At 39.4% G+C, this 288,358-nt stretch overlaps 1 protein-coding gene, 2 long non-coding RNA genes and 1 pseudogene across 8 annotated transcripts; 2 read left to right on the top strand and 2 right to left on the bottom strand.

Moving 5' to 3' along the window:
* Positions 1-60,764: 60,764 nt before the first annotated feature.
* LOC118501659 lies at positions 60,765-64,339 on the bottom strand. The gene is made up of 2 exons (XR_004904293.1): positions 63,615-64,339; positions 60,765-63,576 (listed from the first exon to the last, which is right to left on the bottom strand). It is a non-coding gene; the product is annotated as an uncharacterized LOC118501659 (long non-coding RNA).
* Positions 64,340-84,667: 20,328 nt separating this feature from the next.
* Positions 84,668-117,255, bottom strand: LOC118501658. Of its 2 annotated transcripts, XR_004904291.1 has the most exons (4): positions 116,281-117,255; positions 103,028-103,492; positions 89,012-89,193; positions 84,668-86,372 (listed from the first exon to the last, which is right to left on the bottom strand). It is a non-coding gene; the product is annotated as an uncharacterized LOC118501658 (long non-coding RNA). The 2 variants fall into 2 exon arrangements; XR_004904292.1 differs by lacking the exon at positions 103,028-103,492 and having other exon boundaries at positions 116,281-116,846.
* ADAMTS9 (ADAM metallopeptidase with thrombospondin type 1 motif 9) lies at positions 113,172-280,808 on the top strand. Of its 5 annotated transcripts, XM_028518085.2 has the most exons (40): positions 113,172-114,192; positions 114,710-115,113; positions 120,112-120,274; positions 144,155-144,423; positions 147,087-147,170; positions 147,265-147,380; positions 148,296-148,336; positions 148,431-148,536; positions 153,770-153,916; positions 155,208-155,349; positions 157,295-157,408; positions 163,226-163,371; positions 171,381-171,562; positions 171,651-171,787; positions 173,320-173,437; positions 173,686-173,781; positions 181,856-182,022; positions 182,115-182,244; positions 183,315-183,441; positions 189,381-189,591; positions 190,063-190,227; positions 192,071-192,235; positions 195,294-195,413; positions 197,124-197,228; positions 197,357-197,524; positions 199,347-199,616; positions 204,637-204,798; positions 206,929-207,105; positions 233,758-233,925; positions 241,168-241,341; positions 255,081-255,254; positions 258,838-259,032; positions 260,037-260,169; positions 260,617-260,711; positions 260,826-260,920; positions 261,012-261,145; positions 263,080-263,171; positions 267,643-267,747; positions 276,930-277,024; positions 279,322-280,808. In XM_028518085.2, the coding sequence occupies exons 1-39, from the start codon at positions 114,078-114,080 to the stop codon at positions 277,017-277,019; spliced, it is 5,802 nt and encodes a 1,933-aa protein (XP_028373886.1). In that variant the 5' UTR covers positions 113,172-114,077; the 3' UTR covers positions 277,020-277,024; positions 279,322-280,808. The 5 variants fall into 5 exon arrangements, with proteins under 5 accessions (XP_028373886.1, XP_028373887.1, XP_035886886.1 ...); XM_028518086.2 differs by lacking the exon at positions 147,087-147,170; XM_036030993.1 differs by lacking the exon at positions 233,758-233,925.
* LOC114501783 lies at positions 218,310-219,720 on the top strand (annotated as a pseudogene).
* Positions 280,809-288,358: the final 7,550 nt, after the last annotated feature.

Here is a 288,358-nt window from a genome sequence, read left to right as displayed (position 1 = left end):
ATTACAATACGTGGGAAAGGCATAAAGTCATAAAGACATAAAGTCATCAGGCATACAAGTTCTCCAGCTTCACCATTTAACAAAACATTCTTGGACAAAACACTAAAGGACAAAACACTCAGTTTGTCCTTTCTCCTCATCTTATTTCTTTAAGTCTATTATCTCTTACACCATGACTTAAGGAAAATTCCATTCCAAGTCATTGAATTGGTGTATAACTGAGTTTTCCTCAAATTGGGGTCCACAAACCAGTGGGGGTTGGCTTACCTTTCCTTAGGGTTCTGTGAATTCCCTATGAGATTTATAAAGAGATAAAAGCATATATTGAATCATGCAGATGAAGCTTTTAAAATTGAATACAGCCACATGATTTTAATACCTGGAGGTTTTTTAATATATTGCAAATTCTCTCACACTCCTCCCTTCAAAAAGTGAAGTCTAATTTCCCTTCCTTTGAATGCAGGCCAGACATAGTAACTTGCTTCTAATGAATGAATGAGTCAAGTGACCTTGCATGACCTCCAAGATGAGGTTAGAAAAGGAGATATGACTTCCAACCAGTTCTCTCTCATGAAGCATGCCCTGGGGAAGCCACGATGTAAGAATCTGGCTTAAGCCGTCATGCTGTAGAGAACAAATGGAAAGACTGCATAGAAATTGCTAGAGGAGCCCCAACTACTTAGGACTTTCTAGCCCAGCTATCAGTCATGGGAGTGATAAAGACTTTGAGATGAACTCAGTCTCAGCCACCATCTGACTACAATTACATGAAAGACCCCAAGCCAGAACTACCCGGCTAAGCCTCTTCTGACCCATAGAAACTATGATTATTAGTGTCTTATGCCCCTGAGTTTTGTGGGTTTTGTTACTAAGCAACAGATAACTATTATGGTATGCTTACCTGCAGTTGGATTTCCGAAGGCATTGAAATCATATATTTATTAGAGGTGACAGAGAAGAGAAGACAGACTTAATAAATCATGAAATTGAGAGGTAAAATTTTACTGTAGTTCAAATAGGGAAAAGTGACAGGAAATGACTCATCACACCCCACTTGGTATTTCAGGCAGGCTGAATGCAAAGGAATCTGTTTAGTCAGTACCATACTCACATTGAAAGCTGTCACTGGGTCACAGCTAAACAACCTTAGCAATTACATTTAACAAATTCAGTCCAGTTTCATTATACTGGTTTTACTTTCCTTTTATTTTTTTTCTGATTCTGTTTAGTTTTAAAATCGCTTATATGTTTTATATGTGTACATTTAAGTAACATTATAATAAAATAATTTAAGTCAACACCAGAGAACCAAAATTATTTTTTTATTTAAAAAGATTCCTAAATTTGAGAATCAATAGGGATATCTTCAGAAGAGCATATGTATTGTTAATATACTATCATTTCATTAACTGTTGTTAAATGAAGTAATGCCTGCTAGTAGTTTTCACCCTAGAGCATTCTGCAGAATTGTTCATAGATGTAAACAGTTCAGTTATACATAGTGTATCTGTCTTTGAATCTCCCAGTTTAAGCCTTATGTTTGAAGTCCCTGTTGATGACAATGATGTTTTTGGTCCATATAGTCTTAGTATGCATCACCTAACATTTTTTTTATCAATAATCACTTATTCCTCCTGTTTATCAGTTTCAGCCAGGAGATAGCCACCTGTCTTTGCATACCCTTTATGTCACTTAAATTTTGAGTAAAGCATTTAAATTACACTTTAAACCACATTATTATAAATATACCTGCCAAATCTGGTGAATATCCATATATTAATTTTTATATTATACTTAAACAAAAATACAACTTCATTTATAACTTGTTAATATTTTTAAATGTATAATTTTATGTGAATAAGTGATACAGCACATAACTTTCCATTATGTGATGTGACAAATATATGGAAATAGTTTAATTTTTTAAATCAAACAATGGATTATCATAATAATAATATCAATAATTTATTGCAGTCTTGAAGCACTAGCATAGTATGATATTAAATATTTCACCTATATTATTTCATTTGTCAAATGATTTAGGTAAAATTGTCATTTTACAGAGGCTTGGAGGGATGCATATTTGACCAAAGATAACATAGCTGGAAATGGAAGAGCTAAGATTTGAACCCTGGTAGGTTTGCCTTTATTAATTCAGTTTTCCAAACTCTAAATTATCTTGACCACCCATACATTTTTATTTATGATATTTCTATAAAGCTAAGTTGTCATCAGTTATGAGATATATGCCATTATGTATGTGCCAATATGAAAAAGACTGGCAAACTATGACACAACTCTTTATCACTAAAATTTTTATTTTATATTCATCTGAAAGTGTTCTATTTAATACATGTATCTAGTTAGACATATTTTAACTAATATTATTGTTGTACAAATATAAAATGGAAAGCATAAACAACATAAATGGAAAGAAGCATTTTCTAGAACTTCCCATTTAGAATCTAGTTCCTCTGCATCATTTTGCAGATAAGGATCATCATTGTCTGTCTTTTCACAATGTCTTCCTCCACGTCAATGAGAATGTTGTTGATGTAGCATTTCTTAAAGAATGCTCCATTATTGGATCTGGATTTTTCTTTTAGGCTGCTGTTATCTGTTTCACAAGTTTTGACAAGTTATGCTGACAGTGTCACTGCCTCTCCTCTAAATATTAAAAATGCACATCTTAATTTGCATCTCTTTGATGGCTAGTGATGTTGAGCATCCTTTTATATGTCTCTGGTCCCTCTGTATGTCCTCCTTGGAGAAGTGTCTATTCAGGCCCTTTGCCCATTTTTTTAAATAGATTGTTTGTCTTCCTGGTATTGAGGTATATGAGTTCTTTATATATTCTGGAGATCAAACCCTTGTCCAAGGTATCATTTGCAAATATGTTTTCCCATACAGTTTCCCTTTTCATTTTGCTGATGTTTTCTTTAGCCACGAAGAAGCTTTTTAACTTGATGTAGTCCCATTTGTTTATTTTTTCCTTTATTTTCCTTGCCCTAGGAGATATATCGGCAAAAATATTGCTGTGTGGGATATCTGAAATTTTACTTCCTATATTTTCCTCTAGGACTTTTATGGTGTCATAACATATATTTAAGTTTTTTGTCCATCTTGAGTTTATTCTGGTTTAAGTTGGTGGTCTAGTTTCATTTTTTTGCATGTACCCATCCAGATCTCCCAACACCATCTATTGAAGAAGCTATTTTTTAATCCATTTTATGCAAGTTAAAAGCATAGTAAAATACCCCTCACATCAGTCAGTATGGCCATCATTAATAAATCAACAAACAATGGTGCTGGTGAGATTGTAGAGAAAAGGGAACCCTAGTGCACTGTTGGTGGGAATGCAGAGTGGTGCAGCCACTGTGGAAAACAGTATGGAATTTCCTCAAAAAACTAAAAATAGAGCTGCCTTTTAACCCAGCCATTCTACTGTTGAGATTATACCCTAAAAATCCTGAAACACCAATTCAAGAGAACCTATCACCCCTATGTTTCTAGCAGCATTATTTACAATACCCAAGTCCTAGAAACAGCTGAAGTGCCCAACAGTAAATGAGTGGATCAAAAAACTGTGCTACATTTACACAATTGAATACTACATAGCAGAAAGAAAGAAGGAACTCCTACCCTTTGGGACAGCATGAGTGGAACTGGAGAATATTATGCTAAGTGAAATAAGGCAGGAGGTGAAAGACAAGTACCATATGATTTCACCTATAAGAGGAACCTAATGAATAAAATAAACAAATGAGCAAAATAAAAGCATAGGCATGGAAAAGGAACAGACTGACCAGAAGGGAGTGTGGAGGGAGTCAGGGTGGGAAGAAGGGGAAGGAACTAGTCAAGGAACATGTATGAATGGCCCATAGATGTGGACAACAGTGTGGGGATTGTCTGTGGGAGTGGGGGTGGGCTGGGCAGAGGAGAGTGGAAGGAAGGAAGAATTGGGACAACTGTCATAGAACAACAATAAAATAGTTAATAAGGAAATGAACATCTAGATTCAGTTGAATATGATATTATGTTTTCTGTAGACAATGATAAGAAATAAACCATCCACAAATTTAAGGAGTATCTTAACAATGTTTTAGTTCTACTAGGTATTCAAGTCTAATATCATACTATAGATAGCCTGCTACAAATCATTAGTATACATTCAGGTTACTTTATTTATATTATCTCCATTTGTTGAATATTTATGATACATCAGGTACTGGTCTACATTCTTTGTGTCTGTTAACTCATTGAACCCATTGAAATCAAGGAAGAGACACATTGTCCCACTGATCAATGAAGACACTAAAATTTAGAGAGTTTTAATAATTTGGTCAGTCACATTGCTTCTTAAGTGGCAAAGTCAGGATTTGATTTTCACTCTTCCTGACACAAAATTCCATTCTTCTACCTATTATAATCTTTGTAATATTACCATCCACATTAAACACACACGTTGGCTACATGACAATTGGTAACTAATATTTGTTTTTACATTTGATTCAATGAGTTTGGGCTTTTTAAAATTTATTTTTCAGCCTGGCTGGTATAGCTCAGTGGATTGAGTGTAGGCTGTGAACCAAAGGATCGCTGGTTTGATTCCCAGTTAGGGCACATGCCTGGGTTGCAGGCCAGGTCCCCAGTGGGGGACATGTGAGAGGCAACCACACATTGATGTTTCTCTATCTCTCTTTCTCCTTCCCTTTTCCTCTCTCTAAAAATATAAATAAATAAAATCTTAAAAGAAAAAAGAAAAGTTATTTTTCAATTACAGTTGACATATAATATTGTATTAGTTACAGGTGTACAATATACTGATTAGACATTTACATGCCTTATAAAGTGATCACCCCAATAAGTCTAATACCATTTGAACCATAATTAGTGACTAATATTAATGTGCTGTTGTAAATAATGTAAACTATTTCTATTTCTCTTAGTGTTCCTTCTGCCTGCATGTGAGTACCATAATCATGGATCTTTATTAACTCCTCTCCCCAAGGCCAAATATTAATAGTAACCTTTCAGAAACTGCTCTGGATGTAATGAGCCAACATTTCTTACAGCCTGGAAATGCGTCACTCCCATGGCCATCTTGTTTTAAAAGTTTCTGGGAGAATTAGCTATAAAAATGACCACAGTGCTGGCTATGTCACAAAACTCTTACAAGATATAGTCCCATGCATTCCTATTTTACTACTGATCAAAAATTTCATCTAGGCAATAATTCTGTAGGAAATTAATGTTGCTTCCTTCCTGTGTTTATGGCCCACTCTCTGCAAAAAAGGAATGTGTACAATTGGTTTGTGTTGTACCTGACGCACAAAGATTTTATCATCTAGTTGTTGTCCAATAGACCCATTTAGGTAATTATTTTGCTTTTTAAACAAAGGAAAATAATCTCAGAGGAACTGTGACCCCAGTTCATAATGTCAAGATCAGTGTCACAAATAGCATTACTCCTAAACTGTATGCTGTGCAAGTAACTAATCCAAGACTTACTTACAAAATAAAAAGTGAAACCACTTTTATAATGTCACGGATTCTGAAAATCTCCACTTAAAGATTATTCCCATGGTACCCTGTGATAGTGTCTTTAACAACTCAGTCCAGGTGTTTGGAAATAGGATTTCTCTTGTTTCTAGAGCTTTTGAGCTATGCTTTTTTTTTTTTTTTTTTTTTTTTTTTTGAGAAATGTCAGGTTCATCTGAAAAACTGTGAGACACTGAACTAATGCCAGGCCATATGGGATACATTGTATAAGATACTTATGTTCTTTCTTCTATTTTCTCAACTCTCAGCATCTGGCACCACCATTTCTCAGCTACTCAACATAGAAAGGGTTCTTGACTTGCCCCTTTTATTTTGGTCTCCATATCCAAACACTCTTTGAGTCCACTTCAATACCACCTCAATAACTTCCTAATCTGCCTACTTCTATCCATCCTAACTGCTGCCATTCCTTTCAGTCACCACTATGATCCACCTGTACAACTATATTAGCCTCTGCCTAATCTAACAGATACTTTCTGCCTCTAGTATGGCTCTTTGTCGAGCAAAAGTCTATAATCATGTCAGTCCCAGCTTAAACTATTGGATGGCTTCCTGTGGCTCTTGAGATAAGCCCCAAGCCCACTGCATGGCTTACAAACCCTCGTGATGAAGCCTCTGTCTAATTCCCAAGCCATATCCCTCTCTCTCCAGCCCTCCCCAACTTCTCTGCTTCAGCCAAATGGGACAGTTTACAACAATTCAATAGTCCCACCTTCATTTATACATGGGATTTTTCTGCCAAACATCCTTTCCTTTTAATCCCAGTTAGATTTTACTCCTTCTTACTTTCTCCATGACCAGGATAGTTCCATGCTACATGCTCTCTTAATTCTTTATTATTATCTGATCATTTAATTCACTCTATTATAGTTGCCCACTTATTGATCCTCTCTACCAACCATGAATTCCTTAAAAGCAGAAACTGTTGTTCATTGTTGTACGTCAGGGCAGCAGTTTCCACACTATATATAGCACTTGTGGGACAAAGGATGATTTAAAATAGTACACAGATGATCTCTTTGAAACACTTAAAAAATGTCCTACATTTTTTGTTTATCTTCTCTTTATAACAAGTGGTGTTTGTTTCGTTTATTATGAACCTCAGATGCGCAGAATTGGATTAACTATAATCCTTGTTCCATGACACAGTTATCATTGGCCTTTGCATGACTCACTCAATGTTTGTTTTGCTAGTTATTTTATACCACAATAACCATCCCCCTATTTATCACACAAACCAAAAGCTAAGATCTGTGCAGCAGCCAATGTCTACCCGCATGCTATACTGTTGCTCTTCTGTGTCCTCCCACCTCACCCTTTATACCATAATTTCTGTTTAAATACTTTAATTTCCTCTATTTTTAAACTTTATTAACATTGCAACATTGCAACTTTCAAATATGTAGTACAGTATTATTAACTATAGTCACCATGCTGTACATTCTAAACTTTATTTTTTTATGTTGATTGTTTTTAACTTTATAAAAGGACAGCATGCTTATGCAATACCTGGGGAGTTTTTTCACTTATGATTGTGTTGCTGAAAGTCATCCATATTGTTGTTTACTATTGTAGTTCACTGGGTTTGACTGCTACATTCCATTCCATTGATGAATAGACCACAGCTTAATCATTTACTCATCTTTAATGGGCACTTGGGTTGTCTCCAGGTTTTTGCCTTTGTACACAGTGGTGCTCTGACCATTCAAGCACATGTGTCATGTTGGACATGTGCAAGGATTTCACTTGGTCCTAGAATATGGACATATTGGAGATAACACCAAGCTGGAATACAACAAGATGGCACCAATTTATATTCCTAACAGTAATGTTTGTGAATTCCTCTGGATCCATATCCTCTTCTGTACTTGGTAATACTTAGTATTATCAGCCTTCTTCATCTGGCCATTTAATTATCAGTAAAATGGCATCTCATGTGGTCTTGATTTGTATTTCCCTGATCACTAATGGTAATTCTTCATGCATCTATTGTACATACATGTTTTCTCTTCTGTGAAATGTTTATTCTTGATTTCTGCCCATATTTGTCTTGGATTATTTGTGGTATTCTTATTGACTTGTAGGCATTTTATTATATTTTGATACCAATTCTTTGTAGATTGTATATTATTGCAGAGTATCTTACTGAAGTTGGCAACTTATCTTTGTAATTAATATCTTTAAGGTCTCTAATGAATAGAAGTTCTTAAGGTAACATATGTATGATATTCCACAATACTAAAGTAGACTTCTAGATAACACGGTAGGGAGTGAAAATAACCATTTCTTAACTCATGAAGTGGGTTGTAGTAGAGGTTTAGCTCTGTATTTGAGCTGTTTTTGAACTAGAACCTACTGCTATGCCCACTTCCATAAGGTGCTAGGAACATCATAAGCACTTAACCAGAACTTGTTGGGATGAATTAAAATATGCTCTGTGGAAACATACACACAAATAAAAGCATTCGTCTTCCACATTGTTTAAACAGATGGCTTATGTCTGAAAGACAAAAATAATTGTAAAAGAAACTAAAGAATAGGATTGCTCTCTAGTTGATCCTCATAGTGCCAGAAAAACTGTTTTGGGCAGACTATCTCATGGGTTACATTGGGTAATTTTCTCCTTTTCTAAGACTATATTTTTGGGATGCCTTGGTATAGATATTTTTTACTAACACATCTAAAAGAGACTTTTGCACATATTATGAAAAGTTTCTTTGTAGCTACAGAAAGAAAAGAAATAATAATTAAATGCTACTCCTACATAAATGCCGCCCATGACCTCAAATTGCCTCCTATGGGCTTACCTATTTCTTTTTTTCCTTCATTCATTAATTTTCACACAGGCACAAAGTCAGACATATCAATATGCTATTTTCATTTGAAATAATTATGGAAAAATGCTGATTTTTAACCTGCTTTCCACCTCATATGGGGTCAATAACCTCTCTGAGGTTGGTCCTGTGACTCCCATGAGGGCCAAGGCAGAGGCAGAAATAAGGTAGGTCTGAGGGGTAGGGTGAAGATGTCTGTTTTATATCTTACATGGTGATGTTTCTCGATGTAAAAGTTCCATAGTGTATTTTTAAACTTTAAAGAAAATTATGTCATAATACAAACAACTATATAGTCACCTATATGTAGCATAAGGACTAATGTTAGACATGCCCTGTGTCCCCACTGTCCTACTTAAGGAACAACTTTACTAGTCCTGCTGCAATCTGCCATGTCAATCCCTGTCTCCCCATTTATTGATCTTTTCAAAATATTTATTTGCGTGACTATGTGTCAAGTACTGTTCTAAGTACTGCAAAACAGCTAAAAAAAAACAACCCAGACAAAAAGCCTAACTCATGGAGCTTACAAGAAAGTACAGGAGTCCCCCTCTTTATCCACTGGTTTCTTTATGTGGTTTCAGTTACCTGTAGTCAACCATGGATGAAAAGTATTAACAAGAAAATTCCAGAAATAAGCAGTCATACATTTTAAATCACACACTGTTCTGAATAGCATGATGAAACCTTCTTCTGTCCTGTCCTGTCCTGTTCCATTTTGCCAGAGACATGAACCATCCCTTTGTCCATTGTCTCCACGCTGTATATGTTCCCTGCCTGTTAGTCACCTAATAGCAGTCTCAGTTCAGATCAACTGTCATAGTATCACAGTGTTTGTGTTCAAGTGACCCTTCTCTTACTTAATAATGTCTCCAAAGTGTAAAAGTGGCGGTGCTGGTAATTCAGATATATTGAAAAGAAACCCTAAAGTGCTTCCTTTAAGTGAAAAGGTATGTATGTATAGAAAAAAAACCCAGTATATATAGAATTTGATACTACCTATGATTTCAGGCATCCACTGAGGGTGTTGAAACATTTTCCTCTTCAATAAGGGGGGAATATTTTTCATTTTGGGTTCATCATCCCCTCCCCTGGCCATAGTTTTAGTATATATGTCCAAAGAATATATTATTTACTATTATACAATCTAATGCTGTTTTTTCTGTTTTTTTTTTTAAGATTTCATTTATTTATTTTTAGAGGGGATGGGAGAGAGAAAGAGAGGAAACAAAACATCAATGCGTGGTTGCCTCTTGCACACCCCCTACTGGGGACCTGTTCCACAACCCAGGCATGTGCCCTGACTGTGAATCAAACCAGAGACTCCTTGCTTTGCAGGCTGGCACTCAATCCACTAAGCCATACCAGCCAGGGACATTAATGTTCTTCTAAGTCTTGCTTTTTTACTTGCTGTCTTTGTACATAAAATGCTAGTTCATTTATTTACAACATTTTTAGACTTTTTAATGTGAATACTGTACAGTGTATCCATTTTCCTGCTTACTAGGATTATCTTTAGATTTTATCTATTACAAACAATGTTAGTATGAAATGGTACCATATATTATTTCTGTTGTGTATAGGAATAATTCATTACTGTTAATTGTTGTATACTTTTCCATTGTGTGTATGTATATATGCCAAATTTATTTACAGTTTCAACATTGAGTTATTTCTAGTATTTGTTTAATGCCATGTTTACACAAATTTCTTTTGAGTTTGAAGTATATGTTTATGTTGTGCATTGCTGGGTCCTAAGATATATATGTAAGCTCAATTGTAGTAGATACTGTCAAACAATTATTCTAAGTGGTAATACAATGTGTACTCCCACAGCAGTGTATGAGAGCAACCATTCTAGAGACTGTGTTATCCCACTGTCCTTTCAGTTTCCATTTGCTTGATGATTAATAAAGGTAAGCGCTTATATAGAAGTTTATTGGCTGTTTAATATTATATTTTGTGAAGTACCAGTTCAAAACTTTTACCTACTTTTTTCTGTTGTCTATTTCTTATTGGTATATATACATATACACACACAAGTGTTTCCAAACATATAAAAGATAGAACCAGTTTTATGCCATTTAATAGAAGCGGTAGTAACAGGCACATTTTTCTCATTTCCAGTCTGAGAGACAAAAATGAAATATTTCACTTAAATAGGAAGTTATTACATGTTTCAAAAATTGATTTATCAGATTAAGGAAGTTTCCTCTCATTTCTACTTTACTAAATTTTATCATGAAAGCATGTTGAATTTATTAAGTGCTTTTTCTGCAACTATTTAGATAATACACATTTTCTCCTTTTTTGCTATTGCTATAGTTGAGTCACAATGATTTTTAACTGTAAACACAATCATGTATTCTTAAAATAAATTTACCTTTACTTTATGGTAGTATTTTTTAATATTACTGGATTCAGTATGCTAATACATTACTTGAAATTTTAAATCTATTTTCGTGGGAAAAGTTCCCATTCTTGTAACATCCAGGTCAGTTTTTTGTATTAAGGTTATGTGGTCTCAAATCACATTGAAAAATGAGACCTCTTAATTCTGGATATTTTCTTCTGACTTATCTCCCCCTTCACTAATTCTCTCTACACCTGTATCTAGTTTGTATTAAGCTCATTGATTGTGTTCTTAAATTCAGTTATTTTGTTTTTTAATTCTTATGTTACTAGTTGATACCACTGTATAATACCCATTTTTCTACCAAAATTTTCCATCTCATTATGAAATATTTAACATATTTATCTTGTTTATTTTAATATCTGTCTAATAACAAAAATATCTGGGTGTCCCATGGTTTTTTTCCTATTATTTATCTTTGGTTTATTTATCTTCTACTATTTTCCTTCGGTTATTAGTCAATTCTTGTCTTTATGTAGGTCTCATTATTTTTGTTTGAATACTAAACATTGACTTAGAAACACTATAGAAGTAGTTTGAGGTTCTCAATTGTTCCTTTCATTTTAGCAAATCCCTTGAGGAAAAAAGAAGTTGAAATTATAGGCCCACCACTTTGGAACTCCACTCTTCCTCCTATCCTAAAATAACAAGTTCTTACTTTATTGATATTATGTTGTCAATGCTTTTGAAGAGATTTTTAAAAATATATTTTGTGTAGCTTGTTTTGTTATTCTTTAAGGGACAGTTTGTGTAACCTAAGCTGGTATACTATTGTGAGAAGACTGAATTTCAATGGATTTTAATCTTCATTTCTATATTTCAAATGAGTTGAGAATTTTTATAAGCTGATTAGCCACTAGTGTTTTTACTTATGCAAATATTTCTATTCAATTACTAGTTTCTTCTTACTGATCTGTAGAAATTATTTATATCACATAGATTTTCATTCATGTTACATATATTTTAAATTCTAGCTTGTATTCTTTATTTTAATAAACTCATGCATTATTTTTATTTATTTTTTAAAAGATTTTATTTATTCACTTTTAGAGAGAGGAAGGGAGGGAGAAAGAGAAAGAGAGAAACTTCAGTGGGCAGTTGCCTCTCCCATGGCCCCTAGTGGGGACCTACCCCACAAACCAGGCATGTGCCCTGACTGGGAATCAAACCAGTGACCCTTTGGTTCACAGGCTGGCACTCAATCCAGTGAGCCACACCAGCCAGAGTTGTATTATTTTTAATATAGTTATACTCACTAGTCTTTTCCTTTTGTTTTGTGCATCTTACCTTATTTAAGAACTCCTTCCCTATGTTAATGTCATAAAAATATTTTCCTATATTTTTCTGTAATCATTTTGAAGTTTTTTTTTAACTTTTGTCTTTAATCCAAGTATGATTTATGTTTGTAAGTGAAGTGAAGATTCAATTTCATTTTTTTACATGTGGGTGAAAAATATCCCAGAACCATTTATTGAAATGTGGAAGTGACTATAAAAAAACCCCATATTTTCAGAACACTGTTTGTTCCAAGAACGATCCTTCAAGTATTGGAGGTTCCCATTATCTTAGTATTTATTATTAATATCCCCCAAATAAGTTACTTCAAGTGACCTTCTGCTTTAATTTTAGCTTCTCTCCCCTCACTGCATCAACAGTTCATGCCAGTCAATATCTTGTAGGTTGTTAGCTGATTTAAAATCCCCAAAATACAGTGCAAAGGAAATACAAATGGATGGCAAAGTAAAATGACAAATCTTGCAAAAGATATGGGGACTTACCAAGAGAGAAGAATTGGTCTAATATATCCCAAAGGCAATGACAGGCAGAGATATGGCAAAATTAGTCTAGTTACTAACAAAAGAAAGGAGAATAAGCAAGTAAGATGGCCCTATAGATGCCTCAGAAGGGAATCACTTTAACATTCAACTTACAAAGAGTCCTTGAAAGAAAATGTATAAAGGCCTTGTATATTTTTGCAAACTGATCTTTATGATCATGATTCAGAAGCAAAATTAAAGATGTCATAGTTCAATTTTTAAAGAAAAATTAGATACAACTAACAGCACTTGATTCTTGCTTTGATTGTTCTAAGAATATCTCACAATTGTAATTACGGCTGAAATTTTCTTAAACATAAAATAAGACTTTTCACAAGTTATGTTGTGTTTTCAAGATAAACCCGCAATAAAATACTTTTCACTGCTATTTATTATAAAACTTTGATGACTCACTATTATGAACAATACCTTGGAAGGGGAGAATAAGGGGGCTACAAACCACATATTTAACATAAACCCACTTCTCGATGCACTTATTTCACAAGACAAGTTTAGATGATTATTAGGGCCAGGACTAGAATGAGGTGACTAAGGTGCTTAGGGTATAAAACTAGGAAAGTACTAACTCTCAGGATTGTAGAAATGAAAACACTGATCTGATTTCTATTATTACACATTAGCTTTGCCTGTTCTGGGACTTGGAAGGAAATCACACAATATGTTTTCTTTTGTTTCTGGCTTCTTTCACTTGTCTGCTGTTGAGATTAATCCATGTTGGTATGTGTATTTATAGTTCATTTCCCTTTATTGCTCAGTATTCTATTTTATAAATTTTCATTCTATATCACATTTTATAGATATATCATTTTATATTTTATAATACACCTCTTTATATAGCATTTTATAAATAAACCACAGTGTGTTTATCCATTCATCTACTGATGGGCATTTGAATTGTTTCCAATTGTCGCCTATTATGAATAAAGCTGCTGTGACACTTGTGTTTAATTCATTTGTGGACATATATTTCCATTTCTCTTGGGTAAATGCCTAGGAGAGAAATTGCTTGGTCATATAGTGTTTAACTTCATTAAAAATTGCCAAAAATATTTTCCTCAAAAGCTGTAGTATTTTACGTAGCTTTCTGCAATAGAGAATTCCCATTGTTCCATATCTTCACCAACACCTGCTATTATTTTTCATTTTAATTTTAGCTAGTCTGTTGCAATAACATGGTATCTCATTGTGTTTTAATGTGCATTGCCCCAAAGTCTAATTGATATTGAATATATTTTCATGTGTTTATTAGCTATATATTTTCTTTGATAAAGTACCTTTTCAAGACTTCATCCTGTTTTTAAATCACTTTGGCATTTTATTATGGAGTTGAAATGTCCTTTATGTATTCTGGATTACATATTCTGAACATAAGACCTTTGTCAGAATCATGTATTGATAACATTTTCCCCCAAGTGGCTTACTTACGACTTGCTATTCCTAATGGTGTCTTTTGAAGCACAAAAATTTTAATTTTGACAAAGTACAATTTTCATTTTTCCTTTGTGTTTAATATAAGAAATGTTTGCCAACCCCAAAGTTACAAATAATTTCTTCTATATTTTATTCTAGAAATATTATAGTTTTGGCTTTTGTATTTAGACCTAGGATCTATTTTGAATTAATTTTGGTTTATAGCATGAGGTAGACATCAAAATTCATTTTATAGTATGAATGCCCAGTTGTTCCCACAACAGATATTGAAAACAACTTTACTTTCCCATGTAATTACTTTGGAACTTTTCCCTAAATCCAGTTGACTATAGGCATGTTGGTTTATTTCTAGACTTTCTTCTCATCCACTGATCTATATGACAATACTTTTGTCAATACCACATTGTTATGATTACTGGGGTGTTATAATAAGCCTTGAAATGAGGTATTGTAACTCTTCCAACTTTGTTTCTTTTAAAAAATGTTTTGGCTATTCTTGGTCATTTGAATTTCCATATAAATTCTAAAGTCAACTTATCAACTTCCACAAAAACACTGTTGGAATTTTGACTAGGATGCATTTGTAACTATAAACAAATTTGATAGAACAGACATTTTAACAACAGTGAGTCTACTAATTCATGAACATGATATATATCACCAAGACTTTTTAAATTTCTCTCAGTAACATTTAATAGTTTTCAGTTTAGAGATCTTGCATATCTTGTATTAAGGTTTATTCCTAGATATTGAAATTGTTTTTGATATTATCAATGTACCTGTTTTTTAAATAACTTATTTTTATTTTAGAAGTTTTAGATTAAAAGCAAAATTATGAAGCTAGGACAGAGTTTCTATATACTCTACACCCAGTTTCCCCAATTATTAGCATCTTATTTTAGTATGATACACTTGGCACAAGATTGAACCAAGTAATACAGTACTCATATCAATAATAATGATAATAAACTAAGATCAATACATTATTACTAACTATAATACATACTTTATGCAGATTTCCTTAGTTTTTACCTGGTGTCTGTTTCCTGTTCCAGTATCTCATCCAGAAGCCCACATTACATTTAGTTGTCATGTCTCCTTAGATTCATCTTGGTTCTTATGGTATCAGTTCACTTTTTTTTTAAACATTTTTTATGTTGTTCAAGTACAGTTTTCTGCCTTTCCCCCTACCCCTCCCTACCACTCCCACCCTCCCCACCTCCTTCCCCTGTTTCCACCACCCCTGTTGTTGTCCATGTGTCCTTTATAATTTTTCCTGAAAACCATTCACCCTTTTCCCCCATTATCCCCTCCCCTCTCCCCTCTGGTCACTGTCACCCTGTTCTCAATTTCAATGGCTTGGTTATATTTTGCTTGCTTGTCTGTTTTGTTGATTAGGTTCCACTTAAAGGGGAGATCATATGGTATTTGTCCCTCACTGCCTGGCTTATTTCACTTAGCATAATGCTCTCCTGTTCCATCTATGCTGTCAAAAAGGGTAGGAGCTCCTTCTTTCTTTCTGCTGTGTAGTATTCCATTGTGTAAATGTACCATAGTTTTTGATACATTCATTTACTGATGGGCACCTAGGTTGTTTCTAGCACTTGGCTATTGTAAAAGGTGAAAGATTTACATAATCCGAAGAGAAACCAGAGTATGCACTTGGCTACATCAAGGGGCATAGGTTCTTTTGGATTGGTGTTTCAGGGCTCTTAGAATATAATCCTAGCAGTGGAACTGCCCGGTCAAAAGACAGTTCCATTTTTATTTTTCTGAGGAAATTCCATACTGTTTTCCACAGTGGCTGCACCAGTCTGCATTCCCACCTGTAGTGTACTAGGGTTCCCTTTTCTCCACAGCCTCTCCAACACTTGCTGTTTGTTGCTTTTTTTTATGATGGCCATTCTCAACAGTGTGAAGTGGTATCTCATTGTGGTTTTAATTTGCATCTCTCTGATGGCTAGTGATGCTGAGCACCTTTTCATAAGTCTCTGGGCCCTTTGCATGTCTTCCTTGAAGAAGTGCCTGTTCAAGTCCTTTGCCCGTTTTTTAATTGCAAATAATGAAAAAGACTGTGATGGAATTCATCTCCATAGAATCCAATGTTTACCACTGTCTTCTCTTTCTGGATCCACCCCTGGTAATGTCAGATGGTGTCCTAGTCTGGCCCTAGGCTGTACAAGACTACAAATGATCCACAGTCTGTGGCTGTTTCCTTTAGATTTGTTTGGTCACCATTGTCCTACCCTGCCAGCTTTCCATCAACCCAGGGCCCAGGAGTGGTTCACTTAGTGACCCAAGAATACTGCCTTTACCTTCTTCACTTGTCTCTGGAGGGGGCCTCTGGTACAATTGGGAGATGGGAATTCTGGATCATCCCTATCGGGTGCTGTTCAGTTTTCAGGGAAGATGATGAGGGTGTTTCCCTGCCCCCTCACTACATGATTCTTGGTCTATCCCAGAGTCTTTCCAATATGTATGGTTTCTTGTGAATTAGTTGACTGTTTCCTGTGAGGGGCCAATCTGTATAAAAGGGGCAGCTCTTTCCTGCTTGGATCAGACAGCAGCTCTGTCTAGGTGCTGAGGCTGAGTGGGGCCCTGAGCACCCCTTTTGTGCCTTTCTCTAATCTCTCTGCTCTGCTAGTTTCAGTGGATCAGGGCCTGAGGATCAGTGTAGCTGGTTGTGTCTGGTAGAAAGGGTCCTTTCAGAGCTTTTAGCTTTCTCCTGTGGATATGTGCCCATCAGGGCACTTCTGAGCCTGACCTCTCTGATCTGCAGGGCCTGTAGTACTGCAGGTTGAAGTTGGGCATAACTACCTATGAGGGGACCTGTCTGGCTACAGTGAATCTCAGGCATTCAGCTCCTGGCTGTCCCATCCCCAGCCTGCTTCTTACAGGAGACTTGGACCTAATCTCTCCATTCTCTACAGTCACCTGTTTGACAAACATGCTGGGTCAGGTCCCACAGTCCCTTTAGCATGACTCCGAGGTCCTTGTTGGCAGAGCTGCTGCATGTGCAAGCACACACAAGCACAGGGTCCCTATTGAGTCTCAAGTCTCGCATCAGCTCCTCTTTTACAGGAGTTTCTGTGTGGCCCACACAATGTAGCATCAAGCCCTGGGGGGGCCTGTTTTCTGTGTGTACCCCCTCCCCAAAGAGCACAAAGTTTCTCTCATTCAGGGCTGGACACAGCCTGCCAGAGCCTCTGACAGTTTTAGATGAAGTTTTTCTCTGGATCTCTCCCTGATTGCACTGGGAAGAGTACTGCAGCAATACTATCACATGGGATGGTAGTGGGTGCTGTCACCATTCCTTCCAGTGATTCTCAGCCTCAGACAAGCCTGCTCCCATCATGCTGTTTCTGCACTAAGCACTGCCCCAGCCATCTATCTCTGCCCCCAGAGCTTGTGGCTCCTGAGCCAAACTGCAGCCTCCTCACTCAGATTCTGTCCCTCACAGTTCTTATGGTGCCCAAGGTCAGGGAGGTAATAGCCCCTTCCCCAGTAACTACTGCAGTCCCTGGATCCTGGCTCCTGTCAGCAGCTGGGTGCGTGCATGGCCCTCCCAGGGCAGAAGACACAGAAACATGTCTGGTTGCCCTGGAGGCTTCTTCCTGAGGAAGATATTTTAAATTCCTCAAAATGGCTCCTACCCCAAATCTATGCAGCCAAAAGTACCAGGTTGGGCAGTAAGGGTAGCAGCTGCTCCACTAGGAGAGCTTAGACCACCTTCTCTTGAGTGCCCTGCAGGTGGGCAGGCTCTTGCCTACTCATGCACATGACCCACATACTCATCTGTGTACACACTCCCTCACACATGCTTTCACTCTCAGATGGATTTTTGAGTTGATTGCTCTGTGGTTTAGCTGCAAGACTGGTCCAGGTCTGGGAACAAGTGGACAGAGCTTCCAGCTACTCTGCAGCCATCTTGGGTCTGTCTTTAGTCATTTTCATCTTTATGGTTTAGGACATCTTTATGGAGTACTAATCCATCTTCCATCAACCCTCACCAATTCCATTTTTGTCTCTGCATAGGCCTAGCCTGGGTTCCTGAGCATGGCCATCCTGGATACTTGAGTACTTGTTTTCAATTTTGAGGGGTATATACTTAGGAGTAGAATTGCTGGATTGTATAGTAATTCTGTTTAACTTTTTTGAGGAACTGCCAAACTATTTTCCAAACTGGCTGAACCACTTTACATTCCCACCAACAATGTATGAGGGTTTCAGTTTCTCTACATCCTTGTCAACACTTGTTATTTTCTATGTTTTGCATTATATAATCATCACAGTGGGTATGAAGTGGTGTCTCACTTGGATTTGGTTTGCATTTCCCTTATGAATAATGATGTGGAATATTTTTGTATATGCTTGTTGACCATGTCTACTTTTTTGGTTATATCTTCTTTGGAGAAATGTCTATTCAAATTATGGCTCATTTTAACATTGGTTTGTGTTTTTGTTGTTGATTTGTAAGACTTCTTTATGTATCCTGGGTACATATGAGATACATTATCTGTGAGTATTTTGTCCCATTCTGTAATTTTTTGTCTCTCTTGGTAATGTCTTTTGATGCACAAAAGGTTTTAATTTTAAGAAAGTCCAGTTTATCCACTTTTTCTTTTGTTTCTATGTCATATCTAAGAATCCATGTCCACATTTTAGGTCATAAAGATTTATCCCTTTATTTTCTTCTATGAATTTTATCATTTTAGCTCTTATATTTAGGTAAATGATGTATTTTTGAGTTAATTTTTGTATATGGTATGAGGTAGGGGCCCAATATTACTCTTTTGCATGTGAATATTTGATATGCCTACTATTTTAGAGAAAGGAAACATATGTCTGTGTTTTCATAAAAAGTGAACTGAGCTAGGAGAAGATGGTGGCAAGATAGGTGGGAGGAGAGCCCAGTTCTCCTTGTGCCCAGCTGGAACACCTAGCTGATCATCTGTGAACAGCCAATGGAATCCCAGCTTATATGAAATTTGGAGGCTGAAAATTGCAGAGGACATTGAAAAACAGATGGTGAGGAGATTGTGCTGGGACAGTAAGGTCCCTGGGATCTGCTCGGGGACCAGGACTGATGTAGGCCCCAGACCAGCACCTCCTACAGGATATGGGGAGGAGAATTAGAGTACCAGCTCCTTCCCCTACCAGAGAAGGGAGGGCAGCTTGGCACCAGGAGGTACCTAGATGCTGGAAGTCATGGGGGGAATAGTCACTGGGACTGTGGATGCCTGCACCAGGGAAATTGAGGTACCAGGTGACACCTGGAAAAGGGAGGAGTTGAGCCATGTTGGACCCTGACTCAAGATAGTCTCCAGACTGCTTGGAAAGTTGGGCTGTGCAAAAAACCTTGCACTTGTTAAGGAAGGTGGGCAGCTGCTTTATAACAAACTGTACAGAAAGGGCTGGTTCATCCCAAGGGTGATTTCACCTGCGTGCACCCAAAGACTGAGTGGCTGAGTGGAATTGTGCTGCTCACCTTATCTTGTGCTGCATGCCCAGAGGCTGAGTGGCCCAATGGAACCACATGCCCAGCTTGTCTAACACTTCACGAGTGGCTGATTTGAGCCTGGCAGCTCATGAAAGACTGGGGCCAGAGGCCAGAAAACTGAATATTGCAGCCCAGACATAGACCCCAACCTTCTCAAAATGATAGGAAGGGAGAAAATCAAAGCCCAGCCCCCCTCTTCCTGTGGCATCTAGGAAGACCAGCAAAATTCACCGAACAGGTTTAAATTCAGCAGGAGGATTATTATTACTATTATTATTTTGGTTCCTCTGTCTTTTTTTTCCCTTCTTTTCTTCCCCCAACTAAGACAATAAGACAGGGAGTTACAAAGTGTCCAGAGACAGATCAAAAGGGGGAACACAAGGCTAACCCCCAAAACTGAGAAACTGAGACAAATGTCACTTTGCTATCCCATAGAGCTGGAACTTTATTGTTTATGTGTATTATTTTTTTCATTATTTTCGCCACTTTTACTTATTAGTATTTTTTTATTTCTCTTTCTTATGTTTAGTTTTCCTCATTTTATTTCTCTGTTTAATTGCATTGGTTGACTGGTTTTCCTTATTTTCTATTTTTTTTTAATTTTCCTTCTTTCACTTCACCATGTTCCAATAACACACAACTCTTGATTGGGTACTTTCTAATCTGGTTATCCAAATCATATATTTCTTGTCATATTTTTGTTGCTCCCGTAATATTGTATAATTCTTATTCCATACAATTGTACATACTACACAGCAACCCTCCATGATCTTAGCCCACTTCACTTTAATCCTGAGCATTAATCATTGTTGTGGTTACCTCTATTCTCTCTCATACTACCCCTACTTTCTATCCTTTTATCTGACTATATCTTATCATCTAACCTTGCACAAGCACTCTGTTTTCTGGATTCAGCTCACAATCATCCCCCCTTCTAACAAGAGTCTTCTCTCTCTCACCTATTATAAAAAGTGGCTGGTTGGGTGAAATATCAGTTAATGCTATATTTATCCAAAAAATCTCCTATCTCTTCTCTACTTGCTGGTACATAAAATACTCTCCTGCTGTCTTAATCCAGTTTGCCTAACCCCTGTCACTGATCACATACAAAAATAGGTGGGAACTGCAAACATCAGTATACCTGATGGAGAAGAGAAACCACCAACAAAAGAACCACCAAAAGGTAAAAACCCAAGTACAACAAGAAAGCCCACACAAACAGAAGAAAGAGCAAACCTAGGGTGTCTAGACAAGGAGATTAAAGAGACCACACCACTGAACCCCACAGAATCTCTACCACAGAAGTTCACCCTACAAAGACAGATAACAAAGTGAAACATCAAGAAGCTCAGAAACAAACAAAAAGAGTCACCTAAAATGGGGAGACAAAAAAAGAACATGCAATCAAAAGGAATGGGAGACTCCCCACTAAAAGAGCTAAATGAAATGGAGGTAACCAATCTATCAGATATAGAATTCAAAATAATGGTTATGAAGATGCTCAAGGAACTCATAGACACCTACAAGGAACTGAGTAAGAACTACATCAGCATGAAAAGGGAAATAGAAATTATCAACAAAAAAAAACAGGAAAAAATGAACAATAAAATCTCAGAAATAAAAAAAAAACACATTAGAAGGAATTATAAGCAGGCTGGGTGAAGCAGAGGATCCAATCAGCAAGTTGGAGGACAAGGTAGAAAAAAACACCCAGATACAGCAGGGAACTGCAAGAAAACATGAACTGTAAAAATATCCATATAATAGGGATACCAGAAGGAGAAGAAGAAGAGCAAGGGGTAGAAAACCTGTTTGATGGTGGTTCAAAGATGGCGGTTTTGCCTGAAGGAGCATGATTCTCTGCTTCTGTGCAGGGGAGAGAAACTCATGGATCGGCGGAGGAACAGAGCAAGTGGCCTAGGTTACTGAAACATTTTTGAAAACAGGACATCAAAAATTATAGCAGACATTAAAAACCAGATGGTAAGGAGACTGCTTCAGGACAACAGGGACCCAAAGATCAGCACGGGAACCAGGGGAGTTGCAGCCCCCAGGCCCGGTGCTCCCGGGTCTGCTTCAGGGCACCCAGGAGAGTGGAGTCTCTGCTCCCTCCCCGGACAACAGGGGTTGAGCAACACCAGGGGAGACCTTGTGGCTTGAAGGCACAGACAGGCGAGTTGGACTGCGAGACAATTGTGCAGGGGCTGTGAGCACCCACCCATTGCCCTGGGAGAAGTCAGTGCCTCCAACTAGCACCACCAGGGGCGGCCTGGACGTGCACCCAGCCTGGTGGGAGTGTGGATTGGTGGAAAACCCAGACGTCCAGCCCTGAACAAGGAAAGGGTGTGGGCGTTCTCGGGTTTCTGGAGCCAGCGGTAGTGAACTGTGAAAGCATGCGGCCATTCGGGAATCCTGACTCTCATGCTGTGAACCCGGAAGGGATGTGGCGCTTAGAGGGTTCCTAGAGCCTGAAACTGAAAAATTGGTGGATGTGTGTGCCCCTTTACAATCCCCAGAGCTTGCACTGTGAATCCAGAAAAGATGTGGGTGCCTCCCGAGAACACAGCGCCCGCTGTGGTGAAATTTGGGGGAAGGGTGCATCACCTTGCAATCCCCGGAGCTTGCATCATGAACCCGGAAAAGATGCAGGAGCTCTGTGGGACCCTGGAGCCTGGGAGACCTCAGCAGTGAGCTCTGGAGAGCGTGCTCAGGAGCATCCAGGGTCCTGTAGGGGAAAGTCAGATTGGCTCTGGGGAGAGCGCCCTACTGGCCCTGGGGACAGTACCTGAGAGACTTACTGAGTTTTGACTGGGAAGAGTGATAAGCATTTCAAATGCCCCTCAGCCTGCTGAAGCCAGCAAGACCAGAAAAACTGATCGGGCCAGTTAGAAACCAACAAGAGATTTGTTTTTTTGTTCTTGTTGTTGTTGTTTTTGTTTTTGTTTTCTTTTGTTTTTGGCTGTTGTTGGTTGATTGATTTATCTTGTATTTTAAGTGACTTTTTATTTTTCAATTCTTACTATTTTTATATCTCTCAATTCCTTATGTTTCTCTTCCATTCATCCTAGTATTATTCCTTCCACTCCAAATTTATTTCTCCTGGAATCCATCTTCTGCTTCCCCCTGCTTTTTTTTGAGCTTGCAAGTTCCTGCAAATTTGTATTATCTTTTTCTCACTTTTCTGACATTTTTTATTTTAATAGTATTTTGGTATTCTTTTCCTTTCTGTATAATATTCTTTGCTTGGCTGCTTACACTGTCATTTGATAGGTTCCCCCTGTTATCTCAGTCACAGTGTGTTGATAATTTACTATCCTTCATTTGTGTTCCATTAGTACACCTCTCAAGGTTCTATACTCCTTATTCTTGTTATCTAGATCTCATAAATTCTGCCACATGATTATTGCTTTAATATTACTGTAAATAAGACCTAGTTCATACAATTGTAAATACTACTCAACACCCCTCCCAGATCTCAGCCCACTTTGCAATCACCTGCACTCTATTATTATGGGGGTTGTCTCTATTCTTTTACACACTACTCCTATTTACTATTCTTTATTCCCACCCTACATCAGAATCTGACCTCCCACAGCCTCACAGCTTTCTAGATCCAACTAACAATCCTCTCCTCCCCAATAAGAGTCTTATCTTCTTTCCATCCTTTCTAAAATGTGGCTAGTGGAGTGAGAGATCACAGTTAACACTATATGTAGGCATAGGATCTCCCATCTCTTCTCTACTGGCTGCTACTATGAGTATCATAGAATACTGTCTTGCTGTCTTAAACCATTTTGCCTTACTCCTCCAACTGATCACAAAAAAGAGTAGGGGGAAGCTGTGAACACCAGGATACATGAAGGAGACTGCACCACTGAATCTCACAGGTATTCTACCACAGAAGTTCACACCATAAACACAGGGAAGCAGAACACATCAATTTAAGAAACAGAGGCTAACAAGAAGAGTCTCATGAACAATGAGAAGACAAAGAAACAATCCCCAAATAAAGGGAGAGGAGGAAGCCTCAGAAAAAATGCTAAATGAAATAGAGGCAATTCAACTATCAGATATTGAGTTCAAAACAATGATTATCAGGAAACTCAATGAACTCACAATGAGCTACCAAAAACTAGAGGGAAACTACAACAATCTCACTGCAAACTATATAAACATGATAAAGGAGATAGAAACTATCAACAAGGGCCAAGAGGAAATGAAGAATGCCATTTCTGAACTGAGGAACACAATAGAAGGAATGAAAAGCAGGATTGATGAAGCAAAAGATTGGATTAGCAAGCTAGAAGACAAAGTAGAAAAGAACACCCAGAAAGAGCAAGAAAAGGAAAAGAGGCTCAGAAAGAATGAAGAGGGATTAAGAGAAATGCAAGACAATATGAAACATAATAATACCTGTATAATAGGGATACCAGAAGGAGAAGGAGAAGAAGAGCAAGGGATAGAAAACCTATTTGAAAAAGTAAAGATGGAAAACTTCCCTAATTTGATGAGAGAAAAAGTCACACAAATCCAGCAAACACAGAGTGTCCTAATCAAGAGGAACCCAAAGAGGCCCACCTCAAGACACATAATTAAGATGGCAAAATTTCAAGACAAAGAGAGAATATTAAGGGCAGCAAGGGAAAAACAGAAAGTAACATACAAGGGAGCCCCAATAAGGCTAACAGCTGACTTCTCAATGGAAACACTCCAAGCCAGAAGAGAATGGCAAGAAATATCCTAAGTAATGAGAACCAGAGGTCTGCAACCAAGGCTACTTTACCCAGCAAGGCTCTCAATCAAGATAGAAGGCCAAATAAGAAGCTTCCCAGACAAAAGAGGTCTAAAGAATACACCTCCACCAAACGAGCTCTGCAAGAGATTCTAAAGGGACTGCTTTAAGGAAAGGAAGGAAAAGAGAGAGAGAAAGAGGAACACACGTACATAAAAGACAATGAATAAGTTCCTATCAATAATGACCTTAACTGTAAATGGATTAAATGCTCCAATCAAAAGACACAGAATAGCTGGATGGATGAGAAAGCATGATGCACACATATGCTGCCTACAAGAGACCCACCTCAGAACAAAAGATTTACACGGATTGAAAGTGAAGGGCTTAACACAAATATTCCAAGCAAACAGGGGAAAAAAAAGCTGTGGTAGCAATACTCTTATCAGACAAAATAGACTTCAAAAAAGGGGTTGTACAAAGAGACCCAGAAGGTCAATTCATAGTACTCAAGGGAAGAATCCATCAAGAAGACATAAACATTGTAAATATATATGCACCCAACATAGGAGCTCCCAAATACATATAGAAAATCTTGGAGGATTTCAAGAAAGATATTGACAGCAACACAATTATAGTAAGGGATTTCAACACCCCACTGTCAAAAACAGATAGATCTTCCAAACAAAGTATCAACAAAGATATTGCACCGTTAAACAATGTCCTAGATCAAATGAACTTAACTGATATATAGAGAGAGCCTTTCATCCAAAAGAAGCAAAATACACATTCTTTTCAAATGCATATGGAACATTTTCAAAGACAGCCCACATGATAGGACACAAAACAAGCCTCAAGAAATTCAAGAAAATTGAAATCATATCAAGCATTTTCTCTGACCACAAGGGACTGAAACTAGAAACCAACCTCAAGGAAAAAACTCAAAAACATTCAAACTCACAGAGATTGAATAGCATGCTATTAAACAACGAATGGGTCAAGAATGAAATTAGGGTAGAAATCAAAAAGTTTCTGGAAACAAATGGCAATGAACTCACAACAACACAAAACTTATGGGATACAATGAAGACAGTCCTGAGAGGGAAATTCATAGCGATATAGGCCTGCCTAAAAAAAAATTAGAAACATTTCAAATAAACAACCTAACCCTACACCCACAAGAACTCGAAGAACAACAACAAAGACAGCACAGAGCAAGTAGAAGGAAGGAAATAACCAAGATCAGAACAAAATTTAAGGACATAGAGACTAAAAGCACAATTCTAAGGATCTATGAATCCAGGAGCTGGTTCTCTGAAAAGATAAACAAAATCAACAAGCCTTTAAGCAGATCCATCAAGACAAAAAGAGAGGACCCAAATAAATACAATCAGAAATGAAAGAGGAGAAATTATAACTGGTACCACAAAAATACAAAGGATTGTAAAAAATTAATACAAAAATCTATATGCCACAAATTTGAAAACCTAGGTGAAATGGATAAATTTCTAGAAAAATATAATCTTCCAAAACTCAATGAAAAAGAAGCAGAAAGCCTGAACAAACCAATCACAGCTGACAAAACTGAAACAGTAATCGAAAAACTCCTGACACACAAAAGCCCTGGACTGGACAGTTTCAAAGGAGAATTCTACAAAGTTTTTAAGGAAGAGCTAATCCCTATCCTTCAGAGACTATTCCAAAAAATCCAAGAAGATGGAAGACTCCCAAACTCTTTTTATGAAGCCAACATCATCTTAATCCCCAAACAAGATAAAGACACAACAAAGAAAGAAAACTTCAGGTCAATATCACTGATGAACATAGACTCTAAAATCCTCAACAATATATTGGCAAACTGCATCCAATAATATATTTAAAAAATCATACACCATGACTGAGTGGGATTCATTCCAGCGATCCAAGGATGGTACAATATTGACAAATCAATAAACTTAGTACATCACATAAACAAAAGCAAAGACAAAAATCACATGATCATATCAATAGATGCAGAAAAAGCATTTGATAAGGTACAGCATCCATTTATGATAAACACTCTCAGCAAAGTGGGAATAGAGGGAGCATTCCTCAACATAATAAAGGCCATATATGAGAAACCCACAGCCAACATCATATTCAATGGGCAAAAACTAAAATCTTTCCCACTAAGATTAAGAACAAGATTTTCCAGTTTCACCACTTCTATTTAACTTAGTATTGGAAGTCCTAGCCACAACAATCAGATAAGAAAAGAAAATAAAAGGCATCCAAAGTGGAAATGAGGAAACAAAACTGTCATTGTTTGCAGATGACATGATAGTGCACATAGAAAATCCTATGGTCTCCACCAAAACACTGTTTGACTTATTAAATGAATTTGGCAAAACGTGGGATACAAAGTCAATATTCAAAAATCAAAGGCATTTTTGTATATCAACAATGAAATATCAGGAACAGAAATAAGGAAAACAAGTCCCATTTGATATAACAAAAAAAAAAATACCTCGGAATCAACCTAACCAAGGAGGTAAAAGATTTGTATGCAGAAAACTACACAACACTGAAGAAACAAATTAAGGAAGACACAAACAAATGGAAACATGTACTGTGTTCTTGGATCGGAAGAATTGACATCATCAAAATGTCCATACTACCCAAAGCAATTTACACATTCAATGCAATAGCTATTAAAGTACCAATGGTGTATTTCACAGACATAGAGCAAACATTTCAAAAATGTATATGGTACCATAAACAACTCCAAAGAGCTGCAGCAATTTTTGAGAAAAAAGAGCAAATTGGGAGGGATCACAATACCTGACATCAAACTCTATTATAAGGCCACTGTAACCAGAACAGCCTGGTACTGGCAATAGGAACAGACACATGGACCAATGGAACAGACTAGAGAGCCCAGAATAAACCCAAGTCTCTATGGTCAATTAAAATTAGACAAAGGGGAAAGAAACATAAAATGGAGTAAAAATAGCCTTTTCAACAAATGGTATTGGGAGAGCTGTACAGCTACATGCAAAAAAATGAAACTAGACCACCAACTTACACCATTCACCACAATAAACTCAAAATGGATAAAAGATTTAAATGTAAGTTGTGACACCATAAAAGTCCTAGAGAAAAACACAGGCATTAAAATTTCAGATATCCTATGAAGTATTATTTTTGCCAATACATATCTCCTAAGGCAATGGAAGTAAAAGAAAAAATAAACAAATGTGATTACATCAAATTAAAACGCTTCTGCATGACTAATGAAACTATCATCAAAATGAAAAGGGAACTGGCAATATTGGTAAACATATTTGCCAATACCTTGGACAAGTGTTTGATCTCCAAAATACATAAAGAAGTTATATGACTCAATACCAGGAAGACAAATAATCTAATTAAAAAATGGGCTAAAGATCTGAATAGACACTTCTCCAAGGAGGACATACAGATGGCCCATGTACATATGGAATAATGCTCAACAGATGCAAATGAAAAACACAATGAGGTATCATCTCACTTCTGTCAGAATGACTATCATAACCAAATCAACAAACAACAAGTGTTGGCAAGGTTGTGGAGAAAGGAGAAACCTAGTGCACTGTTGGTGGGAATGCAGAGTGGTGCAGCCACTGTGGAAAACAGTATGGAATTTCCTCAAAAAACTAAAAATAGAGCTGCCTTTTAACCCAGCCATTCTACTGTTGAGATTATACCCTAAAAATCCTGAAACACCAATTCAAGAGAACCTATCACCCCTATGTTTCTAGCAGCATTATTTACAATACCCAAGTCCTAGAAACAGCTGAAGTGCCCAACAGTAAAATGAGTGGATCAAAAAACTGTGCTACATTTACACAATTGAATACTACATAGCAGAAAGAAAGAAGGAACTCCTACCCTTTGGGACAGCATGAGTGGAACTGGAGAATATTATGCTAAGTGAAATAAGGCAGGAGGTGAAAGACAAGTACCATATGATTTCACCTATAAGAGGAACCTAATGAATAAAATAAACAAATGAGCAAAATAAAAGCATAGGCATGGAAAAGGAACAGACTGACCAGAAGGGAGTGTGGAGGGAGTCAGGGTGGGAAGAAGGGGAAGGAACTAGTCAAGGAACATGTATGAATGGCCCATAGATGTGGACAACAGTGTGGGGATTGTCTGTGGGAGTGGGGGTGGGCTGGGCGGAGGAGAACAAAAGGAGGGAAAAATTGGGACAGCTGTAATAGAACAACAATAAAATAGTTAATAAAAAAAGAAAAGTACTCAAATACATGTAATGTATCTTCACAGCAGCAATATTCACAATAGCCAAAAAGTAGAAACAGCCCAAATTTCTATTAACAGATGAATGGATTACCAAATGTGGTGTATATATACAATAAAATATTATTCAGCCTTAGAAAACAATGAAGCACTCACACATACTATAATATAGATGAATCTTAAAAACATTATATTAAGTGAAAAAGTCTAGGCAGAAAAGATCACATACTGTATGAATCCACTGAAACAGAAAATAGGTTGTCAGTTATCAGAGACAGGGTTTGGAAAGGTGGGGAACAACTGCTTAACAGGTACAAGTTTTTCTTTCAGGTGATGAAAATGTTTTGGAACTAGCCAGAGGTGGTAGTTGCACAGCATTGTAAACATACTAAATAACTCTGAATTTTTCACTTTCAGGCAATTAATTTTATGTCATGTGAATTTCATCTCAATAAAAAAGGGAGACGTAAAAAATGGTAGGGATATTTATTTTGTCACTACTGTATCTCCAGCTACTTTAAGCATACTGGCATGCAGTAGGTACTCAATAAGTATCACTGAATAAATGAAAAACAGCGCCTGCCTTTTAAGCCCAGGAATTGTCTTTCATAGCCATAATTAGAAAAACGTCTAAATTTGCCTCCAAAAAGAATTTCTGAACTCAGACATGATTAAAGTAGAAATTGACCAGCTACAATTTCCCTAAAAGACAGAAATGGGCCCAGATCTTAGAAATATCCTTCTGTATTCTCTGTCATCCTTACTTTTTCTATAAAGCTGAAACTGCTGACTAGGGCTAACCAAGACAGATGACATCCCATCTTACTACCCAGTACACCCCAACAAGAGTAAACTTTACTCACTATGTTTACCTATTTACTATAAAGAACACTATGTGCAGCGAAACTGAGCTGTTATGTAAACCACTATGAGCATTGTGGATTAACTTTGTCAAGAGTTACATGAGTAAAATAAGGCAGAATGTAGCAAGAGAGTTATTCAAAATACATAGAGATAAACAGCAGGAGCCTTGATTAGCTTCCATTCTTTTGTTTTGTTCAGTATTTATGATGCATCAGGCACTCTAATTGGTATTTTGAACATATTATGTAATTGAACATTCACCCTGGTATTCCTGTTTTTAGATGGGGAACCTAAGGCTCATAGAAGTGATGTTGTTACTCTAGGGTCACACAAGAAGAGGCAGAGCAGGCACTTGAATTAGACACTTGAAAAATGAGTGTTGACCTAATTCTGTTTTTGCCAGTGTCCTTCTTTACAAAGTGGAGTTCACAGTAACCAGTAGCCCTGTTGTTCTTATGTTATAGGTTCCTTAATCAGAGTTGCTAAGACTTCAAGTTTAAACAAATCTCAGGGAAGGTCTCTGATCAAATTAGCATGGGTCATGTGCCAACTTCCAGGCCAGAGGTCAGAGCACTGTGATTGGATACTTTCATTCCCAAAAGAAAGGGAAGGACTGTTTTGTCATTAAAACAAAAACATTCTGCCCTCTCACATATATTTTAGGCTATCATTTAAAAGACATCTCTGAAATAATATCATCTACTAAAACCATCATACAAGAAAAAGAGAGAGACCGTCTGTGGTTCAGTACTAGTATAATGAGGGGTCACTAGTCCACTGGCAGGCAACATGCTGGAACAGACTAACAGTCAGAGTGCACTGGTTCCAAGTCCCAGCTTAGTCTCTTTCTGTATTCTCAGGTCAGCTCAATCAAGCCTTTGATTTTCTAACTATAAATGCAGCAATTGTCATAAATCCGTCCCAAAGGCCCTTCCAAATCTAGGTAGCTATGGTTTTCTTGGTCTAATCTTGAATTTTGGAGGAAAAATCTGAGATAGCCATGTATGGGGAAAAAAGAAGCAATTTACTGTTTTTTTCAACCCACATACCTCTTTTCTAATCTTTGTTTGGCCTTGCAGTGCTGGTTTTGTTTCTGGAGTCATAAATCCTCGGTCTTAAGGTCTGAATTTACAGAGTGTTCACAGGGAATGTGTGTGTTGGGTGTAATGCCCAGCTTAACCCAGCCAGAACTTCAGAGTTGGAAAGTGAAAGACCAAGTCATTGTTCAGGGAAATCATTCTGTATAATGGAAATCAGGATAAAAATACAGCTTTTAGCTTTTTCTGGGTCAAAATAATGTTAAAGTAGTAGAAATTTGGTAATTATCAGTTTCATTGGATTGGTGTAGATGAGAGTTTCTTAACTTTTTACAACCTATGCTCTCCCTTTTGATAAAGCTAGTAAATATGCCGTACCAGCCCCCAGAGCTTCTGAAACACACCCTTGTTTAGGGGTGGTGAGGTGGGCGGTTCACCTCTTCCTCCCTCTTACTACTAAGAATCTCTGAATATAGACTCAGTCTTCTGTATCTGACTATATAGCAACCTTTGTCAAACATTCCCTCAATTATATTATAAAAGTTGTAAGTTTTTTTAAAATTTCTGACAGTTAACCTACAATATTGACTCTGTTTTTACAATCTCCCTCCCCATTTACTTCATCATCCGACCCATGGAGGAGAGGGTCTGATTTGCCCTGCCACCCTGTCCCCCAGGAAGAACTGTCCTGTAGTTGAGGACCACAGGTATAGCAAATTTACTAATAATTCTCAATTACTACAGGTTTTTTTTGATATGTCATCATTGTGTAACTTCCTCAAGGTCATTTCTAAACCTCAGTTCCCTCATTTGTAAAAGACACACAGTGAAACTTCATGATGTTGTGAAAATTCCTGGGATCATTTATGGAAAGCACTTGGCACAATGCCTAGCATATAGTAAGTGTTCAATGAATGTTCGATAATGGCAGTCAGAGCTTCTGTAGGATGTCCTACAAAATGTACACTTCACAATGACATAGGTTACAAATCAAACTACGATGTAAACAACAGGCTCTGCAATTGTGATATGTAGGAAATTTATATATAGGTCTCTATCTATTCCTAGTGAACACTGTAATTGCCCAAGCACAGGGTGTCTGATTTACCAAGACTCCTTCTCTGCTCCCGCTGTATAATATCATCGGCAGAGACAGGAAGTACTGATCAGCCAAGTATGCAGGATCGGGCCAGCAGGATCAAATCCAAATGATCTCCCAAGCCAGCTCTTGCAAAGGAACAGCATTTATGACCCAAACGAAGAGAGTATGGAACTGAAACACTCAAGAAGGGCTATGCAAGGTCTTCTGCAAACTTTCCAGACACCTAGGAAACAGTTTATGTCATTTTAAATATTAGATGTTTACATTAGAATTACCCTGAAAACAACATGCTGCTATTATTGTAAAGACCAATGCCCAGAGGAGAGAAGCCCTATCTCTGTTTGTTTGGACTTGAAGCAAATGCCTGCCCTGCAGCCTGTAGGCTGTTAAGTGTTTCATAACTGGAGGGATTCCTCAGTTCATGCAGGAGACATGGACCATAAAAACAATATGAAATGATGGAACAATTTGAGGAATCAGAATCTGGGAAACTTATACTTCGTCACAGGCTCCCTAACCATGTGTTTTATGACATGAAACACCCAAGGCAGAAAGTGACATTAAAGAAAATTAAAGGGATCTATGACCAAATACTAATAGTGTGGAAGATTCTAATTGGGCTACCTAGTCAGAGAAGATCAAATATCTCCAAATAGTGGGAAGTGCATTTCCCAGATGCATCCCTCTATGCCTAAATTAACACGTGATACCACAATGGTACCACTCAATTCTCTTTTGTACTTAACCAATTTATTGCTACCCAGTGATTGGCAAGGTTGGCCTTTCTCAGCAGGAAATACCTAAGCCACTCAATGCATTTCAAAGGACATTTATTGCTTACCTGGTATGTGCTAACCAAAGGGTAGGAATAGATCAAAAATAAGAAGTATATGTCCTCAAGGAGCACACTGTTCAGTCAGAAAACTAGAAGAAAAGGAAGTGAATGGAAAATGTACTCTCATAATTATGCTAACAGTGCTGCCACAGTGATGGGCAATAAGAAAGAGAAAATAAAACACAAATGATCAATTTATAGTTATATTAAATTAAGACTGAAGAACTTTATGATATAAAGAAGTTTGGATTAAGGCAAAATTTTTTGTTTAGAGAAAAGATATTGCAGGCATTTTCAAAGGAGATATTCATCTGTTGTTTTACAAAAAATTGTGTTTTTCATTTGCAAAGTAGCAATTTACATCTGTGGAGTAAAATCACTTTGCTTCAGTCATTACATCCATGAGGAATTAGTTGATGACTTAGAAAATCATACTTTAGTGGAAGCTAGTTTATTTAGTGAACTCAATTTATTTGGGAGGAAACATATCCAGATAAAGCATAAAAAAATCTTTCCCACCATGGCCAGTGTGACTCAGTTGCTTGGAGTGTTGTCTCATAATCGAAAGGTTGCATTTTAGATTCCCAGTCAGGGCACATGTCTAGGTTGCAGGTTTAGTCCCCAGTTCGGGAGCCTACAGGAAGCAACCAATCAATGCTTTTCTCCTACATCAATGTTCCTCTCCCACCCTTTCTTTCTCTCTAAAAAGCAGTGCAAAAAATGTCCTTGGGTAAGAATAAAAATTTTTAAAAATATATCTTTTCTTCCCATCTCATTCCCTAACCACGCAATTTCATCCTCCAAAAATTATCACCAGTTTCAAATGCAAATAGCAAAAATGGTTGAATTCATACCTGACTAAAGAAAAGTTTATCCTCTTAGTATAATATGTTCAGCATATTTTAAATAATAATCTAGTTGAAAAGACAAGATTAGAAAATTAAAAATAAATTTATCAGTTCCAGCTTTGGATAAGGAACTGAAAACATTGCTTCTTTGTGCCCTTAGGATATTCATTGATTTGGCTTGTTTTACAGACTCTCTGTTGTTCTCAGCTGTAGACCCCAAATGATTTTAAGACTGTGCACAGTTTATCCACAGACTCACAGAGCCTGCCTCCTTGTGCTTTGATAGAGGAGCAGCACCTATTTCTTGATCTGTGAACTAAATCTTGTACTTTGTGATCTGAAGAGATCTGAGAGCAACAGTCAGGAAATCAAACCATCAGCTGACCACCTTAAATACAAACAATTACCATTAACCAAGTACCTACTATAGGCCAGGTAGTTTTACTTATTTAGTCCTCAAAGTAAAGCTGTGTGGGCGTATCCATTTTACAGATAAAGGACACCAACTTGTACAAAGTCAATGGCCAATAAATGGCAGAGTAGGACTGGAAACTGTCTGCTAACTCCATGGAAACACAGTTAAGTAGGTGGAAGCAAGGGGACTTACATCCAGGTTTATTTCACTCCAAAGTCTGGCCCTTGAAGGAAATAAACCTCAACTGCACTGAGTCCCTTCAAGATACTACTTAATATTTGCTTAGAGCAAGTCTTCTGTTATAGGACAGCAAAGATACCACTAACATCTATCGGGTATCCATTATGTTCAAGGTCTCATGCTGGGAAGTATGGGACACAGAGATAGGGGCTGTAAGGATTGTAATCTAGTCAAAGAATGAAATAATCATAGATCAATGACCAGCTAGCTACATACATGTACATCAGGGATGAAATGAATACATTTATTTATTCATTCAACAAATATTCTTTGAGTGCTGCATTTTGACCATGTGGGCTTGTATTTACTCATCTGAAAGATAAGAACAATAATTCCCTTGCCTGCTTCCCCACACAATTGCAAGGACTCTGTTAAGGAATGTGTGAAATCACTTGGATGACTATAAACTGCCCTCCACCACAACATACTTATTACTGTGAGGCAATTCTCCACAGGGGTTCAGAACTTCCAGAGTTTGAATTCCACTGCTGGTGACCCAGGGCATGTGTGCCCTTGCTATAAACTCCCATCTCTTAAGGTAACCTGTGTGAATGCTTGGATACACACTCATCACGGGGTGTATGGGCTCAGTCCTCTCTGCCACTCACTGTTGTGAGTGTATCATTGGAACTCTCTGAATTTTGGTTTCTTCATCTATAAAATGGGGGTATTAATATAAATGTCATAAAGTCATAATAATTAAATGAGAACATGCATATAGAGCCCTCATGCATTGCAATACCTTGACAAATTGTGTAAGTGGTATGTTGGGAACACACAGCTCCTGACATTAAGAATGCACAGCTCTATTTCTGTTCTTTACCATCTCTTTAAACTTGAGTTAACAAAGGTAATCTTGGGAAAGCTGGAAAGAATGCATAGAGCATAGCTACCTTTCATCACCTCTCATCTTCCCCAACACCATCTCTCTGATAACTGCTGTCTCATAGCAAGACAGAAAGGCTTGTATTTGGCTGGTCAGAAAGGCAAAGTGTTGGTTATTCCAATTGGTCCCTGTGACCCCTTTCTCAGTCAAGTCCAAAGACTCCAGTGGAGCACATCCAACCACTTCCTCCTGAGGTCCCCTTGAAGAAGAGTCCATGCCAACTCTCTCATATGTCCCATTACTGATCCTTGGGAAATGCTCATGCATCCCTTCCCCAGCATATTTTGGGAATACAGGCCCATGCCAGTGTAGGAGACCATTCTGCATGGCATGGGCCCAGTTCCAACTTGGAGATGCATAAGACCCACACCCACGGATAGGTTCTCTCATGGGGGATCAGGCCTGCAATGTACTTAGGCTGCTGTGAGTCTTGCTTTTTGCTAAAACTCCCTCACCCTGAATTGAGGACATTTACTGCAAAGTAACTTCCTAAAATCCATACTAAGCTAACTGGTTTAACCACTTTTGCCTTTTAATTTGCAAATATCCCTCTTCTGTGATGTGATTAGTGGCATTGGCTACTTTGTTTTCTGTAAAAGGCAACTACCTAAAATGAACCTGTGTATAGTAAATGAGGACCATCACGTAATGTGCAGAGATAGAAATAAAGGTCTGTCATGACGGAGGCCTTGGCTTTTTCTTTCTTTGAGAGAAAAACCATACTGTCCCCTTTTCCTCCACAGGACTCTGTAGTTTGTGTGAATGTCTCATTTCATCCATAATGACATGGACACTGTGGACTGGTGTCTGCATCATGCCAGTATAGAGTAGATGGTTGACTCTTCTCTGGCCTTTGGATTCCCTGGAAAGATGTCCCTGTGTCCCCTTAGGATTTTCTAGGCCTAAAAACACTAGTCACCTAAATCTCCCAGACACAGGGACACATTTCAAAGTTCTCTAAGTACCCCCTTGAAACCTCTTTTCACCAGGCTTGTCATCAGAGCAGGGATAGGCACACTTCTTCTGTAAAGACCAACATGATAAAATAGTTCAGACTTTGCAGGCCAGTCTCTTTTGGAACCACTCAGTTCTTTGTAGTGCCCAAGCAGTGACAGGCAGCATGTAAACAGAGGGGCATGGCTATATATTCAGTAGTACTTTATTTATGAACACTGAAATTAAAATTAAAGTTAACTTTTATATGATACAAGATATTTTTATCCTCCCAACACATTTTATATTTTATAAATGTAAAACCATCCTGAGTTCATGACTGTACAAAAACAGCCAGTGGGCCAGATATGACCCACAGACCATAGTTTCCTGACCCCTGGTTGGTACAATTCTACCTGACAAAGGAAAAAAAAAAGAGCAAAATGAGGAGTCACACAGGATGCATCAATTCTCACCCTAAAAAATCTCTTCACCAATCTATTCTCACAATCCATTTGCCACACTCTGGCCTCTTCTGAATCCTCAAAGACAGGGTGAAGGGCAGTCTGTCGAGAGTGTTATATCAGTTTATTGGACATTTTCTTCAAAAAAATCTGTGTATGTGGATTTGTCTTACCTTGCTAGTTTGAACCTGTCATATTGACACCTCAGTTGAAACTGAGACAGAAATAGTTATGTTCTGAAGTCTCCTAGCAAGAGCCATTAATGTTATTGTCATTATTACCACCTAGAATCTCTGGTTACAAGGCAAAAAAGAAATATATTCAGAGTAAATGCTGGCAAATTCTGTTTTCTTCTATTTCCTTGCTAACACTGTTGATTGAAAGTGATCAGGAAGGAGCAAATTTACTGTACCTATCTTGCCTTATCTTCTCTGTCCTAGAAGGGGAACTTTCTTTCCCCCTGTTGTTGACTCAGTCATTCTTTGGAATATTGGCTTTGTGATATCTTTCTGTGACATTTTGTCCACAGAAACAGCATCTGGCACTAGACTCAGTTGTCACAATTATTTATGGGACCAAGATATTTCAACTTAATGTGGACTCATTTTTGCACATTTCCAACAGCAAACTGGTTTTAAGTGTATAGGGTGGGCCAAAACTTGATTTACCATTATGCGCACATGAAACAGAGTTTATTGTTGTATTATTCATTAATTATTATTTTCCATATGAACAACTGTTTCTTAACCACAAAAGTGTGGTATGAACCCTCATCACAGGGTGTATGGGCTTGGTCCTCTCTGCCACTCACTGTATACACATATATACACTCCTGTGGAGGCCATTTTTGCCAAGTGGACACAGCAAAATCAAGCTTCTTTCAGCTTTGGTCATGTTTTTAACTCTGGAGACTGTAGGATTTACATTAAGGGAATGGAAAGCTTAACTTCAAGTGAAAATTACTGATAAAGACTGGGTTTCTTAAGCAACCTCTTTTTCCTTCTAGAAGCGTTACTCTGTTGTAATAAATCTGTAGTATATAACATTGATATTAATGTGCATCATATCAAGGGAGCAATTTCTGGGCCATATTTTTATACAAATATGCATACTTTAGAGCCATACAAGATCTGCCTTCTGACAAGTTTAAAGCACTGAGGACACATGACCTCAGTAATTTGCTTCACATTTCAGAGTCAGAAGAGAACAGAAATACTTTTTCTTCCATTGTGCAGGTGATGAAACTGATGCCCAGAGAGCACTGAAAAAGGAGCACAGAGCATATAAAAGGAAGTCGCAAACACTACTTCATTTACTGACCCACACACCCTTTCACTTAAGTGATCGTGACTGCTCCTCTAAATAGGGCCATCGAACGATTTCTCATGTGTGAATGGACTTAATGCAAAACATTTTCTAAAACTTATATTAACATTCCAAACCTTTGAAGCAGTAACAATAGTTTTCAAATTAGAAACTGTTTCTAAGGCTCAAAGAGACCCCAGGGATCATAAAATTCTGCTCATTTATTTTACATTGGGGAAATGGGAATAAAAGACATTCTCAGGTTATCTACCTAATTGGAGAAGAAAGACCAGGTCTCCTGACATTCTGTGACCTTTTCACTGGATTCAGGCTGACAAATACACTTCCATTTTGGTACCAGTAGCAGGCATCAATAACAGATCCCACAACACTCAGCTGTCAAGCGTAGTCACAGTCTCACAGTCACTCTACACACAGCACCCCAAGCAGCCATAACTAATTACTTAGAATTGACACTAGAAATAAAACTTTTACCATCTATAATGTAAAATATTAAATATAAGTTTAAAGCTATGGATTATTTATAGGAATATAGTACATGCCAGGCATAGTACACATAATATTCAACAGCAAATCACACCAATCCTATGAGGTTGGCACTGACGTTCAGAGAGATCATATAACTTATTCAAGGTCACACAACCAGTAGGTGGCAGATCAAAGATTTGAATCTAGGTCTTTAAAAAATGCATATGTACAAATGTGCATATATATATAAATATATATATTTACACACACATACACACACACAAATATATATGTGTGTGTGTGTGTATGTGTGTGTGTGTGTATTTTAAAATCCTTACCCAAGGATATGCTTATTGATTTTAGAGAGAGTGGAAGGGAGAAAGAGAGAAAGGGAGAGAAATGTCGATTGGTTGTCTCTTGCACATGCCCTGACTGTGACCAAACATGCAACCCAGGCATGTGCCCTGACCAGGAATCAAACATGCAACCTTTCAGTTTGCGGGACAATGCCTAACCAACTGAGTTATGCCAGCCAGAGCCCTTGTCCATTTTTAATCAGGTTATTTGTTTACTTGCTATTGAATTATTTGAGTTCCTTATATATTTTGGATATTAACCCCTTATGATACACATGGTTTACAGATATGTTCTCCCAATCCATAGTTTGTCTCTTCTTTTTGTTGTTTCCTTTGCTGTTCAGAAGCTTTTTAGTTTGATACAATTGGTTTGTTATTTCTTTTGTTGCCTGTGCTTTTGGGGTCACATCCAAAAAATAATTGCCAATTTTCAGGAGCTTTTTTCCTATGTTTTCTTCTAATATTTCATGGTTTACAATCTTAAATTTAAGTCTTTAATTCATCTGAGTTGATTTTTGTATATGGAATGTAATAAGGGCTCGATTTCATGCTTTTGCATCATATTACTCCCTTTTAAATGCAGTCTTTACATCATTTTCATCCTATTTGTTCCTCTTCAATTAACTTTGGATGATAGGTGGGGTTCTTTTTCCTTGCTGAATTTAACAGTAAGATCAGATGTTCCAACTTCACTGAGTTAGAAATGCAAAGCATCTCTATCTTTGCAATCTCCCCTCAGTTGTAACTTGCTACAGGTTAGAAATGGCCTTTCTCTGAAAGACATATTTGGTAAAACAATAAACTACCTTTTGTTAGGGATTTGTTGTGGCCCTGCCTGCCCCTGTGTCCCATACCTCACCTTATCCATTTTCAAACCCCTTACACAAACTCCTCTCCTTCCCTGTCCTTACATGAACATGTACAAATTCAGCCCTGCTATGTCTGGCATTTTAAATGCAGCTGGGGCCAACCCAAAATAAAGCATTCCAGCATTTTCTAGCAATTCACCAGCAAAAAGATTGAGAATGATTTATAGCAATTTTCACTAATATATAAATGCCACCAGAATAGCTTAAGAAACTAAGCATAAATTCTAGAACCCTATAGCTTTATCTTCCTAAATCAAAAAATATATAATAAAGGCCCAGTGAAGTAGAAGTTGCCTTGCTTATGTGTTTTTTTAGTTGTATCTAAATTAATGGTCCACCCAAGTCCACAAGGGTAACATTCAAGGAATATCACAACAAAAAGCCCTTTCCTGGGCAGAGAAATAAATCCTTTGAGATGATCTTTCCTCATCAAACATGGCCAGCCTCTGGTGACCTAGCTTGGCCTCTAGATTAGAACTGGAGAATTCCCATTAATGCCTCACAACATCAGCACATAGCTTTAACCTACTCATTAACAAAAAGGACCCAGTTTTTAAATACTACCAGCCCATCCTGGTAGCTTCTATTTGAAGACAAGTCAAATAAATGGCCTCCAAAGATGCTCTTGAAAGAGTAAACTGAATTTACTTTCCTGGTAGAGAAGATGACAACAAACATCCTTGTTTTTGCATATTGAGAGCTAAGATTCTAGTCTTTCTAGCAAAAGCCAAACCGTTAGCTTATTTCTAGACTGTATTTGAAGTTTCAGATGCCTGGTTATACCTGGTTTCTTAGAGAGAGAAATGGACTCCAGGCCCCCAGGGGTACTGACTATGACTCATTGGTTTGCCAATGTAAAATGGAAGCTCCTGAGAAGAGTTCATCCTATAGGAAGGTACAGATTCATCGGTAAACAGTTAACTCTGCACCTTGTTAATACAGAGAGGTGTTTAATATAAACTCTAAATTATTCAAACCCTGTGTGGTATTTAGAAACACAGCTGTACCTCCAGGTGTCATGTTGAAGTTTCCTTGTTTGGTCTCCATCAAAACCATGTAGCAGTAATGTGTTGGGAAGAAAAGGTAAATAGTTCTTGATTTCATAATTTTTATACAGCTGTGTTTGTAAGCACATGGTTATTTGGGTATGCAAATGTCGTTTGAAATTCTTTGGTTCATTTGTGTGGCTGCCATCACTTAAGAAACATGGTGTCCACACAGACAAACTGCAAATGAAATCTGAACAGTATAGACAGCAGATCTAAATAATCAAAGTTTATACCAAGAGCCATAAAAACTCTGTGCAGACACTGTGCTGACACTTAGGAGAGAGACAGAGGGAGAAGAGGAGGATCTCCCTACTGTTTGCCTTCAATGATGCTGAAAGACTTCTCAGAACACATGGCAGTGCAGGAGGATCTCTACTGGTATTTCACCAGGCATAGGTGACAGAGGGGACATTCTAGCAAGGACATTTTAAAAGCAAATGTTTGAGGTCTAACTGTATGGAACTGATATGACTGCATCTTCTTCTCCTTTTCCTAGCTTTTTTTTTTCTGGCTTTTCTTTCTATAACCTAATGTCCTTCCTACAACATCCTATCCATATTTTTCCTATCTACCCTAAATCCTGATTATGAGAGTTCTGACCTTGTGGGTAGGGATCATGTTTGTGTTCTTTGTGACTTTTTACTCACTATCATTGTGCTAGAGTATGGCATGAGTTTAGAAAATATTTATTGAATTAAAATTTTGTCCTCAATCTACTTCTTTTCCCTTCTTTTCCTTTCCATCCCCAATGTATAAACTATTCACGTTTGCCTCTTATCCACTGTCATTCACCATAGTTCATACATAAGAAGTGGTCCACCAACCTTCGATAGAGGGATAGAGGGAGCAACTTTGTTACACTGGAGGCAGGAACAATGCTCACAGTTCTGTAAATACACTCACTTTGTTATATCAAATATTGTTCTATGTAAGACATTTGATTTGGTGAACAGAATTACAATACCCATGCACAAGGCTGAACTTTGCCTGGGTATTATCTGATTTAATCATCCCAACAACACTATGAAGTCAGGACCACCACCCTCATCATGCTGCAGATGGTATAAGTAAGGTTCAGACAGGGGAAATCATTTGCCCACAGTTCACCAAGATTGTATTCTGGGATTTGGGAAATGCATTTTGCACGCCTCACTTCAGATCATGAGTCCTTAAATTTGTTCAACAGTGAAGCCATTATTTCGAGATTCAAAGAAGGTCCTAGATAGAACTCCCCTTAGAGCTACCTCCCACCTTGATGTAGAACAGAGAAAGAAGAGTAGAAAAAAGAAGGTGGAAGGAAAAGGAGAACAGAGGACAAACCTCAGTAAAGGGCTAAAACTGGTTCACGTATGCATCCATTTTCTCTGGACTGTTTTGTTCTTACTTGAATTGCTTCCCTATACTTTTAGCTTCTTAGTGAACAAAATACCTTAGGAAATGCAAGTTCATTAAGTGAAGTGCAAATAAGAAGGCAAAAGTTGCTGAGGAATTATTATAGAGTCATCCCTGAAGGACTTTGGCTGATCCAGTGTGTGTGGTTATTCCCACCACTGCTTGCCAATTTCTGAGCAAATAATGAAGAACTGCCTACAAATACTTTCCCTCTCTCAGCTTCTGATAGGGCAGTGGTACTTCCAACAGTGCTGAGAAAACAGCCTTAGTGAATAGGAAGTTTTGGCCTCAAGTGTCAGCCAGGTATGCAGCCAACTATGATCCCATCCCCTCTGAATATCCATATTGGCTAATACCTTGGTTATCACTGAACACTTGACAGGGAATTTTAGAACCAGATAACTAGATGGGAGGTCTGGCTTGCAGCTAAGGGAGAGATGGAGAGACAGGAAGGTGTTCCACACCTGTCTGCACTAGGCATTTCTATGAAGGCTTGCCTGGACTTAGAAGCTCAGGTTTTGAGGTTTTTGTCTGGGGAGATGAGGATTTTAGGAGTCTCAAACAAGGAACTTTTGTGAATTTAAGTTTAGAAATATTTTAGTACATTATAAATTTAGTAACTTTGTAAATGAGGGAACCAAAAATATGTCTCTAGCAAGAATGTTTTGTTCTTTTAAATAAAGAAGAGAAAATAAAGCCCAAAATATATTAAAAATTTTTTAAATTCCAACTTGAAAGTAGGAGATAGCTATTAATTATTTTGTAAAAGCTTATCTCATTTTCAGAAATAAATAGAAAACAGATCTTTGTTCTCCTTCTGACTTCCCCCACCCCAGGTCTTATCTATCTCTATTCTTTTCCATGTCTTCCATGGCATGACTATTAAAATCCTTTCTTACAGTCTGACCTTCTTGCCAGGCAAATCAATGCCTTGTATTTCTCTGCATTCCCAATGGCCTTGCTGCAAAGAAAGGAAAGTCACTTTGAGAAAAGGGCAATGAGATTCCTTGCACTCGGCCCAGGATTCTATTACTATTAAGTTAAACTGTTTATCCAATTACTGTCACTCAGATTTCTGTCTGGAGGTTGCACGTGCAACATGGTGAAATGGCCTCTTAAGCCTCTCACATCCCCTGCTCCTGCCTACATTATTCCACAGAAGGCAGCCCTGAGTGGAAAAGGATGAGGTCATCACAGAATGGAGGGGCCATAAAGTTGAGTGGGTATCCCAAGGCCATCAGGGGACAATCGAGATGGAGTTGGACATTTATACTGGTTTGCCTCTAAGAGTTTAAATATTTTGAGAGGTGGAAGAGGGGAAACTGGAAGGGAAAGTCCTATTTCAAACCACCCACCATGCTACTACAAAGTGAACTTCCACAAAAGCAAACCTGATCAGCCCCTTCACCACTTAAAACTCTCAAGGCTCCTCTTGACTTCTGAATAATCATAATGTGGCCAAAGCCTGCATCTCTAGTACAGCCATTCCTACAGTGCTGCACACCCCAGCTGGGCCAGAACACACACTCTCTCTTAACTTCCTGTCTGGGCTCAAGGAGTCCTCCTGCCTTGGCTTCCCCCGACTTCCCAGCTTTATTTGATTAACTCCTCCCTACCCCTCATGTCTCAACTCTGGCATTGTCTCCCTGGTGCTAACTCCCCAAATCCTACCACCACCCTCTTATCTGGGATGCGTACTATGGTCTATGTCAGGGATTGGAAAGCCTTCTCTAAAGATCCAGGCAGTAAAAATTGTAGGCTACTCAATTGTCCTTAAAGCATGAAAGCCTACACAAATGAACAAGGCTGTGATCCAGTAAAATTTCATTGATCAAAACAGATGGTAGGCTAGATTTGGCCCATGGACTGTAGTTTGCTAACCCCTAATCTACATTCCCATAGTTTATTAAGCTTTAGTCTACCAGGACCCTAATCAGAGACCATGAGCACCTTAGTCCTTGGGACAAGGACTAAGTCTTCATTTCTGTGTGACCAGTGCCTGACCCAAGTCCCAAGGCAAGCACGGTACATGGTGGACAGAAGCTGAGCACATGAATTCATGTTCTATGACCATTTCCCTCTTCCACGACCAGTCCTTTCTCTGTAAAACATAATTTTTTTCTAAAACAGTAAAGCTGTCTTTGGATTATGGCAGCAGGGGGTAGATTAGTCAGAAACTTGTCTTTGTGTCTTCTCAAGGGGAAACAAGGACACAGGAAATTTCTTCCTTTCAGATCTTCACACTCCGAATAGTTGGCTCTTCTGAAGATTCCAAATTACACTTCGCAAGCTGTCCAGCCCCCAGAGTACTGGCAGTGTCTGTGGAGCATCATTCTTGGGCCTGCACACTAGGACCGTCAGCAGTCTGACCCCTCCAGTTTCCTGCTGAGACACATTCTGTCCATTGCATCTTGCTATGTTTCCAGCAAGCCAGGGCAGTTCCTAGACAAGGGTTACTGGCTGTTTCTCTAAAGTAGTGACAGCTAGCCATGGGGTTTAGACATCCCTGGATATCTCCAGGGACCTTACGAATAGCAAGGAAATTATCTTCCTTCCCCCAGTAGTTCACAACCAGATAAATTTTTAAATGCTCCAATTCTGCAACAACTGTTACCATCACTATGAGGACTAAAGCCACATTCTGCAGCTGTTTGAAAAAGTAGAGGAAGGAGAAAGGGACTGGCAAAACAAAACACAATGAACTTTTGTTTTTTTTTCCTGACCAGTCCACACTCACTTTCCTCTGGTTTAAGTACCTTTGTTTTCGTACAGAGAATCTCCCCTTTCTCTCAGTTCACGTGGTCTGGATGAGACAAGACCAAGTGCTATGATCCAAAGGTGGATGTATAATTCAGGCCTTGCTAATCTGTGTACTCCATCTTCTTGGCCATAGAGACTATTTTAGAGGGATAGGACTCTGACTCAGGTCAGGACAATCCAAACCACTGCTGGCATTTGTGATGGAAATCCTGGGAAGACTTAGGTGAGCTGATAGGAAAATACGTGTCAGAAACAACTGTCACCCACTTTGTTAACAGAGAGGGATGCAGAGCTGACAGACAGGTTCTTATGACTTTGCTTGAGCCCTTGATCCAGCCTTAACTAGAGCTTAACATCCCCCTGAAATATTCAAGATTGTGAGCCAAAAAGCCTCCCATTTTTGTAAGTCATTTAAAGTCAGGTTTATAGCTGTTGTGACTAACAGAATTCTAATAGAAGTGTTTACACACTCAAAGCACCTAGGACAGACTGTTATAATTTACAAAAGCCTAGGGTTCCTCATCCCAGGAATGGAATCTTCTGCCCTGAGTTTAGCTAGTACTTTATCCTGACACCTCTTGTGATGAGTCAACATGACGATGATGACTCACATTCTTGCATTGTGTCATTTTTTAGAGCCAAAGAGGAACTGGATACAATTTGGGTTCATGAATTTAAATGTAGTAGGTTGGCCTCCACTGATTGATGGCACCTGTTTATCAATGGTGGCTATCTCCCTTTAGAATCATTGAGCAGTAAACCTGGAAGTGACCTCAGCCCATCTGATCTGGCCTCCTCATTTGATAAAGAAAAAAACTAAGGCCCACAGAGAGAATGTTTACTGAAGCTGCAGACATGATTTAGTGGCCAATCCAGCATTAGAATCCAGGTCTCCAGATTCTTACCCCTTTATTTTACTCCACTGAGTCCGTGGCCCCACTTTTATCACCTGTACTATTACTCCACTGATGAGGGAATATGACAATTTCCTTGAAGAAAGATAGCACCTGCAACTGTATGCTTACAGAAATGCCTAGTGAGGTGGAAAGAAAGCTGAACTTAGAGACAGAAAAGGTATGCGTGACCTTGGGCAACTCACTTGGTCCTCTGAAGACTCAGTTCCCTTATTTGGAAGATGAGGGACAAAACCAGCCCTTTTCATCTCACATAAATGTTGTGATAATCAAGTGATAATGTGTGTATAAATGTGCTTTATATACTGTGAAGCATGATTCATTCATTCAACAAATTCTTGGAGGCCTATTCTGTGCTCAGTTCACATATAACCATTAATAAAACATTATGCCATGCTCATATGAAGCTTATGTTAGCATGGGGACACAGGATAAATAAAACAAAAATAATTGTTAAGTAAGAGGGGATATGGGCAATGAAGGAAAATAAAGCAAGGAAGAGCTTCAAGGGATACAGATATAACCTGGCTGGGTAGGGGAGCCTCACTGAGGAGGTGACAGCTGAGGAACATCCATGTCAGGGAGAAGAAAGGACCAGTCGTGCAAATTGGGGACATGAACTTCAAGTACAGGTAACAATTTTCTGAGCACAGAGGTAGAAGTCATACAACCCTGCTTTGTAAAACAAATCATCATTCTGGGAAATCAGTTTCTTCAAATGTATTCCAACCTCCCATATCTCTTTGATCAACTAGTAAGCTGTACTTAAATAAGTATCTAGTTGCACTTACCAAGGAGGCAAAAAATAATAGGTAAAAGTGAACAAAAAGAGTTGAAGGATCAGGGAGTATAAATTGGCATACTCTCTAGAGGGAAATTTAGCAGTATATTATTTATATCCTTCCACCCAGATTTTCTACTTCTATATACTCATACTAAGAAAATACTATAACTAAGGATATGAACAATAGCTATACAAATGTTTGTTTATCTCAGCATTACTCAGAATAGTTTAAAATTTAAAACATCCAACTTTGTGGAATTGGCAATGAAGTATGGTATTTCCACCAAAAATTTCAGAAATGGCTTAATTTGGGCTGACTTGGCTCATTGACCTATCCCTGAACTAGTCTTTATGACCAGGAAGATAGAGGTTGCTGTTTAGTAAGAAGCAGTTCTATGCAACCATTAGAAATGATGTTGTACATATTTGTCAAAACCTATGTACTTAAAATGGGTGGATTTTATTGTCGTTGAATGTTATTGTCAATGAAGTTTACTAAAACAGAATAAAAGATAAAGTGTTTTTGTTAACATGAGAAATTTTTACTTGGTCAAAAAAAATGAATCATGTCATGGCTACACTGTGTTATCTAACAAAATGAAGTACAGAAGAATCTACTCCAAAATATTAAAACATTTTCTGAGTAGCGGGCTTATTGATGATTTTTATTGTCTTTTTATTAACTAATTTTTACTGGAAAAATTAAAATGTACTGCTGGTTTTTAAAAAAGTGACAGTACAAATAGAATACCAAATAAAACAAATCTATTTCCTCTAAATAACCACTTTTTTATAGTTTATTGGATATTCTTCCAAAATGTTTTTTGCATATACAAGCACATATATGAGTATCTGAGGTTTTCTTGGTATAAATAAGCCTTTTGAGATTACAAATAGAAACAAACTAAATACGCTCTTCTGCACCTTGCTTCCCACTTTTAATTCACTTGAAATAGCTATCATTCAGTTCAACACTTATACATAAATCTGTCATCTTGTCAAATGACTGAAAATTAGTATAGAGATGCCATATAATTAATTTAATCAGTCCCCTACAAATGAACATTTAGATGATCTTAACTCTTGAAAATCTCAAATGCTGGCATTCTCTTTCTTTAATGTGCCACTTTGGGCACATATGTAGATATTTTTCCATGATCAATGCCTTAAAATGGAATTTCTAGATCATAAGATATATACATAATTATTTTTTGCATATTCCTATATTTAATACTTTCTACAATGACCTATTACATGAGTATTTTTTAAAGTAAATTATTTAAAAATGGCATTGGAGAGCTGTTGGCTCAAAAAGCCTAATTAAATGCAACTATTGTTCATTTGACCCTGAGAGAGAAGGGGCACTGTTCTGGACTTGAGGTGCCATGGCCAAAGGGCACATTCTTATGAGTTGCTGAATTAGTGAGGACAATGGCTGGAATCTGAAACAACTGCCTTAATATACAGTCTATCTTATTGTGCCAAAAAATCTCAAAGCTCCTTCTCAGAGATGTGCACCCATTTAATAAAACAGCCACCAATGACAAGCCATGGGCTGAAGGAAATTGGAATGTATCTCTGATATTTTTTGTCATGAAAATGACCTGAGAGAGGGCATTATGGTCAAGAACACCTAAAACTTTCCTAACCTGTTAGGAGTGGCATGGCAGTCTTGGTGGAGACTAAGAACAGAAGTCAATTTACCAAAACAAGAAAAAAAAAACATGGTTGGACTGAAATTCTATAGATTTTATTGTTTGGACAGAACAGCTTAAAGTCATTATAGAATCTGATTGCCAAGCAGTGTAAATAAGCCAGGGTTGAAGCAACATATAAGTGACAGATAGACAATTCTCATTGTTGCTGGCATCTCAGTAGCAATCTGTTAATGATGTGTTCAAGAGTAATATCATGAAATGGCTTTAGAACAACTGTCTAAACAGCATGAAATGAAAGTATATTTGGCATGTTTACTTAATGGACAACAGGGCAAATGTGGGCAACTTTCTTCAAATGGGAGAAGATGAGTTTCCTTAGAACAATAAGACTTGCGAGGAATGGCCCCAGGAAGGAGGTACAATAGTGTGAGGTTCACGTGAACGCTGCAGGCCAAGAAAGTTCTGAGTTCTGGCCAAGATGGAGGCATAGGTAGAAATGCTTTGCTTCCTCACACAACCAAAAGCAGGATAACAACCAATCTAAAATCAATAAATGACCAAAAGTGCCAGAAAATCAAACTGTATAGAACTCCAACAACCAAGGAATTAAAGAAAAAATCAATTAGACAACGAGACCACTCAGGCCAACTCAGAAAAATCTCCTTGACTCTGCGGACCATGAGGGCAGGGCTAGCTGCCCAGCTTGGTTGGCTGCACCAGAGGGGCTGACTTGGGAGAAAACAGACTCAGAGCTGACTGTGGGCTATGGCTGGGGTTGCTGCAGTGGGAGAAAATCCCACTCTCACACAAGAGTTCGTTGGAATGTGTGCTAGAGAAAAGCAGGTGAGCCATACTGTTCCCTCCCTGGCCCCTCCCCCACAGATAGCACTGAAGCACAGCAAGGAGGGTTCCCCTGCTCCGGTAAACACCTAAGGCCCCACCCCCTTACAGCATATCAACTGCACAAAGACAAAGAAATATGGCCCAAATGAAAGAACAGACCAAAACTCCAGAAATAGAGCTAAGAAATGAGGAGATAGCCAACCTATCTGATGGAGAATTTAAAGCCCTGGTAATCAAAATGCTCATAGATCTGATTGACCTTGGTTGAAAAATGAAAAAACAAATGGAGGATACCCAAAGTGAAATAAGGCAAAATATTCAGGGAACCAACAGTGACAGGAAGGAAACCAGGACTCAAAGCAATGATTTGGAACAAAAGGAAGAAATAAACATCCAAACAGAACAGAATGAAGAAACAAGAATTCAAAAAGAAAATGAAGAAAAGCTTAGAAACCCCTGGGACAACTTTAAACATTCCAATATTTGAATTATAGGGGTGCCAGAAGGAGAAGAACAACAGCAAGATATTGAAAACTTACTTGAATATATAATGAAGGAAAACTCCCCCAATCTGGCAAAGGAAATAGACTTTTAGGAAGTCCAGGAAACCCAGGGTCCCAAAGAAGTTGGACTCAAAGAGGAACACACCAAGGTACATCATCATTAAGTTACCCAAGATCAAAGACAAAGAGAGAATCTTCAAAGCAGTAAGAGGAAAGAAAAGAGTTACCTACAAAGGAGTGCCCATAAGGCTATCAGCTGATTTCTCAAAAGAAACCTTGCAGGCAAGAAGAGGCTGGAAAGAAGGATTTGAAGTCATGAAAGGCAAGGACCTACATCCAAGATTACTCTATCCAGCAAAGCTATCATTGAGAATGGAAGGGCAGATAAATTGCTTCTCAGATAAGGTCCAGTTAAAGGAGTTCATCATCACCAAGCCCTTATTATATGGAATGTTAAAGGGACTTATCTAAGAAATTGAAGAAGATAAAAAACTATGAACAGTAAAATGACAACTCACAACTATCAACAAATGAACCTAAAAGAAAAAAGAAAAACAATGAAAACAAAAACTAAGCAAACAACTAGAGTAGGAACAGAATCAGAGAAATGGACATCACATGGAGGGTTCTCAGTGGGGAGGGGGTGGGGAAGAATTTGGGGGAAAAGGTTCAGGGAATAAGAAGCAGAATTGGTAGGCATAAAATAGATGGAGAGAGGTCAAAAATGGTATAGGAAACAGAATTTAAAGAACTTATAAGTATAATCCATGAACATGAACTAAAGAGGGGAATGCTGGAGTGTTGGGGGGTGTAGGGCAGAGGGGGGATAAAGAAGGAAAGTTAGGAAAAGTGTAATATCATAATCTATAAAATATACTTAAAAAAATAAGCTCTCAGATTTTTAAAAGAAAGTCAACCCATTAATTCTGTGAACTGGCTGTATATTCACTCTCCCTCCAACACTAAACCCAGTGCATGAATTTGGGAGGATTCTAAACCTCTGAGATCAGAAGAATCAAGACATAGCTGAACTGTAAAAATGGGGGAGAAACTAAACTGTACTGATGACTGACTATACATCAGGTACTTTACTTCCACTCACCTCTACTGCTCAAAATTATTCCAGGCAAAATTTGTGTAAGAAAAACCAAATCAAAAAGAAAAAACAAGGGAGAAAACTCCAACCCCCTCAACAGTGGTATTATGAGGATTTTCTGTTAGGTATTTGTAACTTATATCTCAGCATGGTGGAACCACCTACATCAAAATGACACTGAAAAATGTTTTTTAAACATCCATACATGAGTATAAAAACTATGAACCACCTGAATATATAATAATACCATTTATGGCTTTTCAGTTTGAGAAAATGTTTAAAGGCAAATCCTAAGCAGACACATAAATAAAAGCAGAATAACCATTGGAGATCAAGTTTCGATTTAGAGCTAGAGGGCTGAAATTTGCCTTGAACCTTTCTAATGACTGCTGAACAGAAAAGTAATCTGTGCTTTAGTTATAGACTTGAAGGTACTTTGGACCCCCTAAAGGATAATTTGGGAAACAATTGTGATGATGATAATGCTAATGAAATAATAATAGCACCCCACTCTGACCTTGGCTGCGTTATGGTTCCACCCAGCTTCCTCCAAGCCCAACCATTTAGCTTGCACTATTTTTCAACTGCTGACCATCATAGCATCTGTATTCATTCCCACAGCTGTCAGACAACCTCCTACCTTTGAACCAAGTAAATAAACATGACAGGGAACTCTTCAATGAATGCCCACCCATGGTTATTATGAAGGCTTTGAGCCAGTTTGTTCTAAAAGTATAGGCATATTTAAGGGGCCTTTGCCATTTACTGGAAACCCATGTTAAATGGGAAGACTTATTGGGGCCAGTGATTCTAAAATAATAAACACAAAAGACATGAGATTCAGTTCCAAACCCACAGAAAACTGCCTGGCAGGTTGCAGAGCAAATCTAAACACACAACCTTCCACAGGGGCGAACATAGCAAAAACCAACCAAGCTCTAGTCATCCCAGCCCAACTATTTATAAATATTCTTCTAGCCAACATTCAGTTTTAGCTTACTCTCATGCCAATGTCTACAGTTATCTGGAAGTAAAAACAAAAAATCCCCTTTTATCAATGCATACAGACAAACCTAGGGTCGTTTTTTCACTGTCGGAAACAAACCTGAGGTCAGAAGTTAAGAAATAATTTGAATAGCAGTCATTTTATGAACAAGAAATATGACACAATATTGGCTATGTCTGAGTAGGAGAGAGATACAGCACTAACCCTTTCTTATCTTCTTTCTCTATTCCTGATTGTCTTCATTTTTCCCATTGTAAGACATTTCATTTTGGGTTGCATATTCAAACAGATAATTGCCTACTGTCATATGCTATTTATCCTCAGTGAAATTTGAAGAAAGTACAAAACACACCTACCACAGCTGTATTTGCCAATAATTTCTGGATCCACTTGGGGCTGATCTCATCCTTATCCTCCCTCCAACATCCATCAAAATAATGAATGATGTAACTTCTCCCCAGCAATGCCAGCATGAATAGCAACGTGCTGTGTGAGGGATTTTTGCTTCTGTCTGATTAATAGGCATTTAGGAATCACAGCCCTTTCTTTCACTGTTTCTTTAGATTGGGGTGGGGGATGGGGATCTTGGTACACTGGGTTGCAATCAGAAGGGGAAAGATAGAGTTTTTCAGATCATTGTGTGGAGTCACCATAGTTTACTTTTCTCTTGGGTTTTCACCTAACAGACGATACAACCGGGCTGCTGAGAGCTTGGGCTTGGGGCCAGGTTGGCCTGTACTGAATTCTTGCTCAGTGAAGAGGAAAAGCCATTTAGTCTCTTCTCAGGCTCCATCATTACCAGAGGATAGGAGTAATCACCCACAGGAGTGGTGTGAGGTTTAAATGCCACAAGACTGGAAGAGCCATTCGCAAGTGTCAGCCACCTATAAACTGCTCTGCTCATTAGATGCTCCAGACCATTATTATGCTCCCTGGGTGCTTGGCCAGTTCCCAAAGTGAGCCCTTCAGTCTGTGGACACTAAGAGAAGGGCAGAGAAATTTCCAATGGCTCAAATAAGGAGGGACATTTTTAGGTTTTTCACACAGGCAAAATTAAGAAAAAAACTTGGGTACAGAGACAAAGAAATAATCAGGGACTTGCTCTTATGGATTGAACTGATAATGCTGTTCACACAGTTAGGGTCAGACTGTCAAAAAAAAAACATGGTAAGTTTTGAAAAAATCCTATTTCAACCCCAAATTATCAATCAGGATCATTTGAGTCCAGTGGTTCTCAAAGCCCAATTAGTCCTAGGAACTTGTCAGAAATGCAAATTCCTAAGCCTCAGCCCTGATCTAACAAAACAGAAATTGTGGAGATGGAGCCCAGGAATTTGTGTTTTAACAAGTCTTCCAGGTAAATGTGATACATGTTAGAGAATACTTACCTTCTCCTCCTCATATCTGGGTCTCCTTTCACTGATATTCTTAACTTAAACAAAACAAAGCAAACAAAATATTTCACTTTCCTAGTCCTATAGTTGGTGGGATGAGATTGAGACATCCCTGGAAGGAAATTTTTACAGGAGGTAAAGGAAAGTGTAGGTAAGCAGAGTCTCATATGTCTGTATGCTAGAAGTGATGGGTTGTTAAATAAGTTGATAGATCTAACTGATCAGTCATCTTATTGTGAAAGGCTTTCCAATACAGGTGCTAAATGGAGTTCACCAAGCTTAATGGTGTGGTTATTCACTCTGTAATATCCTCACTTTATTAGATAATTGTACTAGAAATTAGTAGAGAGTGAGCTTTTAGTCCCTGCAAACACTGTAGCTAAGAATTAAAAATCCTGCACTGAAAGGTGTTAATCTGTTGGCTCTCAAAGTCTGAGATAAGAACTGATGGCAAAGCTGTTCAGTGTCATGAGCAAGCTTAATTAAAGGGACACCTAAATGAGTATGAGTGCAATGAACATGGTTTCTATGTCCTTATCATCAATCCCACCCTTCTTCCATTAGGTAGCAGCAAAAGAGTCAAGTATGCTCCATTCCTAGCTCCAAGGATGGGCTCCAACTGAATGAAATGCAGGGTTATCCTCTCTCCTTTACCACAGTGATTGTCTAGGAAACCCAGACTGTCCAGTTAGAACAGGAATTTCTCTGGCCACAAGGACTGGGATAGTCCAAACATGGGTGTGTCTGGGATGGGGAGCCATTTGCTCCCCTGCAGGATAGTCACCTGCAGACAAGACTGACAAATAGAGCCATAAATGTCAGCTGCTATTATTATCATCCTATTGCTCACTTACCCAATTCTTGAAGACAAGAAGATATCTACAACAGCTGCTAAACAGGGTCTCCTAGAAGGAAGAAATAGCTTAAAACAGTCAAGAATTTCCAAGAAAAATAGTAAAAATGAGTAGGAAAGTACTATGTATATGTCTCATAGTAAAAAACATGACAAAACCTTGAGATGTTAACTTGAAAGTAAGTTCCCCCCAATTTCCCCTGGAAGGAGAGGATTAGGTAAGGCTTCAGAAGGACAGGAAACTCTTGAATTAAGATCCAAATAATCTAGATAAAAAGTAGAAGGAAAGAACCTTCTACTGTAAGTTCTACTGACATGTAGAAGATCCCACAGAGTGACTGCACCAGAGACCAAGCAGGAAGAAACATGGTCTAAGACCCTCAGGTACATGGACACTAGACATGATCACGGATTTGGTCTCCTGGATCGAAGTAATGATGGCTCTGGAGGTAGCTGAGGACTAGATTATACAAGGCTTTTAGGCAATGCTAAAAGTTTTGGTACTTACCCCAAGAGCAATTGGAAGCTACAAGTTGAAGAGTATGTACATATCCTGGTAAGTTTTGCAGGAAGACACGTCAAATGCCTAGTTTTTAGACTATTAGAAAAGACATGAAGACTTTACAACATGCCATCCTCTTAGCAGAGTCCAAGGGTTCCTGCCAAGGCTTTTGTGATTCTGAAGGCCAATTAAGGAAGATAAGAGACAGGCTAGCATATGAGCAGGGGAGCCTCACACTCCAAAATCAGATGCTAACTCTCCTTGGCACCATACCCTGCCAGGGAATATAATGTTCCCAATGTGATAGAAAAGACTTTCCTAACTGAAATGACCCCTTTGGGGCTATAATCCACAGGCCTGCAGCTGGCTCACCAACTCAGTGTTATGTCATCAATAAATACCTAAGTAATTTACCACATCCCATGACTACTTTCCTCAACTGCCAGATGAGCTTTCACTTATCTTCACACATTCATGTTTCTGAAACAAAGATAGGTCTTAGAATCATTATCTAGCAGGTACTCAAATAGCACAGTTTAATTTTAATGTTGAGGAGAGAAAAATATTTTTGTTTTGTTATCTGTGTGGATTTTCTCCAGGGACTCCAGTTTCCTCCCACATCCAGAAGGTGTGCACATGAGGTGAATTAGTGTGTCTGAACTGTCCCAGTTTTTGTGAGTATGGGTGTGTGTGCCCAGCGATAGAAGGGTGTCCTATTCAGGGTGGGTCCTGCCTTGCCCCCTGACTGGCAGGAGAGGCTTCAACCACCTGAGATCCTGAACTGGAATCAGTATGCTAGAAAATAATTCTCTCACTGGTTTTTATTAACCTTTCTTAAATGTAAATATAGCTCACATTTATTTCAATCTTTGATATGAGAAGTGTTTTGTGTCTTTATTTAGAAATTTGGTGATGTTTTTGCTAGCTCATCCCTTATCTTCCTCAACTGGCCTGCAGAATCATCACACCCATGGCAGGAACCCTTGGACTCTGAGAAGTGGATGGAATGCTGTAAAATCTTCACGCCTTTCCTAATTGTCTGAGAACTACACATTTGACTTGTCTCTCTACAAAACTTACCGTGCTTATAATTTGCCTCATTTTAATGATGCTTTATACTTTATTTTTCTTTCTGGAGCATATTTACTTTGTTTAGTTCTTTTCTCTTCCACTAAGCAGTGACTCCTTTTAGCATAGGAACTGTTTTATTCTTCTTGGTACATTTCCTGCCCCTCCGGCAAATAGTACCTGCTAGGGCCTGGTACAAAGTAAGAAGTCAAATAAATTGTTGAAATACTGGGTGGACCAATAAGTGAATAAACAAGTATCATAAATATCATGCAAGAACATCTGTAAAAATCCCTGTGAAAAAATATACATTTCCTTCTTATGTGTAATCCAGGATGCATGTGTAATACCCAGTGTTTTTGAGTATTTACAATGAAAGAAGCTCTGTGCTAAGAGTTTTATATACAATATCTCATTTAATTTTCAAATGAACCCTTCATTGATGGTAAATCCTCTCCAGTTAACTAGCATATATACTGAGGTCAGCAATTATTTGCCCAAAAGTAGCCAGCTTGCCATTTCTCAGCTTTGACCTAGCTGATTCCCCAGCCTGTCCACTCAGCCAGGTCCTGGAAACATTTTAAGCATATCTTTCCCAGACATAAATTTTGAAACTAAGGAATAGGGTCCTCTGAAAGTCTCATGTTTGCACCATTTTACATGCCTTTGGTAGTAGCAATGGCACCTGGAGTTGCTGAGTGAGGAACACTCAAGGGTAAGGGATGGATGACCTCCAAATCCTCTGTGCTTAAAGATCAAGCTCAGAAAAGACACATGTGGTAATAGAACTTTACCTATTTTCCTCTATTGGGGTATTTTCTTTTATCCTTTTTCAAGTGGGTCGGGTTTATCTTCACATTTCAACTTTGAATGCATTCTTGCTAAATCAGACACCTCTTATTCTTTGGAGAGAAGAGTGGAAAGAATTACAAAATACTGTAATGAGATGATGGGCAAAATATTCAGCCTAGATTAATGTTAGTGGGGAGGTACCACTATATATTTAGATATGTCAAATTACATTCCTGAAACATGCTGTGTTAGGAACTGCTAGTTATTCCCTAATACTTGCTTTCCCATTTCTCTGTAGTAACAGACTGCTGGGTATCTGGTCACCCAAAACAAACACTATACTTGTCAGAGTTGGGGCCATTTGTCTAAACTCTGGCCAATACTGTGTAAGGGGAATTTTCCTGAAAAGCCTGCTGCCATGATTCCTTTGCACCATCTTTTTCATTCCTTCTTTCCTGATGGCTGGAATTTTAATGTGTTAGCTAAAGATAAAGCAGCCATGTTAGACCATGAGGTGACCTTGGCAATAGGAGCCAAACACAGTGGAATAATACGATAGAGCAAGCCTGTGTTCCTAAGGTCTTCATGAAAGAGAACCTTCAGAATAACCCCATACTGCCTACCTCTAAATTTTGACATGAGGAAGAATAAATTTCTGTCTGTAAGTCATTGTTACAAGTTTACTCATTTAAGGCAAATCTAACCCTAACTTACATAAATGCCAGCAGCATTAGACCCCAAAAGAAATAATAGCTAGACTATAAATATATCGACCTTATACCAACCTTGTAACAGGATCCAGTTATCTTTCTATTAAAATATGCATATTTTATGCAACTGACATTTGATTGTGATGAAAATGGTGGTCATTTCTTAAGGGATGACTCAATAGATAAGTGAAATAGTAAATAAGAAAAAAGTTCAATTTCTGAGTAAAAGGCAAGAAAGAGAGAGTTATCTAAGTACCAGAAAAATCAGTGGACAAATAAAAAGTTATGTTAAATGGTTCACTCAAAAGTGGAATATGAAATTTTGGTTGGCTTTTCAAGATCTAAGACTTACCTTCTACACCTGAGAAAACAGTGATTTGGGGGAGTTTGTAAAATGATCCTTTCTTGCTCTACTCCATCTATTCTCTGCAAAAGCACTTCTCAAACTACAGATTTTGTTAAAAATGCAAATGCTGCTTCAAAAAACTTGGGCAGGGCTCAGGACTCTTCTTTTCTTTTTGTTAAAAAAAATTTGTAATATTTTTCCATTACCATTCAACCACCCTATACTCCCTCCCTTCTGCAATCACCACAATCTTGTCCATGAATCCTTTTTCCCTTTCCCAGATCATGCTGCTGGTCCACTAATGGGCTATGCTTTGAGTAGAAAGGCTCTACACAACTGTCAAAGGGAGCTCTTTAAAACTTAGATCATGTCAGTCCCTGCTTAAAACCATCCCAGAGCTTCCCACTGCAGCTAGAGTAAAATCCAATTTCTTAATTGTGCCAGTAACACCCACCATGATCTGGCCTACATCTCTGCCCTCATCTCTGTCCACATCTCTGGCAGCATTTTAACCTACTCCTTACTTTTCCCACTCTCCTCCAGCCACCCTAGACTTACCTCTGCCTCTCAAATATGCCATCCTTATCACAGCACCTTCATTTTTTAATGGCACTAATCAACATTGGGAACTCTATTCTAAACCTATAGTATGTACTACTATATTCTCAACACCTAGCACAGTGCCTGCTACAACATAGATGCTCAATACAAATGAATGCCAAATGCAGTTGATCCTGGGGCACAACATTCTGGTAGACAAGAGGAGCTGGATGACTGAGTGATAATGCCATTCTCTGCAATACACACACATAGCCTAGTGTCCTAGAGGAATTGACTTCAATTTAAGTCAAATCCCTATAGCAAATAGCACTAGAAATGAACTCCTAGAGTCCCAGCAGATGGTTGATCCCCAGCAATGTCTGACACAACAAAAGCCCGTGACAACAAGTACACTTGGGCACTGCCTTGGTGTTTGTTGTAAGAGCCAGTGCCTTCAGGTTCCATGGAACTGTATTTGTAACAGTGATGATTTCTGTAGCAAAGGAGATTGAGCCCAGGGTCATCCCAACTGAGACAAATCTCTGACTATGATAGCATCTCCCAGCAATGGCTTCAGAAAAGTGAAGGCACCCATCTCTTTCTTCTACTCTGTTTGCAAAGCTATGAAATCCAAACAAACGTGTAAGCTCCGGAAAGTTGAGCCAGCTTATGCCATGGAAAATGGCCATCATGTGTTTCCTTTCAACTCACCCCTGATTCCTCCCCAAGGGTGGAAATAAAACATTTTGAAAGTCTGAGAACATCCAAAATAAGCCATCATTTAGAAGTAACGGCTGCTTGTGCTATGCACATAAATAAAAATCCATACTAAACTTAAACACATTAATAAGGTCTTTGTAAAGACTTTGCCTTTTCTCTATAAATGTCCAAAAAGATTAATTAAGAACAGGATGACTCATCCATCTAGATTGATTAAACATATATTTAAGGGTCAGACTAGAAACAATGCCTAGATACATTAACATACAAATTGCCCACAGTGATTAGTCTATTTATTTTATTTGCAGACAATATTTTTGGAATTAAGTCATTGTTAATCGAAGATGAAGGAGAGGCAGGACCACCCTATTCCCCACCCAAGAAATCATCTTTGCTCACTTCCCAGTACTAGCATTCTCCCCCCCACCCCAGCCCCACCCCTGCCAAGTTTTTTGGCTCCTTTAAAGCTTAGGAAGGGACCCAGGTACCATAATATACAGGGAGTGCTACAAAAAGCTGCATCCAAAACTCAGCCCACTGCTTCCCCCATTAGTCCTCTGAACAATGTCTTTGCCCTCTTGGAAATTATCTTTTTTCACACCTTTCTTTAGCATCAGAGGACATTGTCCAAGAACCTTTTTGGAAGTAATGTACTCCTTCCAAAAACAAAGCACTAAGTATGTTGCTGTCTAGGCCTGAAGAGTAATAACTAACATTGGATGCTAACCAATTGTAGTGTATGGTATTATAGGTGTTGTATTCTTTATTTCAATTAACATTAAGAAAAAGTCTGCGAAGAGTTGGGGATGTAAGTATTCATATTCCCATCTCACAGTAAGTGAAACTGGGATTCAGAGAAACTAAAACATTTGGCTCTGTTCACCTAGCTAGCAGTGATGAAAGCAGGCATCACAGCCTGGTAAGTCAGAGCAGAGAGCCTCTGTGCACTTAGCTCTGTGGTCTTTTGTTTCACAGGGGTTGTGAGTGCTGTCATTTTTGCTTCTCAGAAGCAGGACTGCTGAGACCCAGTGTAAGCAGTTGAAGACTGAGGATAAACATTCTTCCTCAGTTCCATCACCATCTATATCCCTGGTAGCCAGTCACACTCACTGTGTGCTCCAGACCCACTTGTTGATAGTTAGAACACAAATTATTTGGGTAATTTTCCTCTGACTGTTCTTTGGTTATGGTGGCCAATTTTCTGGCACTTATCTAAGCCATGTTTATTAATATAACTGCTAGGAGGTTTTTAAAGAGCTGATCATACTTCTAGACTGAACACACAGTTCTAAAAGTGGCCTACCAACACAGCAGTAAAGAAAACAGGCACTTTGAATAGAAAGTACAAGGAACCAGGATCCAGTCTTCTTCATCAGAGTTGTGCAAGATTGGGTTTGGTGCACTGGCTATATGACCTCTCTTGTTGCGCAGGTTAATTACTCTCACTGAGCCTCAGCCCTTTTGTCTATAACAGGAGGTACTTGAGAATATTGAGATAATAAAGGCAAAGCACAATAACAACTGAAGAATAAATGCTCAGTGAGAACTATTATTATTATTGATCCCTGCCTTAGATTCTATATAACGTAAATAATAATGACAATCATTGCTAGCCATTTACTTAAGGTTACCTACATACCAGGCCCTGTCCTAAGCACCTTGTACACCTTAACTTATCTAATGTTCACAAGTCTATGAGAAAGTGTTGTATTTCTATTGTACAGATGGGCATACTGAGGTCCAGAGGGTCACACTTACTTGTCCAAGTTCACACTGCCAGTCATTTGCCATTGGAAGCAAGCACTTTAGCTTCAGAGCACATGCTCTTGACCATAATGCTATGTGGATGTCTAGTATGAACTACTGAAATAGGAGGGGCAGATTCATCTAGCCTCCAGGCCTCTGCTTGTCTCTCCTTCATTCTTCCTCCCTGCCCTACTCTACTCTTTGATTTTTTTCCTTTTTGTGTCTTTATATGGTGGTACACTCTTTGATTTTTAAGCCAACATTCAGCTAAGAACACAGAGGAAAGGTTTGTTCTACCAGAGCTCTTTCTCAAGTAGAGCCTCTCAACAATTTTTAAGATAAAATGATGATGTCACAGTTATTAAGATGATAGAGATGGGGGGTAGTGGGGGAGGAAGAGGGGAGGGTTGGGTGGGTGGGCTGGAATGGGAGTAAGTGGGAGAAAACTGTACTTGAACAATGATTAAAATAAAATTAAAAAAAAAGACTATAGGGAAAAATAATAGAGAAGCAGTAAAAGTATTACAAGGAACTGCGGCTCAGGCCCTTCATTTCTCCATTTGAGCCCATCCCCCAGACTAACTCTCCCCAGAGAAGAATCTGTTTTCCTCTGTCCTTAACCTCTCTCTCCTACCTCTAATCACCAGCTTCCTACAGGCATCCAGTTTCACCCAATTGATTCCTCCTCATCCATCAGATTTCAACCTAGATGCACTTCCTCCAGAAGGCCTTCCTGGACTGCCATGCCCAGCCCATTCCATCTGGATTAAGTCGCCTATCTTGACCTCTTGCATCACCCATCATAGTACTGTAAATGCAATGCCTGTAGGTTCCATAAGGGCAGAATCTAGTCCAGCAGGCATTCTTCTAATCCCCAGAGTCTAGCATTGTGCCTGATATGTATATATAATTAGATCTCTCAGTAAAAACATGTTGAATAGTACCTATGAGAACTATAAGGTATGCCACTCCTTTTAAGGTTCAGAATTTTGTAATAAAAATTTTAAAGTCCAAGTATTTCATGACCTGAAAGGGCATAAAATAATGGCAGAAAAGTAACTCCCAGTCTATTTTCTCAGGTCACTCAATAATTTGGAAACCTGGAAAAGGTTTAATAGTGCTTATTACCAGAACAATCTTCCCTAAAGTGACCTCAAATCCATGCTTCTGTTGTTTAAAATCATTCTACTTCATCTCGTTCTCTCTAAAGGTAATGCTCAGGGACTGAATGATAATTATGACATTTTCCTTTAGCCTTCTCTTCTCTGAATTTAATAACTTCAGCTTTTTGTCCCCTATAAAAATCTATTAATAAAAGGCAGAAAACTGTACTTAAACAACAATTAAAATAAAAAATTATGGAACATGGAAAAATAAACCTATTAATAATATTTATTGCTTTCCCACTTCTTCATATTACTCATATTTTAACACTTATTGTTAAATATCACAAAGAAAAAAATAAGTTTCAGATTCACATTCTTACCTTTGTTTTCCAGGGCATTAAAAACAAAAAAAGAAAAATTCAATGATTATATGTACAAATTGAAGAGTAAAATATGGGGCTAGTATTGGTCATTTGGTCTCAGCTAGTCTACCTAATTGTATTTTATTTTGTTCTTTGAGACTCATAGTTTGAAACATGCTATACTTTCTAAACAAGCATTTTCTAGAAGATAGAGATGATGTGAAGCCCATTGTTTAAGCATATACATTAAATCATTAGAAATCATTTAGTATTTTTCAGAATGGTCTCATTTTAAATATTTGAACCTATTTTTTCATGAGTGGAACTCATGGAAAATTCCTAATTTGGGGCTCAAAAAATATGACCAACCTACATGTAGCATATAATTTCTAAGTAATAATCTTAAAATCAATAAGAAACTTTGCAGCTTCCCTCTGTAGTTGGTGCTATGCTAGCCATTCATAGATATTTTTCCTTCTAATCATTAGAACATCTTTATCAAATAGATGCTACCTTTATGGTCCTTTTACAGATGAGAAAATTGAGGCCCAGAAAAACTGAAATAGAATCACTAGCCTGTAGGTGGCAGAAAAGGGAATCCAACAGGCCTATCTGACAGTATACTCTAAGCTCCAGTCACAATGCTTAAAGCTCTAGAAGTATTGACAATTGGCTTTTGTTTGTCTATTTATTTTTCTGTCAATGACTTGATCCAGCATTGTGTACACAGTACCTTCACAATATGGGGAAGCAGGACCTTTCATACTTTTTTGATTTTTGACATGGGAAAGCAGGACCTTTCATACTTTTTTGGCAATACTATGAATTGGTTCAACCACTTTGCATATCACTTTGGCAACATCTAAGAGTATTGAAGATGTGCATATCCTAGGGCCCAGCCATGATTCCCTGGTCAGGATGGCAGATGCAACTTATCAACTGACCTAACCCCTTTCACATCCCCATGCCATCTAGAAATTTTCTTCTAATTGGCTAAGGGGTGAACGACATAATCCTATTTTGGCCAATGGGGTATAAGTGAAAATCACTAAGTGGGGCTCCTAGGAAACTTGTTTACAGGGACAATATGACTAGACTGCTTTATTGGACTTTTGTTCCTTTCCCTTATTTCTAATTGTAACATGACATGATGCCTGGAATTGCTGTAACTATTCCATAGCCATGAAACAACAAACCTGAGGATAAAAGTACATCTTCTAAGGATGGTAGAGCAGAGATGGAATAAGCCCAGATCCACTTGGCATCACTTATCCACCATGGTGGTCCTGGAATGCCTGCCTCCAGGCTCTTATTACATTAGGAAAAATAACCTCCTGTGCCACTAACTCACAGTTAGTTGGATTTCTTTTCAGAGCTCTCTAGAGAGAGAGAGAGCTCTGAAAAGAGCTCACATATATATACAAGATGACATAAACAAAAAGTTTGTAATGTGAAAAATTACAAAAATCTTTGTGCCCATTGAAAGAGAAATGGGTAAATTGTAGCATGAATGAAATACCACATAGCAATGAAAAAGTAGTGAACTATATGTACCCATAGCAACACAGATAAATCTTAAAACCAAAGTGTAAAATGAAAAAGAAATATTGCTGAATGGCATGGGTTCAGTACAATATTGCTAAATATGTTTTTAAAATGCATACAATAATTCCATATATTTTATGAATATGTACATATATACTGAAAGTATAAAGACATGAATATGAAGGAAACATACCAACTTCAAGGAGGGAGAAAGGGGTGGAGTGGGGAAACAATAGAAGGCACTTAAACCGAACCTGTAATGTTTAGTTCATAAAGTTAATCTGATTCAAATACAGCAAAAAATCTTAACATTTGTTAAACTAGAATGGTGAGTCCATGGGAATTTGCTAAATAACTCTGTATTTTTCTATAAGTTTAAAATGCTTTATACTTTTTTTCAAATGGATGAAAAAGGAAAAGAGACTGTTTCAAAACACAGTTGGATATTTACATAAAGTAGTCTGCCAAATGTAAGGTGACAGGTAAAGCAGTGTATTTTATTATCACCATTACCATTACCCAGGAGTGACTGTGTTGAGGAGTGAACTTCCCATAAGCCCTGACAAAGAGAAGGATGAGAAGACTAAGCTAGGCAGTGGAAGGGAAGGAGTGTTATAAACTGAATTGTGTCTCCCCCCAGATTCCTACGTTGACTACTGTGGCACCTAACAACCTACTGTGGCATCTTGACAACCTAACCCCTACTGTGACTACATTTGGAAATAGGTCCTTTAAGGAAATAATTAAGGCTAAATGAGGTTATAAGAGTAGGGATCTAATCTAATAGATCTGATGTCCTTATAAGAAGAGGAAGAGACACCAGAAGCACAACCACACAAAGGAAAAGCCAATGAGACACATCAAGATGGTGGCTGCCTACAAGCCAAGGAGAGAGGCCTCCGAAGAAATTACACCTGCTGATACTTGATCTTGGACTTACAGCCTCCAGACCAGAAAGGAAATAATTTTTTTCTGTTTAAGTCATCTAGTCTGCAATACTCTGTCATGGAAGCCTGAGCACTGCCAGCACTGTGGCTGTCAGTGGTGAATGGGACTACACAACAGGGCACATTGAAGAAATTGCTGGTAGGAGGATGGAGGTGTGAACCTCTGGTGGTTGCAGAGCCTGAGGACCATAGGAACCATTAGTAGGCAGTGGCCAAGGAGACCAAACCTTTTTTCAGTGCCCAGTTCAATCCTCACAACAAAAAAGAATTCTGTCTTTAAAATATCCCACAAGACATTCATGTAGAAATGAAACCTGTGTATAATTACCTAAAGTTACCAAAAAAAGTGGGGGATCAAGTATTATTATGCACTGAGTTTCCTAAGAAAGTAACAACTATGTAGATTAAGGGAGGATTGTGCTTTGTGTTCTTTAGAATTTTGACAAACGGTACTCATCACCATTTTGAAAAAATCCGGAGGACTTCCGGCAAGATGGAGGAATAGGTGGACGCACCGTACCTCCTCGTACAACCAAGATTAGAAAACCAATAATTTACAACAATAATTTACTATCAGAATAACACCCAGATCCGGCAGAGGATTTATCTGAATGGAAGTCGGGCAGCCAAGAGGTTGAAGTAGACGCATTCATCCGGACTGGTAGGAGAAGACGAGCTGGCGGGCGCGGGGCTGGCTCGGGCCAGCGCCACGCGGAGGTCGGGGGAAGGTTTGGCGTGAAAACGGCGCAAAAGCCATCGGGCGCGTAAGAAGGCAGCGGTGATCCCTGAGTATGCAAGCTGCGGCTGGCAGACCCAGAGGGGCAGCGATTGTGGACCAGGGCAAAACTCGCGGCCCGGAAGCCCAGACAAGAGTCTGAGTCCAGGGGAACGGAACTACCGCCATTGTTTTCTCCCGCCCCGCTCCCGCTCCCGCCCCGCCCCCACGTATAACGTCACAATCTAGCGACGGGGTGCCCAGCCCCCGGTGAGCACCTAAGGCTCCGCCCCCCACCGTAACAAGAGCAACCAGACCGGAAAAAAAAAAAGGAGAGACAGGGGGGAAAAAAAAAAATATGTTTTCACCAGAGCAGATCAGTCCCCCAGGACTCATCCTTTTGAGCGACCAAGAATTAGCCAATCTATCAGATGCGCAGTTCAAAACACTGGTGATCAGAAAGCTCACGGAACTGGTGGATTTTGGATGAAATTTAGATGAAAGAATGCAGATTACCATAAAACAGATGCAGGAAGACACGCGGAGGAGAGCCAATAGTGAAAGGAAGGAATATGAGTCTCAAAACAATACAGTGGACCAGAAGGAAGATAGAATCAACCAAGCAGGAAAGCATGATGAAATAAGAATTCAAAAAATTGAGGAAAAGATTAAGAGCATCCAAGACACCTTTAAACGTTCCAATATCCGAATTATAGGGGTACCAGAATCGGAAGGGGAAAAGCAACAGATTGAGCACGTATTTCAACAAATAATAAAGGAGAACTTCCCCAATCTGGCAAAGGGAACAGTCTTCCAAGAAATCCAAGAAGCTCAGAGAGCCCCAAAGAAGTTGGACCCAAGAAGAAACACACCAAGGCACATCATAATTACATTAGCCAAGGTAAAAACGAAGGAGAGAATCCTAGAAGCAGCAAGAGGTAAGGGGACAGTAACCTACAAAGGAGTTCCCATCAGACTGTCAGCTGATTTCTCCAAAGAGACCTTACAGGCAAGAAGGGGCTGGAAAGAAATATTCCAAGTCATGAAAGACAAGGACCTACATCCCAGATTGCTCTACCCAGCAAAGCTCTCATTTAGAATGGAAGGGCAGATAAAGTGCTTCTCAGATAAGGTCAAGTTAAAGGAGTTCATCATCACCAAGCCCTTATTTTATGAAATGCTAAAGGGACTTATCTAAGAAAAGAAGATAAAGAAAAGACATGTATAGTAAAAGGACAGCAAACTCACAAATATCAACAACCACACCTAAAGCAAAACCAAAAGAAACGAAGTAAACAATTAGAACAGGAACAGAACCACAGAAATGGAGGGCACATGGAGGGTTAGCAGCAGGGGGTGGGAGGAGGAGAGAGAGGGAAAAGGTATAGAGAATAAGTAGCATAGAATGTAGGTTGAAAATAGATAGGGGGAGGGCAAGAATAGTACGGGAAATGTAGAAACTAAAGAACTCATAAGTATGACACATGGACATGTACTAAAGGGGGAAATGTGGGTGGGAGGGGGGTACAGGGTGGAGGGGAGAGAAGGGGGGAAATGGGACAACTGTAAAAGCATAATCAATAAAATATATTAAAAAAAAAAAGAAAGAAAAAATCCTATCAGTGACAGTAATGCTCCTAAAGATGTTTGAATTGTCCACACAGTGTATCCTTAGCAGTATTCATTCACAGCTGCTGTATATGCTGAGTAAGCACACAATGGTGAGCTGCCCAAGACCAGCCTGCTGCCTGTTTTTGTAAAGGTAGCAGTTTTGAAAGTTTTAGTGGAATACAGCCATGCTTGTTATTTATATTCTGTCCATGGCTGCTTTTGCAGAACAATAGCAGAGCTGGGAATGGCCCACAAAACCTAAAATATTTACTATCTGATTCTTTACAGAAATGTTGGTTTAGCAATCCATGGGATAAACCTGATTCTGTGTCTACTACTAACATCCAGTTACTTGAGTACTTACTTTAGTTCAATCCTTGAATATCTATCTATTAAAATATGCATGATTTTATTATGTTAATTCCATTTTAAGTTGTATTAATTACAGTTAAAGTATTATATTGATTCTTTTGAAATTGTATAGATATCTATGTATCTGTGAAACTCATTTTAGGAAAGAAATAAAACTCATTTCAGTAAGGAGGGGAAAGTATTTCTACATATTCTCAGAGTTAAGAATAATTATTCTAGACATAAGAGAACAAAGACCATAAAGAACAAAGAAAGAGTTATGTGACCAAGAAGAAAATTGAAGACAGGTGCCATACTGAAGATGAATTGATCATAAGCTCCATTAGAGAAGCTACTAGGTTTACTGGTACATCACTTAACTTGTGACCTGGTACACAGGAGACATTCAATAAACACCTGGTTGAATGATTTGATGAATGGAAGAATGGATGAGACACACAAATGGCTGAAGCAAAAAAGGTTGGAGTAGTGAGCTACCTGTCTCAAGGGGCCATCCAACAGAAATTCAATGGTCATTTGCTGGGAAGTTTGTAAACGCAATTCCTTTATGCAAGGGGTAACTGAGTAGACTAGAAATCCCTCTAGGACTCCAAAACTCCATTTCTAAGGTGGAGATCTAGTATGCCAAAGACACAAAGCTCATACTCTGGGACAGCAAAGACCTTGTTTCAGTTTTGGACTGAATATGCTACAAAGCTGTCAGGATCTGCCTAGCCTCCTGACCTTCTTCCCCAACCAGTCACATGAGGCAGTATAGAGAGGAAGGAGAGTGTGGTCAAGTACAGAAGACTCTGGAGTTAGAGGGTAAACTACTGGCAAAGATGGACACAAAAATTCCTCCACAAAGTGAATACACATCACTTTGTGGTATGATGCTGAAGAACCTTCCATCAAAAGGTGAAGTCTATTGCCCTACCTTTGATCTGGGCTGGAGTGGTGGCTTGCTTTGAGCAATAGAATGCAACAGAAGGGACACTGTGTGACTTTCAGAATTAGGTCTCAAGAGGCTTTACAGCTTCTGCCTTAACTCTCTCAAAACATGCAGCCCCATGTGATGGAATTTGGTCAAGCTCAGGGAATGGCAGAGTATGGCTCATGAGCCAAATCCATCCCACCACCTGCTTTTGTAAATCAAGGTTTATTGGTAAACAGCCATGTCCATTTATTTGTTCATGTATTATCTGTACTGCCTTCATTTTATAACAGCAAAGTTGAATAGTTGTATAAGGGACTGAATGCCCCACAAAGCCAAAAATACTTATTATCTGTTGCTTTACACAAAAGTTTGCTGAATCCTGGTCTTGCTGCTGGTGGGTAAGTTCTCCCTAGAACAAGCAGCGCCCAGTTAAACTACTAGACCAGTAAAACCACATGAGTGACCCCAGGTGAGATGAGTAGAACTGTCCAGCTAAACTCAGTCCAGATGGCAGAGACATAGACTGCTAACTTCTGGGGTAGTTTATTCTTCAGCAAGAGGTAATTAAAAGTGGCAGCCCTGGCTCTACCATTAAATGTATGTGGCAGACTGCTTTATTCCCAGCTCATATTATTTGGGGCTCACCACTTCAGTGAAGGCTGGCTGGCTTCCAACTACTGGTATCTGGATCTCTCTGTCTGGAGCTTTCTCCAAAGCCTTGGCAAGGGCTCTGCACTAGCTAGGAAATTAACACACCATCTGCGCCCCACTCACCCTTAATCAATGGTCAGCAGAAGTTGGTATTAAAAAAAAGTCCAGTTCCCTCAACCTCTGGAAGAGACAACTCAGAGGCATACATTGTACACTGTTTTCAGGGGTTTCCCTGCAGGGTAATGCTCTGGTCTCCTGCTGGCTTGACATTACACACTTTAAGGGCAGCCATCCCTTCTGTGTCTATTTTTCCCGTGACTTTACTGGTATTTCCTGAACATTCCAAATAAGCCACTTTCACTCAAATCCTTATCACACATTCTGCTTCAACTCAGAATACAAACTAAGAAGACACTGAGTAACCTTAGACAAATGTCTTTCTCTCTCTAAACCCTAGTTTCCTTACCTGTAAAATGGGAATAATAGGAGCTTTTATATCCTGGGAGGTGGTTGTGAGAAGTTACTTGAGATTAAAGTCTGGGAAGCACCAGGAACTGCTCTCAGTGATGACAATGCACCTTAGCTAACACCACTTCCTCTGTGCATAGGCTCTGGTGCTTGGCCAAGCCATGTACAGAGCTCTAGTGATTGGAAAAGCCATGCACAGAGCTCCAGTGTTGGCCAAGGTGCTTCTAATGATTTAGACTACTACTGTAGAAGGACTATCAAATAACAGTATAGAGAGGCAGAGAACACCCAAGTTCAGCCACAGTGTGTGGACGCTTGTTCTGGCTTTCCAGTCATGCCCTGGTTTGGAAATCTGAGCACCATGCCACATGTCTGGAGGACAAGGTGGCTTCTGACTTCTGAGTTGACACACTGGGCTGGAGCCTGCTGCATGCCTGACCCCAGGAACCTGTCCCTGACAGGAAGGAGGATTGTTGTCAAGGAAGTGTGCAGACACAAGTTCAGACAATTGAAAAAAAAACATCAATTGGTATTGGAAGGTGAGCATAACTTCAACTGTGGCCTTAAAAAGAAGTGGGTTTGGGGAGGATGTTTTCCTTTTCTCTTTCAAGAGAGAAATCTGTCTATGTAAAACCCTCCACTTCTAATAGCCTATAAATACACACCCAAGCCTAGAGAAAAAAATAAGAGCTTCTGCCTCATGCACTACAAAACATTCCATTTGCTCTATCTAATACCTTCTGTTCTCTTTTAAAGGTTAACTCCTTAATTCTCCTTCCTCATGGCTTACTCCAGATCATTCAGGGATGTTGAGGGTGCCTTGGGCTGAGCATATGCTCAGAACGCTCAACAAGTCCCCACTGTCGTACAAAAGGACTCTGTCAGACCCAAGGTGAGGCAGTATGAAGTCATGAGCACACAGTTGTGGATCCCAGCCAGCCCAGGAATAATGGCAAAGCTACAATTACCCCACAAGTGACTGTTTCAGAACCTGAAAACATCTCAACAGCATCTTGGAATCACTTTTAGGAAAATCCCTTTTTACCACTGTTGTCTTCTTTCATGCAGTAGGATGTCAACATTGAGGATGTTTCCTACCTGAAAACCATCAAGGGAGCCATGTAGACTTTGGAGAAGTTTAAAAGGATGCCATGATTTACAAGACTGGCCTCTGGCTGAAAATGCTATTTTTCTTTTAGAAGAAAATATTTTCATTCTAGGGTTTGTTGAATCAACACAATGAAAATGGCTTGTGGCTGTATGTTCCCTAGTCAGAGAGCATCAAATCTCTGTGGTACGTCGTTGCACAGTCCACATATCTTTTCAAGGCCTTGTAGTGATTAGATGCCTGGGGATATCTGTGGTTGTAAACAGAATGTGTTTTGGTGTGGAACTAGAGACCTCCTCGTAGCTATCTGACTTTAAGTTGTCCAGCCTCTCAGAGACTCTCAGGGCCTCTTGTTCCCTCACCTGTTACACCATAAGCTTCCTTTCTCCCATCCCAGAACTTTTAGAAATGTAAATGGAGAAGAAGTACAACGAAAACAGCGACAAAAATCCCAGTATGTAGTATGTGCTAAGGAATGTGAGGTCCTATCATTAGATTATCTTTTGAGGTTCTCCAACTTGCAAGAAAAAAATATGAAAAAAAAGAATGAGAAGCCAGACATATGCTATTGGTTGAGCATATAGACAACTTGGTTTTAAACATGTGCTTTGCTTTATCCTGGGAGTATGACCATGGGTAATTTCCTTCATCTTCATTGCCCTGGTTTCCCCAACTATAATACAATATAAGGACCCATCTCAGTAGCTTCTATACAGTCAAATGAAACAATTCACACAAATCCAGCACAAGGTCTAGTATTCAGTAGCCACCAGTAAAGCATAGTTGTACCATAATAATTATTTTTAAACTATCATTATTGGAGACCAGTCTTTTTTCATGACTAGAAATGTAGGCTGTCAATCATGAAGCAGGTACTTTATGGCCATTCAGAAGGATGCAAGGCATTGGGTAGCAACTAGGGTGACTGCAGGAAGACACAATGTTCCAGACCAGGACACCTATATGAACTTGGTGTCCTAACACCTTGATGTGTCCTAATCAGATGAGTGAAGATTGACAAATATTTTACAAATTTTAGTTAATGTATCAATTTATATGAAGGTTTCTATTAAAAATAATAAATTGGTTGGGAAACAAAGCTATCTAGACCAACCACACTCTTTTTTTCTTATTTGTATCTTAAATCATTTTTTTTAGTACAAGGGAAGTGGTTGATTTGAAGCTCACCACACCTAAAATTGCCCAACACCATGTGCACTGCATTTAAGTACCTACTTTTTATTTGATACTCATCATCTTTCCCTATGTTACCTCATTTGATACAAAGGAGGGTGGGAAGGATACTCTTAATATCCCCACATTACAAATAACACTAAAGTGCATGGAGGCTGAGTAACATGCTCCTCACCACCCACTGATGTGAAACATCTGGGGATTTGAATCCAACCCTGCAGGAAACAAGAGTCTTGAGTTTCATCTATGCTGATGCCCATTCTTTTGGTTTGCCCTGAACTAACAAGGCATGCAGTGAGGAGACAGGGTTTTCAGAGAGCAGACTTTATTCATGGATTCCTTCCTGTCCCAGGAAAATTGTAAAGAAGCCAGGAAGTGCTGAGCAGTGAATAGACTGATAAGAAGTCAACTCCTTAGTTCTATGACAACTAGAAGCAGCTCAGCAGGCAGAAGAATAAAGCACAGCCAGTGATAATAGTGATTAGGAGGCCTCCTGTGTGTACAGGGGTTTTCACTTCCCAAAGGGCTTTCCCGTGTCCTGTCATCAGTCCCTTTAAACTATCCTGGAAGGATAGAATGAACATAAACCCTAGTGGAAGTATAAGCTATGGAAGCACTGGCTAGAAAGAAAAGAATTTAGAAACTCTAATATACAGAAGTCAATTATGAATGAATATCCAACCCAGGGTTTTACATGTTTGATAAATAAACATTGGCTCATTGAATAGTATAGTTATATTTCCTAAATTCTATTTGTAAGTAAAAATAATGTTACTTATATGCCTGTAACATACTTTAGGGAGTTATCCAGAGGAAACACTTCATTTCAAGAAGTCACTACATGGCTCATGCAGTGGTAAGCAATTCTTGGTATGTGCTGGGGACATCCAAACAAATATTAGCAATAACCTAAAAAAAACTCAACCTGAGGTATTTGCTGGGCCTGAGGAATTAAGATGTTTAATACATTCCAAATTCTTATAACAGTAATGTTTTAAAAACATCGCTTTTAAAAATAATATTGCTACCAAAACAGACATTTGTTCAGCAGGAATTACTCTGTTCATCAGCATCAATGGTCTGGAGTTCTCAGGATCAGTAGGAATGAGGTAACCCGGAGGCAGAAACATGGAGTTAGTGAGGCAGTCTTGTGTATTGGTCCAGTACTTTTCAGAGTATTGACTAAGTGGGCAACAGCAGTCCAGCAAAAGAACTGAGCTATGCAAGGCCTATATTTGTTCATTAATCATGACTGGATTGTGCATGGTAGGGAGAGGCAAGAAACAGCAAAAACAGCGAGAGGCCTTTCAGCCATATTAAAGAGAACTTGGATTTTGTCCTTGGAGCCCTGGAGAGTCAATGAAGAGATTTCAGAATAGAAGTTTCAGGATTAAGATTTGTTTTTGAAAGATTGCTCTGGCAGTGGTGTGGAAGTCAAAGAGGAAGAAGGCTATCTTGCTGCAGTGTTTGAAGACCATGGTTCCAGTACCTCAAGGAGTTGCAAAGAGATTTATAGAACTGGGGACTTCTTCCACTAAATGCACATCAGAAATAACTATATACAGCATTTCTATAGATTCTTTTTACTTATAAAACTCACTCTTTCTCAGTTCATCAAACAATCTTGGGAGGTGCAATAAGTAGAAATACCTGCCTTCACAGATGGAGAAGCATCTCTAAGTAACTACAGAACTGCAGAACAGTTTCCAGTTAGAGTAACTGCATTCTGGCTCTGCCCCTTTTAAGATTGAAATTTGATTAGTGTGGTTAGAAAATGAAGCATGTCTAAAATTCTGGGGAAAAAGTAACAACTTAATGCCCCTAAGTAGAAATTAATGCTATATAATAATCTAAAAAAAATCTTGGTTTCAAAAACAAAACAATAAGTACCTATCAGAAAGCTATATAGAGCATACCTGAAAGTCAGAAGGTGACTAGCTAGGAATCTGCTTTGCCAAATTAAAAATCATTTAATGGAAAGTATTATAATTTCATGCATCTAATATGCATAGCACCTAAATATGTTTGGATACAAAATTTAAACTTGCCTAATTGTGCACATTACAACCCTTATCAAACTGTTCTTGTATTTAACTTAAAAACAATTCCAAAATGACTATTATAATGCCTGTGCTCTGAATTATAAGAGAATGTTCTTTATTCTCATCCTCCCCTTCTTTTGTGTTTCCTGGAAAGCATACATGTAGAGTAACAATTTTAGGGAGATAATAAAATGTCATTAACATACAACATATTAACTTTGAACTTCAGTTTTCAGCAGGAAAAGTGAAGAAGGAAGAAGAAGAAGAAGAAGGATGAGGAGGAGGAGGGGGAGGGGGGAGGAAGGATGAGGAGGAAAAGGAAGGAAAGGAGGAGAGGAGGAGAGAAGAAAGAAGGAGGAGGAGGAGGGGAAGGGGAAGGGAAGAGGAAGGAGGAGCGGGAGGAGTATAGAATCAAGAGAAAAGAAAGAAAAAGAAGAAGAGAGGCTGAGCCGCGGAAGAGGAAGAAGAAGAAGAAGAAGAACCGAAGAAGAAGAAGGATGCTCGGAGGCTTACGTCGTTGGGGAGGAGCCCCCGCCATCAGAAAAGGAGATAGGGTCAGGTTTGTACCCGGCTTCACTTATTTTCCCTGAGCCTCAGTCACTTCATTATAAAATGGCCTGAAAGTGCCTAACTAATTCTGACTCCTGGCTGTTCCTCCAGCCCTATCTCTGTTTTTTCCCTCACTCATCATCCTCTGCTACAAGGACTGCCTACAGTCCTCCTGGACAAGCTGAGCACATTCCTGCCTCAGGGCCTTTTGCTCTTGTTATCTTCTTTACCTAGAACTAGCTCTTTATTTCTTTCAAGTCCCTACTCAAATGGCCCTTCTCCAGGCTTCCTTTAGGCCCTAAGAAATACCCATCCACCCCTGCTCTGTTTAATCATTTCTGATTATTTTTCTTCATAGCATTTATCTTCGCCTTTGTTTTCCTGTTTATTGTCCCAACCTCATTGGGATATAAGATCCATGAGCCCTGAAACTTTGTACTCTTCCTATTTTCCAACTCTTTGAAACGAGTGTCAGCAGTAAGTGGATGAATGATAACTATTTGTAGAAGGAAAGGAAATCACAATGCTCCATTTTTTTATCTAAAATTTCAAATTGGCACCACAGATTTTAGTTATTTCATTGACTGGCTTATATTGGGCAATTAATTGATTAAAATGAGAAATAATAATCATCTCCTTTTAAATTTTTAAGTATTTTTAATTATGCTAAAATATAACATAACAAAATTGATACCATCTTAACCATTTTAAAATGTAGAGTTCAGCACAGTTTTTTGGACTAGGGCAGCTACAAAGGAAATATCTTGGCTGAGCCTTCCTACTGTACTGCTTCTAAATCAGTGAAAGACTGTCTCAGTCCAAAAAGCTATGCTACATTCTTAAATATCTACATTAACCAGATTAATGCCTTTAGAGTAGAAGATGCAACACAGTATACTTGTGCTAAACCAAGATAATTACAAAATTACAAAAAATATATTAATTTATAATATGCCATAAGTAGTATGGTCTAGTATTGGAACACAGGTTTAAAGCAATATAATTAACTTATTTCCATCTTGTCAGTGTATCTAAAGACCACTGAATGAAACCTCATTTGATAATTATGTCAAACATCTACATTTTAAACTTTTCATGAATTTGATACTTGGTCCAATCGCCCTTGTGACCCCATTGTGTTAAGCTATGAAATTAATCCTTCATTTACAGATGAAGAAACTGATCTTCAGAAAAGTTATCATTTCTTCAAACCCAACACAAGGAATAGCTGAGCTTGTATTCACATCAAGATCTTCCAAGGGCCAGTTCTGAGTCATTCCACTGTACCAGGTTGCTAAATGACATTCTTAATTGTAACAGGTTCATTTTTTCCATCTTCTTTTATTATCTACTTTGTTATTCAAAATCATTTTATCCTAAAACTTCTTCCTTCAAGGTTGTATAAAAGGGTGCATTTTTGTTGTGTTTTAAGCTTGGCCCATGAATTTTCTAGACTAGCTTTTAGCAATAAAAACATTTTTCTTTGCAGAGTGGCCCTACATGCCACCTGGTAGCTCAGACTTCACTTTAGAAAATACAACTTAATTTAATGGGGTGCTAGGAAGCAATCTTGGGATGCGTCCAACATTGTAATACAGAGTTTCTGACCAGATAGTATTCACTTGTTCCTAACTCACTCTTCTGTTTTTATGAGATTGTTTTTTTTTTTATTATTGTAGCAATAGCTCAAGAGGTGAAGGTCATGGTTTTGATTCATGTAGGGGTCAGTTATTTTTATTCAAGCTCTAAGATGTTATTGCTGTGATCAGCCCTATTCCATGGACAGCCCCATTTCAAGTTACAGAGTGGAACTGCAGGGATGGGACAGTGAAAATCCATTACTAGGGAGCTAAGCAATAGTAGTCAAATCTCCACTTCTTCAGCCAAAAGCCACTGTAAAATTTCTAAAATATATTTGAGTACATGCTAGGTGTCCATCATAATGAAAAAAGTGAGCCTCAGTTCTAATTCAGTGTTGCTCAACTATCATAATGAGTCCCTATTACATTCTTGGCACTGTGCTGGGTGCTCTAAATACAGCAATAATCAAGGCAGACATTGTCTGTGGAGCTCACAAACTAGAAAATACAGTAAGTCTGTTCCTCTAGTAATACGTCAATATCACCTGGTAATTAGTTATTATGTATAAAGAACTGTAGTGGCTACAAGGATAAAATACCATTATTGTTCTTAGGATCCCATACATAAAATTAAAAAATAATAGGTAAACTCACAAACATTAATATATGCAAATATTTTATATATATATAAATATTTTATGTATAAAATGCTTAAAATAATTGATTGATGGTATCTGGAGAGAGTGGAGAAATGCTCAATAATGTTAGCTACTGTCTTTATTAGGCACATCTCTTCTCAGTGTCTTTTCGGTGTTCCTTATAGAAAGGCAGGATTTATCTGCACTGCATTTCTGAGTGTCAGATGTCTAAGAGGCAGCTTTCATTTGTACATAGGTATATACTGAGTAGGGTGTACTCTTCATAGGAACTGAACAGAAGTTTGTTTCATAGTGTGATTTTTAAAGGGTATCAGTTGTAAGAGAACAGGGAGATGTTAGGTCACAAGAAATTGGGGCACTGTGAAGTTTTCCCTCAAAAGAGTTTTATATTTTCCCATACTAATATTTTTGTTAGAAAAAGATAGTCCCAAGTTTGGACATAAGGTTAGCATAGAACAGAACCTGGCAGCCTCATTGCTCTGAGGTTTGCATGAGCATGCTCTTGGTGAGCTCAGTGATTCTTTCTCTCTCTCTCTCTCCTAATTCCTACCTTTACCCATGATACTATTGTAAGGCCAATTTTATGTATATACCAGCATGAAAAATAATAGAACTCTATCATTACAAGACAAAGCCCTTTGAATTGTGTTCTACTTTTATAGACAAACTTAAAATTATTCTTCCAGAATCCCTAGACCAAACTACCCTGTGAATAAGAAGATAGGGACTCAACTTGGATATCATGGCCTCACTAGAACTGCACTCATAACCAACTGAGCTAACTAGACTGACATGTAGTTAGAATGAAATCCCACACTAATCCCTGAGTTATTTTCTTTGGCTCTAAAATAAAACTGTCTGCAAGAAATATTTTTGTTATTTGGATTCTCTCTTTTTTTTTAATCCTCAGTGACTTTTCCTTTGGGATATTTAATCACAATGGCTCCTTGGGTGAAGGCTTGGGAAGGAGGTGGCATGCCTTTCTGGGACTTAAGAACAACCACTCCATTTCATTATAATGATTTAACAGGCACAAATTTACAAATGGCATAAAAAAAAACACACAGTGAAATCAGGGCAATCTGAAAATCTAAAGAGAGAGCACAAAACAGTGAAGTTACAACCCCACTTTGTAACTACATATTCTTTGCAGTGTGAAAAAGACACTATACTTTGTAATATACTCTCTCTATCTAAAAGTTTTAATGCCCTTAGATGGTAGAAATTTCAGCATGAAATGAAGACTGTGACTAGCATGCAACTCTAAATATGCTGAGAAGAATCAGAGTTAGCATTTGACACTACTCTCTCAGACTTGGCTTCTGTTTTGGCAGAGGAATACACTTAACCTGCAGCTATTCCAATTTAGTAAAATGTGTCATAAAATCCTCACTCAGCAATAGTGTTTTCAAAAACCCTAATAAATTTCAAATGAAGTCAAGATTGAATTATCAGACATGTATTTCATCATAGGACATTTTTATTTAGAAATTAGAACATCAATGATTGGCTTAAAATGAAATCAATCTTTTTATTGAACACCTCATTCTTCAAATTTTAGCTATTTTCGATTTTAAACATGATCACATTTTGTTAAGGGTTAGAAGTTATATGTGCAATGCAAATCATGAAAACCTTGAGCACGTGGAAATGGAGTAATTTAAGGGAAATATAAGTTACTAATTAATGGTTCTCTGCTTTAAACTACTTCCCCTCATCATTTTGGTGGGAAGGCTAATAAAAATTGAATTTTTATATAATATATTAAAGTAATAATTAGCACTTACTGAGAACATCTGGTGCTAATTGTCTGGTGCTGTTGTGCTAATCATGTTACAGGCATATTTCATTTAATTAGCCCAAGATTTTGAGACCAAAGAACTCCAGCAAAGATGGAGGCATAGGCAGACACACTGTGCCTCCTCACACAACCAAAAGGACAACAACAAATTTAAAAACAAAAGGCAACCAACTGACAGAAAATCAAACTATATGGAAGCCCGACAACCAAGGAGTTAAAGAAGTACATTCATCTACACTGGTAGAAGGGGTGGAGATGGGCAGCTGGGCAGAGAGGACTCATGGTAAGATGGCAGCTGGTAGACCTGGAGAAATGGCAGCTGGTAAGCTGGTAGTCCCACATTTGCATGTGGATAAACTGGAAGGAAAAATTGGGGAGTGAGACAGATCACTCAACCCAGGGTTCCAGTATGGGGAAATAAAGCCTCAAAACCTCTGACTGAAAAAATCTGTAGGGGTTGAGGTGGCAAGAGAAACTCCCAGCCTCACAGGACAGTTTGTTGGAGAGACCCTTTGGGTCCTAGAACATACACAAAACCACCCACCTGGGAATCAGCACCAGAAAGGCTCAATTTACTTGTGGTGAGCAGCGGAAGTGACTGAAAGCTGGCAGAGAGCTGAACAAGCAGCATTGTTCCCTCTCGGACCCCTCCCACACACATAGCACAGCAACAGAGTGACTTGACTTGCCCCGCCCTTGCAAATACCTAAGTCTCCACCTCTTACTACGTAACAGGTACACTGAGACAAAAAAAAAAAAAGTGGCCCAAATAAAAGAACAGATCAAAGCTCCCCCCAAAATACAACTAAGTGATGAAGAGAGAGCCAACCTATCAGCTACAGAGTTCAAAACACTGGTAATCAGAATGCTCACAGAAATGGTTGAGTGTGGTCACAAAATAGAGGAAGAAGTGAAGGCTGTGCAAAATGAAATAAAGGAAAATGTACAGGGAACCAAGAGTGACAAGAAAGAAACCAGGACTCCAATCAATGATTTGAAGCAGAAGGGAGAAATAAACATTCAACCAGAACAGAATGAAAAACAAGAATTCAAAAAAGTGAGGAGAGGCTTAGGAACCTCTGGGACAACCTTAAATGTTCCAACATTCAAATCATAGGGTGCCAGAAGAAAAGGAGGAGCAAGAAGTTGAAAACTTATTTTAACAAATAATGAAGGAAAACTTCCCCAATCTGGCAAAGGAAATAGACTTCCAGGAAGTCCAGGAAGCTCAGAGAGTCCCAAAGAAGCTGGACCCAAGGAGGAACACACCAAGGCACATCAAAATTACATTACCCAAGATTAAAGATAAGGAGAGAATCTTAAAAGTAGCAAGAGAAAAGGAGAAAGTTACCTACAAAGGAGTTCCCATGAGACTGTCAGCTAATTTATCAAAAGAAACCTTGCAGGCAAGAAGGGGCTGGAAAGAAGGATTCGAAGTCATGAAAGGCAAGGCCCTACATCCAAGATTGCTCTATCCAGCAAAGCTATCATTTAGAATGAAAGGGCACATAAAGTGCTTCCCAGATAAGGTCAAGTTAAAGGAGTTCATCATCACCCAGCCCTTATTACATGAAATGTTAAAGGGACTTATCTAAGAAAAACAATATCAAAACTATGAACAGTAAAATGTCAACAAACTCACAGCTATTAACAACTGAACCTAAAAAAATATCAAAAAACAAAACAAACTAAGCAAACAATTAGAACAGGAAGAGTATCACAGAAATGGAAATCACATGGAGGGCTAACAATGGGGAGGGGGAGGGTGAAGAGTAGGGGAAAAGGTACAGGGCATAAGAAGCATAAATGGTAGGTAGAAAATAGACAGGGGGAGAATAGTATAGACAGGTTAAGAATAGTATAGGAAATGTAGAAGCCAAAGAACTTATATGTATGACCCATGAACATGAACTAAGGGGGAGGGGAAATGTTGGGAGGTGGTATGCAGGGTTGAGGAGACTAAAGGGGGGAAAATGGAACAGCTTTAATAACATAATCAATAAAGTATATTTTTTAAAATACAGAAAAAAAAAGAGTTCATCCCCAGCAAATCAATATTATGTAAAATGTTAAAAGGTCTTCTTTAAGAAGAAAAAAATAAAAAATATGAAAAATGAAATGGCAATACATATCTATAATAATTGAATCTAAAAAACAAAATCAATGAACAAGCAGAGCAGAAACAATCATAGATACAGAGAATATTTTGACAGTTTCCAAATGGGAAGTGGGGTCAAGGGGCTGGGTAAAAAGGTGAATGGATTAAGAAGTACAAATGGTTGTTACAGAATAGTCATGGATATATAAAGTACAGCATAGGGAATGCAGTAACCAAAGAATATATATGTATGACCCATGAACACAGATAATGGTGTGAGGACTGCCTGAGGGTGTGGGGGGCCTGGCGCAAGGGGGCAAAGGGGGAAATATTGGGACAATTGTAATAGCACAAACAATAAAAACATAATTTAAATGATAAAAACAATAATTAGCACAAGACTTTGAACTTAAAAACTACTCTGAAGTGAGAAGAACAATTTTTGAGCAAGAAAGTTTAAATGGGATCATGGGAAAGACACATCCAAACTTCTGAATACTTTGAAAATTGTATTTACTTTATTTGGCACCCCCTAGTGTGAAGAATGGGGAAAGCAACTTCCAACCTATTATGTACAAGACACTGTGATGGCTGCTGGTATTGCTATGGAATAAAACAGAACTGCTCCTGCCTTCAAGAAAATTGTAGTCTAGTATGACACAAAAATAAGATAGAAAATGTGCAATTACAAATTGTGATGAAGGCACTGATACAGAAAACCTGTGATGGGGGCTACTATGTGTATTGAGTACTATGTATATTTAATAATCAGCTGCAGGGCTCTCCAAGGAGGGAACAGCTCGTGTGAAGGTGTGAGGTGCTAGGATGCATGGCATTTGGAGGAAGAATCCACTGAGGCTGGAGCATAGAGAGATGCTCAAAATTAGGTTGGAGGGAAGACCAGGACATGTTTGGAGTACTGTTCTAAGTGTGAATGAAAGTGGGTAGAGGGGTTAGGCCGGGATGTGAACTGATGAGCTTCATAGGTTGTAAAGACCTCTCTGAATGCTCTGTGGAGAAAGGCTTTAATGGTACTGAGGAAGGGTCTTATTCTCACGGGCAGAGACCACTAAAGAAGCTTTGTAGGGATTAAAGTAGGAGTTGACAGTCATTTGGTCTGAATCAGTGGTTCTCAACTGGGGGAGATCCCTGGCCGGGGGGCATTTGACAATGTCTAGAGACATTTTTGGTTGTCACAAATGAGGGGTCCCGTTGTCATCCACTGGATAGAAAATGGGGGTACTGCTAATAATCCTACAGTGCACAGGACAGCTCCCCACATCAAAGAATTATTTGGCCCAAAGTGTCAACAGCACAGGGGTTGAAAACTCTAGAATAGAAGTTTGGCAATAGTGTGTAATGAATGGGACATAGTGACAGATGAATATAGAGTGTTGGGAGAAAGAGAGGTATCAGATGTTAAGTTCCAGATTTCTGGGTTAAAAAATTTGGAGTGACATTATTAAGATGAGGGAAACTGTGGGAGGAGCCAGATTCAACAAGGAAGAAATAAATAACTCATCTTTGAATTTGTCAAGTTTGAGGTACCTGGGAGATAGCCAAGAGATATCAAATAAGAAGGTGACTTCCTGATGATTGAAGGTAACTTCAATCATCATCAAAATAACAATTAAATTTATTCAGCAGTTATAATGTTATAGACAGCATTCTAAGTTTTGTACATATTTTATTATCTTACTGACAGTAAAGATCAACATTCATTCTTCAAATCTTCCACATTCTGAGCAAAGGATATCATTCTAGTCTTCAACATTTTTCCTTTACCATAGGAAACACATTGCTTAATGCTAACAGTAAATATTATGCCTTCCCCAATAAAACAGAATGTGTCAGCAAAATAAACCACCATGCCATCAAAGAAATTCAAAATTATATTTATCATTTTTCAAAAAACTTTCATCTTTGTTTCAGAAAATATCCTGAAAGTATTCATCTTCTTTATTTTCTCTGGTTTGAATAAAATAACAAAATCTTACCCAAAAGAGGACACTATCAAGGAAATAGAATCATGATGCCTAGAAACAGTGAAGAATTCTAAGAGAGCTTTCTGCCACTTAATATTCTTTCAGAGCCACCTGGCCCTCCATTTTCCTGGGCAAATGATACAATGTCTTCAAAACATACTTCCAACATTAGCAGATGCAGTTAACTAAAGTCAGGAAGCCTGCAGGGATCCAACCACCCCATTCTAAGTTACATGATACGTAAGTCATTCTGTGATACTCATGATGGATGTCTGGGAGCAGTTTTGCTTATTTAGTCTGAGAGAAAGAATCTTAAATAGCAAAGCTATGAAAGCTCACATTGTTCCAATGTGCCCTACTGCAGTTGTAACTTTCAGCTAGACCTCAGTAAAAATGGGACCACAGTTAGGAATTTGTTAACAAGGCCAATTCCTGATGGGGTATATTTGTAACTGGGCCCAGTCCTAAAGTTTCAGGTCGACACACACTAAACTAGAAAATAAAATACTTTATTCAGTTGCAAAGGAACTATTTAGCTCAGAACCTACAGATACAAGTGATTCCTGATCCCTTCATGCCTCGGGCAGTCTTTCAGAGGTTTCTCTACAGTTTCTTATATCTCTACTCCACTGAGAACCTGATAGCATTGTATCAGGTGAGGAACAGTGCTAAGCCTGAACATTCCTGTCATTATTGAAGGTCCTCATCCACCTGCAGAGACAATTAAGATTTCAGATTGCACAGTCAGCTATTTTCAGTGTTGTTGGGTTCTAGGTCTCCAGAAAAGTCTAGAATTTCTAAATTTGTACTTGGCTAGACCATATGGAAAATCCCTTTCTTTGAGTTAACAGTGTTTCCTGTGCCTTATTACATAAGTTCCTTAGCTGTTCTAAAAGTGGCTTAGGGGCTTTATCCCTAGGGAAGGAAAAGGGTCAGGAAGCTGAGTAGCTAGATTACAAACACAGTTCTGGAAGTTCTGGTCCCAGTTTCAGTCCCTCTACTGAAATTAGACATGTGCTAAACAATTAATTCATGGCACCTGGATATGCTCACTTGATGTGTTCCTGTATCAACACGCAAGGGCGGCCTGATCAAAGAAACAAACTTCACTTATTTCAAAATTTCTAAAACAGTATTGTACATGAAGACTATATGGTGCCTACAGAATGTTTTTTAATGGAAACTTCAAGGCAGTGTACTTTTCTAACTTGCAACATGCTCTTTATCTTACCCCCATCTTTCTGGAAGACAATGCCCTTTTGTGGGAATGGAGGCATCATGGTATTTGCAATTCCTCAAAAATATATAACTAATACATTCTTAATAAACAATATGTAACTCTACCACAGAAAAGTATACACTACTAATTCACTAAGATTAAATTCTGCTAATTCTGAGACCTATGTTCCCTCTCCTTTCACCTCTTAGCCACATTTTTAAATTGTGTGGACTCTTGGTTTTGTGTCTCTGGTAGTTACAAGGATATCATTAGCTATCCCTGGGACACCTGCCTCCTGTTGTGTGGCTGGAAACTAGTCTGACATGTGTAAAGAAAGAGAACTACCTTGACTGAGCTCATAGTCTGGACCGGGCACTATGCCAGTTGTTTACACCTGGCAGTTAGCTCATTTAATTATTAATATATAATGAACTCATAAACATTTTCACACTGGTGGCAGGTAATCTTTTAATCATAAAAGTAATAGTGCGTATTAAAGAAATGCAGGCAAAAACGAAAATAAACAGGGGCTGTGGGTGGGGGAAGAGCAGTCATAACCCTATTCCCTAAAAGTAATCACTCTTAGTGCAGTTCCTCACAGTAAATTTTCTATGGTTAGGCTTTTTAAAAAACCTAACTGCAATGACTATATGTATAATTATAACATACATACTCTACATATAATTATGCATAATTGCAGTAATAATATACATACAATGATTTAAAATTATTTTTTCAGTTAACACTAAAAATGCTTTGTGATATGGTGTGGTTACAATCTCATTAAATAGCTGCATTTCATTCTTTCTACTGCTGTACCATATTTATCTTAATTACTCTGAGGTTGAGCATTGACATTTCAAGCAACTTACAAAGGTCAGGAAAAAAAAACTTAGCATGTCATTTTAAGTTAAAGCGAAGAAACCCAAGTTAGGCCATGTAAAGAAATAAAACCCTTTAAAAATATGTTAATATTCTTTCATTTAAAAATTATCTTATAGGCCATGCCTGATTGAGAATTTTATTAAGCATATTAAAATGAACTCAAATTAACAAATGTGACTGAAATACTTCTCACATCCCTTCCTTTACTCTCCAGTAACTTTACTAAATTCACTGAGTCCTGTATGCGGTTTTAAAAGATAACTAAAAACCTCCATCAAGCCTCCATTTCTCTCCTCAGACAGGAGTTACCATGCCCCACTGGCAACATCCTTTGGCAGAAGTGCTCATTTGACTTAGCGTATTAGATTCCTCTGGCTGCCAGAACATGGTATCACAGACTGGGTGGCTTAAACAACAGCAATTTATCATCTGTCTCACAGTTCTGGAGGCTGGAGGCCCAAGGTCAAGGTATTTTCAGGGTTAATTTCTTCTGAGGCCTCTTTCCTCAGCCTGCTGATTGTTGCCTCCTTGTTGTGTCCTCATGTGGCCTTCCCTCCATGGACACATGCCTGAGTCCAATTTCCCCCCTTTTAAGGACATCAGCCACATTGGATTAGAGCCTCCACATAGGACCTCACTTTACCTTAATACCTCTTTAAACGCCAGATGTCAAAATACAGCCACATTCTAAGGTAATGGGGGTTAGGACTTCAACATGGGAATTTGAGGAGAGTACAATTCAATCCATACCACTTAGCAAGATTAGCAATGACAAGATCTCTATTTTTTCATTCTTGCTATAATATCTGATTAACAAAGAACCTTCCTTTTAAAAAATAAAAGAAAAAGGAAAGTAAGAGAAACAGATGTAGCTCCTCTCTAACACTCCCCCACCCTACACCTCCACCAAGAGAAAGAAATATTTTTGAACTTATTTTTTTCACTTGAAGTCTCTGAACACATACAAACATATTAGGCATGTTTTCAAATCTTGGGCAAGATCTCAGAATAGCAAGGGGCACAACTTTTGCACTAAATTTCTTTAAGAAACACCCACAGACTTGCTGCAATTTCAAAAGAAAGAGAAAAAAAGAAGAAATTGCTAATAAAAATACTGCTGCCATATACATTTTTTTGGCTTTAAACAACAGAAATTTATTCTCTTAAAGTTCTGGAGGCCAGAAATCTGAAATCAAGGTGTTGGAAGGACTGAGCTCCCTTTATAGGTGCCAGGGAAGAATCCTGGCCTCTTCCAGCTTCTGGTGGCTTCAGCTGTCCTTGGCTTGTAGCTGCACACTCCAGTCTCTGCCTTCACTTTCATATAGCCATCTCCATCTCCTCTGTATATGTGGGTGTTTTCCTCTTGTCTGTTTTTTATAAGGACACTTGTTGGATTTAGAGCCAACTCACTTGCAAAGACCCCTTTTCCAAATAAGATCAAATTCACAGGTTCCAGAGGACACAGATATATCTTTTTGGTGGCAATAATTCAACCCACTTCACCCCCAAGAACCCTTTTCTTCAGCTAATCTGGCCTGGTTACCATCTCTTGGTTGTCCATCATGCTTTTTTTCCATTCTCTATGCCTACGGTTGTCATACCTCTCTTCCTCCTTTTTTCATTAACATTGAAATTCCCTCTTTCTCTCCTGCCTTCTCTGTGGGTCCCTGCCCACTCCAGGAGAAAGGAACTTCCTTCCCCTCGGAAACCCACCTACTGCTCATGATGTGCTTCATTTGCCCCATGAGGAGTTCCTTTCTTCTGTCTATGGTGGGATTATCTCTCCCCTGATACCATGTGGGACTGGAGGCTGGAGCTAGTATTCTTCCTTCCTCATATTCCCCATAGTGCCAAGAATGCTGGTAGAGACTCAGGAAATATTTGTGAATGATAATAATTATCTGGAAAATGAAGTCAGATTTAGTATGATCAAAATAAAGGCAAACAATGATCAGGTAGCCATAGGCACCTTTCAGTTGTAAGAATACATATTATGCATATAGTCACAGGGGTTGTTTGTCTGTTTGTTTACAGCAGGGAGCAGATGTTAACTTCAATGACCTTTTGTAATATATGGAGGTTTAAAGAACAAAAGACAGCCCCAGGACACGCAGGGCCTAGAAGTGACTCACCCACTAGAAGGTCGGAATCAAGGTACTGACCTTCATTCCTTCTGGGGCCACACCATCTGTTATTTGAACACTGGAGTAGTTTAAATGTCATGGGAATGGACTATTCCTTGAAAGGTTGGGTTTCTGGTAAAAGCTTCAGGGCATTTCTCAGTGGTGGATCTCTCTGGACATCTATCTTCTCTCTTCTCTCCATCTCACTGCCAGCCAGCATCCCCGCAGCCCCTCAGGGCCCCTCTGCTCCTTCACATCTCTAGCCTCCGCTGAGTCACCAAGGCCACAACTGCCTGGCCTTCCAGTTTGAGGGCCTGTCATCGTCTAGCTGCCTTGGATTTGCCATGTCCCAAACTTCTCACCCCCAGTGTGGACCGATGTCCACCTTGTTCCGTCAGCAGTGGACATGTGGGTGGGCAGGTTCCGTCGGCGGGATTTGGGTGCAAGGCCATGAGAGATTTATCTGTTCCAGGTTCCACATCATTGAGTGCTGGTATCTTATTTTTCAGACTGATCATGTCTTGTGCTGAAGATGTTTCCAGAACAACAGAAAGAGATAAGCCATCACATATCTAAAAGTAAATAATCCATGCATTTTGACTCACTGTAGATTAGTTCTTTATTCACTAACCATAAATCTGTGGTGGAAAGTAAAGAAACTCTAGGGCATCCTTGAGGAGGGCTAACGAATGAACAAAACACCTACCACCTTACTGCCCAGCATTGGTGCATTTTTGGCCCTCATTCTTTGGTTCCAATGACTGAGCAGTTTCTCAGCTCACTTTCTCCCCCAATTCCCACTTAGAAAACGTATGTTTTTCCATGACTTAGAATTCTCCCAGACTCTGCCCCTTACTCTTTGCTTGAAACAGTCCCTTCTGCCTGCTTTCTTGGTTTTCTACTCTGTGGCCTCATCCCCGACTCCCCTGCACCTCTGGTAACAACTGAAGGTAACTGTCTGCCGTTACTTTCAGTTCTGCCCTGCTTGTTGGCTCTTGGATCTCTTGGCTTGGTGTCACATCAGCAAGGGAGGCTGTCCCCTCCCAAACTTGTCTGACCTCTCAGGCCTCCAATCGCAGCTTCCTGAGCTTCCATCTGACTGAGAGAAGGGTAGGACCATTGCCACACCAACCCCTTGCTCACTGGTAAGGTCATACTTTTAAAGCAGCCTCCTGGTACTTGATGCCACAGAACCACTGTTCTTTGACAATATCCTAACTGCCTGTCCCAATGGTTCCCAGAACAAGAATAAACACTATTTTGTTCTCAGGACCTAATTATAGAATTTCCTACCAAATGAAAACACCTAAAAGTACTTACTGAAAGGTGTCCAAAATAAAAAATAAAATAAAATAAAATAAAATAAACGTAACTTTGTAAAGATTTTGTTAAATACCATCCACCTAAACCTAAATGTATGAGAGAAGTAGATTTTTTTAATCCTTACCCAAGGACATGCTTATAGAGGGGGTGTAAGGGAGAGCGAGAGGGAGAAACACATTGATGCAAGAGAGAAACATAGATTGGCTGGGGACAAAACCCACAACCCAGGCATGTGCCCTGACCAGGGATCAAACCTGCAACCTTGCAGTCTGTGCTGCGCCACTCCAACCAAGTGAGTTACACAGGCCAGGGCAAGAAGTAGATTTTAAGTGGAAACAGTCTGGGTAAGGTTCTTCTTTGAACAAATGGCCACTGGCTCTTTTGTTCTTTTTATTTTGCAGGAGACACAGTGAAGGATTTTGTATCCCTTTCCATATCTTTTTGTGGAATCTAAGCCTATTTTGCTATAGGCTGCCTTCCTAGTTGAGTTTGCCATGTGGCCGTGGTGGGTCAGGGGGTTGCAAATAGTTGCATTTTAACCCAGCATAGGACTTTCTCAAGTTTATTAACACAGTACTGCTCTGGAAAGTCAGGCCCTCAGTGACTGCCCTGGCTCCCAGATGAAATCCCCTTTCCCTGTGAGACGTTATCATAAATATAATACCAAAAGATTATGATATTTTGGACTTAGTGACTGGTTCTATATTTTTTGGTTCTACCAAAATGAAAATAAAAGACTATGTAATACTGTAATGGGAACACATTTGGAAAGCCTACTTTTCCTTTCTTGTGGATGGTGAGAACATGGGTTGAAATGTAGGGCTCTCAGGTCTTTTTGCATTTTGTGACCTTGGGCTAGCAAAACCAGCCCTGGTTCATCTGCAAGGGTGAGGGAGGACCTCTCCTTTAATTAGGAGCCTGCCGACTATGGGTTAATCCATGTGACTGAGACGAGAACACTGTACCCCTTGAGTCTGCTAATCTATGAAAATGTAAAAAGAGGAACCCCAAAGGCCAGACCAAATGTGGTCATTTCAGGCTGATTATCTTTCTCCTCCTGCATGACCAAAGGCTATACCGAAACCCCTGGGAGTCCACTCTACAAGAAAATACAGGTGGAAACAGTTGAGAGTGGGTGGATTCTGGAAAATGCCTAGAAAACCACTCACAACCAATTGCCAGCCAATACACTTAGCTCAATGATAATTTAAATCATTAGTAACATGTCTATTAAAGGTCTGTGTCCTCTCCTATTCTGTAAGTTCTATGAGGTCAGGGACTGATTGAATGAATGAAGAATTGAATGAAAGAATGAATAAAAACATCAGAGAAAAAGAATAGGATTTAGATTGAGAAGATTTACATATGAATCAGAAGATGTTTAATTCTATAAACATAATGAATAATTTTTAACAAGATGTTTGGGTTCCCTATACCATGCTGAGTATTTCAATCTTCATTGTTCTCCTCTGAAATAGCCAGTATTTTCTAAGAGAGTACTCTGAGTTCCTGATTCTTGGCTGACCAACCATGCCAGTTTGCCTGGGACTGGGATTTATGGAGCTAAAACAAGGAAAATTCTGGGAAAAGTGGAATGAGTTAGTCATGTGCACTGAAATCATCTTTTTTATTCATTTTTATTTCATCTAATTCTCACCAAAGCACTATTATATACAGAAATATTTTTTATCCTGCTTTACAAATAAGGCAACGAAAACTCACGTGCATTAATGAAGAACAACTTAGAACTTATTCAGGAGCCCAAGACCAAGCCATGATGAAGCTACAGTGCCTCACATCAGAAAAATGGGAACCATAGTAACCCCACCTCATGAGTCTTACCTGGTTATTGAGATAATAATAGTTAATTCATGTGTAGCATTTCACTGCCTGCAAAGCCCTTTCTCATTTAACTTTCAGTGAAGTAAGGCCATTAAAAGTAAGTTATTGTCAAATCAGGTTGACCCTTCATCAGAAACTTCATGGCCCATTACTCTGGGCTCTGGTCATTCATTTTCTCATTTCTTTTTTTAGAGAAGACAGAAAATAGGAGAGGATGGAAGAGAGAAATTAATCTTCATCAGCAAGTTATTTCCTCCAAATGTTTTTTAATCATTACTATAATAAAAAACCTCTTTTTTTCCAAAGTGTATGCTAGGGTTGAGAGGACTTTATCTGAAAAATAAGTACATGCCTTTGAGTGGTGGGTTGTAAATCGCCCATCAGGTCTAAGGAATCATGGTTGGTTGAATTCTTTTTATTTATCTCTGAGAGTTCCCTAGTCCTTCACCTGGGATTGCCCATACTAATATGTATTTTTCATTTTAGCCAAATCCCAAAGTTATAGGCAACAGGAAATTTAATAAGCAGGGGGAGATGGATGCATTCAATGAACATAATGAAACTCTTCCCAATAGTAGGTCAAGCAAGCTTATATAATTTAATTGAAAATAAATGCCTTATAAATGAAGCATGCAACTACATACCAGACTCTTGAAGAAAATGCAGGAAATTAACTGAGTTTCAATTACAGTTGATGATGTATTATATTTGTAATATATGACAGTTTTTGGTACTCCTTTGGCTCTCCACTGCCTTTGACACCGGGCATAAACACCTGACCTTGACAATTGACTTTCTACCACACATTTCCAGCTTTTCTGTCTTCCTTCTTTTGCCTCTAACTTGTCTTTCCTATACTATCTTGCCTCCATGCCCTATTCAGGCTGTAGCTTCCACCCAAAACTCCCTCCCCAATCTCATTCCCACCTGTGAAACCTATAATAGACATCTGTTTTTTGACTACCCAGGATCCATTTCTCCTCTTTCTTCAGTTTAAAACATCCTTTTTCCCTTTAGGGAACCACTCCTGTCCAAACTCAGTCCACCCACCAAGCTCGGTCTGGTGAGACTGAGCCTATCTTTGAGCTCAGAAGTGGGTTTGTGATACAGGCCTGGCCACGCAGAGCCCCATTTGTACATTTTGCTGAATTTAGCAGGAGACAAACACTCTCTTTTTGTTGTGATAAGGGAGCTGGTAACAAGGGGAGCCTGGAAAAGCTGGTGTTTATCCTTACCTGCAAGAGGAAGAAGCCTATCTTAAAACAAAGCCAGCAAAAGATTAAACAACTAAGATATGGCATCATTTAGATATCCTAGATCCAACTGTGCCTGAAGTACATACTTCTGGATTTGTTCAGTTAGCCAAGCCAATGTATTTTTTCATTTTTGCTTAAACTAGTTTGATTTGGGCTTCTACTACCCCCCAAAATGCTCTCAATTATACAAAACCCTACCCACAATTATGGTTCCTTTCAAAGGTCATCACATTCCTAAAGACTTCCTGGCCTCAAAAGATTTAGTAGCACCAAAATAATTTTAAAAACTTACAATCATCTCAAAATAGCTTTTATACCTATTTTGTTCAGAGGTCAGAAAAAGTTGAATCAGCCCTGACCAATATGGTTGAGTGGATTGGGCATTATCCTGCAAACCTAAAGATTCCCTGGTTTGATATCCAGTCAGGGCACATGGCTAGCTTGTGGGCCAGGTCTCCGGCTGGGGCGTGAGAGAAGAAACCAATAAACTTTCTCTCTCACATTAATGTTTCTCTCCCTCTCCTTCTCTCAACTATTCCCCTCCCTTTAAAACTAAATAAATAAAATATTATAAAACAAAAGAAAAAAGTTGAATCAGGAAAGGTAAAAAAGACAAATGTGGGGAAAAAGGCATACCTATGCTTATTTCTACATTGTTAGCAATGTGATTACTGTGGTTTATAATCTGTAAAAAAAACATCAAATAGCAAGGTAGAGATTTGAAAATTAGGTGCCTGTAAAAACTATAAATTCTTCAGGAAAAGATCAGTGACTGAATATGGGCTTTCCAATCAGATACCTGAATTTGATTTGGACTTCCCTGTTATGTGATTCTGGGATGAATTCCTTAATATTTGCAATCCTCCATTTCTTAATATCTAAAACAACACAGATAACTATTGCCAAAGGATTGCTATAAGGCTGGAGTGAGAAGAAAAATGTTGTGTATCAGTTAGCATACATATCCAGATGTTGACACAGAGGTCCATGATATCATTGGTTTAAACAAGAAAAAATTTTATTTTTCTCCCATGTAATAAACAACATACAAGGAGTATGGGGTTGGTATTGTGGCTCCACAATATCACTGACCCAAGCTCCTTCTGTCTTGTGACTCTTCTGTCCTATGTTGTTTTCATGTTTAATTGTCCAGTATAGCTTACCACCATCATCTCATCCCAGCCAAAAGGAAAAAGAAGTGAATAGAATGCCCCTTCTTTAAAGACACAAAAGTTTTCTACATTGATTGCTCACACACCCCAGTGGGCAGAACCTAGTCACATGTCTAATACAGGAGAAGTTAGTAAATACACTTCACTCTCAGCAGTAATGGCTCAAATAAGTAAAGATTTTTAATAAATTATTTCTAATATTAGAGATAACGGCGAAAACCAGGGGACCTGATAGGGTATTAGGGGACCTGATAGGATTTACTTAAGCTCCCTGGCAGATTTCCTGGCACATCTGATATTGTCTTCATCCTTCTACTTTTTGGTTACAGGTATATTAAGAATTCAGACTTGCATTCACTCCTTGCTGGTAGCTTTGTTAATTGGCAAAATCCTTCTGGAAATCAGCATAAAGACAGATGGGAATAATGATAATCTAACTTAGGGATTTATTTAAATGCAGTAATATAAGTAGAAGCTGTTACTCTTATGCTACTGGAAGATTCGTCTCAATAGTCCACAGGAGTAGACCATAGCCTTACTTTCCAGCTTTGAAATCCTCAGGTGTTGGTCTTAGGTACCCTGATGTTGGCCCAATTCCTGGGCCAGTGGTGACTGCATTAAAGATTTTAATTGTCTGGGTTCCTTGAAAGTAGGTCTCAGTCAGATAGTAGTGTGCAGGAGGTATCTGGTGGATCAATACCTGTGGGGAAGTGAGGTAAACAGGTTGGGGAAGAGGGAAAAGTGAACTACGATGCAGTTATAACAAGGCTTAAGCCCATCCCACAAGGAGTTCTGGAGCTAGAATGACTTTTCAGAGTTCTCCTGCATCAGCCATCATTACATGTGAGCTGCCCTTGGAAAGGAGACACGACTTTGGGTGAAAGGTTATCTTCAGGCAAAGATAAGTCCCACATTGCCGACATCTGGGAGGAAGAGCACCTCAGCTCTAAAGGGGGATCTGGGCCATGGCGTTGGGCATCCCCTAAAGGGGTCAACACTGACCCAGGCTGAGCCAGCAAGATACAGTTGTATAAGAGTTTGAAATGGGAAACAAAGAAACCAGAAGTGGGGAGGAAATTTTACTGCAGTGTTTCGGGAAAGGTCCATAAACTCATGTGATCCTCAGAGCCACCTGGTTCCTGCCTTTTTTAATGCCTATTTGTTGAATGATTCATTGTATTTAACTTGTTTCTGTTACCAAGAGAACCTTAACTATTTGCCAACAATCCCTGAATTATTACCGATATGACAGAATATCATGCAGGCAGCAAAATGATAATGCATTTTGATAATAATGTCAAACATAAAAACACATCCAAGATATAATTTTAGGTGAAACTGGCAGAACAGAAAATAATATTTCTCTATGTAAACACTAGTAAGTAAAAGTAACACATGCATCTAAGGACATTATCAAAACAGGTAAAACACAACCAACAGAATGGGAGAAAATATTTATGAGTCAAATACCTGGTAAGAATCGATAGATATAATTAGTATCTATAATTAGTATCTATAATGTGTCAAGAACTTACAACTCAAGGACAAAAAAATAAGCTAATTAAAATGGGAAAATAACCTAAACATGCCCTGGCTGGTGTGGCTCAGTGGACTGAGTGATGGCCTGCAAAACAAGGGGTCATTGGTTCAATTCCCAGTCAGGGCACATGTCTGGGTTGCAGGCCAGGTCCTCAGTAGAGGGCACACAAGAGGCAACCACACATTGATATTTCTGTCCCTCTCTTTCTCTCTCCCTCACCTTCTAAAAATAAATAAATAAAATATTTTTTAAAAAAGAGCCTAAAAAGATCATTTTCCAAAGAAGATATACAAATGGCCATCAAACACAGAGAGAGATATTCAACATCATTAGTCACATGGGAAATGCATATTGATACCACAATGGTACCACTTCATGTATATTAGGATTGCTATTATTTTTTAATGAAAATAATAAAAGCTTTTAAGGTTGTGGAAAAATTGGAACCCCTGGACATTTCTGGTGGGCATTTAAAATGGTTCAGCCACTGCGGGAAACAGTTTCATAGTTCCTTAAAATGTTAAACTTAGAATTGAAATATGATCCAGAAATTTACCCTTAGGTAAGAGAATTGAAATCAAGGACTCAAACAGGTGTCATAGTAGCAGTCTTCACGGTAGCCAAAAAGTAGAAATAGCCCAAATGCTCACTACAGATAAAGGAATAAATAAGTTGTGGTATGTCTTTAAAATAAATATTGTTTGGCCATAAAAAGGAATGAAGTACTAATACATACTATAACATGGGTGAAAGAAGCCAGCCACAACAGGCCACATATTGTACAGTTCCATTTCTATAAAATGCCTGCAATAGGTACATCCATTGAGACGGAATGCAGATTCGTGGTTGCCAGGGACTGAAGGGAGAGAATGGGGAGCAACTTGCTTAATGTCTATGGGGGTGCCTTTTGGGGTGATGAAAATATTTTGGAACTACATAGACATGGTGGTTGCACAACATTACAAGTGCACTAAATACTACTGAATTGTTCACTTTATAATGATTAATATCATGTTATGTGAATCTCAGCTCAATTTAAATAGGATAATAAAGAATAAAAGATATTCTGGGGGTAATTTAACCAGAAGTAGTTTTTTAATAACCTACTCTTGTCCTTACAGCAGACTCAGTTCTGTCATTTACCTGAAGTTACTACAGTGCTACAGCATGTGCACTTGAATATTTTGGACAACACCTGTTGATTTGAAAAGTTTTTTTGTAGCACCTTTAAAAAATTCTCATTAATTTTTAATTGTAAATTTTCTAGTATAAGACATATGCATAATATAATTCCTTCTGAAAATCCACATAACAATGAAAATAGAAAATAAAATAGAAAATAAATGGGTAAATAAAAATAATACCCATTATTCTATCACCTAGAATAACAGTATTAAATTTTGGTTTTATATACACATGTGTACACCCACACATCTATACAATTGTAATGGTGAATTTTTGGCAAAAAAATAATATTATGCTGTATTTTTTCACTTAACAATGTTATTCACAATTTTCCCTGTCTTCTGAAATAGAATTTTAATGTATAGCTGTACCATAACTTGTGAAACTGATCCTCTTTCATACATCTAGTTTTTTCCCAATGTTCTGCAATCTGGTCCTTTGCTATGTTCCATTATAGTCATTCCTTCATTTGCAACTACATTATTTTTAAAAATTCCTAGGACCAGAAATATATAATCAAAAGGAAAATTTGGAAGTTTCTGATACGTTTTGGCAAACTGCATTCCTGTGAATTTATCTAAATTTCCCTTCCAACAGCAGCGTATAAGATTGTGCCACCATCCCACATCCTTGTAAAAACAGGGGCTTTCTCTAACAACTATTGCCAAATGTTTTATTTAGTATGTTTTTAAATTTTGTTTTTCATTAGATAATACCTAACATGGTTTAAATAACAAAGGAGCCACAGGATGTGCCAAGGAAAGTCTCTCTCCTGCCAGGCACACCTTCCCTGCTCTGAGGGCAACCAATATTAGTTCTTGTGCATCCTCCAAAAACACATGCATTCATACACGGCCACAGTCTAAACATACTGTCTGTACCTTGCATTTACGTAGATATCTTGAACATACCTTCTTCAACCTCTTCACTCTTTTTTAAGGCCACACGCTTTCCTATTGTTGAATGTTATATACTTAAGCCCCCTTTTGCTGTACCAGGTTGCCTTTAACCTTCTGCTGTTACAAATAATGTATCTGTGAATTGCATTGTAAATCTATTACTGGGTGTGTACACAAGTGTGTGTGTAAGTTAAATTTCTGTATTACTGGGTTCAAGGATTTTTTTAAATTTTTGTTAATATTATTATCAAGAAGGAAAAATAGAAAGGAATGAGAAGGAGAAAGCAAAGAAAAACATTAGAAAACTTAGTTAATCTGGTGGTTATTAAATGGTGGGAAATGTCACATGTTTTCCCCAGATTGCACATCTCTGTAGTTTCTGGTTTTCTTTCAGGATCTGTCTCATCTGTTTGAGGGGTTAGAAATTTCAAAAGAGCAGGGGCAGGAAAAAGAATGGGTGCTAAAAACCCACTAACAGAGCTGCTTCCTATCCTACAACAGCTGCTCTTCCATCAGTTGAATTCCAATAAGGAAGAGCAAATACCTTAGAATAGGGAGCGCTAAGCTTTTAAGCCCTGCAGTTGATGTGATGCATTGTCTCTTCAGAAATAGAAAAGGACAATATGTTTAAGGTTGGAAAATAATTTTTCAGGCATTTGATCACCTACAGCATAAAGGATTAAAACTTCAAAAGCTTAGTTGACATGACTTTAACAGTGAATTTTTATGGCAAAGTTGATTTCTTTTAAGTGAACATTAAAAAATAGCATGCAGCCCTGGCTGGTGTGACTCAGTGGATTGAGTGCCACCCTGCGAACCTGAGGGTCACCAGTTCGATTCCCAATTGGAGCACGTGCCTGGGTTGCGGGCCGGGTCCCCAGTGGGGAGCACATGAGGGGCAGCCACACATTGATGTTTCTTTCCCTCTCTCTCCCTCCCTTCTCCTCTCTCTAAATATAAATTTAAAAAATTAAAAAAATAACATGCAAAACAGCAAAGTGCACAAATCATAACTGTATAGCTTAATACATCTTCACAAAGTGCACACATCCCAGCAACCACCACCAAGATCAAATGACAGAACATGACCAGCATCCCAGATGCTTCTTGTGTCCTTTCAAATCACTTCTCCCAAAAAGTAACCATTTTCTACCACCATCAATTAATTTTGTCTATTTTTAACATTATATAAATGGAAAAATGTAGGATGTACTTTTCTAGTTTCTTTTACTCAACATTATGTAGAATACATCCATTATTTTATCTTTATCTTAATTTTGTGTTTCATTCCACAATGTTTGTACTGAGCATCTGCTATAAGCCAGGTATTATGCTGGACACTGAACGCACAATGGCAATGAATCAGACAAGGTTCTCACTCTCCTAGAATGTTTGTACGGAGACTGTCTTCCTACTCTGAAAATAAACATTTGAGGATTTGAAAGTCATTAGAACAGGGAGTTGCATATTCTCCCTGGAAAGCAGGGAGACAACTGAGGTTTATGACTACAGGTAGTTCCAAAAGTATCCACTAGTCTAGAAAGTGACAGGTATGGTCAGAGTAAAGAGTGTTTCAGTGGGTTTCTATATCTTTGCCTACACAGTTTCCCGGCATTATTTACTTGCTCTGTAAGAGGCAGGGGTCAGCAAAGTAAACCCTATGTTGCCTTTTCAGAGGTGCATTCCAGCCAGGCAAGGCTCTGGGGAAGGAAGTTGTCAGTATCTTTGAAATGCTATTTCAAACATACTTGTTTTACAGCATAATTCATAGGAGAGTAATGGCCAAGCAGTTTTTTTTTTTCTTTGAAGTCATAGTTTCTGCCCTTTTTCCAGTTTAGGAAATGGGTCAGAGATATAATTCATGCGGTCAGTGAAGTTCTGAATTAACCCTGAAGTCAGGAGGGAATGTAGAGAGAATTATTTCAAGACCCCACACAAAGTCAAAAGGTCTAGTGCATGCATACGTGAACTTCAAATTTGACAGTAATCATTGACATTTGTAAATGACTTTTCAAAATTTAAATTAGTACAACACTGTGCATTGATCAAAGGCCTTAAAACTTTAAGAACATTACAAGTAAATCTAAAGCCATTCATGTGCATCACCCTCAAACTTATCCCCTCTCCTTTTCTCCAGGTATGAATTTGGAGTGCCCTTCTAGATGACCTTTTATATCTTTCTGTACAAAAAACATGTATGTGTGAGTTGTTTTTCACATAAATGATATACACATCATACTGCAACTTTTTTTCCTTCAACAGTATTTTTTGAGGTCTTGCCAATTGATGTCTGCCTAGTTTGCTCCTTTAAACTGCTATACAGTGTTTCACCATATACGTGTACCATTTTCTAGAAAGTAGACATTTTTCGGCTGAGGACAGGGAGTCTCCAGCTTTTCACTATTGCAAGCAATGAATCCATGAACATCCTTAATATGGCTTCTTGTTCACATGAGCAAGTATTTCTCTGGGACACACATCAAGAAGTGGATAAATTATGCCACTGCTTCTTTAAAAGGGCAGCTTGGTCCTTAACAACAAGGAAGCTCTTTGAAGGCTGTGTAGGACTTATTAGTATCTGTGTCACCAGAAGCCTGCCAGCTAATAACTGCCTTCCATGACACAAGTGGAGGGCCTGGTTTTCCTTTCATCTTTTCATTTCTCAATCTCTTGGTTGGTTCTTCTTTGCCTACCAGTCATTTAAGAGGCTGATGTCCTCAGGTCTTTGGTCTTGCCTTTTCTTGTTTCTTCGTAGTTTTGTGTTTTTTTTTTTTTTTTTTTTTTACCTTGGTCAGAAGCTCTTATCCCTACCTGCATATTAGAAACAATTGAGAAGCTTTTAAATTTACCAGTGCCCAGGCCCACTTCCCAGAGGTTCTGACTTCCTTGGTATGAAATGGGGAGAGTCGCAGGTATTTATTCTCATGGCTTTCCATGTGATACTAATGCAAGGCTAGAATAGAGCAGCATTGCCTTAGGCTAATGGTTCAAGTGAGATCCCCATCCAGGAGTATCAATATCCCCTGGGATTTCTTAGATGTGCAAATTCTTGGGCCCAGCCCTAGGGCTGCTTACAGAATCAAACACTTGAGGACAGGGCCCTGTAATACATGTTTTAGCAAGCCCTCCAGATGACTCTGAAGCATGCTAAATAAAGTTTGAAAACCACTGACCTGGGTGACCTCATTAATCTGCCTGATTGTAAACATGTAGAAGACTTCCTTTTTCTCATCTCCATCCTACACTCCTCTCTTAGACACCAACTGCCTCACTGATACTCCACTAGGGTGCCTGTCCCACATCTCTACTGCTCCCCACCCCACTATGACCTTACCCAACTATTTTTCCCTCAACCTTTTTCATTCCAGTGAGTGGCACCAAGTCCTCCAAGCTGCTACAGGCAGAAAAGTGGAACTTTAAAAATGTTTTAAAATAGATATATCTTAAACACCAGCAGTTGTAAAAAGAAGCAAACAATGAAAGTCTCCCTCCTGCCCTTATGAAACTCATGTTTTAACCCAACCCCCTGATGTGACAATATGTGAATATACGGCCTTTAAGGTGGTAATTAAGGTTAAATGAGATAATTGTGGGGCTCTTGTATTGTATAATAGGACTGGGGTCTTTATAAGAAGAGGAAGAGAGACCAGGAGTGTGGTATGCAGAAGAAAGGTTAAATAAAGACCCAGTGAGAAGGCAGCCATCTGTAAGCCAAGGAAAGAGACCTCCAGAGAAACCAGTCCTGCAGACACCTTGATCTTGGACTTCTAGCCTCCAGAACTGTGACTTCCAGCCACCCAGTTTGTGAGATTTTGTTATAGCAGCCTGTGATGGTTAATTTTATGTGTCAACTTGTCTGGGACACAGGGTGCTCAGATAGTTGGTCAAATATTATTTTGGGTATTTGTTTGAGGGTGTTTTGCATGTATTAACATTTAAATTGGTAGACTGAGTAAAGTAGATTGCCCTCCATAATGTGGGAAGGCCTCATTCAGTCAGTTGAAGCCCAGAATAGAACAAAAAACTGACCCTTTCCTGAGTCAGAGATAATTCTTCCTGCCTGATGGCCTTCAGATTGGGACATTGTCTTTTTCCTGTCTTCAACTTGAACTGAAAGAGCTTTATGGTATTCTGCCTGCCTCTGGACAAAACTCAACTATCATCTCTTCCAGCTCTTAAACTAGAATTAAACCATCAGTTCTCTGAATCTCCAACTTGTTGACTCACTCTGCAAATTTTAGCAAACAGCAAGTGTTGATGAGGATGTGGAGAAAAGGGAATGCTTGTTGACTGTTGAATGGATTGCAAATTGGTGCAGCCACTGTGGAAAACAGTATGGAGGATCCTCAAAAAATTAAAAATAGAACTACCATATGACCCAGAAATCCCAATTCTGGGTATCTATTTGAACAAATCCAAAACACCAATTTGAAAAGAGATATGCATCTTTGAGTTCATTGCAACATTATATACAATAGCCAACCTAACTGTCCATCTATAGATGGTTGGATAAAGGAGATGTGGTACATATATACAATGGAATATTAGTCAGTCATAAATAAGAGTGAAATCTTACTATTTGAAACAACAAGTATGGACCTAGAGGGTATTATGCTTAATAAAATAAATCAGTCAGAGAAAGACATAAACCACATGATTTCATTTCTATGTAGAATCTAAAGAACAAAATAAATTAACAAACAAAAGAGAAACAAACTCATAGACAAACTGATAGGTGCCAGGCTGGAGGTTGGGTGAAAAGGTGAAGGGATTAAAAAGTACAAATTGGCACATACAAAATAGTCATGGGGATGTAAAGTATAGCACAGGAAATATAGTCAATAACACTGTAATATGTATGGTGTCAGGGGTATCATTTCATAAGTTATAGAATTGTCTAACCACTATCCTGTATACCTGAAAATAATACAACATTGAACGTCCACTGTCACTGACAAAAATTTAAAAATAAACAAATAAATAAATCACACACACACACACACACACACATCCTCTTGGTTCAGTTTCTCTGGAGAACGATGAGTAATTGCTGCTGTCGCTGACTAACTCATCCCCCACTGCCCAGTTCCCAATCTTTCTTCCTGGATAACCACTGTGTTTAGTTTCTTATGTACCTGTTCAGAGTTTGTTTAAAAGATATAAGCAAATAAAAATATGTAATATTATCTTCCCTCATTTTTTACACATACATGAGCACACACTAAAGCACCATTCCTTTTACAGATGCATTGTGTTTCACTGTATGCATGTATCTTAATTTATTTTATCATACCTCTGTAGTTTATATCTTCAGTCTGATTTTTTGCCATTGTAAATGGTACTGCATTCAATGAAGAATCTTGTGCATTTCATTTTCCACATATGGAAAAATATCTGATGTATAAAATGCAGGATGCTAGGTCAAACAGTGTATGATTTTGCAGTTTTGACAAATGTGAAATTACCTTTTTAGGGGTTGTTCTAATATACACACTCAACAACAACAACTATATAAGTATATATATCATCCTCAAAGTCTTAGTAATTAACTATATTCATTAGGGTTTTGCCTACCTGATAGCTGAAAACCTAGTATTGGTATATATTGGAACCATATATATATTGGAATATATAGTTTTATTCATTTATTCATTTATATTTTTATCTTCATCCAAGGACATTTTTTTCATTGCTTTTAGAGAGAGAGAGGCATCAATGTAAGAGAGAAAGATTAATTGGTTGCCTTCTTGTACACCCCCTGACCCGGGATCAAACCCACAACCTGGGTATGTGCCCTCATGGGGACTTGAACCTGCAACCCTTGGGTACATGGGACAACGCTCCAATCAACTGAGCCGCAGTGGCCAGGGCCTGGTATTTGTATAGTTTCAATTAGAATATTCCTTATTATGAGCAAAAGCAAGTATCTTGACACAAGTTTGCACCATTCCTATTTTATTTATTGTGAGCAGTTTGTCAACTGACACCTTTTGCAGATTTTTCTTTCAGACTTTGTGTTATGAACTGAAAATATTTTTTCTCAGTTTGTCATTTGACCTTTGATTTTGATTAGGATGTTTCTCGTCCTGCAGAACTTGTTTTTATTTGCTTTTTAATAAAGTTGAATATTTCAACTTTTTCTCTTGTATGGCTTATGGATTTTGAGTCGTAATTAGACTTTCCTTATACAACAGATATAATTACTTACTCTTTTTTTATTGTTGTTCAAGTACAGTTGTCTCCATTTCTCCCCTCACCTCTCACACCCTTGATCCTACCCACCTTTGGTTTTGTCCGTGTACTCACTCTTGTGTCCTTCTAGATCTGTCTTGGTTTATTTTACATTTAACTCTTGACCCAATTTGTATGGATCAAGTACGTATTTGAAGTAAAGTATAAGGCATAGCTTCAACTTTATTATTATTATGTGATTTTGTTGCTATTGTACTTAGGGTTTTTATTATTTTTTTTCTCTATCTGGTTATTTGCATATATAAAAAACAGCAATTTTTGCATAATTTTGGAACTCATTCTTGATGCCCCCTCCACATACACACAACATCCTTCACCATGTCTTGCTAATTCTTGTTAAAATACACTTTGTATGTGTCCAAATCCTGCCACCTCCACTACCACCACCCTACTTCAAGCCACCTTGACCCTCATTTGAAGGACACAATAGCTCTTTGACTGCATCCTGCACAGAGCAGCCAGAGGGATCTTTTCAAAACAAAAAGTGTATATTGGAATCTCCTTACTTAAAATATTTCTATGGCTTTCTTTGCACTCAGAATAAAATGAAAACTCCTCACCTGAAACAATGTATACCCACCTGCTCCTGGCTCATTCTCAGCCCCATTCTAAATCATCTCCTCATTCACAGAACTCTAGCCACAGTGCTTCTCTGGGTTGTGAAACACTACCACTTCTTTCCTATCTCAGACTCTGCCCTGCTGTTCTCTTCACCAAGAATATTTTTCTTCCCATTCCTTAAGGATCTGCCTCTATTCTCTAAGTTTCAGTTTGCCTTTCATTTCTCAAAGAGGCCTTCTCTGTTCATCTAATTTAAACTATTGGGTTGGCCAAAAAGTCTGTTACATTTTTTCCATGTAATGGTTCTAGTAGTGCTTAGTAGTCTTTAACTTCAATCAAAACAATATTTTTAGATTGCATTGCAACAGCTGTCATATCAGCATGCATTTAAAAAAACTCAAAATTGGTGAATTTTTCTGCAGCCAGTTTAATACTGAAGATGAAAGAAAATATGCAATATTTTCAGTGTATTATGCTTTTTATCTCAACAAAAGCAAAAATGCAACTGAAATGCAAAAAAAAAAAAATCTGCAGTATATGGAGAAAGTGCTGTGACTGACCAAATGTGTCAAAAGTGGTTTGTGAAATTTCTTGGTACTATTGACATTTTGGCCAAATAATTCTTTGCTATGGAGCTGTCTTACACATTGGAAGATATATAAGATTATTTTCAAATTATGAAACATATATTGAATGCTATAGAAAAAGCTTAAGTTATACATAATTTATGAGAAAAGATTTCCTACAGATAGTAAATATACATATAGTCTCTTAAAAACAAATTTCCTCATTAGGAAGTTACTTATTCTGTTGTAAAAAGAATCAAACAATATGAAAATGGATATCACAGAAAGTATAAAGTATCTCCATAATTCCCAGTTCCAGAGATCATAGTCATCTGATCATAGTTGAATTTATGCCCATCTTTCTAGATTTTTTCTATGCATAGTTTTTTCTAGACTGAGATTCTGTGGCTACTTTATTTTACTTTTTTACTACTTCAGGATCCAATTAGACAAATAACAGTGCAACTTGCTTGCTGATAATACATCTTGGACATGGTTATGTGCTAAAACAAAGAAGAAAAAGAAGAAAAGAAAGACAGTTCTTCCTTACTCTTTAATAATTGCCTAAAATGTCATTGCACTTACTGTTTCTAATGTTCTGTTTCCTTTTGTTTTCACCTGATCAGTGAAGTGGAGAGGAGAGAGTCTTGAGTTGTATGTTTTTATTTTTTAGGACCTCTGCCACTCCTGGACACAAGGACCAAAGTCACTGCTCAGGGAGCCATTTCTCCAGTGAGACCTCTGTTTTGTTGGAAAATATATCTTAGAGCACATAGTTCTGTGAGGTCCAGATTTGTGTTAAGAACTAATGAACTGAATAATCAGCTGTCAGAGTTGTTGATTTTAAAAAAAGCTGACATGGATGAAACTGCATTACTTACTGTAACCAGAATTCAGATGCCACCATCACTATGATGAGAGTACCTGAAAGAAAGTGATAACTCCAAACACTTGCTTTTTGTAACTACACCTTTTGCACAGAGCCCAGCAGTAGCTGGAGTTTATTCCAGTAATGCTTGCCATGAATATCACTGATATGTATGGTCAGACCTGTTTGTAAGTGAAAGAAAAAAAAAGCAAAACCAATTATTTTATTTTGCCAACATCTGATAGGAACTTAACAAGGCACTAATTAATAGGCTTACATTTCAGGAAGCATCCAATTTTATGTTATTGGTGCCAATTAATACAAAGGCAGTGCATGGTAAATAAACCATTTATAACTGGAATTGATTTGATGTCACATAATCTCATTTCCATGTCAAGCTGGTACATGTGACACATCTACATTTTTGCACATTAATTTGGAAAATGAAGGTATTCCTCTCTGTCCCCAGATCCTCTCCATTGTCTTTGGTAGTTACAGTAACTGAGATATTTTGAATAGTTCTTTGAAAAACTTCATTGTAGCTGGCTCCCAAATAAGCTCATCATGGAGAATTGAAATCCTGCACCTTTTTACAACTCCAAGGCAGAGCTCTTGGCCGTATGCTATTTTTATAGCAAGGACCACAACACAGACTAAACAACACAAAGACACTGGGCTGACCTAAGGGCCAAGACAGTTTAAAAGAATGGTTATAGCAATAAGGCCATTGAAGGCCAGTGTTCCCAAGGGCCTGTCTTATTCCCTGTCTTATTCCTTTTAATAAGTGAATGAGTGGTTTGGGGTCCTGAAAAAAGCATTGTCTTCAGCCCCACTTGACTTGATGTCTTGAATCCAACCATATGTGACTGAAACCCTAAACCAGACCTCCGATTGGCCTCCCCCCTCCATTTGACCTGATAACTGAATTTCTACTTACGTCTGAATTTCCACTCTTTATGACTGCATCCCCAAACATCACAACTTATCCCATATTAAGCTTAATAAAGCATAAATACATATGACAGTCCATATAATGTCATGGTTTAAGAGTATAGGCCTTGAAATCAGAAAGCCTGTCCTTGAATACCCACTCAGCTATTCACTAGCTGTGCAACCTTGGGCACATAGCTTATCCTTTCTGTGCCTTCATTTCCTTTTCTGAAAAGTGGGGCTAATGACATTCCTATATTATTACTAAATACAGTATTATCAGGATGCAATCATTAAGGTTTACCATGATTATAATAAGTAGCATCAGGACAAACTACTGATTAAGCATTACCTGGCAGAGGAAATTAGTTTTTACACATGTAAAAATTATTTATCATAGAAAACAGGGTTTTTTTAATGGTTTAGCTATATTTTAAAATTCTTCCAGAAAAAAAGTTTAATGGTTGAAAAACTACTAAATTAGACTTACATGAATTGCTACTTTATGTAGAGTGTGAGGGTGAGTAAAGTTATTTTAAAAAATGAAAAGCATTTTTTAAAAGATGAGGGGCTAACAGCAAAGTTGAGTGTGACAAAATACACAAGGAAATACAAGCCCATACATGGCTTGTTCTCTTTCCCAGTGGGACAAAGGCTCATAGGTGGGTGGTGGAGGTGCATGGAGGGAGCTGGGAAAGGAGCATGAGGTTGCAGGCTCCCTTCTCTGTCCCCCTGAGTCAAGATCCACTCTTTCTCACTGGCAGGTGAGTCAGAGTGAGACCACTGATGTGAACATGCAGAGGCCACTTGCTCTGTGCCAGCCACTAAGCCAGGGCTTTCACTGGTCAATCGGTCAATTCACTCTCACAGCATCCCTGTGAGGCAGGTAACTATGGTTACCCTGTTTTCAGGATACAGAAAGGATATAGAACCTGCCTACAGTATTGATCTTTAATTTAACATGCTCACAGTCCTGAGGAAAGCCTAGTGCTGGAAATTTCTACTCTAAAAAAGAGGAATCTTGATAAGGTTCTGATTAAAGTAGGACTTGGGTTCCGTGAGTAATGATACCATGAGAAACAGATTACCTCAGTCATTCCTGTGGTTTCAAGTGCATGGGTGTGTGCCCCTGTGTGTATGCCCCATGTATTTTAAAGTCTAACATAGGAACTAAGCAACAACAACAGAAAGTGTGAAATAAACCAGGACAGAAGTTCATGGCTCAATGGGCATACAGTATCCTGATGCATCTCAAAATACTCTGAATTATCAGATTCCACACTAGCTTTATCTGTAACACCTACCTATGTTGAATGTCCACTTTTAGAAAACAGTGAAAATATATTCACACATATTGGATTTCTTTCTAATTTGGCTTCAGTTTAAGAGTGGTTTGGATCTGAGCTAGAGGTCCAGCACTCTTGAATCATTCGTACGTAGTTGTGATGTTGAACCCTAGATCTGAAGATCTCCTTCCACAGGATACTAGAGGGAGTGAAATTGGATGAGGACTAAAGAGTCTCAAGAGAGCCCTGGCTGGGGGGGCTCATTTGGTTGGAGCATCATCCCAGACACCAAAAGGTTGCAAGTTCAATCCCTCCTAAGTCAAGGCATGTATGGAAAGCAACTGATTTTTTTTTCTCTCTCTCAAAATCAATAAAAACATATCCTTGGGTAATGATTAAAAATAATAATAATAATAATTTTTAAAAGGGTCTCAAGGGAATAGTAGTTGGATACATTTGGAGCTCCAAAGCCTGGGAAATAGGAAAAGTGTGGTCTTATGGAATGACAAGAAAGCAAGGAGCACCTGGGAAACAAACATCGTGGAACTGCCATAGCTCATCATGAGCTACAGAACCACTTTAAAACTGGAACTTAAAAATAGGCTCAATAGCAGTTATTTAAAACTTTAGATTTAGTGTTAGAAGAAAAAAATAAAAGTCTTACAAATTATATTCATCAGGTTATCTATAAAGGCTGAATGCTCAAGAACAACTGGATGAATGTCTAAACTACTTTGATTAATGGACTGATGTCTACCAGCTTTGGCAGTAAACTACCCTGGTTCAAATCCCAGCTCACCACATTCTAGTTCTGTATTCTGGGCAAGTCCTTTAACTTTGCTGAATCTTATTTTCATCAAATATAAAATGTGGAGAATAAAACCCAGATGGCAGGACTTCTAGGAGGATTAAATAGCACAAAGTAGGAATTCAATTAAAGAATCTTACATTACTATCACTATCAGTATAACTTCAGTATAATTTTCAGTACACTCACAGTACACTAACATTAAAACTTTCTGTATATCATGCTTTGCTTGAAGTCAGTATTTGGAAGGCTTTAAAAAATACACCAGGAGGTACTATTTGCAAATACTTTCCCCCATTTGGTTGGCTGCCTTTTTGTTTTGTTGATGGTTTCCTTTGCTGTGCAGTAGTTTTTTAGTTTGATGTAGTCTCATTCATTTATTTTTGTTTTACTTTCCTTGTGTTTGGGGTCAAGCTCACAAAAAACCCCTCTGAGACCAAGGTCCATAAGTTTAGTGCCTATGTAAGTTTTCTTCTATGAATTTTATTGTTTCAGGTCTGATATTCAAGTCTTTAATGCACTTTAATTGTTTATGTATGATGACAGCAGTCTACAGGGGGCTAATATCCAAAATATGTAAAGAATTCATACATCTCAAAAACAATAACAAAAACCTCCAAACAAACCAATTTAAAAAGGACCTGAACCTGGCTGGCGTAGCTCAGTGGATTGAGCATAGGCTGTGAACCAAAGTGTCGCAGGTTCGATTCCCAGTCAGGGTACATGCCTGGGTTGCAGGCCATGACCCCCAGCAACTGCACATTGATGTTTCTCTCTCTCTTTCTCCCTCCCTCCCTTCCCTCTCTAAAAAAAAAAGAAATAAAATATTTAAAAATAAATAAAATAAAAATAAATAAAAAGGACCTGAACAGATGATTTCCTAAGAAGAGATACAGATGGCCAAAAGGTATATGAAAAGATGCTCAACTTCACTAGCTACAAGAAAAATACAAATCAAAACCACAAGATACCACCACATACCTCTTGGAATGGCTATTATCAATAAAACATGGAATAAGTGTTAGAGAGAATGTAGAGAAAAGGGAACCCTTGTACACTGCTAGTGGGAATGTAAATTGGTGCAGCCTCTACAGAAACAATATGGAGGTTTCTAAAAAAATTAAGAATAGAACTACCATGTGACTCAGCAATCCCTCTTCTGGGTATCCACCTGAAAAACTTGAAAAACATTTATTCTTAAAGATATATGTACTGCTGTGTTCACTGCAGCATTATTCACAATAATCAAGACATGGAAACAATCTAAGTGTCTTTGATGACTGGTTAAAGATAAGTACATATATACAATGGAATACTACTCAGCCATAAAAGGATAAAATATTGCCATTTGCAACAGCATGGATCTTGAGAGTATCATGCTAAGTAAAATAAGTCAGATGGAAAAGTATAAGACATGATTCCATTCATATGTGGGATATAAAACAAAGAGTAACAAATGAACAAACAAAACAAACTCACAGATACAGGCAGCAATATGGTGGCTCTCAAAGGGGAAAAGGTTGGGGAGGATGAAGAGAGTAAAGGGGGTCAAATATGTGGTGACAGAAGGAGACTGGACTTTGGGTGGTGAGCACACAATGGAATACACAGATAACATATTGTAGAATTTTATACCTCAAATATATATGCTATTAACCAATGTCACCCCAATAAATTTAGTTTTAAAAATATACTAGGGTCATTCACCCACATGGCAAGAAAAGATAACAGTTTCTTCCCACATCTAGTCTGCAAACATGAAACCAGATCAGAAATGACGCTGCTCAAGGTCACAGAGTTCTGCCACAGCCAATTCCCTTGTTGGTGTTTCACTTACCAGAATCCTGTGGGACCCATGAGCTTATCTACCCTAAAAACCACCCACTGCTGACCAATCAGGAAACTATTCACTTTAATGCTGGCCCAGGGTCTGCCCTTTGCCGTGGGTGTGTGTTTTCCCTTTCTGTGAAAGTAAATGACTTTGCTTCAAATCTTCCTGCTGTTTTCAGTGGTGTTCTGCAAACAAGTCACTTGTGATGTCATCTCTCATATATCCATTGACCAGATTATCTCTCCCTAGTGACTAATGTCAATCATCATTCCCCTGGGATCCAATTTTCATGAAAAATCAGCCAAAAAAGTCTTCTACTTAACCTTCAGTATTATTCAATTCCATTAAAACCTGGGAGAAGAAAATGAACTACAAACCATCCCTCTGTTAATTCCAGGTGACCTCAGAAAACTCTGTTTCTTTCAGGGCAAACTTTTGTGATAGGCTAATGTATAATAGAAACCATTTTCCCCCTGAACTCAGGTAATTCTATATTCCTATTTCCAAGACCAACCTCCAGGCTGCATGTGTTTGTATAATAAAGAAGTCATTTTATCACAGTTGAACGAACGTAAAAAGGTTATATTTATTCAACAAATATTTCCTGAGCACCTACTATGTGCCAACCTATTCCAGGTGCCAAGGAGAAAATATGAAATATCAGTGAAACAGCTAAGATGTTATCATGAAATACTATGCATTAGAAAAAGGAGTTAGAGAGCCAAAAAAAATTATACATAGAAGACAATTGGAGCAATTCTCTAGGTAATTTTAGCTACCCTCTCCCAAACCAAACCTGCAACACTTCTGCTCATTTATTCATTATATGTGGTAATAATTAAGAACTTGACCTAAGTTGCTGAAACAGAAGTTAAATTATGTCCCTCACTTACTTGTTGGGGGACACTTGTCAAATTATTTCACATCTCTAGACAATGATATCCTTATCTGTAAAATGAATCACTAATATCACCTGCTCACAGAGCTGCTGCAAGAATTAAATGTAATGCTTATGTTAGCACATAGTTTGGAATATGGAAAGTATTAGATAAAAGTTGATTATTATAATCTGTATTATTCCAACACAATACCTTAACCTTGAATTATTTAGACAGTTATCTCAATTATTATATTCATTTCTTATGATTTCAAACATCTTTCTAAGACTCTTTGAGATTTGTGTATAGAGGCAGGATAATACACTTAAGAAAGGATTAATAGGCTGACAGAGAATGAGAACTTCAGAATCCCAGCCTTGTGGTCATCTCTGGAGGTCACCAAGAGCTGCTTTGTATTTTCCTTCTTAGCAGCTCTTGTGGAATGATTAGGTTGTATCAGGAGCAATTTTAAACAACAATAAACAAAAGTTCATCCTTTAAAATCAAATCATAGAAAGTAAGCTAAAGGGAGAATAAACAAAGGAAGCTTCTGTCCCTATATATAATAATTAGCTTCTCTTTATCAGGAGTGGTTTAAATTAAAATATAGAAAAATTATTTAATGAGAAATATTGAAAAGTGGTATTTTTAATCCTCTATAAACTTTATTTTTTAGTTGAAGTGTAATTGACATGTAACATTATATTAGTTTCAGTGATATAATACAATGATTGGATATTTGTATATATTGTGAAATGGTCACCACAGTAAGTCTAACATTCACTGATTTCACTCATATGTGGGATCTAATGAACAAACTGAAATAACAAGAAAAATTGGACAGACTCATAGATGGAGAGCAGGATGGCAGCTAGTGCAGGGGAGGGAGGGTTTGGGGGGTGCAGAAATTGAGCAAAAAAGAAAAAGGATTCATGGACATGGACAACAATGTGGTGAGTGCTGAGGGGTGTGGGGCATAACAGTACTAAAAGGTAACAAAAATACAATAAAGATAAAAAATCATATGACATCACTTATATGTATAACCTAAAGATCAAAATAAACAAAATTTTAAAAATAACAGTTATAAATTTTTATTTCTTATGATGAGAACTTCTAAGATCTACTCTCTTAGTAACTTTCAAAACTACACTACAGTATTATCAGCTATAGCAGGGGTGTCCAACCCATGGCAGGCCTCATGCAGAACTTTTTTGTTTATCTGTGGTGGTGGATATCACAAAAATTATGCAGAGATCTTTTTTTTTTTTTTTTTGCTCCTCAGTTTTCATTAGTGCTTGTGTATTTAATGTGTCACCCAAGAAAACTCTTCTTCTGGTGTAGCCCAGAGACACCAAAAGGTTGGACATAGTGACCATGCTGTACTTTACATCCCCAGGACTTACCTTATAACTGGAACTTTGTGCCCTTTGACCATCTTCACCCAGTCCCCTCACTTCCCACACACACCTCAGGCAACCACCTATCATTCTCTGTATCTATGAGTTCATATTTTTATTTTTTAGCTTCCATATAAGTAAGATCACATGGTATCTACTTGTTTATGACTTATGTCAATTGGCATAATGCCCTCAAGAGTCCATCCATGTTGTCACAGATGGCAAATTTCCTTGTTTTGGATGGTGGAATAATATTTAATTATATATTCATATTCCACATTTCGTTATCCACTAATGCACGGAAGAACACTTAGATTAATCCATGTCTTTGCTATTTTAAATAATGCTGCAATGAACACAGGGGTGCAGATATCTTTTCAAGTTAGTGTTTCCATTTCCTTTGGGTAAATACCTAGAAGTGGAATTACTTGATTGTATGATAGTTCTACCTTTAATTTTTTGCAAAACTTCACAGTTAACATATCCTTGCTAACACTTATTTCTCACCTTTTTTGATAAAAGCTATTCTAACAGGTGTGAGGTGGTATCTCATTGTGGTTTTGATTTGCATTTCCCTGGAGTTGGCTATCTCTATGTCTTTGGGGGGGGAAACATTTATTCAGAATTTTTCATTTTTTAAATCAGATCGTTTTTTTACTATTGAGTTATATAAGTTCTTTATATATTTTGGGTATTAACCCCTTATATGATATATGTGATGGGCAAATATTTTCTCCCATTCCATAGGTTGTCTTTTCATTTTGTTGCTGGTTTGTTTCTTTTGCTGTATAAAAGATTGCTGGTTTGATGTAGTCCCACTTGTTTATTTATTTATTTTTTTAATATTTTATTCATTCATTTTTAGAGAGGGAAGGGAGGGAGATAGAGAGAGAGAGAGAGAGAAACATCAATGTGCGGCTGCTGGGGGCCACGGCCTGCAACCCAGGAATGTACCCTGGCTGGGAATCGAACCTGGGACACTTTGGTTCCCAGCCCGCGCTCAATCCACTGAGCTATGCCAGCCAGGGCTCCACTTGTTTATTTTTGCTTTTGTTGCCTTTGCTTTTGGTGTCAAATTCAAAGTATCATCACCAAGAACACTGTCAAGGAAATCGCCACCTATTTTTCTTCTAAGAGTTTTATTTTAGGTCTTGTGTTCAACTCATTAAACCATTTTGAGCCAATTTTTGTATATGATGTAAGGAAGTGATTCAGTTTCACTCTTTTGCATGCGTGTAGCTGTTCAGTTTTTCCAACACCAATTTTTAAAGAGACTGTCCCTTCCCCATTATATATTCTTGGCTCTTTTGTCATAAATAAATTGGCCATGTATGCATGGGTTTATTTCTGGGCTCTCTATTCTGTTTCATTCACCTATGTGTCTCTAAAATTGCTAAATATCTTAGTAATTTTATAGTGCTAGTTCTAGAATACTTTCCATAAGAATCAACTGATGGTTTGATTTCTTGATATTTTTCTGTTCCTTGCTAAACTTTGAGCAACTCCCACATGCTGTGACTGTGAGGAATTTTATTACATAATGACAAGAAAGATCATGTATTACATGAAATGTATTTTGGTGAATTATTTTGAAAGTTTAAGAAAAAGACTTAACTGTCATCCCTTAAAGATTCTCTTACGGTGTACTATGCAGATGTTACCATTTTACCATCTTCATACACCATTGTACATATCCACTATAAATTCCAGGAATACAGGTGAACAATGTCGATAGCAGTCCATCTGGATTAGCAACTTCTTTAACATATTTGGGTCTTACCAAGTTATTTTTCCTTCTTCCAGGAGAAATATATTCATTAATATTTACAGAATAGTGGACACCTCTAGCATACTGCTATTTGGTTCCTGGTATTGGCAAACTTAAGCATTTTCAACAATGAGTGTCAGCTGTAATCAACAGTAAGCTCTGGCTCTGGAAAACTTGGGAAAATATACATTAGTTATATCTTTTATAAAGATGGAAATTTCTTTTCTGTTGAAATTAGCATAACCTATCTTCCTGAGGACTGGTAAAAGGAAAAGCACTTTTGAACCATCCTGGATTAAACAATTTACACACGCGCGCACACTCAGATACTGGCATCCTGCCTCCCTGAATTAATTTCTGACTTGAAATTTGCATCCAAGGGCAGAGGTAAATGTACGCTGAAGAGTCAGCTTTTTGCAGCCCCAAACATCTCTGGCAGAAAGCAAGCGGAAGTGACTGAGAAATCCCTCTTAGAACTGGTGCTTCCCCTCTGGGGCCAAGACTCTCCTTTCGCACTCGCCTCCCCCTCTCCTCCCAGTATCTCTAAACCCCTGGGAGGTCAGAGGCGCCAAAGTCCCCGCCCCCTCTCGGTGGCAAAAGTGGTTCTTACCCTTTTTTGGGTCGAGACCTACAGAAAACTGTGAGCCCTCTCAGAATGAGGACAGAGTCTAGGGGACAAAGCACAGTTTGAAAGCTTTGCGAAACTTTAAGGAGATCAACGACGTGAAACACACCTTAAACTACAAGATTAGGAACGCCACGCGTAAAACTTCGGACTTGGGGAAATTAGATGACAAATCTCGTCCTTAGTGAGACAATGTGGAAAGGCAAGCGCTCCTGCACTTGGTCACTTTCACTTGTAAGAAACCAAAAGAAGGGATTAGACCGGGGGGGGGGGGGGGGGGGGGGGGGGGGGGGGGGGGGCGGGCGGGGGGTGGTTAGAGAAGAGGAAAAAGACTTGCAAAAAGATGGGAACAGAGAGAAATAGAGAGAAAGGGAAAGAGAAATATGGGACATTAAAGGGGAGCAGTGGGAGAAGGAGTAGATACCACGGAGGTGGGGTTGAGGGAGGCCGACTCAGAGAAGCCAACAGACGGAGCGAGGAGGAGAACTGTGAGATTCCTCCAGCACAGAGGAGACGAGAGACTGAGAGACCCCGAAAGCTAGACTGTGAGCCCCGGGAAAGAGAGACCGTACTGTGCTCTCCCTCTTCAGGACAGGGAGTCTCAGAAAAGCTCTTCTCCAGGAGGTGGCGAGGACCGCGACCCGCTGCCCCCGGCGCTCCCGGTGCTTCGGGCCCCCGCTTCTTGAAGCTGGAGGCTGGCCGGGAGTCCCGCTCGGACCGGACACGCAGGGGGACGCGGTCTGGAAGGAGGCGGTCCGCACTCACTTCGCTTTCTCCTCCCCTCTTCTCCTAGAGGCGGGCACCCGGGGTATTTGAGCGGCTGAGGACCCGCGGGCCCCCCCCCCCCCCCGCCTCCGCCCCCCATTCAAGAAGCAGCTCCGCTATCCCCGCCAGCACAGGGCGCCCGCCGCGCCTTGGAGCGCAGGATCCGCGCTTTCTCCTACACGTTCCCCGGACATTATGCGGCCGAGCAGCCGAGCCCCAGTCCTCCTTCTACTGCTACTCCTCCGGCTCCTCCTGCGGCCTGAGCAGCTCAGCTCTCGGCAGGCGGCGGCGTTGCTCAGCCGAGCGCAGACGGGACCCTCCCGGCGAGACCTCGGCGATTCCTAAAGTTAAAACTTGGCAGCGAGCACCAGTCTCCGCGCGCTCTACGGGGCCGCTGCCTCGCGTCGCAGCCGCAGCCAAAGAGGGCAGGAGGGAGGAGGGGGGGTGGGAGCAGCGGGGGAGGGGTGAGGAGCACCATGCAGTTTGTATCCTGGGCCACACTGCTAACGCTCCTGGTGCGGGACCTCGTCGAGATGGCTAGCCCAGACGCCGCGGCGGCCGTGCGCAAGGACAGGCTACACCCGAGGCAAGGTAACGAGGCTCCGGACCCCGGGACCCCTGTACCTCTGTCGCCACCTTCTAGCCTCCACTCCCGGGAGCGGGCACCCCGTAGCGGAAGCCTCTTTCCTTTTCCTAGAAAGAATTATTTTCCGCTTTGCAGCCTCTTCCTTCTTTAGGTCATTCCCAGCCAATTTCTAGAGAGTGACACTGTGAAAGTAACTTATCCCCCACACCCTTTGCTTTTAGCCTGATTGTTCCCTTTCCCAAGCCCCGTACCCCAAACTAGCGTAACTTAGTAATTGGAGGCAACGTCTAGCGGCCGGCGTGTTTTATTTTATTCAGGGTATTTGCCAGAACCTGAAATTACCATGTATATTTTGACTTGTTCATTTTCTGGCTCCTACCAAATATTTATCCACTAAAGATAAAGGGATTGATTAAAATGGAATGAAGACCCCTCTGGAAAATAGGACAAAGCCCTCACTTTTATTTTAAAACTTGTGGAAAACTGAATTACTGGCTTATATGTCTCTGTTTCTCTTTGCAGTGAAATTATTAGAGACGCTGAACGAATACGAAATTGCGTCTCCCATCCGAGTGAACGCTCTCGGAGAACCCTTTCCCACGAACGTGCACTTCAAAAGAAGGCGACGGAGCATTAACTCTGCCTCTGACCCCTGGCCTGCCTTCGCCTCCTCCTCTTCCTCCTCCTCTACCTCCTCCCAGGCGCATTACCGCCTCTCTGCCTTCGGCCAGCAGTTTCTATTTAACCTCACAGCCCATGCCGGATTTATCGCTCCACTGTTCACTGTCACCCTCCTCGGGACGCCCGAGGAGAACCAGACCAAGTTTTATTCCGAGGAAGAAGCAGAACTCAAACATTGTTTCTACAAAGGCCATGTCAATACCAAGTCCGAGCACACGGCGGTCATCAGCCTCTGCTCAGGAATGGTGAGTGGGCTGGGCGCGCGCCCCTCCCCTCCCCTCCCCCGCTTTTGAAGACTTAATTGCTTTTTAGCCTAAGACTCTCACACTGCGGCGAGTCTCCTCTGGCGTTAAGTAGGAGCTGGAAGCTGGTTTGCGTCCAGCGCTTTGGATGGCTATCCCAAAGCTTGCGCTTACACTGGAGGCTCAGGAGCGCTCGAGGGGGTTCTGGATTTGGGGAGCTTTCTAGGGTCCTAAACGGGCTGAGCTGTGCTTTGCATAACACCGGGTGGCGGCTTGGAATTGGTATACAAACTTGGAGAGTTTGAAGCAAACTCGGCGGCCCAGCAGCTGCTGAGTGCAGGGAGGACACGAGTCCTCATTGTGCGTCTTGAATTGGGAATGTGGGCTGAGGATCCCCACATTCTGGATCCCCAGACGCTTGGGTCTGGGGAGTTCCTTCTGTGTGTCGTGGAGGGCTGTGCGTAATCTAGAGTCTTCGAGTACTCTTCTGGCCTTTTTTCACGAGCCAGGAACACTGAGACGGAACAGGATTGACAGGGAACAGTACCAGTCCCGGGAAGGGAAGGGTGGGCCCAGCGCACCAGGGGCGGGGAAGAGGGCGGAGCCTTCTCCGGCCAGGGAATTCGGGTGGAAACTTGGGTGTGGCGCAGTCTGATTCTGCACCCTGCTGGCTGTGTGACTCGGAGAAGTAGATGTGGTGGGAGAGAGTCTGGAGAGGCTGACCCAACGGTATTTTGGGGCTTTTATCACCCATTGGGGTTTCCTGAGAATCGGAAGAGAGAGCCTGCGGGACACTTTTCTCTTGAGAGGGAGGGCGAGAGGGCGGGGCGGCCACCTCCCAACGCTACAAACACAGACTAAGCAGCGGATCCAAGCTGGTACCCTGATCCCCTTCTTACCGCCGCCCCGACTTGCCCTCCAGGAGTTCCTACACGGCATCTGCCCTCCCCCCCTCCCCCGTGACATCCGAGAACCCGCAGTAAGATTCTGGTCCCAGTGATTGTAGCGTTGACTTTCTCAAGCGACGTGCGTTGCTGCGACGCGCGTGTGACGCAGAAACTTTCCCGCTTACGCTCTCCCAGCGCACGGCGCCTAGGTGATGCGTTAGTCTCTCCCAAAGCACCCACACTACCCACTGCCACCTTTTAAAGTGGGAGCATGGATACTTACCCAGGGTGCTCGGCTGGCCCCTCCGCGCGCTGCTGTTCCTGGGGCCAGAGATCCCCGACTGGATGTCGCATCCATCCCCATCACTCCAAGGAGTGGTCGGGTGGGGAGCTAGGAAAGCCAAAAGACTGGAAGCGGGAAGGTTTAGCTTGCCCGGACGCGGGCATTGGGATGAGCCCGTTTAACCCCAGCAGAGAGCCTGGCGCCGTAGCACGTAGTCGCGATTGTTTGGGGGTGGACGGATACAGCAGTTCGGAGAAGGCGGTGAGGGGTGTTGCGGTGAGTCATCGCTGCCTCAAGACCTAGGTAGGACGGGAACCCAGGAATCCTCCTGTTCTTCAAAAGGTAACGGCCAGCCGGGCTGGACGTAAGTCAGGCGCCAGTACCAAAAGCATCACAGTGACTGTAGATCCCGAGTCTGTAACACTCAATTTCAGAACCTAACGGTTAGAGCTGCGTCTGTAAGTCAAGTTTGTAAACAGCCTTTACTCCTCCCCCGCCCCGCCTCCACACCCCGCTGAGTGGCCCCGGCAGTTGAATGAATATTTTACTGCGCAGGAACTCAATTTCTATTGGCAATTTTAGGCAGTAATTCGCACGTGGAATGGCGAGTGGTAACTCTGAGGGAATGAGGCCCAGGCTTCAGAAACGGTGGCTAGTGTCTGCAACCCTATTTATATCGTATTTAATTTGCAATCTGCCTCTTTGGGGGTGGGCTGTTTAACATACACTTAAATATATGCACGCTTCAGTAATTAATCTAGCCCCAAACCCTTGCCCCTTTGTCTTCCTTCTGGAATTTATCCCCCCCCCCCCCAGACTTCCCCTTACCATTTTTTGTATCAGTAGAATTGTTAAGCTCGTGTTGTTCTCTCCCAGGAAATGTGCTAGAAAATCTTTCACTCTCCAGAGTAAGCCGTGCTGTATCCCCTCCCCCACCATACACACACACCTCACCCGTAAAGTATGTTTCCCTGAACTCCATCTCAGAGGTGTCTCACGTTTTCCGAGCTACCCTAACCCAGTTTTAGCCTTCCTTACTTCTCTCCTGCTGTCTCATTAAGACTATGTCTAAAAAATATTTCCATCTGGTTTTCTTCCAGTCTTTTTTCTCTTATTTCTGCCAGTAACAGATTAATGATGACGGGGTGCAAAATCACATCACTACCCTGTTCACTGACTCTGCATAGCTCCTCACTGCCCAGTGAACAGCTATAAACTCCATCTGGTACATCAAACCTTTTACAATATACCTTCTCACCCCTCTCACATCCAGATGTCCAGGGGGATCTCTCAAGCTTCCTCCACAAGTCCTGTATTTCAGGCAGTCTGCTTTTGCTTCTTTTTCTGAATTAACTCCCATCCTAATCCTACCTCATTGCCTTTGGGCCTTTGGATTTCTTTGCTCATCTCACCCAGCAGCGCATGCTCTAATTATGTCTTTCTTTTGAAGTGAAACTTACATATCTTCTTTTCCAGAAAATCTCTTCCTGGTCTTGTAGACTGCTGTTATGTCTCCCTCTCCAACTTCATAGACACTTATCTGTATTTCTCCTATGGTTCTTAGTATGCTTGCCTTTGTATTATGGTTCTTGGTATTGTGTGTTCTGTCCCTTTCACCTTGGCAGCAGGATCAACATCAATTCATTTCTTTCCTGTATTGGAGCTTTATATATTGTAGGTACATAGTCTCTATGCTTGAATAAATGTTTGCCATGACCAAGAAAGGATTATTCTTTGATCAAGCCGCTATTTGTGGATCAGCAAGAAAATTAATTTGGCACCATATGGATACCATGTATTGAACTCTTATGTGCTTTGCCCTATAATGAGTACTTTACATCTGTATTATCTCATACAAAATCCTTACAACAACCCAATCCTCAAATAACTCATTTTACAGATTGGGACACTGAGGCTCTGAGAGTTAGACACTTGCTCAAAGCCTCACAGCTCCTAAGCAGCAGAACTGGGGCTGCCACTCAGCCTCTCTGACCCATGCTCTTAACCATACAGAGCGTGAATCTATATTCCTAATGAGAATTTCAGGGGTTTGTTTGTTTGTTTGTTTGGTGTTTTGTTTTGTTTTGTTCAGGCACCAGAGTAAAGTCAGGATACCTGAGTTCTAGATTCAGCACTTGCACTATTCAGATGCTTCTGTACCACCAAAAAGGAACTTTGGATAAGTCACTTCCTCCCTCTGGGCCTCAGTTTCTTTTTTTTAGCAGAGGTGCCAGATCCATACCAGATGGACTCCCAGCTTCTTTCCCAGTATTTATAGCCTGTCTCTAGTAGGTTTTACATATGGTAGTATGTATCCTGTACTGTGTTCAGAGTATACCAGAGTTGTGTATTGAAACAGAGAGAGCTGCCTGGATGATGTTAAATTTGTTAAATCATTTCTCTATTCTGCTGCTCTGTTGCTTAGTCTCACCACACCAGAGTTGTCGCCTCATTGAGTCAGCGGCCCATATATCATGTGGGGAACCTTCTTTAAAATAAGATTCTAGACCTTACCCCTGAAAGTTACAAATTTGCAGATGAAAGACAATGCCCCAAATCTGAATTTTTAGAAAACGTCCCAGGGAATTTTGCCACTTAGCTGGGTTTGGGAACCAGTGTCTTAACTTAGTGCTTCATAAACTTTATCATAAGAATACCATGGAGTCCTCATTAAAATTCTCACTCCTGGGCGCTATTCTGAGATTTTTGATTCAGTAGGTCAGATTTGGGGTGGAGCGTGATTATTTGAATTTCAAACAAATTTCCAGATGATGCTAATGACCTTTAAGGACAGTCATTCCCCTTGTATCCAGGGGAAGGTTAAAGGCCTCTGCTTTGCTCTTCTTCCCCCCCCCCCCCTTCTTCTTCATCTTTTTTCAGTGCAGGAAAATGAACAATGAAGGATAAGAGAAGGGCTTGGTTTCTCCCTTTAAACATTGCATGACATGGGGAACTTCTGTGCTCTTGTAATGTTTGGTTTGGGTGGTTCAACCTTGAGACCTCATGCATCATTTGCAAAACTTGCTGGTATGTGGGAAGGAAAGGAGAAAGGATTACCTCTTTCAAGGTACTTAGAATGATTGGCAAACACAAATTGTATCCTAGTGATCAGAAGCTAAACACCACAACACCAAAAGCCACTAATGTGTTCTAAGCCCTTACAAGTTGTCACTTTGCTAAACACTTTAAGTGCATTATCTCACTTAATCTGCAGGATAACCCATTGTAGTGAGTATTTTTATCCCTAATTGATGAACAAGGAAGCATTTAAGGAAGTTGCCCAAAGTGGGTGGGTGAGTGGCAGTGCTGGGACTAGAAACTAGGGAAGCCCAACTCCAAAGGCTTTTGCTGAATCACTCCTTATCGCAAAGGGAAGGGCTGGTGAGAGACTCATGTGCTAGAGTCACAGGTGGCACCACCATGAGTGCCTTGTGGTCAACATGTACTTCCTGAACCTGAATTCATGATATGGCTTCCAAGGATCAAGTTTTCCCTTGGAGCTCAAACCTGTCTTTAAGTTTCCAGGCTGTCTTCACACAAAGAAACACTCTCTTTCAAAAAGTTTATAGAAGGGAATATGTGATTAGAATTTCAGCACCAAGGAAGTGTGTCTCAGAGATAGATTTGGATAGCAGGTGCAATAGTGTAGAATTAAATCAAGGATAAGGTACCAGTGTGGCAGAGAATAAAAATAAACTGCTTCTCCAAATGTGTCACAGCATTTTAGGTTTAAGCAGCCCTCATGACAAAGGGATTGGGTAAAATGGCACCATCTCCACTTTGAAATGTTTCATTGTTTATTAAATCAACCTCTCCTCTCCTCTTTTGCAGCTGGGCACATTCCGGTCCCATGATGGGGATTATTTTATTGAACCACTACTGTCTGCTGATGAACAAGAAAATGAAGAGGAACAAAACAAACCCCATGTGATCTATAGGAGCAGCACCCCACAAATGGAATCCTCGATAGGAGGGCATGCATGTGCCACCTCAGGTATTTGCTTCTTGCTTCAGCAGAGATCCCACCTCTGTGAGATGGATTAATTGTCATGCTACAAAGCACTACCATTTACATTGTCTTTTATTTGATATTCAAGTGAGGTAGGTATATCTCCATTGTACTGATGTGAAAGCTAAAGAGAGTGTTAGCAACACTCTCTTGTGGTTGCACAGCTAATAAGTGTCAAGACCAGGATTCAAACTCAGATAGCAGTGACTCCCAGCCCACTATGGGCAGAGTTGTCTCTTTTGTTGAAGTTGCTAATTTTTATGATTAAGCTTTAATAATGTTCTAGGCTATTATAGCCATATATTCAGTTAACGATTGTTTATGTTTCTTTTCTATTTACTTATGTTTTTACCATGTAAAGTTACAAAACAGTCTTACAAATGGAACTTATAAAACTTCTGTGTTTCTTGGAATTTTTCCTGTCCGCCTCAGGTTAGCTCATGTTCTGTGGCTTCAGGAAATACAGGGTGGAAGTCTGGGTTGCACAGTCAGGTTTCTATCAGATGTGTCTATGCCTACAGCTAGATTTCCTTCCATCCTAGCCAGATTTGTTGAGGCTTTATGCTGACAATATTTGGCCATTGCCAAGGATGTGTCTGTTATTCTGGGCACCCACTAAAGCTTATGCTTATCCGTGTTACCCAGTCTGTAGTTTTGAAAAAAAACCCTTCACTGTCCTTTAAGCCTGGTTACTTTCTCTGTGATGATAGCTTATGATTAGAAATCAACCCTCAATTTATTGTCTGTGTGTGCGTGTGTGTGTGTGTGTGTGTGTGTGTGTGTATTTAATTCTTAGACTTTCCATTTCTACAAATTTATCTTTATCCCCATTTTCTATTTTTAAAACTTGCTTTTCTGGATTAAATAACTTCTCAGGGTCTTTCTGGCCTCTCTAAATAAGATAAAAATTTAAGACCAATAGCTAGTTTCCTAAAATGCTTCCCAAACAATCACTTGTTTCATCTCATCTCTGTGTCACATTCTTCCACTATGACAGTGGAGTGTCCTAATCCCTCCTGGATTTATTATTTCTAAAGTGAATCATTGAATAAAAGAACATTGGTTGTCTATAACCTGGAGTAGTCAAGTCATAGGAAGTAGCATCGTAGGACATAGCACTGTGGGACTTTTGGCTTTATCCCACCCAATGCCCTGTTCTTACTACCAGGGCTGGGTGGACTCTAACTGATATACTCTGTCTGTTAGACTGTTTAAAGAGCCAAGGGGTGGAAAGGGAGGATGAATGAGGAGGGTACTTAGAAACAATAGTCACAGCAGCTTGCATGGTGCCAAGACTGCCAGCTGCTAGCAAGTTCAATGGGAAAATATTTATCATACTTTTTTGACCTTGCTGATAAGAATGTTAACATTTGCTTCTTGACTTTCCAAATCTGAATTATCAAGTGCATATTTTATGCATGTGTATAAATATATATATATGTGTGTGTGTATATATATACACACACATATACACATATATAACATGTGATAGAAAGGAAATATATGATTCCTTCCTTTCTGGCTTACTGATATATGTTCCAAAGATACTTAAATAATATTTTCATTGATCAGTTTGTTGACCAGTGGTACTTTGTGACATTCTTCTGTCCTGAAGTGATGGAAAACTAACATTTTTTAAAAACTACCATTTATTACTATTTTCTACTGGTTTGGGGCAAAGCACTCTACCCACACAACTTCACTTAATCCTTACCAAAGCCTGTAGGGTGGGTAGCATTCTTAACCTCCATCGGACCTGGTAAAGGAGCTGAGGCTTTCAGATATGAACAACTTACAATCTCACAGCTAGACCATAACGAACACCCATGTTTGCCTGCCTTGTTCCATGATTTGTTTTCTCTGTGCAGGTGTGGTATGTGTGCATGTGTGTACATGTGTGTGTGAAAGAGAGAGAGAAGAAAGAGAGAATAATATTCAAAATATCCTCAAGGTTTTAAAAAATTAATTACTCGAGTTAATGGACATTTGGTTGACTTTTTGGGGCTAGAAGACAAGTCATTCTCAAAACTTGTTAAAAACACAAAGGAAAGAGAATCTGAAAAGGTGAAGATTAAGGACAGCAGAAGATACCCTGCTTTTTCAAAAAGCTTATTTGGGCTCTGGTCATTATTGGTATTGGGGCCTTTAAGTGCCACATTCCAAATCACCACTACCAATTTTTCCTTTTCCTTCTGATTTTGGCTTGTTAGTGACTAGTGTTGTATGCCCTTCCTCCATTCAATGGCTTTGATTGGCTCTGGCAAAGGTTGTTGCTGGAGTCTGCTACTCTGGTTTATCTCCTCTGGCTGCTCCTGCATCCCTTCTCTCAGCTCAGATGCAGGAGGCTCACAATACCTGGAAAGAACTTTGAAACATGACACAGTTCACCAGTAGCCATTAGAGGGATGAAGCAGCAGGTCATGGAAACCTCTGAAACCAGGTAGCCTTTGCACAGGGAGTGAAATAGGTGAGGGTGAAGGGGGTGTGGAGAAAACACTCAGTCCAGAGAGGAAAGCATCCTCTCTGTAAATATCAATCCATTTATCCATTCAGCTTTAGGTCTTCCCACCCTGCACCCCAAGAGCAATGAGTGACTGGTAACCCAGGGTAAATTTTAGAAGTACCCTCTGAGCCTCATACAAATGCACATTTTTTTTATTGTTGTTCTATTACAGTTGTCCCAGTTTCCCTCCACTGCTTTCTCCTGCCCTGCCTGTCCCCGCATCCCCACCACAGTCAATCCCCACCTGATGTCCATGTTCTTTAAACAAACAAAACCTCTCTACCAGACTAGAGAGATGGAGGGAGAATCATTGGTTTTAGTAAGTGCTCCAAGTGATTCAGAAGTTCAGCTAAAGAAGAGTCCCTGCTGAAGTTGGTTTTAGGATACTAACCACTGTCCATAGCTTGTTGTTTGCTTTGCCCTGGACTTGGCTTTCTCCATTATTGTTTTCTGTGTCATCTCTTCTCACAGGGTAATAGACTATTTGAGCTGGAGGAAACCTTAGCAGTCAGCTCTAGGCCACCATGCTAACTGAATGAACAAACCATGCTATAAATGAACAAACTTTAGTCCTAGGATGTTAAGTTATATATTTCCAGGAGTGATAATCTATATATTCAATATCAATCCATTAGAACTTAAGATAGCTCAATCCTTGGAACAGACCCTGGGGGTCCCTGCTGAGCTGTGTGTAAACCTTTAGTTGCTGGATCAGGGAGTCTACCCAGGACAGGGCAGTATGGCTCTTACCTCCTGCCTACAGATGGGACATAAGTCATGCTCATTTCTGATTCTTCACATATATCTAATTTTCAAAGCAAGATTCTGAGATAACATGTTAAAATGACATGTATAGAAAAAATCTTATAAAGTGAAAAAACTTCATGGGTTTAGAAAGACATCTACAACTTAATTTACTCATTCCTGTGTGCATTTACTCATTTAGCCGTAAAGTATTTATGGAGTAACTCCTCTGTGCCATGAGGATAAAACCGTAAAACCTGGAATTATCTTTATGCCAGTTATTTATTATGTGACCTCAAGCACATTTAGAGCATAAAGGAAGAATAACATATACCTTTTAAGGGACTAGACAGGACTAAGTGAGTATGAAATAATGAAGGCTCCCAGAACAGTGTTTAGAGACAGTAAACAATCACTGAATGGTAGATTTTTAAAAAATTATTATGAAAGTAGAAATTAAAACACTATTGCAAGGGAAGAAAAACTTAAAATATCAAAACCCAAAGTTAACCAGGTGATTAAGCTTAGACTTTCTTGGTAGCATGGTCACAAAGGGCTTATGGGACTTGGCCAAGGTCACCCTGCTAGCCAGTGGTGAGGCTGAGAGCCCCTTCTGTCTGCTTGCTTTCTCTACACATAATGCTGCATTTGAAGATTTTATTTCTTGAAAGTTTCTCTTGGCCCAGCGGCTGCCCTTCTGTGCTGTATCTGTTTTGCCATCATTGGATATGTGTGCGTGTGTGTGCATTTGGGCCACTTGAATGTATCTGCATTTATTTGTGATTTTCATCCTGTTTGTAAGTTTCTCAGGATTCAGGATGGCATGTGGGGAGTTTTTTTCTTTCCCATGGTGTCCCCTGTGACTACAGGGTCCCATAAACAATGGGTCCCCAGTAGAGTTCATTGAGCCCTCTTCTTGCCCTGCACACTAGGGCGGCCAAGTGTCAGGCCCATGGGATCCATTCAGGAGAGTTTGTTGTTTTTGTAAGCCACTTTTGCCCATCCCTGTCACATTGCATTTCCAGATGAAACCCCAAGTTCTATCACACAGACACTCTCTATTTGACCCTGATTTTTACATAAGGGAATTTAGTTGTTCTTATCAGTGAGATAGATGTGCTCAGTGGGTGAGTGAGAGAAAGCAGAGGAGTAGGCTAACAGGAAAAAAAGTTATTTTGTTTGCCTGGGCATAAAAGACAGTGTTTTTCTGTTACTAAAATACCTCTCTCACCCTCCCATCTCAGCAAGGTCTGCTGTTTATTTTTTCTTAAGGCATTTAGGAATTATATACTGATTGACCCATTAATGCCACTTCTTTTTTTAAAGATTTTAGTTATTTATTTTTAGAGAAAGAGGAAGGGAAGGAGAAAAAGAGGGACAGAAACATCCATGTGTAGTTCCCCTTGTGCACCTCCTACTGGGGACCTGGCCCGCATCCCAGGTATGTGCCTGACTAAGAATCGAACCAGTGATTTTTTGGTTTGCAGGCCCACTTTCAATCCACTGAGCTACACCAGCCAGGGCACATTAATGCCACTTCTAAGGAAATAACTGGACAATTGTGTAAAAATATTTATGGGAGAATACTCAATACAGTATTGTTTATTATAAAAAATGCTGGAAACAACATAATGCCCATCAGTATGGGGATATATCAATAATTTATAGGTGTGCATTGGGTGGATTCCTATGCAGCCATTAAAAATGATGACATAGATGTATGTTAACAAACAGAGAAATATGTGTATTTAGTGAATGGGCAGTGATGATTTAATGTATATGGTATGATCTCATTTTTAAAAAAATAAGTGTGTGTAGATGGATGTGTGTAAAGAAAAATATCTGAAGCAATATGCATGAAAATGTTAATAGGATTATTTTTGGTTGGCAGGAACATAGGCAACCTTTACCTCTATATTTTATATTCTTAGATGCTTGCCATGGTTCTGTAATATTTTCATAATTACCAAACGTAGTTTAAAGAGGAATGGGGGTAGTGGCATATAGTTATTTTGTAGCCCCATGGCACTTGTCACCAGGGACCAGCAGCCAGGCCAAGATCCCATGGTTTGCTTCTTTCTTTTTTCAGGGGGAAAGGGGGATGAGATAGTTTCAATACCACACAGATAAAAATCCTGCTTTTAGCTACTTCTTTGGAATCCTGGGCCTGATCAAAGCTGAGGGTTCCCCTAAACCCATTTAAATTAGGCCTGTGCCTATTCAACTGACCTTGGGGATCAATGGTTTAGTCTCCATTAGGAACTGGGGACTCTGTCCATCACCTCCATTAAAATGCACTGTCACTTCTTGGTTGGGATCCCAAGGATATGATCATAAAATCTGAAAAATATAAGGTGATAATTAAAGTCATAATTTGTTGGACTCATATTATGTGCATATAGGATCCCTGTGCTATACACATTCTATACATTATCATATGTAATCTACTCATCAACACTATAGGGTAGGTATTATTATTCTTATTTTACAGTTGAAAAAAATTACAACTCAGGAAGGTGCTAATAGGAAGTCCTAGGAGCAATTTGTTCTAGTAGGAAGTAGGGCTGACTTGAGCCCAAATCTGATTCCAATACGTGACGCTGGGGGACAAATTACCTAGAAAACACAAATGGAAGAAGCTGCCATCTAAAAAATCCTTTTTCACTTAAGATTTCAGAACATCTTTTTTGACCTTCATCTAATCTAATTTCTAAATGATACAATGGCTAACATTTGTTGAGCTTGAATTATGTGGCAGACACTATCCTACATGCTTTAATGGATTAGGTGTTTTAATCCTTACCTCATCCTCGACTTTGCACTTGAGAAAACAGAGATACAGAGAAGTCCCTGAAGTTCACTTACCCAAGGTCAAAAAGCTCATAAACACACCCTTTTGTCCTGATCCCATTAGAGGGTTTTTCTCCTACTGCTTTGTTGATTTGATTGTATTCACATATGAAATACTTTTTCCAGTGGGATTCTTTACAAGTCTTCCTAGAATTTGATTTGATTTGTGGAGGGCTTCCTGGTGCCCGGAATTCCCACCAAAGGCTAATGACTCACTGCAGCCTTGTGTCTCCAGCATGCCTCTGTTGGAGTGAATACTTGTTACACATTAACCTCTGGGATCCATTAATAATTTAGCATAGATTAGATGATTAGATTAGCTGCCCGGAGAGTGGAGCCCAAATGGAGTGAGAGACAGAGCGAAGGAGCAGACAGACCTCTGAGGGGGCTTTAAGTAAACAATTCTGGGACAGCTCGAGGCTTCCAGGCAGTAACAGAAGCTTTGGCAGACCTCACGGTCCTTCTGGGCTCATTCAGGTCAGTGTTGTTGGCTAATTAGTGATTTCGGTGAGAAGCCTGTCTGTCTCCACTTTCCCACACACTTTCTTTCCCTCAGACCTTTCCCCTCAGACTTTCAGCCTGTGAACACAAGGACAGGCAACATGTGAGGAGCTGTGTGCTGGGTAACGAGCAAGCACACTGTGGGTTATTTCACTTACTCCTGGAAGAGCTCACTGAGAGGAAGATGCTCCAGGCACTCCCATTTTACAAGTGAGAAGACTAAACTTGGAGAGGTCAGTGAACCAGGACTGATTTGACCTTTAAAGATAGTTCCTGCTATTTGGGGTTTATCGTTTTGACTTAAATTCCTTTCACGTACTCCTTTTTGTTCCTCATCAGTCTCTGTACCTTTTTGTTTGTTTTATATTTCTCAAGGAGTTTATGATTAATAAAGTCAAGTATAAGCAATGACCTCTAAAATTCTTTGTAAATTATTAGAAAATTACTGTTTTAAGTAACTGAATTCTTGAGCTTATTTCTTCAGCTTATCTTCTTTGTGGCATGTATGTAAAAACATTGCTCTTTTTGACATTGAAATCTATGGTACAACATTCCAGCAAAATGATTAAAGGACAGTAAAAAGGAAACTGCTACAACAGGAATAGTTTCTTCTCTCATTTGTTCTTATTTCTTCTTTGAGGGTTTTTTTTTTGTTTTACTTTTCATCTTGTTTTTAAAAAGGTATTTTAGAGCCAATGGTAAAATAAACATGCCACCTACATTTAATAATGACAAAGATTTTCCACATTTGCTGTTTAATTTTCCTTTATCTAGAGAACTTTAAACTAAACTCAGGTATCATGACATTTCCTTTAAAGAGTCTAACATACCTATCTGGAAAATGAAGACATTTTCTTATAAAACTGTAACATTATTTATGCTGGTTATCAAAATTAACAATAACTTCTCCTTAATCACATAAAGAGTACCTAATTAAAAATGTTCTAACTGTGCCTAAAATGCCTTTTTATAGTCCTTTTGCTTAGACTGTGATCTAAACAAGGCCCACACATTGCGATTGGTTATGTCTTTGAAGTAACTTCACTTGTTGTCGTTGTTGTTAAAACTGCTGTTGTTTCAGTTTTACTTTTGCTCCTGTGGCCCCTTTTTCCTTTCTACTTTCACTCTTTGATTCACCTTTATCATAAGGTCAGGCTACATCTACAATTTGGAAGAGCAGAGCCAGCCCCCAAGCCCAGAGCAGGTACCAAGAATGCAGCCATGTAGCCATGGAACAAGCCACTTATCAGAGTAATTTCATTGAGCACAAAAGGCAGTGGGCTTAGGTGGGTGATCTTCTTGACACATTGTCTGGAGAACCTTGATAGGCCTATTAAAAAAAACACATTTTAAACACACACACACACACACACACACACACACACCAGTAGAAAAATCCTCACTTTATATTATTTGCTGAGATGACCTTATCTACCATTCAAGGATTTCACTCCTGTGTGTTTTGAAGCCCAGAAGAGATAGCGTGCAGTTGGGGCTGTTTAGGCTTGGACCTAAAATCAGGGCTCCTTATGTGTGAGAGGTGCTTTCCTGCTCCCTCCACCAGCCCTTTGGTTACTTCTGGATCCAGAGACAACCTGAAGGCTACCTGCTTCACCTGTAGTCCCAAATCAGGTCCTTTCTCTGTCACCTATCATCAGAGCTTGGTTGTTCATGTCACTTTGCTTCAGAAACCCACTGTCTGCTAAGGCAAAAGGGTCACACAGGTACTTGCTAATTTGTTCAACCCCTGAAATAGGTTAAGACACACACCCCCTCGAAAGAAGGGATATAAGAAATGGCAGAAGGCTGGGGCAGAGGGCTGAGCAGTCAGAGGGTGTTTGGAATAAATTTGAGGGCCCTCAGACCCTTCACCTAAGAGAGCTGTCTTTTTGAAGTAAGATATTGTAGAATTTCTTGGTGCTCCTCATCTCAGGGAATAAGCCCACTTGTTTAATAAAGTGCTCTTTAACCATGCAGTTGAGGTTTAAATAATTAAACTTTGTATCCACCAAAGTTAGGTATTTTAAAATAATCAGATTGTTATAGAATCATTATTGTAGCCATTTATGGGTGACCAGAGTCTGCTTATGTATGGGCCAGACTCCTGCATGGACATTCTGTACAACTGAAAATCATTAATAATAGGAAGCATTCTGAGTCTCACAAAAGGAGCAGGAGGAAATAGAAGATGTGATTCTTTTTGTACATGTGGGCAGTAGGCTTTAAGGAACGAAATCAAACAGACAGCAAGTGTTGGCAGAACTCTTCCTTTTTTATTGATTCCCATCTCTCATATGACATTAGAATTAGACTGGGGTGTTGAAATGCAGTTGGCCTGTGGCATACGGAAAAACTTGAAGTTGATGTGATTGGCCTCAGCATTTTTCTGTTAGGAGTTTGTTTGTTTGTTTGTTTATAAATCTTTTTATTTCGTAGTGTTTTCTTTCCATTTTTCTATTAAGTTATGATTTACGTGTAATGACAGTCATCCTTTCTAGTGTAGAGTTCTGCACATTTTAGCAAATGCATATAGTCATGTAACCATCCTCACAATCAAGATATAGAGTAATTCCTTTGACGATTACAAATAAAGACATTATAAACGTCTGCATACAGGTTTTGGGAGAACATACATTTTCATTTCATTTGGGTAAATACTTAGGCAGGAGATTGCTGGGTTATACGGTAAGAATATGTTTAACTTTCTAAGACTGCCATCTGTTTTTCAAAGTGGCTAAACCATTTTGCAGCCCCACCAGCAGGGTGTAGAAGTTCCATATTTACTGTATCCTTGCTAACGTTTGTTATTGCCAATATTTTGTGTGTGCTTTTTAATTTTAGCTATTCTAATAGTGGTATCAGGTCATAGTTTTATTTTGTATTTCCCTAATGACGAGGCATCTCTTCATGTGCTTATTTGCCATCCACATATTTCTTTGGTTAAGTGTCAGTTTCAAATATTTTGCCCATTTAAAAAAAAAAACTGGAATGTTTTCTTATTATTGAAGCTTGAGCTTTCCTTATATATTCTGGATATATGCCCTTTATCAGATATGTAGTTGCATATCTGTGGCTTGTCTTTTTCGTTGTCTTCATTTGCAGACACTTACTGCCTATACGACCTCTTTATTTTATTGCAAACATTTCATGCACCACAGATGTCGTGCTGTCATAGGACTACACCTACATTACAGGAAAGCATGGTGCAGGGTTCAGTATAGAATTTACTTAAGACACTGGTGAAGAGAGATGGACAAGGAAAGGCTTATCTATGACTTGCTCTTTAAAACCAGTGTCTATGCCAACAGAAAAGGCATGTTATTGTTGTTTTTATTTCTAATTAGTATATACAGGCAACTTTCGTTTTTAAGCCAGTGTACTTTATGATAGGAACGTGTTCTCTTGATTCATAAGTGAAACAGTTATAAAGGAGTCTTTGGATACCCGTGAATGCAACCATGTTCTTTTCAACATAGCACACATGGGAAAGAAAGAGAAAGCCAGAGGACAGTGAGACATAGAGGGCTTGGTGGTGTGAAATCAGCCCTCTCTGACCACACGTTCTGGGGGGGAAGAGGAATGGGAGACAGGGCTCCATTATTTCCCACAGTTCCTATCTTGTGCTTTGTAGGCAATACAAGAGTTTCTCCAAAGTTTTCCGAATCCTCACATTTGATACTACTCCATTGTAACAAGTCAGATTAGAGAGAATGGAAGTGGTTTTTAGAAATGATCTGTTTTAGCTGGTCTAAAATAAAAACTTCACAGTAAGTAGTGGAGATGTGTACATTGTACCTCCCTTGATACTATTTAATGTCAGCTACAGCTCACTTCTTTTGTGTTGGTCTCTCTGTCGGGGCTGTTCTGTCTCCTACCTGCCCACCCTGTCTACTGTTGCGTCATTTTTTCCGGACCCATTCTAAGAGAGACAGTGGCCAAGAGAATGGACTCTTGGGTTTTGCTTTTTTTTTTTTTTTGAATCTTAGGACTTCATTTTTCATCATTATTTACTTTTATCTTATAAAATATGAGAATCCCTACATTTTTAATACTGGAAGAACTTGAGAGAGAACTTCTATTCCAGTTCTTTTCTTCATTGGTAGGAGGATCCAGGCTCAGAATTTCACAGGAATTCATAATCTTGGAGCTACAGTGAATGGCAAGGGGGGCCCTGAACACAGGCCCCTCACTTCTCAGAAAGGCTGCCTGTGGAGGGTGCCTAGAAAGAGGACGTTCAAAAGTGCGACTCAGGTGAGGTGTTGGAAGCACCACTGGGTTTAAGTGTAAGAGCAGTTAAGAAAAAAAACAGTGGATTCATTTAAGTTATCTTAAGGCTATGGAAAAAGATATTAGGCTTTTAATTCTTTTAAGAAGTTAAATTGTTGCAGTAAGAGCTGAATTTACAGCACCCACATATCTGAGCTAGGCCAGGTGCTGCGAGAAGATAGCCTGTGGTTGGGAGGGTTCCTGTGAGTGAGTTTCCACTGTGATCAGAGTGCAGTGTGCCCCTGCAACCACTCATTGCCATGGTCGCTGGAACATGGACATCAGACAAGAAAGGATTTGTACTGCAGGCTGCAGTATACAAACTTGTCCTCAGTCCGGTGTGATCTGGGAGACTTGTGTATCAAAGGAATGTGGGAGATATGCTCTCCAGGAGTTGCTCAGAAGCCTTTTTAAACAGATGCTGCCCAACTGCTTTTTAATCTCTGATAAGGGAGTGATACCTAGACCCACCACACAACTTGGGGCCACCCAGGAGCTGCAGTCAGATAGCAGTAGGAAGCCCTGGATCCAGTCCATTCCAACAGCCTTAAAAGGGTGCTCACCCTCAGGAATGAGTCACCATGGCCAACACCCTGGAGTGTCTACTATGCCTCAGGCCCTGTTTCTGCACTTTTTATGTGTATTAAGACATTTAACTCCCCCGTTAGGGAGGGACCATTAGTATTTCCATTTCACAGTTGAGGACGTGGAGATAGAGAGGGCTTAAGTGACTTGCCAAGGTCACACAGACTGTTGTGAAGCAGCTGGGATTTGAACATAGTTCTCTCTGACTTCCAGGCCAAAATTCTTATCTAGCATATCACACTGCCTCAGTATTCACTCTGCAAACATTTAATGCCTGAAACACACTGTCGTATAGGTCAGCCAGTACCCTCGAGTGTTGCCTGAGGCCTTGAAATGTGTCTAGTGCCACATGTTGGAATGACAATGTGTTGGATATTGGGTTAAATAGAATAGTATATTATTAAAATTCATTTCACCTGTTTTTTTTTTTACTCTTTTTAAAATGTGGCTGCTATAGACATCCTTAACTTTCATGTGTGGCTGACATTTTATTTCTGCTGGAGAATGCTGGCCTGGAGGATTCCAAGCCTTGTCACAAAGAGGCCACTGACACTGCAGGGTAGCTGTGGGCAGCTGGCACCCCACCCGCCAGAATGGCCTATCTCCCCTATTGCTAAGAGATGGAACAAGTCAAAACCAACATTCCCCAAAGAGTTTTTTGCAGGATATTAATAGCAAAACCAGTCTCCTAGTAAAATATAGGCTTGGTTATGTTCAGGATTTTATATTACTTGAAACAGATATTCTTTAACTATATTCTTAAGTTGTTTCAAGTGTGCCTCGATTTCCTCATGGATGAAATGAGGAAATTTGCTTACTTATTGATCAAATGTTTTAAGTGAGCTTTGCTTTCTTGTTGCCACACAACTAACTGGAATCATTTTGAACATAACATCCCTACCATATCTAGTTGCTATGAGGAATAAGCAGATTAATCCATACAAAGTGCTTAGAAGAGTGTCTGACGTGGAGGAAAGCTCTCAACAACAATTCCAGGACTGTGAAACTCATTTTCACCGGAGGCCACTTTAGCCGCCTGGTTGCCTTCAAAGGGCCAAATGTAATTTTAGGACTGTATAAATGTAACTACTCCTTAACAGTTAAGCGAGAGCTCGGCACTGCCTCCGGGTAGAGCCAAGGTGCCAGGCCAGATAAAACAAGGTGGAGGGCCGGATTCAGCCTGCGGGCCTTGTGTTTGCCACCGGTGTTAGCCAGTATTACTTCAGCAGTCTTCGTAGTCATCACTGCATTGAGTTGAAGGAGCAGCAGGATTTTGAATGAGGAGATGCAGCAAGGCCTTTGGGGGTCGTGCCCCAGCTTGCAGACCTGAGTCAGCGAACTTAATTCCCTAGGTAGCTGGAGGCACCCACCCCTTAGAAGATAGTGTGATGACCCTTGGACATGCCTCCCACCCACCACAGCCCCTTGAACTATAGTATAAGAAGTTTCTCAGTTGGCTTCTTTCCCTCCCTGAGAAGAAGTCCGTCGATACTCTCCTCTCCATCCAGTTCTGTTTCCTGGGATGGCTCTGTCCCCATCACCTGCCCCACAAACTCACCAAGATCCTGTGTTTTCTAGTTGTTCGATTAAACCAGTGTAAACTGGCTTCTTCGGTACAAGACTTCTCAGAGCTCTTAAATTGCTAATGTGCCTGGAAGAGGTCCCAGATGTGAATGCTGTTGAAGTGTTTTTGCAAACCTACATGATTTGTTTTTGGAAATATCTTCTGGGACTAATGTTCTGTAAACCACTTGCAGGGAAACATTGTTCATAAAGGTTCTGGCCAGCTAAAAAGAAAGCTTAGCAATATAATCTCTTCCTCCACTTCCTTTTGAACGAATTTCAAAAGTACTGAGCATGGAGCACCACCAGACATGGGCCTGTCTTACACACCCTCCTACCCCTTCTCCTGAGTTCAAAGAGAGTGATGGATTTGGGGACTGGATCCATTGAGTATCCAGGGATTTACTCTTGTTTTTAAAGCTAGCAAATTGAGGACCCTTTTTTAAAAAATTAAACCTTGGTAGTTTTCATTCATGCTCTTTAAGAATTATAAACACAGAACAGTTTCCCACCCCAACTCAGCACCTTCCCTGCCGAGTTTCTGGGAACACATTGTTCTGTATTATTAGAACATTCATTGGTTTATGGCTGGTTTTGTTTTTCTGTTTTACCTTTCCCCCCAGATTTTATTTGTTTATTCACCTTCCACTGATGTTTGTTTCTCCTGTCCTTCTCTGAAGGCTTCCTTGTGTAACTCTCTGGACAGTTAAACAAAGCGTAGATCTTAGATCTAACTAGGACAAAAGGACAGGGAACTGCCTTGGCTTCCACCCTTGTTTCTGTGTATTAGCCCTTGAAGCCAGTTGAGAGGTGCAAGGGATTGCATTTCTTTACATCTGGTTACATCTCAGTCTATGTCTTCTCACTATCAGTCCCTTTGAGTTGTTACCTAGATTGAAAGTTCTGTGGGGACAGGAACTGGCCTTTTCTGCCTTTAGTTCCTTCCTTCCCGTCCTCCCTCTCTCCTTCCCTCTCTCCCTCTTTCCTGCCCACCCTACCTTCCTTCCTCCCTCCTAACTCTCCTTTCCTTTAAAGGTTCCATCTAAAATAATATTGTTTCGTTTGAGAAACCCTAATGTCAATATACTAACTTATGTAGAGAGGATATTTTGCATGCTACTAGGAAAGCTGTAACAGCTATGAAATGTTATCTTGTGAAATATTTCATGGCTCCTCCCCGTGTGTCACACACTGCTCTAGGAGTGTTTTATGTGCTATCTCTTTTCATGGTCACAGTTAGCCTTTAGGGTATTTGCTGTTATTATCTTCCTTTCACAGATGAAGAAACCGAGGCTTAGAGGCAAAGGCAGAAAAGGCAAGTAGGGGCAGAAAACGTAGGACGATGAGCCAGGGCCGGTCAGCTCCAGTACCAAGGGCAAAACTGCTAATGCTTTCTCTCCACCTTCCTCCTGGCTGTCAACCCTGGGTGGAATAGAAAGGGGGCTAGTTCCTGTCCTCCCTGTGTTCCTGGGCTGGGATTGCCCTGCCCACTTAGACCATGAGGTCCCAGGTGGCTCAGCGTCTTAGGAAGTTCAGTTAAGTTTTGATAAACCTTATAAAAATAGAGGCCAATAATTAACTTCTCAGCTGTTAATGTTAGCACTCAATTTTTCTCAGACCAGCTGCAGCTGGTAGGAAACACTCAATGAGTAACTGTCAAATAAGCTAGGCCTGCATGTTATTTTCTAAATGATTTCAGTTGTTTAGTAATGTAACATTCATTTTGTTCCCTGGCTGGTGTAGCTCAGTGGATTGAGCACCGGCCTGCAAACCAAAAAGCTGCAGGTTTGATTCCCAGTTAGGGCACATGCCTGGGTTGCAGGCCAGGTCCCCAGTGAGGGCTCTTGAGAGGCAACCACGCATTGACGTTTCTCTCCCTCTCTTTCTCCTTCCCTTCCCTTCTCTCTAAATAAATAATTCTTTAAAAAAGATATGTAAAAATATTCATTTTGTTGCATGGCAGTGTGAAAGTGGAGCTCATTTAAAACATCACCAGTAGGTAAGCAAATGTTAAAATTTTTGGCTGTGGATGATATTTAAATAATATCATCTTAAATTTTTATAATAGTTTTTAAAGGATTGCCCCAAGTTTTAATCTTGTTTCATTGTTGCTAATTTTGTTCAATTTATCTAGTCCAGTGCCTTTCACAAAATAGGTACTCAAGAAGAAATCTTTAAGTCAATTTATAATTTAGCAGGGGATTTTCCCATATTCTTTCTCATTTAATCCTCAAAATAGTGTTAAGATGGAAGCAGGTATTTCTATTCCCAGTTAAGAGGTCAGAAAAGTGGCTCAGGAAAGATCATTTCAGGATATAAACAGCTTCTAGCTTGGAAATTGTTATTGTAAGCCAGAAAATTGTTTTTAATGGTTAGTCACACCCCATAAGTGGTTCCTTTTAGTTCTAACTTACTTTATGACTTTATGACTGCTAAAAATAGGAAAAATTACAATATTTATTGGTTTCTTCCTATTTGGTAGACACTTTAAATGCATGATCTCCAATTATTTCTCAAGGCAACTCTATGAAATGAGTAATGTTCTTACTCATCTAAGTGGGGAAGAAAGGAGGGTGAGTGAGAGTCCCTTACTCGCCCAAGGTCAAATAGAACTTGAAGCCTGCTCCAATTAGAACAGGAGATCCTAGAATACTGGCTGTGGTGGTATAAGCATCACTACTTCCCCTTCATAGTCATCAAGGCCAAACAGTTGTGAAAGCCAGCATCAACTCATGTTCTTGGAATAAAATGTAACAACTGTAGTGCCTGTGACTTGTCATTAAGAAGCACATGACTGCCAGCTGGAGCTTTTTAACATGCCTTAATTTTGTTTACATGTGCATGCCAGGGTTCAGATTGCAAAATAATGCAAATGTGCATTTGATTTTTGGAGGTCCCTCATGCTATTTTTTTATTGTTTCACATTTTTAGAGCAGTTTTAGGTTCACAGAAAAATTGAGATGAAGGTACAAAAGCTTTCCATATATCTCCTATCCCCAAATGTGCACAGCCTCCCCCACTATCAAGATAAACCTACACTGATGCGTGCTAACCACCCAAAGTCCATAATTTACTTACCATTCCCTCTTGGTTTTGTACATTCTGTGGGCTCGGGCAAGTGTTTAACGACGTGCATCCATCATTGTGGTATTGCACAGAGTATTTTCAGTGCCCTAAAAACCTCTGGATGCTCTGTTCATATATCCCTCCCTAGCCCCAATCCCTGGCAATCCCAACTATTTTACCATCTTTATAGTTCTGCCTTTTCCAGAATGTTACCTGTTTAGAATCATACAATAGTATATAGCTTTTTCAGATTGGCTTCTTTTGCTTAGTAATATGCATTTAAGTTTCCTCCAGATCTTTTCATGGCTTGATAGCTCATTTCTTTTTAGTGCCAAATAATATTACATTGTCAGGGTATATCACAGTTTATTTATCCATTCACCTACTGAAGGACATTTTGGTTGCTTCCAATTTTTAGCAATTATGAATAAAGTTGCCATAAACACCCACGTATAAGTTGTTAGTGAACATAAATTTTCAGCTTCTTTGAGTAAATACCGAGGAGCATAATTGCTGGATTATACATTAAGAGTACGCTTAGTTTTATAAGAAACACGTAACCTGTCTTCCAAAGTGGAACCATTTTCCATTCCCACCAGTAATGAATAAAAGTTCCTCTTCCTCCATATCTTCTTCAGCATTTGTTCTGGATTTTGGGTATTCTAATCAGTGTGTAGTGATATCTCATTGTTTTAATTTGTATTTCCTTGATGACATATGATATGGAGCACATTTTTATGTGCTTATTTGCCATCTGTAGATCTTCACTGGTTCAACTTGCTATTTTAAGATATGAACTAGGCCAGATTGCTCATAAGCTATTTAGTTAAGTAAACAAAATTAATTATTGAGGAATTCTTTAAGAAAAGAACCATGAAAAATTATTTCCTATTTCTGAGTGGCATATTTAAACTTCAAGAAGAGGCATAAACATGATGCAGCCACTGTGGGAAACAATTTGGCAGCTTCTCAAAACATTAAATATAGAGTTATCATATGACCCACAAGTTCTACTTTTAGGCAGAACTACCCAAGAGAAATGTAAACATGGCGGCACTAAAGCTTGCACACACATGTTCATAAGAGCATTACTCAATTGAGTTGTTGAACCCAAGTGTCCACCCATTGATGAATGGATGAACAAAATGTGATAAAGCTATACAGTGGAATATTATTTGGAAGTAGAAAGTAATGGAGTGCTGATACATGCTACAACATGGATGAACCTTAAAAATATGCCAACTGAGAGAAGCCAGACACAGAAAGTCACATATTATGTGACTCCATTTGTATGAAATGCCAGAATTGGAAATTCATAGACACAAAACTAGCTTAGAGATTGCCAGATTCTGGCGGGTGGAGGGGAGCAGGTAGGGAATGGCGGGATGGGGAGTGACTGCTAATGGGTGCAAGGCTTCTTTTTGGGACAATGAAAATATTCTAAAATGAAATAACTGATTATTTCATAACTCCATGAAAGCACTAAAAAACAATGAATTGTATACTTTGAAAATGTAGATTTTTTAGTATGTAAATTATATCTCAATAAAAAGTAATACATGTGTAGAAAAGGAAAATCAAAAAAATATACAGCTTCTCATAAGGATGAAAGTTCATAATGTAGCCCATCCTGGGTCATATGGTAACTCTATGTTTAATGTTTTGAGAAACTGCAAAACTGTTTTCCACAGTGGCTGCATCATGTTTATGCCTCTTCTTGAAGTTCAAATGTGCCACTCAGAAGTAGGAAATCATTTTTTATGGTTCTTTTCTTTAAGAATTTCATTATGTAGCCCACTGCAAATTTGGAACATCAGTCCCAATTTCATTATGCTAAAATGGTCATTAAAGAAAAATGTGATGACTTTCTTTTTATCCTAACGGTGTGTGTCACTTGGTAGAAATCATATTCTGTTCAGAGGCAAGAGAGTTGACTAGATAGATCACAAGTTACAATGTCAGTTCTCAGCAAAAACTGTGTTTGTAGTCCTAATGAATATATGAATCTTTAAATCTCATACAGTTTTTAATGGTAAATTCAAAAGTGCTTGCTAAAATGATTGATGTGGCAGAAAATTAGTGGGGCTAATTGGGCCAATAAATATAATAACTCTAACTCACTAGGATAAAAGGGCAGATGGGTAAAGATAAGGAAACGTTATGTGTTAGAAGATGTTTTCTGTTCTGATGAAGTAATTTAATTTCTGAATTTTCATGTCACTGGTCACTTATAAATGTCTTCCAAGTATGTTAGAATTTACATGGGTCTGAAAGTGAAGCATTTTCTAACTTTGAGCTATAGAAATTTTAACCTTTTTAGGGGTTAATACCTTAATTTTTTTTTTATTTTTTTTTTTTTGCTATTGAAATAAGCGTTCCTTGTTTCCAGTTAGGGCCTTAAATCATCCTCTCATTTTCCCATGTTCAAATCCCTCTTAAAGATTCTTGGAGATTACATTTTTCCCCTTTAATGGTCAAAAAGAGTAAATTCTGCACAGCATTTCTTGAGTATTTTCCTCATTGTGGTATACTTTCCTCTAAGTAACTGATAAGTCAGAATATTTACAGGAGACATAAGTGACATATTGTCTTTTTAAAACAGCTTTATTGAAATATAATTCACATACCTTAACTATTCATTCAGTTAAAGTGTCCAATTCAGTGGTTTTTGTGTATTCACAGATTTGTGCAACCAACATCAGAGTCAATTTTAGGACACTTTTTATCACTTTAAAAAGAAACCCTGTGCCTTTTATCAACCGCCTGTATCCCTACCTACTCCATCCCCATCCCTAAACAACTAATCTACTTTTTGTCTCTATAGATTTCCCTATTCTGGATGTTTCATATGAGTGCAATCATATAGTAGGTGGTCTTTTTGACTGGCTTCTTTCACTTTACTGATAGGGTAAAGTTTATCAAAGAGTTTTATACTAAAAAGTGTCAATTAATCAAGAACATTCAACAATTATAAACAGAGATTCACCTCAGAATAGAGCACAAAAATACATGAAACAAAAACTGACAGAAAGGGAGAAATTGATGATTTAATAATATAGTGTTCGGAAACTTCAATACTCCATATTCAATAATGGATAGAACAGCTATGCAGATCAACAAGGAAACAGAAAACTTGAAGAACACTGTAATCTAAGTACACTAGCAGATATCTGTCGAACACTGTGCCTAGCAGCAGCAGAATACACATTCTTCTGAAGGGCACGTGCATATTCTCTAGGATAGATTATATGCTAGGCCATAAAAACCCTCAATAAATAAAAAAGGACAGAAGTAATACGTGGTATCTTCTCTGACCAAAGTGAAATGAAATTAGAAATCAGTAAAAAACTGGGAAACTAAAAATATGTGGAAAGTAAACATGACACTTCTAAATAACCAATAGGTCAAAGAAATCATAAGGTACTTCGAGATGAATGAAAATGAATTTATGAGATGCAGGAAAAGTGGTACTTAGAGGAAAATGTATAGCATAGATGCCTCTCTTAGGAAAGAATAAATATTTCAAATCAATAATCTAACTTTCTACCTGAAGACACTGGGAAAAGAAAACTAAACCTAAAGCAAGCAGAACGAAGAAAATAATAAATATTAGAGCAGAAATTAGTGAAATAGAGAATAGAAAAGTGAAAAATTTTAAACATTTGATGAAACTTTACTGATTATAATAAATTATATTAAACTTTTTTTAGTTCATGTCTTTTATTAACCCCTATGTGATTACTTGTCTTATGGTTTCTGAAGCAATGGGTCAGGCAACATTTGCCACAATAATGTCTGTCGAAGTGGCTGGCCATAAAAACTCTTGCACCATATTCATCTGAAGGGTACTTCCTATGAAAACAACTGATGTTGCCACTCTTATTCACTTTAAAAAAATTTTATTGTATTTTTCCATAACCATTTAGCCCACTTAAACTTTCTGCCCCCCAACAATCACCACACTGTTGTCCATGTCCATGAGTCCTTTTCCCCTTTTATTCGATCCTTCCACCCCCTAACCTCTCTGCCCCATAGCTGTCATCCTGCTCTCTCTGTCTCTACCTTGCTTGTTAGTTCAGTTTATTCATTAGCTTCTACATGTGAGTGAAATCATGGTATTTGTCTTTCTGTGACTGGCTTATTTCACTTAGCGTAATGTTTTCTAGGTCAATCCATGCTATCACAAAGGGTAAGATTTTCTTCTTATTTATGGCTGACTAGTATTCTATTTGTAAATGTCCCTTAGTTGTTTTTTCTACTCCTCTACTAATGGACATGTGTGTTGCTTCCATACCTTGGCAATTGTAAGTAACATTGCAATGAACATGCAGGTGCCTATATTCTTTCAAAATAGTGTTTTGGCTACCAAGTTTATTTTACAAGGCCAAAATTATCCTAATTCCAAAACCAGGTAAAGACACTACAAAAGAAGAAAATTATAGGCCAATATTCATGATAAACATAGATGCTAAAACCCTCAACCAAATATTAGCAAACCAAATATACCGATCCATCAAAAATATCATATCATATACCATGATCAAGTGGGATTTATTTTGGAAATGCAAGGTTGGTACATTTGCAAATTAGTAAGTGTGATTCACCACATAACCAAAATGAAGGATAGAAACCATATGATCCTATCAATAGATGCTGAAAAACATTTGATAAAATCCAGCATCCATTCATGATAAACATTGTCAGTGAAGTGAAAATAGAAAGGACATACCCAAACATAATAGGCTATATATGACAAATCCACTGCCAGCATCATATCAACAGGCAAAAACTACAAGTGTCCCCCTTAAGACTGGGTTACAAGACAGGGATATTCACTTTCACCTCTCCTATTTAACATAGCACTGGAAGTCCTAGCCATAGCAATCAAACAAGAAGAAGAAATTAAAGGCATCTAAATTGGAAAGGAAGAACTCATCCACTTTGTAAGTACTTCAGGACAGCCAGCCTAACTTTCTTTCTCTTATGCTTATTCTTCTTGGAAGTGGTGTAAAACTTCTTCCTTTTCTTAGCACCACCACAAAGTCCCAATACAAGATGAATAGTCGACTCCTTTTGAATATTGTAGTCAGACAAAGTATATCCATCTTCCAGTTGCTTGCCAGCAAATATCAGTCTTTGCTGATCAGGAGGAATTCCTTCCTTATCTGGGATCTTGGCCTTCACATGTTCTATTGAGGGTTCTACCTCGCAAGCAATGGTCTTCTACATAAGGTTTTTCACAAAAATCTGCATCTTGGTGGTAATTCCACCATAGATGGTGGGTTAGAAAGGCTAAACATGTCTGATTATAATAAATTGTATTAAAATATTTACAGGAAACATTAAACAGGGGTTATTTATTTTTCACAAAATAAGTGACATATTTTCTTACATATTTAAAAACACCTCTTATATACCTGTTGTCAGAAGCTACCTTTTGTGAAAGTGTCTACCAGGCACTCTGTTTTTCCTAATTCAAGTTCTATTTGGAAACTGTTAATCAACCACAAGTCCATTTCAATTCCCAGATTTTCAGAAATCTGGCCTAATAGGGCCGTGGTTAGGGTATGTATGTAGCAAACCCATGCCTGGTTACTTGTGCCACCACTTCCTGCTATGTGGCTTTGAATTAGTTGCTTGGTCTCTTTGAGACTTATTTCCCTCCTCTGTAAAATAGCAGTTAATTTTCTCAATCTGAGAGGAATTGTGAGAGAATATACACAAAAGAACCTACTTCAATGTCTGACACATATCAAATGCTTGATTAGTATCTATGCTATAATCATTTGATAATTTTAAATGGAATGACAGCCTAATTAGCCATAGGGCATAAATATACATATATAGATATGCCTGAAAGAAAAGAGTTGGTGAAGGAAGTAATTAATGTTGAATCCTATGTACCAGGCTTTGGTCTAGTCACATTATGTGTAGCTGGATCACATACAGCTTGTTTGACAGTTTGGACTGATTTTACTATTTTAACAACAGCTAAAATACTCAATTTGGACAAAATATACATCCTGGCCTAAATTGATTATTTTAGCAATAGGTTTTAAAGGTCAAATATTTGCACCCTTAAAAGACAAAACCACTTATAGTTTAACTTTTTGTTGTCATTGTGTATGTTTAGTGGTGTAATAAATTTTATCCCCTATGTCTTAGGTAAGCACACTTCTTAGTTGTACAATTCTGTTGACTATTTTAGACTACTAGCTAGTGGCATTTGAAGGGGTTCAGAACAGGCACCCCCAGGATGTGCCCATTTGACACTCGAATGATTTTGAACTGAATGCAGTCAACAACGTAGAGGCTCACAAGAAACTTTTACCTCTCCCTTAAAGAATCTAAATTAAGGTCCTTGAATATCTTAGAGTTATCACCAGAAATGACTTTTGTGATCTATGTATATGGCAGAGCAAACACCTAATTAATACCTGCTCTTCTTATTGTCTTATGTCTTATGAATGACTTTTCTCCCCTCTGAAGTCCTAAGGCTCTTTACCTCATTTTTAGCTCAAAATGTCATGTATATCTCACTTTATCTTTCTGTATCTGAACCCCTCACATATGTGTGTGTCTCTATCTCAGGTATGTGTTCCCATATATATGTTTGTAAGTGAATTTGCCTATTTTCTCTTCTTAATATGTTTTATGTTGATTCAATTATTAGACCAGGCAAAGAACCTAGAAGGGTAAAAGGAAATTTTTTCCTCCCCCACACATTAAAACTTTAAAGCACATTTATAAAATGATAGGCAAGATTAAATTATATTATTACTCAAAGCATATTTTGGCAGGCACTTTATGCTTACTCTGTTTATTGTGGGACTGGTGGCTTTGAAATTGAATATGCTCACTAGTAATACAAGCTTCAAGCCAAGTTTGAGGTTAGCACTTCTCAAAACATTAACTTGAATATGAATCACCTGGAGATCTCATTAAACTGTAGATTCTGATTCATCAGGTCTGGAGTGGCACCAAAAGTCTTCATTTCTAACAAGTTTCCAAGGGTTGCCAATGCTCTTGTTCAAGGACCACACTTTGAGCAGCAAGATTGTGCAGAACTCTGGAGGGCTAGGCAAGAGTTGGAAATAAGTAGAGCTAGCCTGCCATTGTATAACATGGTCCCAGCTATCAGTTCATACTGAGTTTGGTCTACTACCTTAACTGAGTGCTGAAATAAGTTAATGACAAAATCAAAGGCATTGAATGGCAGTAATTCTGTTCTTAAGTTTTGCATATTTTAGTGATTAAGTATAGTAATTAAATAATACCATCCCTACCTTGTCATGCATTTTCTGTAGTTCCTTTGTATTGTCCATTAGCCTGCCCACCTCTCCAGCCTCTTTATACTGTGTCTCATTGAATATCCAAAATGGTGTATGTGAAGCTTCTCCGTTTCCATGCTCTAGAGCTCTTACCTGCCATTGACTCCGACTATATCTATGGCAAAGAACAATGAATAGAAACTGCTTAAGTCTCAGCAAGACTTTTGTTATTACATGAAAATAATCATTTGTGATTATTTTCCTTAAACTCAGGCCTGATTTTTTTAATACCTTAAGTGAGCATTTACAGAAACTTCCAGGGAAGCTAATTTGAAGTCCTTAGTCATTTAGATGGGAGTGCAGATTGAAGTTAACCTGTGGAGTCCATAGTACGTAGAGCTTGATTTTGTATGTAAGTTGACTTCACAAACATCATTTTAAGATGTGTCTAATTCAGTTTTTAATATAAAATAGATATGGCCTGAAGTGTAATGCATGCCATCTGATTTGTTACAGAACACAAAAATAGTTACAGTGAAGACAAGAGGAAAAAGAGAACCAGGACATGGGGAGGAAGAACTAGCCTGGCTGATGATGTGGCAATATTCAAAAGCAGCTTATCCCAAGCTAACAGGACAGACAGCACAAGAGAAAGAACACACAGAAGAACAAAACGTTTTTTATCCCAGCCACGGTTTGTAGAAGTGATGGTGGTAGCAGACCGACAAATGGTTTCATACCATGGAGCAAACCTTCAACATTATGTTTTAACTTTAATGTCAATTGTAAGTACAGCCAAAAGAAGGTGCTTTATGAGAGTCCTAAATATGCCATTGGGGAATGGGTTTCCATGCAGTGCTTTGGAGGATCATTCAGGGCTGGCATTTCAACAATTCAGGCAAGTGACTGAAAAAACATAACATTATTCATTGGTTGCCATTTTATGATGACAATAATGGTTAGCAATATTGAGTCTTTATTCTGTGTTAGACAATGTGCTTCTTATTTAAAAGGAATCATTTTTAATCCTCCAGGCAACTTTACTAGGTAGGATTGTCATACCGATTTTATAGACAAGAAAACTGAGTCTCAGAGGACTTGGGTCACTTGCCAATGGTGTGTGAAAGCCTGGAGACTAATGTGAGCTTTAGGTTGTCCAGCCACCAAAACCAGTGCTCTTTGTCTAACATGTGAACTTGTACAGCCAGGTATGCATCTCCATTAAGACTTTTGGATGCTGGTTGTGAGTCAGAGTCACCTGTGGAGCTTTTTAAGTGAAGCTGCCTGCCTCCAGCCTCTTCCCTAGGATTCTATTTAGCCTTGGGGTGAGGTCTAGAAATCTCTCACTGTATTTTTTTCTAGTCCCATTTTGAATTAAAAAAGCAATATATTTGAATGATTTTAAAAAATCAAACATAACAAAAGACCATCAATGAAAAATAAGTGTCTTTCCCTACCCATGCTCTCAGGCCCCTTCCCAGAGGCAACCACTATTAAGTTTTTTTGCAAATGTTTCTAAACAGCTCTGCCCAATACAGATATAATGTAAACAACATATGTAATTTTAAATTTTCTAATAGTCACATGAAATAAAACACATAGATGAAATTAATTTTAATAATGCATTTTGTTCATTCTAAGCCTTCAAAATCCAGGATGTTTTATACCCACAGCCCATCTCAATTTGGACTAGTCACATTTTGAGTGCTCAGTGACCATATATGGCAAGTAGACAACACAGCTCTGGACATTTCTTAAGCATATATGTGTGCACATACAACTTTTTTTTTTCAAACAGAAATGGAGCATTGTCAGAGACTCTTTTATACATTGCTTTTTTCTTGAAATACTGTAGATTGTTTTCTATAACAGCCTGTATGATCTTGCCCTCATTCATTTTAAGCTTTAGCTTAAGATTCCTTTTAATCCGTTGACTCTAATTTATTTGAACAGGAATCTACTATTAATACATTCCACCTATGTATGTGAAAAGCAGCCATGTTTGGGAACATTGCTTTAGAGTTTCCGAAGTCTGTGGTTTTCCTTGTCTTTCCTGGCTCACTGCTGTGAACCAGTCCCTCATCCCATTCCACACCCCAACCTGTCTCCCCTCTATGGTCCAGTTACCCGCCTTCTCCACACTTAGGCCCATGTATCCTAGCCCTCTCCTGTCCTGGATCAGAGAAAGAAAAACCTAATTAGACCTTGCATGGACTCAACTCCATTTTCTTTTCTTAAGATTTATTTTTAGAGAGAAGGGAAGGGAGTGAGAAAGAGAGGAAAAGAAATATCAATGCGAGAGGGAAACATTGATTGGTTGCCTCTCACACCCAACCAGGGATCAAACCTGCAAACCAGGCATGTGCCCTAACTGGGAATGGGACTGGCAACTTTTCACTTTGCAGGATGACACCCAACCAGCTGAGCCAGACCCATTAGGGCTCAACTCCATTTTCAACCCATAAATCCAGACCTACCCTAAGAATTTCAATTACAAGCATATTACTTTGGGTCAGACTGATGGAAGTTGAGAGTTCCAGCTCTGCTACTCATCTCTGTATATAGTCTTGGATGAGTTACTTAATTTCTCTGAGCCTTAGTTTCCTCATTTCTTGAGCAGAGTTTAGAGTAATACCTAGCCCAGGGTTTTGCTATGAGACTAACTGCAAATGTATATTCAGTTTTCAGCAAGATTTAGTCCACAGTAAGTATTCAATGAATGTTAGCTCTCATAATCAACAATAATGATGAAAAATAGGTTACCAAGTCATGGAGAACAGAAATGGGTGATAAACATGAAGAACAGCAACATTAGCAAAGATGTGGTCAAAGTGAGATTTCATAATTTGATAATCCAAGACATCAACTGGAATGAAGGAGCTTGATAAGCATGTGACCTCCCCTTTGTTAACATTTAAAAAAAAATGCTAATATTTGGTATTCGGGAATAAAGACTTCTGTATTGGGTTGGAGCTTAGATGGAATAACAAAATTGTCATCAAACTCTTTGACTCTTTGCACTATTTAACACCTGCTGTGTGCACAATGGCACCACTCTAGATGTTAAACCTTATTGTTTGTATGTGTATTGGGATAGTTCTCAGAGAGATGTACCATATACAAAGTGAATTGATCCAATAAAATTTATATTTAAAAAAAATAATATGTGTATTTGGCATAGAGAACTGTTGAGTTGCATAACCATGCAATTTCCAAAGAAATGGCCTTGAAATTTAAATTTGTTAGAATTTATTATTATTTAAAATTTCCATCTGTGAACAGTTTTACAAAGAGACTTTAATGTTTATTGAATGAAAGTTCAAGACTCAAAAATGCATATGTTTGTTGCATGAATTGTAAAAAGAGGTGGAGCCCCACATAAGAAGTAAATTGCTTATTGCTTACACAGAGTTCACAATTAACTTTGAAAAATTTATCTCGGTTGCAGGTAGCCTCTATCTATAAAGACCCCAGTATTGGAAATTTAATTAATATTGTTGTTGTGAACTTAGTTATGATTCATAATGAACAGGTAATAAAGTTTTTTTCTTCTTTCTTCTATCTGTATCCAAAATGGCACATCTAATTGGTACAATGAACCAACCATAATTTTTTTCTGTATTTAGGAAGGACCTTCCATATCTTTTAATGCCCAGACAACATTAAGAAAGTTTTGCGAGTGGCAGCATTCGAAGAACAATCTAGGTGGAATCCACCATGATACTGCTGTTCTTATAACGAGGTATGAATGTCTTTTTCTTCACATCTCTCAGTTTCCAGTCAAGTTGATGGGATGAGGTTGTATATTGCTGGTAGCCAGCTCCCGTTACAAGGTCTTTCAACCTCAGAACTATTGACATTTGGGAGCAGATAATTCTCTGTTGTGCAGCTATCTTGTGCATTATAGGATGTCTAGCAGCATCCAGAGTCCCTGCCCATCACTTAACAGTAACAGTGTGACACTGTTCCCTCCTCTCAGTTGTGACAACCAACAGTGTGGTCAGACCACACAGGTTGTCAAATGCCCTCTGACAGTGGAAGTGTCAGGCAGACCTGAAGGAAAATGACCTTACAGAGGGGCAGAGGTTCTTCAGACTGAACCAGTTGTTACCAGTCAGGACACAGTCCCAATAATGCCAACCTCTGTGATTTTGTAAGAATTCAGAGATGTGGATTTTTCTTAAAAGTGAACTTTCCCAATTTTGAAGCGGTATCTCCTACTTCAAAGATATTTAAAAAGCTGTGCAGGGCACCAAAGAGGTCTGCTGGCCTAGTGCACTGCCCAACACTCACCTCGGACATGGTCACAGGCACACACTTGTAAACATAAAGGAAAACATGTCTGTCAGGAATCTTTGTTAAGAAAACACAATCACTTCCTTCAATGTATGAGGAAAACTGGTCAGAGAGGTTTCTGCTTGTTCTGTGGCCACTGCTGAGGCAGAGGACCTTTCAATGTAGTTTTTTGTCTTTAAATCAGTGATTTCCAAACTGTTTTTGAGTTGAGTTGCATAACCCTGACCTTGTTAGTTTGTTTTTTGTTACCCCCTCCCTAATGTGGGTGCCATTGTGAATTCCTAGAAGACCCTAAAGTGTTTACTTGTATTGACGTCTCCTCTTTTGTGTCATCAAGACCCTAAGTCTGCTTTGCTTTCAGACAGGATATCTGCAGAGCTCATGACAAATGTGATACCTTAGGTGAGTGTGCTGTGTGTCTCCTCTCTGGCTACATGTTTTTATTCTAACCACAACTGCTTTTTCAAGTAAATCCTTGTTCTTTTCCTCCCAATAGGCCTTGCTGAACTGGGATCCCTGTGTGATCCACCTAGAAGCTGTTCTATTAACGAAGATAATGGATTGAGCACTGCTTTTACAATAGCCCATGAACTGGGCCATCTGTATGTTTCCTTTCCATATTTTCGTTGAATTCGGAGTGACCTAAAACTTTTCTTCCTTCACAACAGTAAACCTTCCCTTGACTTTAGACGGTGGGAGACACTTCTTGAGTGTTTTGAATTATAGAATTTGTAGGATTGAAGACCTTGGAACCTAGCTGGGAGAAATAATCTTGATTTCAGAAGGCTGAGTAAATGCAGTACACCCTCTTTGGCCATACCTCATGAGGCTCTTTGGTTAAACTACACACATTTTCTAGGAAAAGTCTAATATTCTCCTTTCCTACTGGCAATTGGAGGAAGTGGGCCTCTCCAAACCATCCACTGAAGCCGAAGGCATGTCAGCTAGGAGAATTTTACAACTTGGCATCTTTGCCTAGGAGGGTTCCCATTATTGCCCAGGCTCACAAGATTTTCACAATCCAGATCATTCCTGGTTCTAGTTATATAAGTCTATATAATTTAGACAGTTAGCCTTAGGAACACTGAAATCTCTCATGGAAGAGAATGAACAAAGATGGAGCAAAGAAAACATTTACTAATTGTGGTCACTAAGTGGTCATTATGAAACTGGCTTTCCCTTTTTGTTCTTTTAGGGACATCGTGGCTAGAACATGTGGCAAAAGAGTGTAAATTTGCTAGAAATTATTCTGATATTTGAGCTGCATTATTTTCTTTCTAGAATAATTAAACTACTTATATCTTTATGAAATAATTTTCTCAGGTATCACTAATATAGCCATATATCAATTTTCAGGTCATATGTTAACTTTATAACTACAATCATCTACTGAGCACACTTTTTCATTCACCAGTCTTATGAGGGCACCTATGTGCAGTGTGCCATGCTGGGCATAAAACAAGGTGCACATACAGAGGTATCACCAATTCAGTCCAACAAATAATGACTATATTTAAAAACTAGTACCTTTCAAGCATATGTTAAGTGTAACCCCTCTTCTTTTCTCTAAAGGAAGTGTTATCAAACACACAATATTTATGGCACAAAAAAGGCTTGGCTTTCCATCAAATAATAGTGGCAGGCCAGGATCCTATTAGTCAGCTTTCTGTCTTTTTGGTTTCTGAAATGCTATCATGAAACTCAAGGGTTTTTTGGAACTGAGTTTGAAAACTACTGATCCCACCATTGTTGCCCGAAGTACAACAGCTTTAGCACTACTTCTGAAAGAATGGTCTATGAAAACAAGAAAAGGAGTTTTATAGTCATGATTTTTAAAATTTTTCAACTATAGTTTACATTCAATATTATTCTGTATTAGCTTTAGGTATATAGCAAAGTGGTTAAAAAATCATGCAGTTTACAGAGTGGGCCCCTGCTGCTTTCGAGCACCCACCTGGCCCTATACATGTGTATCACAATGTTATTGAAGATACTTTCTGTGCCATAACCTACACCTCTGTGACTGTTCTGTAACTACCAATTTGTACTTCTTAATCCCTTCACCTTTTCTCCCCAGCCCTCCAGCTCCCCACCCCTCTGATAGCTGTCAGTCTATTCTCTGAACCTATGAGTCCTTTTCTATTTTGTTAATTAGTGTATTTTGTTCATTAGATTCCACATGTAAGTGAAATCATATCGTATTTGTCCTTCTCTGTCTGACTTATTACTTATTTCACTAAGCATAATACCCTGTAGACCCATCTGTGCTATCGTGCAAAAAATAAAAGTTTTGTAGTCAAGTGATTTTTAATTTTTTTTAAAATTTATTGGAGTGACATTAGTTAAAAAATTACATAGGTTTTAAGTGTACAATTCTGTAATACATCATCTGTATATTGTATTATGGTACTATGTGTTCACTACTCAAAGTCAAGTCTCCATCCATCACCATTTATCTCCCCTTTACCCTCTTATACCTGCCCCACTCCCCTTTCCTTCTGGTAATCACCACACTGCTATCTGTGTCTATGAGGTTTTTTTCTTAATTCCTTCCCTTTTTTTTCATCCAGCCCCCCAACCTTCCTTCCCTCTGACAGTTGTCAGTCTATTCTTTGCATCTGTGAGTCAGTTTCTATTTTGTTTGTTTATTTTGTTCATTAGATTCCACATATAAATGAAATCATGTGGTATTTGTCTTTCTCTGACTGGCTTATTTCACTTAGCATGATGCTGTCCAAGTTGCTTCTCAGCCTTTTGGCTAATATCAAGTGTAGGATCCATTTTTATCAGTTTAACAGTAAATCAATTTTTAAAAATGTATCGTAGTGTACCCCTGGTTGGAGTCACAAGGCTAAATGGTATAAAGTGAAGGCCTTGACAACTTCTGTATTAAATTGTTGGTTTTGTGTAACTCTCTTTTCCCAAACTTACTTTAACAGAATCTTTTAGGTATTTTTGTTTGCTTTGTATAAAATTTAGTAAATTCCTTTAGAACTTTAAATAGGAGGATAGATTTGATCATGAAAAATAGGTTGCATTTCAACAGGGCAGTTATTCCTTTCCTAGGAAATAGAATTGGAAAAGTTGCAGAGACAGGAATGTATTCAAAGGGCACATAATTTTTATTAACATTTCTTCCTAACATATGGCTAAGAAAAATACACCATTTAAATAAATATAATTAATTTTCTATTAATTTATTTCTAATAAGAGCTTATAAACTTCTTTAGGCAGCCAGCTTATAAAGCTGACACTGTGAAGAAAGTGAGAATATTAAGTAGCAAAAACGAAATATTTTCAGCTGTAGAGAAACCTAAATTCATAGTTAACAAACATCTTCCTGACACAAAAAACCATGTTGTTGGCATTGTTTTAGGAGCTTTCACTTATATTATCTCCCTTAATCTTCATTATCCCCACAGGTAAGTATTATTGTTTCTCTGTGTTTGACTTAGTGAGATTAGATCGGGCTCCCAGCTCCAGGGCAGGCATCAGCTGAGGGCCAGACACCCAAGTTCTGGACTGAATTTTTCCACATTCTGCTTGACCTGAGGAAAATGTATGCTGCTTCCCTACCTGTAAACTAGGATAATACATATATTATCTCAGTTGTGTCAGGAAGTGGAGTATGAAATAGTTAATGAATGATGTGTGTTGTTATTTAAGCAAAAAATGTATTCCTAACATATTAAGAATTACCTTTGTTTTAGTGCTTAGTCTCATATAGTTAGTTTTGCTCACATTTAAGGAAGTGAAAATCCACAGATTTTCTAATGAATCTTTTAAAAATTACATGCTAAGTTTCTCCAGTCATGACTTTCTGATAATAAAAAACCCAACAGTTATTGAAAGAAAAAAGCAGTTGTTCTTGTATCTGTTGAGCATTATTGGCTGCTTCAAAAACAACTCCTACCTTCTCATACAGCTTCATAGACACAGAGTCCAAGAGGAAGAATTTCAGAGGTTAGTTACCTCTACTGGATGTAGAAACCTTTTCACAGTATTCCTGACAATTCCACAACTGTCTAACAGCAAGGAATATAGTTTATATATATTCCAAAGCAAGAGGTTTTAGAATCAGACTGAAGTAGATTCCAATCCCAGCTCCCTCATCTTAGTGCTGATGACCTCAATCAGTTATTACATCTCAGTTTCCTTATGTGTAAAATGTAGATAGTAATCATATTAGTCATTAGGTCAAACAGCTAATTAAATGAAATAAAGCATCTGACACATTTAACACACTACCCAGTGTGTTGTGAATGCAATAAAAGTTTTATTGTTGTTTCATAAGTGCTTAATGTATATTATCAAGCTTCTGCTATAAGCAAATGTACCTGACATTTGAATGAAAGGAATTTTTTTTACATGATGAAATAAACTGGATTTGTCAAGTCCTCGTGAGGATGGGGGGGTAAACATCAGCCCCCTTGCACTACAGAGAAACAGCTAAACTAAGATTTGGATGCTGTGCTTGTTGGGTTTGTTGATATAGACAGGGTACTAACTCAGCAGCTGGGAACTAGAAACCTGGGCAGTCATTGTTTTAAGCAAATGCTGACTCATAAGCAATAAGAACTACTTTTAAGTTCAACTGAGACAGTTTGAGTTTTTCCACCTCACAATTTCCATCAGGTAATTATTCCATCTGTCCATTATTGTGGGGCCCAAATTTAAAAAAAAAAAAAAGAAATCAAACACAAGAGAAATCAATGGACTGGACTTAACAGGTTTTTATCCCAGCTTTACTTTCATATGAAACAAGTCTACACACTTCTGACTCACTGATTTCCATATTTCAAGATGAACTGGTGAAGGAAAATTTTCCCTACATGTTCAGTAAATCAATCATATGTATCAAATTTGTGTTTGGGGAAAGTCATCCAAAGAGGACAGCCCCTCTGAGCTTCTTAGTCAGTGGATAAACACTAAAGCTGATAATGACATGTAAATCATACAGTTGATGTTTCTGGACTGACAAATGCTTCCTATCATTTTTCCCTACTTCATCTGGCAAGTATGTGTTAATCCTGTGGCCAACTTCTTTCCTAGGCCCAAGAGGAGGACATTGGTACTTCATCACAGCCATCTGGGGTGGTGGGGAGGGACAAGGGCAGAGGAGAGAAACCTGGGTTAATTTAAAACTCATTTTATGCCCAACTTTTCAGGAAGCCAGTATCAATCAATTGATAGTGTATGAAGCAAGAAACTATTTGCCATCTTTGAGTTAAGCCAATTGAAGAGGCATGTCTCTGGTTTCCATGCTTGCAGCCTTCCTTAATTGTTTTATTGTGCATGAACTTCACATACCTTTATAATGATGTACCTACAAGGTTATGTCCTTTGTCAACCTGATCTGAAGTGGAGGAGATGCCAACACCCACAGTGAGCCTCTTATTAGAAAGCTTTGGCTGCAAATTTTGACATTTGAGTGACTCTTTATATTCACAATGTTATCATAGCCTGCCAAATCTTGCCTCTATAAATTGGCCTTTAACCGCTTATTAGGAACTACGACTACTGCATTCCAGCACCAACTACAGAACATTCAAAGCTTCTGCAATTCCAGAAAGTACACTTAAGCCACATAATGGCTCAATCCACATTTTTTATACATTATAGGCACTGCATATTAAATTGAGTGAGAATTATATTTTATCATCACTGCATCTCTAATTGTCTAGTTTTGTTCTGCTCACCAGGATTTGGGTTTTTATCCACAATGCAGTATTCAGTTTAAAAATTTTTTTAGACATGTACATTCTTGAAAGCAATCATAACAGCTCAGTCTCTTTGTGTTTATTGACAGTCTCATCCTTGTCTCATTGGCCTTAGGTTTAATATGCCTCATGACGACAGCAATAAGTGCAAAGAAGAAGGAATAAAGAGTCCCCAGCAAGTTATGGCTCCAACATTGAACTTCCACACCAAACCCTGGATATGGTCAAAGTGTAGTCGAAAATATGTCACTGAATTTTTAGAGTAAGACTTGAACTTTGTTTTAGCACAGACTTCTCGTGTGTTCCTCCATGTAGTAACTTAATTGTGGGAAAGAAAATGTAGAGTCAAGCATTCTTTTTGCATTGTTATTTTTGTTGACTGACATTCCTTGAAGGAGGGGAAAAATACTCTCTGCCATCTGTGCAGCTTATGTGTTTGCTGCAGTTTAGAAGATTACAGACTGAGCTAAAAAGAAGGTTGGGATCTTACAGAGAATGTGTAAATGTTGCTTTATTTCTGGTAAAGATAGGAAATCTAGATGTTCAGGTGTTGGGAGAGGGACTATGAATGTGATTACATGATGAGGGAAAGCCACAATACTTATGAGCTTTAACTTAGTAATTTTGGCTTGGAAAGGGGTAGGATAGTGAGACAATCCCCCAAAAGATTATCTGGGTGGATGAAAATTGCAGCAACCCCCCCTGTTGTTGAATGGAGGACATTCTCTCTCTCTCTCTCTCTCTCTCTCTCTCTCTGCCTCTCCCCACCCCGCCGCTTCTCTTTCTGTCTTCCTCTCCCTCTCTCCCTCCCTCCCATCCTCTCTCTCTTACACACACATATATACCTTCTCTCTTGTTTTGTTTTTTAAGCTTCCTGCCAGGCTGCTCAAAGATCCCATTACATTATACAATATTCCTGTGTCACAGATTTATTGCTTTTCTCTCCCAGAAGTACAAAAGGTTAAGTGATTGTCCTAAGGTCACTGGGTGTATATTTTTACAACCACAGGGAAGAGGGGGTTTTATTAATCAGAACTCACTGGGTGTGAATTTCATCCAGAAGTGTTTGTAGAAATGTCAGAAGAACTGGAAGGCTGTTGTTTTTCCTCTTTAATCAGATGATAGGTGGTTCTTGATTAATTCACTCATCTATTCAGCAAACATTTACTAAATATGTGCTGTTACAGAAGATGAAAAGACACTATCTTTGCCCCTAAGAATCTTACAGCCTATTAGAGAAGATGGTAAAAAGGAAATAAATATATAAAAAAGATGATTTCCTTGAAATGTGATAAAAGCTGTCAGAGGTACACATTTCCTACTGTGTTGTATACATAGCCAAAGAGTATACAAACATATACTTAATGTAACATAACTATACAAAACATAACTTCAGCTCCTACACTTAACCTTGGATGAAAAGAGTAAAACAAATATAAATAACTGTCCTCTCTATCATTACAATGCCGGATGACCTTCTGTTTCATCTGGAGGTGTCAACAAGTCATGTGTCACCCATTGCTCTCATCATCTGTACTTTTTGTTTTCCATAGCATTGGTTACGGCGAGTGTTTGCTTAACAAACCTGAATCCAGATACTACCATTTGCCTTCCCAACTGCCAGGCCTCCTTTACAACGTGAATAAACAATGTGAATTGATTTTTGGACCAGGTTCTCAGGTGTGCCCATTTATGGTAAGTGTTTGGAGGTTGATTCTGGACCTCTTTTTATTCATAGTTTTCCATTAGATTTTCACTCTAACATAAACCACTCATGGAAAAGTTGGGAATGGTCATTGACTCTTAAGGATAATACTAACAATAATGGTGATAAGCAGTCACAGTACTCAGTGTTGGCAGGTGCTTTGCTGGCACTTTCTCATTTCACTCTCAGGACAGCCCACAGGGAGATGCTGTTATTGTTTTCTTCACATTGTGGGGAAAGTGAGGCTCAGAGAGGGCATGTTGCAGAGCTGTAATGGCAGAGTTCAGCCCTTTTTTTCCCTCGTCTCCTTTCATGACCATTGACCTGTCTAGGTGACTTTTATTATAGGGACTCTTCTAGATGCAATAAAAGTAATTCATGGGACAAACCTGTTTCCCTGGTTTAGCTCGTCAAACCTGTGTCCTGTGACTACCTGGGGCTTCAAGTCATTTCTGGTGGTAGCTCAGCTGATGGGTGTGTGATACTTTGATGTATGTGTTGTGGACATTAGGACCAATGATATGATCTGGTGGTTATCAGATTTCAAATGTGCAGAACTGTGCTTCTTTGGGGTGCCTCATTCTACCTCTTTGGGTGTATGTGTTTGTTTTGCTGAAAGAAATTTCAGAGATTGCATGGTGAATTGAGAAGTACAGTGATTCCATGAAAATAACAAAATATTTTGACTAAAATTTATTCATGATTATACTTATTTCTGTATTATTCATTACAGTGAACATTAGGAGTAATCCAAGTGCCATACAATAAAATGGTTCAGCAAATTATGGTGTCTCCATTTAGTAGAATACTATACAATAATTAAAAATTAACTGCACACAGGAACATGTTCCCGATTTTTTAAATTAATAGGGTAAATAATTATTTTGTAGAGTATGTTCTCAACTGTAAAAGGCAAGAAAACCTGGGTAGTTTGAGGCTTTTCTATTTAAAAAATAAATTATTAGAACTTTCTGATTTTTTCTATTATTAGCATGGTTTAGTTTAATAATCAGGAAGAAGTGTCTAAAATGTGTGCTCTGCAATAGAGCTAAATATATCAACTTGGGTAAATACTAAAAAATGCTGTGTGTGTTTACGTGTGTGAGTAGTGAGTGTAAGCAAGTTACAAGTCCTATCAGTATATTCTGAAATGCTGAATAATATTGCTTGCTTAAAGTTGAAATGTATGTTATTGTTTGATACTTACATATTTGTCATAGAGCAATGGGAATGACAGGATGGCCACCCTTTGGGACAATGTCATCTCTGGGAGAAGGGAAAGGGGTTTGGGATTAAGGAGGAATATACTGGGCCTTCACCTGGGCCTGGGGAGTTTCCTTTCTTTAGTTGGGTGATAGATTCATGCTTATCCATTATATTGCTATTTGTGCTTGTATGCCTGAAATATTTCACAATATTTTGTCCCTTCTTTCTACTGATAACCCCTAAGACCCTAGTAAACTGTTACTTTATGACCATGGTAGTATACGGTACTAAAAGAAAACACTAGTTTTGCCGTCAAGCCAAACCAAAACTCAAATCACAGCTAATCACAGCGTAACACTGAACCTAATCTCCCATCACACCTCCTCACAAACCTAAGCTCTCATCACACAGCTCCAGTGTGCGAGTGCGCATGCTCCTTCATCTCTGCCCCAGTGTCCTCATCAGCAGCCGGGGGAGGGGTTGCTCGGGAAGATGCCACTATGTGATGCATAGAAGCCCCTTTTTTTACACCATTTCAAGTCCTACCAGGCATACAAGTGTGCCTCATTTACTGCTCTATCTCTTGGAATACTTTATCACTTATCATACCAGGAAATAAAATTCCTTTCCATACATCACTGGCAAAACATTCATTGAAAGTAATCCTTGCCTTGTTTGATATCATCTAACCATGTTGTCACTGAATTGTCATCTCACTGAAATGAGCAGATGCAGTGTCGACGACTCTGGTGCAATAACGGGGACGGAGGGGATGGAGCGAGCAAAGGCTGCCGGACACAGCACACACCCTGGGCCGATGGGACCGAGTGTGAGTCTGGAAAGGCAAGTAACGACCTAACCTTTCCTTCTCTTTTGGACCAGAAATGGGCAACATTTTAGCTGCGGGCTCAGTCACCACTGTTTAGAATGTAAATAAATGCCGTGTTTCAGCATATATAATACTTTTTTGAGGCAAGGGTTCAGCTTTGCTATTGAAAATTATGAAAACATTATTGTATACTATTGATGTGATAGACATGGCTATCACTATTGCCTCCATTTTAAGACATACTTTTTCTCATTTTCGAATTTCCAAAATTCCAATGTGCATTTTGATTTATGGCTACATTTAATGTGAGGTAGCATTTCTCTTCTTTCTGTCTTTTTTGGGGGTGGCAGTGGAAGTCTATTATTAAATGATGAAGCATCTTAAAATCAAATCCAGAAATACATTAAACTTACTGTGTTCACTACTAGCTTTTCCCAACCTTTGTCCCTTTAAGAAGTGATGATGTCACCTGGGATGTATCCAAGTCCAAATTCTCATTCAGTTATCTTGGTTTCCACTTGTTACTAACCAAACAAAATCCACTACTTGCATAGCCCAGTGATAAATAACAATGTCCCAGGTACCTGGGTATGATCAATGTAACCTGCTTCATCTCATGTCCATCTTAAAAGAAACAACAACAACAACAACAAGGTACTGTGTGATAGCATCATTATCACTCAAAAATTTGGTGAGAACATGTTTTAGACATAAACCCTGATTTTTTAAAAATCCACATGAAAAATGGCATTCTGTCACTGAACAACAATGCAATCCTTAGACTATATTCTGAGCCTCTTGTCTTTCTTCTATATATTTTTCCTCTCTTCTCTCTTCTTCTCATTGTCTACTTTGCTGACTTTTAATATTTTATTCTCATCTCACTTTTTCCCTCCACTTTGCCTTGTAGAATCAATGGCACCAGAACATTTCCATGGAAGGAGTACTAAAGAGATGGCAGAACTTAATTCTTTTTCACTCAATTTTACACATAAGGAGCAGAAAAAATAAGTGACTTGCCCAAGATCATACAGTTTGTTCAGGGCAGAGCCCCCAACCCTGGGCCCCTGCCCTCCCTAATTCCCTCTTTTGTTTGTTCTGAAGAGGCTGAAGTGTACTGTCATGGCTATAACTGATCTCCTTCAGTTTCCAGTGGTCACATAGTGGGACTAGTGGTTTCTTCACTCATCTCTCATCTCTTATGGAATAAAGTTACGTGAACTGGAGGTCATAAAAGGTATTTGAAAAACACAAAGTTCAATACAAAAATAAACAGTTACAATGAAGATGATTTTATACTTGATTTGGTGACTAAGCCACCTCAAGTTATTATTTCTTAATGGCTAGGACCTCAGCAATTATGTATACCCCTTTCCCCAATAACAATCTCACCAAAACTATATACAGACATAGGTATAACAACCTTTGTACCTTTCATTAGCTTAAAAAGAAATACATCTCCTTGGTCATAGCAAATCTTTAACTTTTGGGTGGACACTTAACTCAACATGTTGATGGCTGAAGATCATAGCTTTGAGTGGAAATATATTTCTTAGATTTCCATGGCAGCCGCTAAGAATTCACTCATTGTTATGAGATGAAGTGGCCTCAGAGTCCTTCTAAACTAGTGACCCAGACAGCTGCTACCAGTTGATGGGAGATGACAGTAAACGTGACACTCATTTGATGATTTGGTTAGTTGGCTTGATATAGAGCCAGCCAACTCTATTACTTGTGTTGAAACTGTTTAATGTTGGGAAAAGTCAATGGTATTGTGTTGTGGTTTTTAGTGAATCCAAGGCACCCACATAATATGTCTATTTCTGATACATGCTATTGCTTTAAAAACCATAACAAAGAAGGATTCTCAATAATATGATGAAGTGAATTATATTTAGTAATATTGTCATGAAAAGGCTGCCAAATGCCATGTAGTGATATGGTATCCCAATCAGTTGGGGAACACAGAAGAACTTGGGAGGATGTCTGTTGTGTCTTTTCTAATCTTCTGTTTTTGTAACAGAAGCAGAAGACAAGGGATTGCAGGCTAATCTTACACTCGAGGGATGGGCTATTTGGGACATCTTTCAGAAGACTTTTTTGATGTGTGTTTGTGCTCAGCAAGAGTCAGGGACTTCGAGGCATTCCAAAGGGCAGGTTCAGAACACTTGCAGAGAAGCAACCCTGAAGAGAAAATGATAGGTGCATTTTTAGTTGTGTTTTAAAAATTGAAAAAGATGAAAAGTGGCCAAGTCTAGTAGCTTTTATTAAAGATGTGGGTAAATGTGTTTATTCCCCTGAAGAATATTTATGCATTTTACAAATGCCAGAGATGGTAGATATGTTGGCATAGAAATTCTTTGGTTCTTTCATTTTGTTTCCGTAGAATTGGCAGTAAAACCATATGCCTTTCTCTAGCAAATTCTGACTCCCTTTACTGAGGGGTTAATTTTTTTTCTTTCTCTTCTTTCTGCCCTGCTCCCTCAGCAGTGATCTGTCTTGGGCTGCTGACACCTTGTTATTTTGATGAATGACTCTAATGTCTCTTTCTTTTCTTCATTCTCTTGTTAAGTCCATTAACGTTTTTATTTTAACCCTGTTTGTGAGTCTCAGGTTTGAAACTTTTGTTTTAAACCTCACTTGTATGCAATTGATCACCAAATTCCTTCTCCAACCTTTTTTAAGGGGGTTTGGGGGCTACTTAGGTAGAATATCTTTTAAATGGCTCTGGACACTTTTAGGAAAGGGTGACTATATTTTGGCTGGGGCCCCACTATCTGCTTAATGCTTTGGTATGACATAATGGCTATTCCAGCATGTCATTATTGTTTGTCAAATTTGCCTGGAAAAATAGACGATCTTGGTACATTTTTGCCAACCAGCCCTAATTTCCAGGCTCTGTCATCTCAGGTACTTCCTCTGTTTTTCTGAGGTTCTTCTTCTCCTTTGGATACCCATCAATGGTCATATCAGTAAGACAGATTTCATCTGAAGATCAGTTTTCAGTTTGAAGTTTTATTTTTAAAAGGGGCCATGTGAGGACATTTGAGTGCAGCGCTGAATGATAACACTCTAGTAGTGCCAGCACCTATGTCCTTATTTTGCTCTGAAGTTTATTGTTTGTTCTTGTGCAAGTAGAGTCTATAGGATAAAGAGGTCAACAGACTGAAGACTTAAGTGTCAAAAGGAGAAAAATGTATTCCCAGGTCATATCTCATTATGAAACCCCATGAATAGGGTTTTTTCCTTACTTTGTAGAATTTATAAAATGCGTATGTGGCACCAAGACTGGAAGGCTGAATTTGGGTGTCAGCTATGACCTTAGTTATATATTAATTAGAAATTTTGTTAAGGTCAGACCCAGTTATTGTAGTGTAAGAAAATTGGCCTTCTTCTGACAAAAAAAAAAAAAAAAGCTAGCTCAGAATTAAACAAGTTATGGAGCTATTGTGGTAGTTCCACAAAATCATCAGAGACCCAGACTTCTAATTTTTTTCTGCTCCACTGTCATATGCAAATGGTCTTTTCCCTCAAAATAACAAAATGGCTTGTTGCAGCTCCAGCCATCAAGTCTGAGTCTTAGGCAGAATGAAGCCAAAGAGCAAGGAACAAATGGGCAAAAGAACCTTCCCAGAATCTCACCCAATGAATCCTGCTGACATCTCTTTGGCCACTCTTATCTGTACAAGAATCTGGGGAAATACAGATTCTGTACCTAGGATGAAAGGGACAATGGATATCAGGTGCACAACTTAGTCTTAGTCTTTCCTAACCATTTTATTTACTTGATTTTGCTTTAAATTTCAATCTTTATTTAGATGTCAAAAATTGTTCACATTTGCTCACAATTGAGAGAGACACAGCATCTGTCACAGTTAAGAGGACACTCTGGAGTCAGATTGTCTAATGATTAGGCTCTGTCTGTTACTGAGGTTTGGCCTCAACCCCTTTTCACCACCATTTTCTTTTCTGTAGAAATGGGGGTAATAATAGTACCTACTTCATAGCATGCTGTGAGAGTTAAGAAACTTGATATATGCTTAGAACAGTGCCTGAAAAATATCAAGTATAAATGTTTGCCATTATTATTACTAACTTTATTGAAGTGTGGTCCCTTTTATGCTCAGCTGTGTATTAGGTGCTGTAGATATACTATCTCATGGTATACTCAAGACAACTTTGGCAGGTAAGTCTTCATTTTTCATCTGTGGAAACAGAGTTCAGTGACTTGCCCAAGGTCACAGTTTGTGGAAGCTAGACTTTTGCTCACTAAGCTTTGTCCCTGCACTGTCCAGTATGGCAGCCATTAGGCACATGAGGTTGGTGAGTGCTTGAAATGTCAGCCTGAACTGAGATGTGCTTAAGTGAAAAAACATACCAGGTGTTGAAGACTTAGTATGAAAAAAGTATTTAAAAACTCATGTCTAATTTTGTATTGACTACTTGTAGAAATAATGTTTTGGATGCGTTGAGCTAAATAAGAGATATTAAAATTAATTTCAGGGATTTTTTACTTGTTTTAATGTGACTTTTAGAAATTTTTTAATTTGTTTAAATATATGACTCAAGTTACATTCTTATTAGGTAGTGGTGCTCTGGACAAAGCTGCTTCTCCCATTTATCTTTATGTGCATATGTTTCAAGAATGCTAGAGAGACAAGCATACAGGGATTTGGGGGAGTGATGTGATCACTTCTGCCTCTGCCCACATTTCTCAGATATGGAGTTGCCCAGAATTCTTTGGACTCAGCAGAACCTTTTAAGCCTCAACCAAACAGCCCAGGGAGATGTGTCCTCAGTACTCTAAGAGGATAATTCCAAGGAAGAAGGTACAGCAGAATAGGGAAAGTTAATTGTACTCTGAATAATTTTTCACCAAGCCTTTCTGGGACCAGCCATGAAGACTAAGACCTTCACTTGCCTCTTATTTGTCCACTTTCTGCACATATACCCTCCTCCCCAGCCTTTGTGGCTCCACACCTGTGTCTTCCCTGTGGATAAATCACCACAGAGCCACTAGCTCTGCTTAGAGATCGGAGTGAGCTGCAGGGCGTCACCCTCCTGCCTTCATGGCTGCTGCTCTTCCTTTGTCCCCTGCTCAGTGACCTCAGCTTTGTGTAAAGGCCTCACACCCAACAATGGCAGAGGGCTGAAATAAGCTTCTTGACCCCTTTGTCCTGCTGAGGACTTTTATTTTTTGTTTCATTGTAAATATCATGGCCTTTTTCCTGCTCCAGGCTGGAGATTGTGAAACCATTGGTATCAAAAAAGGAATAAAGTTTAGGGCTCTCTATAATGTGTCCATTTTGCCTTAGTGTTCTCTGTGTGCCTTGGTGGAATGAGTATATAGGAGTCCTATAACTAGCTTTTTTTCCTATTTCCATTCAATTGAAACTGAGTTTTCAAATCCATGGGAAGCAATAAAGCATTATCTTTTTAACAGGTTCACAACATCTGTGAGTCTAGTTAGTGGAGATTTGCTGTGCAAATCTACCAACTCATTTTGGCCCTATCTGTAGTCAGTCTATCCATTTCCACTCCTCTTTTATTCAAGTAAACTAATTGAGCACTTCGAAGCCAGCCACTGGAGTTACCCTGACAGCCTCTCATTGGCCAGTTTTATTTAAGCAAATTGTAAATGAAGACAGCCTAAAATCAAAAGTATGAGAATAAAATCCCTCCAGCTTCCATTATTCATATGGATGATGAAATTGTGGCATGTCACACCAGCACACGGGAAACATTCAGAATTGGATGTATTTGAAAGGACAGTGGGTCTTACAATGTTTCAAGCACCAAGCTATCCTTCATTGTTCCCTTATAAAATACAGCACTGCAAGTTTGGATTTTGTGTTCCCAAAGAAATGGAGGGCCCTGTGACTGATGGATCCTGGGGAAGTTGGACTCACTTTGGAACCTGCTCAAGAACATGTGGAGGGGGCATCAAAGTTGCTGTTCGGGAGTGCAACAGACCAGAGTAAGTCCTAGAACTCATCACTATTATTAATGAGATAGCAGGAAAGAAAAATGCCCAAAGGGAAAATTTAACTGAAGGCAGATAAAGAGGTCTTTCCAGATTAAGAGAGTGGGTAATCTTGACGGCTGCTAAAACGAATGGTGTCCAAGCTCTATGTCTGGGCAATTCCCTTCTGTATTATTCTTTTTTTCCCATGATTCTTTATTATTAAAAGTTTTGTCTAATTAACAATAGGTGCTTTTATATTGATTGGCCTGTTTAACAATTTTGATAGTCAGACATACCTCAGTGCTCTCCCACTTCCAGAGCTTGGGATAGATAGCATGCTAATAAAGTGAACAGATAAATTTTTCACGAGGAAACAAAAAGAATGGTCATTTCCATCCAATGTAGACAAATATGCCCTTTCCAGTTAGCTCCTGAAATGCTAAAAAGGGTGCACAGACCCCCAAGGCAGCATTAGCAGATCCCAAGGGACCTGGGACAGCAAGCCAGGAACTACTTTTTGTATCAATCTAGTTGTTTTACAGTTGAGATACCTGAGGTCCCTACTGCACAACCTGACAGTTTATAGTTTGGGAGTGTCCTGCTCGTCAGGATAATTCTCATTATGTGACCAGCCTAACCTTGTTAAGACCTGCATGTTCACATAAAGCCAGTGGGTTTTTTTCCCAGCATCTATTAATGGTAGACCTGTGTTTGCTGGGGAGGCTGTTTACAAGTAGGTTTTAAAAATTGCTATCTTTGTTTTGAGGAATGACATCCAATTTTGTGTGACTATAAGATGTATCAAATTTAAAGGAGTATAATATAATACAGACATTATTGCTGCTGAACCTATATAGACTGGGGGCCCCCAAGAAATCTTCACAGATTACGAGTAGTTTTTAGATGTATAAAGCAGCAACAACCATTTTTAAAGAACCTGCTTCTTTGGGATGATGTAAAATGCTTTTGCCCAGCAATATTCATTTTTAACAGCCTGCAGTAGGGGTAGCAGACTGGATTGTAGAGAGAAACATGCATGTAAAGCAGCAAAGTGGGCTGGTTCAGTATTATATTATATACAGGATTATGTACAGGATTGTACTGCAGAGTGGTGGAGAACAAGTGCTGGGTGCTCCTTAGATCTACCTGATAGTTCGCAGGTAGGAAAAGGGCCTGCTATTGAAAAAGCTTCCAAAATGTGTATAAGAAATATTTGAGTTGTACAGGCCACTGTTGCAAGCCCTGGTCTAAATAAATAGTCTGTAGTACAAATCACAGATGATGATCAATTTATTTTAATATATTTTTTGTTTATACCCCAACATTTAGTTCATATCCACATATTATTAGTCTCTATAGAAGACAACTAAAGAGCTATAAGATACAGACTCTGGTTTATATCTATGCATATAAGCTAATAAACATTAGATTTGCCTATATTTAGTATTACTTTGTAAATAATAGTATAAAATAGTACATGTTTTTAAAAATTCAAATATATATTATATAAAAAATGCCTATCATTGTATTTCTAACCCCCAATCATCCCCGCAAGAAATAACTGCCAAAAAAAAAACAATTGTATGTGTATTCTTTTGTACTTTCCAACAAGATTGTGGATGTAACTTGTATTATATGAAATAGGTATCACACAAAATAAGGATCACACTACATATAGTGTTCTATAAATTGCTTTTTAAAATAAGTATATGTCATTGTTGAAACTTTAAAATAAAATATGTTAAGCCAACAGCAAATATGAATTTTAAATAAGTTAAAACTATTAGGTGGCTACATTGAGCCAAATTGGTATTATCATAAGCTATATTATTATGAAAGTGTGGATACTGTGAATAGTAGGCACTTTCGAAATTTTGACTCAATAATATTGTACTCGAAAGAAGTGTTTGGTTTTTCTTTTCATCCTCTTCTCTTCTCTTCTTTTTCAAGTATTAGAACAATTGTAGAAATGCTGTGGAAAGTGGAGAGAGATAAAGCATTCCATAACAGGAATGGCCAGACAAAGAAAATCACCCCATGTAAAGATTTCAGCAGGAAAGGATCTTGAGCTTCAAAGTATAGTGAAGATCCTCACATTCAGAAGTTAGGAATCAATCATTAAAGACTTCAGTTAGAGGTCCTTGTACTTGCTGTTTGCTATGGGAGGTTTTAAAATGATACAATCCACCTAGTCGAGTGTCTATACAGACATAACTTCATTAAAACACCTCCAAGTTATTTGCACTGTGGGATGTTCCTGTGCATTGAGCAAGGAGTGTGCCTCTGAAAGGGAGGTTACAGTGGCATCAGGAAGGTCAATTTGACGAGAGAAGGGGACACGGAAAGGGAAAATCAGATCCAAATCTCAGTTTAAAAGCTTTTTCAGAGAAACTCGCAGAGTAGTTTCTACATGGCTCACTATGTAGAATACAGAAGTGGTTGCTGTCCTGATTCTCAGTTTGAGGGGAATGGTTGCCTCACCTGGCAATCTGCCTTTTCTCAGTTTGAGGAGCCCCAAGATTTTAATGTAGAGCTCCACTTTTAGAATTCCAGGTTGTCTCTATTAAGAACACTGGATTGTTTTTATTTTTTCACAGTATTCATGTGATTCAAGAATGTGTTTATTTAGCATTGAGACACATTATACTGCATTTTTAGTTTTTTCTCCTTGAAAATACAGACACTAAAAGAGAAAAATAGCATTGCCATGCATGTGGATTGTGCTGTATCTATGAGCCAGCTGCGTAAACTGCAGGCTTTCTACTTTTACTCAAAAAATTTTTGTTCTCAGTTTGTGTACAGTGCTATGGGTATGCCATCATGACAGCGGGGCTCTAATATTTTCTTTAAATCTTTTATTTTTCTTAATCCCATTTTTGACACATGTCCTACAGGTAATGAGCATTTTTTTCTGGTTTGTAAGAACAGTTTAGTTTACATCTGTCTTCCTGGAGAAGTTTAAAGCTCCCTTTTTAATTCTCAAGGTGTCCTGGATTGGGCAATTAATTATATGCTCACCAAATCTATGAGAAATATGTAAATATGTAAATAGGGTAAAAACTTAAAGTAGAACCACTAAATCATAAGACATAGAACACAAGACCAGCATTGGAACTAGAAGGTGCATTCTCAGGCCAGTGGGTCTGTGCTTGTTATTTTGTGCTCTGAATTTGTCTCTGAGCATCCTGGTGACTGGAAACAAGTAGTTTATGGAATTGTTACATAAAAAAATCATCAAAATAAAAAGTCAAACCAGTTCTTTATGAAAGTCAAAGTATTTCCCTCTTCTAGTGCTTCTGTCTTGTTTTTCAGTTAGGAAGTAGGTTACATTTTAAAGTAATAAATTCATAGACTTGAGAAGAGACATGATTGTGAACTGAATATTTCTCATTTAGGTTTTCACTGTAGCAACTACTGATGCAATCTTAAATAAAGAGAGTAGGCATATGTTTATTTCATCTAAGAAAGAAAATCTCTCATTTGGCTCTAAAGAATTGAAGCAAAGTTTTTTTGAGGCACTGAACTGGATGAACTTACTTGAAAATGACACAAAATGGCTACAGTGGGACCGCCGTTAACTAATGAATTTAATATCCAGTTCCATACACTGCCGCATCTGGCAGGATCATCAGTGATGACTAGCACAGCTTCCTGGCTCATCCCATCTAATCCATGAGTAGCTTTTCAGCATACTCAGTAGTTAGCCATTTGACTCCTCCTTGAAATTTTCCAAGCTTAAGAAATACATTACCTTATGGGGCTGCCTGTTGCATCATTGAAATTTCTTCCTTGTGCTGACCCTAAACAACCTGCCCTAACCCATTGTAAGTAAACGTAGAAGTTGAGATTTCTGTTCAAACCCATTTGCAAACTAAAGGTTAGCTTTCCTTGTGGGTAGAATGCACCTGTGATGATCTTTGCAAAAATTCCTTCATCTTTGGCGATAAAGCATTGCAAATTTTCTTTGTATGAATAGGCATGGTTGTGCTTGAAAGAAAGATTCAGCTTGGCTATGCTAAATATAATTACTTTCATAGTAATTAATCTAGCAATTTCCTAAGCCCTTTTCATCCCTATTTGACATGCAATATTTTTTAAAGATTTTAGTAGTTGGAAAATGTGGTTAATATTTTTCCAGTTGCATTTCCTATAATTTTTAGTATTTCCCTACATGGAAAAAAATACCCCTAACCAGCTAAATTACTAAAATATAAAATGAATTTTTTCCATACTGAAAGGTAAATTAAATTGCCTAAAGTCTTCCCCATTACACAGTACATGCCATTCAGGCAAAGATCATATTGGCTAGGACAAAGGTAGCAAACACAGGCCTGAGGGACAAATTTGGTACTCCACCTTGTTTTATCTGGCCTGGCACCTTGTTTCTACCCAGCAGCAGCACTGAGCTCTCACTTAACTGTTAAGGAGTAATTGCATTTATACAGTCCTAAAATTACATTTGGCCCTTTGAAGGCAACCTCAAGGCTGATGTGGCCCCTAGTGAAAATGAGTTTGACACCCCTAGTCTAGGTAGGATATAAGATAAGCCATATGTTTCAAAAGGACAAATTTATATTTATTAATCAAATATAATCTTCCTTTTTATAAAAAAGAAATAAGATCAGAGAAGGAGTTTTGATATGGGAAGAGTCCTGTTCCAAGAGAGGCAGCATAGCAGAGAGGCCAGATCATGAGTGAAAGGTCTGGGTTGGCCTTAGCCAGTGCATTGCACTGAATTGGCACATGACCCCACCAGAATACTTAACATTTCTGAGCCCAGTTCCAACAAAGTATCAGAAACAAGAATGCCACTACCTACCTCACAACATGTCCATGCATAGTCATAAGAATAGCTCAGGGGCCAGCAAACTTTTTTCATAAACAAATACTTTTTCTGTAAAAGATTTAAGTATTTTAGACTTTGAGAATCCTAGGCTCTCTGTCCCAACTATTCAACCTTTTTGGTGTAGTAAGAAACATATATAGATAATATGTAAGAGTGGGTGTGGCTGTGTTCTATAAATAAAACTTTATTTATAAACACTGAAATTTGAATTTGATGTAATTACTATGTATCCCAATTTTTAAAACATTTTTTCTTTTTTTAAATGTAAACAATATTATTTTCTCACCAGTTGTATAAGAAACATGCTGTAGGCCAAATTTTGGCCCACACACTGTAGTTTGTGAACTCTTATAATAGCTGAACATTTACTGTAAGGCAGGCCTTGTTCAAGTGCTTTGATGTATTAACCCAGTGAACCCCCTCACTCAGCCCTGTGAAGTAGACATTATTAGTATCATCTCCCTTTTACAGACAGGGGACAAGCCTAGAGAAATGAAAACAGACTGCCTAAGATTGCACTGTTATCAACAGGCAGGACTGAGATTCAAACCCTCTGTTTTAGGGTTCATCTTCATAATCCTCAGAAATATGGCCCCTTACATAGAGGATTTTCCATGTGCTTTTTTTTTTCATTTTTTTAAAAATTTTTGTTCAAGTGCAGTTGTTTCCATTTCAACCCCCCACTCCCTCCCCGCACCCATCCCTGCCTCCCACCCTCGAATCTACCCCCTTTGGCTTTGTCCATGTGTCCTTTATAAATGTTCCTGGATGGCCCTTCCCCTATTTTCCCCTATTATCCCTCTCTCCCCTTCTCTCTTTAAAAAGTCATTTGTAAAAATAAATCACTAAATGCTATTTGCCATTTGATAGTAGTCAAAGCAAGCAAAGATGGAAAGTGCTGTTATATGCAGGAAAGCCACCTACAAGCATTAACTATTTGCAACCCAGAGCACTGCTGCATTTGGTCAATTGCAAAAGTCAGCTAAGATTCATTATGTAACAAAACCAAAAGAAAAAAATCGACTTCTAAAAATTTTATTTTCAAAGAGAAAGAAATGTGAATTATTTTCAGGCAATAAATAAATGATCAATCCACTATAGTTAGTTGGGCCATTTAAAAAGATTCACAAAGATCATTTCTGTCTGAGGAAAAGTTGAAGGGGTAGGTAGTCCTTGCAGCACATGTAAAGCCAGTTTCACCTGCACAGCTGTGTGAGCCTGATCTATTATTCACATGTAGCCTGATATTTTATGCATGCGACTGGGTGCCTCTGTACTGAGAGAAGAGCTTGGTATCCAAGAAACCAAGGTTGTGTGTATCTCTAAATGGCATCAAAAGAGAGATATAAAAGATTCTGGACTACAGCACCTGGATGATGTAGCAGAAAGAGCATAGAGAAGGAACCTGGGAAACTTGACTTCCAGTCCTGTCTCTGCTTTTTTATTATTGGTGGGACCTTGGGCAAAGTATTTAACTTCTCTTAACCTCCTCTTACTTGGTATAAAATTACTTCTGCCTTTCTCTTGAGCAAAACATGAGTGAGTTTTGGCTTTTCAAATGCACAATGCAGATATAGAGCTTATGGCCTTAATTGTGTTTAATGGGAAAACAATCGGAGAGATACTGCTGGGTTATGTGCCATTTTGCATCACTGGGTACAGTCTTCTTCATAATAAATATTTATCAGACTCAGATACATAACAAGCCTTTCATGGGCACAGTATTATCTCTGTTTTACATGTGCAGGATGGAACTCAGAGGGGCTAGGGAGCTTACACAGAAGTGCCCAGTTTGTAACTACAAAGCCTATGCTCTTACCTTACTCTACAAATCTTTGATCGAGGGAACATGTTTATGACAGTGTCATGGCCAGGTGGCCCTTCCTGAGACTTGGGCATTCTGTAGAAGCACTGAGTCCCACCTCACAATGCAAACCCTGTTACAGCTCAGGTTTGGTGCCCTGAACAGGCAAACTGCTGAATTGGATCAGATTAGATTGGGAATACTCATATAATATCATAGTAGTTAACATTTCAAGCATGTACTGTGTGCACTTATTTTAGGGAAGGAGAAAACTGAAGTGCAGGGACTTAAGAACTTTGTCTAAGGTCACACAGTGAGGACAGAGCAAGAGTAGAAGCCAGATCTAACTCTTACCTATTCTGCTAGGCTGCGTCTTATTTTGTACTGTATGGGCTTGTATATATTTCCCATTCCCCCAAGGCCTGGTTTAATAAAACAAAACAAAAAACATTTCTTTGTGGTCCAAATCACTCTAAAGGAGTCATTTCCAAGAAGAAAGGTGGGTAGGTTTGAGAGGTGTCCTAGGGTACCAGTGAAATCTGAGCTGCTCCAGCCCTGGGTGGGTGAGCCAGACATCCTCTGATTCTGTGATCTTCCAGTTTCCATGATGAATTTGGCAAGATGTTGACTCCTGGGAGATGTGTTGTATAATTTACTCTCTGGGTCACATCTGGAAAATACATGTACGGGTTGCATGTAGAAATTAAACTTGCACTGTGATACTTTGTAAGACATACTCCATTCTCTTGTCACACAAAAGGTAATGAAGCCAATATGCTCTCTCCTGCTTCTCCTATTAACTTAGTCAAAATACAGGCAAACCCATTCCCTTCATTCCACCTTATTTCTAAAACAAACAAAAACCATGGTTATTGGCAGGGAAAGAGGAGGAACAGAATGCATGGAAGTGGGATGCAAAGGTTTGGGATGGTTTACCATGAGAATGTCAGTAGGAAAGTAGACAGGGGACATTTATTCATCTCTACCTTTCACCTACATTTTTAAAATCGAAGGACTGTGGATGTTTGAGAGAAAGAGGAGACAAAATGACACAATAGATTCCAGGCTTTGTATTTCATACTTTAAGTTACACACTCTAATATTTTATCTTTACAACAGCCTTACCGAACAGTACCTTGCCATTTTACAGATGGGAAGGACTGAGCTTCCAGGTTAAGTGACTTCCCCAAGGTTAGACACTAAATGGTGTTGAAGGCAAAATGCAAACCCAGATTTTAGAGCCCTGGTTCTGTTCTCTGTCTCCAGCTACTTCAAATTTACTTCGCTGCAAGACAGGATGCCACAGATGAGAGAGCGATGCTTGAGAAATACATTATAAGAGAGTTATGTGTGTTCTTTACCTCTTCTCAGGCCAAAAAACGGTGGAAAGTACTGTATAGGGAATAGAATGAAATTTAAGTCTTGCAACACAGAGCCATGTCTCAAGCAGATACGAGACTTCCGAGAGGAGCAGTGTTCTCAGTTTGATGGGAAGCATTTTAATATCAACGGTCTACCTCCAAATGTGCGCTGGGTGCCTAAGTACAGTGGAAGTAAGTGTCTTGGGGTGGTGTGCATGGTTGGCAGGCTGGTATGGGTCCAGGCATGAAAGTCACACTGCATTATGTCTCTTCTCTCTAGTTTTGTTGAAGGACCGATGCAGGTTGTTCTGCAGGGTTGTAGGGAGCACAGTCTATTATCAGCTCCGAGACAAAGTGATAGATGGGACCCCATGTGGTGAGAACACCAGTGATATCTGTGTCCAAGGCCTTTGCCGGGTAAGTACCAAGTGGTGTTTTCATCACTGTGTTGTTGTACTGCCAAGCTGTGGTTTGTGTCTTTCTTAACAGGGTAGCAGCTGCTAATTCCTGTGCACTATCTCTGGGGCAGTGGTGCTCAAAGTGAGGCCCCCAGCACAACATCAACATCCCCTGATTCTGATGCATGCCAAAGTTTGAGAACCACTGCCCCGGATTTTTCTTGACATTATCAGCGTCTCTGGGGGTCTGCACGAAACCTCCCTGTGAAGATTTATTGCAATAATTTACACACACACTTCTTTACTGTAACCTCAGTGCTTAAGGTTAGAGCCAAATGCTTCCTGACAGCAGTTTCTAAGTTAAATAGCTCTGCTTCAGAATGATCACATGAGGAAGAACTGGCCTCACTCAGATTTGTCTTTCTGATTTTAAGCAGGATAGCTTCTGCCTGAGACATGCCTGTTATTTACCCTTCAAAGAGAAATCCAGAAATTTCTGGCCAATGGTAAAGCTCCAAAGCAATGATTTCTCAAGGACTTGATGCCATTTCACTATGCTCACAGTCAGAAATCATTCCTAACACAGCAGACCTATGAGATGCTATGTTTGTTTCTTTCACGTGGTCCATGGCAGATCAGAGCTCCTGATTGGGAAGATCTGATTGAAAGAGCACCTGAGAGTATTGCTGACGTGACTGACAGTGCACACTGCCTCCTTGTCAGTCCACCTTATAGTAGCACTTGAGTTTCTCCTTGGAGACTAGTTTTTACAAAGGAATCAAATGGATGAGAATATGAATTCTGTCTTCCTAGTCTTCTGGTTATTGCTGTTGTCCTCAGACCTCTGTCTACACTTGTGCTTTGCATTGAGACGGGAAGAAATTCAGGAGGCCATTTGGAGCCTCAGGCCTCAAAGTGGTGGTCTGCAGCCATCTTTGTCTCCATTTATGGTCAATATTTAACCATAGGCAACTTCACATAAAATAAAATTTCCAGCTTGTCTTGAAAAATTGGGAAATGTCAACACTGGGCTCCTGTTTCTACATGGTGGAAATAGCCTGGAGTGCACAGCAGCTGCTCCCTTAAGATAGAATGTGAGCTCTTTAAGTGGGTATAGTCCTCACTGCTCCTTTTTTCCAATCCCAAGTTATTATTTTCATTTACTCCACTTATCTGTAGACTAGTGCTTCTCAAACTTTAATCTGTAGATGCAGCTCCTAAGGAGCTTGTTAATCTGCCAGAAAATCTACCGTGATTCAATAGATCTGAGTGGGACTCAAGAATCTGCCTTTCTGACAGCACCTGGGATGCTCAGGGCTGCTGGTCCAAGGACCATATTTTCCATAGCCAGTTTGAGTTCTCAACCCTTGCAAGCTTAAAGAGACTTAACTTGGTTGTCATTTTGAAGGTACATCATGCAAAGAAACACATAGCTTATTGTTTTATAATCTTTATTATACTTACTATAATGTTTAATTATAATTATAATAAACATTATATGGAGGTAGACTATTGAAACAATACTTACTTGAAGTGTTTTCTTTTTAAAAGCAAGCTGGATGTGATCATGTTTTAAACTCAAAAGCCCGGAAAGATAAATGCGGGGTGTGCGGTGGTGACAATTCTTCATGCAAAACGGTGGCAGGAACATTTAATACAGCAAAATATGGTAAGATTCTGTTCCTAACAACCATGAGAAAGAAAGTGTTCCAAGTGTGACATTGTTCACCATATGTAATATGTAAAAAGTAATGTCAAGCAGTAAGATCAATCTTGTTGAGGTGCATTACCCATCTGTTTATAAGGCACCCAATAGTGAGAGTTATATTATATTCTTTTGTTTCCCACACTTTTTTTCATGCTTAGAGAAAGTGACCCATGCTATGGAATACTGAATTTCTGCTTAATTCTTTTCAGGTTATAATACAGTGGTACGAATTCCAGCTGGTGCTACCAGTATCGACGTGCGGCAGCACAGCTTCTCAGGGAGACCAGAGGATGATAACTACTTAGGTGAGATGGGTGCCCCTACTATTTGCAGGAATTCTCCTTTTCTGGAGCAGTTGGCAGATAATAACTACTTCCTTTTCCCTGTTGCACATGGAGAACTTTCAGGTGTCATGTATTTTCATAAAAGAAAGTGATCTTGAAAATCACCATTTTATTTCTCCCTCGTATGTACATACTCAGAGCATTGATTTAAGAGTCATGTAGTTATACTAGTCAATATCAAGGACTTTACTCTGGATCTTAAAAAATAGAAAGGTCCTAAATCAAATTTTAAAGTACTTGCCTTATAAGTTAGTGTAAAATCATTATTCTCTGAGTCTTTTTCAAATAATCTATCCTGGGGTAACTGACTTGCAAATGTTTTATTAGAGGTATTACCTGACAATTTTTACATTATCAGCTCTAACCGGGAGCAGACCACTGGTGGACTTATTCAGTATTTCATTATGCCTAATCATTCCAAAAGATTCTATAGTGGCAATATTTTTCTCATGTCATTACTAGAATGGCCTACCTTGTTACTTTACAGACTCTTCATCCTTCTCTCACCATGCTCAGGCACATGATTAATTCATATCTATTCCTTATATTTAAACCACAAGACACCAACAACCCTGTGTTCATTTTTCAACAGTTTGCTTAGCCCAGTCTCACTTCAGTTTATCATTCCATAAACTGCAATTAGTGATTATGAAATTTGCCAGCCATTTAATTAAGAAGAGTACATGGGCATGGGGTTATGACAGAAGGGGGTTCAACTGGTCACACGAACTTGCACAATGAGAGTCCTCCTAGCCATGAAAAGCAGTATGGCTTGCACTCCGATCTAGATGAAATCAGGGCAGTCTTGCTGGGCAGTCAGTTTTTAAAAGAAATGAGTGTGCTAATATACATTCTCTCCTATAATGACCAGGCAGGACCTCTCTTTACTCACCTGAATACAATCTCTGTTGAGGCTTCAAACATTTGAGCATATTGAGATAGTAAATGAGTATTAGTTAAATTAAAACCTCTATCTAAGCCCTGGCTGGCGTAGCTCAGTGGATTGAGTGTGGGCTGTGAACCAAAGTGCCCCAGGTTCGATTCCCAGCCAGGGCACATGCCTGGGTTGCAGGCTATGGCCCCCAGCAACCGCACATTGATGTTTCTCTCTCTCTCTCTCTTTCTCCCTCCCTTCCCTCTCTAAAAATGGATAAATAAAATCTTAAAAAAAATTCTGTATTTTGGAATGTCTGTATAAAATCTTTCATCAGAGAGACAGTGATCCTTGAGTCAAGCATGCTAATTAAATATAATATTTAGACATAACTCCATTAGAGTGTCTTCTCCAGTGTGTCATTATTCATTCAATTATTCATTTATTTAATATGTGCTAGGCACAATAACAAAATGGAAAAAATTAAAAATAAATAAAAATCTCTATTTTCTTGGAACTTATTTTTTGGTAGGAGTAGAGCAGTCATTTTCAACTTTGCTCATCTCATGGCACACATACACTAATTACTAAAATTCTGCAGCACACCAAAAAATATATTTTATGCTGATCTGACAAAATAGGTATAATTTTTATTCATTCATACAGGATTGCTATTGTTGTATTGGTCAGTTTTTATTTGACTATCTAAGGGAAAAGAGGTCAATGCCCCTGATTCAATAGTTAAGTATTGCATGTTTTAAAATTCTTGGGGCACACTGGTTGAAAATCACTGCAGTAAATAGACATTAATGTAATAGATGAGCAAACTACATACTGTTAGAAGATGATACGTGGTATTAGAAAATAGAACAGCATAAGGGAAATTGGGATATTGAGGATGGCCTGGGAACAGTGGTGTTGAAATATTTGAAATGTAGTATGAGGTAAAAAGACACCTGAAGGAAGAATATTCCAAGCAAAGGGAACAGCCAGTCCAAGATCCTTGAAGGAGGAGCGTGTCTGGATTGTTCCAAGAGTAGAGGGAGGTTAGTGTGGCTGGAGCAGAGTGAGCACAGAGAATCCTAGATGAGTTTAAGCAGGTATCAGGGCTAGATCAGAAAGGGCCATGTAACCATTGAAAGGATTATACTGAGAGACATGGGGAACTACCTGGGGTTTTGAGTGAGGAATGGCATGATATAATTGTTTTATTTTTCAAAGAAGGACTCTGGCTGTTATGTTGAGAATAGATGGTCAGGGAGGGTATAGGGCAGAAGCAGGAAGACAGGTTAGGAAGTTACTGCAATAATACATGGGATGCGTTTTGGTCCCAAGTGGTTTCAGCAGAGGTATAGTACATGGTAAACTTCTGGATATGTTTTGAAAACAGAGGCATTATGATTTGTTGATCGATGCTTATGGTATGTAAGAGAAAGAGAGTGTGACTTCAAGGTTTGGACCTGAGCAACTGAGAGGATGAAGTGGCCATGAACAGACACGAAACAACTTGTGTTTTATCTATCATATGACCACTAGGTTTTAAGGTCAGAGGCTGTGTCTTTATATCCTTAGCTCTTGATATAAAGCCTACACATGATGCTAAGTACATGATTGCTGAATTGTTGAACACCCATTTCTCATTATGGAGTACCTACTGTGTGCTTATTGGGGGATGGGATTACTGTGGAAATAGACAAAGTCACCCCTTCTTTTGAAGAACATAAAGTCTTACTTGGAATTAATTATTTAGTGGCTGAATCAGCTTTCCACATCCTACGTATCTAAATAAGTGGTGACTTTTAAGACAGTTAACAAAGATCTTGGGGATTCTTTTCAAATTATTTTTTTGACAATCCCACATTTGTCATTCCATCACTGCGAAAATGGGTTAAACATTTTTCTTCATACATTGGGTTATTAATTTGAGCATGTAGCCTTACTACTTTCTAATTAAATCCAGCAGCATTGCATACAGCCTCCTTTATAAATTAATTTCCTGAGAGCTAAAAGCCATGTTGACCTCCTTTCTTTTCCCTGAAAGGGAGAAGGATTCTCCCTTATTCTTCTCCTTCTTGAAAAAGTAATCTCTTCAAGTAGCGGCCTCAATTCAATTCAACTTCATTAATCAGGTCAGGTGCCTGAAGTGAGGAAGGCCTTCTGATAACCTTTTATTCCTCACTGAAGGTTTCTTAATCTTTTGGTAAAGAATGAAACTAGAATTACAGGTTTGTCCTCTGGGACAGGCAGTCTGAGGCAGTCATGGCTCTTTAATGGAATGGAATGGTCAACTCATCTGTTAGCAAAAGAACATCTCTCTGGATACACATGACAAGTGTGCAAGCAGAGATGGCAGGTCACAGTTCACTGAGTGTGAAGGTTGAGACTTCAGAGCCTTTGAGCCTTGCAGTGGTTTCTTAACAACTTAGGAAGAATATGATCTCATCAGATCTGGTGTGTGTAAAAGTTTGCTCTTGACTTCAAGAAAGGTGCAGTAAATGCTCTAAGAAGGTCTAAAAACCCACTGTTGGATCTTGCTCAAGTCCATTCACAGCTGTTTCATTGCTAAGCAATCTTCATCCTTACCCCCCATAATCTTTTCTAGGTCAGCCCAGCCATATTCTTTCTGAATGTTTTGGGGAGGGAGCCATTTCTAGGAGACAGAGGGTCTTTGTAGCAACCCAGCTCTGCTGGGTGAAATGTGGGGGAAACGAAGCCAGGAAATTAGCTCCTCTAATCGCATTAGCAGGATGTTGAGCAATAGACTGTTATTTTCAGGAAACTATTTGTTTCACAAGGTACTGAAGCAGAAAATCCCCCTGTCGAAGGTCACTCTTTCACACAGATGCCTCCCTCCCATTGAGTTAAAGCCAGGCTGCACCCAGTACCACCATGTTTGTATTTCTTGAGGAGAAAAAGGAGTCATTTCTGTGATACTTATTTGCCTCCAGTACATGTAGCCCTTGATTAGTTGTGGCAATGGGAAGACAGGAATCAATTCAGTTCAAGGTAAAGTGGAACATCACTTCATACGGTGACTCCCATCTCATTCCCCACTCACCATTTTTGGGATAAGGAGATGCAGTAAAGGGTGAAATAGTCAAGTCAGCATGAGTACAAGAAGAAGCCTGGAGGCTTTGGAAAGGAGCCCCAGAGTTCACCTAAAATAAATGGTGCTCTTTGAATATGAACGAAACTGAATTATAGCTTATTTACAGACTGGCCTTGTGACATCTCATTTCCCCATTTTAGGGAAACATCAACTGGGTAGTTAGTAGGCCACTTCACTTGAAAGAACTGGGTGATTTTGCTGGCAGCATGTCCTGCCATCACCACATAAGGGAGCCACATTAGGAGGCAGCTGCAGGAGGCCCCAGGTGCCATGGAAACGACTTCATCTCCAATCAGTGACCCATTGAAATTTGTGCATTTGCCTGGCTGGTGGGTCTCATATGGTGGAAGCTGCAGGAGAGATGAGGTTGCCAGAGGTTCACACTGACAGAAAAAAAAAAAAAAAAACCCAGCTACTTGGCAGGAAGCAGTCTATTCTCCTTGTCATGAATGCCAGGTTCAGTTAATCACTCCTGGTTTCCACATTATTGATTGAGCACCTACTATGGACTAGGATCTTTCTTGGCCTTGTAAAAGTACATTTTTAAATGGTTGTTTTACTAAAGGGGATTATGCAGTCTAGCAAAACAAAGTATTTACGTTTTTAAAAAATTCATAGCTAAACATACTTAGTTTCTATTTTACATAGGAAAAAGAATGCATGTATTCATTTACTCATTTAACAAACATTTGTTGGCAACCTTCTTAGAAAACTTCCGTAGTTAACAGGTTTTGGAGACAGACTTCCATGATGGAAAGTCATCTGGCCTTGGGAAAATGTTTTACTATTATTTAAGTCATGCTTTTCTCATCCATACGTTAGGCATCGATAAAGATATGGTAAGGAGACAGTGCATATAAAGGCATGATGATCTCTCAGGAACAGAAGTCTATCTGTCCTATTGTGTTTAATGTTCTTAACAATCTTGTGAGAAATCCATTTTACAGAGGAAGAAACTGATGCTTAGAGAGGTTAAGTAACTTACTCAAGATCACACAAAGAGAAAGGAAGAACTGGAATCCTTATCGGTCTGACTTTAGGTCCTACACCCTTAACCACTTCAGTTTCTGCCTCCCTGTAGAAAACTGTATGACTAACCAGGCTTGGGGATACATGTGACTGGAAATTGAGGTTTATCAGTGGAACTGAATGGTGAGACTGGAAAAATAGGTCAGAATAAGATTTGTAAAGATATAGAAAAGCTATTTTAATGACTTTGAACTAAAATTCTGTAGGTATTAGGGACTGCCAAAGAATTTTGAGCTAAGAAAAAGCAGCCACAATTTTGGAGGGTTTTTAAACACTTTTTTAAAGTTTTTTCCTGTGTTACTATGTTCTTCCCTACCATTTCATGTGAAGCATCTTATTCTTCCCTTAGGGCCCAGATGGGGCTTACTTGGGTGGGAATTATGATAGTGAAGTGCTGGATTAGGGTCAGAATTCGATGCTTAATTCCTGATCCTGCAAAGAGTAGTCTTTGCATCAGTACAGTGTCCAGTTTAGTGAGCTCTGTGAGGTTTCCCTGTGCAAGAGAGCAAGGACCTTACTGCTACTGAGCCACGAAGAATATTCAGAGCTTGTCTCAGCCCTCTTTGATCAGCACATAAGGGTAAAATACCTACTTCCCCCTAAATCCTCTAAACCTCTCCTATGTACACATTGCTTCTGCCTGCACAGTAAGAGACATTGCACTATCTGTGTCGATGAAAGACAGATGATGATCTGGCAAACACTTAGGATTAGGACATTTGGCCCACTCCCCATCCCACAACTAAGACAGATTTCCATTAAAATGATGCCAAGACATGAAGCTGCCAATGACTCCTATCCAGTGCAGTTTCTTGGCCAGCTAGTGTCCACTGGTGGGCATCGATGCTCAGGACAAAACCTATTTGCTGTCCATCAGTTAAATTTCCATGTTCCCCTTATTCACCTAAACACACACCCTGGACATTTCAAGGGTTCCTTTCCTGCTGTCATTTGCTAATCATGCACAATTTGTAAAGGATAAGGGGGCTTTTCTCTAGTATTTTGTTCAGAGCCTGAATGTTTAGTAGCTCTGATCTGTTGAGTGTCTATTTCATGTCTAGCCCAATACTTAGGAGGATTCATTATTCAAAGAGCAGGGATACTGTGAGGTGGGGGCACTAGTATTTAAAATGAAAGTTTTAATAATAAATACAAAGGGGAAAGAAACTGACCAAAAAGTATGAGAATAAATTTATTTTTTCTTATTCTTAGGTTCAATGAAATTACATTTTAATTTCTGTCATGTCCAGGTTTTGAGAATGGAGAATAAAGCAGTTGATAATTTTTTTTTTTTTGCTGAGCTTTCTAGTCAAGTCATATATCAGAGTAGTATATTCTTCATTTAACATTTGAATTTAACAGTAAACTCTGAAAGGGAATCATTTTTTTAAAAAACTTCTAGGGCTTTATTCACTTTCACAATAGTCTCTCTTGACACTTTGATAAATCATTCATCTGAAAGCAAAGGTCACCTCATTCTCCTTGTCTGTTTTCTTTCCTATGTTTTTCACTAGTCTGTCAGGTTATTTGTTGGCCAATATTTTGGCATTTGTTGCAGGCAGTTCTCCAACATTACTTTTTCAGCTTTACCGTTTGTTTCATCTTTTGGAAGGTCTGCAGTAGCTTCATTTATTCTTCCAAACAAAGTATTTATTGATCATCAATTGTACCAAGCTCTCTTTCAGAAGCTGGGCTATGCATAGAAGTGAATAGGACAGTCCCTGCATCCTTGTCCTCATGGGGAAGATACTGTTGTTTGGGGAGTGAGCACATCAACAAAGTGCTGTGGAGAGAAATGAAGGCAGGAAAGGGTATAGGAAGTAGAGATCTGTGCTGGCAGGGGCAGGGGGTTGCAGTTTTAAAGATAATGATCTGGGTAAGTCTGTTGCACAGCTTTTATGGTTTAACAAATGATCTCAAAACACAATGGCTTAGGAGAACAAATATAAGCTGTCTCCTAGTTTGTGTAAGACAAGAATTTGGGAGCAGCATAGCTGGGTGTTTCTGGCTTGAGATGTCTCATGAGGTGCCAGTCAAGACTGTGATGGGATCTGAAACTTGACAGGTTGGCAGAAGGCTTGAGTTCTTCACTGTTGTTTCCAGCAAGCCCCTCAATGGGGCCACTTTGGTTTCTTTACAATATGATAGCTGGTGTTTCCTAAGACCAGAGATTGAAGGAAGAGCAAGGTGGAGCCACAATGCCTTTGACTTGGCTTTGGAAGTCACACTGTCATTTCTTCAATGTCCTAGTGATGACACAATCAGTGCTATTCATTGTGGGAGAGAATGACACATGAGGGGACTTGCAGGAGGCAAAGGTCATTGGGCCTGTATCGGAGGCTGGTCACCACCATGGGCCTCACTAAAAAAGTGACATTATAGCATCATATTGGTCATGGATTTTCAGATTTCCACATCTGTCAAAGAACACTAACATAGATTTAATAATCCCAACTAAATCTAATGTAAAGTAGAGAGGGATATTTGTGTGGCAGCCAGTTCTGTATGTGTTCAGTTCATTGTAAATATTTTCAAATCCTAACACTTCTGTTTCCCTCTATAATCCTGCAACTATGAGGCTTGTATAACAAACCTTAGGCTAATTAGGATGCTTATATTGTCTCTTAATTTTGAGAGTCACCTTGAAGGGTAGTGCTTTTATCTGTTTTAGAAGTAAGGAAATGGAGACTGTGTAAGAGAAAGTGATTCCCCAAGGACACATAGCCAGCAAGTAGCAAAACTGGGATTCGAGTCCATGCCTATTTGCCTGAAAGTCCATATTCTTTGCACTCTGACTCTCTATCAAAGTGTTATTTATTTTTTATTTAACAGTTATTCAATTACAGTTGTCCTGATTTTTCCGCCATTGCTCTCCCCTGCCTTGCCCACCCCTACCCTGCCCTGCTTCCTCGGTCATTCCCCACCCTATTGTTTATTACTATGGGTCCTTTAACAAAGTGTTATTTTCTATTTCATACATTGAGTTGGCAGCAAATCGGTATATTCTGCTTTCTCATCTACAGCTTTATCAAACAGTACAGGTGAATTCTTGCTAAACGGAGACTTTGTTGTCACAATGGCCAAAAAGGAAATCTATATTGGGAATACTCTGCTAGAGTACAGTGGGTCTTACAATGCAGTGGAGAGAATTAACTGCACAGATCGCATTGAAGAAGACCTTTTGCTTCAGGTAAAATCTTGACCATGAGCCCACAACCCTTTTCTTCCTCTCGGGATTACCAGACCTGCAGACATCATCTCACTTTTGTCTGCACATCCCAGGTGTTGTCGGTGGGGAAGCTGCACAACCCCGATGTGCGCTATTCTTTCAACATTCCAATAGAAGACAAGCCCCAGCAATTCTACTGGAACAGTCATGGGCCCTGGCAAGCCTGCAGCAAACCCTGCCAAGGTATCAGTTTTTAGGTTGAGTTTGGGGGACTTGAGGTATTCCTTTGGTTTGTTTGTTTTTCCAGTTTTATTGACATAGGATTGATATTATAACACTGTATAAGTTTAAGGTATACAACGTAATGATTTGATATATTGCAAAATAATTACCACAATACGTTTGTTATCATTCGTTACACACAGTTACAATTTTTTTCTTGCCATGAGAACTTTTAAGATCTACTCTCTTAGCAACTTTCAAGTAGACAACACAGTATTGTTAACTACAGTCATCATGCTGTACATTACAGCCCCAGGATTTATTTGTCTTGTAACTGAACGTTTGTAACTGTGATCACTTTTAAGCCATTTTGTCCACCCCCTACCTTCTGCTCACACCTCTGGCAACCACTTGTCTGAAATCTTTTTCTATGAGTTTGGTATTCTTTTTTGATTTCACATATAAGTGAGATCATGCAGTTCTTTCTTTATTTGATTTGTTTCACTTTGAGATATTTTGAGTTAAAAAAAGAATGGAGGTGTTTTTAACTTTTTTAAGGAACAGTCAAATATGCATGCTCTTCATACAACTTTCTATCTGCATGCATTCTCTAACCTCTGTACTGAGTCTGTCTCATCACTTTTGGCTGGCATGTTAAGCTTTTTTAGGGCTTCAGGATCTGTTAGGGTTTCTCATCCTGAGAGGTCCGCACACATGTGTGAAGCTAAATGAATCAGCTGTCACTTTGACTTTCCAGAGACATCGATTTAGTAGTTGTATGATATGTTATTTATTTTGTTTCCTTTTGTCTCAATTAGGGGTTGGCAAACCACAGCCAGTGGGCCAGTTCCAGCCCACGGCCTGCTTTTATAAATAAAAGTTTTATTGAAACACAGACACACCAAGTTTTTACATGCTGCCTGTGAGCAGCTGCTTTTGCCCTATAATGGCAGAGTTGAGTAGTTTCAACAAAGGTCATATGGCCTACAAAAATATTTACTATCTAAACCTTTACAGGAAATGTTTACCAATCCTTGGTCTAAATAGTAAGTGGAATAGGATACTCTTCTCTAATTTTTCCTGCTGCTTAGGGGAGCGGAAACGAAAACCCATTTGCACCAGGGAATCTGATCAGCTTGCAGTTTCTGATCAAAGGTGTTATCGGCTGCCCCAGCCAGGACCCATCACTGAACCCTGTGGCACAGATTGTGATCTGAGGTAAGGCCAGTGTTTCCCCATGGTCTTTACAAATGAGTTGTGAGGGTCTTGCAGGAGGTCTCTGCATGTGAGAAACAGGAGCAGGTGCAGGGGATGATGGGCTTTAATCCCCTTCCTTGTGTTTCTGTGAAATGAAGCATTAACCAATTTCCCATCCCTCTGAAACCGATGATCCAACCCATACACCTGCAAACATCTTATCCCTTTCTTAAGGATTAAAACTAACTAGTAAAACATGGCACTTGCCAAAAACACTTTTCATTTGACACTGACAACTCACTGTATGGGTATTATTATGGTTGAGTTGCATCTTATGCAAAAGTTTAGTTTGAAAGTCATCAGATAAGGGGGAAACTTTATTATTCAAAATACCTATAATGTTCTATAGTCACCCAGAGTATGTAAGCGCCAGTAGAACTCTTATGCACATGAAAGTTACAGTGTACTAAGATAGAGTCATAGAAGGAATTAAAAGAAAATCTGTATACAAATGTCTAAATATTCACTCACTTTTGTATTTAAGAGAAATCTGAAATCTGAGCCGAGAAATAGTTGATGTGTGCAAAATTCTTTAGTTTTCCCATTTGCCTGCAAAGTTGGTTGTGTCATGTTTGAATATTAAGTAGTCTGGGTGTTGCATTGGATAGTCTACATATCAGTTAAATACTGGTAAGATGAGTTGGTGCTTTATCCTCCTTTTACAGAAAAAATGTATATAAATGTAGAATAGTTTGGAAATCTGCTAAGGTCTCACCATTCATTAGAAGCAAGATGGACACTTAAGCATTTTCAAGTTCCACATCATCATGCTAAATCCTCTTAAGTGGTATTGGCAGCCTGTAGTGCTGGAGTGAAGATAGGAAGGCATTCTCAAGGTTATAAGAGAGAAGAGCAGTGCCATTGTCAATTAGTCATGTCTGTCATGAGAACAGGATGGAGAGACATGGTGTGAGTGTTACATCTTTGCCAGTCCTAATCTGAAGTCTCTGCCTTTGAAGCCCTGGCTCTTTCCACCCCACAACACTTCCTCTCCACTCAGGGTCACAAGCTCATAGCTTGTCAAAAAGCATTGATGGAGGCCATTATAGAAGGAAAATCCCAAAGCATTAAAAGGCAGACATTTACACTAGGCAGTATTATTCTTGTTATAGGTAACATCCATATGAACCCATTGCTTCAGCCAATTGAGTTAAATTAGAATTAAAAGTCTTTTCAGAAAAATAATTAGGTAGTTAATACTAACCTGAGTTAATTGCTCAAGTTTAGGGAGGAAACATTGAATTGATGGGTAGAGTCCTTGAAGCACACCCTCAATAAACTGGAAAAGGTGACATTTTACAATTAGCTTTATATCAGTTATCACTGAAAACACCATTATAACACTAATATTAATTACATTATTCAGAGTGATAACTACTCTGCAAGTAATAATAGAGTCAACAATTTACTAAGGACTATTTTTAACAATTATAATTATCTTATTAATGGTCTTACGTTAATAAGATAGTTCTTTTCTTATATATAAATCTTACTAATTAATTAATCATATTATATTAATGCCCTTTAGTTATCTTATTAATAACCTACTAAACAAGACACTGACATAAGTATTTTTATTATTATTCTAAATTAACAGATAAGGAAAACAGAAGCTGAGGGAAGTTAAGCAAACTGCCCAAGGTCACCCAACTAGTTAGTGAAAGAGCAGGGCTTAAATGTGCTCTGTTTGACCCTTGAGCCTGAATTCTTAAAACCTTAGAGAAAGCTGTTTTCATTCTTAATTCAGGCATAATAAGTGATACTCATTGATTTCATTTTGTGTAGCTTTTCTTCCTTTGTGAAAAGAAATAACTCCCAGGAGTTTTCCACTCCATCCCTGTTCTCTATCTTACTTAGACACCTTCTCTGTCATTTCTGCACTGGATCAGACCAGGAGAGTCTGATAATGGGGCAGTTTCAAATGGTAAATGCAGATACTGTGGGACTCCTGCCTGTAGCACTAAGCATGCTCTTACAATTGTAGGGACGGCAAGTTTGTGCAAAGCATTTTGAGTACTAGAACATGACCATAAAAAAGAAAAGATTCTTTAAGAACCCTGCTTTAAGTTTACCCATGGAGCAACAATTTCACCATGGAGATAATGTTCTAACTGTTACTTCAAGAAACTAAAAATTTTCACTTCAGATTCCACAATGAGCCACAATGTAGTTTGTAATGGTGCTGGCTAATCCAATGTTCTCCAAAGTCCCTCTAGCACTGGAAGCTTTCAGATATAAAACAAATTTAAGAAAACGAATGCATTGAAAGGTAGCCTTGAATCTGTTAGACTTTTCTGTAGAATTGTGTGGAAGATCTCAACTGGATATCTCCTCAAACTGTATTATTGATTTATGTCAGGGATGTCAAACTCATTTTCACCAGGTGCCATATCAGCCTCGTGGTTGCCTTCAAAGGGCTAAATGTAATTTCAACTCCTTAACAGTTAAGTAGTAGTTACATTTATACAGTCCTAAAATTATTTTGGCCCTTTGAAGGCAACTACGAGGCTGATGTAGCCCCCAGTGAAAATGAGTTTGACACCCTTGATTTATGTGGAGTTATGATACTTGAACTTGGCTGGTGAATAAAACACCAAGTAGTAGTAGTAGTAATTGTAATAGTAGTAGTAGTAGTAGCTACTTCTTTGAGTGGGTGCCACATACTGGCATGTTAAATGCTATGCTTGCCTTGCTTCATAATCTTCGTAGTAGCCCTGTGAAATGGATCCTATTTTCCCCCATTTCACAGATGAAGACACTGAAGCTTGGTGAAGTTAAGTTGCCTACCTAGGGTAAATAGCTAAAAAGTGTCAGAGCTTGCATTCACACCTAGCTCTTTCTGATTCCATAACTCATTCTCTAACTTTTATTAAAAATCATTTCAGAGTGTCGCAGGTTCGATTCCCAGTCAGGCCACATACCTGGGTTGCAGGCCATGACCCCCAGCAACCGCACATTGATGTTTCTCTCTCTCTCTCCCTCCCTTCCCTCTCTAAAAATAAATAAATAAAATCTTTAAAAAAGTAATTTCATAATACCTAGGTAAAACCATGGCTTAAAATCTTATTTCATCATATAGTAGGAGCGTCAAAGTTCCTATTCTAAAAAGTTCCTATTGCTATTCTAAATTTCCCATTCAGAGAAAGTCAACTTTTTTAATACTTAACTTAAAAAAGAAATACTTAGACTCTACTGAGACCAAAGGAAAACAGCAACTCAGGGAACAGGCTTTGATGATGGTAGCACCTCTAGCTGATTAAAGAAAAGAAGGTAAAGGAATTGTAGCCATTTTTTTGGTAGAAATGTCTGGTACAAGTAACAGCTTATGAGTAAGAATTTAAAAATGAAAGGAAGAAAAGGGAAGTTTAGGATTAGCTTATAAAGCATAATAATAACTAGATAGGTGTATACTTATATCTAAAATTAAGTAGAAGATCGTTTTCATTTGTCATCATTCAAACTCATATTTTTATGCCTGTTATGGATTGTTGGAAAATAAAGTTGTTCACAGAAAAGCATACAAAGATACAAACCGAACCCAAAGAAGGTGTTTTGTCTTTCGTCTATTTACCTGACAGTTGCTATAATTGTGATTTGTACTAATTATTGCCAAGTAGCTATGTATAAAACTGAAAGATTGAAGAGAAGATTATTACTAATTGGTCACAGTCTAAAATAGTTTTTCCCAAAGCATGTCTGTGGAACCTTAATCCCACAAGATGATCTGCGGTGGACCAGCATGTCGGAGAAGCCTTACTGACCATCTCCTCCCCTGTGTGGACATTCACCGTACTGATTAACATTGTAAAGGCCCTGAGAAGCTCTTCAGTACAGAACCCTGCTTAAATCAGTAGCTCCCAAAATTATTTAATGCCATAGCACTGCACACACTCACAGAGACATCACGTTTTTTTCTGTCTCCACTTATTAACAAACACTTTGTTTTTCTGAAATATGGTAATAAAATACCATCGTTCCATGAAGCGAACTGAATGAATTCAGAACATTGAAGTTGAGACGACCTTCCAGGGAGAGACTATGAACCAAATAATAACTTTTGAGAAGTTTCCCAAGGCAGTCTTATGGACCTTTTACACTTTTCAGGTTCTCTGCTCGAATTCTAGGAATTGTGTGAATCTCATGGAGACTCTATTATACTTTTCCAGCGTGAGCTGCTGGGATGTTTTCTTGTGGGGGCAGGAATCTTGCCTCCCTTACCCAGGATGGAAAATAACCATCCCAGAAGGAAATGGTGAGGAAGGCAAAGAGAAGGTAGTCAAGAATCAAATAACAGATTGAAGTTCCAGATGCCTCTGCTGAATTGGTCCATATTTTTGCCTTACTTCCTTAGAGAAGCGGGGCTTCACCCAGATTAAAGTTTGACAGGATGAGATAAAGCATTGATTTACTGTCCCTCATTTAACATGTTCCAGTTAGAGCAAAAACCCCAATATACTCTATCACTGGAACAGAAAATCTCAGTAGCCCACTTCACATGCCAAATGCAAAAGTAGGTAAACTCTGGCCTACTTTTGAGCATTTGTGAGGGTTTGCAAAATAAGCATGTGTCCAGTACACCTGTTTTCTTCCTGAGTCCTTGTCCAGAAAAGGTGTCCATGGAAGAATTCCTAGGGCATTGGTGTTTGCCAAACAACTGAATTTCTGAACAATACAGAATTAACAGTCGAGAGTGAATCTAAATGAAGACTATTACGACAGTAATCTTCTTTGATTGTTAGATTTAATCAACACAATATTTTTCAAGTTTATTTATTTAGACTATTCTATTCAGTTTAAGCATTTTTTTAAAAAAAAATTATAAGCATTGATCATGTTCCTGGGCATCAAAAAACAAGTCAATTTATTATCCCATTCTAAGCACCTACTGTGTGCCAAGAAAGGCTCATTATGGGGTACTATAGATGAAAAGGTACTGTGTCTGACAAAGTTTGTAGATTCAAAACTAATTATAAAGATGTATAATTCAGTGATGAATTAATAGGTGGAACACAGATTTTTAAGGCAGTGGAAACAGTCTATATGATATTATACTGATGAATACATGTCATTATACATTTGTCCAGACCCATGGAATGTACAATACTGAAAGTGAACCTTAATGCAAACTATGGACTTTCAGTGATAACAATGTGTCAGTGTAGGTTCCCCCATTATAACAAATGTGCCATTCTAGTGGGGGATGCTGGTAGTAGAGTTGATTGTGTGTACTGAGGAGGCAGGGTGTTTATGGGAAATCTCTTCCTCTCAACTTTACCATGGACCCAAAACTGCTCTAAAAAAATAACCCTTCTTTTTCTTAAAAAAATGTATAATTGAATTGTGTGCATATGATTCATGTCTTCAAGGAACTTATGGCCTTTTTACTCACAGTTCAGCACACTGAAATTCACAATTACAGTCCAAATTATCCATTCTTTTATAAATTCACAGGATGTTCACTGAGCACTTTCTGGCATAGGCCTACATAAAGGAGATTTCCTGAGGAGAGTTTCCAACAGTAGTTCTCTCTTAAAAGCAGCCTGCTTGATAAATGAAATGCTGTGGAATATGAACCTTTTAAACATAAAATTGCTTTTTTTTTCTTCTGTTGAATTCCAGTGGATTTTTTTTTCTTGCTTGAATTTTAGATTGACTGTATCATGGGAAAATCTTTACAAAAACAGAGCCTCTAGTCACCACTCCATGACTTCCATATACATTGGTGGCCATGAAAAAATACGGGAATATGTTGGTTTAAAATTGGATTTCAGTAGCTGACTATGGCTTTGAGTTTCATGGTATTTGAGTTAAGGAAAAACAATGAACTCAAGTCTTCCACCAGTTGAGTATAGATAAGACATGTAACAGAACTCTTGGTCTGTTCCTGTTGTTATACACAGGTGGCACATTGCTAGCAGGAGTGAATGTAGTGCCCAGTGTGGTTTAGGGTACCGCACATTAGACATCTTCTGTGCCAAATATAGCCGGCTAGATGGGAAGATCGAGAAGGTTGATGACAGTTTTTGCAGCAGTCACCCCAAACCGAGCAGCCAGGAAAAATGCTCAGGAGAATGTAACACAGGAGGCTGGCGCTATTCTGCTTGGACTGAGGTAAGCTGATTCTCTCTAAAAGAGATTCTTCTTCTTGAATGGTAAGTCTGATTAGTTGATGGCGATGAATCAACTAATTCATTCATTAGGACTGTGTTGAGAAGCCCTGTTTAGCTATATGGAAAAGAGAGTACCAGAATTAATTTGTAATGCTTGACATGGCCATGGCATGTGGAAAATTGGTAATGGTAGAACAAATCATCCAATAACTTTTTCCATACCCCATAGGCCATTTCCAATTTTGTTTTTCTTTGCCCATTCATTAATACTGACTTTATTATAAATCAGGCAAATAAATTGATAATATGAACAGTTTGTCCCAAAATAACAACTAGAATTGACCAAGGATGGTTGATTGATTGTTTGGCTGGTTGGTTGTTTCTAAAGTCTGGCAGAGACAAGCCAGCCTAGCCAGGATCTTGAGCATGCTTGATAAGAAACTCCATTTTATTTAGTTTTTTGTCTTTTCAGTGTTCTGAAAGCTGTGGTGGTGGAATCCAGAGGAGAAGGGCTATTTGTGTCAACACACAAAATGATGTCCTGGATGATAGCAAATGCATACATCAAGACAAAGTCACCATTCAGAGGTGCAATGACTTACCTTGTCCACAGTGGAAATCGGGAGACTGGTCAGAGGTGAGATGGGAGGGCTGTTATTTCCCCTAGGTCATCCCTGATACTCTAAGTCCAAGTCTCCCCTGGGCTGTTCAAGTTTAAACCTACTGCACCTTTCTCCCTTCTCCTGTTGAGGAAACAGAAACTCTAGTCCTCTACTCACTCCATGACTGTCATACTGGACATGACTGTTCCACTTGCAACTTCAGAGGCACAGTGGTTTTAGCTGGGCCGTCCACCACAGCAGCTTTTGTTGGTGACTTTGAAGTTCCAGTCCCTCATCTCTTCTCCTCTTTGAGCCCTAGCTAAGTCAATGTAAAGGGAATCGAGGCTTTAGTAATTATAAAGCTGCACTGGCTTAGATCTAAAGTAAATAATGAGGTGTCCTACTTCCTCATATTAAAAATAGGAGAATTAAGACAATGGGGTGGGGAGAAAATTTAATGTAGGAGGTGGATGGGTGGGGCAGGGAAAAGTAATGGGGGAAAATGGGGAAAACTCTAATTGAACAAAATTTTTTTAAATAATAAAAATAAAATAGGAGAATTAGATACCAGTGAGTGACTTATCTGACTTATCCATCCAGTTGCTAGTGGAAACTTGGAAAAGGGAAAGTATCAGGCTGAGTATTCCAGATTTATACCTTTCTTGCCCCTTACCTTATGAAACACAAGGTGAACCCTTTATTACTGAGCACAGGTGGCCCCAGGATAGCTAGACAAAGATGCTAGAGCCTCTTTCTTGCTTTTATGCTAGTGTTAGCACTCACTATTAACATAGCCCCATGAGATTCTCACTGAGTGGGTGACTCCTTACACCTTCTTTCTGGAGAGCAAGTAGAAGGAAAACAAGTTTCTTTTTTTATGGGCAATGCCAGGAATGTGAGGAAGGAAGTGTTTCCCGTTAATGGCTTCTATATGTATGCCCTTATCTCATCCATGAAAATGCAGAGTAACTGTTTACTTTCAGCATCAAATAAATGTGAGTGTTAAAAGGATACTATTATAGCCCGTTTAATGGCAGACAAGTAACAGTGTCTGATTCCTGGACAAATTAACAGTAAACTTAGTGCTTTCATTCTTTGTTAATAAGCTGCCTTAGCTTAAACTCTAGTATTGTTTTTAAAAAGATGAAAGAAGGTAGTGGGTTTATTTTTCTTAGATAGCTGAAGTATCACTTCAAATTAAGTAACAAACTTTTGCGAGAACACTTGATAAAGTCAAAGCTGGGAAAATCAAACATTTTTCAAGTTTTTTTATAATGAGCATAGACAATAATGATGATTATATTTAACACTTATTAAATGAGCTTGTGGTAAGCATTTTACTTGGAGTCATTTTCATTTTTTTTCACAACTGTTTGTAGTAGGCACTATGTTCCCATGGTATAGATGAGAAAACTGGGGTATAGAGAGGTCATGTGACCTCTGGATTAAAACTCAGGTTGGTCTGACTCATGAATTCCCAACACTTAACTCTATTCTAGAAAACTGTGACTGTTGTTCTTCAATATTTCATGGTGTTGTATAGAGTTTATTCTGTACTTGAAACTGACCCAGAGCCAGTTTTGGAAGGAAGGAAGGAAGGAAGGAAGGAAGGAAGGAAGGAAGGAAGGAAGGAAGGAAGGAAAGAAGGGAGGGAGGGAGGGAGGGAGGGGAGGGGAGGGGAGGGGAGGGGAAGGGAGAGGAGGGGAGGGGAGGGGAGGGGAGGGGAGGGAGGAAGCTTTGATATATTTACAAATTGCCATAAGAGAGAGGAATTGCTGTGAGAAAAGGGCACACCTGCTCTTGTTAGTCCACAGACGACCCCGGGACCCACATTACATTGTCCAGAACTGAGCCTGACTCATTGTGCTTTCATTCCAGTGCCTGGTCACCTGCGGGAAAGGGCATAAGCATCGTCAGGTCTGGTGTCAGTTTGGTGAAGATCGATTAAACGATAGAATCTGTGACCCTGAGACCAAGCCAGCTTCCATGCAGACCTGTCAGCAGCCAGAATGTGCGTCCTGGCAGGCAGGTCCCTGGGGACAGGTATTTCAAATGATAAAGTTCTTAACTACATTCTTTCCTTTTTATCTGGAGAGGGCTCACAGCCTGACATTCCAGCACCAGGGATTTCTCTGCTGTGGTTGTGACTTGTTCTATACCTTCATGGCTCTGTGTCGAAGCAAGAGAAATTCTACAACCATTTCATCACATTTTCTGGGATTGCCATTTGCCCTCCTGCTGCTGATTATCCCTTTTACAGACCCATGTGCACGTCTTTACTCTTAGTTAAAACTAGATTGAGACACAAACATTTGAACAATTCACAACACATCTCGAGTCTATCTGATGTTGTTTTCTAGTTTGCCCCTATGCTTCTGTTATAGAAGATGGGATCCAGCCCCAGCATCTTTGGCAGGAGGGTCTGGACTGGAATTTGGGTGGAATGTTTTGGCCTCCAATGTTTCCAAAGCTCACCTCTCATAAATAAGTCAGACTCTTCAAACAAGTTAATTAGATCAAAGGCTGCAGAATTATCTCACTTGCAAGAATCTCTTCCGAGTCCCCTTGTCTGTAGGTTTTAAGTCTTAACTAGATCTATTAAAGGACAGAATGAAAGTCTCTCTTGGGCTTGCATTAGAGAAGCCACTACTCTTGAAATTAAGTCCTTCCCAATATAGAAGCAAAAAGCATTCTGGTACTATTTAAGTAGCTCTCCAGGTTCACAGGAGAACCAAAACAGCTGTCTGCTGTCACTTACATAGTATAGTATCTTGAAGAATTTCTTCCACCCTGTCCAGTCACAGCCTCAGCCACTTCAGTTGTCTAGCTTGCATCTTCATTTCCAATATGGCTGTGGTAAAGGGAGCACCTTTATTGCTACTCCCTGACACTTTCTGTCATTAGCATTAACAATTTTCCAAATCCTCCCCATTGTACAGCATCCCTAGTCAAAAGGTCTGATCACTCTGCATAAACAGGGAGAGTCTACATACACTTCAGATATTGCCTCCTTTTTGTCCCCATCTACATAACTCTTACGGACTAGTAAGAGGAAAGATGCACAGCTCAGGGTCACTATTAAGATCCGAATATAACATCTTTTAGAACTGGTGGACCTATTTTTTACCCTTGTCCACACCAGGCCAGTCCTAACCAGAAATATGTTCTTCCTTTGCCTGAATGTGCAGTTCAGGGCAACAAACTGTGTTTTAAAATATCATTTAAGAGTAATGTCTGTTCATAAGAAAAATCGTGTAAAATGTTATTTAGCAAAAATAAGAAAACCAAACATACTTGTAACTCTATCATACAGAGATTACTATTATTAATAGGTTTGATTTCCTTTTCAAAACTAACATTAAGATTATATTTTGTGGGTTTTTTTGTTTGAAGTAAAACTCATGTACAAAATTAACCATTTCAAAGTGAACAAATCAGTGTCATTTAGTACATTTATAATGTTATGCAACCACCATCTTTATCTAGTTTCAAAACATTTTCATCCCCCCAGAATACTCACTAAACAGTTATTTCCCATTTGCTCTCCCTTTAGCCCCTGCAGTCCACAGTCTGCCTTCTTCCTCCATGGATTTACTTATTCTAAGTATTTCACATAAATGGTACCTTTTGTGCCTGGCTCTTTCATATAACATAATGTTTTTAAGGTTGTAGCATCCACATTGCAGAATACATCTTTTCTTTATTCCTTTATATGGCTGTGTAATAATCAATTGTATAGATACAGCATATTTGTTTATCCAGTAGTCCCCCATGGGACACTTGGATTATTCATACCTCTTGGCTGTTGTGTATAGTGCTGCTATGAATATTCATGTACGAGTGTTTTTTTTTAGTACTTAATTTCAATTCTTTTTGGTATATACCCAAGAGAGCTGTTGATGAACCATTTGAACCTTCTATGTTCAACTTTTTAACTACCAAACAGTTTTCCACAGAACATGCACCCTTTTACATTTCTACCAGCAATACACAAAGGGTCCAGTTTATACACATCCTTGCCAACACCTTTTATTTTCCTATTTTTTAATTATGACCCTTCTATGGTTTTGACTTGTATTTCCCTAAGGACTTGTTGACCATCTTTTCATGTGTTATTGGCCATTTGTATATCTCCTTTGGAGAAATGCTTATTCAAGTCCTTTGCCCATTATTTAAAAATTTGTAATTGTGGTGAAATACAGATAACATTAAAATTTACTATCCTAACCATTTTATGTATACAGTTCAATGGTGTTAAGTATATTTATATTGCTGTACAACTAATATCCAGAATTTTTCATCTTGCAAAATGAAAACTATGTCCATTAACTAACTGCCCATTTGCCCTCCACCCAGCCCCTGGCAACCACCATTCTACTTTCTGTTTCTATGAATTTGACTATTCTGGATACCTCTAAAAGTAGAATCATACAGTATTTGTCCTGTTGTGATGGGATTATTTCAATTAGCATAACACCTCATGGTTTACACATGTTGTAGCAGATGTCAGAATTTTCTTGCTAAAATTTTTGAGGTGGAATAATAATCCACTGTATGTATCTGTCACATTTTGTTTACCCATTCATCTGCCAATGGCCACTTAGGTTGCTTTCATCTTTTGGCCATTGTTAATAATGCTGCTATGAACAAGTGAGTATATTAATATCTCTCTGAGACTCTGCTTTAGATTCTTTTGGATATATACACAAAAGTGGAATTGTTGGGTTATATGACAATTCTATGTTTAATTTTTTGAGGAACCACCCTACTATTTTTCATGATTCTGATAGCTATAGTGTGAAAGATATACAAATGATTGAAGTGTACCCTCCTCCTTCTCTGGGTTCACAGTTAAGGAACTGAACTCCTACAAATATACTTCCAGTGGAGGTAGAAATAATTTCAAATGTTAGAGTGATAATTGATCAGGATAATTTGTACAGAGCAGAATCGCCTAATTTTAACTGATCTCTTTAAATGCCTACATCCTGGCCCACAATGATGGAAATAATTTTTCTCATGTAGAACATCATGTGAAAAGTAAGGGAAATAGAAATTTTGCTGAATTATGTGTGCTTTTGTTTTATTTCTTTGTCCCCAGTGCAGTGTCACTTGTGGACAGGGATACCAGCTCAGAACAGTGAAATGCATCGTTAGGACTTATATGTCAGAGGTAGATGATGATGTCTGCAATGCAGCAACTAGGCCCACTGAGGCCCAGGTAAGTCTTTTTCATTCAACTCAGTTGTTACCTTTGTGCACTGAGATGCTAAAACTTCACAGAACTTCAGTCAAATTGAAGTTTTTTTATAGGTAAGTATGTAGGTAGAGAAAACTGTTGATTAAATTATTCTGGATTTACTTATCTGTTATATTTTGAATCTAATATTTTGATGTATGAGTTTTTTTTTATCTGGCCATTGAAATGTATGTAGGTTTGATCCTGATTTTTATTGGATGGCAAATGTTGATTGTTTGGTCTTGTTTTCTTGAACTTAGTTTTTAAAAATAATTTTAATTAGGGTTCAGCAGAGTCATATGTATTCAGGCAGCAGTGTGCTGGTGCTGGCTTGTTCCTACATATTACTGTTATCTATGCCCTTGAGTTATTTACATGTGTGTGTCTGTATGATGGAAGTACTATGTAATGGTGAGCTATTGTACCTCTCTTCCCAATTTGATATCAAACTGGTAGCTTGAAATTGGCCGTAGTGAGAGTATTTACAGCACAAAAGTCAGCAAATACTATATATTTCAGGGTTTTGTTTATTGTTTTATTGATTGTTTAGACACAAGAAAGTGATGGAAAAATATTAATAATGAAAATTAAACTTAAAAGAATGTCGTGTCTGCAGCTGTTACGTTGTGAATAGCACAAAAATTAAGAAAATATTTTTCCAGTATTTGCAAAGAAATCATTCATGTCATTGATGAATGAGTAAAGTTCTTACATGCATCATTATTTCATTTTCACCCGATTCTTAAAAGTAAACTAAACATCAACTAACATTTATGTCAGAGTAACACTTGTCCAGCACTTATAACCATAGTTGGTCAACAGATTCAAGAGTTCAGCAAAAATCAACAAAACTATTCCATGAGAATCAATTAGCTGTATGGAATTTTAAGTGAACACTTATACATTTTATTGTCATTTGCAGGTTGTGTGCTACACATTCTTTATACCAATACAATTTATAATAAACACATATGTACATATAGAAACATATATGTGTATATTCATATCTATCTACACAAACACATGCACACCTTTTTTCTCAAGAGAGCTACTTGATAATCACCAGCACACTGCATTATGCGGGCCTTGATTTTGGCATCATTTGTGTAAAGGGAAGACTTGGGTTTATATATCAGCTTTGCCAATTCCTGAAGACAGGATTTGAACCCAGACTTTCTCCAGAACTCATGCTCCAAGGCTCCGCTGGGCAACACACTGCCTCTCTCTTGAGTACCCTTAGTCTGCTGCATGCAAACATGTGTTGTTTATGGATGAAGTGTGTCAAAAAAGTAAATGAAGATGGCAGTGTTGCCCATGTTGTTATCGCTGATCAATTAATCAAACACGACTCATGAGTTGTGTCATCTTTATTTTTATTACTTTATTGAAACATTCCAAACCACTATATTATAAATGCCTGGGAAATATTAGCTATTACATCAGAGAAGTCATGAAGTAAGGACTCAGCAACTCCCTTAAAGATTCCAAACATGTGTTTCTCCCTAAACTGCTCTATAATATCCACTGGATTAGAGGGCAGGCCCACAGTTGCAGCATGTGAATGACTTCTTCCCTCTATGAAAAGATCCCCGAGGTCTTAGAATTTTTAGTTCTTATATTTTTATATGCCATGACCATTAAAAGTGTGCATTGACATAAAGGTAACTGGCTTTCCACCCTTCTCCCATCTAGGACTGTGAATTACCATCCTGTAACCCTCTCCCAGCTATCCCAGAAGCAAGGAGAAATGTACACAGTGCACCTAGAACCCAGTGGCGATTTGGGTCTTGGACTCCAGTAAGAAATAGAGTGGTAGAAGTTGTGGGGGTGGAGGGCAAAGAAAGTGTTCTCTGATGTGACCATAAAATGGATTGCTGTCCAGTTAGCAACTAATTCAAATAACAGTCTACATTATTTTATTCCAGTGCTCAGCCACTTGTGGAAAAGGTACCCAGATGAGATATGTCAGCTGCCGAGATGAAGATGGGTCTGTGGCTGATGAGAGAGCCTGTATAACCCTGCCTAGACCAGTGGCAGAGAAAGAATGTTTTGTGACTCCCTGTGGCCAGTGGAAGGCTTTGGACTGGAGCACTGTAAGCAAGTGCATTCTTTGGGACTGGAAGAGGATTGGGGCACAGTAAAGGGGATGACTCTAACAGGTCGCAGATGTCAATGGATAACATTTTAGAATTGGACTTAAATTTAGATTGGGATTTAAATTGTGCTTCATGTATGTGCAGCTGATATAAATCTTAGCCAGATGGATAAGAAATGCACATTTTTTAAAAACATGTAAGTCAATTTTAAATCTACTTAAGCCTCTATCCTGTTGGGCTCATTGGAAAGCCAGTCTTAATTGAATCACATGAGAATGTAGTAGGTGTGTAAGGTAACAAAGGCAGCAAAGATGAAAGGAGGAGTACAAAGATGGCCTTTCACCTGAGTCTGGGTGTCTCCTGCATGCTATGGTCCCTTGGAGTCCAGTGGCTCTTGGCTTTTCCACCAAGAGTAAAAAATGAGAATCTTCATTCTGTGCTTTGCACCAGGCCTCTATGCACACCAAGCACCATCTATGGGATTTTGTAGAAGTAGAAAAACCTTTGTCTCAGGGAACTCCTGATTTGTGCCTTGCCAAAACCACAGAGTCCAGGAAATACAAAGGTTAGGATAGGTGAGGAGACAGCACAAGGAAAATGGAGACTAATATGTCAATAGATATCATAACATATATATAAAATTTGAGAGGTAGATTCAATGAGAACTGTGTAAACATTCAGACATTGACATTTACTGGCTGCATGACCTTAAGCTGTCTGGTTAAAGTCTTTGAGCCTTAATTTCTCCTGCTCTTCAAAGAAGACCAAAAAATACTCACCTTCAAGGATGTTGTGTGGATTGTTTGAAATTGTATATGTTAAGTATTTAGTTTAGCACAAACTGGGTGCTCAATAAATGGTAGATAATCTCATTCTCATGTGTGGAGCCTCCAAACATACAGACAGACAGACAGACAGATATCAGGTATATCTGTTTACTCACTAAGTATTTGATAAAACTCACTGTGCAAAAATCAGTGAACAACAAATAATAAAGCCCTTACTGTCATGGAGATTAGTCCAAAGGAGATTCAGGCCCTGAGGACATAGAGAAATAGATATACGATATAGCAACAGGTACTGGCACATATTAGAGAAAACTCCAGCAGAGTACTGGCAATAGAGAAAGATGGCTGTGGTTTCAGACAGGGAGGTCAGAAAAGGGCTGGCATTGATTGGGCAGGACTAAATTAAGTGAGGGAGTAAGCCACATGGATATTCCTGTGGTACAGCAGAAGGTATAGCAGATGTGTAGACACACAGACCTGAGATACGAGTATTCTTGGCATAGTAAAGTCCATAAGGCCAGTGTGGCTGGAATGCAGTGAGTGGAGGATGACAGGAGGTGAGCAAAAGAGATAGCCAGTGACCATATCATTGGGGTCTACCAGTTCAAGTAAGAACTTTGGACATCCAATAACATCCAAAGTGAATTTTGGGAGTCACATGATTTGACTTTTGTTTGCAAGGGTCACTGTTTGTGATAATGTAGATGGCAGACTGGGGAGTAGAATCAAGGTTATGAGCAGGAGCCCAGATGAAAAGCCATTACAATAGTCTGGCAAAAGAAGATGATGGCTTGGACTGGAGGAGTAATGGTGGAGGCAGTGAGAAGTGTGTATTCTGAACACTGAGCTGACACTATTTCTCAATGAAAAGACCATGTATGGGGTGGGAAGAAAAGGGAGGAATCAAGGATAACACCAAATTTTTTGACCTGATAACCTCATGAGTGGTGGGCAATTTACAAAAAAATGTACTTTCATGAGGTAAGACTGCTGAATGACTGACCCTTTCTTTTTCTGAACATTCAATGTAGTGTTCTGTGACATGCGGGCAAGGTAGAACAACCCGGCAAGTGGTATGTGTCAACTACAGTGACCATGTGATTGATCAAAGCAAATGTGACCCAGATTATATCCCAGAAACTAGCCAAGACTGTTTCATGTCACCATGCCCTCAACGAACCCCAGACAGTGTCCTGGCTCAAAACCCTTTCCAAAATGTGGGTTATCACCCCAGGAGCTTCAGCCCTAGCCAAACCCATGTGCTTGGTGGAAACCAGTGGAGGACCGGACCCTGGGGAGCAGTGAGTATTTACTGAGGTCTTTTCCTAACTTGCCTTCTTCTCTTTCACTGGAAGCACTGTTTAAGGAAAAACAGACAAAAAACACCTTTGAAGCATTTTTTCCACAAGAAATTGACATGCATTTTCACCTGTTTGGGGGTCATCCGCAGTGGGTAAATTGCAGTCCCTGAGAAAGTGCTACATAATGCTGTCTGCACGCACCTATAAGCTACCTTGACTGGGTGGAGAATGGGGTGTCACTGCTGGGTGACATGATCAGACAGCCTCCTGGGAGGTGCTGGGAAGGCCGGAATGAGTGAGACTGGAGGCAGCACTGGCCATTCTTACCTGCAGGGAAATTAAAAGGGCAGAGGAACTTTGCCGAAAGGGAGCTCTTAATGAATGTCATTTTCCTTCTTGCTATTTTCCAGATGAGTGCAATGTCAAAGTGGCATGGTTGCTGTGTAATTTGTAGCAGTAGATGATGGTCCTGGATGGGGTGGGGAGACACAGGAGGCTAGGTAAAAGCTGTGTGTAGAAAAGTACTACAACTTGTGGACTTTGGCAGGTCCCCTCTGTTCTTCAAGCCACAGTTTTGTCATCTGTAAAACAAAGTTAACCATAATTCTGGCTTTCCCAAGTTGTAAGAATTAAACTCAGTGATGCAAATAAAGGGCTTTGCACTCTGCATGCCACAGAATGAGACCTTAATAGGTGCCAGCAATAATCTTTATCATTACCGTTGTCCTTCAAAATAGGAAGACCTTGAAAAATATTTAATATTCAAAGGAAAAATATGCTTTTGAATATTTTTAATTTTTTACTAAATAAATTTCCAACAAAAATAGTCACATTGTGGAATATCGGCCATGTGGAATGGAATTGCAGGCAGGGGGAGGAAGCACCGGCCCTGGTTGGTGTGAGGGTTAAGGGTTTATTCATCACTCCAGGGTCTTCTTTTAAATTATTTACTGTCTGTTTCCTTCTAGCATTGCTAATTGTGTTTAATTATTTCTGGACTAATTATTTGTGGATTAGAAAGAGACTGTTTTTCACCTGGTTGTTTCAGTAAATCAGAGTGACTTTCCTAGGAATCCTGATTAGCTGCTGCACGTTTGCGAGTGTCCATTGTATATCTGCCAAGTTGTAGGGACCTTTGCATCCCATTCTCCTGGCTTGCTTTCCTCTTCATGTTCCTTCTCCTGGCTCAGAAGTGACTTTGGTTCTGAGAAATCAAAGCGTGACTAATCACTAGGTGTCCCACAATTTTTCTGATTGAAAAATTTAGAACTTCCATATGTGTTCTAGTGATAACACTAGAAATTTTTTAAAAACATTAAAGCTGCTCCTATTTAGGACTGCATTTAGGAGTGATACATTCCTTTGAGACTGAATGATTCTGCCCCAGGCAGAATTCCCAATTAGGGGGAATTAGGTAACCTTTTTGCAGCAATGGGCAATACCATTCTTTTTCCCCATTGTGCCTGTTTTTTGTTTGGTGATTTTTTTCTAATTTAAGTAAGGCTAAAGTTGGACACTGTGATCATTCAGGCCTCATTTATAATGCCTGCCCTCCTCCCAGGAGTATGCGGGATGTGCATACGTCCTTGCGTGATATGGCACACAAACTGTATATGTGTGCCTTCTGTGGCAGAAAAGGCAGCAAAGAATCATAAGCACTAGAGAGTGGGAATCTCAAGTTTACACTGGGTTTTGGAGGAAGAACCTTGTTTAACAGTAGACTTCTGTAGAAACTTGAACCCTGTATGAGGCTTTCCATGTATTATCAGTTAGGGGTCTCTGGTTGCAAGCAGAAGAAAAGAAATTGACTCTTTCAATTGAAAGCAAAACAAACAACTGTTTAGCCCCAGTACAGGCAGAGACCAGTGCATCTTCAGGGATCTAGTTCAGGTCTTGCCAATGTTTTTCTGCAAGGGGACAGATAGAAAATATTTTGATCTTTGTGCACCATACAGTCTCTGTCACAACTAACCAGCTCTGCTGCTGTAGCACAAAAGCAGGCATAGGCAGTAAACGAATGGGCATGGCTGTGTTCCAATAACACTTTGTTTATAAAAACAGGCTGTGGGCCAGATTTGACTCCTAGACTGTGGTTTGCCAAATCCTGCTCTAGGTGGAGCAGCAACTAAAGGATAACTTCTTTAAAGAGTTTCTGTGGTAATGAATCCCCTTTACCTCTGAACCACCCTTGAGTTACCCTACTCAGAATTCAAATTCCCAGGAAAGTTTGATTGTTTGGCTTGTTTGACTTGCTCACACCTTAACCAGGGCAGGGCAGAGTATTATAATAGACAGTCCCACCAAGGTGGCATCCATTGGGGGAGGAATTGTTCTTTACAAGAGAATTGGGCTGCCAGATGTAGGGTGAGTATATGAAGCAGGTAAGAAAAGCAGGTGCCCATTACCTCTTGCTTCTTTAAAGGCCATTTACCCTTTTTTTTGTCCAATGGAGATGATAGGTGCAGGGTTTGTTCAAAGAAATATCTACCTAGAAAAATATGTCATCTAAAGAGCATAGGAAAATTGTCAACATAAGAAGTGCAGAGTGAAATTCTACAACATAGGCCTTGAACTAAGAATCCCTGTTAATCAAAAAAGACAAAAGTGAACCTGGAGAAGATCAGGTGCAACACTGAACCTGCAAGTGGGAGGATAAAGACCTTTGCTGGCTGTGGGTTTGAAACTGTGCAGTGCAGTTTCAGGTGTGCAGTTCCATTGCTTTGCCCCAGCTGATCTCCATCTCTTTGGTCAGATCCTCAGGAGGAAACATCTGATTGGTCATTGGGCAGCAGTTGATTAGTTTGTCTTGGATCAGGGATCAGTCCTTGCTCCAGTAGGCCATATTGAAGAGAAGGTAGAATGTGGCTTATAGAGCTGCTTCTTCCAGAAACTTGAATGGGACCAGGCAATAAATCCTGTGACCAGTGCTATGGGAGTTAACAGGGATATGAGTTGTGACAGAGCCCTCCCTCAAGGAGGTTACTGTTTTTTGGGCCATGTACTCACAGGCAACATAATAAAAAAATAACACAAGATTTCGTTATGAAGGGAAAAATTTGAGGGCCAAAATATGTGTATTCCAAATCTATTTATAACATGGAAGTTCCATCCAAACATTTCAAATTCTGGTCCCCGGACAAGGCCAATTAAAATAATAGTTCTCTTTGTTTTTTATTATGGACTAAGCTGTTTCAAAAGTAGAAAAAATATTTTCAAGTTTAGAGTAAGTATACCAGAACCATCTGAGAATAGAGGTAGAATATTTTAAAACACTCAAAATTTACCAAAATCAAAAATTACCTAAATATTTTCTCAGACAACATTCATAAATCTATTTTCTTGCTCTATGCATATTTTTAAATTAAAATCAATATATTTTAACCTCTCATAATTTGACAAGCATAAGGAGGAAAATTGAACTGAGGTCCAATATGATAAGCAAAATATATTCACATCATTATATGAAAGAAGCTGACCAGCAAAAAACAGCATTTACAGGTACTTTGAAATAACACAGGTGTGTGCTAAGGTTTGACAGAAAGCACAAAGCAGCCATTAGAACCTGGAACTCAAAACGTTGCAAGTGCATTTTGATGTGATAAATTGTGGGAATTACATTGCTTTGAGAACTAGATGGTTCTTTTATAGGCAAACTATTAAGCGTCAGATTAAAGGATACTAGCAAACACTTTGGGTTTCAAAAGATAACAAAGTTATGGAAAAACCACTAAGATGTAGATGAATAAAAGAGCTTTGAGAAGCTTGTGTGGGAAATTAGCTGAAATGAAAGCATAATTCTGTGACAACCATGAGAGGGGTGCTAGACTGAATGTCCATTCAAAGAGAGGTTTATCCATATGAAATTCAATGAAGTTCATTGGGAAATATATAGAAAGAAAGAAAATAAATCTTGCTACCACCAGCCACTAAGGTAGATAGACCCTATTATTAAGGGAGAGATTGCATCATTACCTGTGAGAAAATGATGTCAAAGCGGTGTTCCATATAAGTGAATGAGTTAATATGAAAGTTTAATTTCAACAACTGGCTATTAGTTAAGGCATGAAATTTGACACCTATGTTGAAAGGGAAGTCAAATATTGGTTCTAAATAAGTACTTGGAGTTTTTTTTTTTTTTATTTCAATCATTGTTCAAGTACAGTTTTCTCCCCCCTACTCCCATTCCAGCCCCTCCACCCAACCCTCCCCCCTTCCCCCCATTACCCCCCACCCCTAGTTTTTGTCCATGTGTCCTCCAAATTTGTTCCTGTAATCCCTACCCATTCCCCCCTGAAATTCCCTCTTCTCTCCCCTCTGGCCACTGTCAGACTATCCCCTATTTCAGTGTCTTTGGTTATATTTTGCTAGTTTTTTGTTTTGTTTTGTTTTGTTGTTTAGATTCCTGTTAAAGGTGATATCATGTGGTATTTGTCTTTCACTGCCTGGCTTGTTTCACTTAGCATAATGCTTTCCAGCTCCATCCATGCTGTTGCAAAGGGTATGAGCTCCTTCTTTCTTTCTGCTGCATAGAATTCCATTGTGTAAATGTACCATAGTTTTTTGATCCATTCATTTACTGATGGGCACTTGGAGTTTTGAAAAGAAAAGAATGTCTCAATAGACTGTGGTGTCATTCAACACCTGTGTACCTGTCAGAAATGCTGAGAAGATAAAGGAGGACCATAAATAGGGCTGCTTTGGAAATAACAACACATTATCACTCATTAGACATTTTCTGGACAACAGCATTTACCAAACACCTACACTAGAAATTTACTGAACACCTATTCAAGGCCTACCATGTGCAAAGGAGAAGCCATGTTTCTGTTCTCCAAGTATTTATTATAAGACTTCCACATCAAACGACCCCACAGGAGGGAACATCTGACAACTGCTTTCTGTCCGTTGTGAACGATTTCTGTCACTTTTGCCTCTGACCTTTCAGTCAGCTGTTTTTTGTGATCCTAAAGTGGAAATGGAGGTGGGGATTAACCTGTCAACTGATGTCTGATGTGTTCAGTGTTCTAGTACCTGTGCTGGTGGGTGGCAGCGCCGTGTCGTTGTATGTCAGGATGAGAACGGATACACCGCAAGTGACTGTGTGGAGAGAATCAAACCTGATGAGCAAAGAGCCTGCGAGTCTGGGCCATGTCCTCAGTGGGCCTTTGGTAACTGGGGAGAGGTGAGAGTAAAAGTCTGTTTATACGTCCTTTGGAAAAAACATAGAGTAATTTTGTATGACCAAACTGTGTTATTGTTTATAGTTTATTTGAAGTAAGAAGAATTAGCTCCAGTGAAAACTTCATGATTTGAGATTAACTGGGAGACCTGTCTTAATGCTAAACTACTTTAAAAGTGCATTCATGACTAATTATATAGACAGCTTGATTACATAAGAGAGGAAAATTAAGAAAGAATGCAGGTAATGCTAATTTAAATTGTTAACCTCTGCTAGTAAAAAAAAGGTGAAGGCCTGTAAAGTGATTGAAAATATGTATTAAATTAGTTAATGGAAATTTTGACATCTTCTTCAGAGTTTTGGGATGTTTGTGATACACTCTTATTCTCATAGCATGATGTCTCCTGTTATTTTAAACCCCTGATGAAACCAGAATGAATAGGTGCTATTTTTCCTATCAAAGGTGACTCCTTTTAAACATGAAGTGAATAAATTAGCTGTGTATTCTCAAATAGTGAAATTCTTTAGCTGTTACTTTTTAGACCTTCCTAAAGAGTTGCCTGTTCTTACTTTTTATACCATTTTAAAGAGTCTAACTGATGAAGGGCAGTGTGGAGTATTTGAACCAGAGACAATTGGGTACCATTCCCAACCCTGACTGATATAAGCTATGTGGCCTTGGCAAAATGTAACTTTGCCAAACATCTGCATCTTCTTCTATAAATGGGGATGATAAAGTCATCAAGTTCATAGTATTCGTGGCCATTATATGAGATGGTGCATGTCAAATACCTATCACATAGCCTTCAAACAAAGATAACTACTATGGTAAAAATGATAATTATTATTAGTAATAATTATTATCATTAGTATTACTATCATTAAATTGGCTATTGAGTCACTATTACATGTAGGGCTTATATACTTATTGTTTTGTTCTCTTGAATTTACAGGGAGATCACATATTTAAAGCTTGTTGAGTCATTCTGTCTTGGCTGTAAAATTTATAAAATAAAACATGAGGATTAACATCTTGGAGATTCCAGTGCCAAGAGGGGGAAAAGACAAATGAGATGAACAGGCACATTAGTGCACCCTCCTGCCTAACTGAAATCATATGTTCACGTTTCATGGTTTCATACACGTAACCCAGTAGTCATAGGCAGTCATTACAGAGCTTTTTGTTGACTTGCGTTGACAGTGCATCATTCTGGAGGGCTTGGCTCAAAGGCAGGAAGGGAGAATCAGGCTTTGCGAGTCATGTAGTATGGCTTTCCCAAAACTCCTCAAAACGTTTTGTCCTGTGGGACCCATAATTAAGCTTCTGTAATTGGACTGAAGCCAGAAGAGTACACTCATTCACTGGGATGCTTGCTTTCAGCACGGACCAGATCATTCCACATTCTGTGGGAGATCTGGCCTTGACACAGCAGGGAAACCAAATATCAGTGTTCCTGGATGTGAGCACAGCAGTTTCCTATCCAAGAAATACAACTTGTTCCTGCCTCAGAAGTTTAGATCTGGCCAGGAGTCAGAACTTGATCCAACATTCCCATCATGCTGTTTATTCATTTTCAGGGAAAGTCATAGTTAGTCTAAGATTTGAAGATAACGTAAAATATTTTGACATCATAAAGGTCTTTGGAGATTGAAGTCACACAATAGGCAAAGGTTGATGACAGCGTCTTAAAAGTTTCCGGGAAATAAAACTGGCTAACTCATTATTTCTTTTATGTGGTACTGGGTGGGTTTTGGATATTTGATTTTTGGTTTTGTATACTGTAGCCCTATCCTAAACACTTGTTATTCAGTTGAACTTGATCAAGTTAATTAACCTCTTTTAAGCTTAGCTGTCCCATATGTAAAATAGGCTAAATAATTATTCTTTCCTCTTGATGAGATCATAAGCATTGAGTGCAGGTAAAGAGGTAGCACTCAGTAAAATATACCTACCATTGAGGTAGAGAGCTGTTGTAGATATTACTTTGGATAATTCAGTGTGGTTCTGTCTAAAGACTTACCTTGCCCTGTGCCAAAATAGAGTTCAACTAAGAAATATTTCTTATGGGAAAAGAAAATTTGCCATTGGCTCTTCAGACAAAATAACTGTGGCCTTCCTTTTCCTTTTCGCAGTGTTCTAAGCCATGTGGTGGAGGCTTACAAACAAGACTGGTGGTGTGTCAGCGTCCCAGTGGTGAACAATTTCCAGATCTGAGCTGTGAAATTCTTGATAAGCCTCCAGATCGTGAGCTGTGTAACACACATGTGTGTCCTCAAGATGCTGCATGGAGCACTGGCCCTTGGAGTTCGGTACGGCACTATTAATGTTTGTTAGCCAAACTATCTAACTAATATACCCAGTTCCAAGGTACTCTGGGGCATTCCTCTGCAACAGATGCTCACAAGGGCATTCCTGAAACTGTGTGATAAATAGTATATTATTTTCATTTTCTTCATATTGATATACAACAGAATTGATTATTTATGATATTGCCAATGTGACTTTACAGGATACATGTACCTCATACAGGAGTGGTGCCAATGGCCAAGCAAAAGCTTCCTTTCATAGAGGGACTAGACTATATATATTTGAATTTTTTTAAAGAAATGAAATAACTTAATGTAATTGTTAAGCTCCAAAGTGATTTAAGCAGACAGCTCAATAGCAGGCATACTTTCCTTTTCAAAGCTGTGGTTGTCTTTGACTTTGGGAAGATTCCTACTTATTGAGGCCAAAGCAATGTTTTTTTATTGACTGTAATATGCCACTGTGTGACTCAGGCACAATTCTCAATACAATCACCACAAAGGTTGTATTCATAAAATAGACTTAAATCATTTGAAATATACAAAAAACCAACAGTGTACTCAGTGACCTGATGCTTTTCACTGTGTCTGAAGTGTTTTCCATGAAGACATGAAGCCCAGATGAGACTATTTCTTGCCTTGGTCCTAGGCTTCCTCTGCAGTCTGCTTAGTTGACACTGTGAGACAGGTTTCCACTCTAAACACTAATGCAAACGTCCAGGGCAGCTCTGGGCAAACAGAAGGATCAGCAATATCCAAACAATACTTTGACTAAATTGTGCCATAACCTGTGGAGCTGTTAGGGCTGTTTCATACTAAACATTCCTTTAAATACAGTAATTGTACTGAAGCTGAAATTATGTTCTATTAAGTCATATTCAAAAAAATTTTTATATGATGCTAGGAAAAGTCTTAACTATTCCTGGAACCAGCTAAAGAGCAGATTAACTGACGTGGCATGCCTAATACCAGTTGATGCTTCTCATAATCAAGGGTTTCAGTGTCTGAAGGTAGAACACTAGCTATATAACCTCTGTCCTTTGTATCAAGTAGAAATCTAGAGGAATTTAGAGAATCATCTCAACTGGTACTATTTAGCTGGGCTGTAGGATTTTATTCAAGAGCTTAAGAAATGCCAGGATCAGATGAATGTTTACCTGAAGCATTTGTCAGCAGGATTGACACCATACCCCACCCCAAAGTGAACACTTTGAAAAAGATTGGAAATAACCTTAGATTGTCAGGAACATCCTCTGACATTCTTAACTTCTTTAATTCACCTATTACATGTTACTCTTCATGAAATTCTCCCCCTTGAGTCCCTTATATTTTCACCCTATTTCCTCAGCCAAGAACACCACCACAGCAGAATTATGTTTTAAAAAGTCTACTGGCTCTCTTAAAAGTTGTCTCTCTTTAATACGACCAAAAAATGTCACCTAACCTTCAGGGGGAGGGGTGTGTGCATATACAATATAATGCAATATAGTAATGTAATATATATTGTATACTGTACATGATATACATGTATATATCATATACAATATAATATATATACTAGTTTCCACAGCATTCTCTTCTTTGAACACTTTCTAAATACAGCTCAAAATTTTTTACACAGGATCACCATCCTACCTCACACATATTTTAAAAAACTTAAATTTTAAAATATAACTGCTATTTAATTTAACTGAAGACTTTAAGGGTTTTATTTTTACTATAGTTGTTCTTCTTGGACCTGCACAGAGTTTTCTGAAACACAGAGAGCAAAAGAGATTTTAATCCTCTGTTATATGCAGAAAGAAATACATGGATTTCTAAAATATTTTTGCTGCCTCTATGATGTTAATACTTACTTTATAAAGTGATCATTATTCAAATATATATTTAAATGCCTCTGCAGCCTAGCAGCAAAGCCACTCATTCAAGACTTGTGATTTTTTAAAAAATTCAATCAAAACTACTTTATTTGAATAGATAAATTTATATTACATAAATGTATGTGTGTGAGGGCAATCTTTCAGATTCTTACTGTAGGATTTTCATTTTACTTTTATGTTGATTTTTGTGGATGCATTGGTACAATTTCATAGTAACTCTAAACTTAAGCATACCTCAGTGAATTGTGTCAACATCCATAAGCCGCTTCTGTGGTGCTTCATCAACTGACAGTGAAATTAACAACAAAAAGTATATTTGAGGTACTAACATGTTGCTTGCAACAGAAAGCAGACTAAATTTATCAGAGACCAAGGCTAACAATTAGTCCTTCAGCAGCTTGCTTTCTGTCTTCAAGGACTCCCATGCTGGAGATAACATGGAGAAACAACTGCCACTGTGAGGAGGCTTTCTCCAAAGTCAAAGTGGAGACAGCTTAGTTCAACTGTTACTAAGGAGCAATATTTAGGAAAGAAATTCCAAAACGATGTTAATTCTAGTCTCTAAACTGAAGCTCCTGTGAACATAGGGTTCAAGTACCTGTTTTTAGGCCCTTGGTTCTACCTCAAGTCACTGTAAATTGTGAGAAACATCCTCCAAAAATTCAGTCTTTTCTGTCTTCTTTATAATGTGTCCTTGCACTACTAGTTGACACTGTTTTATTTGTGAAATCAGGTTGTTCCACTGATAAGCTCCTGCAGCCAGCCTCAGGAGCTGACTGCAGCGAATGCACACATACCCTGTCTCGAGGGATATTTTGGAAAGAGAACTCGGTACTATCAAATGCAGCCCAAAGTGGGTTAGAAATCCACACTTCTAGAGTAAACTGACTCGTCAAGATAATTAAAGTACAAAAAGTGGCTAGGTGAGAGATGTTACCATCCAAGCTGGTCCCATGGTATGCCTCTTTTGCCTTGCTCCATGTATCTGCTAGCTAATCATCTTTCAGACTAGTACTTCATAGGAGAAATTGCTCATTTTGTTTTCCACGACAAACCTAAAAGTGTTCTCTGAGCCTTGCTTTAGGTGCTTTGGAATAATGCTCGTTGACCCAAACAATGAGAATTTATGGCTTCACAAAGGAATGGTGCTTTTGTTTCTGCCTGGCTGATTTATGAATTTTCTCTACCTCATTTTCATATTAAAGAATGCAGCTCTTGTAGGTAGAAAGAGGAAATGTTTGACATCAGCGATTTTATCACCTCACTGCATTTCTCTCTAGTAAAAAATAAAGAATATAAATAGCGCTACCATATTTTCTGAATACAGCTTTAAGCAGCTAAGCCTAGTATTATCTGAATAGTTTGAGCAGTACAGATTTCTATGTGTTTATATAATAAAGTATAATTTATTTTTCTATGTTATTTAATTTTATATGCAATGTTTAAAAATCGGTGTTTATCAGCAGACTGTAAAGTCAAATAGGCTATGTGAATTAGAAATTCATTTGTATGTTTCTTTTGGTTTTTAAAAGGTACACTTTAATTTTATCTGCCTCCAACCTGTGCCATCCCTCTCTAAATCTGAGTAGCCAAATGGCAAGCTTTATATAACTGGATAGTTTAAAATGTATAATCTAAAGGAGAATACTCAAAAATATTTCTGAATTGGAAATGATGCTTAGTAATATAAACAAAAATATATGGAGCTTAACACTTGTTGGGTTTTTTCTTTTCTGATACTGTTGTCCTGATTTATTGAGCCTGAGCTATGAAGCATTAATGCTCCATTTATTGAATTTGTAGATAATAATAAAACATAGCCAGAAGACAAAATGAGTGATTAGAAGAAATGATTCTACACATGTAAGAGGACTAGGTATAGGAAAGAGCTCACCTAAAAAGTGCATAAATTTCATCATGCCTTATTCTTTGTGTTCAGGTAACAGTAAAATACTTCAATATTTGTCAGTTCTATTATTTGTTTGCCTGCAGTACATTTCAGAAGACATTTCTTATTAAAGAAAAAGAAAGAAAATACTGGAACAATAAGGTTGTAACTTTTAAGAGAGCCACACTTTACAAAAAATTATAAATCCGAAAGGTGAGCCCAGTCTCCTATTGATTGCACATCCCCCTACGAAGCCTCCAGTTTTCATTATCACTTATTATGGTAATTGAGGGTGAAAGGACTAAAGTAAGGGAGTTTTTATATGAGTTTGACATTTTATAAGGTGCTGAGTACAGTGAAAATAATAACTTTATAAGGTGAAACTAATAACTCTTGAAAGCAGATGATCATAGCTAATATTTACTGACTACTAACTATGTACCAAGCCAAGTGAAGCAGATACACATCACATTCAACTCCCATGTTACCCTGTGACGAAGGTGTTTTCATGAATATATTTGACTATATGATAATCTACTATAGTGACAAGACTTCAGTGTCAGTATACTAGCTGTATTAATCCTGCTTATCTTGATAGAAACAAACAACCTATGTTCATAATGAAACATTTAAACTCCTGTTCATATTCAGTAAAGGACTTGCCTAACAGTCATACACCATCTAACCTCAACACTACTGAGCTATTGTTGCCCATTTCACTCCAATGATAGAAAATACAAATTTAGCACTGTTATCGGTAAATTCCCATAACCAGCAGTTAGGAACACTTCAGATAACTAGTTATGTTGAGGGAATGGCAAAACACATCTCTCTTTTGTTTTAAAGATATCATGTTAGCCAGATTAGGAGCACAATGTAAAGATTTAACCACAAGGAATATCACATTAAATGCATATACATTTGTTATAAATATGAGATGTTTTTACTAACAAACACACATTTTAAACATACTATTTTAGTGCCTTTTAAAAAAGAAATAAACACATTATTTGGCTTATCAAATTGGAGTATAAAAAATAAGATAGCTTTTTAAATCAAAACATCACAACATATAAAATTATTACATTTACCTGAATCCAGTGCAGACTAAGACTTTATAAACCACTCTTCTGAAAATGTGTTCAAAACAAACACAGCACTGGCCTGCATCTATTTCACCAGACATAAAACTTAGCTGTCCTTTCCCCACCTAGTATTTATAGTGATTGTATGCCTTCTGACAGCTGATATTTTGTGATAGCTTAAGAGATTTCCACTCTTACAGTTTTAAAAAGTCCAAAGGTGAGGACAGGGGTGGGTCAGGAGATGGAGGGTGATGAGACTCTGAGGAAGAAGGAAGGTCCTGGCGCTGATACACACCAGAGAGCTGCCCTTCTGGAATGGAAAGCAATGGGACTGGAATGCAAGCTGGGAGGTAGAGGGTGAGTCTGAGTCTAACTGGCTGGCAGGTAATCCTGATTAGTAAATGCAGTTGAGGAAGAGCTATTTTATGAGGTGGAAGTAAAAAACTCTGGGTCATTCCTTAAAAAATAAAAGTTATTCGTTTTCAGCAAATACTTTTTATGTGCCTGCTGTGAACCAGGCACTGTTCTAGGTGCTAAGGATATAGCAATAAACAAGGCAGCTATTCATTATAGTGGAGAAAGAGAAAATTCAACATTAAAGGAATAAAATTACACATATAATTAAAAATGCTTTTTTTCTGGCAGCCTCACCACAACCATAAAAATAAAAATATATATTGCTATTAGGATATATAGAGAAAGGTGGGCAAAATTATGTCAATAATAAATAATACAATAATTAATAAATTAATAGTACAAAGATAAATTGCTTCACAAACAACTGTAAACCTACTTTGCGCATATATATAAATAATATGTATATTATTTATATTATATTATATATATATAATCTTTATGGCTGCTCATGAACTTTTTTTAATAAATACAAATTATTGATCCCATCTTTCCTTTTAAATGTGTAATTACCCAACCATTTTCAGGGATGAATGCTCCCTGGCTGATGGCATGGAACCTTTAAAAAAAACCTCCTAGCAGGGAATATCCTTCTACTCACTTTTACACTAAAACCCGGAAGTGAGTTCAGTGGTCTGAGAGCCAGGATAAGTGGAGGGCCTGGCTGGCTGCCTCTCCCTGCCACAGTTCTCAGCCTCCACACACATGGGAAGTTGCAGCCAAGAGCAAGTTCCCCCTGTTGTTACACAGTGGGTACAATGAGATCTAGAATGTGTGTGTTGCCACCCATCACCTTTGCTTCTTGTTGTTTCCTCTAAAGTGGAATCATTTTCATGAATGGTTTTAGTGACCACAACTTCCCTTTCCAGAAATTTATACAATAGAGCATGGGCAACCCAGAAAAGAGTATGCAGGAAGTTGCATGGAAGATAGTCAACCTCGGCTGACTCTACAAAGCTATCACTCTTAGCCAGATATGCATCCCCTTTTCTCCTCTCGGTAACTCTCTATCATGATGGAAATGTTTTCTGTTTTTGTTCTCTGATATGGAAGCCACTAGCCACATGGGCTAATACTGAGCACTTGAAATGTAGTTAAGTTCCACAGAGAAGTGTTTTTTGAATTGCATTTAATTTTAATTACTCTAAATTCAAACAGCCACCTGTGACTGGTGGCTACCATACTGGCCAAGGCAACCTCAGGCAATAATGCAACTTTAGCAATTAATAATAAACTAGCAAAGAAGTCAATAAACTTATATAATAAGTTGGGGAGAAAAACCCTGTATCAGCATATAAGAGGCCCTACGTAGGATGCCCTTCCCTGCAGTAAGTGGCATTCTCTTGCCATTCTTCTGTGTTGTGCCTTTGTTCTGAAATACTTCAGTGGGTGTTCCCTGACAGCTGGGCTTTAGAAAAAAACAGCACAATAAAAAAGAGAGGCTATCAGAACCAGCTGTCTTGAGAGTAGTAACTCCAGGGCTGTGATGTAAGAACAGCTGTTAAAACAAATGCTCCTCTTGTGCATCTCAGAGTTCAAGTTCATCGTGGCAGTAAGTTCAGTTAAGGAGAAAGAATGTTTATGTGTTCAGTGGGCCGAAAGGGCAAGGCTTGATTGATGCTTTTTAGGAGAAGGCAAAAATGGAAACCACTAGGTAGCCACCTTGTAGAAGCTTTCAGGAAGGCATCTTTTCACATTTACTGAGCCCAGTAGGTGAAGGTTGAGCTGATTAGCTTCGCAGGGCTCTGTTTCAAAGACACTTCAGGAGAAGCAAAGTTGAGGTAATGTCTCTTCTATCACTGTAATTGTCATCATTTAACTTCCCAAAACTTAGCTGCTGCAATGTTAAGAAAACCCTTATGGATTCATTCACATTCATATTCCATACGGATGCCCCCCAAAATTAAAGTTTATGCAACAACATTGGCTGCAAATTGACTTAGGATGTCATCGATTCCCTTTTCCAGTGGCCAGATAAAATTTGTTATTTTTTTTCCTTTAGGGCAATGTCCTGAATTAAACTAAACCATGCAGGTGGTTTGTTTTTTAAAAGCTCTACAAATTTATTATGCTTACTCTGAGGATGTCTGTGCACTAAAATGGGGAACAATTCAAAAAATTCTTCCTGAGCCACTGTCCTCTGAAATGTCTCAAAAAGCGGATGAATAGATAGCTTCAGTTATCCACAAAGAGCAGTTTTCCCCTCCTTTAATTTTGCACAATGTACTTCTGTTGGTGGGGAAAATGGCCCGAGGTGTTAGACAGTTGGAGTCAGACTGGACCTTGGTTCAGCAACCTCGATACTTGAGTTGTAGCTAAGAAAGAATTCAGAGTGAAGACTCAAACCATAAGAAAAAGTTTATTGAAAGTCGTAGAGGTAGAAGAAGTTGTGGGGTCAGAAAACAAGTTACAAAGGCAAAAGAAGGGCCCTTGGAACTTAGGAGAAGGAAAGGTAAAGGCAGCACACCAGTGAGGGGTAAGAGGGGCGATGGAAAAAGTGCAGGTATGCTCTTGAAAGGGAGAGTGTGCTGGGTCCTTCATCCTAAGGGCTTTTAAGGACAGCAATTTTAGGGGCAGTTCCAGGGGAGGATCTCAATAGAATATTCATCAGCTTTCCAGATGTGTCTTCTAAGGGTCATGGGCTCCACGGATTGATTGGTCAGCACCAAGGCAAGCAGTCATAAGTCAGTGCAGCTGTCCCTGATGTCAGCCGTGGCACCTTTGTCTGGTTTTGCTGCTTTTCTGGGCCTGGAGCTGAAACACAACTGAGGCCTAGATGTTATCCCTAGGACTTAATGCTTGAGGGAGTGGTCTTGCAAGGGCCCGCATAGGAGTCAGTCACATGAGGCCATTCCTTAGCCCCTTGTTCTGACTCCAAGGGGTCTACCTCATGACTAGTGACATACCAGGGCAGGAAAGGTCAAGAGAGAGTTTGAACTGCATGACCAATGATTTGAAAGGTCAGGAGAGGGTCCGAACCACAAGACCAGCAATATGAAAAGTCAGGAAGTCAAAACCGGATGACCAGTGATATGCTAGGTGGGGAAAGGTTACCCTGGGGGTGAGATCTGGTTTTTCCTATTTTGCCCATTGCTAGACACCCATGGCTTTCTGCCATGGTTACCTGTGCCTGGCTCAGCTTCCTCTGCTCATGTCTGTCTTAAGTATCCACCACATTTCCCTCCATAATTTTAGGGACTTTGTTTTTTTTATTGTAACAACCACATTTTGAAACATTTACTTTTTGCTAGGAAATATGCCAGAGCAGTTTACTCAGCTAATCTAATTTAACCTTCTCTATTTGATGAAGTTAGCACCATCAGAATAGTTAACCAGTTGTTTTTTGGTCACAATGCTAGGAAGTAGCTAAAGCAGATTTTGAACCAGGGATCTCTGACTTTCAAACCCCTGGTATTAACCAATGTATAATCTCCTCAGAATAATGTTTTGCTGGTGAAGTGGGGAAATGCATCCTCTGTGGAGAGAGAATGTCTACAATCTAAGATTTTCTGTTCTCCTGGGTTATAACTACTTGAAATGTTCTGGAATTAATGAGCCATTTACAAATTTTGCTCAGAGCTCTAAGGGGATACATATGAGAGAACTATTTCTTTTAAAATTAAACCAAGCAGTAAAGTGCAACATTTGGGCCTTCTAGATGATTCTGAGGGGAGGGATAGCATATAGTACTGAGTAAGCACACATTAGGTGATATTTCTGGCTTTTTAATATTCAAAAAGAAACACAATAACTTGAGGTAATAAATCTAAGTGTTTTTTTTTAATTTGGTAGATATAGAGATAATTGGGATGATAAGTTAGGCCTTGTTAAAGCCCGTTAGGGAATTTGCAGATGTTTGTGATAAGGCTTGTTGTAGAGCATGCATGCTATTGTGCTACAAGTAAACTCTGAAAATGATAAAATTAAAATGTATTAAAAAGTTATCTCACACTAATAACTCTCTTGTTGGGGTAAAACAAATGAAGTGCTTTGAGATATCTCCCAAACTATTTCTGGAGCTGAAGCTAAGCTACAAGAGTGGAACTCTACTTTTGGCAAGCCTTATAATGTCATTCCCACTGGTAGGACAGCCAGCCATTCTAAATTCTGGCCTTGCATTCTCTTCCTGTCTTCACTCTCATTCCCCACTGCCGCTGTCTCTCCTGGTCCACGTGGCAGGTGAATGATAAGACTTGGTTATGGTTAGGAGCTGTGTAAGATGAAGGGAAGGAAAATATAATGGGGAAAAAAGAGTGGGTTTGGTTACTTTTTCTTAGACAGAGGAAGAAATATAGAAACAGACAGTAGAAGTGAAAAATGTGTTTCCCAAAGCATTTATTTAATTCACCCAAACCGTAATTTCCTTTGGGCTGAAGAAGCCCACTGTTCAAACCTGCTGCTTTTCTCAATGTGGGTATACCCATAAACAACACAGGAATGAATGAATGAGCCTAGCTACTCAGGAGCTGAACTCCTTATTACGTTAGCCTAGAGATGTGGAAATAAGGGTTAATTTGCAGGAAGGAATGATTTTTAAAAATGCATAGCATTGGACAATGGTTTTGTGTCAGTGATTTCCTGACTTGTGCAGCTGTATGGTATTTATGTAGGAGATGCTCTTGTTTTGGGGAAACTGGTGTTTTGGAGGTGATGGGACATTATGTCTAAAAATTCCTCTCAAATTGTCCAGGAAAAGGTAAAATAATACTGGCATATGTATGTGTATGTATAGGTAAGAAGGACTGTGTGGTGACATGTTGGAAGTTGGGGGATCTGGGTAATGGGATTAAGAGTTCTTGGTATGCTCTTGCCATTTCTCTTTAAATTTGAAAAATTTTTAAATTGGTCACTTTAAAATTTTTCTTAGAGAAACATAAATATGTTAAGAGTGTATTTTACTTCACAAGGAAATGAAGAGTGGGTCTGAACTTATTTCAGGACTTGAAAATTTTTGACACATTTTACAAAACAGTTTTTAATCTCAGATCTGTGCTGTAACATCATAATAAAAATGGGTACTCTAGCCAGAGCTCAACATAAACAGAAACTTTCCTCCTTTTTTATTGGCTTTTTTCCTGTGGCTTTCTCTTCTTGTCTCCTTGTCCCTTTCTCCCTTCACCTCCTCCCACCCAGGCAGCTGAAATGAAAAGCCTCTGGGAATGCTGTTTTTCTTTTTTTTCCTTCCCTTTTCCCAGGGAAATAACACACTCTCATAGCAAGTCTTGTCACTATACTTGGACATATACAGACTCACATTTTCTATCTACTGCTCCCAGACAAAGCCCAGATTCCTTTGAAAACAAAAATGTGTGCTGTTTGTTTTCCTTGCACTTAATAAAACCTCTCCAACCAACTCACCTATTCCTGCATTGCAATTTGCCTTTTCTTAATGCAATTAAGAAACCTACTTTCTCCTCATTGGTTGTCTCTTAATTGGACATGAACCATCCAGGTCCCCTTAGCAACAACAGGTCATGGAAAATGTTGGGGAGGAAGTGCTGTGCAAAAGATCATGTTTGTTCATGGTAGTTAGCATCTTTGTAGCTATACGTGGGAATTGATTTCACGTTGTACAGGTCATTTTCTCTATAGATCAGCGCTTCCTGACCTTTCGAGCATAAGATCTTGACCTTGTTGGATTGATGTTCAGCACGCCATTCACAAAGAGGCTCTGTGTGCCTTGCCCTGTCAATTAAAATCAATTCAGTTTTGAGAGCTTGTTAAAGGACTTTCTCAAAGCCTTGGGATAATTCAGTGATTCTCAACTGGAAGCAATTTTTACCCTCATTCCCACCCCAGCTGGACACTGGGCAATGTCTGGAGATATTGTTAGTTGTCACAAGTGAGTTCTGGATGCTGCTGGTCTCTAGTGATTACAAACCAGGGATGTGGAGCATTCTGTGTGCCACTAGTGGGTTCTTGCTTCATCTTTTCACACTTGCCTCCACCGCTGCCATGAGGAAGATTGTGTACCTTTGGGCCAGCCAGGGTGGCAGTGAGATCAGTGCTAAGTTCTGGGAGGTGATAAGGGATGAGTTTGACATCCACCCTACTAGCACTTACCACGGGGACAGCAACCTGCAGCTGGAGCAAATCAATGTGTACTGCAGTGAGGCCACTGGTGGCAAGTTTATGACCACGTCCCCATGCTCATGAACCTGGAGCAGGGCACACTGGACTCTGTGCACTTGGGGCCCTTTAATCTTAAGGCTGGACAACTTTGTCTTTGGTCAGAGTGGTGCCAGGAGCAACTGGGCCAAGGGGCACTACAGGAAAGATATGGAACTTGTCTGTATGGTGCTGGAGTCGTGAGGAAGGAAGCCAAGAGCTGTGACTTCCTGCAGGGATTCCACCAAACCCACTCCTTGGGTTGGGGGCAGGGCTGGGTCTGCGATGGGCACCCTCCTCATCAGCAAGGTCAGGGAGGAGCACCCAGACAAGATCATGAACACCTTCAGTGTGGTGCTCTTGCCCAAGGTGTCAGATACCATGATGCAGCCCTACAACGCCACCCTACAGTGCCACCCTCTCAGTCCACCAGCTGGTGGAGAATACAGACGAGACCTACTGCATCGACAGCAAGGCCCTGTATGACATCTGCTTCAGAACCCTAAAGCTGATCACACCCATCTATGATGACCTGAACCACTTGGTGTCAGCCACCATGAGTGGGGTTACCACCTGCCTATACTTTCCTGGCCAGCTCAATGCTGGCTGTCAACATGATGCCTTTCCCTCACCTGCACTTCTTCATGCCCAGCTTTACCACCTGCTCACCAGCCAGGGCAGCCAGTAGTACTGGGCCCTGATGCTCCCTGAGATCACCCAGCAGATATTTGATGCTAAGAACATGATGGCTGACTGCAACCTGCACCCTGCTGTGCTACCTGGCAATGGCAGCTGTTGTCAGAGGTCGCATGCCCACAAAGGAGGTAGACAAGCAAATGCTTAATATCCAGAATAAAAGTAGCAGCTATCTTGTTGTACTAGGATGCCATGGCTGAGGAGGAGGGTGAGTTTGAGGAGGAAGGAGAAGAGGAGGTGGCCTAGAGCTGTCTAGTACCCAGGAAAGTGTGAAAGCTATGAAAACTCCTCATTCACTCACAACCTGCCCTCTGAGAGCTCTGTCTCACTGTGTGTACCTGCTCTCCTGCCTGTCTTGACATCACATGCTGTATAGGCACCACCATTAAAGCATTTTGATAGTGCAAAAAAAAAGAAAAGAAACCAGGGATGTTGCTGAGCATTTTACATACAGAGCATAGCCCTCAACAACAATGAATTATCTCACCCAAAATGCTGAAATAGTGCCAAGATTGAGAAACTCTGTGGAGACATCTAGTCAAAAGTCAAAGTTGAAGGCACAGTCACAAGCCCTGTGGAATGGCATTGGTTAGCTGTTAGAAAGCACTTCTCTCTGGAGAGTTAAATTTTTCCATAAAATATTATGTGTGGGATCCCAGGAAGCCATCAAAGTCGGTCAGAGATTCTCAAGGATAAGCTGAAATGTCAGAGTCTCCAACTCATCTCACTAGACTGAATTTGCAAACCAACAAGCAGTGTCACTCATTCTGTTTTTGGAGGAAGGAGGGGAGTTGTAAAGACATGCAAGTGTACCCAGGGTGACCCATAGGCACTCTGCATGGCAACATTAATAGGAGTGACCAACTTTGGAAAGAAAGACATAACATGAGAATGGACATCTCTAAGAAAACCAGGGTTACTCCAACATGTTATACATTTGGATCATTCTGATAACATGGATAGTTCACATGTACACATTTTTTTTTCGATTTTATATTTCAAACAGTACCTCCCTCATCCACGATAGAATCAGCACATATGCAGTGGCCCAACTATATCTAGAAACTGGTATCAAAAGTTGAATATTTAGATGGGGAGGGTTATTTTTTTAAGAGTGGGATTAATCCTAGTTCACCTTTTATCTAAGAAACAGCAGACTGGGTTTCTGATTGAGGACTAAGATAGTGGGTGGTACAGAAAGTATTCCATGGCTTGTAAACAGATATGAAGCAGGGTTTCTTAACCTCAGTACTATTGACATTTGGGACTAAGTAATTCTCAGTTGTGGGGCTGGTTTGTGCACTGTAGCATGGATGCCAATAGCATATCCTCTTCATTGTGATGACCAAAAATGTCTTCAGGCATTGCCAAATGTCCCCTTGGCAATAATATCACCCCAACTCCCATAATTTTATGGACTTCTTACAGAAGAAATTTCCTGCTCACATTCTCATGATAGTCTGCAGCATTTCCCAAATATGTTTGATAACAATCCCTATTTTTTAAGTCAGAGGGTCTTTGAGATTGTAAACTTGTTTCCTTCCTCCTCTTGGGGAATATAAATCACTACATCATCTTTTGTCCTTAGTTATTTCCCCACCTGTTTGTTGTTTTGTTTTGTTTTGAACCCATCAGAGGAATCCATACATAAATGGTCTGCATTTCCCTATGTGTAGCATTAATTTGGCTTTTCTGTACATGAACTTCTGAGGAAGAAAGTTTCTGAAGTTCTGCCTCTCCACATCTCCCTTTTTCATTTTCCAAATCATCCCATACCACACAGACACACATATATAGACTCAATAACAGGCACAATTCTAAGACTGGTGGGTCAGGGAACATTTAGGTGATACATCTCCTGGGCCTAGAAGGAAAATCAATCTCAGCTCTTCTCCTTCAAAAACATCACTAACGATGGCCATAAAACCTGGTAGTGACTCCAAAGTATTGAGACTGGGGAAGAAATCTATCAGTAGAGGAAAAGGAAGCAAAATGAACCCAAGACACTGTCATCAACCTCAGAAATTTTATGATAGGACCTAAGCTCTAATGAAATATTGGACCTTTCTGACAATGTTTAAACTTTATTTGATGGAAGACCACAGAAATTTTTATTAAAAGAAGAGATGCACACTGGTGCCCAGTGTATAAGAGGTCTTGGTTCTTCACCAAGCAAGTAGGTGCCACCTTCCAGAATTAACTGGAACCTTAAATTACTAGTGGACTACGTAAAAAACCCTTTAAAATTAGGAATTGATCCCTGGCCTGGTGGTTCAGGTGGTACTGTACACCAAAAATGTTCCAGGTTTGATTCCCAGTCAGGGCACATACCTAGGTTGTGGGTTGAATCCCTGCCTGGGGTACATACAGGAGGCAACCTATCGATGTTTCTCTGTCTGTCTCTCTAAAATCAGTAAAAACCTATCCCCCAGGGAGGAAATAAATGAATGCATGAATGAATGAATGAATAAATAAATAAAATTAGAAATTGAATTTTGCCTTTTACCTAATTATAAACTTACCAGTGATTTCTAGGTTATAAATTGGACATGTGCAAATCTTTAATAAATAAATAAGTGACAGCTAAATAAGACACAGCTACCACTGAAAAGCTCACTTCTCAAAATAATGAGCTTCTCCATATCACAGTCACCAAATGATAACCAGTCTTACATTTCTTGACGTGGCACACAAAGGTGCCCATCTGAAGCTGACCAGATAGATTTGACTGGATGTGGAGTAACAATAACAAAGGCCCCCATTTACTGAGCATCTGCTATGAGCCAAGCCCTGGGTTGGTACTTTATACGCATTACTGTTAATCCTCGCGTAATCCTTGCAAAATGGATCTTATTATTCAGGTAGGAAAACTGAGCTGCAGGGAGGCCAAGCAAGTTTCCCAACATCTTATAATCAGTAATTCTTGGATTCCAGATGTGACTGACCCCCAATCCCCATGTTTTCCTACTTCCTTTCTGGTAAGGCTTTCAAAGCTTTTAGAAATACTGATTTTTGATATGTGACACATAAAAGAAACAGTCTCTTGTCCAAGTGGAAACCAGTTTAGTGCTCCTCTGCATTTTAAAAGCCATAGATGCTTAGTCCTTAGGATCTGAATATTTCCCACGGGTTTTTAGCCAGGCCTCTGGTTTTGTTTATTTTAGTTATCAAAAGTGGGAGGTAGCTAAATAGTTACAATTTTGAATAAAACAATTTTAATAACACTGCACTTTGTTTTGCATGATTTTTAAAGGAACTCAGAAATTGGGCTTGCTTACCCAGAGTTCCCAGACCAGAGCTCTGAAAAGGGTTGCTTCTCCCTGGACATTTTGGACATTTACAGCTCCCTAGAATAGCATGACATGCTATTCCATACATTTGCACAGAGTGGTCTGCGGGGCTAAGAAAACTAGTTCTTGCCTTGGCCAGGTAGCTCTGGTGGTTAGAGCATCATCCCAGTATGCCAAGTGGGCAGGATTGATCCACAGTCAGGGCACATACAAGAATCAACCAATGAATGCATAAGTAAGTGGATGTTTCTCTTCCCCCCGCTTTTCTCTCTCTCTGAAAATCTTTAAAGGTTTTTTTACAAAGAGAAAACTAGATCTTTCTAGACATGGCCTGATCCTAGTATTTAGGTAGCAATTATCCCCTTAAAAGAGAGGCTTGTAGTGGCTAGTTTGTAGAGAGTGTACAGGTAGTAGCAATGATTCATTTCTATCAAAATCTCAGGACTCATGCTGGTTTTGTAGTCCTGGATATCATAATTTTAAGGCCTTTTTCTAAATGAAAGAAAACTTTAAAAAATCAGAACATTTTGACACAATGTTTTGGAACAAAAGTATGAGTTTTCAGTTTTCTGCTTACAGATGTTTCCCGCTGGAATGGAAATAGATAATACCTGGCCTAGATAGAATCCATTCTTGTCTATTACATTTCTTTGTAGTCTATTTTAAGTCTCTGTATATCTACATTTTCCTACCTGTCAAAGGTATCATTCTAGGGTGACATCTTTGGGGAAGAGAAATGTTATGTGACACTCAGGGTATGTGGTGGTGTCCGTGGCTCAGAGCCAAAGTTTTCGTGTCAGTCTTTGCTTTGCAGGGCAATGTAGCATTCCAAGCTCCTGCCTGCTGCTGCTTGTCATCTGTTATCTTATATCACATTCTCAGATAAACTTTCTTTTAGATGTCCCCAGTGCAGTATTTAGTTCAGTAACCATAAATTAAGTATGAAACCATAAGAATGCTTAGCTGGTTTTGGACTGAATAGACACAGGTAATAGGAAAGAGCAATAGTTATTTATTTGTTCTGTATAGTGAGCTGAGCATTGTGCAGAATGTTCACTCAATCCTTAAAAATTCTTGTGATGTAAGTGCTTCTAGATTATATTAGATACATTCATTCACTGATTCATGCATTCATTTGTGTATCCCACAAGTATTTGAGTATTTTCTATAAGCCAGCACTGCTCTAGCTGCTGAGGATGTAGCAGCAAACAAAACACAAAAATCCTTGAACTCACTGAGCTTATATTCTGTTGGGATTGGGGAGATAACCTATAAATAACAAACAAGAAAGAAAGGGTAAGCTATATATTGTGAAAGTGATTAGTGGCATAGATAGAACTAAATTAGAGAAGAGGACTAGAAATAGCAAGGAAGAGGAGGGAGAAACTGTAATTTGAAGGACATCGGGCAAGTCTCCACTTGGAAGCTGACATTTGAGCAAAGATTTGGGAAAATCTTTGGGAGAAGAGTATTCCAGGGTCAGACCTGGAGACAGGAGTACACCATGCATATCTTGGTGATAGCAAGGAGGTCAGTATGACTATGAGAGAGGGGATGGGGTGGAATATGAAATAGAGATGCAGTTGTGGAAGAGGAATGTGGAGGTATGCCACAGGAGGTTAGAACATTGGAGGGGGTTTTGCTTATGCTCAGTGAAGTAGGAAGCTATTGAGGGAAGAGGGGCATTGAGTAGGAACATGAGTTTGTTTTAAAAGAATGATTCTGGCTTCTGAATTTAGAAGTAGCTAGAGGAGGAACAAATATAGGAGCAGAGAGACCATTAGGAAACCACTGCAGTAACTCAGATGAGAATGTTCACAGTGGAAGTGGTGAAAGTGATGAGAGTCTGATGTATTTTTAAGGCACTGCTGAAGGATCAGCTGAGCACTCAGATATGGGGAACAAGAGAAGGGAGTTGGAATGACTCCAAGTGCTGTGCACTGGACAAGTGGGAGGGTGCAGTTTCCATTGATGGAAATGGGGAAGGCTGCAGGAAGAACAGAGTTGCAGAGGAAGACCAGGACTTCTGTTCTGAACATGTTTAGTTTGAGATGCTTATTAACCATCATTTCATACCTCTAACTGAACAAAATTGGAAAGAAATACTTGTTTGGTTAAGCATCTTGCACAAAGTAAAAGAGAGTACTGGTAAAACCAGGTCTGATTGATTCCAAAACCAAGTTTATAACTACCACCTTCTTCTGCCTAAACCCTTGTATTTCCATTTGAATAAATCACAGAGTAGTATAGGAATAATTTAAACTCACATAAAACCATCAAACATAATTTTAGCCACTTCTAATGCTAAGTCTTTCATGTTTTGAGCCACTTACACTTTAGCTAGTTTCTATTTTTTCTACTCATTCTTTCATAGTGGTACTTTTGAGCCATTTCTTTACCAAGAGATAAGCAGGAGGAGGAGACAAGAAAAGCCACAAAGAACTTGAATAGTGCATATTGACAGTGACTTGGTCTTATCTGAACTCTCAGTACAGCAATGCAAAGTTGGAGGATGAGCATCTAATTTAATAATGCTTAAAAGGACCTTCCCCTCCTGCTGAGATATATTTCTCTGGATACAAACTCAGATATATATGCATATCTGAGTTCTAAGGTGGGATTAATATCTACCCAAAAGCAAATTGATCACATTAACTACTTTCCAAAAAAAGCTGTAAATTTTTCTGTGTTAAGATGCTTCATGTGTTGGCATGTAAAGATATCCTTTTCACACCAGATTAGTGGAGGAAGGGCTAGGCAGACAGAAAAAGCAAAACTGGAAAATGTAATTAAATGAACTCTGTCCTGGTATCTTTTAAATTACTAAATGAAACATAGATTAGCTCTTTTACAGGAGGAAGTGATTCAAGGGCTGGACATTGGTTAGGTACGTGAAAGTCCAGAGACCACCTACATGGATTGCTTTCCTATAGAAGCATTCCCAAAGGTGACTTAAGCTTCCTGGATGCGTGTGACAGTAGCACAAGTCACAAGTGGGTATTTCTGAGTGCAGTCATCTTCTAGCAGAATGACATCTCCAGGGAGACTTGAACCCTCCTACCTAGGCCTTCAATCACAGTCCACCTTCAGAGTACCAAGAAACTTTGGTCACCATTCTCATTGGCCACAGCTTTTCCATCTATTACTTACTCAGACACTTCTTCAGTTACCTTTGCAACAGCTGAGAATGAGGATCCTGGAACAGATATATCACCCACTACCCTCCCTGTCTTCCAAACTACCTTCAGAGATAATCCTGTGGCAAGCACAGAGCATGGGTCTTTGTACCATCTTCACCTGTTTCCTGAAAAATGCCAATATCATTATTTTGCTGAAGTCAGTTACAAATAATCATCATGTATGACACTGAAAGGGAAAAGAAGTTGTATAAAAAGAGTCGATGTGCTTGGGAATGGGGAATTGGAGGGCATGGCAGGGGTAACAGGGCCTGGAGATATAAGATGGCTCAAGTTCTGGTGTCACCACTGGATGTAGCCACAATCGAATCCACAATATGCTGCTGGTGCAGATTTGCTTGGTTTCTGTTTTCTATCTTTGTAAGTAGAAAAGCTATAACATTTATATTCTTGCAGAACAAAAATAACCCCAATTTGAGTTTCACAACCTGCATAGATAATCTCATATACTACTATATTTAATGTTACAATTTATCCCCCTCCCTGTATAAATTTACTTTATTTTGAGGTTGGGAGGGGGCAGCTGTGCCTCATAATTCTTGGGGGTAATGACAGGTGGTGGGCACAAGCACACACCTCTCCCTGTCTCCCCCAATTTGCCTGGCACTGTCGTTGCCCTAAGGAGGCACATGCAGGGACACCTAGTTGTCTATAGTATTGACAGCAGCCTTCAAGTGTGTGCCAAATGCTGGCATGTGGATCTTAGTGCCTTTTCTCTTGCAGTCTTAGACCTTTGTAGCACTGCAAAGGCTGGGGGTGTCAGGGCAATGGGGATGGGACGGTGGCCTAATACCTGCTCCAGCTGGAAGACTATGACTCTGCATCTGCTTTCGACCATGGTGTTCCCTGCCAGTCTTATGCTTTCTCAGCTCCTTTTCATGGTAATAAGTGCCATGGTGGTCCTGGACATCAACAGCCATCAAGCAGGCCTGTCAGCACTAGCCTTACACCCTAAGGTAATAGCCCTTGTTCCTGGCAAAGCTTTCTCTCCTTTTGCCTAAGTCATTTTGGTTCCCCGATGCCCCTATTCAGAGCCATTCTTGTGTTGTGAGAGACCATATAAAAAAATCCCTAGATGTGTCATACCTACCAATAAGATGTTTTTTGACAAAGAACTGTGACCAGAGCAGGGAAGTGAGTGGATATGTATTCAGTAATGATGATCACTGATGTTGAGTCTGTGTTTCAGGACATTTTTAAGAAAAACTTAATCAAAACACATGAGAAACAGAAGTAGCTTTTGAGATAGTAAGTGTGATCAGGAAATCATGGAGCAGAAAAGAGATGTGGCATTCAGAAGTGGTCTTTCTTTCCCTCACTTGTTCCTGTCTTCTGTGGTTAGAAGAGACTGTGTGAGTGAGGGACGGCTGTATGAGTGGCAAGGCACAGCAACAGAGAAGGCATTTCAACATTTATGCCTGCTCTGTGTGCTTCTCTGTGACCTTGGGAAAGGGGAGCTCTCACCCATGCCCTTAGGTGAGATTTTGCCAGATTAAGCCCCTCCTTCACCCAGCAAATTCCTGAGTTAGAATGTTAATCTTAGGTTCCACTAGTTAACACATACTTTTTAAAAGATGCTCACTTTTTTAACAGCATGTTAGGAGGTAGTCTAAAAGACTCCACTAAATAGAAGATTTAGTTTGGTAATGGTGAATGTGTTTTGATTTTTATAGTGTTCAGCCAAAACACACAGAGGTTTGTCTGCATGCACTGACTCACTAATTGTGCACAACTTTACTGAATATAGATAATACTGTTGTCTCCATCTTACAGAGAACAAACCTCAACTGAGAAAGGTTAAGTCACCTGTCCCAAATGGCACCAGCATAAAATAGAAGATGGCACTCCAGCTTAGTTCTGACTCTAAACCTATGCCTTGAGATGGTGCGTCTCAGAGCAAGGTGAAGACAGTGAGCTGTCATTTCTTGTGCTCATGCATGCACACGCACCCCTTGGAATTTGTTCTTAACTGGTACCTCAAAACAAGAGGTGGTTGTACTAACTCTTGTTCGTGCTGGTGTTTACTGTATGTCAAAGCCAAAGGTACAGAAACTGTGCCTGCCTCTCTAGTCCCTGTCCATCCTGCTAGCTCTCTGTGAGCATCTCTGACTTGGAACAGGAAGAATCAGTTGTCTGGTTAGCTGTGGTTCCTGAGCAACATATGCAGGACTCTGGAACGGACCACAAATCCCTAGTGTGATGGGCAGTAAATAGTGTTGTGTGCTAGTCCTGAGCCTCCATGTACTCCTCCCTCACTGTGAGGATGCCGTGTCTCCTTTTCTCTAGTGCTGAATTTGTAAAATAAATAGAGGCACTGAATAATATTTGATATGCTGTATAGCTCAGACATTTGAGAGAATAGTCCTTGGTGATTCAGCAGGCCAGAATTTACAACCTGCAACCTTCCATTCATGACCACACAAAGAGTCCTTCACCAGTGATAGAAAACAGTCATTTACCATGTGGTATCGGGCACACCCCAGAGGGAGGACAAACCCTTAAAAAACAACCAAGAGAAAATCAGGGTGTAGCTTTGGCAAAGGGAAATGTGGCCCTTTACTGATGTGATTATATAATTGCTTTTCATAGTGCCTTTCTTCCAGAGTGCTAATGATGTGGTGGAGAACATATTAAAGTCAAAATACTAATATTGCATAGCTACTCTTTTCTTGGGAGACCAAGGAATCAGAAGTCTCTAAAATAGTCTTCAGAAATACTGCTCTGAGATCCTTGCTTTCTGTTGCTACCATGGGTAAGCAGAGGTGAGCAGCCTGTTTTCTTAACTAGACCCTTTCTTCAGTAGAACATGAGAAAGAAAACGGTGGCTGAGGAAGCAGAAGTACTGGGTTTGAAGCCTAACCCTATCTGTGAGCCTAGGCAAGTGATGTCACCCCTTTAATCCTCAGTTTCCTTATCTGTGAAAAGGAGCCCTAGCAGTGCCTGAGCCACAAAGTTGACCTTCAGCCCCGTTTCCCACTCATGGTGAGTGTTCAATAGACGGTGTCTAGTATGATTTCTAATAGTTGTGCTCCAATGGAAAGAATGCTCTTGGGGGTGCCTTTCTGCAACTAAATAGCTTATGCCAGATCAGTTCAGCATTAGCACTGTGGTTCAGATTCTAGGTGGTTTTATCTTTGTGACCTTTAGGAAAATGTGGCATTTCACTTATAGTACACTTCTGTGATGGCTACAGGTGTCATGGATTCATTTGTTTCCATGCATATGTGCTGACTGCCTGCAGTGTGGAAGGCAGTAAGTAAACCTGTGTGAGTTGCTGCTAGCTTTTTGCTATATGACAAGGCCATGTGGTTTTCCAGGCCTTGCATTGATTAGTATTTGAAACTTTGATCCCTAAATCTATATCCTTGTGCTCACTTTCTTTTTTCAGTGTAGCAGTAGGTACAGGCTGGTATGTCTTTACCTTTCCAGACAGTGTGATACTCACACAGCACTCACTTTGTTCAGCCTGTAATTAGCAAAGGCGGCCTGAACTGTGGGTGCAAAAGTTGCATCATTTTTGATAGCATACTTTCCAAATGAGGCTGACTTTATGTTTTGTTAAACAAAGTTAAAATGAGAGTAGAATCAAGAGGAGCTGGTTGTTGTTATGAAAAGACACAACTGAACATTTTAAATGAAATGATTTAGAGGTTATCATCATATTTTAGAGCATCACAGAGAAAGGCCTTGAATAATAAATAGCAAGGTTCCTTGTCTCAAAACTGAACCTTGTCCACCAGTCTTGTAGTGATGGTTAGCTGTCCAGTTGTCAAAAATCCTTAGATTAGGAGAGTCTTGACTTAATGGCTCTGGTGTATAACCTTTCTTTTGGCTTCTCAGTGCTTCCTGATTTCTACCTTGCTGTCAGCCAGTCCTGTGCTTGGAAATATGGACTAACTGATCATCATCCTCTGAGACACATTTCATGTATACAGAATCTCATGTATCTAGATCACCTGGAGATGAGAATCACCTAGATATACAAAACTGTGCCCAGACACAGCAAGGGCCATCCTCCTGGACCATGACCGTGTATTAACCCACATTTAGGAGGCATCTGCTGTAACCCAGCAATCCTGGTTTACACTCCACCCACCATATTTCAGCCCCTTCAAGAAGCTTCCTTCTAGCCAGATTCTGTATGCATCCCTGACCTCCACCCTCCCCTTGTTATTCCTCCTATGTAGTCCTTACCAGTTCTGTGGTAATCCTCTGTCTTCATTTGGATGTTCAGGTTCTCAGCAACCTCAGGGGTCTCATTGTCTTTAGGTCTTCAGCCTATCTCTTCCAGGCAGACACACTGGGGTTGTTTGTTTGTTTGTTTGTTTATTTGTTTGTTTTTGACTTTTTGAGGACTGAGAGATTATGCCCCTCAATATAAGTGAAAGGCCAGGGACAGCACACCAGATCCACACTGGAGCTACCACTCAGAAGGCGCATGCCTTCTGTAGCGGTTACAAGCAGACTGCCCATGTCTTGAGATGTGTTTTCCCCAGAGAAACTAAAATGCAAGGATTTCAAACTTGTAGACCTTAGATTGTAACAAGTGGTAAAGCAACACCTGAACAAAGCTCCACATTAAACATCCCCTTCGAAAGACGTCACAGAAACACAAGCTTGAGAGATCAAGCATCTGAGATGCAGACCTTGGTATTTCTAAGTAACAAGCAGAGATTACATTATTTGGGAGGGAGTCTTGCTCCAAGTTGAGGATGGGGAAATCATTCTCCTAAACAACTTAGGTTGTTTTCTCAGAGGAAAAATAAAAGTCACATTTCTATTGGCAAACCAGGAAGCTATTTTAGCTGCAAAGTCAAGGAATTAAATTTTTCCAGAGCAAGAATGCTCAGATATGTAGCCAATAAATAACATGTACTAGGTGACACACTACATGTAACTATTCTCTCAGTGATGTATGGCAATGCAAAAGTCAGTGCCCGGAAAAAGACTAGAAATGATCACATGGAAATTTCCCTCAGAATATAGAGCCAAAACTTGTGTTTATTTGATTATCAAAGTCATAGCTTTTTTATGAAGTCATAATTGGGTCATAACCCAATGAACTGTTGGATATGAAAATTTCCATGAGCAGCTGCTTTTCTTTACTGGTAAGTTAGCACAAAATGAAAAGAGTTTTCTATTAGATTGGATACCTGGAGAAATTTTTAATTGCTTTTAGATCCTAACAATTGTAGGCAAATAATATGTGCAGTGAGTCCTGCCAAAATATTGAGTTCTTTTTCCAAGTCAGTTACATTGAGGCCCCAAACAAGAAAAATGTAAATAGGAATGGGTGAGACCCGGCTAATCCAGCTCATATACAGTCTTTAAATCAACATGGTTAGAAATTTCTTCACTCATCTTCATTTCATGGGCAATAAGGTGTTGGCTGCACCTCAGATGAATTGTCAGTGATGTCGGTAATTTAACTGTGTTCATTGTGCTGTTACTATTCCTGACAGTTATCTCTATGGTTATTGGAGTGATTAAATGAGATAATGCATTCCAAATCTTAGAGAAGTGCCTGGCATATAAGTAATGTGAGCCAGCTGTGCCCTTTCTAATTCTGCCTCTGAAGATTGCTGACTACTTTTAGACTGTCTCTTCCAATGACCACTGATTTAGATTATTAAATCAGTATCTCTATTGACTCCCTGCTTCCTCTCGATATTAAGGGACAGTTTGTACTATTTCTATGTTGAAATGACTATCCCTAAGCATAGACTTGCTTTAAATTTATCTATGTTCATATGATTACTCTAAGACAGCTATATCTGTGTCTTCACACTAATAAACCAAATGTTCCTATCCATGAATCTGTCTCCTTTAAGCCCATCTTATTGTCTACAAATAAATATATCTTTGACTCCCAATGTTGTTTCCCCTATCTCCATAATTGTCATTTATCTATCCAGTTGCCTATACCAGAAATTTGGAAATCATACTTGACTCTGCTTTCCTTCCTCCACCCCACAGCTGATCCATCAGGTACTATCATTTCTAGTTTAAAAAAAAAAATGTCTTAAATCCACCAACCCCCCACTCTAGTGCTGCACCCTAATCTAACCACTATCACTTCTTGTCTGGATAAATGCAATAGCTTCCTGAGCAGTTTTCTTGTTTTCAGTCACACTTATATTCCAGCCCATCATTCACTCAGCAGTCAAGGTAGAATTTTTTAACAAAAATGAGACCATGTGTTACCCTGACTTAAAAACTCTTCAGTGATTTCCCATTGCATGCAGAATAAAATCCAAATACATTGTTACGATCTGTGAGTTCTGCATGCTCTGGTCCCAGGGAATGTCTCAGGGAGCCTTCTTCTAACCACTCCAGATTGTTTCTTTTATAATACTCAGCTCAATTAATAAGCATTTATTTTTGTCATCACTTGATTAATGCTGTTCCCCCTCACTAGTCTATAAGTTTCTATGAAGACAGGAATTATATTATCAGTTTTGTTCATCACTATATTTCCAATGCATTGTGTAATTCATAGAATTTAGTATGTGCTTAATAAATGTTGAATAAACAGATGAATTCACCCCCCCAAATTCTAATAGTGCACTTGTGGTATTTTCTTATCAAAGTAACATTTTTAAATATTAAACTCAGTTACTAATAACAGGGAATACCTGTGTGCAAGTCATTAGATCACTGGTTTATAGGAAGATTTCTAGGAACTTCATCCTAAGAGCCTTCTAGAATTATATCCCAAATTCCTAAGACACTTTAGAACACTGTAGGTTGAATTATGGATATTTTAGTTTTGGTATAGGTATTCAAAGTGGGCTCTTTCCTTCCACACTGTCTACTCTATTAAGGTTTCCAGAATGACTGTGCCAAATTATAATACTCAGAAGATGAGAGCCCAAATCAAAACAGCAATGCAACTATCTCTTAAAATAAAAAGTTATAGTCATGCCTGTTAAGATACATATTTTAAATCTATCAGCTACTACTAAAATTTTTATAATGGTTTGTGTTTACTACAAAAACATGTCTGGCAAGTTTATGAATGGTATAACTTTGAGCATGCTTGGTTAGTGATGGTGGTTGAATTGATATGAGGCTACATGTTTTACATAGTGCTATTTATCTATGAGGCATAAAAGGGCACTTTAGTGATTTAAGTTAACAAAGTCACAAAGTTAGTGGAGGGAATAAGAAATATTAAATAGAAGGAAATGGCACTTGAAATATGTTTTCATTGCATTTTCACATTTTCCTTCATTCTTAAACTCATTTCCCTCTGGAAAGCAAAAACGTTATATTGGGAAATAATGTGTCTTGAAAACCTGAGCCAGCAAGCTTATAAGCCAAGTAGTAATGACTCCTATAATTGCTAATGAGGCAATGAAAGTTGAATGTCTCGGGCACTCACTGGGGCAGCCTGTTGCCTGTTCTACAAGAAGCTGTCATATCAAATTTTTGTCTTGACTTCCTGGGCACTTTGATTCTTAAACCTTTTTGAGAAACCTAATCTGAAATCAGAGTCAAATTGCTTAGATGTGGTCAGACAAGGTCACATTTAAAACAGTTCAGTGAACCTGCAGGCAAAGTTGAAAGGTAATGCCTCACTCCCAAAATTGAGAGTTCATTCTCTGAAAAATGGTGAAGAGCTCCCTTACATCATTTAATTAGGAAACTGGACATAGTTGTATTTTGGAAATGCAACTTTATTCAAATCAGTGACTCATGAGGCATTCTGTTGAAGAGATATCTTGGTCAGAGACTGCATGAAATGAGAAATGAAAAGAAGTCCTTATTCATAGTAAGATGAATTCTTTAAATCAGAATTGCATGGCAATTTCAGATCTGTGGGCTTCATTCCTGGCCTAAATTATCCAGATTTGCCCACTCTGACCCAAAACAGTACACAGGATTGCTGCCACAATGCTGTGGACATTTTTCCCCCCGATGCTACTTTCCTTCCAGGTTGTGCCTTGAGATGTTATCCAAAATGGCACTAGAAATGGGGGGGATGGTAACTCTTGTTAGGCATGATCTTAACATCTCACGACACACGTTTTTATCAAACTCCATGTGATTTAAAAAAAAAAACAACAACAACCTTGCCATTGCTTTATATTTCAGTGTTCTGTCTCTTGTGGTCGAGGGCATAAACAACGAAATGTTTACTGCATGGCAAAAGATGGAAGCCATTTAGAAAGTGATTACTGTAAACACCTTGCTAAGCCAAATGGGCACAGAAAGTGCCGAGGAGGAAGATGCCCCAAATGGAAGGCTGGCGCCTGGAGTCAGGTGAGCAATGCTTCTCCTCTACGACTGCTTCCTTACCTTCGGGCCTGTGACTGAGACCAGCCTGTTGGTTTGTGTTCCTGTGCCTTGTTTTGGTTTTTCAGAGGGGAGCTTGGGGACTGGGAGGGAAGAATCTTTATGTGAGGATACTTACTAGCTGCAGAATCTTGGGCAAGTGCTCTCAGTCGTGGCACAGTGAAGAACCAACCACACAGATACTCTTTAGAATCAATTTTTAAAAAATTAGGTTCAACGTTGGCAGCCTCTAGATTGATTTTTCCAGAGGCCTACATCTTGATACCTAAGGCCCATAGAAGCATTGGGCATCTGTATTAACATGCGAAGGAACTGAGAATCCTTCATTTCTACATGACTCATAGAAAATTCCTCTAGAAATGGGAATTTTTCTTAGTGCTCTGAGCTGGCATCAGTGTCCCTGATACCTCCCAGCTATATTTCACTTCTCAGCATCATTCTCCTGCAGAGGACTCTGATCCTCTCAAGGCTTTTATGATATTGATCACGTTTGTTTCTGTCTTTGTTTTAATTTAATCCTCAAAGCTTCTGTGTCCAGCCAGAGGTAGATCCTCCTTTGGTTTCCTTGAGGGATACAATTTTAAGGCAGTGCTTCATACTAGTCACCCTTAATAGCTTTCTAAGTGACTATTATCATCTCCAACTTCTAGGCCTTTGATTTTGGGAACGATTCAATTCATGTAAATGCCCACAGTTAACCTTAGTTAAGAAACCACTAATTAGCTTGTCCTCTTGCAGATTTTCATGCTCTTACTTTTCTTTATGTCCCTTAGCTTCAGTTTATCTATTTGCATCTTGTCCTGAATATTATGTTTACAGCATGTAAAATGGTGCTTATTTTAAAGTCCAATTCTTTCAATAAAAAGACAGTCAAAAGAATCTTTCTCTCTTTATTGGTAAACACAGAGTAAGTTTTATAGTAGTATCCTGTGATCTCAATGGGAAGTCTAAATTTCCTCACAAAGCTGTGATGATTAGGTTTGAACCCTGTGTAGGTTGTTGTTGTTGTTGTTGTTGTTGTTGTTGTTGTGTGTGTGTGTGACAATTAACTGATTTTTTAAATATATTCTCATGATTATGCTATTACAGTTGTCCCATTTCCCCCCTTTATTCCCTTCTGCCCTACACACCCCCTCCCACCCACATTCCCCCCCTTTAGTTCATGTCCATGGGTTGTACATATAAGTTCTTTGGTTTCTACACTTTCTCTACTATTAACCTCCCCTTGTCTATTTTCTGCCTACCATTTATGCTACTTATTCTCTGTACCTTTTCACCCCCTCTTTGCCTCCCACTTCCCCACTGATAACCCTCCATGTGATCTCTATTTCTGTGATTCTGTTCCTGTTCTAGTTGTTTGCTTAGTTTGTTTTTGTTTTTTTTTTGTTTTTTGGGTTTTTTTAGGTTCGGTTGTTAATAGCTGTGAGTTTGTTGTCATTTTACCGTTCATAGTTTTGATCGTCTTTTTCTTGATGAGTCCATTTCATATTTCATATAATAAGGGCTGGGTGATGATGAACTCCTTTAACTTGACCTAATCTGGGAAGCACTTTATCTGCCCTTCCATTCTAAATTATAGCTTTGCTGGATAGAGTAATCTTGGATGTAGGGTCTTGCCTTTCATGTCTTGGAATACTTCTTTCCAGCCCCTTCTTGCCTGCAAGGTTTCTTTTGAGGAATCAGCTGACAGTGATGGGAACTCCTTTGTAGGTAATACTGTCCTTTTCTCTCGCTACTTTTAAGATTCTCTCTTTAATTTTGTCTAATGTAATTATGATGTGCTTTGGTATGTCCCTCCTTGGGTCCAACTTCTTTGGGACTCACTGAGCTTCCTGGACTTCCTGAAAGTCTATTTCCTTTGTCATATTGAGGAAGTTCTCCTTCATTATTTTTTCAAATAAGTTTTCACTTTCTTGCTTTTCCTCTTCTCCTTCTGGCACCCCTATGATTCAGGTGTTGGAACATTTAAAGATGTACTAGAGGTTCCTAAGCCACTCCTCATTTTTTTTAATGCTTGTTGCTTCATTCTGTTCTGGTTGAATGTTTATTTCTTCCTTCTGCTCTAAACCATTGACTTGAGTCCCAGTTTCCTTCCCTTCACTGTTGGTTCCCTGTAGATTTTTCTTTATTTCACACAATGCAACCTTCATTGCTACCTGGGTCTTTTTTATGCTGTTGAAGTGCTCAGTGAGTTCCTGGAGCATCTTGATAACCAGTGTTTTGAACTGTGTATCTGATAGGTTGACTGTCTCTTCGTTGTTTAGTTATTCTGAGTGAGGGTTTTTTTTTTTATTTAAACATAAAGTAACAGGATTTTCAGAATGCCTCCCCCCAAAAGACCATACCTATTCAAAGTAATTGCTTAGAAAAGCCTAGTTACTTTTGTAGAAGATACAAGTAAGCATAGTTATGTTGTGGTCTGTGGCCAGCTTTTAAAATTTCCTGATTTGATTTGCAGAAATGAATTATATATAAAAGCAGGCAAGGCAAGGTGCTACTTAGGTAAAATCCAATTTCTGCAATTTAGAAGTATACCTAAAAATACTCAAACCCTGTGGTTGATGGAGAAAGATGGTCTGCATGATTAAAGATTATTGGCTTACTAATGATCTGGTAGTAAATAGGAATATCCTTAAGGCAGTGATATTAAAGCAAGAGTAATGATTATCCATTTGCACCAAATTTAGAAGATTTTACATCTGGTCCCTTTGTTTTCTGCTGGTAGCTATTTTACGGTCATCTCTTCTTCAAGGTAGGAAGAATAATTAGTGCAATTTCTCATCATGTCAAAATGTCTGATGATAATAAGACATATAGAATATTGGGATAAGAGACTAGGGCAGCTATACTAATCTTCATAGTCTCTCCCTAAAAACTGGCATTTTGAGATTTAAAGTGAAATGTTGTATTTAAGCGACATCTTTTGAAAATCTTGAAATTGTAAAGGAAATGTCTCCAAAGAAAGAAATGCTTTTCTTGAAAAACATCCTCACTATAGTTTTAAAGCATTTTTTTTCAAAAGTTCACGTTCAATTTGTTTACATGATTTCGATCAAGAACTAAGGTTAGATGCCTATGAAATTTTAAGACAAACATCAGCATCAAATTCCTGGCTCAGCTCTGTCTTGTCACAATAAAAAGCATTCCAGAGTGCCATTTTTTTTTACCTTATCCTATTCCTAACAGAAAGCCTTTTTAAAAAGTGAAGATCAGGAACAAAAACAATAAATGATTAAATTAGAATTTATGAGTCATGAATTTATTCAGTGGATCATTCATCAACCCTGAGTTACTGTCTTTTTTACTCTTTATCATCTCACTGGTCAGGATGGGACTACAACTCAATTGGAATGCCATGATTTAATTAATAGCCTTTGTTTTTCTATCTTTCTGATACAAAACAATGCTGTGCTTGCAATCAGTGGTGTCTTCGATTCAGGGAAATAATTCATTTTTTTCAAGCTCTTCAATTCAGCTTCAAAACAGAAGCTGGAGATTGCATTATGAATCAACCAGCCATTTGGGGTTAGGACTTTTACCTTTTCTTTTCAGATTTTTATTTATTTATTTTTGGAGAGAGGAGAAAGGGAGAGAAACATGTGCGACAGAAACATCAACCAGTTGCCTCTCACACACCTCCAACTGAGGACCTGGCCCCATAACCCAGGCATGTGCCATGACTAGGAATCAAGCTGGCAAACTTTCAGTCCACAGGCTGGCACTCAGTCCACTGAGCTACACCAGCCAGGGCAAAGCTTTTGTTTTAACTACAATGAGAACAGAACCTGTGGTGTCAGATTCTGAAGTATTCTGCAAGTATTTAAGGGAGAAACATGGCAAATATGTAGCTTGCATCTTTTGAGAAAGCAAGGAAATCATATGCATATGGTCAGTGAGGAAAAATGGAGTTGCTTTAAAGATAGATACACGTGCTCTCATGACTGTGTTTGTGTTTGAACTATGAGCATTAGTGATGAATTGCTTGCATACAGGCTTCTCACCTGTACTCTAGTTGACACTGCACAGAAGGCTGCATCCTGTTAGCAGCATATTTTAAAACTGGTATCCACAGTACTATAGTCAGTACATTGCCTGGGACAGAATTTACTTTGACTTTGTTTTTCTAGTTTTGATTGAATTAGAGTCATTATCTCTGTTCTTTGCTTAATATATTTGTGGAGTATGTGCCTAAAAGTTTACTGAAAAATACAAAAAGTATCTTATGTAAAATGCTTAGCATGGGGATAAGCTCTCAGCCAGGGTGAATTTGTAGCCCTTCAGACATTTGGCTATGTCTGGAGACAGCTTTGGTTGCCACAACTTGGCAGAGCAAGGGAAATGCAACTGACACCTAGTGGGGAGAGTCCAGTGGTGCTGCTAGACTTCCTGTAATGCACAACACAGTCTCTAACAAAAAGGAATTATTAGGTTGAGAAACCCTCTTTTAGAGACTGGTACATAGTAAATGCTAAGTAAAAGTTTGCTATTTCTGTTGTTACCAATGATATTATTATCATTGGTTCATATAGTTATTTTTCAAGCTAGCCTCTCCTTTAAATAATGTGACCACAGTAATACTGGAAGAAAGTATCTAAACTTCTTTCCAGGGTTTCAAGTGTATATTATGATTCCCCAAGCATCAGAACTTCCGCAGAGATTCTTTTTATCTATGGAAGTAAATAAGCATCAAGTCAGTGAGTTCTGCATAGTAGCTCTGCACAGCAGGGGCTGTAGAGAGATGAAACAGCTCCCGGATCAGTAGTTCGGAACTAAAAACATCTACTTTCAAACCTGCACAAATAGACTGACATGCAGAGTGATGGCTGGGGGGAACACATTAATAGAGACTGCTCAAATTTTTTTCTCTACAAACTAACCAAAAGATGTAGTAAGTAAAACCAGAAGAATTAAGCACGTGCAAGTGCACATACCACCACCATCACCACCTCCAGGGTTATGCAGAGGTTTTTTTGATGCTGTTTTATTCATGGGGTTTCTGCACAAATCTCTCAGAATTCACCAAGCAAGCCTGGCTGGCTGTGTATGCAAAATGTTGCATCCCCTGAGACAGCACAGGAGGAAAACTGGAGCCCAGACAAGGAGCTGAGGCAGTGCATTACATTTTGAACAAAGATTACAGTGGATGCAGGGCACAGAAAGGCAGAGCTTGTGCCTGTTGTGCATTTAAGTCAGGTTGAAACTTTTTTGCATTATTTCAAAGCTGGCTTTGACATAATAAAAATCAGAAGCCACAAAGATATATTATGTAACTGAACTTTCCTGTGTCTTCGCCTTTTTGAAAAATTATCAAACATTGTACGGAGTGATTTTTTAAATGTTGCATACTTAGGGCTCTTAATACCTTCCCTTCGTCCAACTATATGTAATTTACTCAGTAATGATAGCACTAAAAAGAGTTTTCATTGACTTACAGCCTGAATAGTATGCAGCCTAAAAGTCTTTAATGTTGTTTCTTTTTTCCTTAGGCTATTAAAGCATTGTGAGCTCTTGAATATGTATCAACACTGTGCCCAACACAAATTTGTTTATGTAACTGCTCTTTTTCTTCCTTGGTATTGCCATTTGGATACATTGTTCTGGACATGTAGGGTTTTACATTTTAGACCCCAAATTCAAATAGCCAAAGGATTTGGGGGTTGTTGTTTGTTAATGATACCAGTGTTTAAATGTTTCTGTTATTGGTGTGGTAACCCTCCCATGGTACTATTCATTCATTTCCAGGGTAATCAATGGGAAATATTATACGTGTGGCACCCATAACATTATATGGCCATTCTCTGTAGATAAAATAGTCACTTGTGTCCTGGCACTCCTGGTTCCACCAGCATATGATGACTTTAAAAGTCTGGTTTTTCGTGGGTCACAAACCCCTTAAATCCAATTAATACAATTAAATCCAAACAATAATAGCCATGTTGCGCCAAAATATTTCCTCTCTTTAGCGGGCTTTCATGTGAACATTTGAGCTCCTGCCTAGCTTAGACTCATCTGAAACAATGTGATTTCCCAAGTTGCCTGTGTTCTTGAAATCTGAAATGGCAATAAAATTAATATTCAGTAGAATTCAGTGGGTGTACTTGATACCACCTTTCCATTAGCTCAGAGTGAGAGGAGTCCTATTGCAGGTTAATTGGACAAGATTTTTTTTTCTAATTTAAATGAGCATGATTCTATTCTTTATTAAGACTTCCTCTTATGCATATGGCTTTAATGTATGTTAAACTTGTTTTCTCAATGCCAGGCAAATTAGTGGAGGCTGAGCTATCAGGAGAACTTGGTAAAATTTTTAACTAGCTAAGTGTAATAATATACTGGGTTTTTTTTCAATCAAATGGTGCCTTTCATTTCTGTCAAAGCCTTAATAAAAAGTATAATTTTGGGCCTGACCATAAGTGAGATTATAAAATCCAGCAATGAAAAAAACATTTAAAAATTAATTTAGATGAAAGTTAATTGCAGATTTAATATGGTGTTTTGCAACTTGGTTGACCAAATGCTTCAGCCTGATTAACAGTATTTTTTGAGAGCTGAAACATAATGCCTAAGGAAATGTTTTTTCCTTGCCAGCTTTTATTCTTATATAGTCAACTAAGGTTGTAGACAGACAAAAATACTGGTGAATTCCATAGTTTAGAAAAAATTCCTCTCTCTCCAGAAATAAGAGTAAGAAAAGGAAGAGGCTGGAGAAAATAATTCTACATACAAGGTCCTAAAATCTTCAGTGATTTGCTCTCCGTGGGCTATACTCTTAACCTGCCAAGAAATTATTCTGGTAGAGTACTGTACTTCTAATTTCTAAGAGCCTCATATCCTCCAGGATAGAAATTATTTGGGATTTTTATTTCACATAGCAGCTCTATTTTTAGTTTGTACTAAATGTTTCCTAATGATCTCTCTCCCAATCTCTTCAATTGTCCTAAAATTTTGGTAACTTTAGAGATTCCTGAAAGTTGAATACCTTCCTCAGTCACCAATACTCATAGGCAGTGAGTTTGAAGATTTAAGACCTTACTTTGGGTCTGTTCACTGGAAATTAGAAATCCTTGTGATAGCTGTGAAAGGCATTGGATTAGGGGTGCATTCCCTAGATCTGTGGCTCCCCCCACCACACATGCACACACACACACACACACACACACACACACCCAATGACCCAAAGCTCCCACTTACACACTCTTGTCTTCTTAGTGCTCTGTGTCCTGTGGCCAAGGCGTGCAGCGGAGAAATGTGGGCTGTCAGATGGGAACACGCAAGGTAGGCAGCGAGACCGAGTGCAACCCCTACTTCAGACCAGAGTCGGAGCGCACCTGCCAAGCCCCGCTGTGTCCTCTATATGCTTGGAGGGCAGAAGAATGGCAAGAAGTAAGTAGAGCCATGAAGTGGGCACTTGCCAGGCATTTTGCTCAACCCCCTTGCTATCATCATATCTATCCCCTGTGAAGCCTTCAAGCACAGTGACAAGCCTGGCTCTCTCCCAAGGTTTGTGGTCAGAGGCAGGCAGCTCACTCCCACCGGGCTGGGATGGCTCCTCCTTTTTTCAAAATTCCTCTGTCTGCGTCCTTGAATGTTCCTAGTCCGGCTGCCTCCAGAGAAACTTTAACAGGCGTTAGGCCAAATGCATGCAGATAACTGTCACAGGAGGAGGGGAAATGCATGAGATATTTTAAACGTGTGTATCTAGACTTGGTTTTTCTGTGGCAGACAGCCGCAGACAGACTCCAGTGGGACTGTATTCCTCTTCCTCCCAGGCCTTGGCTGTCAGGTAGGAGACAGGCCCTCACCCGAAACCCTGATTAATTAGTGAGGTATTTCACAACATTAAGAAAATGATGGAATCTGAAGAATTGCTCTGTTGATGCAGAAATAGACAGACTTGTTTTTCTCCCATTTAATGTTTGGTTAAAGAAAATGTTAATGTTTAATATTAATGTTTTGTCAAAGAATATACTAACTGTCCCCAAGGAAAAGTCTGGCTAAAAAGGTAAGACATTAATAGGAGCTAGCCTCTGTATCCAGAACAGAAAATTCAATTGTAGAATAGGGAGAAAAGAGCTTTAGGAAGCAGAACCGTGTCCATTGATATTGGAATGAAGTAGAAGATGCATACTGTTATTCACAGTAGCTTAGACACGGAAACAACCTAGTGTCCTTCGATGGATGACTAGATAAAGAAGGTATAGTAAATATAGAGTGGTGGGCAAAAGTACGTTTACAGTTGAAATACAAATAAATAACACAATAATTAATGGATAATAATAATAAAAGAATAAACTGTTTCACATGAAATACAAATAAATAATACAATAATTAATAAATAACAACACAAGAATAAACTCTGTATTTTACATAGTCACAACTGTAAACCTCCTTTTGTCCCACCCTGTGTCTACAATGGAATACTACTTAGCCATTAAAGGGATGAAATACTGCCACTAGCGACAACATGGTTGGATTGTGAGGGTATCATGCTAAGTGAAGTAAGTCAGGTGAAAAAGTGCAATTCTACTTTTTTCCAGTTTTATTGAATTGATGTATAGTATTGTATTCATTTTTGGTGAAAACATAATGATTTGATATATGTGTATATCACAAAATAATTGTCACAGTAAGTTACAGTGACAACATGATTGGATCTTGAGGGTGTCATGCTAAGTAAGTCAGGTGGAAAAGTGCAAGAGCCATTTGATTTCACTCATATGTGGAATATAGAACTGAAAGCAACAAACTATTCAAACAAGCAAGAAGTAAACTCATAAGCACAGGCAACAGTATGGTGGTTAATAGAGAGAAAGGAGGTGAGGAGGTTGAAGAGGATAAAGGGGGTCAAATATGGTGATGGAAGGAGGCTAGACTTCAGGTGGTAAGCATATAATACAGTGTTCAGATGCCAAATTATAAAGTTGTACACCTGAAATCTATATAGTGTCATCGACCAAAGTTATCCCAATAAGTTTAAATTTTAAAAAGAAAGTGCATTTTGTAAAAGGTGTGGAGATATGAATAGTAAGACAGAAATTTACTACCAGGAAGAGTTTTTATAACAGGGGTAAATTGTGACCTGCATGGTGCTAAATGCTTTATGTTCACCACCTGACTTAATCTTTATAACCACTAGACAAAGTGGGCATTATTATTATGACCCCATTTTTCAGTCAAGGAAACAGGTTCAGAGAGCCAATGTCACTTGTCCGAATGCCACATACCTAGCAATTGGAAGAATCAAGACTTGATACTACATTTATTCTCTTAGAACATTATGAAATACTGCACTGTATTCTTTTTAATTATTATTTTATACAAGTACTGTGGCTATTCTACTTTTTCCAGTTTTTTTTTTAAGATTTTATTTATTTATTTTTAGAGAGGGAAGGGAGGGAGAAAGAGAGAGAGAGAAACATCAATGTGGGGTTGCTGGGGGCCGTGGCCTGCAACCCAGGCATGTGCCCTGACTGGGAATCGAACCTGTGACACTTTGGTTCACAGCCTGCGCTCAATCCACTGAGCTACGCCACCCAGGGCTTTTTTTTCCAGTTTTATTGAATATAATTGACATAGTATTGTATTCATTTTTGGTGAAAATATAATGATTTTATATCTGTATATATTACAAAATAATTACTACAGTAAGTTATAATTAATATCCATTAACTATAGTGAAATACTATAGCTATATAGCTAAATACTAATACTATTAACTATAGTGAACCATATAAGTGAAATCATATGGTTCTTGCACTTTTCCATCTGACTTACTTCACCTGGTTACCTCACATACTTACAAATTGTTTTTCTTGTGATGAGAAGTTTTAAGATCTACTCTCTTGGCAAATTTTAAATATACAATATGGTATTGTCAACTATAGTTACCATGCTAGACATTACATCCCCAGGACTTACTTATCTTATAACAGGAAGTTTCTACATTTTGACCAGCTTCTCCATATTTGTAAGTTTGGTGTTTTAAATATTCTACGTATAAGTAATATCATACAGTATTTGTCATTCTCTGTCTGATTTATATCACCATAATGCCCTCAAGCTTCATCCATGTTGTTGCAGATGGTAGGATTTCTTTTTTTTAATGGCTGAATTATATTCATATATGTATATGTGAATATAATATATGTATAATTGAGAGAGAGAAGACCTTATTTTCTGTATCTATTTATCCATCAGTGGACACTTAGGTTGCTTCCATATCTTGGCCGTGGTAAATATTACTGTAATGAACATGGGGTGCATACATCTTTTTGAATTAGTGACTGTTTTCTTTGGATAAATAACCAGAAGTGTAATTGCTGCATCATATGGTTGCTCTGGTTCTAATTTTCTGAGGAACCCCCATACTGTTTTCCATAATGGCTGCACCAATTCATACTCCTACCAACGATGCACAAGGATTCCCTTTTCTCCATATCATGGCCAGCACTTGTTATTTCTTGTCTTCTTGATGATAGCCATTCTGTCAGGTGTGAGGCATTATCTATACTGGTTTTGATTTACATTTCCTTGATGATTTGTGATGTTGAGCACCTTTTTATATATCTGTTGGCCATTTTGTATGTCTTCTTTTGAGAAATGTCTGTTCAGGTCCTTTGCCCATTTTTAGTCTGATGTGGTCCACTTACTTATTTTGCTTTTGTTGCCTTTGGTTTGGGTGTCAATCCAAAAAATCATTGCCAAGATTGATGTCAAGAAACTGACCCATATGTCTTCTCCTAAGAGTTTTATGGGTTTCAGGTGTTATGTTCAAGTCTTTCATCTATTTTGAATTGATTTTTGTGTATGGTGTAAGATATGGGTCCCATTTGATTCTTTTTCAGGTAGCTATTATCCTAACACTGTTATTGAAGAGACTATCTTTTCCCCTTTGTATATTCTTGGCTCCTTTGTCATAAATTATCTCAGCATATGTGTGTGGGTTTATTTCTAATAGAATAGTGACTCTATTCTATTCCATTGATATGTGTGTTATTTTTATGCCAGTAACATACTGTTTTGATTACTATAGCTTTGTATTGTAGGTTGAAATCAGGGAGTGTGATGCCTCCAGCTTTGTTCTTCTTTGTCAAGATTGCTTTGGTAATTTGGGGGTCTTTTGTGGGTCAATTTCCATACAAATTTTAGGATTTTTTAAAATTTCTGTGAAAAACACCTTTTATAATTTTGATAAAATTGCATGGAATCTGTAGTGTAGACATTTGAACAATATTAATTCTTCCAGTTCATGAGAATAGAATATCTTTTCATTTATTTGTGTTTCCTTCAGTTTCTTTTGTCAGTGTCTTACAGTTTTCAGTGTACTGATCTTTCACTTTCTTGAATAAATTTATTCTTAGTTTTATTTTTTGATGCAATTTTAAATGGGATTTTTTTAAGAACTATAGGCTTCAAATGTGTGGGGACCTAGCCTTCCAGCCCCGTCCTTCCCTTCCCCTCCCCTCCCCCCACTAATGGTTCCATTGTTGGCAGTCATCTCTTTCCTTTGGGCTTTCACCTTCTTTCTTCCTCCCACCTCCTCTCTCACCCACTCACTCTGCTACATTTAACCTGGTACCTAGTTGGGGCAGGCATTGACTTGATGTAAGTGAGCACACCAAGGCACAGCCTCAGAGCCCACCGAATGGGAGGTTTCCCCAGCCCACCCCTTTACAGGAAGTCATCTTCCTCTTAGTAGTCCTTGGCAACCATCAGAGCTCTTGTTTGCTTTTTGAGTGTACAGTCTTCTTTTCCTTCCCTTTGTCTACTATTGAAACTCGCCTATTTGCTGACAAGATGCATTTAATGCAAGGCATGTAGCAAATGGCACCCTCCTCTTTTTGAGAAATAATCCACACATCCACCTTGAGAAGTACAAGTTCTGCATATGTACAATAGCATCATCAACATATTTTATACAACCACCCTTGCTGTGTACTGCACAGCTCCGGAGGTGCTGTTTCCATAGGCTGCAATGGTAGAGGTACCCACTAGAGCTGTATAGCACAATGGCCCTACTACTGATGATGATTTTAAAAATCATACATCTTATCATTTATTAAGCTATAGACTGAGCACTATGTGGAGAACCTCATTTAGCCTTTTCCATAAGTCTCTAATATAGTAATTAAATTTCTATCCTCACTTAAAGATGAGGAAACTTGAGGATTAGATAGGTTATTTCATCCAAGTTCATGCATCTACCAGGTAATAAGGCTGGGATTCAAAGCCCAGCATCCGGACCTGTGGAACACATGCTCTGAATCTTTATATTCCCCTACCTTTTGGTTGTCTAAGTTGAATAATTTTATTCCCCTCTTGATGGTTTTTCCAGCCTCTTACTGCAGAGTTGGCATCGAAGTAGAATTCCCTTGACTGGGTGACCACCCCCACCTGCTTCTAAAAATAAAATTCTTGGTCCAGTTGGTTGATAATTAGACCTTAAGCCATGTGGTTGAACTGGATAGAGGGGGGTCTCGATGATGTTGGAGCACTTCAGTGGACCACTTTTGTTTATTGTGAGGCCTTTTGGCTATGTAGACAGAAGGGACATCAGTGTGCCTTCATGGCAGCACAGTGTAGCACCTGGACTTTCAGATGTAGGGCAAAATAATTGGAGAAGAGAAAAAATGCTCTATCCAGACATTAGTGTCTCATTTTGTTTATGTCCTGGAAGTATCACATTGTTAACAAAAGATCATTCCATGTGCTGCTCTGAGAAATCGACTTCTTTTTTTTTTAAGATTTTATTTATTTATTTATTTTTAGAGAGAGGGCAAGGGAGGGAGAAAGAGGGGGAGAGAAACTTCAATGTGTGCTTGCCTCACGTGCACCCCCTACTGAGAACCTGGCCTGCAACCCAGGCATGTACCCTGACTCGGAATTGAACTAGCAACCCTTTGGTTAGCAGGCTGGCACTCAATCCACTGAGCAACGCCAGCCAGGGCTAGAAATCAACTTCTTATTTCTGGTCTCCAGTTAGTTCATCTGCTAAATGGGGATTATATGGCAGACTCTGTTGAAGGGATTGAAGGGTTGTGCTGAAGATTGAGAATAAGTGAGAGGGTTCTGTACATTTTAGATCTTCCTTCATTGCTGCTTCTCTTCAGTATAGTAGCCTTGGTGGAGAGTTCAGATGATGACCAGCACTTCAGCTTAGCCTCCATTATCACAATGATGGGCTTTTAATATCACCTGCCAACTTTAGGCTAGACACTTGGCCTCTGGGTGATCAGTTTTACTCACTTTAGCCTTATAATGCTCATGAGGTTGTTAGAATTTAAAAAAAGAAAAACAAATACTTTTAAAATTTCTTTATGATTATAAAATCATAAAGGATTTACTTATTAATAGTATTATAATTTGACTTAAAGTTTTTCTTATAGCTGCAGAGGGCTTTCTGTCAAATTTGAACTGTGAGTATGTAGCTTATGCATCTCTTAGCACTAATAAATAAATTTCCCAGGACTTGCAAGTTTTCTTTTTTCTTTTTTAATCTTTACCTGGAATACTCTCTGTCTCCTCCCCAGGAACTCTATATCATAAGGCTGCCCTGCTCTTTCCCTTACTTCAGTCACCCATGTGCATCCTTCAAGGCTCAGCCAAGACATCACTTTTTCTCAGGAGCCCATGGTGATCACTCCTCCACACTAGTGACTGTCTGAGATGACCCTCTACTAGCTCTTACTGCCCCTTGAAAATACTCTGCTTTAGCAGGTCCAGTCTAAATTATTGTTGCCTGCTTTCCTTATCTGTGTTATCTGCTGTTAGGGGTCAGAAAGCCTATTGACTTAGTTTTCCCCAGCATTCAGCACATCACCAGAGCATTGAAGGCACTTGTTGAATGAATAAAATGAATGGAGGAACAAAAAGAGAGTTGGGAGGAAAGAAGGAAGGAAGGAAGGAAGGAAGGAAGGAAGGAAGGAAGGAAGGAAGGAAGGAAGGAAGGAAGGAAGGAAAGAAAGAAGGGAGGGAGGGAGGAAGGGAGACAGGGAGACATTAAAGAACAATGTCTGGTAATTGATAGCCTTTCTTCTTTAAATCTTTAGAATGTCTTTTAGAACAGTCAAACAAACTCTGTTTTCTTAAAAGTACAGCTGTTTTATTTCCTTGACACAGTGCCATGGACAAGCTGTGCTCGGATATGTCTGGCCTTTGCAGAGCTGCCTGCCCCACAGCTGTTTGGCCTAGGGCAGGGGCTTGGGTCACTCATACATATTTGGATTCTAAGAACTTTTATTGACATCAGCTGTGGAGTGATCTCCAAGTTTATCTTCTTGACACAGAAAAGTTAGAAATGAGCAGCAAGTCCTCTGTCAGATGATATAAAGATTTTATCAAGTTTCCAATAGGAGTGATCAGGTTTTGATGTATGTACAAGAGCCAGATACTAACTCTTTTATTCATTCAACAAATCTTTTTTTTAAAGATTTTATTTATTTATTTTTAGAGTGGGAAGGGAGGGTGATAGAGAAAGAGAGAGAAACATTAATGTGCAGTTGCTGGGGGTCATGGCCTGCAACCCAGGCATGTACCCTGACTAGAATCGAACCTGTGACACTTCGGTTCTCAGCCTGCGCTCAATCCACTGAGCCATGCCAGCCAGGGCCTCAACAAATCTTTATCAAGTACCCACAACACCTGCTCATCGCCAGGTAGTAGGTTTGCATCAGGGATGCAGAAGAGATCATGGAATTGCCATGGTGGGGTTGACAGAGAAAACAAGCAAACAAACATGTTACATGAAATTGCCGATTGTGAAAAGTGCTGTGATGGGAAAGAAACTAGATTCTGAGAGAGAGACAGAGAATAACAGGTCAGGCCTACCTCTCTAGGGTGGTCAGGGGGCAAAGGGCAAGAGAAGGTGATTCCACGTCGAAGGAAGAGGCAGAACAGAGCCCAGTGCCATTGCATAGAAAAGCAGAGCATGGGCTGAGCAGAGGGAGTGGGGACGAGATGCTGATATGAGGTGGGACTGCATGCATGGCTGGTTATGATGTCCCCTGTAGGCCAGGGAAAGGGTTTGGATTTTCTTTGGAACAGTGTAGGAGGTTTACAAGCCCCTTCAAGACCTGACCTCTGCCCACCTTCTGGAATTCCTGTCTCAGACTGAAGACTGTAACAACCCCAAACTGCCGTCATCATCCTGGCCCCACTTCCCCTTGACCTTCACCTCTAGCCTCCATGCATGCGGAGCCCCTCCTGAGCTGGCAGCCATCTCCTTCTTGCCTGATTCACTCACCAATCTCTGCACTCCTCCTCCTTGTCCCCTGCTATGCAGCATCCCTTTCAGCACTGTGGGAACTCCCACCCCTTGTCCTCTTCTGCTGTCACAGTTGCAGAAGACTTTGATGGCTCCTTCCTCCGTCACAATCACTGTTGTGAACTCATGTCTGCTCACACAGCCACATAAAACACACTAAACATTAAAGCCAAGGGCCACCAGTTCACCTGTTATCTTGACACAGGGACCCCAAACTGGGAGAAGTAGCCACCCTGGATGTCCTAATTGAGAGAGAAGGGGAGTAAGAGGATGTCAGGGCTGTCCCCAAACACGCAGCACAGAACTTGGCCAGTTGAAAGTACTGGCTGAAAGTTCAAATGACTTTAAAGTTATGAAATGTCTCCACAGTATTGTGTCTGCCTTTTTCCTATGCAAAATAAACTATTTTGTGGTAAAAGTGTGCAAAGGTGTTCAGAAATTCACATTTCTGACTGTAACATGAGCTTTGAGAATAGAAACTATTGGTAACTTAAAGAGCACTTTTCCTTTAATGTAGAGCCATGTTAGATAAACTGACTATCAACACTGTTCCTTAACACAGAAACCTTTGCACAGCACACAGAATATGGTGCTGTTAGGTTCTGCATTTGTCCTGTGACTTGTCTGTGCTCATACCCCCTGACAATGGTAGCTGGCCCTGGAAACGACACAACAGATTCTTTCACTGGTAGAGAAAAGCAACAACCTTAAAAGGTAGAAAACATGAATATGAAGTGATTTTCACCCCTTACCGCCACAATGGTTAGGGAATCTCACCAAAAGAGTATACAGCAGCTTGATTGCAATCTTTGACTAAAGGAAAGACCATTTCTCAAATAACTCTTTTTACGCGTTTACCCTGTGGCCAACCTACCTAGCTAAATAAAATAGTACATTAAATGTTTATTTTAGGTCTTACCCTCAAATTTGGAAAGTTATCCCCCACCCTGCTCCTGCTAATTTCAGCACATTTAAAGGCTCATGTAGCCTATGAAACTATAGGCCAGCTACCCAGTTCAGCCCAGTGCTGTGGTTATTTGTTTTTTGAATCACAGTGTGGCTGGAGTTCCAGAAGGCTGGTGGCATAACTTAGACACTTGGTATACTTTTTCCTAGCTGTAATAAAATTTAGAAAATCTGTTATAATTAAAATGAGGATAGTTGATCTCTCCAGCTGTTTTTCAGGGCATTTCTAGATCATTTTCTAGGAGAAAGGAAAGAGTTCATAAATCACAGGGGGAAGTGATATTACCAAAGACTGATAAAATCCAAAGCATGGGACTAGGCTTTTTTCCTGGTTACCCAGGCTCATGCTCTAGTTCAGATGTAGGACTCCAGGAGAAAAGACTTGCTGTATAATTTTAGAGCTTCTGTTGACTAATTCAAAGCACTGAGCATTGTCAGTCACTTATTTCTATTTTTCTAAAAGTTATACTCAATTGTGGACTAAAAAGTCCACATACTAAACCTGACAAGCTCAAGGGAGGCCAGGGGGGTGGGTCCTACAAATTCAGAGACCTAAAATAACAACATACAATGGTTTGAACATAAAAATTTCTGAGTACAAGCAGGTCATGAGGGTAGTCACGTCCTAGGCCTGTAGCTTCCCTGACAAAGGTCAGTGTTTACTTAAGTGAGCCTGTCTGCTGTCCTTTTGCATCTAAGATAACATACCTTTGAAATATCAGGGTAATCTCCTTTTCCAGACCCCTCAGGCCACAACCTCTGCACTGAGCAGAGACGGCAAGAACCCCTCATTGTTACCCTGTTTCCCTGAATACCATCTCAATGAGCTGTAAATGTTAATTATTATCTATCCTGTACTATCTATGTAAAAGAAGTATGTGTCTCTCCATTTTACTTTTTATCCAATCTCAGAGATTGCCCCACTTGGTTTTCTCCCACCACCTTAATTGATCACCAATGGATTTCATGTAACCCCCTTACATCTCTGATTCTAAAGTATAGAATAAGATGCAAAATTGACATTCTTCAGAGCATTTTCTCAATCCTTTGAGATTTTACTTCCTGGCAATTGACATCAATTTAACTCAAATAAACTCATAACATTTTTCTACAGGTTTGGATATTTTTTACACCAGGTAAAGTTTCCCAACTCCCTTTTCTACCATTGGCAAAAGAGTATTTAAAGTAATTAAATATTCTCCAAACCCTAGAGAGAGACACTTATCAAGCAGAAAGTATTTAGTAATCCTTGCATTTCTGCTCTAACCAGTTACTCACTGACACAGATGAAAGCCCTGTGAGTCAGTGAAAATGACAGGACACTGGAAGGGTTAATCCAGGTTGTCTGCTCCATCATGATCTTCTGAGTCACCTAGTTTCGAAGGAATTCCTTTTTCTAAGGGGAGTTATGTATTTCTTCTGCATATATCTACACAGCACAGATTAACCATGTTTTGTTTGTTTTGTAACATTCAGTAGCTCCTTAATGTACGTGGCATTTTTAAAATGAAGAAATAAAAATGTTATTACTTCACAGTCATTCCCAGCATCCTCCAGGGGCACAGAAAACCCAAAAACCATTGAGCTGGGATTGAGCTCGAAACCAGACCCAGCCAGTCTCCTGCACTGCTTGGGAGGGATCTGCTCCCTTGTGCTCATCTTATAGTGCTTTTGATTCATGTTTGTGCCCCAGAAAAACTGCATATAACTTCACATTTTAGATATTGAAGTTTTCTTCCAAGCAGGAAAAGTAAATTTTGAGTCAAGTTTATAAATGATAAGGGACTGCCAGGATGTACTATATATCCCTTCTACTTCTTGTAAAACAAAGTGGCTCACAAAAGACAGGAATACAATGTGACCCAGCATTTCCACTCCTGGGGATGCACCCAAAAGAACTGAAATCAGGCTTTAAACCTTGTACATGAATGTCCACAGCAGCACTACTCACCGTAGTCAAAAGAAGGAAACAACTCACATGTCCATCGACATTTGAAAAAATGTGGTACATCCATACAATGGACTATTATTTAGCCATAGACAAGATACATGCTTAACATGGAAGAACCTTGAAAACATTATGTGAAATGAAACAAGCCAGTCACAAAAGGACACACACTGGATAATGCCACTCATATGAAATACCCAGAATAGGCAAATTCATAGAGACAGAAAGCAGAGAGGTGGTTGCCAGGGGCTGGGAGGATGGGGATGGAGAGTGACTGCTTAACGGGTCAAGAAAAACAAGAAGCATCTCAGGAAAGAATTTTTTTAATTTTATTTTTCAATTACAGTTTATACTGATATTATTTTGTATTAGTTTCAGGTGTACACATAGTGGTTAGACAATTATATACTTTACAGAGTGTGCCTTTTGATATTTCCAGTTCCCATCTGGCACCACACATAGTTATTACAACATTATTGACTGTATTCTTTATGCTGTACTTTACATTCCTCATGACTATTTTGCACCAATTAGTACTTATTAATCCCTTTGTATCTTCCACCCAGTCCCCCCACCACCCCTCCCATCTGGCAACCATCTGTCTGTTCTCTGTATCTATGAGTCTGTTTCAGTTTTGTTTGTTTGTTTATTTTGTTCTCAAGATTCCACATGTAAGTGAAATATGGTATCTTTCTCTGACTGACTTATTGCACTAAGCATAATAACCTCTAGGCCCATCCATACTGTCACAAATGGTAAGATTTTGCCCTGGTTGGCATAGCTCAGTGGATTGAGCGGGGGCTGCGAACCAAAGTGTCGCAGGTTCAATTCCCAGCCAGGGTACATGCCTGGGTTGCAGGCTATAACCCCCAGCAACCGCACATTGATGTTTCTCTCTCTCTCTCTGTCTCCCTCTCTTCCCACTCTAAAAATAAATAAATAAAATCTTTAAAAAAAAGAAATGGATGTTCTATTCCACAAAACTCTTAAAAAAAGAATTTGGACAAATGGTAAGATTTCATTCTTTTTATGGCTGAGTAAAATTTTTTGTATATATGTATCACCACTTTTTTTATCCACTTGTCTCTTGATGGGAGCTTGGGTTTCTTCCATATTTTGACTATTGTAAATAACACTGCAATGAACATAGGGGTGCATATATCCTTTCAAATTAGTGTTTTGAGTTTCTTTGAATATATACCCAGAAATGGAATCAGTCATAAACAGTGCCACTTTTCATTTTTGAGGATCCTCCACATTGCTTTTCACAATGGCTGCACCAGTCTGTATTCCCACCAACAGTGCAGAAGGATTCCCCTTTCTCCACATCCTCACCAACACTTGTTGTGTGTGGATTTATTAATAATAGCCATTCTGACAGGTGTGAGGTGATATCTCATTGTGGTTTTCATTTGCATCTCTCTGATGATTAGTGACATTGAGCCTCTTTTCATATAACTATTGGCCATTGTTAGAGAAGTGTCTGTTCAGGTCCTCTGCTCAATTTTTAATTGGATTGCTTGGTATTTTGTTGTTGAGTTGTATGAGTTCTTTATAAATTTCAGATATTAACCCCTTATCATATGTTTCATTGGCAAACATCTTCTCCCATTCCATAGGTTGTCTTTTTACTTTGTTGGTGGTTTCCTTTGCCATGTAAAAACATTTTAGTCTGATGTAATCCCAGTTGTTTATTTTTTTCTTTTGTTTCTCTTGCCCAAAGAAATATATCAGAAAAAAATATTGCTAAGAGAAATGTCAGAGATTTTACTGCCTATATTTTCTCCTGGGAGCTTTATGGTTTGGAGTGTTACACTTAAGTCTTTAATCCACTTTGAGTTTATTTTTGTACCTGGTGTAATAAGGTGGTCTAGTTTCATTCTTTTGTGTGCATGCATGTACCTGTGCAATTTTCTCAAAAAAAGAATTTTGAGTTAAATTGACTCTGAAACTCAAGTGGACAGCATGAAGATAGGTTATCCTAGGACAAAACTTACCAGATTCTCTGTTTTCCTCACTTGGTTCATGGGAATAAAAATATCAGTCCCTTCTACCCCATAAAGAGATGTATGACCTGGGACAAGTTACTCAGGCTCACTACAGCCCCACTTTCTTCATCTGAAAAATGGAAATCAGAGCAACTACTAACCCTCACTCCCTAACTCTCTCAGTCTTTACTGTTTGTTTTTGTTACTGAAATACACAGTCCTCTCCAAGAGCAGGGCCTATGCCATTGTGTACACTCTTGTTCACCCAGGACCCACCCCAGGGCCTGACACTTATTAGAAACTTGGTGAACATTGGCTGAATGACTGAGGATGAGAGCCATTCACATAGAGAAGAAAGGGCTGTAGGGGCCACAGGAAAAGCTCTCCTTCAGTCCCTAAGGAGGAATCATTGGTGAGAAATGAAACTTGTCCTTCATGCTGCTCTGTATTCAGCCACTAAAATAAGACACTGGAATCTGCAAAGATATATTTATTTCTGTTGTAAGATGAAATGGGCCACTTGGACAAGTAATAACTTTCTTGACTCGAGAGATGTTTAGTCATCTGTTGAGTCAGGGAAAGGAGAAAATAAGAGTTTGACAACCATTTGGCCATAATTTTAAAAAGATTCCATGTTTGAGTGGGTATTTGAAGTAAACATACCTTCAGGTCCTTTCCAGACCTGACATTCATTCCTTCCCGATTTCCCAGACAGCTACTCACTGAATGCTTCTCACTGTGCCAGGAGCAGTATTGCAGGGAGCTGGGTAAAAGTCTGAGTTCTCTGATAACTGCTGGCCTCAGAGATCTCAGGGTCTTAAGGGGCTATAGACAGGAAAACAAATAATTATAACAACTGGATATTATTTTTCTACATATCATAGATAAGTATATATAACAACAGAATATTATTCTATTATTCTTCCACATCAGCACTCGTTTTGTTTGTCTTTAATAGTGCACCAAGACTTGTGGTGAAGGCTCTAGGTACCGCAGGGTGATGTGTATGGATGAAGAAAAAGGCAGCGAGGTTCATGGTATGCACTGTGACAGCAGCAAGCAGCCTGCCGACCAGGAGAGCTGTAGTTTGCAACCCTGCGAATATGTCTGGATCACAGGAGAATGGTCGGAGGTACATCCTGGGGATTCTGTAACTGTAGTTTTCAGGTCAACAACGACCTAAGGGAAACAAAGTGACGAAGGCAGGAATGTGGGAGACTTGGCCCACCTGCCAGTTCTGCCCGTGAACACTGAGTTCTCCAACAAGTCCCTCCTCCTTCCTGGGCCAGAACCCCACATGTGCATATTAGGGGAGGTACACCAGGTGGTCTGAGTCTGAGCTCCCCTCAACTCTTCATTCTGTGATTCCCCTTGATGTCTTGTTGGTGTGATTAGGAAGAAATTATTACAGAGGCTGCAAATTCATAAGATGCCTCTCAGTGCCTGAAGAGAATTAAGTATAAGAAAATGTCTCAGTGTCAAGAAGACAAACCAGCATACGGTGTGTAGTGGGATAGGGTCTGTCCCACTCCAGCTGAGGCCATGCAGAAATGCAGGTTGGGTCTTACCAAACTTGACTTTTCAAGAGAGGACAAAAATCTGGAATTATATGTGAGATCTATTGTTAAACTGTGGACTCAGATTGGTCATTTGAAACATTGTAGGGGGCAAACCAAACACATTCATGGGCCAGATGTGGGTTACCCATTTAACAACCTCTGATTCCAAAGAACAAAATAATTTTCCATATTACCCGAAGAATCTCAAGTATCTTTTTTAAGAGATTTTTTTAAATTTATTTTTAGATAGAGGGGAAGGGAGGGAGAAAGAGAGGGAGAGAAATATCAATGTGTGGTTGCCTCTCACATGTCCCCTACTGGGGACCTGGCCCACAACCCAGGCATGTGCCCTGACTGGGACTGAACCCATGACCCTTTGGTTCACAGGCCTACTCTCAATCCACTGAGCTACACCAGCCAGGGCCTCAAGTATCCGTTTTTCCCTATCACCTCCAGATACAGTTGCTATCTGGACACTTTTATTATTATCCACCAATAGAAATAATAGCATGATTGTATTATTTTCAAACACTGAAAGATCTATAACATCAAAACCAGTTGCCATTTGCCAAAAAAATCTAGAGATGGGAAAGGGAAGCATCTGGGCCCATAGCAAAGGTACTTGCTGTCACTGGGTCTCTTCAAGTTTGAGTGTGTTGAGTATTGTATTGTTTCTGTACTAAAGGTATACTAAAGTTTTTTCTAACTGTGCCTCTCCGTCCTTCCCTCTACTCCAGTGGTTTTGTCTCCTCTCCCCTCCAGGGGGACATTTGGCAATGTCTGGAGACATTTTGGGTTGTCACAACTTGGGGAGGTGGGATGCTCCTGACATCTGGTAGACCAGGGGTGCTGCCAAACCCCTGTCATGCCTGGGACACTCTTCATCACCTTAGCCAGTCTTCAGTGTGTTGTTATTATTCTGCCAAAAGAGTTTTGGTTTCTTTCTAAGATTTAAGTCATGTTACCACTATAAGCTTTAATAAAACCTTAATCTTAACCCCTAAAAGATGAGATGTAGAGGACAATTTTTAAAAAGGAAAAGAAAAAACAGCCTACCACATATCTGCAAATTCTCAGATGTATCAGAGATTTAGAAAAACCTATAAATGTACAAAGTTTCGAGGGTTGGAGACAGGGCCTCCCACAGATACAAGGAACTAGAGAAGGGACCTGTAAGGGAAATGATACCAAAGGGACAGGACCAGAATTCTCTCTAGAAGAGCACTGTCACCTGGGGTTCTTGGTACTCTTGTCTGCACACAGCCCCACCTGAATCCCAGGTGGCTGTGGCCAGACTGGAAAGTAGGGGTTCCCTCAGCCCTGGCTGGTACATTTTCCTGTTGGTCCTGAGTGTATCACTGAGACAGGGAGCCCACATTCTTACTGTTTCATTTTACATTACTGTTATTGTCCAGTTAGAAAGTAGGCCACATTCATGGTGAAACAATCATGTGACCCCAAAGCAGGGAGAATCAACAGGAAGGTTTTCCTCCCCTCTCCCTGCCCTCCCCTCCCCAGAAACGAGCCTCCTGCATGTCTAACCTCTGGTCTGAAATGGATTAAGGAAACCAGAAGTAACACATATTCTTTCCAGATTCTTTTCAGAGATATGGAGGCCTCTGAATAAAACCTGGCCATGTTTGGGTTCAGTTCCATCAGCAAAGGCCTGTCTGCCACTGCATCACGGCATAAATGGCCACAAGGCTGCTTCGGTTTCTGCTTTGCAGGGGTCCAGTTCCCAGGACTTGCCTTCCTTCTCTGACATACAGCCCTGTTTGAATTTGTACAGACTGAGGTCACAGCATGCAGTGCTTGGGTGGACACTCTAAAATACCTACAGCTAGAACAGAGCATTTGTTAGCCACCTGTCCACACGTGGAATGCCCCGGACTAGCCTCTCACTGCCCCAGCCTGACGTCAGCTGGGTCTTCAGGCATTTGAACAGTGCAGCCAAAGAAGGAAGAAATGTATCCACAGTATTGTGTATGCAGGTCTTGAGCCAGCTGGAAGGAATGCTCTGCGTGCTTCTGGCTGGGCCTGTTCCCCCCCTGCCTCGGGGGATGGCTTCAGGAAAAGGCTTCTCCCTGGAAAATTTCAGGAAAGGAAAGCCATGTGGCTTAAAGTAACAGCTCAGGAGATGTTAGGAAAGAGCACACTGTGGCTTTTAATGGCAGGTAAGAACTGATGGAAGCTTTGGTCCCTCGCCCCAGAAAAGCAGCACACACCACAAGATGCACGCTGCCTCTGGGGCTCCCTCTCCCTCCTCGGGGAGCCTTAGCTGGCACTGGCACTGGGGATGGCCAGTTATCTGATGACTCTGACTAAAAATATCATCAAAACTAAATTCGTTGTGATTCAGACTTGTTTTTAAATAATATATTATATAAAATACTTAGCTGGGGACGTTGAACAAGTTGTAAATAACCAATGAGATGTCCCATCACAGAAGGGAGCTGGGACACTAATAAGACATTTGTTCCTTCTCCTTTTTTGTATCTCTGAGTATTTTTAAATGCATTCTAATTATGGCAAAAAAGGCTAAATGACAGAGAGAGAGGAAGAGAGAGAAGCAGAAAGGTAACATTTTAGTCAATATATGTAGCCACAGAGAGGGAAGAGAGAAGGACATTAGCTAGAAGTCAAATGGAAAAGCAGGGGGCATTGACTAGATTGACTAGGAAAGGAAACTGTCCCAGGGTCCTCTTTTGGCTGAGTGCTTGGATTTCACACTCTTCTCAGATCGGCTCTGGCTCTCTCTCCATCCCACTTGGTCAGTTCTCTGTTGTGGTCATTGTAGGTTTAGAAAAACATGATTTGTCAGCCAATGCGTGGGCTGTAGCAGCTATAAAACCAATGACAGCTGGAGCTCACCACCCCCACCTCTGCCCTCTGCCCTTGAACCCCAGAGAAGAGGCTTGAGGTGCCCCACCCACCGCAGAGGGGCAGTGGGAGCACTAGACCCAGGTGGCGGTGGCAGCAGCGCACCTCATGTAGGGCATCTATGTCCTGTGTGCTAGGGGCTGCTGCTCCAAGTACAACAAGCTCATACACTGAGAGCCTCAGCAGCATTGTCAGGTTCAGCCTGCCAGGTGGGGTAGGGGTGTGCTGTGGCTGCCCCCAGTCCCTGCTTTAGCCTCTTCCCTCCTCTCTCCTCAGTGCTCAGTAACCTGCGGAAAGGGCTACAAGCAAAGGCTTGTCTCCTGCAGCGAGATTTACACCGGGAAGGAGAATTATGAGTATGGCCACCAAACTGCCACCAACTGCCCGGGCACACAGCCCCCCAGTGTCTACCCGTGCTACCTGGGAGAGTGCCCCATCTCAGCTACCTGGAGAGTGGGCAACTGGGGAAGTGTAAGTAGATGGCTGAGTTATCAAATAGGAAAGCTTTTGGATCCAAAACCCTGTCTTAAAAGTGGCCTGTCTGACCTACCCAGAGTCATTCTCCTTCTAGAAGAGACCATGGTGAGAAATAGCCGTTAGCACTCGAAATGGGCTTCTTTGGTGGTGTGGCCGGTCAGGTGCTTAACACATGCACTCTGAAGCCAGGCAGCCTTTGCCTGATTCCTGGTTTGGCCACTTCCCAGTCAAATGACCTTGGTCAAGTTCAGAACTTCTGAGTCTCAGTTCACTCATCTGCAAAATGGGTGGCTGTGATTCAGATGGAAGTGGTTAATATAGAAAAAGCACTTTAGTTATAATTACCCATGTTAAGTTTCATATATTGTCCATAATTTAAGATTAAAAAGCACCTAGCACTTTGTCACTTAATGAGCTTTAGTTGTTGCTTCTTTTGCTAAGAAGTCTGTGTATTCTCGTCCTTCAGCATTGCATCGGGAATTCTTCATTGCCTTAGGGGTACAGTGAGGATATTTTAAACTGGAGCTGCACTGGGAGATTTCCACAGCCCCTGGCCCCTGAGTGCTCAGTGTCAAAGTGATCAGGCAAAAATACAGGACCAGCTGAAAATCATTAGCTTTTGAATCCTGGCTCTACCATGACCTCGAACAAATTTCTTAACATTTGAGCCCTAATCTCCCCTCTGTAAAAATAGAATAATGGAAGTACTATCTCAGGGTTACTGTAAAGCTTACATGAGAATATTAAATTATATATATCCTATGTATGAATACATAGGGAACTGTGTATGTAGTAGTAGGTGGGTATACATGTGGAATGTAAAGTTCATCACAGGCATGGGTCCATAGCAAGTGCTCAATATGTCAGCTGTTTGTTTTTGGCAACAGAGGGTCTGAAATGACACTCTGCACAGGCCGTCAGGCCGGGGGCGCCACACCACAGAAGCCCAGGCCTCCCGGGTTCAGTGACCATATCACTGACTCTGCTCTGCCTTGTAGTGCTCAGTGTCCTGTGGCGTCGGCGTGAGACAGAGATCTGTGCAATGTTTAACCAATGAGGACCAGCCCAGCCACTTATGTCCCAATGATCTGAAGCCAGAAGAGAGAAAAACCTGCCATAATATCTATAACTGTAAGTTGGCCAAGTGGAGCCATCTTTTGGAAGCAAGAACAGGGTTTCTCTGTTTACCTGCTCATTTTGGAAATGTAGTTTATTTTAAATTTCCCCCCTTGCCCTGACTGGTGTGGCTCAGTTTGTGGTGCAAACTGAAAGGTCCCCAGTTTGATTCACAGGGCACATGCCTGTGTTGTGGCCCGGTCCCTGCTTCAGGGCCTGTGAGAGGCAACCAATCAATGTTCCTTTCTCTCTCTCTCTCTCTCTCTCTCTCTCTCTCTCTTTCCCCCATCCCTTCCTCTCCCTCTCTCTAAAAATAAATAAATAAAATCTTTTTAAAAAAGGAAAAGAAAGAAATTGCCCCCTTTGCTGAAGAGCTTTAGTGTGAACAGTTAATTCACTTCATAAAGAAACACAGCCTACTGTGGAGCATCACACATGGTTTTTGCATCTCACGTTTTCTAGGCGAGTTACCCCAGAACTGCAAGGAAGTAAAAAGACTGAATGGTGCCACCGAAGATGGTGAATATTTTCTGACCATCAAAGGAAAGCCCCTGAAGGTGAACATCAAACATCAGGCCTTATTCCTCTAAAGTCTTCAGAGTGAGTGGCCCTGGATCTCATCTTCCCCTTTCTGAGCCACCCCCATGGGTTCTTCCTGGTCTGCCTTTCAGATATTCTGTGCAGGGATGCAGTCTGACCACCCCAAGGAGTACCTGACACTGGTCCGTGGTGACTCTGAGAACTTCTCCGAGGTTTATGGGTACAGGTAGGAGAGCTCAGGCTCAGAGGAGCCAGGCCCCTGGAGACCCCTGGAAATACCTTCCCACCCTCATCAGAACGCTCTCTCTGTGATGCAGGTTGCACAACCCCACTGAATGCCCCTACAACGGGAGCCGGCGCGATGACTGCCAGTGTCGGAAGGACTACACAGCGGCTGGGTTTTCCAGCTTCCAGAAAATCAGAATAGACCTGACCACCATGCAGATAATAAGTAGGTTCAGTGGGATGTCACGTGTTGATATGTTCATTAGTCTCTCCATTCAGTCAGCGTGGAGGCTGGGGCGAGGAGCCCAAGATGCAAAGAGGGAGTAGACCTACTGTTCTAAGCCACCTGAGGTCAGGCTTGCTCCTTTCTGTTCCCTGCTGTACCTCAGCCTGGAAAGTGCCGGCACAGGTGCTCCCTCAGATGTGTAATGAATAAATGAATGGAGGAGATGTAAGCATATTAAAGGGCCCCAATGCAGTGGTGGAGTCGGAGCAGCACCCCCAAAATATGACACCAAAATTGAGTACTCAAGGCCAAGTAGGAGTTAGCCAGGCAGATGGTACCTGTGTGGGCATAGCTGATGTTTCTGAGCAAGAAGAAAGAGCAGATACAAAGCCCAGAACTGAGAGATGCACGTGGCCCATCCTCTCCCCACCCGCTCCCACCAGCACAGTGTGCACATGTGGATGGGCACAAAACTAATTTTACTTGATTGTTGATTTACACAGAAAAAATGGAGCACAAAATTATTGTATTTTTCAGAATATAACACACTTTCCCCCCCCAAATTTGGGAGGAAAACGGGGGTGTGTCTTATAGTCCAAATGTAGCTTACCTGGCTAGTAAACGTGGTTTACATTTACATTGGTGAAATATTATGTTATTTGTGTTATTAAGTATTTTACCACATTTTTTGCTTCAAATTTTTTTCCCTATTTTTCTCCTCTAAAACCTAGGTACATCTTATGGTCTGGTGTATCTTATAGTCCTAAAAATACGGTACCTTTTTTTTAAACCGGCCTGCTCCTGGGCTGATTTCCTACTCTGGCCAGCACTGCGGTTTTGTTAGAGGAATTCATCACAGGAGTGGTTAAAGACAGCTCAGATAGCCAAACACGTTCCCCTGAACAGGGTAAAAACAGAAATAATGAATAATTAATTTTCTTCATTAACATTGCACCCATAATACTGCATCACTTTCCTCTTGAGGTACATTAAACTTGATTTGTGCCAACATAGTGTTCATTGCTTTTAGCTGGACGGATTAGGGCTAATGGCAAAGGGTCTGCAGTTTCTCACTTAGAAATGCCCCACCACCCCCTTTCCCTGCTGCCCCCCAGCTTCTTCCAGGGCCCCTTTCCTGCAGGATGGGGGACTCAGATCTTCCTCCCACCAAAACATGGTTAACTGCAGAAGATTCCAGAAAGACAAGGCAGAAAGGTAAAAAAAGTCTGCCTCTGGCTCTAGTTCTGCCAGCAACAGCTCTTGCGGGGTCCTCAGTCTGTCTCCTGGTCCCCCTTCCCCATTTGCAGAGCTGGTCTCGGGAGCTAAAAGATGGTTAAAAATATAAGCATTGTTTTTGTTGGCTTAAAAAAAACTAGAAGTCAACCCCAAACTTGAGAAACTGCGATTAATACTTTCAAGATGTGGGTTCTAGCTGCTCCACATTTTGGCAATAATAGTGCTTGGGCCATGGGAGGACAGAGGAGGCCTCAGGGAGTAACTCCAAAGTCCCTGGAATGCTTTTTGACTTACTTCCCAGGTCCTGAAGGCTCGGAGGCCACACCACGTGCAGGAGGCTCACAGTCTTCCCATTACACTGCATTTAAGCAAGGCAGTTCACATACTTATTTACCCAGGAACTGATTCTAAAGCCATCCTGAACCCCCTTTTTGGCTTCCTTGCTGTAAGGATACAGGGCATAAAACCCAGGGAGAGGCTCTCAGAGCCACAATATATAATGAGGAAAAAGCCAGAGCACATCTGAATCCATTTGCTCACTAATCATAACTTTGTTTTGTTTTTTTTCCTCTCCCACTCCTCTTACTATTTCTCTTGCTGTTCTTCTTCCCTTCTCTCTCCTTGTTAATATCCTGTCCCTTCCCTGCTCTCCCACTGCCCCCTCTCTTCTCCCTTTAACCTGTCTCCAAACCCCACAGCCACTGACTTGCAGTTTGCAAGGACAAGCGAAGGGCATCCTGTGCCTTTTGCCACCGCTGGGGACTGCTACAGCGCCAGCAAGTGCCCACAGGTAAGCTGGGAGCCTGCCCCCAGGCACCCTAGGCGGCTTCTGTTTCTGGGAATGCAGTTTAGCACAGCTGCTGTGGAAGACGGCTTGGCTCCTCCAATGCTCACAGCTCTTTAATCTAGTCTAATTCCACTTCTAGGAGTGTTTCCTAAGGAAGTGATTACAGCTACCTGCCAAACCTCTACATTTAGCAAAATGTGCCTATTACAATGGTGAAAATTTAGAAACAAATTAGATGTTGGGTAGTGGATGGCTTGGTTAAGCAAATGATGGTAGCTAATAAAATGAGTATTATGAAGTCAGTGACATGCTGGTAAATGTTTAATGACTGGCTCTCCAAGAAAAAGAAAAAAACAGCCCTGCTTTGTAGCATTTGCCAATTTCCATGGCGTAAGTATCTTCCCCCCCACCTGCTTTACTGATTTCAAGCCATCAACATTATGTCACTAAATGGGGAGCTGAGGAGAGATACAGTCAGCTCTCAGCAGCTAGTACAAATGGACTCCAACACACCACTGTCAGCATTAAAAATCCTGACTATTACATGATATGGAAACGCTGTAACCCTGACTTCAGATGTATATAAAACGTGCAGTGTTCCGGCCAAGAACACTGCATCTTCCGCTGTATTCGAGCCTCAGCAGCACAGCTGATGGCAATCTTCCTGCCCATGTTGTAGTTCCATACCTTCTTGCCTCCTTAGAGCTGTGACAGGTTTTAACTTGCCTTCTGGAACATGCTGTAACCCTCAGCCTGAGCTAACTCGGTAAGACAGTCACCAGTCTTTGCGAGAATCTTCTGCAGTGAGAAGTCAGGATGAACAATGAGTTAGGTGATTCTGGACAGAACTTGGCCCCTATTTTTTCTTTAGTTCGCATAAGTTCTTCACAAGGCTGTTGTTACACTCTGTGTCTGGAATTCCCCACTCTGCCTGTGCACCTTGGAAAGGCTGGGGATTGGGTGATGCCTTCTGAATTTCAGGATAGATTTACACCCAACCACAGGGACCATCCAAAGACAAACACATCTGAATTTTCTTTTAAGTAAGTATTTTCTCAGCCCCAAGCTTTAGAAAGCATTGCTAGATGTTTTAGAGAAGTGAAAAGGAAGTTCTCAGGGGAGAAAGAAAATAAACAAAGGACATAATGGTAAAAAGGGCCTTTTCTCCATTACCCAGGAATTGAAAACTTTTGAAGTGTAGTTTCTTTAGAGTAGCTAATGACTTCAAAAAAACCCACAGGTAAGGGTTTTATTCTAACAGCTAACGATTGGTCCTGTCCCGCCTTTTTCAAGTCTCAGGGTTCTCTCCTTTCCACATGCGCATCCTTTAGGAAGCTTAAGCAAATACAGTTAATTTGCATTCATTTGCTTTAATAATTCATAAACAAATGAATGGATTGATTTGCTAAATCCTGACACTGAAGCAATTGCTAATTGAAAAACCCAAAGCCAGTGAGAGGCTAATTTGTATTTTTTTCCAGCCCATTCTTCAAACCACATTGGGTACTTAAAGAATTCTTCTCCTTAGACATTTATTGAACACCAACTATATAAATGAAAGGCATGAGTTTTTCACATCAGTTTTCCAGGAAAGGCCTGGGAAGCAGGACGACTGTTTGGGCTGCTTGGGAGCAGATGGTCTGCCCTGACCTAGTGAGTGCACAGACTCCAAAGCAGACGCATGCTCTCTGTTCGACAGTCTGCTTCTTTCTCCTCACCCATTGCTGTTGTTTTGGGGATTTATCTATGAATAAGGATGGATCGTCCAAAAGCCCTCACCTGAAAATATAGCCAGAATATCTTTATTAAAAACCCTCATCAGCCTTGATCAGTGTGGCTTGGTTGGTCATCATTCTGCAAAGTGAAAGGTCACTGGTTTGTTTCCCCTTCAGGGCATGTGCCTGAGTTGTGGGTTTGGTCCCCAGATGGGGCGCATGCAAGAGGCAACTAACCAATGTTCCTCTCTCACATTGAGGTTTCTTTCCCTCCCTTCCTCTCTCTCTAAAAATAAATGCATAAAATACTTTAAAAATAAAGGGGAAAAAATCCTGATTATAGTGGAGACTACATTATTATTCCTTTTTTGGATGCTGGTATTAGTAGTGTTGGTTGTGTTCACTAGGCTGTAGGCCCTGTGCTCATCAGTTCTAAGTCAGCATAGCATGTAATTCCTGCAGTATCGCATGACGGTACCCCTTGTCCACAGGTGGGGATACTGAGGTGTAGAGAGTTTGGGTGACTTCTCCAAACCCATGCTGCTGGTGCTCAGAAGAGGCTGGATTTGATCTCAGGTGACTGAGTACAAATGGCGGGCATACCTGTCTGGCTAATCCTGTTTCCGGGCAAGATTTCTGAAGAGTTCACTTTTGCCTGAGCAGAGAACAAACTCTCTGTCTAAGGCACACCTTTACAAGCTTTTCTGGGTCATCAGTGTAGGCATGACTCAATTATGTTTTCTCTTTTAAATAAGCAACAGAAAGTAGTAGGTAAAGGTACTGCCCTTTAGGCTCTGAAGATAAGGCCTTCGGGGCAAAGATGTCCCAGACTAGAGCTAGACAGGACATGAGGCCTTTACTCCTCTGGCAGTACTCAACTTCCAGAGTGCCAATTATCAGCTAGGGCACTCACTGACAATGCAAATCCCCAAACCAGAAAAGGAAAAAGGAGAGCAAGGAGGAAGGTGTGTTCCATTCAGGTGTATCACCAGCTCTGCTCCAGAGAGGGCAGATCTGTGTATGGAGTGTACTCAGACACTGGGCACCCAGGTCAGGGGGTAGAGGGATACCCCTCTAGCCCCTCAGGCTAGAAGCCGGTTCAGGGGACTGGACCCTTTAAGCACTTCGACGCCTAAGCAGATCCAGTCCACCTGGAGTGCAGGTAGGACAGGCAGTGTGCCTGGGAAGCAGGCTGGGGAGGAAGAAATGAGAGGGGGTCCTTGGCAACAGTGTGATCTGGGCATCACATGGGTGTGGATGCACCCCTCAGGGCAGGGGAGACAGAGAAATAAGAACTTGGTCTGGTGGGACAAGACCAAGCACATAGAAGCCAGTGTCTGAGGAGGCCCAGCAGGGGGGGCTCTGTGCTTCAGTGCCCTTACAATCAGGGACGCTTGGGTGTTGAGACTGCTCAAATTAACCGCCCCCAACACTGCAGAGTGCTGTCACAGAATAATAGCCAGAACACATTTTAAAGTATCAGGTCTCAGCCAGATAATGACTTAGGTGGATTATACCTTCTATCTAACCCCCTCTTATTGACAGGTTAGATTTGAGAAAGTTAATTTGTATGTCAGGACCCACTGAATGGAGGCTGCCCCCTGTGGCCTGGCGGATGTCGCAAATCTACACCTAATTCAGCCTGAACTTATCTCAGACCCCTGTCAGGGAAAGGTAACACGCCAATCACAACCCTCCAGCCCCACTTTAGCTCGCTTACCAGACCGTAGAAAATAGGGCTGTCACTACCTTCTATTTTACAGATGGACAAGCTGAGGTTCTCATGGGCAAAAAAATGTGCCCAGCGTTTCATTGCCAGTGTAAAGAGCTGAATTTACACAGGGCTGATCGGCTGTTGAGTCTCCAGCTCGGCGGTGCCTCCTTGCTTTATTAAAAACTTTTGACAAAATACTGAGGTGCAAGGCTCAGAGAGGAAGGAAGCATTCACCCTGAGTGTGTTCGTGGGGAATATTTTTAACGTCGAAACTGTTCATGTAGAGAAAGAAACCTTAAGAAGACACTATTTCAGGGGCCTTTGCAGAGTAATTTTTGAAAGAGAGAGGGAGAGAACAGAGACAGATGGGAAAAGCAAGAGAAAATCTCTGCTGCACCGCCTCCTTAGAAATAAATATGGAAACTGCAGAGGTCACGTTTCCAAAGGAACCCTGAAGACTCTTGGAAGCTGTGGGTTCCCTGGGCGCGGAGGGAGCGGCCAGGTCTCACGGACATGGAGCAGGCCACGCGCACCCTCTGCTGGAGGTCCTGGAGACTGCGCCTCTCCTTTGAAGTCAGGCCCTGCTGTGCTTAGTAAGGCGGAGTGCCCAGACCTGTGGGGAGCTGAAGCCCCGGAAGCTTTGGCGGTGAGATCTTGTTAGAAAAATTACACTGTGGCATTTTGTTCCTGAAGGAATCTGATAATTATGAGCAACATCGGGATTGCTGTGTTAGGCTAAGAGTGAAGACTTTGAAGTCAGAAAAATCTGAGTTGGATTCACACCATATCCTGAAGAAGTTAATTGCCTCTGCTAGGCCTCAGTTTCCCCATCTGTAAAGAAAACTTTCATAGAGCTCTTGGGAAGATGGATGACATGATACTTGTAAAGTGTCTGGCACAGACTTACCCCTCCCCCCAAAAAATCCTCAATAATTAGTAGCTGTTGTTATTAATTACTACCCGTTTCTTTTCCAAGTTACGTTTTAGTGTGTGGCCTTTGGGCATTATGTGCACTAAAAATCTTTTGCGTTGCCCATTTTTCCAGGGTCGTTTTAGCATCAACCTTTATGGAACAGGCCTTTCTTTAACTGAATCTGCCAGATGGATATCACAAGGGAACTATGCCGTCTCTGACATTAAGAAGTCACTGGTAAGGTTACTTGTTAGCTGGGGGATGAGTTTTGTTTTCTCTCTTTAGTCTTCCCTCTCTTTCTCTACCTGTCCCCTGTGGTGGTACAAATGTGCTTCCCCACTTCCTCAAACCATTTTGCAAAATGTTAGAAATTTTAGGAAATAAATCAAAGGCAAAGGGTATACAGGTGAACGCAAGGGAGTGAGCCTTGCTTGTCTCCGGGTGAGTTTTCTCTGGAGAGGGGAGCCTGTGAACCGTTCAGGCCATGAGAAAGGTGCTAGCCAGGGAGCTGGAAGCAGCAAGGCAGCCACTAAGAGAGTGTGTGTCAGACTCCTTGAGATTAGTCAACGTAAGATTCACTTTTATGAACCCAGGGAAAAGGATATTTAAGAAAAACTGAAATGCAGAGGGGGCTGAAAGAAAAGGGTAACTTAGGTTAACTTTCTTAAAAGTCAGAGAAACACTCAGTTTCTACAATAATATTTCTCATGTTCTAAAATCTTGCTACTCAAGGTATGGTCCATGTAGAGCAATGATTTTAAACCTTTTTCCTCTCATGGCACACATAAACTAATTATTAAAATTCTATGTCACACCAAAAAATATATATTTTGCTGATCTGACAAAAAAAATAGGTGAGTTATAATTTTGATTCATTCACACCAGACAGCTATTGTTGTGTTGGCTGTTGTCATTTTGTTATTTAACAATCTAAGAGAAAAAAGAGGTCAGTGCCCCAGACTAAATAGTCAGGTATTGCATGTTTTAAAAATTCTTGCAGCACCCTGGTTGAAAAATCACTGATGTAGAGCATCAGGATCACCTGGGAGGTTCTTGAAATGCAGCTTCTGGGGCCCCAGAAGAGCCTCTGAGTCAGCTTCTGCAGTTGGACAAAGTTGCCAGGTGATTCATTACCATGGTACAGCTTAAGCCCTGACCTTAGCCTGTATGTGCATTAGAATCACCAGGCAGAGTTGAAAATGCAAGTGCTATGGCCCCACCAGAGTCACTGAATGGGAATCTCTGAAGCAGGGGCAGAATCTGCAGTTCCCCAGGTGATTCTAGTGTTCAGCAAGGGTAGAAACCATTGCCCTTCACAGCATCCCCCAGAAGTCCTGAGAATGTGTGGCAGGAACCTGACCTGTGGACAAGTGGGAAACTTGCCAGAGGACAGCCCGTGGCTCTAGTCTCCCCTAGCTATGACCCTTGCCTCAAGGTCCCCTCAGAAGTATGAGAAGGGGAGGGGGAAAAAGAGAACTGGAAAGTAGGGTGTTATTCCACAGTAGAGTTGCCAGACAGAATACATGGTGCCCAGTTAAATCTGAATTTTAAATAAACAAGGAGCAGTTTTTATTGTGCCTTAAACATCGCATGGGGCATGGTTATTCTAAAAAGTGTTTGTTGTTTATCTAAAACAGCTCTGTTGGGCATCCAGTATTTTTATTTGCTAAACCCTACCAGAATCAGACAAAGAAATAGCTCAATCTGCTTCCTTTGGGAAAGGAAGAAAGACCCAATTGTAACTTCCCAGGAAAATCTGAGTTTCCTGATGCCTCATTTTAAGCTGCCAGGGTTATATTTATGTTTATGAAAAAAAAAAAAAAAAAAAAACTATTTCACTCCCTCTTGTCTCTAAGCTAATTGACTAGCTCTAATTGTAATTGATTGCACATAAATTAATCATTACATACTTTTCCTTGCACTGAGCAATAAAGACAGCTGAGAGCACACAAGTGCTTTAGAATGTGCCCTGAAATTGTAATGCTCTTTCCTACCCCTGCCATTCAGGGTCCATATATTATTGTGTTTCAGTGACCCACAGAAACAAAAAAAATTAACTGCCCCAAACATGGTCAGACATGAAGCATGATTATGTAGGAAGCCATCTACGTAAACTGTGTAACATAAGTTTCAACTCCATTTGTCAGCCAGAGTCAATATTGCAGTTTTACTCAGGAAACTAAAAATAATTATAGCCGGGAGCATCACTTTATGGAAACAGTGATTACTACCAGGCCAAAATCAGCAACTGTTTCCCAACCCTGGAGCAAAAAAATAATTACAGCGGGATCGCCACCTTGTGGATACAATGATTACTACCAGGCCAAAATCAGAGGCTGTTCCCCAACCCTGGAGCAAAAAATAATTATGGCGGGAGCGCCACCTTCTGGAAACAATGATTACTACCTGGCCAAGCTCATAGAGCCTTGGGCCAAGTTCTCCATGTGCTGAAGGGAATTGGTTCTACAACTGCCTGTCAGCATTTTCTTTTTAAACCTTGGTGTTCCATGACAGCTCAGACAGCCTGAGCTCAAAATTAATCTCCTGGGAGTGTGGAGCATCCCTCATGCCTCCCCTGGACTGAGCAGTCTCTAGCTAAGAGCAGGCTCTAGAAATGCAGCTCTCTGGGCCTGATATGCTGTCCAGTCCACAAGGCACATGCGCTAAGGACACTTGGAGAAAATGTCTCCCCTCCCTTAGCCAAAGACACTCGGAAGGAGATAGTTATTTTATTTCCTTCTTGAAGAGTCCCAGTAAGAATTGGGATATTACAGGTTGGAATAAAGTATACAGGATGGAAATCTGTGTGACTATTCAAACCAGCGTTCCCCTAAATCAGTGGTTCTCAAACCCAAACCTGCATCAGCACCAGGACTGACTGAAACACAGCCAGTGAGGGTTGCTCCAAAGGGACATTTCCAACAAGTTCCTAGGTGATGTGATGCCCTGGCCTGGGACCAGGTATTGAGAACCACTGATATAAGTTGAACCAAACACAACCTTCTTTTCAAAATTACCCCTTTTAATTGACCTGAACAGCCAGTGCCCCATGAAACCCTCTTCAGAAAAGTACTCCATGCCCTCCTCCCACCATGACCGACCCTGCCCCGAGCAACTTGCCCATCAGGAGTCACAACCCTCTCCAAACAGCCCTGCTTTGACTCAGCCCTCAGATGATCATTCCTCGCTGCCCTTAGTTTTTCTGCTGAGAGCTATAGAGGAAAAAACACAGAGAAACCCTCAATTTTCCAAACCCACTTGGCAATAAAATGTTTTTTCCAAGCAAAACTAAAGAAAAATTCTAGTCATTCAGGGTAAAACTGAATTTCCAGAACCACTTGGAGGGCAAGGATGGTGTCTCACCATCAGGAACAAAACTGGTAAAAGTCTCAGTGTCAGGTTCGCTGTTGCCTCCCATGTCTGTAATACAAAGAATTCTCCTATTCTTAACTAATGAGTATAATTTCATAACCAAAATAGCTACTACTTATTGGGCAATGCACATGCATCAAATCCCATTCCTCCGGCCTTCTCATCAAATTCTTATGCAGTAACTTGAGAAGCTGGATAGAGGGTAAATAAGTATGTGATGGTTTTGGTGGTGGAATTTGTCCCACTGCCCCTGGCCACTGCTCCCTGGCAGCAGCCCAGCCCTTGACAGCTGCAGAGCTTGGCCGCTGAGCAGACTGTTAAGTTGGATCACCTGAGCATGTGCTTCCTAGCTCTGCCATGTTGGTAAAGTTATTTAACTTCTTGGGGGCCTTGATTTCTTTATCTATCAATAGAAATCTTGGTAACCCTTATTCCATGGTGTTCATAATAATAAGCTGGGAATGCAAGGCTGTTTGCATGTCACAGGTCAGTCAGCAGGCCCACTATCAGTATTAGCTGTTAAAGTTACAACATTTTCACGGCCCTGAGGCTCACCATAGGTTTTAGAAGTTGGAGGTGACAAAGGAAGCAGGCTTGCTTGAGATAAAGAGCAGAAGGTTAGGTGAGCCATGGCTGAACCTGGATCTGGCTAGAACCCATAGCACCACGTGGATTCTGTCCATGTGAGCTCCCACCCCAGAAGTGAGGCATGTGGGACGCCCCCTTGGCCCAGGGATGGACTTCCAGGCAAAGGCTTTGGCTGCACCTGTGTGGCTCAGGGACTGATGTGTTTCTATTCTGCTTGTGTGTGAGAGACAGACAGACAGAAAGGGGAGCATGGTTCAGATGTGATATTGGGGAGAAAATGTTGAAATTCTGAGCTCCTCTGCAGTAACATTCTGTGCACGGTCAACACATGGTGGGTGTGCTCAGGGTTTGAATCAGCCCTCTTCCCGTCCAGAAGTGCCCTGCAGCTCCGCACCCGTTCGCAGAACTGCTCTGTCTGGGAGTCACTTCTGGAATAGCCTTCAGAGCCATGCAGAAGGAAGCAGGGTTCACTTCAGGCTGGATGGAGAGGTGCCCGCTGGTCTTCGTGCTTCTTTATGCACTTGGGGAGTTGTGGAGCCAGAGGCCCGTGTTTCCAAGACCTGGCTGCCTGGCCCCAGGGCCTCTCTGACATTCCTTCTGCTGGGGAAGAGCTATACATTGAGGATTTGCTCTGAAATTCAAATGAGTGAAACTGTACTGCCATAGAGGAGGAGATGGTCCAGTGCCTGTCTTTCAGTTCATTCACAGCCAGCAGAGTGACAGTAACAGGAGGTAAATGTGTGTGGTACGGAATCAGGTCTCCTCTATCCACCACAGACTGCCCCTGACCCACAATTCACTGAAAAGTCAACCACCCACCAAGTATAAACATCATACTACAGACCAGTAAAGTCATATCTTATATATGTACTATTTATTCTGTGCATTCCTATAGAAATTAGGCAATGTTTATACATATATTCATATGTATGTAACTGTCTGCAGTTGTATTAGAAAAGGTATATAGACACATACCATGTTTTATGGACATTTTCACCACCAGCACACTCCAAAGGAACATAAATAAGCACACTTCAATCCAAGATGTACTGCCTTTCCTAAGTCACATGGAAACCTTCCTTTTTATACTGACTAAAAAAAAATAGAGAAATTAGGAAAACATATGAAATATAAACCATCCTTAATGGAACAGAGAGTCATTCATCTTAATTATATGTAAGAGCTCAAACCAGGCTAGCTAACAAAATATTCATTGGAAGATTCGTAAGCTTTATTTTTAGAAAGCTTCATTTGTTTTAATGAAGAAATAAAAATGATTTACAACTACTCTTCTATGAAAGGGAAGAGGGTGCTTCTAAAGTACTGGAAAACAGAACTTTTTCTCTGAAATAGACACTGTTTCCACGACAATCATGTTTATGCTATGCATTTTTTCAGGGGTTTTTTTGTTGTTGTTGTTCTATAATAAAAATAAGTTTTGGGTCAGCTTTTATCTCAATCAAATTAACAGTCTCAATTAATGATATAACACGAAAACTGCAAAGTCATTACCAGCAATTTTATAATAACCCAGACTTCTCCTCATCTCCATAAAAATAGGCAATGATGGACATCCATACATAAAGTGTACCTTTATAATAAACAGCCAATATTTGTTGAGCGTGAATATTAGGCTAAGTAGCAGGCTAAGCACTTTACATGCATTCATTGACTTATAGCAAATCTGTCAGGGGAGACTGATGTTATCTCCACTTACAGATGCCACAGGAAACTGAGGCTTAATGGTTATTTAAAGATGTAGCACAATCTGTCTGAGTTATCTCAGTGCTGGGTCAGGAGAGAGTTTAGGTAAAACGTAAGCTCTGATACGACAGAAGTCATGTGTAACATATTGGCATCCTTAGGGCCACTAGCCCAATACTTCAGCCTGGGGAGAAGGTTGGCCTGGAGTCAGGTCTGGTTGGTGGTGTCAGACTAGCTGCAGTGCTCACAGGGGCCCTTACGGTCAGGACCATGAGGGTGATAGAAATCTCCAACTCAACCTCACTCATAATCCAAGGTGTGCAAATCAAAGAGAGAGAGAGAAACTATTCCATTCTCTTTATTTGTTAAATTGGCAATTTAAAAAATAAGATCATCCATTATTTGCAAGAGACTTTCCTAGTTTATCGAAAAGAACCAAATCTTCATGCCTTTTGACCCAGTTCTGTGCATGTAGCCCAAAGACATCCTGAAGTGCAGGCACAAGCATGGCCCATCACAGTGTTATCCCTTCGAGTGGACTACTGGAAACGTCTGAGAACCAGATACTGTGCGGAGTGAAGGGGTGGGGTTGGGGCCCTAGGAGGGCGTGGTGAGTTTACACAGCTCAATGTGATGCCAAAACTAAAAAAGAAGTTCTTCCTGGCCTGGTACAGTGTTATGAGAACTAATTAGCAGAGCAATCTGAATTGCAGGTCAAAAGAAGAGGGTACTTCAGCTTGAGCTTCAGCCTCTTTCATTCATTCATCTAACAAACATGCGTTTAGTATTACTCTGACCCATAAAGGATAGGCCAAAAGGGCATTTACGGTTGCAAGTATGTGAAACACAGAATTTATTCTTGTATTATTATTTATTAATTTTTGTATTATCTTCCATATGAACAATCGTAAGCCTACTTTTGCCCCAACCTGTATATTGTGCTAGGTTCTGGAGACTCTTGGATTTTAACAAGACATTGCCTTGCCATCATGGGGCTTCCACTCTAGCAGGAAGACAGATATAAAGAAAGAATTACCTAGTTTTACAGGGTGCCGTGTAACAGGTAACTGGGTCAGGAAGGTATCTCAGAGGACGTGGCCTCTGGCTTGGGTTTTGAAGAATCTACCAGTCAAAAGGTGGGATGGTCCAGTGCATGCAGAAAGGGAGAGGAAGAGAAAGAGAATTCCAGGTACAGGAATGCCATGTGCACAGGCCCTGTGTGGTGAGGGGCATGTCAGAAAAACAACCCAAAGACATTCAGAGATGAGGGGGCAGAGGGAGACGATGATATCTGGAGACTCCACAAAATACTTTAAATCAAGGGGTGGAAAACTTTTCCGTGAAGGGCCAGAGAGTAAATGTTTCAGACTTTGCCGGCCAACAGACAAAAATTAGTGATATTATATGTGCATTTGTATGACAAAAGTTAAATTTGCACAAAATTTTTATTGGTTGAATTTAAAATAATAATAATTGAGCATATTTTTAATATAGATCTACCAATGAGAAGAATAGAATATTGAGATAACATTTTGCTTAATTAATTTCTCTATTATCAAAACTGATTATAAATGTTTACCTGTAAATGCTGATTGGAAGTGTGATTTTTATCTTTATATAAATGTTTTTTAACACAAATAAGCATTGCCAACAATTATATGATTTTAATTGATCATATTTATGCTGAGCAAGCACAGAATTCTATTAGATTTTTTTGTTGACATTTGTTAACATGTTAACATTGTGGGTTAATCACTTGCAATTGAAGATTAGAGAAAGCTCCTCAATTACCTCACTAAACTGATTTTTGACGTTTGAAAATCTTCACTGCACTTATATCCAAGTACAGAAAAGTACTGCTGGAACCGCAGTTCACGCTTGGAAAACACCTCTACCATGAATTTGTGTGGGATGGAGATGTAGCTTCTCATTTTACCTTTGAATAGAACAGAAAGTTTATAAAACAGCTCACTATTACTTATGATTCAAGAATGTTAGCTGTTGTTGAAATGACTTTATCACAGTATGAGTTTGGCAGGTAAGTGGCAGTTTTGCCTTGTAATTTTTGAGTCAATTCATTAAGAAATGCTATTAAGTCCATAGCAAAAGTTAATGTCCAAAGCCATTAAGTATTCAGCCACAGTGATTGAGTGCAGTTCTCATTCAGGAAAATTGTAATCCCAGCACTGAGCTCAAAAACTCACAATAAAATGTATTCACTGCTAAGTCATCAAACTGCTTACAAGTCAGGGTGTTCAGCTTTTCGATCTAATGAAAAGTTTACAAAACCAATGATGGTTAATTAAGTTCATGAGAGCAAAGGAATTCACCCTGGGTGCTGCAGGTTCTGCATCCCCTCAGAGACTGGAACATTTTCCACAGAGCACCAACTGCTGGATGACACAATGAATAAGCTTTGAACCTGTGACATTTCATAAGCTTTGTAGATTTGACTGACTAAAGCTCTTTCTGCTCCCAGAGGTTTTCCCCACACTATCATTGTCAACCCATCTTACAGATTCCACTTAGTGGTTCTACACTTGTGTTTCTCAACCCCTTTGAAATTTTCTCGCCTGAATTTGTTCCACATGGACTCTTCATAGATGCATATTCTTTATCACATCCTATGTGGCACCATCTGCTCCAATGAACAACAACTAAAAAGTATCAGTAACATGTGCCAGTTCATGAAGAGCCAAAGAAAATCACTCAAAATTATTTGCCTCCTTTTTTAATTGGTTAATTAATGTTGCTGCCAATGCCAGTGTTAGGTTTTTGAGTAACTGTCCTTGCCAGAAGGATGATAGTCTTAAATGGGTTTGTTTTCTCTGGACATATTTCTTCAGCTGCTGCTATAAAACAAGGCTTCATTAACTCACCATGAGTAAACTGTTTCCATTGCTTGGCTAACAAATGAGCCACTTGGAAACTTACTCATTTCATTTTTTATTTTTACTCATTTTTATTTTTGTGAAGAAATTATCCTATGCTGAGATACTCCTTTTTAAATTTTCTGAACTTCTGGCCATAACTTTCCTGTGAGTTGGGAATATTGTGGCAAAGCCTGCATAGTAATGTCGGTGTTGAGTCTGTTCTTCTAGCACAGCTGGGATGTTGCACAATAAATGCAGTGTTTTGCTCTCTCGATGTATAACAGAATCACACATCACTGTACCTTAAAAGTCTGACATTCAGAGTTCACTTTTCTTGTTTGGCATGATGGTATACACTGGTAATAAAAAATTAAACAAAATGCTATGATATAGCAATACATATGTCACTCAAAACATGGTCACCTTGAAAGAGTGTCACTGTGACATTCTGTGTGCCATGTAGTGTGTGAAGCAAGAGAGCCGTCACAGGCACTCAGGCCTGCTGTTATGGCATGCTAGCAGCTGCAGATATTAGGCAAATGGATGAACATGGCTATCTTCCAATATGACTTAATGGACAGTGAAATTTGAATTTCATAAAATTTTCACATGTCAAGAAGTATTATTTTTGGTTTGCTTCCTCTCAACCATTTAAAAATGTAAACATTATTCTTGACATGTGGGCCATACAAAAGTGGGTGGCTGACTGGATTAAGCCCAGTGGCCACCAACCCTGCTTTACACCATGGTGAGCATACTGGGCTTAGCTTTCATTTGAAAAGTCTACCTCTGGTGTGCTCAAAAGTGAATTTCTGAAAAGCCAGTGCAAATCCTGGAAACACTAGCCAAACAGGAAGTCTAAGATCATGCATCTCCTTGCAGGATGGTACCCGAGTTGTAGGGACATGTGGTGGTTACTGTGGAAAATGTACTCCATCCTCAGGCACTGGCCTGGGGGTTCGAGTTTTATAGTTAAGGTAAGTCAATTTTTCCTTCCTTCTTTCCCTCCCTCCCTCCCTCCCTTCCTTCCTTTGTCTTTAAGATTTTTAAAATTTATTTATTCTTAGAGAGAGGGGAAGGGAGGGAGAAAGAGAGGGAGAGGAACATCAATGTAAGAGTGAAACTGATCAGTTGCCTTTCCCACACACCCCGACCTGGGCTGAACCCACAGCCCAGGCATGTGCCCTGACCAGGAATTGAACTGGTGACCTTTCGCTTTGCAAGATGATGCCCAACCCACTGAGCCACACCAATCCTGGCCCATTTTTTTTCTCTCTCTCTCTCCCTCCCCTCACTCCTTCCCTTCCTCCCTCTCTCTTCCTTCCCCCCTTCCTTCCTCCCTTCCTTCCTCCCTTTCTTCCTTCCTTCCTTCCTTCCTTCCTTCCTTCCTTCCTTCCTTCCTTCCTTCCTTCCTTCCTTCTCTCTTTCTCTTCTTCCTTCTTTCTCTCTACATTTCTACCTTTCTATCTTATTCTTTCTGTGGCCTAATAATTAACAAATGTAGTCAGGTCTGTCGCCCCCAGACAGGTGACTATTAAGCATCTCAGCGCTATTCTGCCTTTTTCTCTCCTGCTCATCTGCCCTCCACCCTTGAGGTCCCTAGGCTTCCTACATCAGATTTCTCTACAGCATTTATTAAAAATGCTGCTTACTGGGATCCATCTCTAGAGGTCCTGTTTCATTAGGTCTCTTGTAGATCCAGGAACCTGTATTTGTAGTGCAAGGAATTCTGATGCAGATGACTCAGATCAACCTTTGTGAAATACTGCCTAGGAATATAGTAATAATAATATGAAGGGTGTTCACTGCACCCTATGTGTCAGGCACTGTGCTAAACACTTCCTTTGTGTCTAAACACTAGGTATTATTTCATTGAATCTTCACAAGAAAGCCACAATAATGGGGCTGTGATCCTCATGTTACAGATGGAAGCTGGGTTCCACAGCAGTTAAGTAGCCCGCCAGTGGGCGCAATGAGGTCCTTTGACAGAACCCAGGCATGTTCTACACGAAAGCCACTGCTCTCATTACTTCACTGCTGCACACACTTTCAATGCACAGTGGGAACTTGTTATAAATGCAGAATCTTAAGAGTCACCCAAGACCTATTAAATGAGAATTTGCATTTTAACAAATCCCCAGGAGAGTCATGCATGTTAAAATTTGACAGTTCCTGGTCTGACTACATTATGCCAGCAAGTGCTTCCTCGGCTGGTCAGAGGACTGAATCAGTCACTCTGTTTTCTCATCCCAGTGCCTTCAGCTACAAGAGATGAACTCAGCCTACTCATATGACCACCCACTACAACTGTCCTCAGGCTTCTAGCAGCCCATTACCCTATAAAGCTCTTCGAGATCCTGACACAGGAATTCCTAGTTGACATTTATAAATCAATATTTCAATGTTTAATTAAACATCTTATTCAAAGTTATGGTCTTAAGTTAGGATTATTTCCATTGTGAGAAGCAAAAGAAAAAAGGAAAATTATTGTCTTAAATAACCAAGCTATCCAAGCAGTGGTCTAGCTTCAGGCATGGCTGGATCCAGAGGCTCAAACAAAGTCACCAGACTCTTTCTCCATCAGTCAGCAATGCTTGTCTCTTAAGTGGCTTCATTCTCAAGCAGCTCATCTCCCCCCACCATGGCCTCTGGCAGCTCTACACTTACATCATCCTTACAGCTCTTGGTCCCAAGTAAATGCTCACCCCCAGCATCCATTTTGCACAAGACCTCTGGCTCTGATTGAGTCATATGGCCATTTCTGAACCAATCACAATGTCCAGGAAATGGAGATCATGTACTCACCTAGAGTTGAGTGCCTGACAGCTTCATTTGAAAGAGACATATTTGCAAAGCACAAGAAGGTGTTTGTTATCAGAAATGGGGAGATAGGATGAAGGCAGGCAAAGTCAGAAAGCATCTACTAGAGATCCCCATTATATGTGTATTTTATATATTTTATATCTAGTAAATAAAGTTTTGTATTTTTTATATACTATTTACATGTATGTATAGAAAAAAAAGCCAGAAGAAAATATACTGATATTTAAAGAGGCTTATCTTATGTGGGACTGTCAAGCTAGTGATTTTCCCATTCTTTATGCTGTCCTGAAATGTTCATGTTTCTGATGTACAGACATACATTAGTTCTAAAATCTAAAGAAAATAATGAATATTTTTAAATTCTATATGTAAAAATGTATGGATCACCTACTTTTGACATGGCATTTGAGAAAGAAGATTTACCTTTCTTGGTTGGTTCGTTTGTTTTCAGGTGCTCCGAAGATGAAACCATGATGGGATGGATGAAGGATCGTAATGCAATACCTCCACCTTAAGTTTGGGCGTGTGTGTGCATGTGTGTGTGGCCATGTATGCTTGTGTGTGTGTGTATATACAAATGCATATATACACATATACACACACATATATATATATCTGTGTATGTGTGTGTATATCTGTGGAATATCCTAATGATGTAAAGTTTAATATTTATGTTTGAATTATTTATTGTGATATATGTAATATTTTTGTACGTAAAATGATTCTATTATGACTGCCTTTTGCATTATTTTGTTTCTTGCAGTCAGACCACTGCATTTTACGTACTCTACATTATATGTAGTATTATGACAAAAGTGATCCTTCATTATCACGGTACACTATTGTTTACCTTCTATCTGTAAATGTTTTATTGTTAATTTTTTAAATTTTAATTCATTATTTTAAAACAATCTAGTCATCAAGGTGCTACAAGGGTATTTTTGACATTTCTATGGAAGCATCATTAGCCAAGAAAGAATTTAGTGATGTCACAGATTATACCAGCTATTAATTACACTAGGTATCTATTCAGATTCATGTGATCTCTGGGAACAAAATTTCTGCCTTGGTGCTAATATTTAAGTGATCATCAGACTCAGAAATGTAAACACATTCAATAAAAGGGAGGAACAAAGCACATTTTCCAATGGACATAATCATTTGGATAAAGTAAGACCAGCTGTTTACCCTTATTTTGGGACATGCCTTTTTTGGGAAAGAGTTGTACTCTGTTCTTTTTATTGTTATTGTTATTAATATGCTTTGCTTCAGTTCATGGTGCCTTGGTCCTCCTGTGGGTAAATGGAGGGTTCCACAAGCAACCTCATTACACAGTGACCTTGAGAAACTGAGGTCCTCTCAACATTTTGCCAAGATATTCTGAAATGATGTACAAGTTTACCAGTTGCAAGACAGAGGATGCATAGGATGGGGACAACCTTCAGCCACCCCAGAATACCCAGAGAAGTTCAGAACCAGGTGCTTAGTCATTGACTCTTGCATGCCTCTGCCAGCAATGTGACTTGTCTTCAGGCCATGAGCCTAAGACCCTGCCAGTGTTCATGGCTGCTGCAGGAACTGTCATTTGTGACAAGAAATGAACTCTGGAGTACAGGATACCTGAGTCTTCCTGATCGTCCATTACACCACTGTTACTTCTTTCCAAAATGGAAGTGCCAAAGCCACAGTCTTTCTGCCCTTCCAGCCTGATCGAAGGGAAGTCATTGCCAATGCCCCCTGGGAGACACTTGCTTGGAGGAATCCTGCCCACTTCTAAACACCACAGGGATTAGAAAAAGCAGGCAGTAGTCTCCAAGCCCCAAATCTCCAGAGTGCTCCAGGAGAAGTTATACTCAGCGTATGAATATGTGCTATTCTCTACTATTAACACATTGTGAAAATATTCTAATGAATAAATACCATGACCACATTCAAACATTTCTGTTTCACATGGCTTCTGGATTCTTGATGGAGTAAAAATGTCTCTAGTTTTCAAGATTGCCACACTGAGAAGAAATGCAGATTTTTCTTAACCCCATCAATTATAGTTGCTGTTTTAGAGACAGATAAGGGATGGGGGCTGTCTTTTTATCACTGAAATCAGTTGAAGTGTTTTTTTCTGAAAATCAGGGATATAAATCCCTTGTCTGTGTGATAGGGAACAAATGAGCTAGCAAACCAGATTTAAGTGGTATTTGGGAGTTTAATTGTCAATTTTTTGTAATAGTAATTTATATGCTGTAGACTGATGGTGTCCAGAGAAATGAGATATTTCCAAAGAAGTCTAATAGTAAGTGGATATGCACCATATACCAGGCTCTTTACTGAATTGTTTTAGCTCATCCTCACAGCTGCCAAGGAGAGCAAGTATAGATTTACCTCATTCTATAGATAAGGAGACAGAGCCTTTGAGATGTAAATAGGCCCATGTTCATGGACAGTGAACATGTGGCAGTCCCCAAAGAACTCTGTCTGGCTGAATTACAAGACCACTTCTGGACCCCTTACATAGTCCATAGTCCAGGGAGGGTGGGATCACATGTCCAGTGATTGACAGCTTCAGTTGGAAAAGGGACAGTTTCCAGAAGAGAAGGGTTTTGCCATCAGAAAAGGTTAGATGGTATGAAGACAAGCAAAAGCAGCAGATATCCACTCTAGACTCTAATTGTGTATGTATGTTTGTATATATGCACATACATGCACATGTGAGCACTTATATGCATGCACATGTGTATGTGTGCACGTATGACATTTTCAAGTTCCATAGCTCACAGTCCAAGTCCCATCCCTTGTCGTCCGTCAACATCATCTGAAACCTGGGTTCTCATCCTTTCTCTAGTATCTTCCAACTGAATGATATGAACCTTGGTTTCTTCATCTGTAAAATGAGGCTATTGGTAGTCCTCCCATATACCCTGCAGGATTAAGTGTTCTCTGAAGACTCTTTGAGCCCTGCGCCAGTGGTGGCAAAAGAGCTGCCCTCAAAATGTGCATTTTTAACAAGTGTGAGCTGACAGCTGTTAAGGCCTGAGTTCTGTGCCAATTAGGAACTGTGTTCAACTGCTGATTACAGACACTGACTGCAATGACTTTCACACTGAAAAGTGTATTTCACTGTTAAGTAAGTAAACCTGGAGAGAGGCAATCCAGGGCTGGTGTGGCAGCTCCACAAAATCACCAGGGACAGAGGTTTTTTTCTCTAGTTCTCAATCTTCTATATTTCAATGTGGCTGCTAGAGCTCCAGCAATTGTTTTCAAATTCCAGGTCACAAGAAAAATGGAGTGGGTAGAAGTGTAAAAATGGGGCTGGTCCCAGATCCCTATCCTTTTTAAGAGTTTTCTAGAAACCTCACCCAACAGATTCCACTTATAGCTCCTCAGCCAGAATTTAGTCATGTGGCTGCATCCAGGCTGCTGGGGCATTGGAGAAATGGGGTTGTTTCACAGGGTGCACTGTCAAACTGCATACAGTGAGGGATCAGTTCCTAGAAAAGAAGGCAAGTGGATTTGAAAGAGTCAAGTAGAAGTCTCTACAGCAGGTTTAGGTACAGAGACTAGGGAAGGAATGCTTTGGGAGCAGTTATCAGAGCAAGCAAGAGATCATAGAATCTGGGCTAGAGCTGTGACTGTTGTAAATGTAGAAAATTACAGTGATATGGGTGGCAAAATGAACAGGCACTGATGACAGATAGTTCAGGGTGGGCTGTGGGAGAGAAGACACTGACTTGTATGAGCCCAAGATGAGGTTTCACTTTGCTTCCAAATACAAACAGGATGATGGAAAGGTGACTGAGTGGGTGGGTGAATGGACAGATAATAATCTGCTAGAATCCATTAATTCTTTAATTTTTACAGCACTGTATAAATTAAATATTGTGCTTGTATTCTACTCATTTGTTTATTTATCAAAATAATTGGTATCACATCTCTACTACTTCCCAAGCTCTGTTCTGGGCACTGGAGGTACAGCAGTGTACTAGGGTATGGACTAGGAAGCCACCCTCTAGGGCTGTCATATCAAACTGCTACAGGTTGGGTGGCTTAGGCTACAGAAATCTATTTTCTCACAGGCTAGAAGTTCAAGATCAAGGTGCTGCTGGGGATGGTTTTTGGTGAGGCTTCTCTTGCTTGCTTGTATACAGTCCTCTTCTTGCTGTATCCCCACATGGCCTTTCCTCAGTGTAAGAAAGGAGAGGGAGAGGGAGGGAGGGAGGGAGAGAGAGAGAGATTGATCTACTGTCTCTTCCTCTTCTTATAAGGACCCTGTCCTATTTGATTAGGGTCCCATCCTTATGACCTCTTTTAACCCTAACCCCCTTATGAACCCTAGCTCCAGATACAGTCACATCAGGAGTTAGGGCTCCAACATATAAAACCTCAGAAGACAATGCACTTCATAACAGAGGCTATGGCAAAGAGACCCGGAAATAAAGTGAGCATTTATTCCTCTCTCATCTGCTGTGCTGAGGTCAGCAGTCAGTTGGGCCTGGTAGGTGACTCTGTTCGGCATGGCACCAGAGGACTCAGGCTCCTTCTGTTTTGTGGCTTGTCCATTGTCAAAGGCATTATTCATATACAGCTCATCCTCACCATGTCTGTGTCTAGCCTGCAGAAAGGGGACAATCATTTTAAGACAAGACCTGGAAGTTAAAGAATAACTTTTATTCACAACTTATTGGCAATTGCTTAGATGTATAAGCTCACGTTGTTACAAGAGAGACTGGAAACCATTCACCCAGCTGCTGACAAACGGAGGTGGGGCTTCTGTCCTGGGAGGAAGGAGGGAAGGTTGACAATGGGCAGCTGCTTCTGCCACAAGCAATAAACAAAACCTACAAAAATTTCTGCCACTTGGAGCCTACATTTTAGTGGTGACAGGCAAGAGAAAAATAAGCAAATAAACAAGTATTGGGTTGGCCAAAAAGTTCATTTAATTTTTTCCATAAAATGGCTCTAGTAGTGGTCTTTGACTTCATTCAAAACAATTTTGTTAGATTCTATTGTGACAGCTGCCATATCAGTGTGCATTTTGAAAAATAATCAAAATTAGTGAATTTTTGAGCAGCCATTTTAACATAAAAAATGGAAGAAAATGTGCAACATTTTCAGTGTATTATGCTTTATTCAAAAAGGGTTAAAACACAACAGAAGTGCAAAAAAAAAAGACATGCAGTATATGGAGAAGGTACTGTGACTGATTGAATGTGTCAAGAGTGGTTTGCAAAGTTTCTTTGTACTATTGACATTTTAGCCAAATAATTCTTTGTTGTAGGGCTCTCTTATGCCTTGGAAGATGCGTACCAGCACTCTTGGCCTAGAAGCCAATAATGGGAAATAGATGGCATAATCAAAATACCCAAATTAATAGTTACTGGCAAAAATGAAAAATGTGTTTTATTTACAGAGAAAAATAAACAAACTTTTTGACCAACCCAATATCACACCCTTCTTGTGTGCTCTTCTTGTAATAAATCTGACTGTGTCTTCCACAATGGCCATCCCTATGCCATTGTGGCATGTCAAGCCATTCCCTGAGTACCAACACCTTGCATTCTCCAAAGCATTTACCCATGTCATTGTTCCCTTTGCCTTAGTGTGTTGATCTGTCTTTCTCTTCTAATGGATACAGAAGTAATAAATAGCAAGCAACACCTAGTGTGTTGGGTGATGAGAAGTATTAGAGGAAGAAATTAAACAAGAAGAGGAATCGAGCATGTCCTGTGCCTTGGCTGACTGTGTTTTAAATAAGGTGGTAAGAAGTTCCTTCTTTATAAACTTCCATAGCCCACAACAAAGCTGTGGGTCCCCATAAAAGCCTGCCACTGACCACAGTGGGCGTGGAAGATTCTACCTGTCACCAACAGATGGCAGAAGAGGTACTGCTCTGTCATTTTAGTCTCAAGTCTGGGCCATTGCACTGGTAAGCCTGCAGGGTTTTGCTGCTTATTTTGTTTTATTGTTTTTTATTATGGTAAAATATGCATAAAATTTAACATGTTAACCGTTTTTTAAGTACACACTTCAGTGGCATTAAGTACATTCACATTACTGTGTGACTGTCACCACCATCCATCCTCAGAACTGTTCCTCTTGCAGAACAGAAACTCTATATCCCAAACAATAATTCCCAATTTGCCCCATATCCCCAGCTCCTGACAACAACTATTTAACTTTCTGTCTGTGAGTTTGATGCTCCAGGTACCTCATATAAGTGGAATCAAACAATATTTGGCTTATTTCCCTGAGCACAACTCCAGTTATAGCATGGCTTAGAATTCCCTTTTTTAAAAAAAAATTCTTTTTCAACTACAGTTGACATACAATATTATATTAGACTCAGGTGTACAACCCAGTGATTAAAAAGTTATAAAATTTACAAAGTGATCATCCTGATAAATCTAGTAGCCATACACAGTTATGACAATATTATTGACTATATTCCCTCTGCTGTACTTTACATCCCTGTGACTAATTTATAACTTGCAATTTCTACTCTTAATTGCTTTCACCTTTTCCATCCAGCCCCCAACCCCCTCCCATCTGGCAACTATCAGTTTGTTCTTTGTATCTGCATTTCCTGCTTATTTCAGAGGTGATTTTGCAAGGACCTTTGGAGGTCCCAGGCCCTGAAAAAGATTATGCTACTCCAGCTGCTGCAATTTTGAGAAAGAAGAGTAAAGTAGGAGGGATCACAACACCTGACACTAAACTATACTACAAGGCCACTGTAATCAAAACAGCCTGGTATTGGCATAAAAACAGGCACATGGACCAATGGAACAGAACAGAGAGCCCAGAAATAAACCCAAGTCTCTACGGTCAATTAATATTTGACAAAGGAGGCAGCAACATAAAATCGTGTAAAGATAGCCTCTTCAACAAATGGTGTTGGGAGAACTGGACAGCTATGTGCAAAAAAATGAAACTCGAGCACCAACTTACACCTTATACAAAAATAAATTCAAGGTGGATGAAAGACTTAAATATAAACCGTGACACCATTAAAGTCCTAGAGGAGAACGTAGGTAGGAAAATCTCAGATATTTCATGCAGAAACTTTTTTACTGACATGTCCCCTAGAGCAAGGGACATAAAGGAAAGAATAAACAAATGGGACCTTATAAAAATAAAAAGCTTCTGCATAGCTAAAGAAAACTATCAAAATAAAAAGAGAACTAACTGTACGGGAAAACATATTTGCCAATGATACCTCAGACAAGGGTTTAATCTCCAAAATATATAAAGAACTTACACAACTCCACTCTAAGAAGACAAGCAACCCCATTAAAAAATAGGCAAAGGACTTGAACAGACACTTCTCCAAGGAGGGCATGCAGAAGATCCAAAGACACATGAAACAATGTTCAATATCACTAGCTATCAGAGAGATGCAGATTAAAACTACAATGAGATACTACTTCACACCAGTCAGAATGGCCATCATAAACAAAGCAACAAACAACAAGTGTTGGAGAGGTTGTGGAGAAAAGGGGTCCCTAGTGCACTGTTGGTGGGACTGCAGACTGGTGCAACCACTATGGAAAGCAGTATGGGACTTCCTCAGAAAACAAAAAATGGATCTGCCTTTTGACCCTGCAATTCCACTGCTGGGACTATATCTTAAGAACACTAAAACACCAATACAAAAGAACCTTTACACCCCAATGTTCATAGCAGCACAATTTACAATAGCTAGGTGCTGGAAACAACCTAGATGCCCATCAGTAAATGAATGGATCAAACAACTATGGGACATTTACACAGTGGAATTCTATGCAGCAGAAAGAAAGAAGGCGCTCCTACCCTTTGCAACAGCTTGGATGGAGCTAGAAAGCATTATGCTAAGCGAAATAAGCCAGGTAGTGAAAGACAAATACCATATGATCTCACCTTTAACAGGAACCTAAACAACAAAACAAAGAAACAAGCAAAATATAACCAAAGACATTGAAATAGAGGACAGGCTGACAGTGACCAGAGGAGAGAGAAGAGGGAATTTCAGGGGAGAATGGGAAGGGTTTACAGGAACAAATTTAAAGGACACGGACAAAAACTAGGGGGAGGGTGGTAATGGGAGGGAAGTGGGGACGGTTGGGTGGGTGGGCTGGAATGGGAGTAAAAGGGAGAAAACTGTACTTGAACAATGATTAAAATAAAAAAATTTTAAAAAAAGATTATGCTATTCCCCTTGAATATGTACCTCAAAATTAAAAATAACTCCAGACCATGAATTTAGGGTATTTTTCCATAAAGACTATTTTTTAAATATTACATGTCAATTTTCTCCCCCCAAAACCCTGAAGACCATCTTTACTGCAGTCCTAGGCACATGTTTTGTCTGCTCAGTAGGTGACTCAGCCAGACAGTTTTATGTTATTAATCCCAATGATATCCAATAAGGACAAAAGGAAAAAATATTCAAAGTGCTAATCAGAGAGGCATCTGGCTACAATGGGAAAGAAGATAAAATGTAACTTTGCACAGAAATGGACACTTCCTATGTAACTAGTATTACCATCATTTTGTCAGGACTCAGGATCAAACACCTCACCGGCTGTTGGTATGAGTGACAGTGCAGCTGAGTATGGTGTTTGTAGAAGACAACTAATATTCAATTCATTACATTTGCAAATACAAAATCCTAGTTCTTAAACTCTGTGGTTCAGCTTATAAATCCTATTATTTTACTTATCAGCCTAGTTTTTAGCAATTACCTTTTAAAAACTTGTCAATAATGTTTGCTCCATTTATGACTTAGTCAATTAAAAGTCTTCTAATATTTTTACCTTCATTTGTTCATTGTTGTTCAAGTACAGTTGTCTCCATTTCCCGCCCCCACCACTCTCCCCTGCCCCACCCATCCCCACCTCCCTTGTTGTTACTCCCCTTTGGCTTTGTCCACATGTTATTTATATTTGTTCCTTGATGACCCTTCCCCTTTTCCCCTCATTATACTCACCCTCCTGGGGATATCCCCTTCCCCCTCTAGTTACTGTCAGATTGTTCTTAATTTCAATGTCTCTGGTAATATTTCGCTTCCTTGTTTATTTTGTTGATTAGGTTCCACTTAAAGGGGAGATCGTATGGTATTTGTCTTTCATCTTCGAGCTTATTTCACTTAACATAATGTTCTCTAGTTCCATTATGCTGTTGCAAAGGGTAGGAGCTCCTTCATTCTTTCTGCTGCATAGTATTCCATTGTGTAAATGTACCATGGTTTTTTGATTCACTCATTTACTGATGGGCACCTAGGTTGCTTCCAACACTTGGCAATGGTAAATTGTGCTGCTATGAACATTGGGGTGCATAGGTTCTTTTGAATTGGTGTTTCAGGATTCTTATGGTATAATCCCAGCAGTGGAATTGCTGGATCAAAAGGCAGTTCCATTTTTAGTTTTTTCAGGAAATTCCATACTGTTTTCCACAGCGGTTGCAACAGTCTGCATTCCCACCAACTGTTCAGTAGGGTTCCCTTTTCTCCACAACCT

The sequence above is a fragment of the Phyllostomus discolor genome, chromosome 7 (assembly GCF_004126475.2).
Source record: "Phyllostomus discolor isolate MPI-MPIP mPhyDis1 chromosome 7, mPhyDis1.pri.v3, whole genome shotgun sequence".
NCBI classification, from domain to species: Eukaryota; Metazoa; Chordata; class Mammalia; order Chiroptera; family Phyllostomidae; genus Phyllostomus; species Phyllostomus discolor.
This window is presented reverse-complemented; position numbering and strand designations above follow the sequence as displayed.

Bases quoted from the DNA above. Each gene is read 5' to 3' on its own strand.
- ADAMTS9 (XM_028518085.2), top strand. From the start codon at position 114,078: ATGCAGTTTGTATCCTGGGCCACACTGCTAACGCTCCTGGTGCGGGAC. The intron at 190,228-192,070 runs GTGAGATGGGAG...CTTTCATTCCAG, and splicing joins AATCGGGAGACTGGTCAGAG to TGCCTGGTCACCTGCGGGAA. The intron at 260,712-260,825 runs GTGAACATCAAA...TCTGCCTTTCAG, and splicing joins TCAAAGGAAAGCCCCTGAAG to ATATTCTGTGCAGGGATGCA.